We start from the raw sequence: 271,542 nt of genomic DNA, 5'->3' as shown, positions 1-271,542 counted from the left end.
AAAACATCTACCTGTACATAGTTCTCCACCACCCCCGCCGGACTCAATTTTAACAGGGGGTGAATGTGGTAGTCACCATTGATGTATATATTGTATATAGAGGATGTCCATGTAGGTGCTTTACGGTAAGGCCCAGTACTACAGGTATGGGGGTAGTTCCCTGCCTGCTGGCTCCGCCCAGTAGGTGTAGTATGAATATGTGTGCTCCTCGTACAGCAACCATTTTGCCAGCTGCTGTAGGAGGCCACACATCTTAGTGTAATAAAGCCTCGATTGCATCCAACTCTCGTCTTTGTGTAATTGATCGTGCATCACCCATAGAGATGACAGGCAGCTTGTCGGCTGGCGTGGGGCATGTCTGTGCCTCCCTGCTCACCATTCATGGACAGGCAGCTGCCTCAGCCATCTTTCACACAGACAGTGACCTCCTGAAGTCACAGTCAGTGTGTTGGATTGCAGATCTGAATGTGACCTCTAGAACCCCTGATTCTTGGCCATGCCTCTCTGTGGGAGCCGCCACTCTCTGAATGGAGGAGACTGTATGCTCAGTGCTCAGGGTCAATGCAGTGCTTAAGATCCACATGGATTCCTCCACAGTGGAGACCATGGCATACAGGTCCTCAGGGACCTGAGCCAGATCTTCCCGTGCAATGCACTGGACATCCAGTATCTTCCACCTGATGGACAATGCCAGAAACTCATCTTCTGCCTCAAACTCAGCATGGTCTTGGTCTCCAACAGACTCCCAACTGCCAACACCCTGGGCGCTCTTTGCCTCCTCCAGCTTCTCTTGTGAGTGTGATGCGCCCTCACCACTGTTGAGCCAACATGCTAGAGCCCACCGACATGCCTGTGCCAACACTGGTGCTTCGGGCAGCGAACAGATGTGATGCGGATGCATCACTCGATGGTTCCTCCCTGGGTGTCAAGTGAGGGTCCTCTGGGTCAGCCGACCGTCAAGAGAACGGTGATTCTGAGGTAGAACAGAATATGTCAGTTGAGAACATCATCACTGAAAGTGTCTGTGCAATCATGATGGTCGTTTGCCAGAATGGACAGGCGCTGTGAGCTGCCAAGCGATGGGTACACAGGATTTGAACATTCATTGGAGATGCCACGATGTTGCCCTTCTTGCCCATTTCCCCAGTCGCTCAACTGCCCACTACACTCTTACTGAGATCCCTGCGTCTCCAAGACCTGTGGACCTTCATTCTCACTAGCACTCCATATCCAGTACGTCCAATTCCAACCTGGACAGGGTCAGGATTTTGGGCACCCCACCACCCATTTCTGTGTCCTACAGTGGATTGCAGCTTCTCTTCTGGACTTAAACAATCACATTCATCAGTCCATCCTCTACCTGCAACACCATTCCTGCCTCACTACCCAGCTCCTCACCGGAGAGCCATATTGAAGTGCCTGTCAGATTGGCAAAAAAGGTAAATGGGCGGTGGGTTGCCACAGTGGTTAGCACTGCTACCTCACAACACCAGGGTTCCAGGTTTAATTCCGGCCTTTAGCGACTGTATGGAGTTTGTACGTTCTCCCCGTGTCTGCATGGGTTTCCTTCAGGTGCTTTGGTTTCCTCCCACAGTCCAGCGATGTGCAGGTTAGGTGGATTGGCCATTCAAGGTTGTTCCATAGTGTCCAAAGGTTAGGTGGGTTACGGGATTAGGGTGTGGGCCCAGGTAGGTGCTCTTTTGGAGGGTCGGTGCAGACTTGATGGGTCGAATGGGCTCCTTCATCACTGCAGGGATTCTATGATTCTATGATCTCCTACCCATCGCAGGCACATTGATATTGATCATTTGGCACTATGCATCTCACACCCTTGAATGCCATGACTTATGGCCACCCTCCAAGACATCTGTACCCAGTTCCATGTCAAGTTGGTATTCACCCGAGCACAGTGCAGAAGAAAAGAACCGTTTCAGGCAGTGGATCTATGGTGTGTTGTGTTATGCTGCTTCGGGTAACACAGGCTGCTACTTGATGCAGTCTTAATTAAAGGATGCTCCAGACTCTGAAATGAGTTCAACGTGTTTATTGAACTATTAACACAGTTCTCAAATGAGTTTGACTCTCTGCTAATCTAACTGTAGTAACCCAGTCTAACTGTACCAGCTTGCTCCAAGCCATGTGCTGGGGTGTGATGCTGCTGATCAACCCTGTCTAACTCGCTAGATGTCTGTCTGCGGAAAGAGGCAGGGTGTGATCCCTTTTATAGTGTTTATGTCATGCCCCCTTGTCTTGATGCCACCTTTGAGTGTCCTGACTGCCCATTGGTTGTGTCCTATTTTGAGTGTTCATTGGTTGCATGTTTGCATTTCATGACATCTCCCCTTTTTCATTTTTGATATATATACATGTGAATGTGTCTGTCTTACTTAGGAATACAGAACAGGACAAACAAAACAAATGCTCATAAGTCCAGTCTCTGAGGCTTGCGTCTGATCCTCGTTGACCGCCGGAGAGGTGGTGGAGGGGATGACGGTGTCTTGACAGGCGAGTGGGAGGCACGACTGGTGGCCTCGTGGTTCGAGGTGTCAGGAGGTGGCAATTCGACATGTGGAAATGGAGGGGAAAGTGGTTGTGGGCAAGCAACTTTTCGCAGTGCCCTTCGATTCCTTCGCACAATGGAGCCATCAGCCATACATATGACTTAGGATCTGGGCGCGGCCTGTCGAACAACGACAGCCAGAGCAGACAACCACCATCCGGTATCTTGATCCTGACTGTGTTTGCCGGGGATAGCACAGTCAGATCGGTGGCAATTGCGTCATAGCCCTGCTTCTGGATGTCGCGAAGCTGCTGCATCTTCTGCAGCATCGGGAGGTGATCAAGATTGGGCCGATGTATGGCTGGAAGTGTCGTCCACAGGTCCTTGTTCATCAGGAGTTGAGCTGGCGACTTGCCAGTGGACAAGGGAGTCACCCGGTATGCAAGTAGTGCAAGGTGTATGTCGGAAGCGGAGTCCGAGGCCTTGCGGATGAGCTGCTTAACGATGTGCACCCCTTTTTTGACTTTGCCATTGGACTGCCGATAGTGCGGATTGGAGCTGACATGCCTGAAATTGTAGCTCTTGGCAAACGTGGACCATTCTCGACTGTGGAAGCACGGGCCATTGTCGCTCATGATGGTGTTCGGGATGCCATGCCGTGAGAATGTCTCTTTACACTCTTTGATGACTGGTCTGGCAGCTTCAGCACCTCAGGATAGTTCAAAAAGTAATCGATGATTAATATATAGTCGCGACCATTCGCGTGGAATAGGTCAATGCCAACCTTGGACCATGGAGAGGTCTCCAGGCCATGTGGTTGGAGCGTCTCCTTGCTCTGCGCTGGTTGGAACTCTGACAGGATTCGCAGCTCAGGACCATGTCCGTGATGTCCTGGTTGATGCCGGGGCAGTAGACAGCTTGTCGGGCCCTGCGTCTGCACTTTTCTACGCCCAGGTGTCCCTCATTAATCTGCTGCGTACCATGCTCTGGAGACATAGCGGGATGACTATCCTGCCCAGCTTGAGCAGGATGCCGTCGATCAGCATCAGGCCGTCCTTGACGTTGTAGAAATGAAGGCATTGCCCTTTCTGCCAGTCATTGCTGAGGTTGTGGATGACTCGCTGCAACAGGGGGTCTTTGGCCATCTCTTCTCGGATGAGAACAATCTTCTCATCTGTTGCCGGGAGAGTGCTTGCACACAGATGTACCTGCAATTCAATGTGCTGGATGATCTCCAGCGGTTCACTCGGTGAGGTGACGGAGCGGGACAATGCATCGGCGATGATGAGCTCCTTGCCAGGTGTGTACACAAAATTGAAATCATACCTCCGGAGTTTGAGCAGAATTCTCTGCAAACGAGGCGTCATGTCGTTCAGATCCTTTTGGATGATGTGGACCAGAGGCCTATGATCCGTCTCAACAGTAAATGTTGGCAAACCGTAGACATAATCATGAAGTTTGTGAATGCCGATGAGAAGACCTACACACTCCTCAATCTGCGCATATCTGGTCTCAGTGGGCATCATGTTGCGCATGCGCGGTGCGATTCTCGGCCGTCTGCACCTGCACAGTGCGGTTTTCGGCTGTTTTGTGTTCCCGATCGCATTGCGCATGCGTCGGGCCCCAGGAAGAGCGCGCGAAATGGCCGCTTTCATCAATGTGGAGGTGCTGCATCCGGGAGATGGCCTGAACACTCTCCACCTCGTGGGAGGCTTGTTTTCACTTTCTGCCGTTTGTACTGTGAATAGCGATTTTTAGAGTGCTCATGCACAGTACACGTTTCAATCGCGACTGGTAGGGTCACGTGCTTGATTTTCAACAATTGCTCTCGCAGAGTATCAGAGTGGACTCCAAAAACGATTTGGTCTCTGATCATGGAGTCAGTGATATCACCGAAGTTACAGGATTGCGCTAGCAGTCTAAGGTTAGTTAGATAGGAGGTGAAGGATTCGTCTTTACCTTGCATCCTCTGCTTGAAGATATAGCACTTGAAGATTTCGTTGGTGTCTACCTCGCAGTGGCTGTTGAATTTGTCCAGGATGGTTTGGTACTTTGTTTTGTCCTGCCCTTCGGAAAAGTGAAAGGAGTTGAAGATCTCTATCGCATGGTCACCCGCAGTGGTGAGTCGAAGAGCTATCTTCCGCGCATTGGTCGCGCCATTGCGGTCGGATGCTTCCACGTATAGTTGAAATTTCTGCTTGAATGATCGCCAGTTGGCACTAAGATTGCTGGTGGTCCTGAGCTGATGAGGAGCTTGAATCTTGTCCATTGTGCCTGTATGCAGTAGCTGGTTGTCACGGATCTTGCTGAGTTGAACTAAATAGATTGAACTGTCACTCCTGGTATCATGTTGTATTATGCTGCTTCGGATAACACAGGCTGCTACTTGATGCAGTCTTAACTAAAGGATGCTCCAGACTCTGAAATGAGTTCAACGCATTTACTGAACTATTAACACAGTTCTCAAATGAGTTTGACTGTCTGCTAATCTAACTGTAGTAATGCAATCTAACTGTACCAGCTTGCTCTAAGCCACATTGTCATGTGAGAGTACCTTTAAGAAATGGGTGTTTATAAATGGGTGTGTATATAAGTATTTGTAGTGAGAGTACCTTTAAGAAATGGGTGTTTATTACTGCGGTGATGTCAAAGAGTGGGTTGAGCTGGGCTGTCTGTCAGCTTTTTACTTTCGTTTTAGGCTGTTTGCTGCAGGGTTGTGTGTTAGTTTCGTTTTCAGAGCTGGATAGCTGCAGTCACAGCCAGAAGGTGTATTAGACTCCCTCTCTGTAATCTAAAGACTGTAAATCGATCCTGGTGATTTAAAACTAATAACAGTAGTGACTTTAACCTGATGTGCTTCTGGTAAAAGGTGTTTTAAGTCTTAGGGATGGTAAAAGGAAAGCTGACAGGATTACTTAGTGTTGTAGTCTTTGGGGGTTGTATTTAATTAATGGTTGCTAAGATGTTCACTGTATGTTTTAAAAAGGTTAACTTGAGTTCATAGAATAAACATTGTTTTGCTTTAAAAAATACTTTTCCATTTCTGCTGTACCACACCTGGAGAGTGGGCCGTGTGCTCCCCATACCACAATCTATTAAATGTTGTGGGTCAGGTGAACTCCATGATACACTTTGGGGTTCTCTAAACTCTGGCCCATAACGTGCTGGGGTGTGATGCTGCTGATCAACCCTGTCTAACTCTCTAGATGTCTGTCCGTGGAAAGAGGCAGGGTGTGAGTGCCCCATCCCTTTTATAGTGTTTATGTCATGCCCCCTTGTGGTGATGCCACCTCTGGGTGTCCTGACTGCCCATTGGTTGTGTCCTATTATGAGTGTTCATTGGTTGCATGTTTGCACATCATGACACGGTGCACCACATCAAGCCCACTCACCTTGGCAGCCACCTCCATCCAGGCCTTCTTCGGTTGGTGGAACGACCACCTGTAGCCATTGTGTGGCATGAGTATTTCATACTGAGCACTCATTGCCTCCAATAGAGCGTGCAGACAACTATCTGGGAATCGTGGGGCAGAGTGCCTGCCATGCCCACAGGGTGCTGAGGCCATCACTTGTGCCAAATTTCCCACCCTCTGATCAACAGTTCTGGTGCACTCCGCGCCAACTGCTGGCAGATTTCACGGAGCAGCCTGGGCGCATTCCGCACCCCATTCCGAGTCACCAATTAACCCGGCGCCCATGCTGCTCTCCCTCCAGTTAGAAATGCTGCACTAATATCCAGCTGGGTGTCATACTGCCCGGTCCTGAATTGTCCACCCAGCGTGAAATTGCGTTGTTCCAATATTCATGAAACACTCACGCCCACGGATTTCCCAACGGCATGGGCGTGCCTCCAATGGGAAACCCAATTGGCCGGCTACCGGGACGGAGGATCCCGGTGCGCACCGGGCACCAATGACAAAACCGTCTTGAGGGGCTGTCAGGCCCCTCCTGCTATTTCTTATATTTGTAACATTACAATGTTCTGGGGAAAATGTTTGAAATTTGCTGTGTATACAGTTTAAATTGAAGGAGTGGGGTTTATTTCATCTGAAATACCATTGTTATAAAGTGTCCTTCAGCTCAATGTCTGACCTTCTCTGAATGATAGGAATGATAGGGCTGTTTAGCACAGGGCTAAATTGCTGGCTTTGAAAGCAGACCAAGGCAGGCCAGCAGCACGGTTCGATTCCCGTAACAGCCTCCCCGAACAGGTGCTGGAATGTGGCGACTAGGGGCTATTCACAGTAACTTCATTTGAAGCCTACTTGTGACAATAAGTGATTTTCATTTCATTTCATTTCAAAGGAGCAGGAGTACCAGACTTTGGCCCACTGAGCCGGTTGCACCATTCAATTCAATCATGGCTGCTCATTTATCTCAAAGGCACATTCCCAGCTATCCATATGTCCCTTTAAGTCATTAGTATCTGTACGATCCACTAAAGCAGCACACATGGGTCAACCAGGCAGAAAAAAGATCCTATTTATTCACAATACTACACTGTCCCTGAAGGGCCTCCTCCCCGACCTACTCCCAGGCTGGAGGTTTTATACGAGACAGCTGAGCTCTCAGTTAAAGGGACAAACCCCATTACCCGGGGAACTCATATTCAGAGGACGTCACTTGCAATCTAATTGTCCTGATACCGTGAACTCCCTCAGGGTAATAACAGCAATCATAAATCTACTGCGTTCTGCCTTGAACATGCCCAATCATTGAGCTTCCAAAGCCCTCTGGAGTATAGGACTCCAAAGATTCACCACTCTCTGAATAAAGAAATACCGTCTCAGTTCAGGTTTAAATGCTTCTTTCCATGCCCTCTGTGGCAGAGGCAGCCCGCCATTGGCTGGTGGTGAGAAGCTCTGGCCCCGCTACTATAGACGGGGTTTCCCATTCTGCCGAGGTCCCCTCTGCCAATGGGAAATCCAAGGCGGGGGTTTGCCGTCGGTGGTACCAGAAGATCCCGCCAGTGGGAACAGCTGGAAAATTCTGGCCTCTGTCCTTTAGTTCTAGATTCACCAGTCAGGGGAGACAGTGGACTGGATTCTCCGTTCCTCAGGCATAATGCGGAGGAGCTGTGCCGTTTTACGTGAAAAAAATCAGCGGCATCGCCTCACCGATCCTGCGACGGTGAGGGGCGAGCAGCCACGCCGCGTAAAACCCCCAGCTTCCACAATATAAACGGCCGGAGAATGGCCGGGTCCGTGACCCTGCATGTGCACGGCGACAATCTGCAACGGTCGCATTGTAAAACAGGGCGCCGGCCGTGTGCGGACCCGACCCGCCAGATAGTGCCCCACCAGGTCACCCTCCACCAGTTTCCCCAGTTCTTGCGGAAGCCCTCCCCAGCAGGCAGCACAGCTCCCGCCCGACTATGGCAGCACTGGACACAGTCCGTAGCCACCATGCCGGGCTCCCGACCGCTGAAACCCCACATCAACCACGCAGTCGGGAAAGCGGCCCATCGGGGGCAGAGCATTGGGTGAGAGCCTTCAGGTGATGCGCTGAGGTCGCCCCAATGGTGTGCAGCGCAAGTCACTATGACGCCGATTCAAAACCTGCGTTAAACAGGCGCCGCCCCTGATTTCGGCGTCAAAAGGGATTCTCCGCCCAATTGCCGATTATGAAATCGCCGTCAGGAACACAGAATCCCGCCCATCGTACCTGCATCCAGCCTGTCACACCCTGCTTGAATTCTGTAAGTTTGAATTGCTCTGAGTACAACCCCAGTTTCATCAACCTCTCCATGTAAGTCAATCCTCTGCACTCCCTCTCTGGCAAGCATATTCTCCCTTCGGTAAGGAAACTAAACTGGGCATAATATTGCAGCTGCGGTCTCACAAAAGCTCCATACAATTGCAAAAAGACTTTTGTGACCAATACCCTTGAGATGAAGGCCAACAGACAATTTTCTTTCCTAGTTGCTTTCTGCTGCAGCCTGCAAGCCTTTTAATATCTGATAATCTTTATTAGTGTCACAAGTAGGCTTACATTAAGCTTGCAATAAAGTTACTGTGAAAATCCCTTAGTCGCCACATTCTGGCACCTGTTCGGGTACACTGAGGGAGAATTCACAATGTACAATTCACCTAACAAGCACATCGTTTGGGAGGAAAGACCCAGAGGAAACCCACGCAGACACGGGGTAAACGTGCAGACTCCGCACAGGCAGTGACACAAGCGGGAATCGAATTTGGGCATCTGGTGTTGTGAAGCAACAGTGCTAACCATTGTGGTGCCATGTCACGTAAACTGTGATTCGTGAACAGGAAAACCCAGGTCCCTTTGGATATCAACACTTCCCAACCTCTCAACATTTAAGAAATACTCTGAATTTCTGTTTTTTCTACCAAAGTGGATAACTTCACAATTATTCACATTATATTCCATCTGCCGTGTTCTTGCCCATTCACTTCGCCTGCCCAAGTCCCTGCGAAGCACCTTTGCATCCTCCTCACAACTTTAGCCTGCCCCAGTCCCTTTGAAGCACCTTTGCATCCTCCACAGAATTTCTCACCCAGTTTTGGATCCTATCCATTTGCTCCGAGTCAAGTTTGTGGCACTGCCTATTCATCGAGATCAACGAGATTTATAATAGTTGAATCGGGGGGAGATCACGTGATGTGAGCATGTGACAGGCTGTGTTTTTACAAGCTCAGGTTCTGCTCATCTCTTCATCTTTTATTTTATCCGAGCGCACATTTCATAGTTTTCATTTATTTGGGATATATGTAGTTCACTATGTCCTTGGATGGTCTTGATTGGAGTTTTGTGATGAGGAGTCAAGTTAAATCGTAAAGAATCCTTGTTTGACTGGGGTGGGGCCCAGATTGCAGTGGTGAGCGGGCCTTCATCCAGGTGGTGCTGTGGGCATCGAGATGATGTTGGCCATTGAAAATGTTGTTCTGGATGAGCATCTCGGCTCCGTGGTGCAGGCTTTTGCTGCTCATTTTGAGGAACTGTGAGTTATTCTTGGGAGAATAGTGGAGGTGCGAGAGAATCAAGAGCACATTCCTTGGTAAGGGCACATCTTCGACTGAGATCCTGCTGCATGATGTGTCACCTATCCTGATGGGTTCATGAGGTGGAGGCCTGACAAGGAGTGTCCGTAAGCCTGGTCCCAGGGGAGAAGTGGGAGGCGAGTTTCCAATTGAGTTTGAAAATTGGCTGTCATCCTTTAGTAATCTTGATCTGGAGGCTGGGTGTATCAGATTTGATAGAGCACAGTGTATCTGGTCTTCGTGGCCTGGGTCGGTTGGGCCATGAGACCACCGGCCCTATATTATCCTGTCCTCGATGCTCGCCGTGAAGTGTTGGAGGTGGAAGTCATCCCCCCAGGCCAGGGCCTATACTGTGGATTGCTTGGGCATCAGGGCGGCTGCATGATGTAAGTGAAGGTGCTTCATTCGTTGATATCCTCGAGAGATCTGAGGAGTGTTTGATAATCCTGTTATGGCTTTGGCCTTTTCGAGCAATATAGATGGTGTTATTATCCTGCAGTTCTTCAATAATCCTGGATTGGGGAGGGTCACATGATTTGATTATTTTGTTGATTATTTGTTGTTGTCTTTTCTCCTGTGAGGGTGTACAAGGTGTGAGCATGAGGGCAAGAGTCGCCTGTTAACCTGTTCTAGCAAAAGCCTGATTGAGTCGATTAAGTGAAATGTGGTCTGTGCAGTTTTTCTCCTTGGTTTTATTGTGTATTGCTATCCTTGTGGTTATGGGAAGAGAGTGCTTTTTGGACACCCCTAACCTCGGTTATAATGAAGATGAGTGGAACCTCGGCAGGGTGATGGGTGGTTCGTTGGTGTGGAGTTGGGTGGTGGGGTTAGTTAAATCCTCACTGAGACTGAGGATAACCCCTCAGTTGCAGCAAACCGGGTATTTATTTTGTTTTTTGTTATTTTGAATTTAAGAATGCGTGCTTGTCTCCTTCGATAGCTCAGGCGGATTATGTACCCTGGGAGGATTGAGGTCCTTCTGACATTTCCTTGAAGTTGGAGGGGAGGGGTTTGGGGGGTTGCTTTTTTAGATTGTGTTTTGTACTTAACCCTGTTGGGTTCTTTTTTCTTTCTCATTTTGTTATTGATATTTTATGAAAACCTTTAATAAAAATTATTTTAAAAAAAAGAATAGGAGGAATCGAGTGGCGGTGCACACCATGTTGGGTTTGATCAATCCTTGACCGATATGTTGAAGAGACTGTTTGCCATTCTTCAACATTGTTGGAGACCTTGCCCTGTATGGGGGTAGGTTGATAGTGTGGGGTTTTGCACCCTCCTCCAAGTGGTCTTATATGGTGGTTTCCTGAGTATCCACCTCGTTGTGGTGGGGTTTCCATGTGGAAACAGTGTTTGCGTCTCTGTTGAGGCAGCGCTATCACTTTCCTTAATATCCTTTGTGTGATGGAGTGCAGTGTGGGGCGGTGGTTAATATTCCTAGGTAACTCGGGCGTTCTTCCCTTAGGGGTTTTTACTTCTTGCAGGCTAGCAGTGTACTGTTATAAATCCTGGTCAGGACCAGTGGTCTATGGGAAATTCCTTGTTGTACCGAGGAGGGAGGGGGGACAGGAAATCTGCCCCCACCCCCGCCAGGCACCCAATTATTGGGTCTCATGATGATTCCTCTCTTCAGTGAGGGCACCTCCCTGGCTGGTGGTCTAATCCTTTTTTTATTGTAAATGGGGGTGTTGCACTGCCCTGGGCGTGGTTAGTGAGGTGCAGGATCGGCTGGGGTGTAGGTTTTGGTGTGTGCAAGAAGTCATAAGGGTGATTCCTGTGTGTCAGAGTGTTCTGGGCTAGATCAGGCCTGTTGGCAACCTATTGCCTCCTGGAGCTTAAGATGTCCCCTTCTCAAACGCACTTATTAGGGACATTCTGAGAGGCTGGTCTTTGCTTCTTCTGTGCAGGGGGGCCTGGCGTTGACCTGAGTCCTATACTTCGGTTGATATCCTGTTGCCCGACCCCACCCCCCCCCCCCCCCACCCCGCCAATGGTCGGGATGCTTTCTTGTTTGGATGAGAAGTTTGTTCTCTTATACATTAATGGGTGATGGGCGTGCACCAGGGGAATACGGCCCCATGGTGTGGTCCTTATCCTTTGTTATCCTGTGGTCCATCCTGGTAGTTTTAGTTCTCCTTCCTTTTTGTGTTACTTGGGAGGTGTAGGCAGCATGATCATAATCCAAACATGTTACTGCTGATCCTCTCTGTATAAATGTGTGGAATTACATTGATTCTGTATAGGGCCTGAGGCTGGGGTTATGTTGCGTGCAGTGATATGTATGTGACATCCTTTTAGAATTGGGGATTTCCCGTATTTTTGTTGTATGCTCCCTTTTTTTTAAAGAGTGGGTATAAAGAATCCATGATTGATGCCTGCATGAATGCAGATGGATCTGGTATCTGAGGAGAGAAGTTTGCGATGTATCATTGGTGCCTCCTGCACTGCTGGCATTGAGGGAGATAAATATTGTTGCATGGCCGAACATGACATGAAAAGTTTACTCTGAACCCTCATGCCAATTGCAACGCAATCACTGCGTGGGAAGGTGTGCACCATTTTACCATGTTTTCACGGCCTGATTCTGTTTCTCCCTTTATCTCTGGTTGGGTTTATAGAGGCATCAAGTTATGTCGAATGATTGTATTGAGTTCGTTCTACTGCTGTTCTCCTGTCCCCTCGATATTCGTGTACACTGAGCCTTCTTTTTGCCTTGTTGTGCTATATCATTTTTGGTTGCGTTGTTTGGCAAAATGTAAAACCTTAGTAAACATACTTTTTTTAAAAACTGAATCTGAGAACTGCTATTGCGACATTGATTTCAGTTTACCAAGATTTTCATGAGCAAGTCGTAATCAATTCTTACTTCTAGATGCCAAATTTCATTGCTGGACTTAATAACTTGTCAGTCCGAGATTTTTAAAAAAAAAGAAATTGTCCTAAATTCTTTCAGCACTTCAGGTGCTTTTGAAAGAGTTGGGACTGTGCAAACATACAAACATACAGTCATACGAAATAGGAGCAGAAGTCAGCCATTCGGTCACTTGAGCCTGCCTCCGCTATTCAATATGATCATGGCGGATCTGTTTGTGTTGAGTTCCACTTTCCCCTTCTACCTCTGAGAACCTTTGGTTCCCTTGTCCAACAAGAGTCTATGTACATCTGCTTTAAAAAAAATTATCCTCCACTGCCTGCTCAGGCAGAGTGTTCGGAAGTCACCCATCACTCTGAGAGAAATATATTCTTCTCATCTCTGTCCTATGACGGCAACCTTCATTTTAAAACAATGCCCCCTAGTTTAGGACTCACACAGAAGAGAAAACATTCTTTTAAAGGAAACAGTATTATTGGCTCCCTTAAGGGATGCAACCCTGGTGTAATATTCTTGCCAAGGCCAGTCTTCAACACCACACCCCTTTATTTATATGGCGACAAAGTTTGCTGCCGTGGCTGACAGTGCAGTGTCCAAACCCAGGGACCTTCAAAATAATGGCCCGCTTTGAAGCAGTGGGTTTAAACTCCCGCCCACTCAATAGGGAAGTTCATATTCCACGAAGCTCACAGGGAGATCCAATGATGATCTCCTGTGTCCTTTGTGGCTACCATAATATCCCTTCCCCCTTAGGTTCATGTGAATCTATGCATCCTTTTTAAGCTCCTTGTGGAACGTACATTCAACATGTTTAGGACGTTTGGCAGGTGTTAAACTTGAGGGCAAGCTGAGGAGGCAGGACACAAGAACGACTTCAGATGTTCTGGGTTTGAACTCACACTGGATAAGCTAGGCAAGCACTTTATGAGCATCTGCCCTTATCAGAGTGACATGATTGCCAGTCGACTGGGGAGTTGGAAAGAACATTCTGGCCAAAGATTATTTTTTAAAATTCGTGCATCACCGGCTCGGTCAGTATTTATTGCCTATCCCTGGTAGCCATTGAACCGAGTGGCCATTTCATAGGGCATTTTTAAGAGTCAACCACATTGCTGTGGATCTGGAGTTAAATGTAGGGCAGACAGGAACAAAGAACATTACAAAATAGGAAGAGGCCATTCAGTCCACCAAGCCTGTGCCGATCCAGATTCCTTAATTCAACCATGAAATTTGGATAATAATAATCTTTATTGTCACAAGTAGGCTTACATTAACACTGCAATGAAGTTACTGTGAAAATCCCCTAGTCGCCACATTCCGGCGCCTGTGCGGGTACACAGAGGGAGAATTCAGAATGTCCAATTCACCTAACAGCACGTCTTTCGCGACCTGTGGGAGGAAACCGGAGCATCCGGAGGAAACCCATGCAGACACAGGGAGAACGTGCAAACACCGCACAGACAGTGACCCAGGCTGGAGTCGAACCCGGTGCTGTGAAGCAACAGTGCTCCCGTGATTTATAATTTAATTTGGAATGTTTGTTTTGGGGTCCTTTTAATCTAATTTCAACATTGTGGCAAATAGAACTGTGTGATGGTCAGTAACATGGGAAGGGAAAATGTGCAACTGTTGGTGAATGGGATTGTGTTCAGATAATTATCACCAATGACAGTTGCATGTTTGAGATACCACCTTAATGACAGAAGTTAAATATCTCATAAACGAAAAGGGTTTAAATTAATTCCATAAATCACTTCCATCTAAATCCTGGAAAATATATTCCTCCATGACAGCCTTTTTCTCAGACTTATCAATCAAATTGTAGACTCATGGGGCGAAATTCTCCGTTATCGGCGGAAACTCCGCCGATCGGCGCAAAAAACGGCGCAAATCCCACTTGCGTCACGTCATAAAAATGCGCCGATAGTCTGCGGCCCGAAATGGGTTAGCAGCGACGTAACGGGATCCGCGCTTGCGCAGTGGTTCACGCCGTGCAGCGTCATACGCGCTGCACGGCGTGACGGCTCATAAGGCCGCGCAGCTCCCCCCCACCCGACCGGAACAGCCGACCGCAACACCCGACTTGATGGCTGGCCGTCGCTCAGCCCCGAGGTTCGAGTCACGCGATGTGGAGGCGCTCCTGGATGCGGTGGAGCAGAGGAGGGACGCCCTGTATCCCGGGCACGGCCGCAGAGTTGCCCCACGCCACAGCCGGCGTCTGTGGAGGGAGGTGGCAGAGGCCGTCACCGCTGTGGCCCTAACACCACGGACAGGCACCCAGTGCCACAAGAAGGTGAACGACCTCGTCAGAGCAGGCAGGGTGAGCGTCCCCCATATCCCCCCCTCCCCCATATCCCCCCTCCCCCATATCCCCCCCATATCCCCCCTCCCCCATATCCCCCATATCCCCCCTCCCCCATATCCCCCATATCCCCCCTCCCCCATATCCCCCCTCCCCCATATCCCCCATATCCCCCCTCCCCCATATCCCCCATATTCCCCCACCCCCATATCCCCCCTCCCCCATATCCCCCATATCCCCCCTCCCCCATATCCCCCATATCCCCCATCCCCCATATCCCCCCCTCCCCCATATCCCCCCTCCCCCATATCCCCCATATTCCCCCCTCCCCCATATCCCCCCTCCCCCATATCCCCCCTCCCCCATATTCCCCATATCCCCCCCTCCCCCATATCCCCCCTCCCACATATCCCCCCTCCCCCATATCCCCCATATCCCCCCCTCCCCCATATCCCCCATATCCCCCCTCCACCATATCCCCCACATTCCCCCCTCCCCCATATCCCCCATATCCCCCCTCCCCCATATCCCCCATATTCCCCCCTCCCCCATATCCCCCCTCCCCCATATCCCCCATATCCCCCCTCCCCCATATCCCCCATATTCCCCCCTCCCCCATATCCCCCCTCCCCCATATCCCCCATATTCCCCATATCCCCCCTCCCCCATATCCCCCCCTCCCCCATATCCCCCCTCCCCCATATCCCCCATATCCCCCTCCCCATATCCCCCATATTCCACCCTCCCCATATCCCCCCTCCCCCATATCCCCCATATCCCCCCTCCCCCATATCCCCCATATCCCCCCTCCCCCATATCCCCCCTCCCCCATATCCCCCATATTCCCCCCTCCCCCATATCCCCCCTCCCCCATATCCCCCATATTCCCCCCTCCCCATATCCCCCATATCCCCCCTCCCCCATATCCCCCCTCCACCATATCCCCCACATTCCCCCCTCCCCCATATCCCCCCTCCCACATATCCCCCCTCCCCCATATCCCCCATATCCCCCCCTCCCCCATATCCCCCATATCCCCCCTCCCCCATATCCCCCCTCCACCATATCCCCCACATTCCCCCCTCCCCCATATCCCCCATATCCCCCCTCCCCCATATCCCCCATATCCCCCCTCCCCCATATCCCCCCTCCCCCATATCCCCCATATCCCCAAGTGAATCCAGCCCTAACCTTAACCTCTGCAATGCACGCGCAACCGATGGCGTGCATTCATATACCTGCCTAACACTGTTGCCTTTTACCCCTGCCACCACCCCCCCCCCCCCAGGAGAAGCGCGCACACAACAATAGGAAGCATGTGAGGACTGGAGGAGGGCCCGCTGATGAGAGGCCACTGACCGTACACGAGGAAAGGGCCCTGGAACTGGCTGGCGGACCTGAGGACCGGGAGGTTACTGATGCAGAGGTCGGGGCCCCACGAGCAAGTGAGCCACCAACAGCCCGTCCCCATATCCCCCCTCCCCTATATCCCCCTCTCCCGTATCACCTGATCACTGCCTGATGTCTAACCATGCATGCTTCATTGTGTATCGCAGGACCAAACGTCCAGGCACCCATCCCCGCAGATGCAGACCGCCCGCAGGATGCCCCTCGGAGACCACGGGAGACGGAGAGACCCGCACCCTCCAGCATGCGACGCCCGCAGGATGCCCCTTGGAGACCACGGGAGACGGAGAGACCCGAACCCTTCAGCATGCGACGCCCGCAGGATGCCCCTCAGAGACCACGGGAGACGGAGAGACCCGAACCCTCCAGCATGCGACGCCCGCAGGATGCCCCTCGGAGACCACGGGAGACGGAGAGACCCGAACCCTCCAGCATGCGACGCCCGCAGGATGCCCCTCGGAGACCACGGGAGACGGAGAGACCCGAACCCTCCAGCATGCGACGCCCGCAGGATGCCCCTCGGAGACCACGGGAGACGGAGAGACCCGAACCCTCCAGCATGCGACGCCCGCAGGATGCCCCTCGGAGACCACGGGAGACGGAGAGACCTGGAGCAACAGGGAGACGACACCCCCGTCACGTGCGGGAGCGACCACCCAGCGATGAGGGGGGCAGCCACAGGCCCCCGTCACATCCGAGCCAGGACACCACTACCCAGGACACCACTATCCAGGACACCACTATCCAGGACACCACTACCCAGGACACCACTATCCAGGACACCCCTACCCGGGACACCACTACCCGGGACACCACTACCCGGGACAGCACTACCCGGGACAGCACTACACGGGACAGCACTACCCGGGACAGCACTACCCGGGACAGCACTACCCGGGACAGCACTACCCGGGACAGCACTACCCAGGACACCCCTACCCGGGAAGACGAAATACCGGACAGTGACTCAGAGTGGATGGGTGGAGACGAACCCCCACCCCAAAGTGCCATGGACTCAGAGTGGGACGAAGAGCACGACACAACGCCACTGCTGTCACCAACACCCTCCACCATCGCAGAAACACTCACCACGGTTGGGCACTTTAGTGATGAGGCGTCTGGTACACTCACTGGTGCGCACAACACAGCCGTCCCGGTACAGCAGGTGGAGGTAGGAGCAGCAGAGGGACCGGGCGGTCGGAGGGCAGCCCAGGCCAAGCGAACATCTTCCGCCCAGATGGATCCCGGGTTCCTGCAGTTACCACACCCACACATAGATCCGATGCAACCACCGACACGGAGACGAGCGAATAGGGTGACGGGTGGCTTGCGGCGGCTGCGGTCGCAGGTGGAGGAGTCCACCCGCGTCCAGGAGCTGGGAGTGGTCCCGGTCATGCGTGCCACCCAGGCTGACACCGCACGGGTGGCGTCCGCGGTGGAGGCAATGGGTGCGACGGTGTCAGACATGGGGAACGGTTTGCGAGGCCTGGGGCCTTCCGTGCAGGCGGCATCTGTGGCCCAGGAAATGGCTGCCCTCTCACAGGAGGCCATGAGCCAGTGCCAGCGCCAGATGGCAGAGGCGCTCAACGCCATAGCCCAGTCTCAGCAGGCCATGGCCCAGTCTCAGCAGGCCATAGCCCAGTCTCTGCAGGCCATGGCCCAGTCTCTGCAGGCCATGGCCCAGTCTCAGCAGGCCATCGCTGAGGGCATCGGCGCCAGTGGCCATGTGCGAGCTGGCGTCGCACTGTCGCAGACAGGGTTCGACAACCCCCTGGGCTCCATGGCTGCAAACCTGCAGACCCCTGTCGATACCAGCACGGGCCTCCAGGACTGGCAGCGCCAGATGTCGGGGGCGCGTCGGATGGCCAGTCCGTTCACATCCCCCACCCATGTAGAGGCCTGGGGGCCATCGGGCACCCCGAGGGAGGAGGAGGTGGTGTGGTCCGTCCCGGCTCCCTCTGTAGGGGAGGTCCCGGTACACCGCGACACCTCGGACTCCCCCCCTTCCTTCCCAGGTGCATCGGGTGGGCAACGGGCAGGACAGGCTGGCAGCTCGCCATCCCAGTCGCCCGGGCCGCAGCCTGGCCCATCTAGGCCAGGACGCCCCAGGAAACGGCCGCCAAAGGGATCCAGTGTCAGAGGGCAGGAATCACAGGAGTCCACCTCCAGTTCTGCTGTACCGTCTGGGGAACCACGTAGACGTAGTCAAAGGGCCCGTAAGGCCAAACAATTAGACACTGAGTAAGTTGGCACGGGTGCAGGGCACAGATGAGTTTTAGGCGCTAGGGCACATGCATGAACTCCTTTGGTTATTAAAGTCAATGTTACACCTACCGAAGCTGCCTTTGTGCTCTGTCCAATGTGTGCGGGGGTGTCATGTACGTTGAGCGCAAGTGTGTGTGTGAGGGGTGGTCTTACCTCAGCCCCAGGTGAGTCTGCCCCCTTCCCCCTGGGCCGCCATCAACATCCCCCGGGCAGAGGACGGGCCCGTTTGCTGCAGTGTCACAGCCGCATGCAGGGATGGTCCGGGTGGATGGTGGTACTGTGGCCATGGGTCAGACATAGTCCAACGATGTAGAGCCAGGAGCTCATCGGAGGCGGGTTGTCATCATTCTCCATGGCCTGCGATAGACACGCGTCCACCCGCAACTGGGTGAGCCCGGCCCGTTGTGCCGCCGGTGGATCGGCAATTGGGAGTGGGGGGGTGGTGTGCATGCGGGTGGGGTGTGTGGGGTTGGGAAGGGGGGTGAGGGTGCTGGGTGGGTGGATGGGTGGGGGTTGTGGGTGGTCGGCTGTTGTCATGGTGTGCGGTCTGTGGCCATACTACCCGATTCCCACGCCCATCTAGTCAGTGAAGCGGGCGGCTATCAGCCTGTCCCGTGCCCGCTGGGCCAGCCGGTAACGGTGGACAGCCACCCGTCTGTGTCTACCCCGTCTGCCCTGACCATTGCCCCCATCCCCCTCATCTGGGGAGGACTGGGCCTCTTCCTGCTGCTCCTCCACTCCGCCCTCCTCTGCCTGCGGCACATCGCCCCTCTGCTGGGCTATGTTGTGCAGGACGCAGCACACCACAATGATGCGGCCGACCCTATCTGACCGATACTGGAGGGCGCCCCCAGAGAGGTCCAGGCGCCTGAAACGCATCTTCAGCACGCCAAAGCACCTCTCGATCACTCCCCTTGTCGCTACATGGGCATCATTGTAGCGGTTCTCCGCCTCATTGCGTGGCCTCCGTATAGGCGTCATCAGCCACGATCGCAATGGGTAGCCCCTGTCGCCCAGCAACCAGCCCCTCAGCCGGGGATGGCGTCCCTCGTACATGCCGGGGATGGATGACCGCGACAACACGAATGAGTCGTGTACACTGCCTGGGTGACGGGCGCAGACGTGCAGGATCATCATGCGGTGGTCGCAGACCACCTGTACGTTCATCGAATAGGTCCCCTTCCTATTAGTGAACACGGCCCTGTTATCTGCAGGTGGCCGCACGGCGACGTGCATCCCATCGATCGCGCCCTGGACCATGGGGAACCCGGCAATGGCAGAGAAGCCCACGGCCCGGGCATCTTGGCTGGCCCGGTCCACGGGGAAGCGGATGTAGCGGTGCGCCATGGCATAAAGGGCATCTGTCACTGCCCGGATGCACCGGTGCACCGATGTCTGCGATATGCCGGACAGGTCCCCACTCGGTGCCTGGAATGACCCCGTTGCATAAAAGTTCAGGGCCACCGTAACCTTGACGGACACGGGGAGAGGGTGTCCCCCGCCAGTGCCACGCGGTGACAGGTGTGCCAGCAGGTGGCAGATGTGTGCCACGGTTTCCCGGCTCATCCGGAGTCTCCTCCTGCATTCCCGGTCCGTGAGGTCCTGGTATGACTGCCGGGGCCGGTACACACGGGGCGCCCTCGGGTGCCTCAGTTGCCGTGGAGCCGCGACGTCCTCCTCCCCCTCCTCGTCCTGTCGGTCAGGTGTCCCTCCAGCCTGGGCGGCTGCCGCCTGCCCCTCTGCGGCAGCCTGCGCCGCCTCTCTGGCACGCTCCTCCTCCTCCTCCTCCTCCTCCTCATCCAGGGCAACATAGACATGAGCGGCTGCCACCACGGCGGCCAACATCGCTGGATGATCTGAAAACATGACGACCTGGTGGGGGGGAGGGGAACGACGACATGTCATCATTGCCCATATCCCCTCCTCCCCCCAGCCAGGTGGCATGGACCGCATGGGTCCAACTGTTGGAGGCTGGCACCTGGCCAGGTGGACCAACTCATTTGCCCTCCCATCACCCACCCCGGCACGGACCCCCCCCCCCCCCAACCTCCACCCCGGCACGGACCCCCTCCCCAATCCCCAACCTCCACCCCGGCACGGACCCCCTCCCCAACCTCCACCCCGGCACGGACCCCCTCCCCAACCCCCAACCTCCACCCCGGCACGGACCCCCTCCCCAACCCCCAACCTCCACCCCGGCACGGACCCCCTCCCCAACCTCCACCCCGGCACGGATCCCCTCCCCAACCTCCACCCCGGCACGGACCCCCTCCCCAACCCCCAACCTCCACCCCAGCACGGACCCCCTCCCCAACCTCCACCCCGGCACGGACCCCCTCCCCAACCCCCAACCTCCACCCCGGCACGGACCCCCTCCCCAACCTCCACCCCGGCACGGACCCCCTCCCCAACCCCCAACCTCCACCCCGGCACGGACCCCCTCCCCAACCTCCACCCCGGCACGGACCCCCTCCCCAACCCCCAACCTCCACCCCGGCACGGACCCCCTCCCCAACCTCCACCCCGGCACGGACCCCCTCCCCAACCTCCACCCCGGCATGGACCCCCTCCCCAACCCCCAACCTCCACCCCGGCACGGACCCCCTCCCCAACCCCCAACCTCCACCCCGGCACGGACCCCCTCCCCAACCCCCAACCTCCACCCCGGCACGGACCCCCTCCCCAACCCCCAACCTGCACCCCGGCACGGACCCCCTCCCCAACCCCCAACCTCCACCCCGGCACGGACCCCCTCCCCAACCCCCAACCTCCACCCCGGCACGGACCCCCTCCCCAACCCCCAACCTCCACCCCGGCACGGACCCCCTCCCCAACCCCCAACCTCCACCCCGGCACGGACCCCCTCCCCAACCCCCAACCTCCACCCCGGCATGGACCCCCTCCCCAACCTCCACCCCGGCACGGACCCCCTCCCCAACCTCCACCCCGGCACGGACCCCCTCCCCAACCTCCACCCCGGCACGGACCCCCTCCCCAACCCCCAACCTCCACCCCGGCACGGACCCCCTCCCCAACCCCCAACCTCCACCCCGGCACGGACCCCCTCCCCAACCCCCAACCTCCACCCCAGCACGGACCCCCCCCCAACCTCCACCCCGGCACGGACGCCCTCCACAACCCCCAACCTCCACCCCGGCACGGACGCCCTCCACAACCCCCAACCTCCACCCCGGCACGGACCCCCTCCCGGCACTCCCCCGGAGCCCAGCCTACTCTAACCCCCCCCCCCCCCCCCCGCCGCACACACACACAAGCCGAGACACACCTCTCCTCAGGCAATCAGTCTGCGGCCACGCCATTTCCTGCCCAGAGCCAACCCCCCAGGCCGTCACTCACCTCCTCGCTGGTCGGCGTGAGCCTGGAGCACCGGGTCACGCCGATGAAAAGGAGGTTTGATTCACGTCGACGTGAACGGTCATCACGTCGACGGGACTTCGGCCCATCCGGAAGGGAGAATATCGGCAGGCCGAAAATCGGCTGCCTTGCGCAGACCCGTGACATTCTCCGCGGCAGCGGCGCCATTAACGCCCCGCCGACTTTTCTCCCTTCGGAGACTTCAGCGGGGGCTGATTCACGGCGGCCAACGGCCATTCTCCGACCCGGCGGGGGGTCGGAGAATGACGCCCATGTTTCCTCACAAGGAGAATAATTATAATTCTGTGATCGACGAGCAAAATGATCATTTCAGGAAAACAATTCAATAAATAAAGTGTTGCATAACTGGCTTTCACAATTCACAATTAAACTATTGCTGCAGCCATCAGTCCAATTCTCCTTCATGAGTATGATTTATATTCAAAAAATACACCATTAATACTTGTTTATAATTTGCATCATTTGTAAAATAATCTCTAAACTTTAGCCAAAATTGGAAAAAAATTACAATATATCTTCCAAACCCAGAATTGTCAGCTACATGCCATCATCCACAAGTACAATGGCCAAACCTTCCGTTCAGGATTGGAACCCCTATTCCCGAATTTGATAAATCCAAAAAATCTTCCTCTGATTTTTCTGGGCAACCTTCTAATGTAAGATCACGGAGAACTCAATCATTGCAGGAAACCTCAAAGGATGCAACATGGTGAATCAGCTCAGAGTCCATGCACCCTTCATGGCACAGTGGTTCGTCCTGGGTAATTATCCAGGTAAGTCAGAACTGTCCTAAGTCTCTGACCACAACTGAGAATTGGAGACTTTCTCAGCAGATCGCATACAGCTGCTGCTGAATGTCCCATTTGAAGTTCATACTTCACTGCAAATTCCCATGGAGTCATTACCCGTGGACCTCTGAGCATACCTGGAGGGTATATCTGGGCCAGGATTCTCTGTAGACTAATTTTTTTAATCATCGCTTCCTCCAGCTCTCCAATATTGAGCTATTTAAAGGATAACTCTTTCTCCCAATTCCTGTCCTGAACCCTGTTGCTGATTATAAATCTCTTCTCCCTGTATCTATTTCCCATTTCATTCCAATGGTGGGAGTTTGGGTTCAAGTTAGTGAATGGAGCAGGGCTAACAGTTGGCAGGAAAAGCTGACAGTATCAGCTGAAAGGAAGGCACAGGTTTGCTGCTGCTCTCTGCTTCATGGGCCGGGATTCTCCAATCCTGCGTCCAAGTTCTGACGCCGGCGTGAAAAGTGGGTGAGCCACTCCGGCGTCAGCAGGCTTCAACTGGCAGCTATCCACCCCTTCCTAGGGGGCTAGTATGGCCCTGAGTGGTGTCCGCAGCTCCGGCGCCCGAAAGCCTGCACGAGTTTGCGCATGCGCGCCATAGCCGGTGTGAGTTCGCGCATGCGCGCCACGGCCGACGCGTGTTCGCGCATGCGCGTAGATTCCCGTCTCCACGCTGGCCCCCGGGAAATATGACGGAACCCTACAGGGGCCTGGCGTGGAGGAACATAGACCGTCACAGAATTAGCCCACCCGCCGATCGGTGGGCCCCGATCACAGGCCAGGCCACTGTGGAAGCCCCTCCCCAGGGTCGGATCTCCCTGCCCCCACCAGGACGGCCCCCGCAGACAGAACTCCGAGGTCCCGCCGGGTGGAACCATACATAACCCACTCCGCCGGGACTCGGGCAAGCTCAGCGGTCATTCAGCCCGTCGAGGCCCAGAGAATTGCCGGGAGGGGTGCTTTCAACGACCCCCGACCGGCGCGGCGGCGATCCCGCGGGTGCCGGAGAATCGGCGAGCCAGCGTCAGGGCAGCATGGTACAATTCTCGCACCCGCCCGGCGATTCTCCGACCGGGCACAGGGTTGGAGAATTCAGGCCATGGTGTTTGACAAAATTGTTCCTCCTGCGAAAGAAGCCAGAGGGAGGATATGAAAATATGGGGTCTGAATTTTCCCTTCTCTTGCAGGCACTGAAGGCCACAGAAAACCACTGCAATACTTTGTCGTGAATAATCATGGACTAATCCAACAGAAGTCCATGGTCACCAACACGGATTCTCCGTTTTGCCGGTGCCCGGGGGTTTCCCGACGGCGTGGGGATGCCCCGCAATGGGAAACCCCATTGACCAGCTGGCGTAATGGAGAATCCCGCTGCCGGGTCGAGGCAGAAAAGTGGCGCGGCCAGGTGGAGAATCCAGCCCAAGGTACCTGAAGGAGGATGTGGATTTCAGGCATTAAAAGGATAGTGATGGACCCTAAATGAAAATAAATGAAAAAGAGTTGCTCAGGTAAACATTGGTTCTTTAGAGGATGAGAAGGGGAATTTCTAATGGGAAATGAACAAATGGCCAAGGTATTGAACAGGTATTTTCTTTCGGCCTTCGCAGTGGGAGACACAAATAACATGCCAATAATTGATGGCAAGGAGGCTATGGCAGGTGAAGACCTAGAAATGATCATTATCACTAAGGAGGTAGCTTTGGGCAAGCTATTGGGGCTAAAGGTAGACAAGTCTCCTGGCTCTGATGGAATGCACCCCAGGATACTAAAAGAGGTGGTGGGGGAAGTAGCAAATACGCTCGTGGTAATTTACCAAAATCCGGTGGAATCTGGGGCAGTCCCGGCAGATTAGAAAACAGTAAATGTGAGTCACTGTTTAAAAAACAGAGGTAGAAAACGGCGGGTAACTATAGGCTTTGTTAGCTTAACTCCTGTAGTGAGGAAAATGCTCGAACCTATCATCAATGAAGAAATAGCGAGACATCTGGATAGAAATTGTCTCTCTGGGTAGATGCAGCATGGGTTCATGAAAGGGAGGTCATATTTAACTAATTTATTGGAATTCTTTAAGGACATTATGAGAGCAGTGGACAACGATGAACCGGTGGATGTGGTTTATCTGGATTTCCAGAAGGCATTCAACAAATGCCGTACAAAAGGCTATTGCATAAGATAAGGGTGCACAGCGTTACCAGTAATGTATTAGCATGGATAGAGGATTGGCTAACTAACAGAAAGCAAAGAGTGGGGATCGAACATAGAACATAGAACATAGAAAATACAGCACAGAACAGGCCCTTCGGCCCACGATGTTGTGCCGAACCTTTGTCCTAGATTAATCATAGATTATCATTGAATCTACAGTGCAGAAGGAGGCCATTCGGCCCCCTGAGTCTGCACCAGCTCTTGGAAAGAGCACCCTACCCAAACTCAACACCTCCACCCAACACCAAGGGCAATTTGGACATTAAGGGCAATTTATCATTGGCCAATTCACCTAACCCGCACATCTTTGGACTTTGGGAGGAAACCGGAGCACCCGGAGGAAACGCACGCAGACACGGGGAGGACGTGCAGACTCCGCACAGACAATGACCCAAGCCGGAATCGAACCTGGGACCATGGATCTGTGAAGCAATTGTGCTATCCACAATGCTACCGTGCTGCCCTTAAGAACAAATAAATCTACACTATATAATTTTCCCGTAATCCATGTACCTATCCAACAGCTGCTTGAAGGTCACTAATGTTTCCGACTCAACTACTTCCACAGGCAGTGCATTCCATGCCCCCACTACTCTCTGGGTAAAGAACCTACCTCTGATATCCCTCCTATATCTTCCACCTTTCACCTTAAATTTATGTCCCCTTGTAATGGTGTGTTCCACCTGGGGAAAAAGTCTCTGACTGTCTACTCTATCTATTCCCCTGATCATCTTATAAACCTCTATCAAGTCGCCCCTCATCCTTCTCCGCTCTAATGAGAAAAGGCCTAGCACCCTCAACCTTTCCTCGTAAGGCCTACTCTCCATTCCAGGCAACATCCTGGTAAATCTTCTTTGCACCTTTTCCAGAGCTTCCACATCCTTCCTAAAATGAGGCGACCAGAACTGTACACAGTACTCCAAATGTGGCCTTACCAAAGTTTTGTACAGCTGCATCATCACCTCACGGCTCTTAAATTCAATCCCTCTGTTAATGAACGCGAGCACACCATAGGCCTTTTTCACAGCTCTATCCACTTGAGTGGCAACTTTCAAAGATGTATGAACATAGACCCCAAGGTCTCTCTGCTCCTCCACAATGCCAAGAACTCTACCGTTAACCCTGTATTCCGCATTCATATTTGTCCTTCCAAAATGGACAACCTCACACTTTTCAGGGTTAAACTCCATCTGCCACTTCTCAGCCCAGCTCTGCATCCTATCTATGTCTCTTTGCAGCCGACAACAGCCCTCCTTACTATCCACAACTCCACCAATCTTCGTATCGTCTGCAAATTTACTGACCCACCCTTCAACTCCCTCATCCAAGTCATTAATGAAAATCACAAACAGCAGAGGACCCAGAACTGATCCCTGCGGTACACCACTGGTAACTGGGATCCAGGCTGAATATTTGCCATCCACCACCACTCTCTGACTTCTATCGGTTAGCCAGTTCGTTATCCAACTGGCCAAATTTCCCACTATCCCATGCCTCCTTACTTTGTGCAGAAGCCTACCATGGGAAACTTTATCAAATGCCTTACTAAAATCCATGTACACTACATCCACTGCTTTACCTTCATCCACATGCTTGGTCACCTCCTCAAAGAATTCAATAAGATTTGTAAGGCAAGACCTACCCCTCACAAATCCGTGCTGACTATCCCTAATCAAGCAGTGTCTTTCCAGATGCTCAGAAATCCTATCCTTCAGTACCCTTTCCATTACTTTGCCTACCACCGAAGTAAGACTAACTGGCCTGTAATTCCCAGGGTTATCCCTAGTTCCTTTTTTGAACAGGGGCACGACATTCGCCACTCTCCAATCCCCTGGTACCACCCCTGTTGACAGTGAGGACGAAAAGATCATTGCCAACGGCTCTGCAATTTCATCTCTTGCTTCCCATAGAATCCTTGGATATAACCCGTCAGGCCCGGGGGACTTGTCTATCCTCAAGTTTTTCAAAATGCCCAACACATCTTCCTTCCTAACAAGTATTTCCTCGAGCTTACCAATCTGTTTCACACTGTCCTCTCCAACAATATCGCCCCTCTCATTTGTAAATACAGAAGAAAAGTACTCATTCAAGACCTCTCCTATCTCTTCAGACTCAATACACAATCTCCCGCTACTGTCCTTGATCGGACCTACCCTCGCTCTAGTCATTCTCATATTTCTCACATATGTGTAAAAGGCCTTGGGGTTTTCCTTGATCCTACCCGCCAAAGATTGTTCATGCCCTCTCTTAGCTCTCCTAATCCCTTTCTTCAGTTCCCTCCTGGCTATCTTGTATCCCTCCAAATCCATGATTTGGGATACATGGGTGTTTTTCTGTTGGCGACCAGTGGTTAGTGATGTGCCTCAGGGATCAGTGTTGGGACCACAATTGTTTATAATTTACATAGATGATCTGGAGTTGGGGACCAAGTATAATGTGTCAAAGTGCGCAGATGACACTAAAATGAATGGTAGAGTAAAGTGTGCAGAGGATACTGGAAGTCTGCAGAGGGATATGGCTAGTTTAAGTGAGTGGGCAAGAGTCTGGCAGATCGAATACAATGTTGGTAAATGTGAGGTCGTCCATTTTGGCAGGAATAACAGCAAAATGGACGACTATTTAAATGGTAAAAAAATGTCAGCATGCCGCTGTACAGAGGGACCTGGGTGTGTGTCCTTATGCATGAGTCGCAAAAAGTTGGTTTGCGAGTGCAGCAGGTAATTAAGAAGGCAAATGAAATTTTAGTCTTCATTGCAAGAGGGATGAAGTTTATAAACAGGAGGTTATGTTGCAGCAATATAGGGTGCTGGTGAGGCCACACCTGGAGTACTGTGAACAGTTTTGGTCTCCTTACTTAAGAAAGGATGTACTAGCACTGGAGGGGGTGCAGAGGAGATTCAGTAGGTTGATTCCAGAGTTGAGAGGATTAGCTTATGAAGAACGACTAAGTTGACTGGGACTTTACTCATTGGGATTTAGAAGAATGAGGGGGGATCTGATAGAAACATATAACTTTATGAAGGGAATAGATAAGACAGAAGCAGGGAGGTTGTTTCCATTGGCAGGTGAAACTGGAGGACATAGCCTCAAAATAAGGGAATAAGGGGGAGCAAATTTAGGACTGAGTTGAAGTGGAAGTTCTTTACCCAAAGGATTGTAAATCAGCGGAATTCACTACCCAGTGAAGCAGTTGGGGTTACCTCGTTGGATGTTTTTATGACAAAGATAGATAGATTTTTGAACAGGAAAGGAATTAAGGATTATGTTGAACAGGTGGAAAAGTGGAGCTGAGTCCACCAAAAGATCAGCCATGCTCTTGCTGAACGTCGGGGCAAACTCGGGGGGCCAGATGGCCTACTCCTGCTCCTAGTTCTTATGTTCTAAAATGAGGTTGGGAGCCTACTGCCCCATTAATACGAGTGAATAGACCAATATTAATTTGAATGGAACTAGCTATTGAAAGCCCAAATCCTCCATCTTTTATTGGTGACATATTCTTTTTAATGTGTAAATTGAGACTCTGAGGATTGTAAATTTAAGTTAGAACTGGTCAGATGATGTGCTGTGAACAGACTCAGCAGTTCCACGGGAGATGGGAGCTGATGAGGTCCAGTCAAGGTAAGTTTGCTGCTATTTCTGTTGGTTGCAAAGGAGCAGGTTTCCCCCTTTCAGATTCCTCAAAAATAATCTGATCTGGTCACATCGTGGGACCCCCTACCTCTGTGGTAGTGGCCAAATTACCATCACCTTGCCGGAAGCCAGGGCAGCCAGATATTGGGAGGTCTCAATCCTGGGAGCAACATTGGGATGGCCCATGGTGCCCCCAGACTGCAATGACTGGATTTTAATGAGGTTATCACCCCAGAATTGCAACCACTGCTTCATTGCGGTTCTGGGCGACTGGCCGGCTGGACAGCGGCAGTGCTCCCTTGGTCTGTTGTTCAAAAATCAACATTAACTCCATAACACACTTTTAGCCCATCAGTGGCACAACGTTTTGCGTTCCACACAAGGACACTGGTGGTTCCAAATGAAAGTGAAAAAATGTAAGAACCATGAAGTGGTGCAGCATCCTGTTGATCTGAATATTTGACAATGGTCCCTGAGTGTTTTCACTGCATCGATAAGTATTTCAATTTCATAATAATGTTAGTCTGTGACATTAAATTCAAAGAATCGATTCCTCGTCCCTTTCTCCATTGCTACGGATCTGGCATCAGAACTGAGTTAAACTTCCTCCCCTTTATTGGCCACCATGTTGGTTTCTCCGGCTGCTCCATCTTTATAAAAACGGTACTGATTTCTGTCAGTGCTTCTACGTTTGAACCTGCAATCAGATTTAAAAAACCATCATAAATAATGTACATTAGCTGAATTTTTCCTGTGATGTTCCTCTCAGTAGGTACAGTCACTTAGTCCATAGCTGTTTTAATTTCATCTGAGTAACTCAAAATGGTGTAGGGTCAGGTGATATGATAATAGCGTTTGCTATTGGACTTACCGTTCCACGGATTGCTAAGAATGTCAGGTAGGATGGCAAAGCAAACCTTGTACCTTAGATCTGCACCTTTCAACAAGCTCAGACTGATCGGGAAAAGCAATGCACATCAATTGACAGGCTGCACAAGCAAAAACTGTTAATATTCAGCAATAAATGTGCCAGTGGAGTGGAAACGCGTTAGAATTAAGATACTAAGATGCATCAAGCTGGTATATGCTTAGGCTTATTTTCTTTATAAGGACTGTTAGCATATTTTGAAAGAGATATTGCAGGAATTCCTGACTGTTTCATTGTTTTCAACTAAACCTGCGTCACCTTGCGATATTGAAGTCTTTCAGTCAGGACATTAAACGTTCACTGCTAAATTTGTGTGGTGTTAGATAATCTGAAACACCAGTGGAAATAATGCCATTAACCTCAGTGGTCGTCATGGTGTTGCCAACCCTGCAGTCTTCAAAAGCTAAACACTAACTCATCATCATTGCTCCGAGCATCATGGGTTAAAAATAATCGAGACATTAAAAATAATGTAATTTTTCATCATTTTCGTGAATTAATTAGAAACATAACAAATAGGAGCAGGAGGAGGCTATTCGGCCCTTTGAGCCTGCTCCACTATTCATTATAATCACGGTCGATCATCCAACTCAAATCTAAAATTTACATTCCTCCAAGGTGGGCGGATATCTCAGTTGGCTGGATGTCTGGCTTGTGATGCAGAGCGGCACCACCAGTGCTCAATTCCTGTACCGGTTGCGGTTAGTCATGAAGGCCACACCTTCTCAATCTTGCCCTTCACCTGCGTGTGGTGAACCTCAGGATAAATCACCACGACTTAGCTCTCTCTTTCTCTCGAAGGAGGGAACCGCCCTTGGGACTGACAACTTTCATTCATACAGTGTCTTTCTGGACCTCAAGGCACTTAAAAGTTTACCACAGTTACGGCCATGTTGTGATCAGCTGCATCCAGGGTAACTCCCACACAAAGGTTTTGGTTTGGGCCCTTTTTTGTCTATTTATGAGATAATTTTATTAGAATAGTGGTAAAGTGATTTTTTTTTCAAGTAATCTGTCAGGGACGCAAAGAATTGATTAGAGTGATGGTTGAAGTTCAGGTATGATGCAAATAAAAACAAAATGGCGGATAAAGGGACATCTTCATTATCGTCCAGCCCATTATCAGTAGAAAAACTGATGGAAATGGTTAAAGAAAAATTACGAGAGCATCGGCAGGAAAGATCAGTCAAAGGTGATCGAGGGAGCAGCAGGCCCTCTTCATGATACCATGGAGCATATGAAAAAATGTCTGGAATCACAAAGGGCAATAATACAGGATATGGAATGGACAGTCTCTGACCATCATGACTGAATTGTGGAACGAGAAACAGGGGTATCATTATTGGGACAGGCCTATAAAGAATCAAAAACGAGGGTGGCCGATCAAGATAATTGATCCAGACGACACAATCTAAGAATTGTGGACCTGCCAGAGGGAGCCGAAAGAGAAATTCTTACCACCTACATCTCCAAAATGGTGACGAAACTTGTGGATGAGGGGGGTCTGTGAAAATGCTCTGGAAGTAGACCGGGCACACAGATCGCTTAGGCAGAAGTGGAGAATGGGAGGACCACCGACCACCCAGAGAAAACCCATGCAGACACAGGGAGAACGTGCAGACTCTGCACAGACAGTAACACAAGCGAGAATTGAACCTAGGACCCTGGCGCATGTCATATTCATAGTAAGGATGCACCGTTTCCAAGTGAAGGCACAGATCCTGAGATGAGCGAGGACGACAAAAGATTATGGGCTGGGGTTTCACGACGGCGTGTTCGGGTCCACAGGTGAAATTATTCAGAGACTCCAAAGGGGCTAGCATGGGCGTACCGGGAACCACAACACGCTGTTAATGGACAGGCGACTGATTCGCCGCTTCCGTGATTGACACGACGCCGCGGCTGCACATAATTCATTCTCCCTCTGACACACTCGCGTCACAGCCAACATGGCTGCAAGGGCAGCGCCGCGATTCCGGGGCACCGAACTGGAGACCCTCCTTCACTCCGTGGAGGAGAGGAGGCTGATACTGTACCCTGGGCCGGAGGTCAGCAGACGCCATAGTTCGCTGTGCCTGGACGGAGGTGGGAGCTGCCATCAGCGCCATCGGTGTGGTGGCCTAGACTGGAGATCAGTGCAGAAAAAACTGCATGACCTCCTCAGGGTGGCCAGGGTGAGTACCCAGCGCTGTGCCCCTGGCAGTAACTCCCCTACCCCCCACACATATGTGACCCGGCCCACCCCCCCATCCCCCCTGTCAGGGGGATGGCTGGACCCCCACACTGACCCACATGGCTACACCCATGCTAGCTGCAATAGCTGGATGCCCTGGCCACTGGTGCCAACAGATACCCAACCCCTAGGCTGCATGCATCGGGCTGTCTAACAGTGTCGTTGTTTGTGTTTATACCCCCAGGACAAGGCCGCACACAACCGCCGGAAACGGGAGAAGACCGGAGGGGGACCAGCAGACCTGCATCCCCTCACCATGCCCAAGCAGAGGGCACGAGACAATGATGGCGGGCAGGAGGAGAGGAAGGTCGCCGAAGCGGAGGTCGGCAGCGTGCCACAAAGTGAGAGCCCCTGCCTGGTTCGGGTCCTCACGACAAATGTGAGCCCACCCCAACCCGCCCACACTTCAACCCCACTCACCCCACACCCACTCATCCCACACCCGAACCCCCCTCACCCTCGCACCCCACACCCCTTACCCCCTCACCCCACACCTCTCACCACCTCATGCCTCACTCCCGGCGGGTGGCTAACCATGCATACCATCTTGGGTCTTACAGGACCAGCTGGGCCCGGCCCATCCGGGGCCCCCCGCCCCCAGCGAGTGCCAGGGCCGGTGCCTCCCAGACTGCCGAGCACCGACAGGGAGAGCAGCCGGAACACCAGCCCTCTGCCCGAGATGACCCAGGACATCCCGACCCAGGACACCACGACCCAGGACACCACAACCCAGGACACCCCGGCCCAGGACACCACGACCCAGGACACCACAACCCATGACACCACAACCCAGGACACCACGACCCAGGACCCCACGACCCAGGACCCCACGACCCAGGACACCACGACCCAGGACACCACAACCCAGGACACCACGACCCAGGACACCACGACCCAGGACACCACGACCCAGGACCCCACGACCCAGGACACCACGACCCAGGACACCACGACCCAGGACACCACGACCCAGGACACCACGACCCAGGACACCACGACCCAGGACACCACGACCCAGGACACCACGATCCAGGACACCACGACCCAGGACCCCACGACCCAGGACACCACGACCCAGGACACCATGACCCAGGACACCAGGACCCAGGATACCACGACCCAGGACACCACGACCCACGACACCATGACCCAGGACACCACGACCCAGGACACCACGACCCAGGACACCACGACCCAGGACACCACAACCCAGGACACCACGACCCAGGACCCCACGACCCAGGACACCACGACCCAGGACACCACGACCCAGGACACCACGATCCAGGACACCACGATCCAGGACACCACGACCCAGGACACCACGACCCAGGGCACCACGACCCAGGACACCACGACCCAGGACACCATGATCCAGGACACCACGATCCAGGACACCATGACCTAGGACACCACGACCCAGGGCACCACAACCCAGGACACCACGACCCAGGACACCACGACCCAGGATACCACAACCCAGGACACCACGACCCAGGACACCACGACCCAGGACACCACGACCCAGGACACCACGACCCAGGACACCACGTTCCAGGATACCACAACCCAGGACACCACGACCCAGGACACCATGACCCAGGACACCACGACCCAGGACACCACGACCCAGGACACCACGACCCAGGACACCATGACCCAGGACACCATGACCCAGGACACCACAACCCAGGACACCACGACCCAGGACACCACGACCCAGGACACCACGACCCAGGACACCACGACCCAGGACACCATGATCCCGGACACCACGACCCAGGGCACCACGACCCAGGACACCACGTTCCAGGATGCCACAACCCAGGACACCACGACCCAGGACACCACGACCCAGGACACCACGACCCAGGACACCATGACCCAGGGGACCACAACCCAGGGGACCACGACCCAGGGGACCACGACCCAGGAGACCCTGGAGTTCGGGTCGGATAAGGACACTGACTTTCCATCACGGCTATCTCCAACACCCTCCACCATCTCAGAGATTATCACCTTGGTTGGGCAAATTAGTGAAGAGGCTTATAGGAAACTCACTGGTGCGCGCCACACAGTCGTTCCGGTAGAGCAGGTGGAGGTAGGAACAGCCGAGGGGCTGGATGTACGTAGGGCAAGCCAGCCCCAGCAACCAGCTGCTGCCCAGACGGCTCCTGGAACATCCAGTCCCACCCACAGTGGAGGTGCAGTCAGAGACCCAGGGACTAGAGGAGGAGATGACGGCCAGTCTCCAGAACCTGCAGGGGGAGGTGGAAGAGTCCATCAGCCTGCAGGAGCAGGGAGTGGTGCCGATCATGCGTGCTACTCAGGCCAGAACCACACAGGTGGTGTCCGCGGTGGAAGCAATGGGGGTGACGGTGGAGGACATGGGTCAAAGTGTGCAAGACCTGAGGCATTTTATGCAGGTGGGATCCGAAGCCCAGGACAGGGCTGCCCACTCACAGGCAACCATGTGTCAGAGCCACCTGGAGGTTGCAGCGGTGTTCCTCAGAGTGGCCCAGTCACAGCAGGCCATTGCTGAGAGCGTCGGCGGCATTGCCCAGGTGATGGCCCAGTCACAGCAGGCCATTGCTGAGAGCATCAGTGGCATTGTCCATAAGCAGGCCGGCGTCGCACAGACACAGAGGGAGGTGGCACACTCCCTGTGCTCAATTGTCGCTAACGTTCAGACCCTTGTCGATACCAGAACTAGGTGTCGTGGGGGCCTTGGAGGATGGCTCCGTTCGCACCCCCCACTCCTGCAGGGGAGGTCCCGGAACACCACAGCACCTCAGACTTCCCCCTCCTGTCCCTGGTACATCCGTGGGCAGCGGGCAGAACAGGGCAGCAACACGCCATCTGGGACGTCCGAGGACCAGCCAGGCCCATCGAGGCCTGGACACCCCAGGAGACAGAACGGGTTGGACAGCCATTTTATATGGTGTCTAATGCAAAAGGAAAATGGATATTCTATTGTAAATGAGATTTCGGACTTAAATAAGAGTGGAGGACGGAAGCCCCCAGGGAGAATAGTGATGTGAAATTCAGGCGCCTTAAACAGACTGGTAAAACGCGCCAGAGTGTTCGCACATTTGAATTGTTTCAAGGCAGAAGTGATATTTCTCCAAGAGACACATTTACTGATTAAAGACAAAGTTAGGTTACACGTGGAACATTCGGATTTAACTGTAAATCAAGGGGATCTGCTATTTTATTTAGTAAAAAGGTATCATTTGTACTGACCAAAGAGGTTCAAGTTCCAGATGATTGGTTTATAATGGTTAGTGGAATCTTAGAAAGGGTTCTGGTGGTGCTGGGATGATGGGGAATTTAATAAACGAATGGTAGATGGCAGCCCAGATCAGGGGCGAGATTCTCCGACCCCCCGCCGGGTCGGAGAATCGCCGGGGGCTGGCGTGAATCCCGCCCCTGCCGGTTGCCGAAATCTCCGGCACCGGAGATTCGGCGGGGGTGGGAATCGCGCCGTGCCGGTTGGCGGGCCCCTCCCCCGCGCGATTCTCCGGCCCGGATGGGCCGAAGTCCCGCCGCTAAAATGCCTGTCCCGCCGGCGTAAATTAAACCACCTACCTTACCGGCGGGACAAGGCGGCACGGGCGGGCTCCGGGGTCCTGGGGGGGGCGCGGGGCGATCTGGCCCCGGGGGGTGCCCCCACGGTGGCCTGGCCCGCGATCGGGGCCCACCGATCCGCGGGCGGGCCTGTGCAGTGGGGGCACTCTTTCCCTTCCGCCTCTGCCACGGTCTCCACCATGGCGGAGGCAGACGAGACTCCCTCCACTGCGCATGCGTGGGAAGCTGTCAGCGGCCACTGATGCTCCCACGCATGCGCCGCCCGGAGATGTCATTTCCGCGCCAGCTGGCGGGGCACCAAAGGCCTTTTCCGCCAGCTGGTGGGGCGGAAATTCGTCCGGCGCCGACCTAGCCCCTCAAGGTTCGGGCTCGGCCCCCAAAGATGCTGAGCATTCCGCACCTTTGGGCCGGCGCGATGCCCGTCTGATTTGCGCCGTTTTGGGCGCCAGTCGGCGGACATCGCGCCGTTTCCGGAGAATTTCGCCCCAGGTCTCACACAAATTGATCACGGGTGGTGATTTTAACTGTGTATTGGATCCTCAACTCACCCGAACTTGCCCAAAAACATTAATCAAATCGAGAATGATGAAGGGTCAGTGGTTAGCGTTGTTTCTTCACAGCACCAGGGACCCGGGTTTAATTCCCATCTTGGGTCACTGTCTGTGCGGAGTCTGCATTTTCTCCTTGTGTCTGCATGGGTTTACTCCGGGTGCTCTGGTTTTCTTCCGCAGTTCAAAAATGTATGGGTTGGTCACGCTAAACTGCCCTGTAGTGTCCAAAGGTTAGGTGGGGTTTCTGAGTTACGGGGATGGGGCGGAGGTGTGGCTTGGGTAGGGTGCTCTATCAGGGGCCGGTGTGGACTCAATGGGCAGAATGGCCTCCTTCTGTGCTGTAAATTCTATGATTCTATGAACTGAGGGTATTTATGGACATGATGAGGGAGTAGATTCTTGGAGATTTCAAAATCCTGGAGGAATTTTCATACTTTTACGTGCGTAGATTTTTTAATAGTGGATAATTCAATTCTCCCAGAAAGAGTAGGAATACAATATGGGGCGATTGTAGTCCCTGATCACGCGCCACCATTGATGGATATTAGATTGAGAGTAGGTCAATCTCAGGGACTCTCGTGGAAGATGGATTCGACATTATTAGCTGTTGAAAAATGTTGCTGAAAGTTGACTTTGGTCGAGTTTAACGAAAATGGGAAGGTCTCCCCCTCTACATTCTGGGAGATTATGAATGTGGCAGTACGAAGGGAAATTATTGCATTTAATGTACATTGGGATAAGATGAAGTGACCAGAAAGGCAACAATTGATTGATACAATTCTGGGAGTAGATCAGTGGTAATCTGTGGCTCCTACCAGGGAATTCTTAGTGGAACAGAAAAACCTACAAGGGGAATTCAATTTGATGACAATAGGGAAGGCAGTGAACCAGCTTCATAGAACAAGGGGTGTTTTATGTGAATATAGTGAAAAGGCTAGCGGGCTGCTAGTGCACCAATTGTGACAACAAGTTGCAGCAAGGGAGATATTACAAGTAAGGGAAGAAGGAGGAGAACTGGTAACAACCAGTGTATTCATAAAGTATTTGAATCATTTTATAAGAGGTTATATAGGTTAGAACCCCAGGGGGATGGGGATGAAATGAGAAGATTTTTTGAGGGATTGGTTTCCCCAGAGGCTGAAGAGGAGAAACAGCAGGGACTGGAGGCTCTGCTGAAGTTACTGAAGTGATGGATGCAATTGGCACAATGCAGTCAGAGAAGGTGCTGGGTCTGGATGGATTCCCGCTTAATTTTTATCAACGGTTTGCGACAGTATAGGCCCCACATCTCCTGAAAATGTCTTCTGATTCTTTGGCACGGGGGGAATTACCGACCACATTTACTCAGGTGTCTATTTCATTAATCCCAAGAAAGAAAAAAAAAACAATGGAATGGGGACTGGACAGACTCATCTCCTTATTAAATACAGATGTCAGAATTCTGGCACAGGTTGTCGCACTGCGGCTTGAGCAGTGTGCTCTGATTGTCGTGTCAGAAGATCAGACAGGTTTTGTGAAAGGAAGGTAGTAATATCAGACGCCCATTAAATGTAATATCGATTAAGTGAATGATGCCAGAGGTTGTGGTGGCTATAGATACAGAGAAAACTTTTGATAGGTTTGAGTGCAGCTATTTACTGGAGGTTTGAAGTAAATTTGGATTTGGGTCAACATTTATCTCATGGGTTATATTGCTGTGTGCAGCCCTCACGACTAGTGTTAAGCCTAATTTGGTTAGCCCGGGGAATTTCTAACAATTTGGAGCACGGGACAGGGTTCTCTGTTATCCGCACTTCTCTTTACATTAGCGATAGAACCTCTGGCTATTGTGATCTGAGCTTCTCAGGAAGGGTCAGGTATTGTTAGAAGGAGTAGAGAACATAAGAGGCATGTTTCTCCGTCCTGGGATTCTCCATTTCACCGGCGGGTCAATCGGCTTTCCTATTGTGGGGCAGCCTCATGCCATCGGGAAACCCCCAGGACTGCCGGCAAAATGGAAAATCCCGACGGCGGAGAATTCAGCTTTAGGTTTTGCTGTGTGCAGATGATTTATTATTATATATATTTAACCATTGAAATGTATGGATAAGATTATGAATAAATTGGAAAATTTTGGAACCTTCCCAGGCTATAAATTGAATATAACAAAAAGTGAAATATTACCAGTAAATACCCTGGGAAAAGAGACAGATTTAAATCCCCTTCCATTCAAACTAGCCAAAAATAGATTCAGGCATTTAGGTATTCAGGTGGCTCATGACTAGGCCAATATGCATAAATGGAATCTGACAAGCCTGGTGAAGAGGGTAAAAGAAGATTTTAAAAGGCAGAACACCCTTCCACTTTCATTAGCTGTACGGGTACAAACGATCAAAATGAATGTCCTACCAAAGTTTTATTTGTGTTTCAATCCCTCCTGATATTCCTACCAAAAGCATCCTTCTATAAGATGGAAACAGTAATTTTGGATTTTATATGGGTTAAATGCCACGAATTTGATGGGTGTTTTTACAGAGGAATCGGTGGGTGGGAAGGTTGGTGCACCCCAATCTTTTGTATTATATACAAAATCTATACAGAAGATTCGTAAATGGTGGGAAGAAGAAGAAGTGGAATGGGTACAGGTAGAGAAAGCATCGAGTAAGGGGGCTAGTTTTTGGCTTTAGCTGTGTCCCTACTCCCATTTTCTCCAGGGAAGTTTACAGAAAGTCTGGTGGTGGTATCTTCTTTAAAAAAGTTGGAGCCTGGGGCAGCACGGTGGCGTAGTGGTTAGCACTGCTGCCTCAAGGTGCCGAGGTCCCAGGTTCGATCCCAGCTCTGGGTCACTATCTGTGTGGAGTTTGCACATTCACCCCGTGTTTGTGTTGGTTTCACCCCCACAATCCAAAGATGTGCAGGGTAGGTGGATTGGCCACGCTAAATTGCCCCTTTATTGGAAAAGATGAATTGGGTATTCTAAATTTATTTTTAAAAAAGCTGGAGCCTGTTGAGATGGCGTTTTGGTTTGGGAAACATGGGAAATTTATGGAAAGACTACCACCCTGGCAAGATTAGATAAAACATTTAAACAGTGGCATAAAGGGGGTTTGAGACAGATGAAAGACTTGTTCATAGAAGGTAGGTTTGCGGGCTTTGAAGAATTGAGGGAGAAACACAAAATGCAGAGGGACAAGAAATTCAAACATGTTCAATTACGAAATTTGGTGAAAAAGGAGTTATCTTCTTTCCCTCGGCTACCAGATAACTACCTGCTTGATAGGTTGCTCTTGCCAGATGAGTTGGGACTGGGAAAAGTACTAACATTTATAGATAGCTGATGGACCGATTGAGGAGAGAAAACAAAAATGGGAGGAAGAGTTGGATATGGAGTTGGAATGGGGGATATGGAGTTAAATTATGCACCAGGCCAATGCTACATCTTCATGTGCCAGGATGAGCTTGATTCAATTGAAGGTTGTACACAGGGCCTATATGACACAGGAACGTAAGAGCAGATTCTCAACAGAGGTAGAAGATAAATATGAGAGGTGTAAAGGAGGACCAGCTAACCATGTACACATTGTCTGGTCATGCCCACGATTAGTGGGGTTCTGGGTCTCGGTATTTAAAATACTAACAAAAATTGGGGAGGTGGAAACGTTACCGGGAATACTAAGGCAATTTTTGGGGTTCGGGAGTACCAGGACTAATAGAAGGGAAAGGAGCTGATGTAGTGGCCTTTGCCATATTGATCGCCCAGAGATAAGTTTTATTGGAATGGAAGTCAGAAGATCCCTCAACGGTATTGACATGGTTGGGGAATATTCCAGAATTCCTTAAAGTTGAGAAAATGAAGTTTGCACTTTGTGGCTTAGATGGGAGGAGCTGGACGAAATGGAGCTGTTCTTGTCTCAATTTACAGATCTGTTCATTACCAGCAAGTAAGGGGGGGGGGGGGGGGTGGTAGGGGACATGGGAAGATGGGGGAGGGAAAAGGGGAAAGGTTTAAAGGAAAAAGTATCACATTAGTAGAATTGTATTTTGTTTATTTTGTTATTGAATTGTTGTTTGCATGTTGCTGCGTATGCCCTGATTTGAATAAAAATATATTAAAAAAAGAAAATGCAGCCGTCAGTTTGCACACAGCATGGTGACAATGGCCAGAGAATCAGTTCAGCGTCCAGGACAGGGGTTTGAGCCAACACCTTTATGACAATCAGAGCTGTGAGGGCTGAACCATAACTGATACTCGCTGTTAAATTCCACAGATTGGCAACCAGAGTATCATTATCACTCTGCTGCTCCTACCATTGAAATGATTTCAATCACACCTTGTCCGAACGTCTGATTCAGGCCCAGGTGAAAACTGCCTGAGGCCTTCAGTCGAGCGCCGCCAGATCAGATGGAACAAAGACATGTCCCCTTTTTACAGCAGCGCCTGTAGTGAATCAGGTGAGTTTAAAGATTCTGGCACTGTCAAGCCAGCCAGAAGGTATGTTTGCCAGGTCAGAGGTTAGAATTTGGGATAGGGGTGGCAGGCACTCGCAATGAGAGTGAGAGATTCTCGGGCACTCCGGAGTTGTCAGTAGGTGACAATCCTGGGGGGGGGGGGGGGGGGGGGGGGTAAGCATATAGGCTAATCGGGGGATGGGGAGGTTGCTGCAGACTTGGAGGTGGGGAGGTTGTCAGCCAATCAGGGTGTCACGAGATTGTCGGCCATCATGGGGTAGGAGGGTGCTGGCCAGACGGGTGTTAGGGAGATTGTCGGCCAGTCTGGGGATGAGAGGGGGACATGGTGCAGTCAGCAAGGAGCATATATGTTCAGCCAGTTCGTGCTGGTTGGATCGGACTGGGCCTGGTGAAGGGTGGACAGAGTTGTGAATTGGCGGAAGACCCGTGGAGGATGTGGGAGGCCCCGTGGGGTAGGTGAGGGGGATGGGGGGCAGAATGAGCAATCTGGGTAGGGGAGTCCTCTGGGGGTTCGGTGCTGTGGCAGGAGTCCGTGGGCGGTCGGTGGGTCTACACAATATTTACCCAAAACTATAAGTGGTTTTAAATCTTCTAATGCTTTCCAGGCAACTGTTGATGAAACACAATTAGGAACATCCCCAATTTCCGCATGGTTTCCAGTGCAGGCCAATGGCCCATGGAAAGTTTGTACTTCCCAGGCAACTGACATGCAACTCTTACCAGGATACCTCTGGGTAAGGTGGGCAATGCAGGGGTTTCCCAGAATATCTGTGAAGTTTTCTCCTCCTAAAACAATGCCCTGAAGCTTGGAAATTACAGCCAATGATACAAACTTTGGAGGTTATTTGACTGAATGCATTGGTTGGAATGCAAATGTGACATGATGAAACATCCAGGAATACGTCCAATGGAATACCCATCCCGATGATCTCAGTGTAATATACTGGCCAAGGTTCTCCAGGGATCTCCACTGGAAAGTGCAGGTGTGGAATTGAAATGAGTCCCAAAAGCCAAATGTTCCATCAGAATTCACCGTCCTGGCCTATTAGCTCTAAAATTAGGGATAGCGTCGAATACAACAAAACTGTACCAGGAATTCCAATGAACTTGTTCTCACGGAGGCACAGCTCTTACACAAGATTCAACTTCTTCCCTTTAGACCCTCTCTTCACCCTCCTTCCGACCACCACCTTTCTTGATTCTTCAACATTGTAATGATGATAATGATAATGATAAATTTGATTGTCACAAGTAGGCTTACATTAACACTGCAATGAAGTTACTGTGAAAACCCCCTAGGCGCCACATGTTGGTTTCCCCGCCTACATACACAGCGATAGGGGGTCCTCCTTCATGAGCGACGAACTGCACCAATTCCTGCTCAGCAAGGGCATTGCCTCGAGCAGGACGACCAGTTCTAGCCCCTGGGAAACGGGCAGGTGGAGCGGGAGAACGGGGAATCTCCCAGTCTCCCGCTGGCAGGAGGTCCTCCCGGATGCTTTCCACTCCATCCGATCTCTACTGTGTACCATGTCCCAACCAAACCCCTCACGAACATCCCCTTGTCTTCCCTCCGGGACCTCGCTCCCAACCTGGCTGGCAGCTCCTGGACCCATCCTGCTCCGCAAACATGTGCGGGCGCACAAATCAGACCCATTGGTCGAGAGGGTCCACATCCTGCACGCTAACCCTCAATACGCCTACATGGCGTACCCCAACGGCCGACAGGATACGGTCTCCCTACGGGACCTGGCGCTCGCTGGATTCCCACCCACATTTCCACTACCGACCCCATCCTCCCTCCAACCGGCGCACCCCACAGCCGCCCCCTTCCCAGGTGGATCGGTCCTTCCACTGGACCCATCTAGGGGTGATCAAGCTGCTGAAGAAGCCGAAGCCACGCTCCCGGAGCCACGGATACCCGAGCCGGCGCCTGCATCACCGCCGAAGCTACGACGATCGCAAAAGACGACCAGGCCCCCCGATCGACTAATTGCTTCACTCTCACTGTAAATAATTATTGTAAATAGTTGCGACATGTAACGAGGCAAAACACTGTGCTAATGTATACTGGGTAACACCATAACTGACACCTCTACCATTGTATAACGCAAGACCACCACCCCCGCCAGACTCTCTTTTTTAACAGGGGGTGAATGTGGTAGTTGGTATTAGGGGTATTACGGTACCCTGAAAATGCTATAAGACCATTGGTGTGGGAGGTACCTGAGACTGCTATTTTCATTGGTGAAGCCTGCCTGCTGGTTCTGCCCAGTAAGGCGGAGTATAAGAGCCTGAGTCTCCCCAGCAGCTGTATTCTGTACCTGCGCTGCTGAGGGAATCATCCAGTGCAATAAAGCCTTGAATTGTTTCTAATCTCGTCTCAGGAGTTATTGATCGAGCATCAGGGGGCGAAACCCACGCAAACACGGGGAGAATGTGCAAACTCCACATGGACAGTGACCCAGAGCCGGGATCGAACCTGGGACCTCACCGCCGTGAGGCAACCCACTGCGCCTCCGTGCTGCCCTATGTTACTTTTATTCTGATTGGAACCTTTCACTCATGCGGCCCTGTTGTTGGGGCTTGGAGCCTTTGGCTCTGATGGATTTCCTGCATGACCTTTCCTTCCTCCAATGAAGAGGTGGTCACTTGGTGCGGAGGAGGGAAGGTGCTTTTTCGGTGTGAGGTAATCCTGCAAATTCATCCCGAATTGGAACCCAAGTCACTTTTCTTGGCTGTCCACCTTTGTGCAGTGAGCAGCAGAACCTATTACCAGGCCAACATTGAGAAAGCTTCCTGCTGGCGGAAATGCAAAAAAAATAGTCCGCATTGACCCCATCCCAATTTTACCAGCACCCCTTCCTCACACAGCCCCACCTCCATTCCCATTTTCCCAGTCAAAATATCAAGTCGATGAAGACTGTACAGACGTACCTCTTTATTTTCTGCATCTGGTCAATGGTTTCAGGGAGAGGAATATTGAATGTTTCAGGCAGAAACAGGACTAGAAATGCTGAAAACACTGTCAGGCTTCCCATCAGAATATAAGGCAGAAACTCAGAATAAACATCTGTGAAAATACAGAGCATAAGTTGTCTGTTAGGAAAGATCAGCACATTTACATAAAGACATAAACAATGCAGGTCACACAGGCTGTGTGTTCAATAACCACTCTTCGTTGTATTTTCAATGTGGATACAGTTGTATAATGTGTGGAGATGTTTATTTTGTTTATATTTTAAAAGTTTTTTCCTGCCTGTTTTTGACCCTTTCAAAACATTCTTAGAACAATGTGAGCATCAATCAAACACATGTACATTGAGGACACTCAGCTCTATCTTACTCACACTTCTTGTGGTATTCTTTGTGAGGGGTTTACAGGATGGAAAGCATAGTAATCACAAAGATACACAAAGCTCTTTTGAAGAACTAAACTAATTTTATTAACACCACTAAATTTGAATTTGACAATTACTCTGAATAGCAAACATACATGTAAGAATTAAACTACACTCACCAACACTATCTCTATCTACTAATTATAATTTTTTATCTTAACTAACTCTGCAATACACTATGAACCTTGTTTTCGTCAGCTCCAGTCTAATTTCCTCCCCTTAGCTTTTAAGACCCAGTGCAATTTATAGTACCGTCCCTTAACTCCCTCTCATGGCTAGGCTTAACATAACAATAACTCTTCACATGCTATACATTTGTATAATGTCACATCCCCCTTTCTTTGAGAAAAATGTTGGCAATACGTTTTCTTGTTTACAGCATTGACAGCATGCCAATAACAATAGAACTAATGTTAGATTTACAGATTTAATCTATTTGGAGGTTTCATACTTCTTGTAGTCCTTCTTAATGTTACAAAAGTGTTATTTGAATTACCTGGTTCATTTGACAATATAGCTTTTGGAAAGTCACTATTGGAAATATGAGTTGTTGAGTTGTGGTAGCTGATTCTGTGAATGTAACAGGTTGTATGAGTATCAAGAGGTCTCTTCTGTTTCTACAAAAATTCTTTCCAGATTCTGTTCTGATCACGTATGATCTTGGTGTGAGTTCATTGAGTACTTTTGCAATGTCCATCCATCCACCTTCAGGATTCCGAATGCAGACAATATCACCGCCTTTGAGTCTAGAATGTAGTTTGGAGTTTTTATCGTAATACGTCTTTTGCTTACTCTTCAACTGCTGCATTTTTTATGCACGATTTGTTCACATTTGTTTGGAACTATTAGAGTTTGTAACGTAGTACGTATTCTTCATCCATCAAGAGTTGTGCTGGAGAAAGCTATGCTATGCTAACAGTACGAAATCAAAGTACTTTCTGTCCGCCATAGCTTTTTTGAAAAGCTGCTTCGCAATTCCCACCCCTTTCTCAGATTTCCCATTTGCCTGCGGATATAGTGGGCTAGAAGTTACATGTGTGAAGTTGTACTCATTGGCAAATTATAAACACTCCAGGCTGCTAAACACAGTCCATTGTCTGTGACAACAGTAACTGGTATGCCATATCTGGCAAATACATTTTCCGTTGCCCTGACAACTGAATGCGTTGTTGAGTCGGATAATTTGATAACCTTTGGAAAATTTGAGTAATAGTCAATAATTATGAAATAATCACAGCCTTGAAAGTAAAATACGTCCTTGGCAACTTTTGTCCATGGTTGAGTAACTAATCTGCTTTCCACCAAGGTCTGCTTACATCGTGCTGGTTGGTGCATTTGGCTTTTCCGACACTTTTGAATGTAGTTGTCTATATCCTTGTTGATTTCCGGCCAACACACCCAACGTCGTGCTCTTCTTCTACATTTCTCAATGCCTTGATGTCCTTCGTGGATTTGTGAAGAATGTCTTGTTTAAGACATGATGGAATTACAATTTGGTCCCCTTTCAATAGAATGGCGTCTATTGTCGTCATGTCTTTTCTGATGTTGCAAAAGTTTACACATTTCCCTTTAGGCCAGTCAGTACGTAGATATTGTATCATTTGCTGAAGTGTCGTATCTCGTAGAGTTTCTGCCTTGATTATTTGTAGTTTAGCATCTGTGACAGGTAGCATTGCTGTGATGAAGTTGGCTTGTGCTTCAATAGTGAGTACAACATCAACAACTTTGTTATCTTTGTGCATTGTGGCTCTGGATAATGTATCCGCAAGTACTAAATCTTTTGAACCAGGGAAAGTGTTTGCAGTGTGAATTCTCTGCAGCAGGTTTAGCTGGATACATACTCCAATAAGTGAGGATTTTGTGTCATCCACAATTTCAAATTCAAGTGGTATTTTAATGTCACCACTCTGAACTATGAGGTAGCATGAACTTTTGTTGTTATTTCATTTCCATTGTCATCTATTAATTTACAATGTGTCTTTTTATATTTTGGATGGGTTGCTACTTTGCTCAAATCCAATTCTGTTATCACATTAGCGTGTGTGCCAGTGTCCAATTTAAATTGTACCTCTAATCCATTTATCATTAATTGTTTCTATCCAATCTTTATTTCTATCGGGTAGTTGCCTGATTGATTTACCAGCAGTTTTGTTTCCATTTGTTTTTATGATTGCTTCTATTATGTAGTTGTCCAGTGAAGTAGGCATAGTGAGATTAATCTTTGATTTTAAAATGTTTTCTTTTCTTCCTTCATAGAGTTGACTTTTTTATGCTGTTGAAATGCCTTTTTCAATTTATTCTAGTTTGTTGTTGTGTTAAATCTGCATTGTGTAGCAAAATGATTGAGTTTGTTACATGTTGTACACCTTTTCCCAAATGCAGTGTACATGTCATCACGTTGGTGACATCATGCGTAAACCTTTCATGCGCATGCACAAATCGGTCACCTTCCGGTTTGCATCCATTTTCAAAGTGTGCAAGTGCGAACGGATCCTGCACATGCACAAAACGTTGAATGTCTGTTTCGCGTTTTTTTTCTTACCCCCCGCCTGCACAAAATGGCTACCTGCTGCAACGCAATTTGTTTTTGAACTACGCCCGAGAGGCAAAGGCGCCGCGAACAATGAAGTTCGCACCTTTTTCACAGGATTTGAATTCAATATATTCATTGGTGGCTGTCTCACTTGCTTTACAGAGGTTGATGACTTCTTCTGAAGTTATGTTTGGTTTTCTTAGTAAACATTCCCGCATTTGCTCTTCAAATATGCCAAACACAATTTGGTCATGCATGATTGATACAGTAATTGAGGATAAATTGCAGGATTGCACTCGTGAGCCTCAAATCAGTTAGAAGAGTCAAAAGATTCCCCTTTTAGATGCATCCTTTTTTTAAACATGTATCTCTCATATACCTCATTGACCTGATTTTTGCAATGAGAATCAGATTTTTCCATTACTTTCTCATACATATTTTTAACTTCATTTTCTGAGAAATCAAGTGTATTAAAGAATTCAAATGCCTGCGGACCTGCCTGATTTAGTAGGAGAGCTATTTTCCTATTGTCAGGAGCTGATTCAAGTGCGGAGGCAGAGAGATAGACTTCAAACTGCTGCTTGAGGTTTTTCCAATTTAAACTTAGTTTACCAGATATCTTGAAGTTATCTGGCTTTTGCACAGCATCAATGTTGGTCTTGGTTCTTCTTTGTTCTTTGCAGACGTGTACTGATGCGCTGATTTATTTTCTTTCTTCTGTCTTACTGCTTGCTTTTCTGGAATACACTCTTGGTACCGTGTGGTGTTCTTTGTGAGGGGTTTCCAGGATGAAAGGCATAGTGATCACAAAGATACACAAAGCTCTTTTGAAGAGCTAAACTAATTTTATTAACACTGCTAAATTTGAGTTTGACAGTTATTCTGAATAGCAAATATACATGTAAGAATTATACTACACTCACTAACACTATCTCTATCTACTAATTATAACTATTATATGTTTAAAAAATAAATTTAGAGTACTCAATTCATTTTTTCCAATTAAGAGGCAATTTAGTGTGGCCAATCCACCACCTGCTCATCTTTGGATTGTGGGGGCGAAACCCATGCAAACACGGGGAGAATGTGCAAACTCCACACGGACAGTGACCCAGAGCCGGGATCGAACTTGGGACCTTGGCGCCGTGAGACTGCTGTGCTAACCACTGTGCCACCGTGCTGCCCAGAACTATTATATCTTAATTAACTCTGCAATACACTCTGAATCTTATCTTCGGCAGTTCCAGTCTAATCTCCTCCCCAAGCCCAAGAGCCAGTGCCATTTATAACACTGTCCCTGAGCTCCCTCTAGTGGCTAGGCTTAACATAACATTAACTCTTCACAGGCTGTATATTTATATAATGTCACACTTCTCTCCAGAGTTCCAGTCTCTGGTCTGTCAAGCTACTTGTCAGTCATCCAATCCTAGATTACCTAAGATTTCCGAGAACTAACTATTAGGAACACCAACACCATTATCTTAGGTCCCGTTACCCACTCCCTAAACACAGCCACCATTTCTCTCCCTGGAATCTTTCTGATGTTGGGCCAGACCATTCTTAACCTTTGTGGTCAATATGGTCAAGATGAGCTTCTAGTCAAATATCTTCTTCATCACCATCACCAACTACTTCCACCTCTGTAGAATCTTCAGACACTGCCCCACCTCAGATCATCTGTTATTTGAACCCTTCATCTTGATTTATCATGTTTAAGCTTGATTATTTTAAAGCTTTTTTGGCCAGCCTCTACCCTCCAAACACCTCAAGTCATCCAAAACTCTGTCACCTGTATTCTAACTTGTACAAAATATCGTTCGTCCACCAACCCTGTGGTCTACATTATCTCTTGGTCTTGCAATGTCTTAGTTTTAGAATGATCATAATTGTTTTCAAACCCCTTCATGGCCTCACCCACCTTGTATCTCACACTCTCACATGATTCTACAACACTGCGATATACCTGCACTCCTCCAATTCTGGACTCTTACTCCTCCCTGATTTTGGCCACTTCACCGCCAACCATTCAGCAGCCGGGGCACTAGAAACTCCCGCCATAGGCCTCTCTGCCTTTCTATCTCTCTCCTCCTCTAAGAATCTCCTTAAAGGCTACCTCTTACACTTAGCTTCTGGTCATCTGACCCAAAAAGCATCTTATGTGACTCAGTGTCAAATTCTGTTATAAATTCGTGAAACACTTTACCTCCTTAAAGATGCTATGTAAATAAAAGTTGTTCTTGATGGTGACAATAAAACTACAACCCTCAACTTAATCAAAGAGGCAATCTGTTGCTTGACAGGAAATGCCACCTGCACTTCTTAAGGGTCAAAATTGCTCGTCCTTGTATACACTACCCAGGTGGAAAACTGCAGTAATTAGGAGGAAGAGGAGTAAGTGTTACAACTGGGATCCTCCCCCAGCAGCTATTAAAATCAATGCTGAACCTATACATCAAATCTACTTTGATGGAATACAGTTTATGTCAAGCACATAAGTTGGGCATCTGGTGAGTGAGGGGATTTGACACAGTGAGGGAGCAAGTGCTATTCTAGAATTTTAAAACATAAAGACCATCCATGAGGGAAAGGGAGGCCTGTGAGCTGGGCTCTTAACTTGGTAGGCAGCTAGGTGATTGGTTGATGAGCTTTACATATTTTTTCTCTAAGCGAAGGCAGGAGCGCAGAATCGAAAATCTGGATGGGCACCCAACCCCCCCCCCCCATCCCCCTCTCCCACTGGCAGTGGGAGCGAGGCTCGAGCTCACGCGCCAACGGGAGGGTGTAAATGAATGCAAATGGGTCTTTATGATCCATTTACATCCATTTAAAGGACCTGGCACTCTAATCTCCAGCCCTCTGTGATTATCCAGTCCCATTGGCCGTTACTCAGATGGGCGCGGACCACTACTGGTATTCATCAGCTGAGCCCTGGTGTGGTGGACCTCACGGTTGGCCACAGGGGTATTTCCTAAAGGGAATTGCTTCCAAAGTCCACCCAAGGGCCACCCTCCCCCTTGACAGCATGCACTATCTGCCCACCTCTCCTCTACCAGAGCCTTCCCCCACTCGCCACCCCCCCCCTTCCAGAGACCTTCTTAACAGGGTGACTCCCCAGGAACCCCCTAACTGAAGGAGCCCTCCCACAGAGACTCCCTAACCAAAGAAACCCCTCCACAGAGACCCCCTAACTGAAGGATCCTCCGCACAGGAACCCCTTGACTAAAGGTACCCTCCACCCCACAGACCCCCCCCCCCCCCCCCCCCCCCCCCACAGAAAAGAGACCCTTGTCTGGAAGCTGGAGAGCAGTCCACACAGGGACAGTGAAAATAAATTACAGCTGTAACACTTACCGGGAAACTCCATTAGTTCATTCCTTGAAGGAGAACAGTTGCTACCCATGTTTAAACACCAAGATCCATCAGCTGCATTCATTCATTTCTAGTCGTGGGCTTTGATAGCTTCCAGTAACCAGCTGCAGCCTTGATTCATTCATCTCCCTTCATGGATGGATGACTCAAATTGGTGAAACCCAATGTTTGCAAACATCGATCACATTAAAGAACGGTAAGTGTATTGTAATCACACGCTGCAGTGTTTGGAATGCAGGTAATGATTGGAATGTACTTACCTCTTTTTGATGTGGTTGATGTTTGTAAACTTTGGGGTTCCACTACTTAGAGCATAGCGGCGACCCGGCCACTCCCAGGGATGATGGGGCGCAGCTGAAAGGAGTTTCTGGTCCTTGTGGCAAATAGAACACTGCTGAACCACCTTCTCGATGTCCACATCCATTTCTGGCCACCAGAGATAGCTCCACGCCAATGTTTTCATCTTAGACACCCCTAGGGGTGCATTGTGAAGGTTCTTCAAGATGAGCTCTTGATGCCGGCATTGTGGCGCAGTGGTTAGCACTGCTGCCTCACGGTGCTGAGGACCCAGGTTTAATCCAAGCCCCGGGTCACTGGCCGTGTGGAGTTTGCACATTCTCCCCGTGTCTACGTGGGTCTCACCTCCACAACCCAAAAAGATAGGTGGCGGGTAGGTGGATTGGCCATGCTCAATTCCCTTAAATAGAAAAAGGAATTGGGTACTCTAAATTTATTTTTTAAAAAGACGAGCTCTTGACCCTTCGCCGGGACCACAACCCACAGTAGAAATCTAGTATTCTACCATCGTCCACACTCAGTTTGAGGAGGAGGCTCGCAGTTCCCATGGTCGCTGTCGATGCTGGTCACCAAACAACATTAGATGCTGCAACGTGACGAGTATGGTGTCCGTCTGAATCCAGTCCTGGATACACAATGCGGTGAGCAGCAGGGATCCTATGAAATTCAAAATGGTGATGACTCCATTTTAGGGGGGTCCATGGCCTCGGCCCACAATGGTAAGCAGCTCAGTGTGTCAGCTTGTACAGTGTGGATCCCTGGCCGATGTTTGAAGAATACTCATAAACAGCCAGCAACAAGGCCCAATGCTGGATCCGTGCAGACGCAATAGACAGAATTATCTTGTCTTTCTGAAGAAGAAATAGTATGGGCTTATCGTCAGCACTGGCATCGGTATTGGGACAGGAGGGATCTGTACCATCAAAACGTTCTCCACCTGAATCGATCTGGAACCAGTGTTCTAGTGGAAAGGATAAACAGGTTGGTCACAAGGGACGGGATTCTCCAGTCTCCGACGCCAAAATCACGTTCAGCGATCAGCCGGGGAATCCCCATTGGCGCCGAAATCGGGGGTGTCATCGCTTTCGCGATGCTCCGCCCCCTCCAAAACTACGTACTTTGTAAGCTGCACGCCATCGGCACAGCCTCAGAACATGAGGCCCTCCGCCGATGCTCTGCCCCGATGGGCCGAGTTCCCGTTGGCGTAGGGTGCGTGCTATTTTGGGGGGGGAATCTGGCGTGGTGCTGCGGACTGAGTCCAGCGCTGCCACAGTCTGGGGGGGAGCCAATCCACGGGCAGGAGGGGCTTTGGCAGAGGCTGGGGGGCACAAGCGGGGGATGGTCCGGGGGTGGCAAGCTTGGCCATATGGGGGAACTATTTGGCAGGCTGGGTCAGCGCGTGACCGGCGCCATATTGCACGCCGCGGCCGCTGTAGGCCGCCGCCATGCACATGCATGGCCACGGACCTGGCAATTCTCCAGCCAGACACACAGCTAGAGTCTCGGGACGCTATGCTGTGTGGCTGGTAGCCCCCCCACCAGACGGAGGATCGGTGCAGCTCTTGCGCTGTTTTATTGGGCGTAAAACACCACTGTTCCCACGCCGGCGTCAGCACATAGTCTCCCAAACGGAGAATCCAGTCCCAGGACTTTAAACTAGCAAATGGGGAGGGGAATGGGAGGCCTCTGGGCAACTCAATACAATTCTTAAAAACAAGTAGCAGGGCAGAGAATAAAGGAATAGTCAGGAACCTAATTTCCAGAACTGCACAAAAGGTATACTGGTTAAACCAAAAGTGAAAAATAATAAACAAGCAATTAAGACATCAGAGATGAAGGACAGCTGAGGGGAGTAGCCCAATTAAGAGTTCTGTATGCAAATACATGGAGTGTAAGAAATAAACGAGATGAGCTGCAGGAGCTAATGCAAATTGAAGATTATGCTGTAATCGTGATTACAGAAACATAGCTGAAGGATGGTTGGGAATGGAAACTAATTATGGGCGGGGTTCTCCAGCCACATTGCACTCTCCCTTGAGCATGGTGAGGCCGGTGAATGCCGGGAGAGCCCTCTCGCGAGCTTTCCAACAGTCTTTGTGTCTCGAGGGATTCACCCAAGTCCCGCGAGACATTCGAATCTGAAGGACGTGACCAAATGCCAAACGGCACACGCTGAAGCCGGTTTTAGACTGGCTTAGGCGAATTTACCCGGTATCCACCGGCAACGCGGGATCCATCCAGCCTCCCCAACAAGGCCGCGGCCTCATGTTCTGCACTGGTCCACACAAACATGGGGCGCGATTCTCTAGCCACGTTGCGGTCAAGCGAGAGCACAATGCGACCGGAGAATGCCAGGAAGGCCTGCTGCGAGCCCCCGACAGGCTCCACGCCTTGCGAGATTCACCAAAGTCCTGCGAGATGTTGGAGTTGGAACTCCGCCCCAATGAGCATAGAAAATGGTGCTCCCAGAGGTAGGTCTTAAACCTTCTTACAATCTCCTCACCCGTGTTACACCAGCCTCCATCGATTCTTCGACCTCCCCAAAGAGGCTGCAGTCGGGCGCCGATCGAACCAGGTGAAATGGCACTGAGAGGGTCTCCCGGGCCATCGGAGACCACTGGGGGGGCTAGGGTAAATGCATGGTGGCCCCCTGGTATGTGGGCATCTTGGCACTGCCCAGCTGGCACCTTGGCACTGCCAAGGTACCTGGATGGCACTGCCAAGCCGGCAGGAGCTCTGCCTCAGTGCAAGGGTGGCACTGCCAAAGATCAGGGAAAAGGGGGGGGGGGCATGCCCATGAAATGATGGTGGAGGGAAGGTTTGAAGTGTGGGGAAGAGCAGGTAGGTAAGTAGGGGCCCCCAGGAGGTTGGGACTGATGGGTGGCACCACCAGGGTGCCAGGCTGACACTGCGAGGGTACCCAGGTGGCACCAGCAGTGCCAGGGCACCATCCTGCCCAAAGACATGCAGCTGGGGGCCTCCGATTCCCTTAGGCACTCCCATGAGTGCCGTTCTGTCTGGCTCCCATTTGTGGAGAACAACACCAAATGGCGCTCGTCCGAGGTCCCCGAGGCTAGCTGCCTCGCTCCAATGTGCAGATTTGCCAAAGAGTGAGCCTTGGGAGCTGAACTTAGAGATCAGGCTGCCATTTTGAAAGGATGTCTCGCTCTCTAAGTGAGCTTGTGGATGCTCCACACACCCCACCCATGGGCAATGTCACCACCCCACACGCATGGGCATTACCCCAGATCCCCAAAGTGAGGTCACCCCCCTATGGGATCCCCCTTTTCAGGTCCACCCAAGCCTCCTTACAGAACCCCGTCTCTTCCAGGACTCCCACCCTTAACCACCCCCAACCACCTAAAGACCCCTACATACCTGCCTTGCACACCCTCACCCTTCAAACCCCTCTCCACCCTACTTTCATGGGCATTGCCCCCCTCAACCCCTGGCCCTTGACCGTGCAACCCTGGCACCCACGCATCTTTGCACTGGCACCCTGGCAGTGCTCCTTCCAGCTTGGCAGTGCCACCCAGGCACCTTGGCAGTGTCAGAGTGGCGGTGCCAAGGTGCCAGCTGGGCAGTGCCAAGGTGCCCACGTTCAAGGGGGAGGGCCAGGGAGCCACCATGCACTGGTTCACATTCTTATGGACCAGCATTGATCAGCGCCAGGCTGGAGAAACGAGGGAGGCCCATGGATACTGGGCATTTAGGTCTTAAGTAGGTTTAAGACTTAGTTGTGCGAGCATCATTTTGTCCTGCCCCTTTGGGCAGAGAACAAAGAACAAAGAAAATTACAGCACAGGAACAGGCCCTTCGGCCCTCTCAGCCTGCGCTGATCCAGATCCTTTATCTAAACCTGCCGCCTATTTTCAAAGGATCTACTTCCCTTTGTTCCCCGCCCGTTCATATATCTGTCTAGATGCATCTTGAATGATGCTATCGTGCCCGCCTCTACCACCTCCGCTGGCAAAGCATTCCAGGCACCCATCACCCTCTGCGTAAAAAACTTTTCACGCACATCTCCCTTAAACTTTCCCCCTCTCACCTTGAAATCGTGACCTCCTTGTAATTGACACTCCCACTCTTGGAAAAAGCTTGTTGCTCTCCACCCTGTCCATACCTCTCAGAATTTTGTAGACCTCAATCAGGTCACCCCCTCAACCTCTGTCTTTCCAACGAAAACAATCCTAATCTACTCAACCTATCTTCATAGCTCGCACCCTCCATACCAGGCAACATCCTGGTGAACCTCCTCTGCACCCTCTCTAAAGCATCCACATCCTTCTGGTAATGTGGCGACCAGAACTGCATGCAGTATTCCAAATGTGGCCTAACCAAAGTCCTATACAACTGTAACATGACCTGCCGACTCTTGTACTCAATACCCCGTCCGATAAAGGCAAGCATGCTGTATGCCTTCTTGACCACTCTATCGACCTGTGTTGCCACCTTCAGGGTACAATGGACCTAAACTCCCAGATCTCTCTGTACATCAATTTTCCCCAGGACTCTTCCATTGACTGTATAGTCCACTCTTGAATTGGATCTTCCAAAATGCATCACCTCGCATTTGCCTGGATTGAACGCCATCTGCCATTTCTCTGCCCAACTCTCCAATCTACCTATATTTTGTTGTATTCTCTGACAGTCTTCCTCGCTATCTGCAACTCCACCAATCTTAGTATCATCTGCAAACTTGCTAATCAAACCACCTATACCTTCGTCCAGAGTTCCGGCTCCAGCGCCTCGCAGGATTTGGGTGAAACCTGTGAGGCAGGTAAGCTGCCGGGAAGCCCGCGAGAGGACTCTCCCAGGATTCTCTGGCCGGATTGTGCACTCGCTTGAGTGCAATATAGCCAGAGACTTGAGCCCAGTATCTCCATTTTCAGCTTTTCGTGGGCCTCCATTGCTCTTCACTACCCGTTTTCCCTTAAATAGCTATAAAATTTCTTCTTCCTGATTGTGATGTCCCTTGCAATTTTCCTTTCATAATCCCTTTTAGTGGCTCTTATAAGCTGCTTTATGACTATTTGCTGGTCTTTGCATCTATCCCATTCATTTGAATTCTTCGGCTGTATCCGCCCGGCGACTGGAGAATCCCGCCTAAGGTCAATGGAGTTTTCCATTGCACATGGCTCGCCCGTGGCGTTCTTGCGGATGGGGGGGGGGGGGGGGGGGGGGGCAGGAGAATCCAGCCCGAAGTGTGCTAAACTGGTGAGAAATCCCCCAGGACCCATAAAAATGACTAAGTGTCATTGAGTCGCAGTGGGGAACAAAACTCCCTGATAAACCCAACACAAATGAACTCAGACTTTTTTCTGATGAATCGCCCCCATTGTTATTGATAAAGGGGGAATGTCAGACATGTTGAACAATTACTTTACCTGAGTATTTACAGTAGAAGAGGAGGATAACTTGCTGGATGTCCCGAAAAAAGTAATAATCGATAGAGGACAAGGACTTAATAGAATTAATGTGAGTACAGCATCATTAACTCAGAAATTAATGAAACTAAAGAGTGATAAGTCCCCAGGGCCCGACGGTTTCCATCGGAGGGTTGTTAAAGGAAGTAGGGGAGCACATTGTAGATGCTCTAACAGAGTTCCCTAGATTCAGGAGTAGTCCCTCTGGATTGGAAAATTGCACATGTCACTCCACTACTTAAAAAGAGTGAAAGGGGGAAACCAGGGAATTCAAGACCAGCTAGCCTAACATCTGTGGTTGGGAAATTGCTGGAGTCTATAATCAGGAAGGGGGTCATTGACTATCTTGAAAACTTTTAGTCGATCAGGGAGAGCCAGCATGGATTTGTGATGGGAAGGTCATGCTGACTAATCTTATAGAATGTTTTGAATAGGTGACTAAGGTAGTGGACAGGGGAATGTCTACGGATGTCACTTACATGGACTACCAGAAGGCATTTGATAAAGTCCCACTAAAGAGACTGTTAGCTAAGGTGGAAGCCCACAGAGTTGAGGATAAATTATTGACATGGTTAGGAAACATGTTGAGTGGCAGGCAACAAGAGAGTGGGGATAAAGGGTAATTGCTCAGATTGGCAGGAGGTCACTAGTGGTGTACTACAGGGATCTGTGTTGGGGCCTCAATTATTCACATTATTCGTTAATGATTTTGATGTTGGCATAGGAAGTCATATATTCAAATTTGCGGATGATAACATTTAGGTGACATTGAAGATAGCATAAAATTGCAAGGAGATATTGACAGACGAGGTGAAGGGTAAAATTGTGGCAGATGGAATTCAATGTAAGCAAGTGCAAGGTTATCTATTTTGGGCCAAAAAAGGATAGAGCAAAGTACTTTCTAAATGGAAAGAGGTTAGGTACAGTGGGTGTCCAAAGAGACTTGGGGGATCAGGGCATAGATCCTTAAAATGGCAGGAACAAGTGTAGAAAATAATCAAAAGGACTAATGGAAGGCTCTCATTCATAGCTAGAGAATTGGAATATAAAGACACAGTGGTTATGCTGCAGCTATACAAAACCCTGGTTAGACCCCACTTCTGGGCACCATACCTTATGAAGCATATATTGGCTTTGGAGGAAGTGCAACATAGACGCAGATTTGAAAAGAGCGGGAGCTGAGAGTCGAGGAGATTTAAAAAGAGCAGGAGCTGCGAGTCGGAGCGGAGATTTAAAAAGAGCGGGAACTGAGAGTCAGAGCGGAGATTTAAAAAGAGCAGGAGCTGCGAGTCGGAGCGGAGATTTAAAAAGAGCGGGAGCTGAGAGTCGTGGAGATTTAAAAAGAGCAGGAGCTGAGAGGGACACCTCTGGACAGCAGGCTGAAATTAAAAAACAATTCAGGAGTGACATCACAGCAAAACAATAAGTTAATTGGCTGGTGTTATCGTGCGGGGCGCAGAGGTTGCTGAGTGAGTGCTTGCTGAGAAGGGGAGTGAATAACAGGTCAGCTCTTTCTTTTTCTTTTTTTATCCAGAGGGGATGGCAGGGAAGGCAGTGCAATGTTCCTCCTGCAGAATGTTTGCGGTGAGGGACGCCGTCAGTGTCCCTGCCGATTTCATCTGTGAGAAGTGCACCCAACTCCAGCTCCTCAGAAACCACGTTAGGGAACTGGAGCTGGAGCTGGATGAACTTCGGATCATTCGGGAGGCAGAGGTGGTCATAAATAGAAGCTTCAGGGATGTAGTTACTCCGAAGAATAAAGATAGATGGGTGACGGTGAGAGGGGCTGGGAGGAAGCAGTCAGTACAGGGATCCCCTGTGGTCGTTCCCCTTAGTAACAAGTATACCGTTTTGGATACTGTTGGGGGGGGGACTTACCAGGGGTAAGCCATGGGGTACAGGTCTCTGGAACGGAGTCTGTCCCTGTTGCTCAGAAGGGAAGGGGGGAGAGGAGTAGAGCATTAGGCATTGGAGACTCCATAGTTAGGGGGTTGGATAGGAGATTCTGTGGGAACGAGAGAGACTCGCGGTTGGTGTGTTGCCTCCCAGGTGCCAGGGTGCGCGATGTCTCGGATCGTGTTTTCGGGATCCTTAAGGGGGAGGGGGAGCAGCCCCAAGTCGTGGTCCACATAGGTACCAACGACATAGGTAGGAAAAGGGATAGGGATGTAAGGCAGGAATTCAGGGAGTTAGGGTGGAAACTTAGATCTAGGACAAACAGAGTTATTATCTCTGGGTTGTTACCCGTGCCACGTGATAACGAGACGAGGAATAGGGAGAGAGAGGAGTTGAACACGTGGCTACAGGGATGGTGCAGGAGGGAGGGTTTCAGATTTCTGGATAATTGGGGCTCATTCTGGGGTCGGTGGGACCTCTACAAACGGGATGGTCTACACCTGGACCAGAGGTGTACCAATATCCTGGGGGGGGGGGAATTTGCTAATGCTCTTCGGGAGGGTTTAAACTAGTTCAACAGGGGCTTGGATACCTGAATTGTAGCTCCAGTATACAGGAGGTTGAGAGTAGTGAGGTCATGAGTAAGGTTTCAAAGTTGCAGGAGTGTACCGGCAGGCAGGAAGGTGGTTTAAAGTGTGTCTTCTGCAATGCCAGGAGCATCTGGAATAAGGTGGGTGAACTTGTGGCATGGGTTGGTACCTGGGACTTCGATGTTGTGGCCATTTCGGAGACATGGATAGAGCAGGGACAGGAATGGTTGTTGCAGGTGCCGGGGTTTAGATATTTCAGTAAGCTCAGGGAAGGTGGTGAAAGAGGGGGAGGGCTGGCATTGTTAGTCAAGGACAGTATTACGGTGGCAGAAAGGACGTTTGATGAGGACTCGTCTACTGAGGTAGTATGGGCTGAGGTTAGAAACAGGAAAGGAGGGGTCACCCTGTTAGGGGTTTTCTATAGGCCTCCGAAAAGTTCCAGAGATGTAGAGGAAAGGATTGCAAAGATGATTCTGGATAGGAGCGAAAGCAACAGGGTAGTTGTTATGGGGGACTTTAACTTTCCAAATATTGACAGGAAATGCTATAGTTTGAGTACTTTAGATGGGTCTGTTTTTGTCCAATGTGTGCAGGAGGGTTTCCTGACACAGTATGTAGATGTATGGCCAACGAGATGCGAGGCCATATTGGATTTGGTATTGGGTAATGAACCAGGACAAGTGTTAGATTTGGAGGTAGGTGAGCACTTTGGTGATAGTGACAACAATTCCATTGCGTTTACTTTATTGATGGAAAGGGATAGGTATATACTGCAGGGCAAGAGTTATATCTGGGGGAAAGGCAATTATGATGCAATGAGGCAAGACTGAGGATGCATCGGATGGAGAGGAAAACTGCAGGGGATGGGCACAATGGAAATGTGGAGCTTGTTCAAGGAACAGCTACTGCGTGTCCTTGATAAGTATGTACCTGTCTGGCAGGGAGGAAGTGATCGAGCAAGGGAACTGTGGTTTTCTAAAGCAGTCAAAACACTTGTCAAGAGGAAGAAGGAGGCTTATGTAAAGATGAGACATGAAGGTTCAGTTAGGGCGCTCGAGAGTTACAAGTTAGCTAGGAAGGACCTAAAGAGAGAGCAAAGAAGAGCCAGGAGGGGACATGAGAAGTCTTTGGCAGGGAGGATCAAGGATAACCCTAAAGCTTTCTATAGATATGTCAGGAATAAACGAATGACTCGGGTAAGAGCGGGCCAGTCAAGGACAGTAGCGGGAAGTTGTGCTTGGAATCCGAGGAGATAGGAGAGGTGCTAAATGAATATTTTTCGGCGTTTTTTACACAGGAAAAAGACAATGTTGTTGAGGAGAATACTGAGATTCAGGCTACCAGACTAGAAGGGCTTGAGGTTCATAAGGAGGAGGTGTTAGCAATTCTGGAAAGTGTGAAAATAGATAAGTCCCCTGGGCCGGATGGGGTTTATCCTAGGATTCTCTGGGAAGCTAAGGAGGAAATTGCTGACCCTTTGGCTTTGATCTTTAAGTCATCTTTGTCGACAGGAATAGTGCCAGAGGACTGGAGGATAGCAAATGTTGTCCCCTTGTTCAAGAAGGGGAGTACAGACAACCCCGGTAACTACAGACCAGTGAGCCTTACTTCTGTTGTGGGCAAAATCTTGGAAAGGTTTATAAGAGATAGGATGTATAATCATCTGGAAAGGAATAATTTGATTAGAGATAGTCAACACGGTTTTGTGAAGGGTAGGTCGTGCCTCACAAACCTTATTGAGTTCTTTGAGAAGGTGACCAAACAGGTGGATGAGGGTAAAGCAGTTGATGTGGTGTATATAGATTTCAGTAAAGCATTTGATAAGGTTCCCCACAGCAGGCTACTGCAGAAAATACGGACGCATGGGATTCAGGGTCATTTAGCAGTTTGGATCAGAAATTGGCTAGCTGGAAGAAGACAAAGGGTGGTGGTTGATGGGAAATGTTCAGACTGGAGTCCAGTTACTAGTGGTGTACCACAAGGATCTGTTTTGGGGCCACTGCTGTTTGTCATTTTTATAAATGACCTGGAGGAGGGCGTAGAAGGATGGGTGAGTAAATTTGTAGATGACACTAAAGACGGTGGAGTTGTGGACAGTGCAGAAGGATGTTACAAGTTACAGAGGGACATAGATAAGCTGCAGAGCTGGGCTGAGAGGTGGCAAATGGAGTTTAATGCAGAAAAGTGTGAGGTGATTCATTTTGGAAGGAATAACAGGAAGACAGAGTACTGGGCTAATGGTAAGATTCTTGGCAGTGTGGATGAGCAGAGAGATCTCGGTGTCCATGTACATAGATCCCTGAAAGTTGCCACCCAGGTTGAGAGGGTTGTTAAGAAGGCGTACGGTGTGTTAGCTTTTATTGGTAGAGGGATTGAGTTACGGAGCCATGAGGTCATGTTGCAGCTGTACAAAACTCTGATGCGGCCGCATTTGTAGTATTGCGTGCAATTCTGGTCGCCGCATTATAGGAAGGATGTGGAAGCATTGGAAAGGGTGCAGAGGAGATTTCCCAGAATGTTGCCTTGTATGGAGGGAAGATCTTATGAGGAAAGGCTGAGAGACTTGAGGCTGTTTTCGTTAGAGAGAAGAAGGTTAAAAGGTGACTTAATTGAGGCATACAAGATGATCAGAGGATTGGATAGGGTGGACAGTGAGAGCCTTTTTCCTCGGATGGTGATGTCTAGCACGAGGGGACATAGCTTTAAATTGAGGGGAGATAGATATAAGACAGATGTCAGAGGTAGTTCTTTACTCAGAGAGTAGTAAGGGCGTGGAATCCCCTGCCTGCAACAGTAGTGGACTCGCCAACACTAAGGGCATTCAAATGGTCATTGGATAGACATATGGACGATAAGGGAATAGTGTAGATGGGCTTTAGAGTGGTTTCACAGGTCGGCGCAACATCGAGGGCTGAAGGGCCTGTACTGCGCTGTAATGTTCTCTGTTCAATGTTCTAGGTTTACAAAAATGACACCTGATTATAGGAGTTGAGTTAGAAGGCGAGATTACTCAAACTAATAATAATAATCTTTATTGTCACAAGTAGGCTTCAATGAAGTTACTGTGAAAAGACCCTAGTCACCACATTGTGGCGCCTGTTCGGGGAGACTGGTATGCAAATTGAACCCGCGCTGCTGGCCTTGTTCTGCATTACAAGCCAGCCCCTAATCAGACCTGTTTTCACTAAAATTTAGGAGGTTAAGGGGTGATCTGATCGAAGTATTCAAGATATTAACTGGGAAAGACAGGGTAGATAAAGATAAACTATTTCCACTGGTTGGAGATACTAAAACTGGGGGGCATAATTGAAAAATTAAGGCAAGACCTTTCAGGAGAGGTAATGGGAAGAAATTCGTCCCTCAAAGGATGGCAGAGATTTGAAACTCTCTCCAAAGAAAAAGCAGTTGAAGCTGGATCATAGAATATACAGTGCAGAAGGAGGCCATTTGGCCCATCGAGTCCACACCCAGCAACCCCTCCCAATCTTTTTGGACACTGAGGGCAATTTAGCATGGCCAATCCACCTAACCTGCATATCTTTGGACTGTGGGAGGAAATTCGAGCACCCGGAGGAAACCCACGCACACACGGGGAGAATGTGCAGACTCCACACAGACAGTGACCCAAGCCAGGAATCGAATCTGGGGCCCTGGAGCTGTGAAGCAACTATGCTAACCACTGTGCTACCATGCCCCCCACCTCCCTGTTAATTTTAAATCTGAGATAGATAGGTTTATGTTGAGCAAAGGTATTAAGGGATATGGCCCAAAAGCAGGTATATGGAGTTAGGTCACAGGTCAGCCTTGATCTCATTAAATGGCGGTCAGGCTCGAGGGGCTGAATGGCCTACTCCTGTTCCTCTGTTGCAGTGAGGAAATGGCAGCTGTAGCCACACTGGTGGAATACTTTCACCCCGAATGCCATCGCTGGACCCTCCTTCTCGATTTTCACTTATTTACATTTAGGCGCAGTCAGCATTCGGGATGCAAAAGCAATTGGCCGTTCCTGAGCATCCAGCATCAGATGGACCGGACCGGCCCCAATCCCATCAGGCAATGTATCACACATGCAGATCAATGGCTTGGCCGGATCGTAGTGAGTCAGCACTCCCGAGGATGACAACCGTCTCTTGGCACGTAGAAGAGCCGCCACCTAGGTTGTCGCCCACAGCCAGGTCTGGTGAATCTTAAGGAGCAAATGCAAAGGAGCAAGTATGGCCGCGAGATTCGGAAAATGTTTCCATTATAATTGACTAACCCTAAAAATGAGTGGAGTTCTGTTGCATGCTTTGGGGCGGGGGCCAACTGGATGGCATGCATTTTCTCCGCCACAGGGTGTAAGCTGTCACTGTTCACCTCTTTTGCATGGAACACGCTCTTCCCCCAATGCAGGCGGACGCCAATCTCTGAGAGGTGCCGCAACAACACCTCTACAAGTTCTACAAATGCTCCTGGTTGGTAACCCCCGTGACCAGGACATCATCCAATACACTGTGACTCGCACCATCCCCACAGGATATTCTCCATGTCTCGTTGAAAAATTGCACAAGCTGACGAGATACCGAAAGGAGGCAGGGTACAATTGTAGACTTCCCGGTGCATATTTGCACGAGGCCCTGTCAAGTACACGTTGCAAATACGCATTACTCATATCCAGTTTCAGAAAAGAGCACCCACCAGCCAGTTTAGCATACAGATCCTCAAAGCGAGAAATGGAATAGCGGTCAAGTCTCAAAGCCATATCGACCATCAACTTGTAGTCCTCGCATAAATGGACAGTTCCATCCAGTTTCATGACAGGGACCACTGGTGCCGCCCAGTTGGCCAAACTCATGGGCCGAATGATGCCCAAACTCTCCAACAAGTCAGCCCAGCATCAACCTTCTCCACCAAGGATTAGGGAACCAGGCGTGCCTGGGCGTAGCATGACTAAGCCTCTGAGTCAACTTGTATCTTGGCCACAGCTCCTTTTATGGTCCCAAAGCATGGTTGAAAAACCTCCGGGTACTTGCTGAGCACCTCACTTAGTCCACCAGACCACTCACATTGTCTGCTGGACCCCACTTTTAGAATGTGCTGCCAGGCGAAGAACAAATGTCACAACCAGTCCCCCCCAACAGAATGGGGTCACATGGAACACTGCCGCACAATTAAGCTGCATCGCAGGCTCTTCTTCTGGCTCATGAAGGCACAAATGCTGCTCCAGAGGCTGATACATGTTATATTACCATACAAAATATATATATTACTCTTTGAACCAGCCGAGTTGATGAAATGAACAATCGTCTTCTTTTAAAGATGAACAAGTTATTGAGTGATATAAATAATATTTTGTGAGTCCTTTGTACTTAATACGCAATTAGTAAAATAAATAAAATACAGTAAAGATAACCAACTAACTACACAATATAATAATGAAATAACTTATAACTTCTCTCTCTCCGAAGCCCCATTCTCTAGCAACTCTATGTCTTGTCTGTTCACTCTCCTGAAGCGCATTCTCTCAGAACGAGCGGGAAAGTCTGATACCATCTGATAGTGAGACATCTAGTGTTGAATTGGCTGTACTACATTTACATACTGTATATTAATATACAGAGATCACTACAATATCTACCCCTGCAAGGGCTTGGACAATTTGGACCCCCGCTGGCTGTGATAGCACCTGGGCCTGCGGCCGCATGTTGCACATGAAGCTGAATTGCCCTCAGCAGAATCGAGGGATATCTCCCCCCCTGACAGTCGGTCAGACCAGACTCAATGGGAAGGACCAGACCCCAGGGTGTTGACCTCCATTCCCTGTACATCCTGAACCCCTCGCTCCGCACTATCACGGAATAAGCAGACTGCTGCAGGCACAGGGAGGGTTCGGCAAAAGCTGTTTCTGTGTCTCCTCGTTGTTGATGCTGCAGACCAGGCGATCCTGCAACATCTCAGGCAATGCAATCCCATACTCACAGAATTTGATGATTTTTCTAAGGCAAGACATAAACCTGGTAACTGACTCACCTGGGGTTCTTCCGAAGCGATACCACTGAACTATAATGGACAGCGTCGGGTTGAAATGCTGACCAACAACTACTATGGGCTGGTCGAAGATGTAGGTATCAGGTGCCATCGGGTAAGTAAGGTTCCAAATTACCCCAGATGTATGGGCGCCATGCCACAAGCGGTCAGCAGGATCACATACTGCCGCTCAGTTTCCACAATATTATTTGCAGGAAAGAAATCGCGCATCCGCTCCCGATAGTGAGTCCAATCCTCGATTACGGCATCAAACGCATTCAGTCTCCCGAACAGGGACATGGTGATCCACGAATGCAGAGAGGTGGCTCAAGCGCCAGGGAAACAGAGCAGGCAGCAGACCAGTTTAATCCTCATTGCCAGTTTTAGAAAGACATGGGGAGCCCACTCCGAGTTGTATCAAAAGAGACAAAGCTTTAGTTACAAGGCCCATCGTACACCACTCCCAGTAGTACCCAAACGGGTCTGAACAGGTCAGTGCCGAACTGGCCAACCTTATTTACAAGTCTTAATTTAGCTTCCCCCGCCCCCTTAGCGGGGAAGCCCGTACTCCGCAAGGGACAAGGGAAATACAATAGTTCCCACGACGCAAGTCCATGCGGGTGCAGATTATGACAGTAAAGGACAGTATAGTTGTGAGGAAATATACAGTTCCCTGCAAACAGAAATATGTGTCTCGAAAGCTCTTGCCTTCCCTGTGCCAGTGCTAAAGTAAGTTTCTTGGGTTTGGAGAGGAACTCGGGCAGTTTTCAAAAACCAGGGGTCAGATATTCAAGCTAAGTGGCAGAAGTATTCGAGGGGACATGAGAAAAAACATTTTTACACAAGGGGATGGTGCGTGTCTGGAATTCACTGCCTGAGGTGGTGGAGGCAGAGACCCTAAACTCTTTTAAAAAGCACCTGAATCTGTACCGAAAGTGCTGTAAACTGCAGGAATATGGATCAACGGGAATAATGCTGCTTGTCCAATCATCTCCACAGACGGCACATTTTCATGCTGGTCCATAACACATCTGGACCAACATGCAGTGCAAATGTTGGACTTAGTGCATGAAGGTATGGGGTAGTTCATGGGGGTCAGAAGGGACGATGGGCGTCTCCAATGACTGATCCCTAGAACACCCCATTCAGCAGTGAATGATTGGAGCATCTATGACATGGGTCTTCTAACTTCAGGGCCTTCCAGGACATGGATAGTCTCCATCAAAGCCGGCCCTGCTTTGCAAAGCTTCCAGAAACCCCTGACTGCGTAATTAATTAGATCACTGTCATTTGATACAGAGTGAATTCCCACCAGCCTCTTTGACGGGAAACACTCGCTGTTCCCACCCCGGCCATGGACTTACCCCTGGAATTGAAAATTTCCCCCATCATTTCAACAATTCCAACCAGTTTTCGGAGACATTCATTGGGAGAACGATTTCACTCAGACACCACCACCCTTAGTCTCAGACAGCCGGATAAGGAACAGTGGATGGTGGGTGAGGGATATGTGGCTCTGATGACAGACAGGCTGGTCAGGTATCTCCTGCATATCTATTGCCTCTATTTTTTGCCTCATTCATCTCTTCATTCACACCAAGTGCACACGAATAGTATGGAGTAGGGTAATACAATAAATGTTCTTATATTCTACCTCCATGCATAAGTTTATTTTAAATTTTAAGTGCGCAATATTTTTTTTCCAATTCAGCGGCAATTTAGCGTGGCCAATCCACCTAACCTGCACATCTTTGGGTAGTGGGGGTGAGACCCACGCAGACATGGGGAGAATGTGCAACGCCACACGGACAGTGAACCGGGGCCCAGATCTAACCGGGTCCTCAGTTCTGTAGGCAGCAGTGCTAACCACTGCGCCACTGTGCTGCCATCTCCGTGCAGAAGTTAAATGATTTATCTTACCAAGATAAAAAATGTAAGGTGAGATGATGCTGCCCAACCTGGAAGCCATCGAACTCACTCCGACACCCATGTTTCTTACCACAGTTGGGTACAGCTCAGCAGTGTAGACATAAACCATGCAAAAGGCAGTCGTGGTCCCTAATTTTCCAATCAACACCAGAATGGTGGAAATTGCTAAAAGATCTAGAAAATATAGAGGTAATAGTGAATATAGTGAAAGGTGCATCTGTTTACACACACATATCTGTATAATCTTGTCACACATTCAATACACAGGCTGACTTTCCAAATAGGCACTTCAGACATGAAACTTCAGCAGCTGGGGTATATTTTGAGAATTTATGATGGTGCTCTCCATGCATTGAGGTTAATGGATGAAAATGTATGGGTCCACAACTTCCCAATAATGTTCCAAATTTATGACATCCTACACTGAAAGATGAAAGATGCAAGGACCTAATATCATGAACGGAAATGTTAGTTTGAGACATCAGGGATTGGCAGCAAATACAGGTTATTGGAGACAGCGATGATGGGTAAGATGTGGGTGAGCATATGAACAACAAAGTTTTGAATGACTAAAGTTACAGAGGGTAGAGGACAGCAGGCTGGCCAGGATAACAGTGCAATAATCAGAGATGGGTGAGGGCGCCAATGACAGAAAACTGGTTGTCACTTTTCCTACATTACAACAGTGGCAACCTTACAAAAGTGCTTAGTTAACTATAAAGGTGTTTGAAGCTTCTGTTGTTTCTCAAAGATGCAATATAAATGCCAGTGAGAGAGGTCCTGTGGGAAGGAGAGAGGATGACAGTCAGAGTATGTGTGCTTGCATCTTCTATGCCCATGCAGCAGAACCTGGTCTCCAGATATCTTGGGCTCTCTTGACATTGGACCAAGGCCTTGCTTTGTCAAGCCTGTGTGGTAGCCGGTGTGCATGTTTAAATAACTCATGTACAGGCATCATCCACCCTTTAAAATGAAGTTTTGGACCTGGAACTTTTGGACCTTCATGGACAACCCCAACAGTGACAGTCAGAGTGGCATACTATCATTGCCCGGGAGCTCAGACTTTTCATCATTGACATCGCCACCTTAAGTGAGACCCAGCAGGCAAGAGAAGGCCAACTCAGAGGATAGGTTAGTGGTTATACCTTCTTCTGGAAAGGTAAACCAGAAGGTCCTCCCTTCCACAGGGTTGGCTCCAGCCTGAAAATTAAACTAGTTGCCTATTTTAGACACGTCCATTACAAGATGAATGCCACATGACCCTTAGGTTCACCTTAACCCAGAACCAGTGTGCTATAGTCCTCAGCACATACAGCCAAAGACTGTAACCTAGAATTTTACTTCTGCCTCAAACAATCCTTGGCCTGAGTGCCAACAGCCAACTAGTTAATCTTTCTTGGCACTTTCAATGAGTGTTAGAAAGGTGACAGGCCTCTGGGAAGGTGTAATCAGTAGAGTGGAGGTCAAGAAATTCAACACCAATGGCACCCTGCTTGTGATAAAATGTATCAAACACGGCCTTGTCATCACCAACACCTTGCGCGGGCAGAGAGACATGCGCAAGGCCTCATTGCAACATTCTCACTCCAAGCACTCGCAACTGTTGATCTACGACATCATCCTAGCAATGGGCCCATTACCAGCCAATTACTGTTGGACAGACCATTGGCTAATCCATTCTGTAATCAACATCAATGTAGCAACAGAAACAATGGCACAGAAAAATCAACTCTCAGGTACAAAGGAACCAGATAATGAGCCATATTCAGCCAGAACCTGATGACTCCCGGTGACCCAGAGACCTGGAACGTCCACAGCATCTCGCCTGCTCTCAAAACCTCCATAAATACACCTGCAAAGAGACACTTGGCCATTCAACCAGGAAACACAACTGCTTTGATGAGAATGGCCTGGAGATCCAGCAGCTGGTAAGCCGCAAGAGCAAGACTTTCCTGAATCTGAAAGAGCATCCCAACTCAAGTGCAAGAAAGTAGCTAGAGAGACAGCTGAAGTCTGAAGTACAGCAAAAAAAGAGAGGGTGGATGGAGAAAGTGCAGGAGATCCAGCAGTTAGCTGACAACCATGAAACGTAAAGTTTCTTTAACGTAGTCAATACCGCCTACGCCCAAATCACCCAGGGCCCACCCCACTGCTGGCCAATAACGGAGAGGTGCTCACCAAAAACAGAGAGGCAGTCAACGCCTGCTGGAAGAAGTATTTTGAAGACCTCCTTAACAGAGAATCTGTCTTCAACGTTAGTGTCCTCGACTCCATCCCATGCTACCCACCACCATCTCAGCACAACCCCAACCTGACTTTAGGTAGCAAAGACCATCTGACAGCTAAAGAACACCAGGTAATCTGCAGCAGACAGAATCTCCGCTGAGCCACTAAAACATAGCGATGACCCATTATTGGTGTAAGCACCTGAGCTCATTTCCCTAATCTGGAAGGCGGAGAAGATGCCAGGAGATCTTGGGAATACTGGGATTGTGACCTCCTTTAAGAAAGGTGACAACTTCAACTGCAGTAACTGCAGAGAAATTTCCCTGCTGTCGACCATAGGGAAGGTCATCGTGAGATGCCTCTTTAATAACCTTCTCACTGTGGCTGAAGAACTCCTCCCAGAGACCAAATGGGAATTCTGCCCACTGAGGGCCACAATGGACATATACCAACTACTAGAGAAGTGCAGGAAACATCATCAACCCATGCACATGGTTGTCTTTGACCTCACAAAGGCCTTCGATGCTGGCAACCATGAGGGATTATGGAGTGCCCCCCTCTGTTTCGGCTGCCCCCAAAGGTTTGCCACCATCTCCGCCCACTCCATGATGACATGCAAGCCATGTTCCTGATAAATGTATCCACCACAGATCCAATTCATGTTTGAACTAGGGTCAAGCAAGGTGTTTCATTGCACTGACACTCTTTCGCTGCAATGCACAATCTCACCCTCAGCAAGCTCCCGCTGGAGCGGAGGTAAACTACAGAACAAACAGAAATCTGTTCAACCTCCACCATATGGAGGCCAGATCCAAGGTCATCCTATCTCCTATCATTGTACTACAATATCCAGATGACGCTTGCATCTTCACACACCCACAGACCGAGTTCCAGGCCACCGTCAGCACCTTCACCGAGGAGTACAAGAGCATGGGACTTACACTAAACATCTGTAAGACAAAGATCCTCTACCGACCTGCCCTCACCACACAGGGCTGCCCCCCAGTTAGCAAAATCTATGATGAGGCCTTGGAAAACCTGGTCCACTTTCCACACTTTGGGAACTATTGTCAACAAGAAAGGACAGACATCAACGATGAGGTTCAACACTGCCTTCAGTGTACCAGTGAAATCCTCGGTCAACTGAGATAGAGAGTGTTTGAAGAACAGGACCTCAGACCCGGCATACCCACCCTCCCATACGGCTCAGAGACGTGGAGGGCAGTGTTCTCCTTCGTAGTGCTGGCACTAGCTACCATATCCCATAAGATTTAAATGTTCCAAACACACTTCAGAAATTATGAAGAGAAGAGAAGGTAAGTGCGTACGCTAAGTGGTAAGGTGGGTTGGAGGAATATTCAGGAGTTGTTGAGTGGCTCAATGGGGTAGTCGGGGGGTACTCAGGTCAAAAGGGTAGTTGGGGTTTCAAGGCGGATGTCCAGGAGTCGAGTGGGCATTTGGAGGGTCGGTGGTATCTTTATTCAGGATTTTCAACTTGTTTTAAACATCTAACTTTTTCTGGGAAACTATTCTAATAATTAAGTCAGAACAATTCGAAGCCTCCAACTTTAACGTAAGGTTCGGAGAGTTCCAGATGCAGAATAATTGCCCTTCATAAGTCCAAACTTCCTGGGAAATTCCCATGTATTCAGTGTGTGGAACCTAGCTCATAGAATCCCTACAGTGCAGAAGGAGGGAAATCGGCCGATCAAGTCTGCACCGACCCTTCGAAAGCCCATCCTACCGAGGCCCAATTCCCTGTGATATTCCTGCAACCCCACCCTATGGGGCAATTTAGCATGATCAATCCACCGAACCTGCACATCTTTGGACTGAGGGATCTCTCAGTACATCTTACATGGCGAGGGTGAGGTGTGGGGATATGGTGGTTTTGTGGGATTCTGGTGGGAGCACCTTCAGTGATGGACCATCCAGAGTTTTACACCGATGTGTAATTTTGTATAACAAGAGGTGAAAAGGTGAACAATTCAGCTCTTTGACCAGTGCGAATGTGAAGTAAGGTATGAGGAATACAAGACTGGCTTGGGAACCATCAATTTTCCCTCCCTCATTGTTCTTCTCTCAGCATCCCATCCTTACAACACACCTAATATCAGTGAAGTTGTGATCAGTTTTCACAGTTTGTCAATAGTGTGCCAGAATGCTGAGGTTTCTTAAAGGCTACACGACTTGTACGTTTCAATTTATCAAAAAATGCTGTTTAAATCTTTTAACAATAGATAAGTAATGATAATTTGTAACTGCATTGTACAAACGTACTTGAAGGTATGAGCTGAATGAAGAACAGGACAACTCCACCAAGAAGAAGTGAGCCTGAAAGGCTGAACCTTCGGGAAAACTTCTGCAGAAAAAGCCAAGTTGCTACATAGGCCGGAACTTCGACAGCAGCAGAGAAGAAACAGTTCAAGTAGTCATCACCATGGAGATTGGGTGTGTTCAAAGACAGACCAAAGTATTCAGCTGTTAGAATCATCCTGCAAAAAAGAGGGATAAATCATTTGTGGAACTATTTCTAAAACATTCCTCTTCCATCCCATTTTGATTTACTTCCCTGCTGATTTGTGCTCCCTGTTCTACCTATCATTTCACACCAAGGGAACAAGTATCTGGCCTGCTCTCCATTCATGTTCAATATTCAAAATCGAACAGGAACATTTCCTGCAGGAACTAATCTTCGAAATGTGCCCATCTCCTTTGGGAAACAGTAGCATCTTTATTGGAATGTGTTTGTGTGGTATTATCATAAATGTAAGAACTGCAAGGATTAGTGAAATATCTAAGGACAGCCACGAGAGGGAGCTAAAGTTACAAGTATATAAGATGTTGATGCTAAGCGTCGTGAGAGAGGGTAGTGCAGGATTTAGCAAGAGACGGACTGAAGTAAAGATAGCGTGAGTAAGAGCAGATCATAGTTTATAACAGTATAGAGATTAGTTGTAGATGAGTGTAGTTTACACGTTAACAATCAACTGTGTATTATTTAGAAGAAATGAGTAATGTTAATAAATTTATAGCTTTGTTCAAGTTCAAGCTATTTTGTGGTCTTTTTACATCCTCAATTTAGCAACACAAAAAACACCACATGGCACCGGGAGTTTATTTCTACAAGAATGAAGCAGTTAGATTAGATAAGTTAGCATCAGAAGATTGAAGAAAACAATCAAGATGCTGTAACAATCAGAAAATCTACACCAAAGGCAAATTGTAAGATGGAGAGTCTCAAGAAGTCTGACCACTTCAGGACAAACGGTAAACTATGTCAAAACTGGACATTCTTTTAACAGCTAGAAAATGCTTCCGATCAGAGAAAAATAGCACTCCTATTAAATTTGTCTGGAACGCAAGCATTAGAGCTTTATAATTCCTTTGAATTTACTGCTGATGAGGATAAAACAAAATATAACATAGTGCTACAGAATTTCGATACAGACTGCAAGAAGCAGGTGAATGAGACCAATGAGCACTACATGTTCAGAAAAAGGCTGCACCTAAGAGGGGAGTGAGTCAGTAGATTCTTTCATAACAGCTTTAAAGTTAAGAGTGCAGTCCTGTAACTTTTCCGCAGCTTCCGATTCAATGCTGCGTGATCAAGTTGTATTTGGGATAAATGATGAACGTTTGCGTGAAAAAATGCTAAGACGACTGGTTTTACCACTAGAAGACATGATTAATATGTGCAAAGCCATCATCTGAATATGCGGAGTTCATGGCAAATGAAAAGAGCGCGAAATCGGGAAACGTGGCTGACGCCATTAATACTGTGCCGCAGCGAAGAAAACTGTGTACAACGGCTGGCAGGCATTTTGAGAGTGATAGCATGAGCGTGAGGACGTGCACACGCTGTGGGAATGCCGACAGTAAAAGGAAATGTCCAGCAAAAGACAAATAATGTTAAAATTGTTGCAAGTTCTATCACTTCGCAGCACAGTGTCGTTTCTTAACGGCTTCTCCAGTAGCCAAATTTAAAAGTCCTATAATGACTTCAAAGGATCCAAAGTGAACAGAGTGAATATAAAAGGTCTAATATTTTGATTGATAGAGAGGATTTCTCACTGTACACGCTAAAGGATACTTTCATGATTTAAACAGTCACTAGGATTAATGGATTGCTGGATCGCGATGACAGCTCTCACAGATAATTAAAGAGTGGACTGTATTATTAGAAATAAATGGCAAAGATATACCATTTAAAATTGATACAGGAGCACACGCAGATATTATCACAAAAAACGATTTAAGACAAGTTTATAGGACACTGCTAATAAAGAAATCTACTTGTCGGATGACTGATTACAATGGTAATTCGCACTACATTACCTGAGATAACCATTCCAGCTAGGGATCATCAAAAAGATACACAACCGTATCAGATCAAGAAAACAGAAGCAAAAAGAGGACTATGACAAACAAACAAAACCTCTTCCTAAATTAAAAGGAGACTTCATAAGTATTTAAAATCCTGATGGTGGATGGCAACCTGTAGCTAAAATTCGAAGACAAGTCGCACCAAGATCGTACTTCGTTCAGAATGAACATGGTTCTATGTTCAGACGAAACAGAAAAACAGTGTGGAGCATCAAGCATCATGTTAAGTCTCAACCTCAGAATGTTATTGATCCAGATAACATCTTCAAGGACATTGACTTTTCCAATCCTTACTTGACACCAATACAGCAAGAAGATATGGAAGAGCAAATGCATACTTTGAAGACACAAGTGAGAAGGTTAGCAAGTCAGAGAAGATGGGCAGCACGGTAGCACAAGTGGATAGCACTGTGGCTTCACAGCGCCAGGGTCATTGTGTGGAGTCTGCACGTTCTCCCCGTGTCTGCGTGGGTTTCCTCCGGATGCTCCGGTTTCCTCCCACAGTCCAAAGACGTGCAGGTTAGGTGGATTGGCCATGCTAAATTGCCCTTTGTGACCAGAAAGGTTAGGAGGGGTTATTGGGTTATGGGGACAGGGTGAAAGTGAGGGCTTAAGTGGGTCGGTGCAGACTCGATGGGCCGAATGGCCTCCTTCTGCACTGTATGTTCTAAGACCACCAGACAGATTAAATTTGTGATAACTGAAATATTTATTCATTTTCATCAAAAAAGTGATGGAAGTTATTTGCAAATGAATGTACAAATTGATGACAGTTTATGATTAATACTAACTAATGTAATGTTCAAAGAAAAATATCACATCTAAAGTTTATAATAATTTTTCTTTTACAAAGAAAAGGGATGTGGTATTATCATAAATGTAGGAACTGCAAAGGTTAATGAAATGTCTAAGAACAGCCACTAGAGAGAGCTACAGTTACATGTTTTTAAGACATTGATGCTAAGCCTTTGGGAGTGGGTAGTGCAGGAGTTAGCTAGAGACAGACTGAAGTAAAGATAGTATGAGTAAGAGCAAATCTTAGTTCACAACAGTAGAGATTAGTTGTAGATAAGTGTAGTTTATATGTTAATAATCAACTGTGTATTACTTAGAAGTGCATGTCAAATTCGAATTTGTCGTGTTAATAAATTTATAGCTTTGTTCAAGTTCAAGCTATTTTGTGGTTTATGTGAACACTACGCCAACCATCCTGAATTTAACAACACAAAGAAGATCACAGTTTGGAAAATCTAATAGTGGATACACTACCTGCCAAGTTTTATCCTTCTTGTGGTCCATGGAGTAGCATATCATATCAGTTCCCTATTATCCATCCAGTGAGTCCCCTTCTTTCCTACAGTCAGTGATGTGTGTGTATATATATACAATATATATGTATTACTTTTACTTAAGTTTATTGAAGCATTTCCATTGGTTCACACTTCTGTATAATTTGATCTTGGCCTAACCCTTTTATTTGGATGCCCAAGACTGAATTTTGTGCAGATCCTGTTACAGATGGACACAGACTGCTTCAGTGGTGTTTCTTTTATCACAATCCAGGTGTCACAGAGCCACCCTTCCACAAACTAGCTTTTGGGCCCAGAATTTTGTTGAAATGATTGTTTGCAAATCTCCAGCTAAAATTGTGGGATTTGAATACTTATCTCACAATCAAAATTCCTGCAGCAGAATTCTCCGTTCCTGAGACTAAGTGTTGATGCCGGGGCAGGATCCGTGGACTTCTACAACAGCAAAACTGGCATCGCCCCAGGCCAGATTGAACGACCATTAAGGGGCGAGCATCGGCATCACATGGAACAATCAATTCCAATGAGAAATGATGTGGGACTTGCTGGAATTGTGGTTGACAATCAGCTGGTTAACAAGCTGCAGCCGTATATCCAGACTCCACTCCCCGCACACACGATCCCAGCCAACAAGATGGCAGTGAGGAGAGCAGTACCCCATTTTACGAATGCCGAGGTTGATACCCTGTTGGATGCCGTGGGGAGAGGCTGCGGACCCTGTACCCTGGCCCGGGAAGGAAGCCGCCAACCATCACCATTCGAGTGCCTGGGCGCATGTCATTGTGAGAAATGTACAGAACAGTAAGGGTTAATGTTATGTCCAAATCAACCACTAGAGGGGGCTAGGTGCAGAACTAGAGAAAGCATCAATGCTAAGCCTTCTGGGACAGTGTTGAGGAGAAATCTGGAAGACAGACTGTAGGAAAGCTAGTGTGAGTGAGAGCAGATCATAATTATAGTATTAGTGTAGAGATTAGTGATAGATGAGTGTAGATTGTATGTTTATTGCCAATTGTTTATTATAGCGAACTAAGATTCAATTAAGTAGAGTAAATAAATCTTTAGCTTTGTTTCATCCAAAAGCTAGTTGTGGTCTTTGTGAACACTACACCAACCATCCTAGGATATGAACCACAAAGGACACCATAGGGCACAGATGGCAGAGGCCGTAAGCGCCACGAGAAACACCGGCCGGACCAGACAGCAGTGCCGGAAGGAACTGCACGTCTAGCTCAGCGTGGACAGGGTGAGTACACAGCACTGTAGCCCTGGCAGCATACCCGTCCCACAGACCAATTAACCCCCCCCCCCTCACCAGAATGGAAGATGAACCCCCACCCTGCATCATGTGCCAGCACCCATACCAGCCTCCATGGCCAGGACACCTTGCCACTGAAGCGACCAGCTATCCAGGCTGCATTTGTCGGACTGTCGAACATTGTGCAGTTTGTGTTTCCACACCCCCCCCCCCCCCCCCCCCCCACCGCACCCGCCCCAGGAGAAGGCCGCCCATAACTGCCGGGAGCCGGAGAAGACTGGAGGGGGAACGCTGGATGTGCGGCCCCTCACTACAGCAGAGCAGAGGGCCCTGGATGTGGTCAGTGGGCCCGAGGAAAGGGCAGTCGCCGGGGTGGAGGTCGGTCTCGGGCTAGAAAGTGAGACCCCACTAAGTTGCGGTTCCCTGTGACACGTATATCACCATCCTCCCTCCCCACACCACCCTCACCTACACCACCCTCACACCACACCCAAAACCACCCCACCCCTACATCACAACACAATCATACCCACACCACCTTCACACGACCCTCACCCTCACCTCCACACAACCCCCACACCCACACCACCCCCTCACCACCGCTCCACATACCCCCACCACCCCCACTTCCTGATGGCCCGTGGTCTAATCAGGCATCTTGTCTTGTGTCTTGCAGGACCTGCTGGTGAAGAGTCGGGTCCTTCTGGTGCCCGCCCGTCAGCCGCACCCAGGGCCAGAGCCACAGGTGTCGAGCAATGATGAGGATACTGACACGCACTTGAGCCATGTACAAGAGACACAGGACACCCCGGAGCTCGAGTCCGGGGATGACACAGATTTCCCGTCACAGATGTCTCCAACACTCTCCACCATCAAAGAGACAATAACCTCGGTTGGGCACTTTATTGAAGAGTCTCCTAGGACACTATCTGGTGTTCACCGTACAATTGTTCCAGTGCATCAGGTGGAGGTACGAACTCCTGAGGAGCCGGATAGTCAGATGGTGGGCCGACCCAGGGACTAGCTGCTGTCCAGACAGTTTTGAGCTTCAGGAATGAACAATCCCATATTGATGCAGTCACAGAGCTAGGGACGACATGAGAGGCTGTCGACCAGCATCCAGCATCTGCAAGTGCAGTTGGAGGAGTCCAACCCCATGCATGAGCAGGAGGTGGTACCGGCCATTCATGCCACCCAGGCTAACACCGCACGGGTGGCATCCACAGTGGAGGCCTTGGGGGCAAGGGTTTCAGCCATTGACGTCCAAGGCCTGGATAATCTGTGCAGGCGGTGGCCGGGGCCCAGGACAGAGTTGTCCGCTCACAGGCAGACATGTGCCAGAGCCACCTGGACATTGCAATGGCGATCTTGAGCATGGCCCAGTCCCAGGGGGAGATGACCCAGTCACTGGCTGATGTGGCATGGAGCCAGAAGGTGGTGGCACAGTCACAGCGTGCGTAGCTCCATCCCAGGTAGAGGTCATCCATTTCCTGTGCTCCATGACCATGAGCATGCAGACCCTGGTCGAGATGAGAGCGAGCCTCCAGGCCAGCAGTGACAGGTGGCTTGGCAGCCTCAAAGGATAACTTTGCTCGCACCGCATGGAGTCGCCTGGGGGCTATCAGGCATCCTGAGGGAGGAGGAGGTGATGGGCCAGTGCCGCTGATTCCTGCAGGGGAGGTACCGGAACAGCGCAGCATCTCGGACTCCCCCACTCCTGACTTGGTGCATCTGCTGTGCTCCTGACTGCGTGGTTCACCTGTGCTTTTAGAAATCATGAAACTGGCGTTGTGGCTGATGAGGGAGAGAGAGGAGGTAGGACACAGAGAGGAGCGACTGCGGACTACCGGGCTGGACATTTGCCGGGCTGGCTGCGGTGGGGGAGTGCCTGCCAGGGCCGGGTGGAAGGGGTGACGGGGGAACAGAACCTGTAGCCGGGGTGACCTGCCAGGGGACTGGGGTGGTGTCCAGTCATGGACTGCCATTGCCGCGGCCTGCAAGGCAGCCATCTTGCTGCACACCTCTGACCAGTCAACTTGTCCCCTAGTTCTGCAGAGTGACACCAGCTATATGGGTGCCCCCGCCCCTGCATCCCACCCTCCGCCATAACCCGCCACCCGTCTGTCATCCACCAATGGGGCATCAGGTAGCCCACCCAAGGGCAATGCCCACGAGATCCCCGACAGGGATGCCGGGTGGGGCCATGGAGCATGCTTCTGGCAAGGGCAGCACAAGCTGACAGTACCCCTGGCAGGAGGGACGGGCGCCAAGGCCAGAGACCCCCATGGTGCCGGGAAATTACGGGGCCAGGGGTGCAGAAATGGGGGGGGGGGACATGTGGAGAGAGCCTGCAGTGCCAACAGGGACCACCATGTAGCCCACTGGATCTGGTTGGGCACGCGCGTATGCACGATTCTAACATGTCAGCCTTTCAACCCTTGCAGACAATGGATATTTGAATTCAACCAGCAATGGTGACCTTTCTCCTCGTCGCCACAGCCACAGACTCCAGCTGAGCAGGAAGACAGTGCGACATATCTGCCAGATCATGGCACACCTGGCACCGCAGGGTACGGGGGAGGACACCCACTCCCGGTGGCCATCAAGGTGACAGTTGCCCTTTACCTTTACGCCACGGGCTCCTTCCAGGCATCGAGTGGGGACCTGTCGGGATCTCACAAACCTCGGTGCATAGGTGCATCCAGAGGCCCTATGTGCCCAGACGGTACAATATCATAGAATCATAGAATTTACAGTGCGGAAGGAGGCCATTTGCCCCATCTAGTCTGTACCGGCCCTTGTAAAGAGCGCCCTACTTAAGCCCACGTCTCCACCCTATCCCCGTAGTGGGCAGCATGGTAGCACAAGTGAATAGCACTGTGGCTTCACAGCGCCAGGGTCCCATGTTCGATTCCCTGCTGGGTTACTGTCTGTGCGGACTCTGCACTTTCTCCCCGTGTCTGTGTGGGTTTCCTCCGGTTTCCTCCCACAGTCCAAAGACTTGCACGTTAGGTGGATTGGCCATGCTAAATTGCCCTTCGTGACCAAAAAGGTTAGGAGGGTTTATTGGGTTTCGGGGATAGGGTGAAAGTGAGGGCCTAAAGTGGGTCGGTGCAGACTCGATGGGCCGAATGGCCTCCTTCTGCACTGTATGTTTTATGTTCTAACCCAGTAACCCCACCTAATGTTTTTAGACACTAGTGGCAATTTATCATGGCCATTCCACCTAAGCTGCACATCTTTGGACTGCGGGAGGAAACCGGAGCACCCGGAGGAAACCCACGCTGACACGGGGAGAACGTACAGACTCCGCACAGACAGTGACCAAAGCCGGGAATCAAACCTGGAGCTCTGGAGCTGTGAAGCAACTATGCTAACCGCTGTGCTACTGTGCTCCCATCCATTTCAATGTGGACCGAGCCCACCAGGATGCCCAAGCAACGGAGTTCGCCATCGCCGACATGCCCCGGGTCCAGCAGGTGATCGACGAAATGCATGTCCACTCTTCACAAATTTGAAAGGGGTTCCACACGATAAATGTGCAGCTGGTATGTGACCATCAGCTGCGCATCATGCACCTCTGCACCTGATACCTCGGCAGTGTACACGACGCCTTCATCCTGGCACACTCGACAATTCCTGACATGTTCGGGACTCCCCCCTGGATAGACATTCAATTGTAGATTTCAGAATGGAATTGAATAATAATTTGAAGGTGAAAATAATAGTAGCGATATGGGGAAAGAGCAGGGAAATTAGACCTGTTACGGGCCAGGGTTTAGAGAACCCCAAAGTGTATCATGGAGTTCACCTGACCCACATCTTTTAATAGATTTTGGTTATGGGGAGCACAAGGGCCCACTCTACAGGTGCGATGCAACAGAGATCTAAAGTATTTTTAAAATAAAATAATGTTTATTGTATGAATCCAGTTAACATTTTAGAAACACACTGTAAACATCTTCGCAATTATCAACTCAAATACTTCCCCCAAAGAATACAGTACTCCATAAGTAACCCTTAATCTTTCCAAGCAACATCCATAAGACAAATACCCTCTTCAACAAAGACAGCAGATTTAAATTCTCTACTGAGAGCGGTTATCACTTTTAAATTAACAAGTGATCTGAAGACATTCTTTTCATGCAGAGAGAGACCAAAACTACACCTTGTTTGGCTGGATGCAGCTCCAACTCTGAAAATGAAATTAAACACACACTGTAGCTGCCAGCTCAAAAACAAAAGTAAAAGCAGACAGACAGCGCAGCTCCACCCACACTCTGACATCACTACAGCTATTTGATAAACATCCATTTCTTAAAGGTACTCTCACATGTCAGACCGACTGGATTTTTCTTCAATACAGTCAGTGTCGACTCAATGGGCTGAATGGCCTCTATCTCAGTTATCAAGTACTCACCACACTAGAACGTTTACGCTAGTGATGGCTCGGATATTGGGTGTTTTAAACAAGTGAATAATTGAATGAGATTCTTTACTTCTAGCCTTCATATCTTCGAGCTGGAAGGTAAACAGAGAGGATTCAGTGTTATCACGGATTATCAGAAAATATCCATATTATCAGCTATTTCTATTTGTTCACAACAGGTATTGATGATCCAGAATGGCTAGTTCTGGAACAGAAATCTTCAGGACTTTGCCAGAATGTTGTCAGATCCCATAGCCTTTTCAGTATCCAGTGCCTTCAGCTGTTTCTGATGTCACTGTAATGAATCGATTGGCTGGAGATGGGCATTTGTGATGCTGGGGATCTCAGGAGGAGATCCTGAGCACCATAATTAGGAACACCATAATTTCTTCCACACTGGCATAAAGATAGGAATATTTTGGAGACTATTGAAAAATTATGCAGCACGGTAGCATTGTGATTGGCACAATTGCTTCACAGCTCCAGGGTCCCAAGTTCGATTCCCGGCTTGGGTCACTGTCTGTGCGGAGTCTGCACGTTCTCCCCGTGTGTGCGTGGGTTTTCTCCGGGTGCTCCGGTTTCCTCCCACAGTCCAAAGATGTGCAGGTTAGGTGGATTGGCCAAGCTAAATTGCCCTTAGTGTCCAAAATGTGCCCTTAGTTTTGGGTGGGGTTACTGGGTTATGGGGATAGGGTGGAAGTGTGAACCTTGGGTAGGGTGCTCTTTCCAAGGGCCGGTGCAGACTCGATGGGCCGAATGGCCTCCTTCTGCACTGTAAATTCTATGTCTATAATCTGGCATGCTTACTCAGAGTTGTAAAGGAAATGATGCAAGGAAAAGCATGCAATGATCAGCAACTCAATGGCATGTAAAGAATATTTCAAATTTTGTTTTCATTCTTGGGAAGGCGGGCATCACTGGCAAGGCCAGGATTCCTAATTGTCCTTTGTGAAGGTGGCACTGGGCTACCTTCGGTAGGAGGCCATACAGCCCATCGAGTTTGCACCAACCCTTTAAAAGAGCACCCTACCTAGGCATGCTCCATAGCCTATCCCCATAAACCCACATAACCTGCACATCACTGGCCAATAAGGGGAAATTTAGCATGGCCAACCCACCTAAGCTGCCCATTTCATGGCTGTAGGAGGAAACCGGAGCACTTGGAGGAAACCAACGCAAACACCACACAGACAGTCACCCAAGGCCAGAATTGAACCCGGGTCCCAGGTGCTGTGGGGCAGCAGTGCTAACCACTCTGCCACAGTGTCTTCTTGCACTGTTCGCAACTCATGGTATCCCGGAGGTGTTAGTTTCGGATAATGGGTCGGTTTTCACCAGCCAGGATTTCACAGAATTTATGACGTCGAATGGCATTCGGCACATAAGTCACCATACCACCCGGCATCGAATGGTTTGGCGGAGAGAGCCATCCAGACTTCAAAAGTTGAGTTGAAGAAACAGTCAGCAGCATCATGGAACACCAAACTGTCGCGCTGGCTATTTGACTACGGAACAACCCCACATGCTACAATGGGAATAGCACTGGTGGGTCTACTCATGGCAGATGACTCCGAACCCGGCTGAGTCTACTATTCCCGAATTTAGGTGGCAGAATAGAGCGACACCAAGAGGACCAATGCAGGGGCCACGACAACACTCACCGAGAAAGGCATTTCAATAAGGGCGAAAATGTATAGGTCAGAAATTATGCGAATGGCCCCACATGGGTAGCAGGAACAGTCAAGGCCAGGACAGGACCTGTGTCGTATGAGATACATATTGTAAAACATGCAATAAAGAAACACCTGGACCAGGTGTGGGCCTCAGATTCGTTTCCTCTCCAGAGTTGACTCAGACCAGTATACCAAGGATGATGGGGAGTCCCCCCAACAAACTATTCACGCCCCTCCGGCACCACTGGTGAGGACATTGGACTCGGATATGGACACCATGGGTGAAGCCGCGACTGTCCCCTGCCGCCGGAGGAAAGGGACGAACCACCCCTCAGACGCCCTCAGCGGAAAAGACGGACGCCTAGCCGTTATACCCCGCTACGTCGGAGGCCGACGCAGGAGACCCGTGAGTCACGAGGACCATGGGGGGCTCCTCGGACTTTGTGGAGAAGGGGTGTAATGACTTAGGCCAGGCCTTTGAGATTGGCCAATTAGAATATGAGTTCCCTGATTAGTGGCCCAATCAGGGAGCCCCTTTCTGTGTATATAACAGGGAGTGCCAGAACCTCTGCACTCCCCGTGTAGACAGCAGACTGAATGGTCATGGTTGTTCAGCTGTTGGGTTTGTAAATAAAGGGAATTCTGGTGATCGGACTTCTGCCTCCGTGGACTTATTACAGTGCCCTCAAGTTAACATTCGGGCTGCTTGTCCTTGTGTCCACTGTTTCTTCCCCTGCTTCCCTCACAAAAAAGTACACCAGAAATAAGGGCAGGAGTAGACCACATGAGCCTGTAGGCACATCAAGCCTGTTCCACCATTCAATACGATCATGGCTCATCTTGGACTTCAATTCTATTTTCCCGCCCTGGCCCCCATAAAACTTAATTTACTGAGAGACTGAAAATTTGTCTACCCCAGGCTTCAGTGAATTCAACAATGGGGCATCTTGTTTAGGATCTGGATGTATCATCTGGGAGTCTGGTGGGATATATTCAACCATGGCTTTCAAAAAGGAAATTGAAATGTTTATTGAAGAGAAAAAAATCCAGGGCATTGGGGGGAGGGCATGAGTGAGGCTGGCTGAGTTGGTACTGCAGAGAGATAGCATGGACATGAAGGGCTGAATGACCTCCTTCTGTCCTTTCACCATTAAATGATTCTGTGCTAAACATGAACTCAGACAAAGAAAAGAAACCAATGGGATTAAAACAAAAAAGCAAATGAGAGGAATGCTCAGTGTGTGTTCTTCCAGGTCACTTAGCTCCAGACCTCGTCACAACCTTGGTCCATGGTTGAAAGAGGTGAATTACAGAAGTGAGATGAGACTGACTGTCCTTGATATCAAAGCAACATTTGACTGAATAAAGCACCAAGATGCGATCACAAAATTGAAATTCTCAGGGTAGCTTCCTGAATTCAGCTATCTTCAATTGCTTTGTCCATGGCCTTTCCACTATTGTAAGTGCAGAGTGGGAATGTTGATCTGAGCACAGTTTTCAATAACTTTTGAAAATCCTCCCATTATGAAGCATGCAGCAAGATTCTGACAATATTCGGGATTGCGCTATTAAATGGCAAGTTAACATCTGCACCTCACGTGTGTTCGGCAATGACCATCACCAACAAGAGGGAGCCTGATCATTGCCCCTCGACATTCAATAGCATTACCATTGCTGAATTCCCACCAACGTTCTGTGGGACACCACTGACCAGAAGCTTAATTAGACAAGCGACAGCAATATGGTGGTTCGAACTGCAAGTTACAGACTGGGGGCGAAATTCTCCCCCAACGGCGCGATGTCCGCCGACTGGCGCCAAAGACGGCGCCAATCAGACGGGCATCACGCCGGCCCAAAGGTGCGGAATGCTCCGCATCTTTGGGGGCCGAGCCCCAACATTGAGGGGCTAGGCCGACGCCGGAGGGATTTCCGCCCCGCCAGCTGGCGGAAATGGCGTTTGTTTCCCCGCCAGCTGGCGCGGAAATGCGGCGCATGCACGGGAGCGTCAGCGGCCGCTGACAGTTTCCCGGCGCATGCGCGGGAGCGTCAGCGGCTGCTGAATGTTTCCCGCGCATGCGCAGTGGGGAGAGTCTCTTCCGCCTCCGCCATGGTGGAGGCCGTAGCGGAGGCGGAAGGGAAAGAGTGCCCCCACGGCACAAGCCCGCCCGCGGATCGGTGGGCCCCGATCGCGGGCCAGGCCACCGTGGGGGCACCCCCCGGGGTCAGATCGCCCCGCGCCCCCCCTCCCCAGGACCCTGGAGCCCGCCCACGCCGCCTGGTCCCGCCGGTAAATACCAGGTTTGATTTACGCCGACGGGACAGGCAATTTCTGGGCGGGACTTCGGCCCATCCAGGCCGGAGAATTGAACGGGGGGTCCCGCCAACCGGCGCGGCCCGATTCCCGCCCCCGCCCAATCTCCGGTACCGGAGACTTCGGCGGGGGCGGGGGCGGGATTCACGGCGGCCAACGGCCATTCTCCGACCCGGCGGGGGGTCGGAGAATGATGCCCTGGGAATTCAGCAGCAAGTAACTCACCTGCTGACTTCCCAAAGCCTGTCCACCATTTACAAGGTAGCAGTCAGGAGTGTGGTGAAATATTCTCCACTTGCCTGGATGAGTCCAGCTCCAATAACTCTCAAGACGTTTGACACCATCGAGAACAAAGCAATCCACTTAATCAACACTGTATACATCATCTTAAACAGTCACTCCCGCCACCACCTGTACACAGGCCGTAGTGTGAATTGCCTGCAAGATGCAGCACACCAAGCCTCTTCCTTTTATTTCAAAATATTTTTATTCAGGTTTTTCATTTTATACAATACAAAATAGACATGTCTGTGTAGACCAAATGCACTTTACAAAATCCAAACATTGGAGATAACTCCCAAGGCCCTACCTGTTTAATCCTCCCTGACACCCCCATCCTATCTGTCCTTACTGCCCCACATGCCCCCTCCCTTCCTATCCGCTATTGACCTCAAACAGGTCTTGGAACAGGCTGATGAATGACACCCACGATTTGTGGAAGCCCTCATCCGACCCTCGGATGGTATTTTGGAACTTCTCCAGATGGAGAAATTCCGACATGTCTGCCAGCCAGTCTGCAGCTGTGGGTGATGCTGCTGATCGCCAGTCGAGCACGATTCTCTGCTGTGCAATTAGGGAAGCAAAAGTCAGGGCGTCGGCCGTCTTCCCCATATAACGTTCTGGCTGGCCCAATACCCAGAAGACTGCCACTCTCGGGCATGACTCCACCCTCACCCCCACAACCTTGGGCATCGCCTTGAAGAAGGCTGTGCAGAACCCGACAAGTCTGGGGCAGGCCCAGAACTTGTGGGTGTGGTTGGCCGGGCCTCCCTGGCACCGTTCACATTTATCCTCCACCTCCGGGAAGAACCTGCCTGTTCAGGTTCTGGTTATGTGCGCTCTGTGCACCACTTTGAACTGCATGAGGCTTAGCCTTGCACAGGAGGAGGTGGGGTTGGCCCTGCTCAGTGCTATGCTCTAGAGTCCCCACCCTACTTCCGTCCCCATTTCTTCCTCTGATGGGAGCGCTGTCGCGGCTGGGCTCAGAGGGTTGTTCCTATGCAGGAGGACTCTTCCATTTTCACCCATTCCTGCTTGGAACCCTTACCCATCCCCTCACTCTTTTGACTCTGGCTGCCCAGTGGCAGTATTGCAGGTTCAGAAAGGCCAGGCCGCACATGGTTCTTCTCCTCTGCAGGCTATTTTTGGAGATTCTTGGATTCTTTTGTGCTGGTTTGAATGGTATTCCCTCCAGCTCCATCCCTCCCCCTGTAAGGTTCAACGAGAATACCTCACTCTTGCACAGATTGGGTTTGTAGCCTGAGAAGGCCCCAAACACTTCCAGGAGCCTCATGATTTCCATCAAGTCGGTCCGCGGGTCCGAAATGGAGCGGAGCAGGTCATCCGCATAGAGTTAGACTCTGTGCTATCTGCCTCCTCTTCAGATACCCTACCAGCCTTTTGCATCTCACAGAGCGATCGCTAGTGGTTCAATTGCCAGGGCAAACAGGAACGAGGACAGCGGACATCTCTGCCTGTGCCTCAGTGGAACTGGAAGTATTCAGAGCTGGTGGTGTTAGTCCGATCGCTTGTCTTGGGGGTGTTGTACAGGAGTTTCACCCACAAGGTGAACCCCGTCCCTAGCCCAAACTGCTCCAGTACCTCTATGAAGTACTTCATTTCGACTCTGTCGAAGGCCTTTTCTGTATCCAGGGAGATGATCACCTCTGGTGTTCTCTCCCCGGATGGGGTTAGTATCACATTCAGCAACCATTTGATGTTCACAGTTAGATGTCTACCCTTGACAAAGCCTGTCTGGTCCTCTGCGTCCACTTCTGGTACACAGTCTTCCAGTTCCTTGGCCAGGACGTTCGCGAGTACTTTTGCATCCACATTAAGCAGCAAAATCGGTCTGTATGATCTGCACTCCGTTGTGACTTTGTCTTTCTTGGGTATCAGCGATATGGTGTCCTATGTTAGCATAGGGCGCATGGAGCGAACATACCCCATAGGTTCGGGGCCAGGGCTGGTGCAAATTGGGTCCCGGCGCCTTACCCACCTGCATAGAGTTGATGCTCTCGATGACCTCTCTCAGTCCTATTGGTGCTTCCTGCTCCCTGCATCTATTGTCCCCCACGACAGGCATGTCCAATCCATCAAGGAACCGTTTCATCCCGGAGCACCGTCAGGGGGCTCAGAGGTGTACAGGCCTCAAATGCTTGCTTGACTTTTGTTTTGGTTTGGCTACCAGTCCGCTGCCTCTGCTATCTTTCACCTGTGCTGTCTCCCTGGTGGCTGGCTACTTTATTAGCTGGTGAGCCAACAGGCGGCTAGTCTTCTCTCCATGCTCATAAAAGGTCCTCCATGTCTGGCGGAGTTGGTACATGGCCTTCCTGGTGGATATCAGGTTACAGTCCATTTGTAGTTTCTTCCTCTATGGTTGGGGCCTCAGAATACCTTCTGTCAACCTCCAGGATGGAGTCGATCAGTTGTTGCCAAGCTGCCCTCTCTTCCCTATCTCTACCAGCCTTGAAGGTGATGATCTCTCCTCCAATCACCACCTTCAGTGCCTCCCAGAACGTGGAAGGTGAGACTTCCCCATTCTGGTTGTTAGTGATGTACTCGCCAATGGCTTGTGATGTTTTCTGGTAGAAGACCTCATCGGCCAAGAGGTCCATGTCCAACTTCCATGTGAGACGTTGGGCATGGCCCGTCTCCAACCTCACATCCATGTAATGTCGAGCGTGGTGGAAAATGACTATCGCGGAGTATTCCGTCTTTCTATGTCTGCAAAGAAGTCGATATGCATGTATACCTTGTGCACCAATGAAAAGAACGATAATTCCTTCTCACCAGGGTGTAGGAACCGCCACAGGTCCACTACCCCCATCTGTTCCATGAATGCTCACACTTATAAGACCATAGGACCAGAAGACATAGGAGCAGAATTAGGCCACTCAGCCCATCGAGTTTGCTCCGCCATTCAATCATGGTTGATATTTTCTCATCCCCATTCTCCTGCCTTCTCTCCATAACCCCTAATCCCATTATTAATCAAGAACCTATCTATCTCTGTCTTAAAGACACGCAGTGATTTGGCCTCCACAGCCTTCTGCGGCAAAGAGTTCCACAGATTCACCAACCTCTGGCTGAAGAAATTCCTCCTCATCTCTGTTTTCAAGGATCGTCCCTTTAGTCTGAGATTGTGTCCTCTGGTTCTAGTTTTCCTGCAAGTGGCATCCTCTCCACGTCCACTCTATCCAGGCCTCATAGTATCCTGGAAGTTTCAATAAGATCCATCCTCATCCTTCTAATCTCCAACGAGTACAGACCCAGAGTCCTCAACCGTTCCTCATACAACAAGTTCTTCATTCCAGGGATCATTCTTGTGAACCTCCTCTGGACCCTTTCCAAGGCCAACACAACCTTTGTTAGTTACGGGGCCCAAAACTGCTCACAATACTCCAAATGGGGTCTGACCAGAGCCTTATACAGCCTCAGAGGTACATCGCTGGACTTGTATTCTAGCCCTCTTGACATGAATGCTACCATTGCATCTGCCTTCTTAACTGCCGACTGAACCTGCACGTTAACCTTAAGAGAATCATGAGCAAGGACTCCCAAGTCCCTTTGTACTTCTGATTTCCTAAGTATTTCCCCATTTAGAAAATAGTCTATGCATAAATTCCTCCTTCCAAAGTGCATAACCTCACACTTTTCCACATTCTATTTCATTTGATACTTCATTACCCACTCTCCCAGCTTCTCCAAGTCCTTCTGCAGCCCCCTTGCTTCCTCAATACTACCTGTCTTTCTACAGATCTTTGTATCATCTGCAAACTTAGCAACAGTGCCTTCAGTTCCTTCTTCCAGATCATTAATGTATATTGTGAAAATTTGTGGTCCCAGCACAGCCCCTGAGGTACACCACTAGTCACCAGCTGCCATCCTGTAAAAGACCCGTTTATCCCCACTCTCTGCCTTCTGCCAGTCAGCCAGTCCTCTATCCATGCCAGGATCTTACCCTTAAAACCATGGGCTCTTAACTTATTTAAGTCTCCGATGCGGCACCTTGTCAAAGGCCTTCTGGAAATCTAAATAAATCATGTCCCCTGGTTCTTCTTTGTCTAACTTCCTTGTTATCTCCTTAAAGAACTCTAACAGATTTGTCAGACATGACCTCCCCTTGATGAAGCCGTGCTGACTCAGTCCTATTTTATCATGCACTTCCTAGTACTTTGCGATCTCATCTTTAATAACAGACTCTAAAATCTTACCAATGACCAAAGTCAGGCTAACCGGCCTATAATTTCCCATCTTCTGCCTCCCTCCCTTCTTAAACAGCGGTGTTACATTAGCCATTTTCCAGTCCTCTGGGACCCCTCTTGCCTCCAGTGATTCCTGAAAGATCACCACTAATGCCTCCACAATCTCCTCAGCTATCTCTTTTAGGACCGTGGGGTGTAGTCCATCCGGTCCAGGTGACGTATCCACCTTCAGACCTTTTAGTTTGCCCAGAACCATCTCCTTAGTGATGGCCACTGCACTCAACTCTGCCCCTGATTCTCCTGGAGCTCTGGCATCCCACTGGTGTCTTCCACCGTGAAGACTGATGCAATGTAACTATTCAGTTCGTCTGCCATTTTTTTGTTTCCTATTATTACTTCTCCAGCCACGTTTTCCAGTGGTCCAATGTCTATTTTTGCCTCGTGCTTACCTTTTATATATTGAAAGAAACTCTTCCTATCTTCTTTTATATTACTAGCTAACTTGCACTCATATTTCATCTTCTCTCCCCTTATTGCTTTTTTAGTTGTCTTCTGCGCGCTTTTAAATGATTCCCAATCCTCTGGCTTCCCACTAATGCTTGCCACTTTGTATGCTTTTTCTTTTGCTTTTATGCGGTCCTTGACTTCCATCGTCAACTATGGATGTCTTGTCCTGCCCTTAACATGTTTCGTCCTCCTTGGGATGAATTTCTGCTGTGCCTCCCGAATAACCCCCAAGAACTCCTGCCATTGCTGTTCCACTGTCTTCCCTGCTGGGCTCCTTTTCCAATCAACTTTGGCCTCTCCTCCCTCATGTCTTTGTAGTTACTCTTATTTAATTGTAATGCCGTTACATCTAATTGCAGCTTCTCCCTCTCAAACTGCTGGGTAAATTCTAGCATATTGTGGTCACTGCTCCTTGAGGGTTCCTTCACCTTAAGATCCCGAATCAAGTCTGCCTCATTGCAAATCACCAAATCTAGAATTGCCTGTTCCCTAGTGGGCTCTACCACAAGCTGTTCGTTCAGAGGCATCCTTGACCCCAGCACCAAAGAGGCAAGGCTAATTTTGACTAAAATTGCCTATTTGGCATCTGATGTGCATCTGCTCAGCGCATCACCGTCACCGGAAGTCCATCAAGCCTCTTCCGACCTCTGCCACCCAAAAGGAGGGCAGCTGGTGCAAGGGAACACCATTCTGACTTGTAAGTGTATCAGCTTTCCTTTATTGTCACTGGGTCAAAGTACTGAGATCCCCTCCCGAACAAACTGTGGATGTATCTGCAGCATGTGGACTGCAGCAGGTCAACAAGGCAGTTCACCACCACCTTCTCAAGAGCAATTATAGATTGGCGATAAATTTTGGCCTTGCCAGCAATGCCCACACCCCTAGATTGAAAATAAATGTAATATCCTTTTCACTCCCTTGTTCTCAGGAACTCTCTGTGTTCCCCCTGAACTTGATGATTTGCTTACTGTAGTGGAAAACCATTTTATTGGTGGAAACATTTCTGAATAGGGAGTGTTGAATAACAGATGTAATCTCTGAACAGTTTGGCTATGTGTAGCATCTGACAAAATCCAATCAGACTTCTCCAAGCGAGTCATTTTCAATATACAGTCAGTTACATCTTGAACAAATGGCACTGGTTGGTTATGAAGTTCACCATCGACTGGACAGTCCTATTTCTTCACTGTCACAAATAACAAAACTTGTTTTCATTCTCTTAATGGTGTATAATTCACTAATATAATGGATATTGAGTAAAGCATCACTAGAAAATGGCGAGAATTAAAGTGAGAGGGAAGCATAAGAACATAAGAACTAGGAGCAGGAGTAGGCCATCTGGCCCCTCGAGCCTGCTCCACCATTCAATGAGATCATGGCTGATCTTTTGTGGACTCAGCTCCACTTTCCTGCCCGAACACCATAACCCTTAATCCCTTTATTCTTCAAAAAACTATCTATCTTTATCTTAAAAACATTTAATGAAGGAGCCTCTACTGCTTCACTGGGCAAGGAATTCCATAGATTCACAACCCTTTGGGTGAAGAAGTTCCTCCGAAACTCAGTCCTAAATCTACTTCCCCTTATTTTGAGGCTATGCCCCCTAGTTCTGCTTTCACCCGCCAGTGGAAACAACCTGCCCGTATCTATCCTATCTATTCCCTTCATAATTTTATATGTTTCTATAAGATCCCCCCTCATCCTTCTAAACTCCAACGAGTACAGTCCCAGTCTACTCAACCTCTCCTCGTAATCCAACCCCTTCAGCTCTGGGATTAACCTAGTGAATCTCCTCTGCACACCCTCCAGCGCCAGTACGTCCTTTCTCAAGTAAGGAGACCAAAACTGAACACAATACTCCAGGTGTGGCCTCACTAACACCTTATACAATTGCAGCATAACCTCCCTAGTCTTAAACTCCATCCCTCTAGCAATGAAGGACAAAATTCCATTTGCCTTCTTAATCACCTGTTGCACCTGAAAACCAACTTTCTGCGACTCATGCACTAGCACACCCAGGTCTCTCTGCACAGCAGCATGTTTTAATATTTTATCATTTAAATAATAATCCCTTTTGCTGTTATTCCTTATACAAAGAATAATCTAACCATCATTTCTGGGGCACTCTAAATTTGTCTTTATGAACAGATGGAAAAGTGCAAAAATTACCTCATCTGTAAATTTTATATTTTATTCAAAAGGCTGTCCACTGGTTCAACAATTTGATCCAATTTAATATATGAAGTTCAGTCCCAGGGACTTTGCTAATTAGCGATAGTTGGGACAAAACAATTGACCACCATGAGGAAAAGGATGGTAAATGGAAATGAACCACAGAAATCAGTTTGGTCTCTCATTTGTGTATTTGGTGGCCTGAGGGTTGTCCTAAGAACCCAAAGATTCTTTGCCTAACTGCTGTGTGACAAATCTGTCTATTTGCTTTTGCTGGAAGACAGGATTAGGGTTGGTCGAGAGATCCTTGACAGTCAAATAACCTGATAGCACACTCCCCGGGCTCATCCATGAAAAAGAATAATCACTTAGAAAGGGGAAATGGCTGACACCCATGGAACTGTAATATAGGCAAAGAATCAATGCCTTCATAACAGAGGGGTATGAGATAAATTGACAATAAAAGGGCAGGTCTGTATTAAATGACCAAATGAGCAAACAGGAAATAGATGCAATTCCGTACGTCAATACCTCAAGATCATTGAAAAGCACTTCTGGTGGAGTGACGCCATTTTTCATTGCAATTTGTCGGAGTATTGCTTCAGCCTCCTGTACCCTTCCCTTTATCAACAGCCAACGTGGAGATTCAGGAATAAACCTGGAATTATAATTATTTTGTTTTAAATAAAGAGTACGAAACTTATACAAAGTGTTTTATATTTACCTGGGGGTTCCCAGGTATCTGTTGCTCATACAAGAGCAGCAGATACCTGGGAACCCCATCACCTGGGGGTTCCCCTCCAAGTCACTCACCACCCTGACTTGGAAATATATCACTGTTCCTTCACTGTCGCTGGGGCAACATCCTGGAACTCCCTCCATAATAGCACAGTGGGTGTACCTACATCTCAAGAAGTGCAGCGGTTCAAAATGCTCTCTAATGATGGATATTAACATATATTTTTTATCTTAATCAAGGTGTTGATTCAGAAATGGCACTGATAAAGGGTGGTGTTTCTGGATGGAGAATGAATTAGCAAATGTCTGGTAACTTTGAACAGTGTCTCACGCTGATATAGAGTATAGTACAGGGAAACTGAAAGAGAACGAAGAAACGGGTACATTTTTGTATCTGATACTCCAACAGTGGGAATTGCACATCTCTTACGGAATTTCAATTCCATTCGTTTTAATGGAAGGAAAAGCAAAAGTCTCTATTCCCAGCCTGCAATCGTACCTGATTGATTTTCCTCATCATGCTCTGCTCAGACACGATGGAATAATCCATGTGGGAATGAAGATCAAGCTCACGGATTTAACAACAAATTCCTGGGGAAAACACCTTGCAGAATTTCTCTGAGCCCGATCGATTGACCTCGTTGTGTCTGACTCGGAACGCGATGAGGCCGTCAAATCACATGGGAGACCTCTCATGAATTAAAGGGTTTTGATACTTTTAATTTCTCGACCCCAGAGGATTGTGGATACTCAGCCATTGAAAATGGCCAAGACAGATTGACAGATTTTTGGATGCGAAAGATATCAACGGATGTGGGTTTGGTGCAGAAACATGGGGCGGGATTCTCCGACCCCCCACCCGGGTCGGTGAATTGCCGGGAGGCGGCGTGAATCCCGCCCCCGCCGGCTGCCGAATCCTCCGGTGCCAGGGATTTGACGGGGGCGGGAATCGCGCCGCGCCGGTCGCCGGCTACTGGCAGCCGCCCCCCCCCGGCGATTCTCCGGCCCGTGATGGGCCGAGTGGCCGCCTGTTTTCGACCGGTCCCGCCAGTGTAAATTAAAGTAGGTACATACCGGCGGGACCTGGCTGCACTGGCGGCCTCCAGGGTCCTCGGGGGGGGGGGGACCTGGCCCCGAGAGGAACCCACCGATCTGCGGGCGGGCCTGTGTCGTGGGGGCACTCTATTCCTCCACGTCGGCTGGTGCGGTCCTCTGCGATGGCCGACGCGGAGATGAATCCCCCCTGCGCATGGGAATGGATGGCACCAGCACACGCTGGCACTCCCGCGCATGCGCCAACTCGCGCCGGCCGGCGGAGGCCCTTCGGCGGCGGTTAGCGTGGTGCCAAGCCCCTTCTGCGCCGGCCGGCGCGATGCAAACCACTCCGGAGCCGGCCTAGTCCCTGAAGGTGTGGAGCATTCCGCACCTTTGGGGGGGCCCGACGGCGGAGTGGTTCTCGCCACTCCCCGACGCCGGGACCGCCCGCCCCGCCGGGTAGGGGAGAATCCCGCCCATGGAACTATTATAGAAGATTAACCATATCTATTTAATGGCAGAAATGTTTCGAAATTCCCGGCTATCATTTTGGCTCAGTAAATCATACTTGCTGCATCTCCTTTGTTTAATTTCCAGTTTTCGGATCGACTTTTATTATAGGCCACTTATATTTATTGTTTTATAGGATTTAAAAAACAAATTTTCTGCTTGTTGAAGTTCTGAGGTGTGATTATCAAAACTGAAGTCTGTTTTCAGCAGATCTTTGACAGATGTCCGTCTGCCTCAGAATCATGCTTTTAGAATGTATTTCTGAAAGAGCACATCACCTGCCCATTGAAGAACCCATTAGATTTTAAACCCATTGGTATCTGGTAAAATTGGGTGCGTATTGAAATCAGCTGGCGATTGATTCCAATGGTACTTCCTCAACTGTGATGGTGAAAATTACCCACACTGAACATCCGGTCTCCCATCACTGTCAAGCAGACATCACCACACCTCTTTAGTAAACGTTCAATATTGATCCTTATCCTTACCCTCACCAAAGAAGGACACTCATTTCCTTCTGGAATCAATGGCAGACGCTAACGGCAATAAAGGTTCTTACCTAAAGATGACATTGGTTAATTCTACCTACCACCACAAGGGAATGTACAGGAGCCCAGGGAGAGACAGGAATAAAAGCAACATCGGCCAGCTTCGTATGAAGTATGCAACTAAAGGCAGAGCCATATAGCCGATTGCAAAGGAAATGCAAGTTCCCAATGTCGAGAATGCAATTCGAATGGATTTCCCAAGGAGTTCTGATCCTGTAAGAAGAGAATAGGGAAGGACAAGTCAGATAGAAGATTTGAAAGAAACCTGTATTCATAAAAAAGAAGTGCTGGAAAATTGAATGGAATTAAAAGTTGATTAAATCCCTGGACCTAATGATCTACATTCCAGGGCGTTGAAAGAGGTGGTTGTCGAGATTGCGAATATATTGGTGATCATCTTGTAAAATATTATAGATTCTGAAACAGTGTCTGAAGTTTGGGAAGTAGCAAATGTCATCCCACTTTTTGAAAAAGGAGAATGCAGGAAACCTCAGACCTGTTAGCCTGTCATTAGTAGCAAAAACTGCAATGATTGGACACTGAGAAAATAATGGAGAGATTGGGCAGAGTCAGCATGGATTTATGGAAAGGAAATCATGTTTGATAAACCTGCTGAAGTTTTTTTGAGGATGTTACGAGCAGAATAGATAAAGGGGAACCACTGTATGTGGTACATTTGGATCTTCAGAAGGCTTTTGATAAGGTCCCACCTTAGTGAGCAAAATTCGAGCACATCGGCTGGTTTAGCACAGTGGGCTAAACAGCTGGCTTGTAAAACTGAACAAGGCCAGCAGAGCGGGTTCAATTCCCGTTCCGGCCTCCCCGAACAGGTGCCGGAATATGGTGTCTAGGGGCTTTTCACAGTAACTTCATTGAAGCCTACTTGTGATAATAGGCGATTATTATTATTGTGGAATTGGGGGAAATATACTGGCATGGAGTGAGGATTGGTTAATGGACACAAAACAAAACAGAGATAAATGGATCATTCACAAGTTGGCAGGCCGTGACAAGTGGCGGTCCACAAGCGGCAATGTTTGGGCCCCAGCTATTCACAATCTATATCAATTATTAGGTTGTGGGGGCTGAATATAAAGGCCGGGATTATTCGTTCCCCTCCGCTAAGATCGGGAATCCCGATCGGGCGGAAATTCCGGTGACGGGTCAAAATCTGGGCGGCAAACCGGTCGTGAGCTCCGTGCCCACTCACCAGCAATAGCGGGTTCGCCGATGGCCCAGTCGGGCTTCCAGCCCTACCTGGTGGGACCATGCAAATAGCTCATAAGAACTAGTTTGTTTTCCAGTGGTGGTCAGGTTGCACCACTCACGAGCCAAGATGTTCCCCCCCCCCAGCTGAGAGTCCCGCTGATGTGACTGGTCACAAGTATTTAGGTGCATGGACCTGGCGTCTTGCAATCCAAGCGGCATCAAGGTGGGAAGCACCCTCCCAACAATTGCCCTTTTGTTCTTTCTGGGAGCTCGGGGAGGGGGGGGGGTGCGGTTTGTGCTGGGGTGGTGGGGCTCAGGTTGAGAGTCTTTCTTGGGATGGAGCTACTTTGGATACCTTCCCCACTTGCAGCATTTAATCCCATTAAAACATTTGTTGCCATACAACAGTTAAAGATTTCCCATAATAAAGTGCTCATCCATAACTCCATACTGCAATTCATTTTATGAGCCTGCCTCTTTGTTCTCGAGTGCTTCATCGAAAGTGAAGCTGCAGCCACCCCAGCTGCTCTTTCCTCGAGAACAAAGAGGCAGAGTCAGGAAGAAATGCGGTTAGGGGGTGGGGGGGGGGGGGGGGTGGGAGGTTGAGGGAGGTGGTGGGGGAGCCCCCAAAGGGGGGAGGGGGTAGCCTCAGTTGGGGGGGGGGTGGCTGCTGTCTCAGCACATGCTAGTGTGCTATGCCACGCTGGATTGTTTGTACCCATAACGGGGGCAACCCCAGCCCCTGTCTATCTGTCCCGCCGACCACCCACAACATCCACTGACCGTGGCAGCCTCTGGCTGCTCAGTTGAATGCTATTGCTAATAGAGAATTGGCAATCATAGTTAAGTGAGCACTTCACACCTCCCAAGTCAACTCCCATGGGTGGGCTGGCCATGTGGCATGTGGAGGTTATTACCTAGCACCTCAATCAGACCGTGATACCTGAACACTGTGCCGCAACACTGCAGGAAGCAGCACTACAGACGCAGTGGCCAACATCCGAACACCCAGGTTCTGGGCCCCAGCACCATGAACATTCCTGAGAGCAAAGGGTGGATGTGGGCAGCAGTGAGGGGGCCAGTGCCCGGTCCAAATAACATTATGTGCGGAGTCTGAGATACAGGTTTTGGGGCCCAATGATCAAGGGCCCCCACTGCAGCTGGGGATGCGTGGGCAGGGCGTGTTGGATGGCAGGGGATGTGGGGGAAAGAGGGGAAGAGGGAGGTATGGGGGAATGGAGGGTCTGGGGGTAGAAGACAGCGCTTGCTGGCATTCTCTCACCCTCTCCAATTCCTTGTGGTGCTGCTGGCTGGCCAGGTGAGCAGGTGCTGGAGGAGGCGGTGGCGGTAGCAGCAGCGTTGGCAGAGGCTTGAGGCAGTGACCCATGTTCAGGGCCCCACCCCACACCATGAGGACCCGGCCACCCATCAGGCCAGGGGGGGACCCAGCGGGGAGGCCAGTGATGGTCCAAGGTATACATACGTCGCAGGTCTTTCAAACAAGTGACAGACAGCATGTGTGAGATGCTGCCTCAACAAGGGGATGGTGTGGCACTTGAAAGTCACGGCCACATTCTATGGACTGCATCAGATCCAGAGGCTCAGCATCTGATTGGAACCCAGCTGGGTTCTGGAACCCAGCAGACCTCTGTCTGCTACCTCGCCTGGGGATTCCTACCTCCAGCTGATTGCATCAGCAACTGTGAGGTACTCACTAGAATGTGCCCCAGAAGCCTGCCCACCACTGTCACTGACCAAGATGTGTGTCTGCGCTGATGGAGGGTGGGGATGACAGCTGTGCTAAGAATATGGTGTTCTCCTTGGAGCCCCCCTCCAAGGTGTTCTCTCGGGAGGCAGAGTGGGGCGGAACCACCCAGATGGGCCAGCACTGTCGGACGGAAATCCTGCGAGAGAATGGACATGTGAGCAGAGGGAGGGATGGAGCACCAGAAACGACCCCGCTAATCCTGCCAAAACAGGGCACTGTTGTTTTTTCATTAGATTGCACCCATCATCTCAGCCCTTATGTATTGCACATAATAGAGGATACATAAATATAATGGCATTTGAAAAGGAATTAAAAAGAAACGTCTAATAGACATTGGGGCTCGAGATAATTAACTTCTCTGGATCCAAGAAAGTTAAAAAGTCAATGATGACAATAAAGCAATCAGTCCATGGCAGCTCATCCCTCTGATACTCTGACTAACATTTGTAGCCATTTCTCATTTCAACTACTGAAGGAGATCCCTTCGTAACGATGTTGATCCTGGGTTCCAATTCGCACAATTCACATATAATCTGCATTTCAAAATCCAAACTCTAACATTTGGCTGTTTGCTTTGACATTTCTGCAGCTACTGATTTTCTCAACAGCACCTTCAGCCCCACCACTGATGCATAATCCCCAACAACGCCATTACTCTCTCTCACATGGCTGGTGCCCCTCTCGAGCCTCTTCTCCCCTTCCTTAATTCTAATGACACAAAGAATGTTACTGTTTTGGTGGATAACTGGCTGAGCCTTTCACTGCCACATCTGGATGGATCACATAAAGCACTATTCAGTCTTGTTCTTATTTATTTTATCTGCAGACAATTACAGTCTCATCCTAGAGTGCAAATAAAACCTGAGACAACTTGCATCAACTGCAAACCATTTACTGAAACACTTTTCTCTGTCACCATTCAAAAGTGGAAAGGAAGAATATATGAGAAGAGCGCAGGGATTTCTTTCTCACTAAGTCTAAGCCCATTTGATCAGTTGGGGCAGCACGGTAGCACAGTGGTTAGCATAGTTGTTTCACAGCTCCAGGGTCCCAGGGTCGATTCCCAGCTTGGATCACTGTCTGTGCCGAGTCTGCACATTCTCCCCGTGTGTGCGTGGGTTTTCTCCGGGTGCTCCGGTTTCCTCCCACAGTCCAAAGATGTGCAGGTTAGATGGATAGGCCTTGCTAAATTGCCCTTAGTGTCCAAAAGGGCTGGGTGGGGTTGCTGGGTTGCGGGGATAGGGTAGAGGTGTGGGCTTAGGTAGGGTGCTCTTTCCAAGGGCCGGTGCAGACTCGATGGGCTGAATGGCCTCCTTCTGCACTGTAAATTCTGTACATTTTATGATTATTTCTGTTGGCTCCTGCCCTTCCGTCCATCTGCTGGACCAGTCTTCCTTTGAAGATTCCCACTGCCCTGGCCCTAAACTCACATCTTCTGAACTCACATCTTTCTCTATTTTCTCTCATAATTGACCTCATATTCTCTTCTGATCTTGTCTATGAGAACCACCTCTAGCTCCATTGACCCTATTCCTATACAACTACACAACTTTCCTTCCCCGTGGCAATATTAGCTGATAATGTTAATGCATCTCCCTCTTCCAATCCTGCTCCTCGCTCCTTTAAATCTGTTGTCCTCAACCCCTCATCAAAATGTTAACTCTTGATCCCATCATCTTTGCAAACCACCACCCCATACGCAACCTCCATTTTCTTACAAAAGACAAGAATGTGTGGTTGCCTCCCAAAATCCATGCCTATTTTCCCTCAAAAGTGATGTTTAAATCCCTCCAATCAGGTTTCTAGGTAGCACAGACAACTTTTGCTAAAATCATAACACATGTGACTAGCAATAGGTAAAAATATGCCTAGTAACAGCAGTAACCCAAATGTGATGAGGCGTGATGGGATACATTTGCCCAGCAACAGGTGTCATGGGTCGGCCCAGCAACAGGTAGAAAGAAATCTGCCTAGCGACAGCAGTAGACAGCATTCAAAAGACATAATGAGATGTGATTTTAAAAATAACGAGACGCAGGTGTTTCAACAAATGATATATGGTTGCCAGCACCCACAGGAGATGAGAGTCAGTTTACACCTATGAAGTAGCAACACGGTGGCGCAGTGGTTAGAACCGAGGACCTAGGTTCGATCCCGGCCCCGGGTCACTGTCCGTGTGGAGTTTGCTCATTCTTCCCATGTCTGCATGGGTCTCATCCACATAACCCAAAAAGATGTGCAGGGTAGGGAAATTAACCACTCTAAATTACAACTCAATTGGACAAAAGAATTGGGTACTCTAAATTTATTTTAAAAAGATAACACCAAAGATGCGAATTTGAAATCTAACAGCCAGTAGCATAGGTCATTACCTATGTCTTAGAGCCAAGGTCATGCAGAAACCTTCATAAAGGCAGTTTAAATATCTTCGCTGGATCAGGAAAAGATGTTTCCCAATTTGCATACCCACACTGTATGGTAATTATCAGTTGGATTTGACTTACAGATATACATAAATTTGGATGTTGCTGGGAAAGATGAAGTCTTAAGCAGAACAGAGATCATGGATATAGTTTGGAACAAGGGTTATGTTCGATATAAACTTTGCGCGTTAGTGATTCATATACTCCAATTGATCTCGAGTATGGTAGCTTTATTTGCGTATATTCATCTTTTCTTTAATTTAATAAATAGTTATTAATAATTGTTACATGATGATTGGGCTGATTATTCTCACTGGGGTTTCATTGGACTCCTCAATCCATTCCAAAAAAAACCCCAAAATTATACACCCCCATGAACCGGTGTTCCACATTGGGATACCCTCACAGATACCATCAGCGTGGTTTGTGACACTCTGACAGAGGTAAAATTTCTCTCTTTGTCCTTCTCAACTTATCTGCAGCCTTTGACATGGTTGACTACATGAGCCTCCTCCAATGCTTCTCCCACTTATCCAGCTGAGCGGGGCAGCGCTTGCCTGTTTTCAATCTTCTCTATCCTAACCATAGATGGAGAATCAGCTGAAATAGTTTCTCTACCTGTTCCTGCAGAGTTACCTTTTGGGTCCTCCAAGTTTGTATCCATGGCTGTATCTTATTTCTCATTTGCATACTGTGACATCATCAAAAATTACAGCATTAAGTTCTCACAGGTATACAGTGACTTCCAACTCTACATCACCATGACCTCTTCCAACTCCTCCACAGTTGCTAAATTATTGGACTGCTTGTCTGATATCTAGTACTGGATGAACAGAAATCTTTTCCAATTAATCTTTGGGACAGCCAAAACTATTCTGTTTGGGTCCCAATACAAACCCTCTGCTCTAGTTGTCCACTTTGACTTTTTCCCTGGTAAATTATGGCTAAAACAAACTTTTTGATATTATATTTGACATCAAAATGAGTTTCCAAATACATATCTGCACTATCGCTAATACCACCAATTTTAACCTTCACAACATAAGTTCACAATCAATAAAAAATAACATTGCAAACCTTCCACAATGTCTCATTGCTGAAACCCTGAACTCACCTTTGTTAGATTTAACTATTCAATCCACTCCTGACTCCTCTCCCACATTCCACCTTCCCAAATCTTGAGGTCATCCTAAAATATTTTTCCTCTGACTTTATTTTCGCTAAATCCTGTTCACACATTGCCCAGTGCTTGTTGTGCCACACTGGCTCTTTGTCAAACTAGGCTTTGATTTTAAAATTCTCATCCTTATTCTCAGGTCCCTCCATTGACTTTCCCTTCCCTATTTCTCCCTCATAAACTTCCTCCAGCCTCATAACCTCCGATACTTCCCTGTTACTCTAATTCTGACCTCGTGAACATCCCTGATTTTAACTGCTCCACTAATGGTGGGCATGCTTTAAGCTGTCAAATACCAACTTTTTTCCCTAAACCTCTCTGCTTCGCTTTCTTCCTGCTGGACATAACATAAAACATGTCTCTTTGACCAAGCTTTTTTGATCATTGTGGTTTCCTTGGGCCCTCTTCAATTGCCAGGGCTTCTCCTGAGCCCACTAAACGTAAAAGTCAGCTTGTTTCTTCTTGCTATGCTCCACTTCCTTCTTAACTTAACTTGCACCTCTCCTTGCCCCCTGTCTCTGTACCCTGTCTGGAATTCATCTCTCTTTGGGGCTCTCCCTGTTCCCTGCCTGGGACACCTGTCAGCAATATCTTCTCCCAGTCTCATGACCCAGGTTTTCACACAATTTTTCCATTTTTTGCACAGGCCCTGCGTGCCTGTGCTTAGCCAAAAAAACTTAAATTGTGCATGTGCAGTCTGCTCTGAGTCCACGTATGTACAGAACCTTTGAGATCTGTCAGGATAACTCTGCTCTTGGCAGAAATCTCCACCAGCACTTAAGAAGCTCAACACCATCCAGGACAAAGCAGGCCGCTTGACTGCTATTCTTTCCACAAAAATTCAATCCCTCCACCGCCAACTAATAGTGGCAGCCGTGTGTACCATCTACAAGGTACACTGCAGGAATTCACCAAGATTCCTGAGGCAGCACCTTTTAAACCCAGGACCACTATCATCTAAAAGGACAAGGGCAGCAGAGACCTGGAAACACCACCAACTGGACCTTTGCCTCCACGTCACTGACTTGGAAATATATCGCCATTCCTTCACTGTCGCTGGGTCAGAATCTGGGTCTGGAATTGCCTCCCTTGCAGCACTGTGGGACTTGGGTCGAACTATAGTTCAGAAACTTCAGCCGTTCAATGAAGCAGCTCACCACCACCCACTGAAGAGCAACTAGGGATGGTCAATAAATGCTGGTCCAGCCAGCAATGCCCACATTCCGTAAAACGAATAAAAAAAGGGAAGCTGCTCCCATTTCTTTGCAAGGAGTGGTCCTTATGCTTACACTCCAGTGCTCTTCTGTATGGTCGATAGTTGATGTTTCACGGGGTTCTTGAGGGTGCTTGAGTCTCTTATAAAACTTAATGGCAACACAATCTTAAGTGGTGACCTGGTCTGCATTTGTCCCTGTTCCTATTATGATCTCATATGATATTAGTCCTGGATAAGTCAGACGCCAGACTGAAACCTGCCTTGATCGATCCTTGCTATATTTTAAACTGTGGAAATATGTTACTGAACAATTTCATAGGAGTTTGCTGATGAACATTTATTACAAAGAATAAAATATGTATTAAAACAAGAGAAGTGAACTACATTATACCAGACAATATGTTTGGAAAGATCTCAATCCAAATCCAAGAAAATGCTTCAAATATTCCCTGTTCCTGAACCCCAGCAATTTCTTTATCAGAAAGAACAAACAAAGAGAACAAAGAACAAAGAAATGTACAGCATAGGAACAGGCCCTTCGGCCCTCCAAGCCCGTGCCGACCATGCTGCCCGACTAAACTACAATCTTCTACACTTCCTGGGTCCGTATCCTTCTATTCCCATCCTATTCATATATTTGTCAAGATGCCCCTTAACTGTCCCTATCGTCCCTGCTTCCACTACCTCCTCTGGTAGCGAGTTCCAGGCACCCACTACCCTCTGCGTACAAAACCTGCCTCGTACATCTACTCTAAACCTTGCCCCTCTCACCTTAAACCTATGCCCCCTAGTAATTGACCCCTCTACCCTGGGGAAAAGCCTCTGACTATCCACTCTGTCTATGCCCCTCATAATTTTGTATACCTCTATCAGGTCTCCCCTCAACCTCCTTCGTTCCAGTGAGAACAAACCGAGTTTATTCAACCGCTCCTCATAGCTAATGCCCTCCATACCAGGCAACATTCTAGTAAATCTCTTCTGCACCCTCTCTAAAGCCTCTACATCCTTCTGGTAGTGTGGCGACCAGAATTGAAAACTATACTCCAAGTATGGCCTAACTAAGGTTCTATACAGCTGCAACATGACTTGCCAATTCTTATAGTCAATGCCCCGGCCAATGAAGGCAAGCATGCCGTATGCCTTCTTGACTACCTTCTCCACCTGTGTTGCCCCTTTCAATGACCTGTGGACCTGTACTCCTAGATCTCTTTGACTTTCAATACTCTTGAGGGTTCTACCATTCACTGTATATTCCCTACCTGCATTAGACCTTCCAAAATGCATTACCTCACATTTGTCCGGATTAAACTCCATCTGCCATCTCTCCGCCCAAGTCTTCAGACAATCTAAATCCTGCTGTATCCTCCGGCAGTCCTCATCGCTATCCGCAATTCCACCAACCTTTGTGTCGTCTGCAAACTTACTAATCAGACCAGTTACATTTTCCTCCAAATCATTTATATATACTACAAAGAGCAAAGGTCCCAGCACTGATCCCTGTGGAACACCACTGGTCACAGCCCTCCAATTAGAAAAGCATCCCTCCATTGCTACTCTCTGCCTTCTATGGCCTAGCCAGTTCTGTATCCACCTTGCCAGCTCACCCCTGATCCTGTGTGACTTCACCTTTTGTACTATCTACCATGAGGGGCCTTGTCAAAGGCCTTACTGAAGTCCATATAGACAACATCTACTGCCCTACCTGCATCAATCATCTTAGTGACCTCCTCGAAAAACTCTATCAAGTTAGTGAGACACGACCACCCCTTCACAAAACCGTGCTGCCTCTCACTAATACGTCCATTTGCTTCCAAATGGGAGTAGATCCTGTCTCGAAGAATTCTCTCCAGTAATTTCCCTCCCACTGAAGTAAGGCTCACCGGCTTGTAGTTCCCGGGATTATCCTTGCTACCCTTCTTAAACAGAGGAACAACATTGGCTATTCTCCAGTCCTCCGGGACATCCCCTGAAGACAGCGAGGATCCAAAGATTTCTGTCAAGGCCTCAGCAATTTCCTCTCCAGCCTCCTTCAGTATTCTGGGGTAGATCCCATCAGGCCCTGGGGACTTATCTACCTTAATATTTTTTAAGACACCCAACACCTTGTCTTTTTGGATCACAATGCGACCCAGGCTATCTACACCCCCTTCTCCAGACTCAACATCTACCAATTCCTTCTCTTTGGTGAATACTGATGCAAAGTATTCATTTAGTACCTCGCCCATTTCCTCTGGCTCCACACATAGATTCCCTTGCCTATCCTTCAGTGGGCCAACCCTTTCCCTGGCTACCCTCTTGCTTTTTATGTACGTGTAAAAAGCCTTGGGATTTTCCTTAACCCTATTTGCCAATGACTTTTCGTGACCCCTTCTAGCCCTCCTGACTTCTTGCTTAAGTTCCTTCCTACTTTCCTTATATTCCACGCAGGCTTCGTCTGTTCCCAGCCTTTTAGCCCTGACAAATGCCTCCTTTTTGTTTTTGACGAGGCCTACAATATCACTCGTCATCCGAGGTTCCCGAAAATTGCCGTATTTATCTTTCTTCCTCACAGGAACATGCCGGTCCTGTATTCCTTTCAACTGCCACTTGAAAGCCTCCCACATGTCAGATGTTGATTTGTCCTCAAACATCCGCCCCCAATCTATGTTCTTCAGTTCCCGCCTAATATTGTTATAATTAGCCTTTCCCCAATTTAGCACATTCATCCTCGGACCACTCTTATCCTTGTCCACCAGTACTTTAAAACTTACTGAATTGTGGTCACTGTTACCAAAATGCTCCCCTACTGAAACATCTACCACCTGGCCGGGCTCATTCCCCAATACCAGGTCCAGTACCGCCCCTTCCCTAGTTGGACTGTCTACATATTGTTTTAAGAAGCTCTCCTGGATGCTCCTTACAAACTCCGCCCCGTCTAAGCCCCTGGCACTAAGTGAGTCCCAGTCAATATTGGGGAAGTTGAAGTCTCCCATCACCACAACCCTGTTGTTTTTACACTTTTCCAAAATCTGTCTACCTATCTGCTCCTCTATCTCCCGCTGGCTGTTGGGAGGCCTGTAGTATACCCCCAACATTGCGACTGCACCCTTCTTATTCCTGATCTCTACCCATATAGCCTCACTGCCCTCTGAGGTGTCCTCCCGCAGTACAGCTGTGATATTCTCCCGAACAAGTAGCGCAACTCCACCTCCCCTTTTACATCCCCCTCTATCCCGCCTGAAACATCTAAATCCTGGAACGTTTAGCTGCCAATCCTGCCCTTCCCTCAACCAGGTCTCTGTAATGGCAACAACATCATAGTTCCAAGTACTAATCCAAGCTCTAAGTTCATCTGCCTTACCCGTAATACTTCTTGCATTAAAACATATGCACTTCAGGCCACCAGACCCGCTGTGTTCAGCAACTTCTCCCTGTCTGCTCTGCCTCAGAGCCACACTGTCCCTATTCCCTAGTTCTCCCTCAATGCTCTCACCTTCTGACCTATTGCTCCCGTGCCCACCCCCCTGCCATACTAGTTTAAACCCTCCCGTGTTTAACAATTCCCGGATAAAACAATTTCCAATATCTACCTGATATTCTCATATTCAGTAGTCTGAGGTATATGAGAATGAACAGGTGATCTGTGGTCAGACATACCACACTACAAAGTAAATGACAAATGCAACAAAAGCAGACTCCATAGGTTTTCAACAACCCACCCAGACATTTTTCACATTATGAAGCAGCCAGCCTCAAATCAAAGTAGGTTTTCAACAGCATCAACCAGTTGTGCTGGCTGACGCAGGCGAGCGACGAGGTAGGGGTCGGCTGGGGCGGCCGCCGGAGAAAAGACAGCACGGCCAAGGCTGGGGCGGGGGGGTTTGCGGGTACCGGTGGAGGATGCTCCCAAGGACCGGGGGTGCATGCCGGTGGTCGGGGTCGGTGCTGGAGGTGGAGGGGGGGGGGGGTGTTGGGGTCGGGGTGAGGAGGGGATCGGGGGTGTGGGGTGTCGAGGATCGGAGTGCTGCGGAGGGGATCGGGGGTGCCGGGGATCGGAGTCCCGGGGAGGGGATCGGGGGTGCCGGGGATCGGAGTGCCGAGGAGGAGATCGGGTGTGCCGGGGTTTGGAGTGGGGGGAGGGAATCAGAGGTTCCGGGGATCGGAGTGCCGGAAAGGGGATCGGGGGTGCTGGGGTTCGGAGTGCCGGGGAGGGGATCGGGGGTGCCGGGGTTCGGAGTGCCGGGGAGGGGATCGGGGGTGCCGGGGATTGGAGTGCCGGGGAGGGGATCAAGGGTGCCGGGGGTCAGGAGTGCCGGGGATGGGAGTGCTGGGGATAGGAATGCGGGGAGGGATCGGGAGTGCCGGGGATCGGAGTGCCGGGGAGGGGATTGGGGTGCCATGGATCGGAGTGCCGGGGAGGGGATCGGTGGTGCCGGGGATCGGAGTGCCGGGGATGGGAGTGCCGGGGATCGGAGGTTCCGGGGATCGGAGTGCTGGGGAGGGGATCGGGGGTGCCGGGGATCAGAGTGCCGGGGATCAGAGTGCCGGGGAAGGGATTGGGGATGCCGGGGTTCGGAGTGCCGGGGAGGGGATCGGGGGTGCCGGGGATGGGAGTGCCAGGGAGGGGATTGGGGGTGCCGGGGATCGGAGTGCCGGGGAGGGGATTGGGTGTGCTGTGTATCGGAGTGCCGGGGAGGGGATCAGGGGTACCGGGGGTCGGGAGTGCCGGGGATGGGAGTGCTGGGGATAGGAGTGCCGGGTAGGCGATCGGGAGTGCCGGGGATCAGAGTGCCGGGTTGGGGATTGGGGGTGCCGGGGTTCCGAGAGCCAGGGAGGGGATCGGGGATGCTGGGGATCGGAGTGCAGGGGAAGGCATCGGGGGCGCCGGGGATCGGAGTGCCGGGGAGGGGATCGGGGATGCTGGGGATTGGAGTGCCGGGGAGGGGATCGGGGGTGCCAGGGATCGGTGTGCCGGGGAAGGGATCAGGGGCACTGGGGATCGGAGTGCCGGGGAGGGGATCAGGAGCGCCGGGGGTCGGGAGTGCCGGGGAGGGGATCAAGGGTGCTGGGGTCGGGAGTGCCGGGGATGGGAGTGCTGGGGATAAGAGTGCCGGGGAGGGGATCGGGTGTGTCGGGGTTTGGAGTGGGGGAGGGAATCGGAGGTGCCGGGGATCGGAGTGCCGGAAAGGGGATCGGGGGGTGCCGGGGATGGGAGTGCCGGGGAGGGGATTGGGGGTGCCGGGGATCAGAGTGCCGTGGATGGGATCGGGGGTGCCGGGGTTCGGAGTGCCGGGGAGCGGATCGGGGGTGCCATGGATCGGAGTGCAGGGGAAGGGATCGGGGGCGCCGGGGATCGGAGAGCTGGGGAGGGGATCGGGGGTGCTGGGGATCGGAGTGCCGTGGATGGGATCGGGCGTGCCGGGTTCGGAGTGCCGGGGAGCGGATCGGGGGTGCCGTGGATCGGAGTGCAGGGGAAGGGATCGGGGGCGCCGGGGATCGGAGTGCCGCGGAGGGGATCGGGGGTGCTGGGGATTGGAGTGCCGGGGAGGGGATCGGGGGTGCCAGGGATCGGAGTGCCGGGGAAGGGATCAGGGGCGCCGGGGATCGGAGTGCCGGGGAGGTGATCAGGACCGCCGGGGGTCGGGAGTGCCGGGGAGGGGATCAAGGGTGCCGGGGTCGGGAGTGCCGGGGAGGGGAGTGCTGGGGATAAGAGTGCCGGGGAGGGGATCGGGAGTGCCGGGAAGGAGATCGAGGGTGCCAGTGATCGGAGTGCCGGGGAGGGGATCAAGGGTGCCGGGGTCGGGAGTGCCGGGGATGGGAGTGCTGGGGATAAGAGTGCCGGTGAGGGGGTCGGGAGTGCCGGTGATCCGAGTGCCGGGGAGGGGATCAGGGGTGCCGGTGTTGGGAGTGCCGGGGATGGGAGAGCCATGGAGGGGATCGGGGGTGCTGGGGATGGCAGTGCCGGGGATGGGAGTCCCGGGGATGGAAATGCCGGGGAGGGGAGTACCGGGGAAGGGGGATTCCGGGGCTGGGAATGCCGGGGATGGGAGTGCCAGGGAGGGGGAGTGCCGGGCATCGGAGATGCGGAGAGGGGAGTGTCAGGGATCGGGGGTGCCGGGGATTGGGGGTGCCGGGGATCGGAGGTGCCGGGGATTGGGGGTGCAGTGGATTGGGGGTGTTGGTGATGGGAGTGCCGGAGAGGGGAGTGCTGGGGATGGGAGTGCCGGGGATGGGAGGTGCCGGGGATCGGGGGTGTCGTGGATCAGGGGTGTCGGGGATGGGAGTGCCGGAGAGGGGAGTGCCGGGGATCAGGGGTGCCGGGGAGCGATGGTGCCGTGGATCAGGGGTGCCGGGGATCGGGGGTGCTGGGGATCGGAATGCCGGGGAGGGGATCGGGGGTGCCGGGGATTGGAGTGCCGGGGAGGGGATCAAGGGTGCCGGGGGTCGGGAGTGCCGGGGATGGGAGTGCTGGGGATAGGAGTGCCGTGGAGCGGATCGGGAGTGCCAGGGATCGGAGTGCCGGGGAGGGGATCGGGGGTGCAGGGGATCGGAGTGCCGGGGATGGGAGTGCCGGGGATCGGAGGTTCTGGGGATCGGAGTGCTGGGGAGGGGATCGGGGGTGCCGGGGATCAGAGTGCCGGGGAAGGGATTGGGGGTGCCGGGGTTCGGAGTGCCGGGGAGGGGATCGAGGGTGCCGGGGATCGGTGTGCTGGGGAGGGGATTGGGGGTGCCGGGGATCGGAGTGCCGGGGAGGGGATCGGGGGTGCCGGGGATGGGAGTGCCGATGAGGGGATTGGGGGTGCCGGGGATCGGAGTGCCGGGGAGGGGATTGGGTGTGCCGGGGATCGGAGTGCCGGGGAGGCGATCAGGGGTATCGTGGGTCAGGAGTGCCGGGGGTGGGAGTGCTGGGGATAGGAGTGCCGGGTAGGGAATCGGGAGTGCTGGTGATCGGAGTGCCGGGGAGGGGATCGGGGGTGCCGGGGATGGGAGTGCCGGGGAGGGGATTGGGGGTGCCGGGGATCAGAGTGCCGTGGATGGGATCGGGGGTGCCGGGGTTCGGAGTGCCGGGGAGCGGATCGGGGGTGCCATGGATCGGAGTGCAGGGGAAGGGATCGGGGGCGCCGGGGATCGGAGAGCTGGGGAGGGGATCGGGGGTGCTGGGGATCGGAGTGCCGTGGATGGGATCGGGCGTGCCGGGTTCGGAGTGCCGGGGAGCGGATCGGGGGTGCCGTGGATCGGAGTGCAGGGGAAGGGATCGGGGGCGCCGGGGATCGGAGTGCCGCGGAGGGGATCGGGGGTGCTGGGGATTGGAGTGCCGGGGAGGGGATCGGGGGTGCCAGGGATCGGAGTGCCGGGGAAGGGATCAGGGGCGCCGGGGATCGGAGTGCCGGGGAGGTGATCAGGACCGCCGGGGGTCGGGAGTGCCGGGGAGGGGATCAAGGGTGCCGGGGTCGGGAGTGCCGGGGAGGGGAGTGCTGGGGATAAGAGTGCCGGGGAGGGGATCGGGAGTGCCGGGAAGGAGATCGAGGGTGCCAGTGATCGGAGTGCCGGGGAGGGGATCAAGGGTGCCGGGGTCGGGAGTGCCGGGGATGGGAGTGCTGGGGATAAGAGTGCCGGTGAGGGGATCGGGAGTGCCGGTGATCCGAGTGCCGGGGAGGGGATCAGGGGTGCCGGTGTTGGGAGTGCCGGGGATGGGAGAGCCATGGAGGGGATCGGGGGTGCTGGGGATGGCAGTGCCGGGGATGGGAGTCCCGGGGATGGAAATGCCGGGGAGGGGAGTACCGGGGAAGGGGGATTCCGGGGCTGGGAATGCCGGGGATGGGAGTGCCAGGGAGGGGGAGTGCCGGGCATCGGAGATGCGGAGAGGGGAGTGTCAGGGATCGGGGGTGCCGGGGATTGGGGGTGCCGGGGATCGGAGGTGCCGGGGATTGGGGGTGCAGTGGATTGGGGGTGTTGGTGATGGGAGTGCCGGAGAGGGGAGTGCTGGGGATGGGAGTGCCGGGGATGGGAGGTGCCGGGGATCGGGGGTGTCGTGGATCAGGGGTGTCGGGGATGGGAGTGCCGGAGAGGGGAGTGCCGGGGATCAGGGGTGCCGGGGAGCGATGGTGCCGTGGATCAGGGGTGCCGGGGATCGGGGGTGCTGGGGATCGGAATGCCGGGGAGGGGATCGGGGGTGCCGGGGATTGGAGTGCCGGGGAGGGGATCAAGGGTGCCGGGGGTCGGGAGTGCCGGGGATGGGAGTGCTGGGGATAGGAGTGCCGTGGAGCGGATCGGGAGTGCCAGGGATCGGAGTGCCGGGGAGGGGATCGGGGGTGCAGGGGATCGGAGTGCCGGGGATGGGAGTGCCGGGGATCGGAGGTTCCGGGGATCGGAGTGCTGGGGAGGGGATCGGGGGTGCCGGGGATCAGAGTGCCGGGGAAGGGATTGGGGGTGCCGGGGTTCGGAGTGCCGGGGAGGGGATCGGGGGTGCCGGGGATCGGTGTGCTGGGGAGGGGATTGGGGGTGCCGGGGATCGGAGTGCCGGGGAGGGGATCGGGGGTGCCGGGGATGGGAGTGCCGATGAGGGGATTGGGGGTGCCGGGGATCGGAGTGCCGGGGAGGGGATTGGGTGTGCCGGGGATCGGAGTGCCGGGGAGGCGATCAGGGGTATCGTGGGTCAGGAGTGCCGGGGGTGGGAGTGCTGGGGATAGGAGTGCCGGGTAGGGAATCGGGAGTGCTGGTGATCGGAGTGCCGGGGAGGGGATCGGGGGTGCCGGGGTTCGGAGTGCCGGGGAAGGGATCGTGGGTGCCGGGGATCGGAGTGCCGGGGTGGGGATCGGGGGTGCCTGGGATCGAAGTGCCGTGGATGGGAGTGCCAGGGATCGGAGGTTCCGGGGATCGGAGTGCTGGGGAGGGGATCGGGGGTGCCGGGGATGGGAATGCCGGGGATGGGAGTGCCGGGTATGGGTGTGCCGGAGAGGGGATCGGGGGTGCTAGGGAGGGGAGTGCCTGGGATGGGATTGCCGGTGACGGTAGTGCCGGGGAGGGTATCGGGAGTGGCGGGGATGGGAGTGCCTGGGCTGGGAGTGCCGGGGATGGGAGTGCCGGGGAGGGGATCGGGGGTGCCGGGGATGGGAGTGCCGAGGAGGGGGAGTGCCGGGCATCGTAGTTGCGGAGAGGGGAGTGTCGGGGATCGGGGGTGCCGGGGATCGGGTGTGCCGGGGTTGAAGGTGCCGGGGATTGGGGGTGCAGTGGATTGGGGGTGTTGGTGATGGGAGTGCCGGAGAGGGGAGTGCCGGGGATGGGAGTGCCGGGGATGCGAGGTGCCGGGGATCGGGGGTGGCAGGGATCAGGGGTGCCGTGGATCGGGGGTGTCGGGGATGGGAGTGCCGTAGAGGAGAGTGCCGGGGATCAGGGGTGCCGGGGATCGAAAGTGCCGGGGATCAGGGGTGCCGGGGATTGGAGGTGCCGGAGATCAGGGGTGCTGGGGATGGGAGTGCCGGGGATCGGAGGTGGGTGCCGGGGATGGAGTGCCGTGGATCGGGGGTGCCGGGGATGGGAGGTGGGTGCCGGGGATGGAGTGCCGGGGCGGGGTTTTGCCTGGCCAGGTGACACCTGGCAACAGTGGCGACCATGCAGCCCATGGCATCTGGCTGCGGAGGGGGATATGGGCAATGATGACATGTCGTCTGCCCCCACCCCCTGTAGACCATTATGTTTGGGCACCACCCAGCGATATAGGCCGCCGTGGTGGGAGCTGCTCTTCTACATGTTGCACTATGGGAGCTGGAGCAGGAGCATGCCAGGGAAGCGGCGGAGGCTGCGGCAGAGGAGCGTGCCGCAGAGGGGCAGGTGGCAGCCGCCCATGCTGGAGGGCCACTCGCCCAACAGGATGAGGAGGAGGAGGTGGTGGTGGTGCCACGGCGACTATTCCGCCCAATGCGGCCCCGTGTGTACCGGCGCCGCTCATCGTACCAGGACCTCACGGACCGGGCATGCAGGAGGGGACTCAGGATGAGCCGGGAAACCGTCGCCCATATCTGCCACCTGATGGCACACCTGGCACCACATGGGACTGGGGGAAGACACCTTCTACCTGTGGACGTCAAGGTGGCGGTGGCCCTGAACTTCTACGTGACGGGGTCATTCCAGGCGCCGAATGGGGAACTGTCCGGCATCTCGCAGTCATTGGTGCACCAGTGCATCCGTGCAGTGACATTATGACATCGCAGACCGCTATATTCAGTTCCCTGTGGATCGCCCCCACCAGGATGCCCGGGCAATGGGCTTTGCCGCCATGGCCAGGATCCCATGGTCCAGGGTGCAATCGGTGGGATGCACGTCGCCATGCGGCCACCAGCGGAGAACAGGGATGAGTTCATGAACAGGAAGGCGGCCTACTCCATGAACATTCAGATGGTCTGTGACCACCGCATGAAGATCCTGCAAGTCTGCGCCGGGTACCCGCGAAGTGTGCATGACCCGTTCATATCGGCACAATTTTTCATCCCCGCCATGTTCGAGGGACACCCCTCCCCGGCTGAGGGGATGGTTGCTGGGCGCCAAGGGTTACCCGTTGCGGTGATGGCTGATAACACCTGTACGGAGGCCACAGATAGACGCGGAGACCCACTACAACGATGCCCATGCAGCGACCAGGGGTATACCCGAGAGGTGCTTTGGGCTGCTAAAGATGCACTTTAGGTGCCTGGACTGCTCTGGAGGGGCCGTCTACTACCCGTCGGATAGGGTCGCCGGCATCATTGTGGTCTGCTGCGTCCAGCACAACATAGCCCAGCAGAGGGGCGATGTGCTGCAGGCAGATGAGGGGGAGGGTGAGGAGTAACACGGCAAAGGGCAGGTGCCCACCGTGTGGACCACCGGGCACGGGACGGGTTGATAGCCGCACGGTTCACAGACTAGGGGGGGGTGGAATCGTCAAATATGGGCACGGAGGACACAGAACGGCACCAGCCCACCACCCTCACCCCGCCCACCACCAACCACACTCACCCCGCCCATCACCAACCACCCTCACTCCGCCCACCACCAACCACACTCACCCCGCCCATCACCAACCACCCTCACTCCGCCCACCACCAACCACACTCACTCCGCCCACCACCAACCACACTCACCCCGCCCATCACCAACCACCCTCACTCCGCCCACCAACCACACTCACCCAGCCCACCAACCACCCTCACCCAGCCCACCACCAACCACCCTCACTCCGCCCACCACCAACCACCCTCACTCCGCCCACCACCAACCACCCTCACTCCGCCCACCAACCACACTCACCCCGCCCACCACCAACCACCCACACTCCGCCCACCACCAACCACACTCACTCTGCCCACCACCAACCACACTCACCCAGCCCACCACCAACCACACTCACTCCGCCCACCAACCACCCTCACCCCGCCCACCACGAACCACCCTCACTCTGCCCACCAACCACCCTCACTCTGCCCACCACCAACCACCCTCACTCCGCCCACCAACCACACTCACCCCGCCCACCACCAACCACCCTCACTCCGCCCACCACCAACCACCCTCACTCCGCCCACCAACCACACTCACCCCGCCCACCACCAACCACCCACACTCCGCCCACCACCAACCACACTCACTCTGCCCACCACCAACCACTCACTCCGCCCACCAACCACCCTCAACCCGCCCACCACAAACCACCCTCACTCCGCCCACCAACCACCCTCACTCTGCCCACCACCAACCACCCTCACTCCGCCCACCAACCACCCTCACTCCGCCCACCAACCACCCTCACCCTGCCCACCACCAACCACCCTCACTCCGCCCACCACCAACCACACTCACTCCGCCCACCAACCAGACTCACTCCGCCCACCAACCACCCTCACCCCGCCCACCACCAACCACCCTCACTCCGCCCACCACCAACCACCCTCAGTCCGCCCACCACCAACCACACTCACTCCGCCCACCAACCACCCTCACCCCGCCCACCACCAACCACCCTCACTCCGCCCATCACCAACCACCCTCACTCCGCCCACCACCAACCACACTCACTCCGCCCACCAACCACACTCACGCCGCCCATCACCAACCACCCTCACTCCGCCCACCAACCACACTCACCCAGCCCACCAACCACCCTCACCCAGCCACCACCAACCACCCTCACTTTGCCCACCACCAACCACCCTCACTCCACCCACCACAAACCACCCTCACTTCGCCCACCAACCACACTCACCCCGCCCACCACCAACCACCCACACTCCGCCCACCACCAACCACACTCACTCTGCCCACCACCAACCACACTCACCCAGCCCACCACCAACCACACTCACTCCGCCCACCAACCACCCTCACCCCGCCCACCACGAACCACCCTCACTCCGCCCACCAACCACCCTCACTCCGCCCACCACCAACCACCCTCACTCCGCCCACCAACCACACTCACCCCGCCCACCACCAACCACCCTCACTCTGCCAACCACCAACCACCCTCACTCCGCCCACCAACCACACTCACCCCGCCCACCACCAACCACCCACACTCCGCCCACCACCAACCACACTCACTCTGCCCACCACCAACCACACTCACACCGCCCACCAACCACCCTCACCCCGCCCACCACGAACCACCCTCACTCCGCCAACCAACCACCCTCACTCTGCCCACCACCAACCACCCTCACTCCGCCCACCACCAACCACCCTCACTCCGCCCACCAACCACCCTCACTCCGCCCACCAACCACCCTCACCCTGCCCACCACCAACCACCCTCACTCCGCCCACCACCAACCACACTCACTCCGCCCACCAAACACACTCACTCCGCCCACCAACCACCCTCACCCCGCCCACCACCAACCACCCTCACTCCGCCCACCACCAACCACCCTCACTCCGCCCACCACCAACCACACTCACTCCGCCCACCAACCACCCTCACCCCGCCCACCACCAACCACCCTCACTCCGCCCACCACCAACCACACTCACTCCGCCCACCAACCACACTCACCCCGCCCACCACCAACCACACTCACCCCGCCATCCAACCAACCACCCTCACTCCGCCCACCACTAACCACACTCACTCCGCCCACCAGCCACACTCACCCCTCCCACCACCAACCACATTCACCCCACCCACCACCAACCACCCTCACTCCGCCAACCACCAACCACACTCACTCCGCCCACCAACCACCCTCACCCCGCCCACCACCAACCACACTCACCCAGCCCACCATCAACCACACTCACCCCGCCCACCACCAACCACACTCACCCCTCCCACCACCAACCACCCTCACTCCGCCCACCACCAACCACACTCACCCCTCCCACCACCAACCACCCTCACTCCGCCCACCACCAACCACCCTCACTCCGCCCACCACCAACCACACTCACCCAGCCCACCACCAACCACCTCATCCCGCCCACCACCAACCACACTCACCCCTCCCACCACCAACCACCCTCACTCCGCCCACCACCAACCACACTCACCCAGCCCACCACCAACCACCTCATCCCGCCCACCACCAACCACCCTCACTCCGCCCACCACCAACCACCCTCACTCCGCCCACCACCCGCCCTCACCCCACCCACCACCAACCACACTCACCCCGCCCACCACCAACCACACTCACCCAGCCCACCACCAACCACCCTCACCCTGCCCACCACCAACCACACTCACCCCGCCCACCACCAACCACACAGATCCTGCCCACTACCAACCACCCTCACCCTGCCCACCACCAACCACACTCACCCCGCCCACCACCAACCACCCTCACTCCGCCCACCACCAACCACACTCACCCCTCCCACCACCAACCACATTCACCCCACCCATCACCAACCACCCTCACTCCGCCCACCACCAACCACACTCACTCCGCCCACCACCAACCACACTGATCCCGCCCACAAACCACACTCACTCCGCCCACCAACCACCCTCACCCCGCCCACCAGCAACCACCCTCACTCCGCCCACCACCAACCACCCTCACTCCGCCCACCACCAACCACCCTCACTCCGCCCACCAACCACACTCACTCCGCCCACCAACCACCCTCACCCCGCCCACCACGAACCACCCTCACTCCGCCCACCAACCACCCTCACTCCGCCCACCACCAAACACCCTCACTCCGCCCACCAACCACACTCACCCCGCCCACCACCAACCACCCTCACTCCGCCCACCAGCCACACTCACCCCTCCCACCACCAACCACATTCACCCCACCCACCACCAACCACACTCACCCCGCCCACCAACCAACCACACTTACTCCGCCCACCAACCACCCTCACCCCGCCCACCACCAACCACACTCACTCCGCCCACCAACCACACTCACCCCGCCCACCAACCAACCACCCTCACTCCGCCCACCACCAACCACACTCACTCCGCCCACCAACCACCCTCACTCCGCCCACCACCAACCACACTCACCTCGCCCACCACCAACCACACTCACCCAGCCCACCATCAACCACACTCACCCCGCCCACCACCAACCACACTCACCCCTCCCACCACCAACCACCCTCACTCCGCCCACCACCAACCACACTCACCCCTCCCACCACCAACCACCCTCACTCCGCCCACCACCAACCACACTCACACAGCCCACCACCAACCACACTCACCCAGCCCACCACCAACCACCTCATCCCGCCCAACACCAACCACCCTCACTCCGCCCACCACCAACCACCCTCACTCCGCCCACCACCCGCCCTCACCCCACCCACCACCAACCACACTCACCCCGCCCACCACCAACCACACTCACCCAGCCCAACACCAACCACACTCACCCAGCCCACCACCAACCACCCTCACCCTGCCCACCACCAACCACACTCACCCAGCCCACCACCAACCACACTCACCCAGCCCACCACCAACCACCTCATCCCGCCCACCACCAACCACCCTCACTCCGCCCACCACCAACCACCTCATCCCGCCCACCACCAACCACCCTCACTCCGCCCACCACCAACCACCCTCACTCCGCCCACCACCCGCCCTCACCCCACCCACCACCAACCACACTCACCCCGCCCACCACCAACCACACTCACCCAGCCCACCACCAACCACACTCACCCCGCACACCACCAACCACACAGATCCCGCCCACTACCAACCACCCTCACCCTGCCCACCACCAACCACACTCACCCCGCCCACCACCAACCACCCTCACTCCGCCCACCATTAACCACCCTCACTCCGCCCACCACCAACCACACTCACCCCTCCCACCACCAAACACATTCACCCCATCGATCACCAACCACCCTCACTCCGCCCACCACCAACCACACTCACTCCGCCCACCACCAACCACACTGATCCCGCCCACAAACCACACTCACTCCGCCCACCAACCACCCTCACCCCGCCCACCAGCAACCACCCTCACTCCGCCCACCACCAACCACCCTCACTCCGCCCACCACCAACCACCCTCACTCCGCCCACCAACCACACTCACTCCGCCCACCAACCACCCTCACCCCGCCCACCACGAACCACCCTCACTCCGCCCACCAACCACCCTCACTCCGCCCACCACCAAACACCCTCAGTCCGCCCACCAACAACACTCACCCCGCCCACCACCAACCACACTCACTCCGCCCACAAACCACCCTCACCGCGCCCACCACCAACCACACTCACTCCGCCCACCAACCACCCTCACCCCGCCCACCACGTACCACCCTCACTCCGCCCACCAACCACCCTCACTCCGCCCACCACCAACCACCCTCACTCCGCCCACCAACCACCCTCACTCCGCCCACCAACCACTCTCACCCTGCCCACCACCAACCACCCTCACTCCGCCCACCACCAACCACACTCACTTCGCCCACAAACCACCCTCACCCCGCCCACCACCAACCACCCTCACTCCGCCCACCACCAACCACCCTCACCCCGCCCACCACTAACCACCCTCACCCAGCCCACCACCAACCACCCTCACCCCGCCCACCACTAACCACCATCACCCTGCCCACCACCAACCACCCTCACTCCGCCCACCACCAACCACACTCACTTCGCCCACAAACCACCCTCACCCCGCCCACCACCAACCACCCTCACTCCGCCCACCACCAACCACCCTCACTCCGCCCACCACCAACCACACTCACTCCGCCCACAAACCACCCTCACCGCGCCCACCACCAACCACACTCACTCCGCCCACCAACCACCCTCACCCCGCCCACCACGCACCACCCTCACTCCGCCCACCAACCACCCTCACTCCGCCCACCACCAACCACCCTCACTCCGCCCACCAACCACCCTCACTCCGCCCACCAACCACCCTCACCCTGCCCACCACCAACCACCCTCACTCCGCCCACCATCAACCACACTCACTTCGCCCACAAACCACCCTCACCCCGCCCACCACCAACCACCCTCACTCCGCCCACCACCAACCACCCTCACCCCGCCCACCACTAACCACCCTCACCCAGCCCACCACCAACCACCCTCACCCCGCCCACCACCAACCACACTCACCCCGCCCACCACCAACCACCCTCACTCCGCCCACCACCAACCACACTCACTCCGCCCACCAACCACACTCACCCCGCCCACCACCAACCACCCTCACTCCGCCCACCAACCACACTCACCCCGCCCACCACCAACCACACTCACTCCGCCCACCAACCACACTCACCCCGCCCACCACCAACCACACTCACCCCGCCCACCACCAACCACCCTCACTCCGCCCACCAACCACCCTCACTCCACCCACCACCAACCACACTCACTCCGCCCACCACCAACCACCCTTACTCCGCCCACCACCAACCACACTCACCCAGCCCACAACCAAACACACTCACCCCGCCCACCACAAACCACACTCACCCAGCCCACCACCAACCACCTCATCCCGCCCACCACCAACCACCCTCACTCCGCCCACCACCAACCACACACACCCAGCCCACCACCAACCACATTCACCCCGCCCACCACCAACCGCATTCACCCCACCCACCACCAACCACACTCACCAAGCCCACCACCAACCACCCTCACTCCGCCCACCACCAACCACACTCACCCCGCCCACCACCAACCACACTGAACCCGCCCACCAACCAACCACACTCACCCAGCCCATCACCAACCACACTCACCCAGCCCACCACCAACCACACTCACCCAGGCCACCACAAACCACACTCACCCAGCCCACCACCAACCACACTGATCCCGCCCACCACCAACCACACTGATCCCGCCCACCACCAACCACCCTCACCCTGCCCACCACCAACCACACTGATCCCGCCCACTACCAACCACCCTTACTCCGCCCACCACCAACCACACTCACCCAGCCCACAACCAAACACACTCACCCTGCCCACCACCAACCAGACTCACCCAGCCCACCACCAACCACACTCACCCCGCCCACCACCAACCACCCTCACTCCGCCCACCATTAACAACCCTCACTCCGCCCACCACCAACCACACTCACCCCTCCCACCACCAACCACCCACACTCCGCCCACCACCAACCACACTCACCCCGCCCATCACCAACCACCCTCACTCCGCCCACCACCAACCACACTCACTCCGCCCACCACCAACCACACTCACCCCGCCCATCACCAACCACCCTCACTCCGCCCACCACCAACCACATTCACCCCACCCACCACAAACCACATTCACCCCACCCACCACCAACCACACTCACCCCGCCCACCACCAACCACACTCACCCCTCCCACCACCAACCACACTCACCCCGCCCACCACCAACCACACTCACCCCGCCCACCACCAACCACATTCACCCCACCCACCACCAACCACACTCACCCCGCCCACCACCAACCACACTCACCCAGCCCACCACCAACCACACTCACTCCGCCCACCACCAACCACACTCACCCCGCCCACCACCAACCAGCCTCAATCCGCCCACCACCAACCACATTCACCCCGCCCACCACCAACCACACTCACTCCTCCCACCACCAACCACCTCACCCCGCCCACCACCAACCACCCTCACTCCGCCCACCACCAACCACCCTCACTCCGCCCACCATCCGCCCTCACCCAGCCCACCACCAACCACACTCACCCAGCCCACCACCAACCACACTCACCCCGCCCACCACCAACCACACTGACCCCGCCCACCAACAACCACACTCACCCAGCCCACCACCAACCACACTCACCCAGCCCACCACCAACCACACTCACCCAGCCCACCACCAACCACACTCACCCCGCCCACCACCAACCACACTCACCCAGCCCACCACCAACCACACTGATCCCGCCCACCACCAACCACCCTCACTCCGCCCACCACCAACCACACACACCCAGCCCACCACCAACCACACTCACCCCGCGCACCACCAACCGCATTCACCCCACCCACCACCAACCACACTCACCAAGCCCACCACCAACCACCCTCACTCCGCCCACCACCAACCACACTCACCCCGCCCACCACCAACCACACTCACCCCGCCCACCACCAACCACCCTCACCCCGCCCACCACTAACCACCATCACCCTGCCCACCACCAACCACCCTCACTCCGCCCACCACCAACCACACTCACTTCGCCCACAAACCACCCTCACCCCGCCCACCACCAACCAACCTCACTCCGCCCACCACCAACCACCCTCACTCCGCCCACCACCAACCACTCTCACTCCGCCCACAAACCACCCTCATCCCGCCCACCACCACCACCCTCACTCCGCCCACCACCAACCACACTCACCCTGCCCACCACCAACCACCCTCACTCCGCCCACCACCAACCACACTCACTCCGCCCACCAACCACACTCACCCCGCCCACCACCAACCACCCTCACTCCGCCCACCAACCACACTCACTCCGCCCACCAACCACTCACCCCGCCCACCACCAACCACACTCACCCCGCCCACCACCAACCACACTCACCCCGCCCACCACCAACCACCCTCACTCCGCCCACCACCAACCACCCTCACTCCGCCCACCAACCACACTCACCCCGCCCACCACCAACCACCCTCACTCCGCCCACCAACCACCCTCACTCCACCCACCACCAACCACACTCACTCCGCCCACCACCAACCACCCTTACTCCGCCCACCACCAACCACACTCACCCAGCCCACAACCAAACACACTCACCCCGCCCACCACAAACCACACTCACCCAGCCCACCACCAACCACCTCATCCCGCCGACCACCAACCACCCTCACTCCGCCCACCACAAACCACACACACCCAGCCCACCACCAACCACACTCACCCCGCCCACCACCAACCGCATTCACCCCACCCACCACCAACCACACTCACCAAGCCCACCACCAACCACCCTCACTCCGCCCACCACCAACCACACTCACCCCGCCCACCACCAACCACACTCACCCCGCCCACCAACCAACCACACTCACCCAGCCCATCACCAACCACACTCACCCAGCCCATCACCAACCACACTCACCCAGGCCACCACAAACCACACTCACCCAGCCCACCACCAACCACACTGATCCCGCCCACCACCAACCACACTGATCCCGCCCACCACCAACCACCCTCACCCTGCCCACCACCAACCACACTGATCCCGCCCACTACCAACCACCCTTACTCCGCCCACCACCAACCACACTGATCCCGCCCACCACCAACCACCTCACCCCTCCCCCCACCAACCACACTGATCCCGCCCACCACCAACCACACTCACACCGCCCACCACCAACCACACTGATCCCGCCCACCACCAACCACACTCATTCCGCCCACCATCAACCACACTCACCCAGCCCACCACCAAACACACTGACCCCGCCCACCACCAACCACACTCACCCCGCCCACCACCAACCACACTGTCCCGCCCACCACCAACCACACTCACCCAGCCCACCACCAACCACACTCACCCCGCCCACCACCAACCACACTCACACCGCCCACCACCAACCACACTCACCCCGCCCACCACCAACCACCTCACCCCGCCCACTACCAACCACACTGATCCCGCCCACCACCAACCACACACACCCCGCCCACCACCAACCACACTCACCCCGCCCACCACCAACCACACTCACCCAGCCCACCACCAACCACACTCACCCCGCCCACCACGAACCACCCTCACCCCGCCCACCACCAACCACACTCACCCAGCCCACCACCAACCACACTCACACCGCCCACCACCAACCACACTCACACCGCCCACCACCAACCACACTCACCCCGCCCACCACCAACCACACTGATCCCGCCCACCACCAACCACACTCACCCAGCCCACCACCAACCACACTGATCCCGCCCACCAACCACACTCACCCCGCCCACCACCAACCACCCTCACCACGCCCACCACAAACCACACTGATCCTGCCCACCAACCACACTCACCCCGCCCACCAACAACCACCCTCACCCCGCCCACCACCAACCACCTCACCCCGCCCACCACCAACCACACTCACCCCGCCCACCACCAACCACACTCACCCAGCCCATCACCAACCACCTCACCCCGCCCACCACCAACCACACTCACCCAGCCCACCACCAACCACACTCACCCCGCCCACCACCAACCACACTGAGCCCGCCCACCACCAACCACACTCACCCAGCCCACCACCAACCACATTCACCCCGCCCACCACCAACCACACTCACCCAGCCCACCACCAACCACACTCACCCCGCCCACCACCAACCACACTCACCCCGCCCACCACCAATCACACTCACCCCGCCCACCACCAACCACACTCACGCCGCCCACCACCAACAACACTCACCCCGCCCACCACCAACCACACTCACCCCGCCCACCACCAACCACACTGTTCCCGCCAAACAACCACACTCACCCCGCCCACCACAAACCACCTCACCCCGCCCATCACCAACCACACTCACCCCTCCCACCACCAACCACACTGATCCCGCCCTCCACCAACCACACTGATCCCGCCCACCACCAACCACACTCACCCCCCCACCACCAACCACACTGATCCCGCCCACCACCAACCACACTCACCCAGCCCATCACTAACCACCTCACCCCGCCTACCACCAACCACACTCACCCAGCCCACCACCAACCACACTCACCCAGGCCAACAACCAACCACACTCACCCAGCCCATCACCAACCACACTCACCCCGCCCACCACCAACCACACTGATCCCGCCCATCACCAACCACACTCACCCCGCACACAAACAGCCACACTGATCCCGCCCACCACCAACCACACTCACCCCGCCCACCAACAGCCACACTGATCCCGCCCACCACCAACCACCTCACCCCTCCCACCACCAACCACACTGATCCCGCCCACCACCAACCACACTCACCCCGCCCACCACCAACCACACTCACCCCGCCCACCACCAACCTCACTGATCCCGCCCACCACCAACCACACTGATCCCGCCCACCACCAACCACACTCACCCCGCCCACCATCAGCCACACTGATCCCGCCCACCACCAACCACCTCACCCCTCCCACCACCAACCACACTGATCCCGCCCACCACCAACCACACTCACTCCGCCCACCACCAACCACACTCACCCAGCCCACCACCAACCACACTCACCCAGCCCACGACCAACCACACTGATCCCGCCCACCACCAACCACACTCACCCAGCCCATTACCAACCACACTCACCCCGCCCACCACCAACCACACTCACCCAGCCCACCACCAACCACACTCACCCCGCCCACCACCAACCACACTCACTCCGCCCACCACCAACCACACTCACCCAGCCCACCCCCAACCACACTGATCCCGCCCACCACCAACCACACTCACCCCGCCCACCACCAACCACATTCACCCCGCCCACCACCAACCACACTCACCGCGCCCACCACCAACCGCACTCACCCCGCCCACCACCAACCACACTCACCCCGCCCACCACCAACCACACTCACCCAGCCCACCACCAACCACACTCACCCAGCCCACCACCAACCACACTCACCCGCCCACCACCAACCACCCTCACCCCGCCCACCACCAACCACACTCACCCCGCCCACCACCAATCACACTCACTCCGCCCACCACCAACCACACTCACTCCTCCCACCACCAACCACCTCACCCCGCCCACCACCAACCACCCTCACTCCGCCCACCACCAACCACCCTCACTCCGCCCACCATCCGCCCTCACCCAGCCCACCACCAACCACACTCACCCAGCCCACCACCAACCACACTCACCCCGCCCACCACCAACCACACTGACCCCGCCCACCACCAACCACACACACCCAGCCCACCACCAACCACACTCACCCAGCCCACCACCAACCACACTCACCCAGCCCACCACCAACCACACTCACCCCGCCCACCACCAACCACACTCACCCCGCCCACCACCAACCACACTGTCCCGCCCACCACCAACCACACTCACCCAGCCCACCACCAACCACACTCACCCCGCCCACCACCAACCACACTCACACCGCCCACCACCAACCACACTCACCCCGCCCACCACCAACCACCTCACCCCGCCCACCACCAACCACACTGATCCCGCCCACCACCAACCACACTCACCCCGCCCACCACCAACCACACTCACCCCGCCCACCACCAACCACACTCACCCAGCCCACCACCAACCACACTCACCCCGCCCACCACGAACCACCCTCACCCCGCCCACCACCAACCACACTCACCCAGCCCACCACCAACCACACTCACACCGCCCACCACCAACCACACTCACACCGCCCACCACCAACCACACTCACCCCGCCCACCACCAACCACACTGATCCCGCCCACCACCAACCACACTCACCCAGCCCACCACCAACCACACTGATCCCGCCCACCAACCACACTCACCCCGCCCACCACCAACCACCCTCACCACGCCCACCACAAACCACACTGATCCTGCCCACCAACCACACTCACCCCGCCCACCAACAACCACCCTCACCCCGCCCACCACCAACCACCTCACCCCGCCCACCACCAACCACACTCACCCCGCCCACCACCAACCACACTCACCCAGCCCATCACCAACCACCTCACCCCGCCCACCACCAACCACACTCACCCAGCCCACCACCAACCACACTCACCCCGCCCACCACCAACCACACTGAGCCCGCCCACCACCAACCACACTCACCCAGCCCACCACCAACCACATTCACCCCGCCCACCACCAACCACCTCACCCCGCCCACCACCAACCACACTCACCCCGCCCACCACCAACCACACTCACCCAGCCCATCACCAACCACCTCACCCCGCCCACCACCAACCACACTCACCCAGCCCACCACCAACCACACTCACCCCGCCCACCACCAACCACACTGAGCCCGCCCACCACCAACCACACTCACCCAGCCCACCACCAACCACATTCACCACGCCCACCACCAACCACACTCACCCAGCCCACCACCAACCACACTCACCCCGCCCACCACCAACCACACTCACCCCGCCCACCACCAATCACACTCACCCCGCCCACCACCAACCACACTCACGCCGCCCACCACCAACAACACTCACCCCGCCCACCACCAACCACACTCACCCCGCCCACCACCAACCACACTGTTCCCGCCAACCAACCACACTCACCCCGCCCACCACAAACCACCTCACCCCGCCCATCACCAACCACACTCACCCCTCCCACCACCAACCACACTGATCCCGCCCTCCACCAACCACACTGATCCCGCCCACCACCAACCACACTCACCCCGCCCACCACCAACCACACTGATCCCGCCCACCACCAACCACACTCACCCAGCCCATCACTAACCACCTCACCCCGCCCACCACCAACCACACTCACCCAGCCCACCACCAACCACACTCACCCAGGCCAACAACCAACCACACTCACCCAGCCCATCACCAACCACACTCACCCCGCCCACCACCAACCACACTGATCCCGCCCATCACCAACCACACTCACCCCGCACACAAACAGCCACACTGATCCCGCCCACCACCAACCACACTCACCCCGCCCACCAACAGCCACACTGATCCCGCCCACCACCAACCACCTCACCCCTCCCACCACCAACCACACTGATCCCGCCCACCACCAACCACACTCACCCCGCCCACCACCAACCACACTCACCCCGCCCACCACCAACCTCACTGATCCCGCCCACCACCAACCACACTGATCCCGCCCACCACCAACCACACTCACCCCGCCCACCATCAGCCACACTGATCCCGCCCACCACCAACCACCTCACCCCTCCCACCACCAACCACACTGATCCCGCCCACCACCAACCACACTCACTCCGCCCACCACCAACCACACTCACCCAGCCCACCACCAACCACACTCACCCAGCCCACGACCAACCACACTGATCCCGCCCACCACCAACCACACTCACCCAGCCCATTACCAACCACACTCACCCCGCCCACCACCAACCACACTCACCCAGCCCACCACCAACCACACTCACCCCGCCCACCACCAACCACACTCACTCCGCCCACCACCAACCACACTCACCCAGCCCACCCCCAACCACACTGATCCCGCCCACCACCAACCACACTCACCCCGCCCACCACCAACCACATTCACCCCGCCCACCACCAACCACACTCACCGCGCCCACCACCAACCGCACTCACCCCGCCCACCACCAACCACACTCACCCCGCCCACCACCAACCACACTCACCCAGCCCACCACCAACCACACTCACCCAGCCCACCACCAACCACACTCACCCGCCCACCACCAACCACCCTCACCCCGCCCACCACCAACCACACTCACCCCGCCCACCACCAATCACACTCACCCCGCCCACCACCAACCACACTGAACCCACCCACCACCAACCACACTCACCCAGCCCACCACCAACCACACTGATCCCGCCCACCACCAACCACACCCACCCAGCCCACCACCAACCACACTCACCCCGCCCACCACCAACCACACCCACCCAGCCCACCACCAACCACACTCACCCCGCCCACCACCAACCACACTGACCCCGCCCACCACCAACCACACTCACCCCGCCCACCACCAACCACACTGACCCCGCCCACCACCAACCACACTGATCCCGCCCACCACCAACCACACTCACCCCGCCCACCACCACCCACACTGACCCAGCCCACCACCAACCACACTCACCCCTTCCACCACCAACCACACTCACCCCGCCCACCACCAACCACACTCACCCCGCACACCACCAACCACATTCACCCCACCCACCACCAACCACACTCACCCCGCCCACCACCAACCACACTCACCCAGCCCACCACCAACCACACTCACTCCGCCCACCACCAACCACACTCACTCCTCCCACCACCAACCACCTCACCCCGCCCACCACCAACCACCCTCACTCCGCCCACCACCAACCACCCTCACTCCGCCCACCATCCGCCCTCACCCAGCCCACCACCAACCACACTCACCCAGCCCACCACCAACCACACTCACCCCGCCCACCACCAACCACACTGACCCCGCCCACCACCAACCACACACACCCAGCCCACCACCAACCACACTCACCCAGCCCACCACCAACCACACTCACCCAGCCCACCACCAACCACACTCACCCCGCCCACCACCAACCACACTCACCCCGCCCACCACCAACCACACTGTCCCGCCCACCACCAACCACACTCACCCAGCCCACCACCAACCACACTCACCCCGCCCACCACCAACCACACTCACACCGCCCACCACCAACCACACTCACCCCGCCCACCACCAACCACCTCACCCCGCCCACCACCAACCACACTGATCCCGCCCACCACCAACCACACTCACCCCGCCCACCACCAACCACACTCACCCCGCCCACCACCAACCACACTCACCCAGCCCACCACCAACCACACTCACCCCGCCCACCACGAACCACCCTCACCCCGCCCACCACCAACCACACTCACCCAGCCCACCACCAACCACACTCACACCGCCCACCACCAACCACACTCACACCGCCCACCACCAACCACACTCACCCCGCCCACCACCAACCACACTGATCCCGCCCACCACCAACCACACTCACCCAGCCCACCACCAACCACACTGATCCCGCCCACCAACCACACTCACCCCGCCCACCACCAACCACCCTCACCACGCCCACCACAAACCACACTGATCCTGCCCACCAACCACACTCACCCCGCCCACCAACAACCACCCTCACCCCGCCCACCACCAACCACCTCACCCCGCCCACCACCAACCACACTCACCCCGCCCACCACCAACCACACTCACCCAGCCCATCACCAACCACCTCACCCCGCCCACCACCAACCACACTCACCCAGCCCACCACCAACCACACTCACCCCGCCCACCACCAACCACACTGAGCCCGCCCACCACCAACCACACTCACCCAGCCCACCACCAACCACATTCACCCCGCCCACCACCAACCACACTCACCCAGCCCACCACCAACCACACTCACCCCGCCCACCACCAACCACACTCACCCCGCCCACCACCAATCACACTCACCCCGCCCACCACCAACCACACTCACGCCGCCCACCACCAACAACACTCACCCCGCCCACCACCAACTACCTCACCCCGCCCACCACCAACCACACTCACCCCGCCCACCACCAACCGCACTCACCCCGCCCACCACCAACCACACTCACCCCGCCCACCACCAACCACACTGTTCCCGCCAACCAACCACACTCACCCCGCCCACCACAAACCACCTCACCCCGCCCATCACCAACCACACTCACCCCTCCCACCACCAACCACACTGATCCCGCCCTCCACCAACCACACTGATCCCGCCCACCACCAACCACACTCACCCCGCCCACCACCAACCACACTCACCCAGCCCATCACTAACCACCTCACCCCGCCCACCACCAACCACACTCACCCAGCCCACCACCAACCACACTCACCCAGGCCAACAACCAACCACACTCACCCAGCCCATCACCAACCACACTCACCCCGCCCACCACCAACCACACTGATCCCGCCCATCACCAACCACACTCACCCCGCACACAAACAGCCACACTGATCCCGCCCACCACCAACCACACTCACCCCGCCCACCAACAGCCACACTGATCCCGCCCACCACCAACCACCTCACCCCTCCCACCACCAACCACACTGATCCCGCCCACCACCAACCACACTCACCCCGCCCACCACCAACCACACTCACCCCGCCCACCACCAACCTCACTGATCCCGCCCACCACCAACCACACTGATCCCGCCCACCACCAACCACACTCACCCCGCCCACCATCAGCCACACTGATCCCGCCCACCACCAACCACCTCACCCCTCCCACCACCAACCACACTGATCCCGCCCACCACCAACCACACTCACTCCGCCCACCACCAACCATACTCACCCAGCCCACCACCAACCACACTCACCCAGCCCACGACCAACCACACTGATCCCGCCCACCACCAACCACACTCACCCAGCCCATTACCAACCACACTCACCCCGCCCACCACCAACCACACTCACCCAGCCCACCACCAACCACACTCACCCCGCCCACCACCAACCACACTCACTCCGCCCACCACCAACCACACTCACCCAGCCCACCCCCAACCACACTGATCCCGCCCACCACCAACCACACTCACCCCGCCCACCACCAACCACATTCACCCCGCCCACCACCAACCACACTCACCGCGCCCACCACCAACCGCACTCACCCCGCCCACCACCAACCACACTCACCCCGCCCACCACCAACCACACTCACCCAGCCCACCACCAACCACACTCACCCAGCCCACCACCAACCACACTCACCCGCCCACCACCAACCACCCTCACCCCGCCCACCACCAACCACACTCACCCCGCCCACCACCAATCACACTCACCCCGCCCACCACCAACCACACTGAACCCACCCACCACCAACCACACTCACCCAGCCCACCACCAACCACACTGATCCCGCCCACCACCAACCACACCCACCCAGCCCACCACCAACCACACTCACCCCGCCCACCACCAACCACACCCACCCAGCCCACCACCAACCACACTCACCCCGCCCACCACCAACCACACTGACCCCGCCCACCACCAACCACCTCACCCCGCCCACCACCAACCACACTCACCCAGCCCACCACCAACCACACTCACCCCGCCCACCACCAACCACACTGAGCCCGCCCACCACCAACCACACTCACCCAGCCCACCACCAACCACATTCACCCCGCCCACCACCAACCACACTCACCCAGCCCACCACCAACCACACTCACCCCGCCCACCACCAACCACACTCACCCCGCCCACCACCAATCACACTCACCCCGCCCACCACCAACCACACTCACGCCGCCCACCACCAACAACACTCACCCCGCCCACCACCAACTACCTCACCCCGCCCACCACCAACCACACTCACCCCGCCCACCACCAACCGCACTCACCCCGCCCACCACCAACCACACTCACCCCGCCCACCACCAACCACACTGTTCCCGCCAACCAACCACACTCACCCCGCCCACCACAAACCACCTCACCCCGCCCATCACCAACCACACTCACCCCTCCCACCACCAACCACACTGATCCCGCCCTCCACCAACCACACTGATCCCGCCCACCACCAACCACACTCACCCCGCCGACCACCAACCACACTGATCCCGCCCACCACCAACCACACTCACCCAGCCCATCACTAACCACCTCACCCCGCCCACCACCAACCACACTCACCCAGCCCACCACCAACCACACTCACCCAGGCCAACAACCAACCACACTCACCCAGCCCATCACCAACCACACTCACCCCGCCCACCACCAACCACACTGATCCCGCCCATCACCAACCACACTCACCCCGCACACAAACAGCCACACTGATCCCGCCCACCACCAACCACACTCACCCCGCCCACCAACAGCCACACTGATCCCGCCCACCACCAACCACCTCACCCCTCCCACCACCAACCACACTGATCCCGCCCACCACCAACCACACTCACCCCGCCCACCACCAACCACACTCACCCCGCCCACCACCAACCTCACTGATCCCGCCCACCACCAACCACACTGATCCCGCCCACCACCAACCACACTCACCCCGCCCACCATCAGCCACACTGATCCCGCCCACCACCAACCACCTCACCCCTCCCACCACCAACCACACTGATCCCGCCCACCACCAACCACACTCACTCCGCCCACCACCAACCACACTCACCCAGCCCACCACCAACCACACTCACCCAGCCCACGACCAACCACACTGATCCCGCCCACCACCAACCACACTCACCCAGCCCATTACCAACCACACTCACCCCGCCCACCACCAACCACACTCACCCAGCCCACCACCAACCACACTCACCCCGCCCACCACCAACCACACTCACTCCGCCCACCACCAACCACACTCACCCAGCCCACCCCCAACCACACTGATCCCGCCCACCACCAACCACACTCACCCCGCCCACCACCAACCACATTCACCCCGCCCACCACCAACCACACTCACCGCGCCCACCACCAACCGCACTCACCCCGCCCACCACCAACCACACTCACCCCGCCCACCACCAACCACACTCACCCAGCCCACCACCAACCACACTCACCCAGCCCACCACCAACCACACTCACCCGCCCACCACCAACCACCCTCACCCCGCCCACCACCAACCACACTCACCCCGCCCACCACCAATCACACTCACCCCGCCCACCACCAACCACACTGAACCCACCCACCACCAACCACACTCACCCAGCCCACCACCAACCACACTGATCCCGCCCACCACCAACCACACCCACCCAGCCCACCACCAACCACACTCACCCCGCCCACCACCAACCACACCCACCCAGCCCACCACCAACCACACTCACCCCGCCCACCACCAACCACACTGACCCCGCCCACCACCAACCACACTCACCCCGCCCACCACCAACCACACTGACCCCGCCCACCACCAACCACACTGATCCCGCCCACCACCAACCACACTCACCCCGCCCACCACCACCCACACTGACCCAGCCCACCACCAACCACACTCACCCCTTCCACCACCAACCACACTCACCCCGCCCACCACCAACCACACTCACCCCGCACACCACCAACCACATTCACCCCACCCACCACCAACCACACTCACCCCGCCCACCACCAACCACACTCACCCAGCCCACCACCAACCACACTCACTCCGCCCACCACCAACCACACTCACTCCTCCCACCACCAACCACCTCACCCCGCCCACCACCAACCACCCTCACTCCGCCCACCACCAACCACCCTCACTCCGCCCACCATCCGCCCTCACCCAGCCCACCACCAACCACACTCACCCAGCCCACCACCAACCACACTCACCCCGCCCACCACCAACCACACTGACCCCGCCCACCACCAACCACACACACCCAGCCCACCACCAACCACACTCACCCAGCCCACCACCAACCACACTCACCCAGCCCACCACCAACCACACTCACCCCGCCCACCACCAACCACACTCACCCAGCCCACCACCAACCACACTGATCCCGCCCATCACCAACCACCCTCACCCCGCCCACCACCAACCACCCTCACTCCGCCCACCACCAACCACTCTCACTCCGCCCACCACCCGCCCTCACCCCGCCCACCACCAACCACACTCACCCCGCCCACCACCAAACACCCTCACTCCGCCCACCACCAACCACCCTCACTCCGCCCACCACCCGCCCTCACCCCGCCCACCACCAACCACATTCACCCCTCCCACCACCAACCACACTCACGCAGCCCACCACCAACCACACTCATCCAGCCCACCACCAACCACACTCTCCCTGCCCACCACCAACCACACTCATCCAGCCCACCACCAACCACACTCACCCCGCCCACCACCAACCACCTCACCCCGCCCTCCACCAACCACACTCACCCCGCCCACCACCAACCACCTCACCCCGCCCACCACCAACCAAACTCACCCCGCCCACCACCAACCACACTCACCCCGCCCACCACCAACCACACTCACCCCGCCCACCAACCACACTCACCCCGCCCACCACAAACCACACTGATCCCGCCCACCACCAACCACACTGATCCAGCCCACCACCAACCACACTCACCCCGCCCACCACCAACCACACTGATCCCGCCCACCACCAACCACACTCACCCAGCCCATCACTAACCACCTCACCCCGCCCACCACCAACCACACTCACCCAGCCCACCACCAACCACACTCACCCCGCCCACCACCAACCACACTCACCCAGCCCATCACCAACCACACTCACCCCGCCCACCACCAACCACACTGATCCCGCCCATCACCAACCACACTCACCCCGCCCACCAACAGCCAAACTGATCCCGCCCACCACCAACCACACTCACCCCGCCCACCAACAGCCACACTGATCCCGCCCACCACCAACCACCTCACCCCTCCCACCACCAACCACACTGATCCCGCCCACCACCAACCACACTCACCCCGCCCACCACCAACCACACTCACCCCGCCCACCACCAACTACACTGATCCCGCCCACCACCAACCACACTCACTCCTCCCACCACCAACCACACTGATCCCGCCCACCACCAACCACACTCACTCCGCCCACCACCAACCACACTCACCCAGCCCACCACCAACCACACTCACCCAGCCCACCACCAACCACACTGATCCCGCCCACCACCAACCACACTCACCCAGCCCATTACCAACCACACTCACCCCGCCCACCACCAACCACACTCACCCAGCCCACCACCAACCACACTCACCCCGCCCACCACCAACCACACTCACTCCGCCCACCACCAGCCACACTCACCCAGCCTACCACCAACCACACTGATCCCGCCCACCACCAACCACACTCACCCAGCCCACCACCAACCACACTCACCCAGCCCACCACCAACCACACTCACCCCGCCCACCACCAACCACACTGACCCCGCCCACCACCACCCGCACTCACCCCGCCCACCACCAACCACACTCACCCCGCCCACCACCAACCACACTCACCCAGCCCACCACCAACCACACTCACCCAGCCCACCACCAACCACACTCACCCCGCCCACCACCAACCACCCTCACCCCGCCCACCACCAACCACACTCACCCCGCCCACCACCAATCACACTCACCCCGCCCACCACCAACCACTCTGACCCCACCCACCACCAACCACACTCACCCCGCCCACCACCAACCACACTCACCCCGCCCACCACCAACTACACTGATCCCGCCCACCACCAACCACACTCACCCCGCCCACCAACAGCCACACTGATCCCGCCCACCACCAACCACCTCACTCCTCCCACCACCAACCACACTGATCCCGCCCACCACCAACCACACTCACTCCGCCCACCACCAACCACACTCACCCAGCCCACCACCAACCACACTCACCCAGCCCACCACCAACCACACTGATCCCGCCCACCACCAACCACACTCACCCAGCCCATTACCAACCACACTCACCCCGCCCACCACCAACCACACTCACCCAGCCCACCACCAACCACACTCACCCCGCCCACCACCAACCACACTCACTCCGCCCACCACCAGCCACACTCACCCAGCCCACCACCAACCACCCTCACCCCGCCCACCACCAACCACACTGATCCCGCCCACCACCAACCACACTCACCCAGCCCACCACCAACCACACTCACCCAGCCCACCACCAACCACACTCACCCCGCCCACCACCAACCACACTGACCCCGCCCACCACCAACCGCACTCACCCCGCCCACCACCAACCACACTCACCCCGCCCACCACCAACCACACTCACCCAGCCCACCACCAACCACACTCACCCAGCCCACCACCAACCACCCTCACCCCGCCCACCACCAACCACACTCACCCAGCCCACCACCAACCACACTCACCCCGCCCACCACCAACCACACTGAGCCCGCCCACCACCAACCACACTCACCCAGCCCACCACCAACCACATTCACCCCGCCCACCACCAACCACACTCACCCCGCCCACCACCAACCACACTCACCCAGCCCACCACCAACCACACTCACCCCGCCCACCACCAACCACCCTCACCCCGCCCACCACCAACCATACTCACCCCGCCCACCACCAATCACACTCACCCCGCCCACCACCAACCACTCTGAACCCACCCACCACCAACCACACTCACCCAGCCCACCACCAACCACACTGATCCCGCCCACCACCAACCACACCCACCCAGCCCACCACCAACCACACTCACCCCGCCCACCACCAACCACACCCACCCAGCCCACCACCAACCACACTCACCCCGCCCACCACCAACCACACTGACCCCGCCCACCACCAACCACACTCACCCAGCCCACCACCAACCACACTCACCCCGCCCACCAGCAACCACACTGACCCCGCCCACCACCAACCACACTGATCCCGCCCACCACCAACCACACTCACCCCGCCCACCACCAACCACACTCACCCCGCCCACCACCAACCACACTCACCCCGCCCACCACCAACCACACTCACCCCGCCCACCACCAACCACACTCACCCCGCCCACCACCAACCACACTCACCCCGCCCACCACCAACCACACTCACCCCGCCCACCACCAACCACACTCACCCAGCCCACCACCAACCACACTCACCCCGCCCACCACCAACCACACTCACCCCGCCTACCACCGCATCACCCACATGCACACCACCCCTCCACTGCACATCCACCTGCGACAGAATGGGCAGGGCTCACACACTCGCCAGTGGAAGAGTGTCTATTGCGTGGCATGAATGATGATGACAACGCGCTCTGCGATGAGCTCCGGGCTCTACACCGTTAGTCAATGTCTGATTCATGGCCACAGTAACACCCTCCACCTGGACCATCCGTGCATGCGGCCTGGACACTGCAGCACATGGTCCCGTTGTCTGCCCGGGGGCGGGATGGCGAGGGAGACGTGGGGAGGGAGGGGGGGGCACATTCACCTGAGCTCGACGTCCTATCACTCTTCACACACACACTGGTGCTCATCTCACACCCCACCCCCGTACGCATCGGACAGAGCACAGAGGCAGCTTCTGTAGGTGTGAAAGTGATTTTAATCACAAACAGTTGATACACGTGCCCTAGCCCCTTTAACTTATCTGTGCCCTGCAGCCATGCCAACTTACTCAGTGTCTAATTTTTTTACCTTACGGGCACTAAGACTACATCTTGGTGGTTCCCCAGACGGTACAGCAGAACTGGAGGCGGACTCCTGTGATTCCTGCCCTGTGACTAGGGTCCCCTTTGGCGGCCATTTCCTAGGGCGGCCCGGCCTAGATGGGCCAGGCTGCAGCTTGGGCGACTGGGATGGTGAGCTGCCAGCCTGTCCTGCCCTTTGCCCACCAGATGCAGCTGGGACGGAAGGGGGCGAGGTGTGGCGGTGTGCTGCGACCTCCCCTGCATGAGGCGCCGACACAGGCCCCAGTACCTCCTCCTCCCTCGGGGTGCCCAATGGCCCCCGGGCCTCTCCATGGGTCAGAGATGCGAACCCCCGATGCATCCCCGGCACCTGGGGCTGCCAGTCCTGGAGGCCCGCCCTAGTATCAAGAAGGATCTGCACGTTTGCAGCCATGGAGCTCAGGGAGTTGGCCATACCTGCCTGCGATGGGCGATGCCGGCCAGCACCTGGGCAATGGCGCTGACGCCCTCAGCGATGGCCTGCTGAGACTGGGCCATAGCCTGCTGAGACTGGGCCACTGCGTTGAGTGCCGCTGCGATCTACAGCTGGCTCTGGCTCATGGCTGCCTGTGAGAGGGCAGTCATGTCCTGGGCCACGGACGCCGCCTGCACGGAAAGCCCCACACCTTGCATACTTCGATCCATGTCTGACACTATCGCACCCATTGCCTCCACCGCGGATGCCACCCGTGCGGTTTTGGCCTGGGTGGCACGCACTTCGACCGTCCCTGGGTCCGTGACTGCATTGTGTCTATGGGTGGGTGTGGCAACTCCAGGAACCTGCGACCCATCTGGGCGCCAGCTGGTTGCTGGGGCCGGGCTGCCCTCCGACCTTCCGGCCCCTCAGCTGCTCCTACCTCCACCTGCTGTACCGGGACGGCTGTGTGGTGCGCACCAGTGACTGCACCAGAAGCTTCACCTCTAAAGTGACCAACTGAGGTGAGTGTCTCTGCGATGGTGGAGGGTGTAGGAGATAGCAGTGACGTCGTGTCGAGGTCCTCATCAGACCAGAAGTCTGGGGTCCACTCAGCTGGTGTTTTCTGTCTGTCCGTCCGTCCCCTCGCTTTGGGCAACCTGGGTGGTTGTGTACTGAGTGTGGGTGTCCTGTGTGTGGGTGTCCTGGGTGTTTGTGTCCTGTGTGTCAGCATCCTGGGTGGGTGTGACCTGTGTGTCAGTGTCCTGGGTAGTTGTGTCCTGTGTGTCAGTGTCCTGGGTGGGTGTGTCCTGTGTGTCAGTGTCCTGGGTAGTTGTGTCCTGTGTGTCAGTGTCCTGGGTGGGTGTGTCCTGTGTGTCAGTGTCCTGGGTGGGTGTGTCCTGTGTGTCAGCGTCCTGGGTGGGTGTGTTCTGTGTGTCAGTGTCCTGGGTAGTTGTGTCCTGTGTGTCAGTGTCCTGGGTGGTTGTGTCCTGTGTGTCAGTGCCCTGGGTGGGCGTATCCTGTGTGTCAGTGTCCTGGGTGAGTGTGTCCTGTGTGTCAGTGTCCTGGGTGAGTGTGTCCTGGGTGGTTGTGTCCTGTGTGTGGGTGTCCTGGGTGGGTGTGTCCTGTGTGTCAGTGTCCTGGGTGGGTGTGTCCTGTGTGTCAGTGTCCTGTGTGTGGGTGTCCTGGGTGAGTGTGTCCTGGGTGGTTGTGTCCTGTGTGTCAGTGCCCTGGGTGGGTGTGTCCTGTGTGTCAGTGTCCTGGGTGGGTGTGTCCTGTGTGTCAGTGTCCTGGGTGGGTGTGTCCTGTGTGTCAGTGTCCTGGGTGGGTGCGTCCTGTGTGTGGGTATCCTGGGTGGGTGTGTCCTGTGTGTCAGTGTCCTGTGTGTGGGTATCCTGGGTGGGTGTGTCCTGTGTGTCAGTGTCCTGGGTGGGTGTGTCCTGTGTGTCAGTGTCCTGGGTAGTTGTGTCCTGTGTGTCAGTGTCCTGAGTGGGTGTGTCCTGTGTGTCAGTGTCCTGGGTAGTTGTGTCCTGTGTGTCAGTGTCCTGGGTGGGTGTGTCCTGTGTGTCAGTGTCCTGTGTGTCAGTGTCCTGGGTGGGTGTGTCCTGTGTGTCAGTGTCCTGGGTGGGTGTGTCCTGTGTGTCAGTGTCCTGGGTAGTTGTGTCCTGTGTGTCAGTGTCCTGGGTGAGTGTGTCCTGGGTGGTTGTGTCCTGTGTGTGGGTGTCCTGGGTGGGTGTGTCCTGTGTGTCAGTGTCCTGGGTGGGTGTGTCCTGTGTGTCAGTGTCCTGGGTGGGTGTATCCTGTGTGTCAGTGTCCTGGGTGAGTGTGTCCTGTGTGTCAGTGTCCTGGGTGAGTGTGTCCTGGGTGGTTGTGTCCTGTGTGTGGGTGTCCTGGGTGGGTGTGTCCTGTGTGTGGGTGTCCTGGGTGGGTGTGTCCTGTGTGTCAGTGTCCTGGGTGGGTGTGTCCTGTGTGTCAGTGTCCTGGGTGGGTGTGTCCTGTGTGTGGGTGTCCTGGGTGGGTGTGTCCTGTGTGTGGGTGTCCTGGGTGGGTGTGTCCTGTGTGTCAGTGTCCTGGGTGGGTGTGTCCTGTGTGTCAGTGTCCTGGGTGGTTGTGTCCTGTGTGTGGGTGTCCTGGGTCGATTGGGATGGGGGCCTGTTGGTGTGCCTGCCCTCCCCATCGCTGGATGTGGCCCTACGGCATCCGTGGTGGAGGGAGACGGTGTAGGGTCGGGGGTGGTGGTGATGGTCGCTGGGGAACCTGCAGGTGCCAAATCCCGAAGGGAGACTGTGTCCTGCCGCCCGTCCTGATGTGCCACGTAGGCATATTGTGGATTGGCATGGAGGAGCAGGACCTTCTCGACGCGGGGATCTGATTTATGGCTCCTCGCATGCTTCCGGAGGAGGACGGGCCCTGGGATTGTCAGCCAGGACGGGAGCGAGACCCCGGAGTTGGACTTCCTGGGGAAGGCGAACATACGTTTGTGAGGGGTCTCATTGGTGGCAGTGCGCAGGAGCGACCGGATGGAGTGGAGCGTATCGGAGAGGACCTCCTGCCAGCGGGAGACTGGGAGACTTCTAGACTGTAGGACCAGGAGGACGGCCTTCCAGACCGTCGCGTTCTCCCTCTCCACCTATCCGTTTCCCTGGGGGTTGTAGCTGGTCGTCCTGCTGGAGCGATGCCCTTGCTGAGCAGGAACTGACGCAACTTGTCGCTCATGAAGGAGGAACCCCACATCGCTATGGATATATGTGGGGAATCCGAACAAGGTGAAAAGACTGTTCAGGGCCTTCATGACGGTGCAGACGTCATGTCAGGGCATGGGATGGCAATGGGGAATCTTGAGTATTTATCAACAATGTTGTGGAAGTGCACGTTATGGTCAGTGGAAGGGAGGGGCCCTTTGAAGTCGATGCTGAGACGCTCAAAGGGGCGAGAGGCCTTTACCAGGTGCGCTCTGTCTGGCCGATAGAAGTGCGGTTTGCACTCCGCGCAGACCTGGCAGTCCCTGGTCACGGTCCTGACCTCCTCGATGGAGTAAGGCAGGTTGCGAGCCTTGATAAAGTGAAAAAAACGGGTGACCCCCGGGTGACAGAGGTCATTGTGGAGGGCCCAAAGTCGGTCTACTTGTGCGCTGGCACATGTACCGCGGGATCGGGCATCTGGGGGCTCATTGAGCTTCCCCGGGCGATACAAGATATCATAATTATAGGTGGCGAGCTCAATCCTCTACCTCAGAATCTTGTCGTTCTTGATCGTGCCTCGCTGTGTGTTATTAAACATGAAGGCAACCGACCGTTGGTCAGTGAGGAGAGTGAATCGCCTGCCGGCCAGGTAATGCCTCCAATGTCGCAAAGCTTCTACAATGGCTTGTGCTACCTTTTCGACAGAGGAGTGTCGAATTTCGGAGCCCTGGAGGGTACGGGAGAAGCAAGCCACGGGCCTGCCCGCCTGGTTGAGGGTAGCGGCCAGAGCAAAGTCCGATGCATCGCTCTCCACCTGGAACGGAATGAACTTGTACACAGCGTGCATCGCGGCTTTGGCACTATCTGCCTTGATGCGATTGAAGGCCAGGCGGGCCTCAGCCGTCAGGGGAAAAATAGTGGATTTAATAAGTGGATGGGCCTTGTCCGCATAATTGGGGACCCACTGGGCATAGTAGAAGAAGAACCCCAGGCATCTCTTCAGGGCCTTGGGGCAGTGGGGGAGAGGGAGTTCCAGGAGGGGGCGCATGCGGTCGGGATCGGGCCCTAGGACTCCGTTTTCCACGATGTAGCCAAGGATTCTCGAGGAATTAAGGGCTATGGAGAGAGAGCGGGTAAATGGAGTTGAAATCAGCCATGATTGAATGGTGGCGTGGACTCGATGGGCTGAATGGCCTTACTTCCACTCCTATGTCTTATGGTCTTATGGTCTTATGATGGCTAGGCGGGTTGTGCGAAAAATGCATTTTTCCTTATTGTAGGTGAGGTTCAGGAGTTTAGCAGTATAGAGGAAGTGTCGGAGGTTTTCATCATGGTCCTGCTGGTCATGGCCGCAGATGGTGACATTATCTAAGTCGGGGAACGTGGCCCGCAGCCCGTACTGGTCAACCATTCGGTCCATTTCTCGTTGGAAGACCGAGACCCCATTGGTGACGCCAAAGAGAACCCTGAGGAAGTGGTAGAGACGGCCATCTGCCTCGAAGGCAGTGTATTGGCGGTCCTCCGGGCGGATAGGGAGCTGGTGGTACGCGGACTTCAAGTCAACTGTGGAGAAGACTTGATACTTCGCAATCTGGTTGACCATGTCAGATATGCGGGAGAGTGGGTACGCATCGAGCTGCGTGTATCGGTTGATGGTCTGACTATAGTCGATGACCATCCGGTGCTTCTCCCCAGTCTTGACGACCACCACTTGGGCTCTCCAGGGGCTGGTGCTAGCCTCAATGATCCCCTCTCGTAGGAGTCGCTGGACCTCCGACCTGATAAAGGCCCTGTCCCGGGCACTGTATTGTCTGCTCCTCGTACCGACGGGCTTACAGTCCGGAGTGAGGTTAACGAAGAGCGAGGGTGGGGCGACCTTAAGGGTCGCGAGGCTACAGATGGTGAGGGGGGGCAAGGGTCCACTGAACTTTAAAGTAAGGCTTTGATGGTGGCACTGGATGTCGAGCCCCAGTAATAGGGCAGCGCAGAGATGGGGAGGGATGAAGAGCTTAAAGTTAGTGTACTCTGCGCCTTGTACAGTAAGGGTCGCGACACAGTACCCCCGGATTTCCACTGAACGTGATCTGGAAGTCAGGGAGATTTTCTGGGTCGCGAGAGATCGGGCCTGACTGGCTTTCGCAAAGTGACCATTCCTCCCACACCCATTGCAAGTCGCGCTCCGTGCAGGGCAGCGTTGTCTGGGATTCTTACCCTGGCCGCAAAAGTAGCACTTCGGGCCTCTGCCGTTTGCGGGCTGCTGCGCGGCACAGGCTTGCACAGTACTCGAGTCGGATGATGGCGGCGGCCACGAGGTCCATGAGGGTGCCGCATGGTCGGAGGTGTAGGCCTCCATGTTCTGGAAGGCCACCTCCAGCGAGTTTGAGAGCTGCACTGTCTCTGGGAGCCCGAGTGTACCCCCTTCTAGCAATTGCTGGCGGATGTAGTTCGATTTCATGCCTGCGACATAGGCGTCCCTGATCAACAGCTCCGTGTGTTGGGTAGCCGATACCGCCTGGCAAGCACAGTTCCGGCCGAGTACCCGCAAGAATTCTGCTAGTGATTCCCCAGGGCGTTGTCGTCTCGTGGCAAGAAGGTGCCGAGCATACACCTCGTTTACAGACTTTACATATTGTCTCGTCAGCAGCATTATCGCTTCCGTATGCGAGGGGGCGTCCCTGATGAGAAGGAAAACTTGCGGGCTCACCCGTGCGTTGAGGAACCGCTGCTTTTGGAGGTCGGTGAAATCTTCGGTGGAGGATCCGAGGTACACTTCGAAGCAGCTTAGCCAGTGCTCGAATGTTGCAGTGGCGTCGGCTGCCTGTGGGTCCAGCTCCAGGCGATCAGGCTTGAGCAATGAATTCATCTTAGAAGTTTAGTTTATTAAATTGATATGCCATCAATGAACACAAAACAAGTAGTGAACGTAACTGAGGCTTTAATAAACGAAATAGAAAGCCACCTGGTCTCTGAACCCGAACTGGGTCGGACGCGGAGACCGGCCACCTTTATACCGAGCCCAAGGGGAGACGGAGCCATCGGGCAGTGGTTTACCACTTTACATGTAATACAGTAGCCGTACACCACAATACACATATTATATACTACAGTGGTTTACCACAGCATGCCTGCCGGCCCAGGTCGGTCCCTGTCTTATGGGCGCCCTAGCACGTCCAGAGGGCGGTCAGCATCCGCAGGGACGGGTGGGTCGTTTAGTCCTGCAACACAATACAGCATGCATGGTTAGATATGCAGGCGGGGATGGGGGAAGAGGGGATGGGGAGAAGGGGGGATGGGGAAAGGGGGGATGGGGGCAGGGCGAATGGGGCAAAGGGGGTTTGGGGGAAGGGGGGGATGGGCGGAAGGGGGAATGGCTGGGGAGGGGGACAGGCAGTGGGGGATCTCACTTGATGCTGCGCCCCCGACCTCTGCTTCCGCAACCTCCCAGTCCTCGGGTCCGCCTGCAAGGTCCAGGTCCCTCTCTTCATGAATGGTGAGGGAGTGCAAATCAGGTGGACACCCTCCGGTCCTCTCACGCTCCCAGTTGTTATGGGCGCACTTCTCCTGGGGGGGGGGGGCGACAGAGATAAAGGGCAACAGCGTTAGGCGGACATATACTTGCAGACCAGCGGTTGTGTGTATGGTGGCATAGGTACACAGCCCATCCTGCCAATGCAGCCTGCATGGATGGGTGCAGCCATGTCGGTTTCACCTAGGGCTGTGTCGCCCATCCGGCGCGGGGGTGGGGGTGGGGGGGGGGGGGGGATTGGAGGTGGGGAGGTACTCACCCTGGCTGCCTTGACTAAGTCATTGACCTTCTTGTGGCACTGGATGCCTGGCCTGGCTGTTACAGTCACACGCTGACGGCCTCTGCCACCTCCCTCCACAGGCACCGGCTGATGTTTGGCGTGACCCTGCGGCCGTGTCTGGGGTACAGGGCCTCACTCCTCTGCTCCACTGCGTCCAGGAGCGCTCCAAAGTGCCGCTCCTGGAACCTCGGCGCTGCACGGTGGGCGACCATTTTGCCGTCTCTCCAGCGGTGGCGTCTTTTGTGGAGCGACGCCATCTGGATCCTGGTCCCAGGTCACGTCGTTGCAATTGGCGTCACGCCGGTGCTAGTCCCTTCCGGGGCGGAGGATTCTGCAACTTCCGGGCAGCCCGATGCCGGAGAGGTTCACGCCGTTTTTGACGCCAGCGTCGGGCCATCGTGTCGATATCAAAGAACCTCGCTGTTTGTCTTTCTCACAAAGGTTTCCAATCGTCAGATTTGAAGAGGCTTCATTTGAATTCTCTCCAAATGTCACTCTCACACGAAGGACTTTAACAAGGATCCAAATCCAAGGTTTCAATATTGGCATCGGAGCTTCCTTCCCCTGGAACACTGCTTGTACTCAAACCTCACCTTCCAAACACAATCTCAGATCCTTGGTCACGCCAAGCAGAATACCAGGGCTCCAAATGGTTACCATTGGCTGCACAACACCCAGCATGGAGTTACCAACCTTCTTCTAGGCTTCTCTTGAGCCCACTTTGAATCAACTCTGCTTCTTACAGCACTGTCTTTAATTTGGAGCCTGTTTCTCTGCTCCTTCATTGTAACTTAAGCCATTATTTCTGATCCCTGTCTTTATTCCTTGCCTCAGATCTCCTTTTTGCCACATTTTCCCTCGTGTGGACCTTTTCCCTATCCCCCTCCCCATCGGCTGCTCCCTGTGACACACTCAGCACAATGATGCTTCATATTAGGCCACGTGACCTGCAGTTTCCTGCTGTCTTGATTCTTTCCTTTTGTGTTGGAGTGCCTGGGAGGATTGCACTGAGAGACATTTTAATGGTGACCACAAAATGGCAGTCTAACTCATCTTCTGGACAGTGCGATATGCCTTGCCTGTAAAGAGGTGGGACATGGCAGAAAAAAATTGCCCCGTCTCCAACTCTGCTCAAGCCACTCAGTTAAATCTAGGATCTAGATATCCTTATTTTAAGGGTTATACCACCTGGTCAGAGTAAAAAAGGAGTTCAATGAAGACACAAGATGTGTTGGGCATTTTGAAAAACTTGAGGATAGACAAGTCCCCCGGGCCTGACGGGATATATCCAAGGATTCTATGGGAAGCAAGAGATGAAATTGCAGAGCCGTTGGCAATTATCTTTTCATCCTCACTGTCAACAGGCATGGTACCAGGGGATTGGAGAGTGGCGAATGTCGTGCCCCTGTTCAAAAAAGGAACTAGGGATAACCCTGGGAATTACAGGCCAGTTAGTCTTACTTCGGTGGTAGGCAAAGTAATGGAAAGGGTACTGAAGGATAGAATTTCTGAGCATCTGGAAAGACACTGCTTGATTAGGGATAGTCAGCACGGATTTGTGAGGGGTAGGTCTTGCCTTACAAATCTTATTGAATTCTTTGAGGAGGTGACCAAGCATGTGGATGAAGGTAAAGCAGTGGATGTAGTGTACATGGATTTTAGTAAGGCATTTGATAAAGTTCCCCATGGTAGGCTTCTGCACAAAGTAAGGAGGCATGGGATAGTGGGAAATTTGGCCAGTTGGATAACGAACTGGCTAACCGATAGAAGTCAGAGAGTGGTGGTGGATGGCAAATATTCAGCCTGGATCCCAGTTACCAGTGGTGTACCGCAGGGATCAGTTCTGGGTCCTCTGCTGTTTGTGATTTTCATTAATGACTTGGATGAGGGAGTTGAAGGGTGGGTCAGTAAATTTGCAGACGATACGAAGATTGGTGGAGTTGTGGATAGTAAGGAGGGCTGTTGTCGGCTGCAAAGAGACATAGATAGGATGCAGAGCTGGGCTGAGAAGTGGCAGATGGAGTTTAACCCTGAAAAGTGTGAGGTTGTCCATTTTGGAAGGACAAATATGAATGCGGAATACAGGGTTAACGGTAGAGTTCTTGGCATTGTGGAGGAGCAGAGAGACCTTGGGGTCTATGTTCATACATCTTTGAAAGTTGCCACTCAAGTGGATAGAGCTGTGAAGAAGGCCTATGGTGTGCTCGCGTTCATTAACAGAGGGATTGAATTTAAGAGCCGTGAGGTGATGATGCAGCTGTATAAAACTTTGGTAAGGCCACATTTGGAGTACTGTGTACAGTTCTGGTCGCCTCATTTTAGGAAGGATGTGGAAGCTCTGGAAAAGGTGCAAAGAAGATTTACCAGGATGTTGCCTGGAATGGAGAGTAGGTCTTACGAGGAAAGGTTGAGGGTGCTAGGCCTTTTCTCATTAGAGCGGAGAAGGATGAGGGGCGACTTGATAGAGGTTTATAAGATGATCAGGGGAATAGATAGAGTAGACAGTCAGAGACTTTTTCCCCAGGTGGAACACACCATTACAAGGGGACATAAATTTAAGGTGAAAGGTGGAAGATATAGGAGGGATATCAGAGGTAGGTTCTTTACCCAGAGAGTAGTGGGGGCATGGAATGCACTGCCTGTGGAAGTAGTTGAGTCGGAAACATTAGGGACCTTCAAGCAGCTGTTGGATAGGTACATGGATTACGGGAAAATGATATCGTGTAGATTTATTTGTTCTTAAGGGCAGCACGGTAGCATTGTGGATAGCACAATTGCTTCACAGATCCATTGTCCCAGGTTCGATTCCGGCTTGGGTCATTGTCTGTGCGGAGTCTGCACGTCCTCCCCGTGTCTGCGTGGGTTTCCTCCGGGTGCTCCGGTTTCCTCCCACAGTCCAAAGATGTGCGGGTTAGGTGAATTGGCCAATGATAAATTGCCCTTAATGTCCAAATTGCCCTTGGTGTTGGGTGGAGGTGTTGAGTTTGGGTAGGGTGCTCTTTCCAAGAGCTGGTGCAGACTCAAAGGGCCGAATGGCCTCCTTCTGCACTGTAAATTCAATGATAATTTATGATGAATCTAGTACAAAGGTTCGGCACAACATCGTGGGCCGAAGGGCCTGTTCTGTGCTGTATTTTCTATGTTCTATGTTCTATGTAAGAGGAAGGACTACTGCGTAGGGAGCCCTCCACTGGGGACCTCCTCCGTCAGACAGCAACAAAGCATGCCAGGGTATGTCTCAACGATGGGCAAAGGCAAAGAAATGAAAGGTGTGCAGCAGTAGCCCATTCAGGAAACCCTGCATGCCGTGCCACAGGGCATGGAGAGCATTTCCTCGAGGCAACTCAGATCGTGGGGCACTGGGGGTGGGGGAGGGGGGTGGGGGGCTGTTACGGAGTGGGCTAATTGCAAATGTGAAATTCCATCCAAGTAGGGGTACGCGCAAACAGAAGTCCACCACACATCTGGGCAGCTCGGTAGCACAGTGGCTAGCACAGTTGCTTCACAGCTCCAGGTCCCAGGTTCGTTTCCCGGCTTAGGTCACTGTCTGTGTGGAGTCTGCACGTTGTTCCTGTGTCTGCGTGGGATCCCTCCGGGTGCTCCGGTTTCCTCGCAGAGTCCAAAGATATGCAGATTAGGTGGATTGGCCATGCTAAATTGCCCTTAGTGTCCAAAAAGGTTAGATGGAGTTACAGGGTTACGGGTATAGGGTGGAGGTGTAGGCTTAGGTAGCGTGCTCTTTCCAAGAGCCGGTGCAGACCCGGGTGGGCCTCCTTCTGCACTGTAAATTCTATGATCAGGTAAGTGTTGGCAGTGAGGGAAGGCCCAGGGGAGTGAGGGTGTTGGTTGAGAGACGGTGGGGGAGGGAGTACCTGCAGGGGTCAAACGTACAATACCGCCGCAAGAGTGAACATTCAGGGAATGGGCCAGGAGACTGGAACAGCTAGGGGCAGCATTGTCATGACAGACAGACACAAGGGAACAGTGAGTCAATGAGCTGGTTACTCCACAAACTCAAGAGTGATTTACGTGATCTGGAGTAGAGAAATAATGTGAAAATGCAAAGAACCAAATATATAATAGGAAGCAATAAGACTAATATTTTGAAACTAGAAACAGTTATCGCAGCAAAGAACCACGATATCATGAAAATATCAGAAACTTGGTTAAATCCAAAATATGGAAATTAATCTAACAGAGTTTCCCAAATATTTTTACTGCCATGACCCCATTTTCATGCTTCAAACTTGGTGCAACATTGAAGTGAATGGGGGGCGGGGGGTGAATTGTTGATTTAGGGTGGGGGTTCAACTATTTAAACATGTGGAATGCAGGCACAAACAGCAACAAATACACCAACCGTTTTCCAGAATCTGTTGTTGTCAGTGATTGGGCCTCGAGGTCATTGAAGGAGCTGTAAGATTTTGATTATTCTACTGTTAGTGTTGTCGAAAATGTAGAAGGTAAGTATCTGTTCACTATAATCTCTTGCATACTTTCAACTTTTAACAGGTATATACAATTCAGGAGGTGACATGGCGGACCAGTGGGCACTGAGACACTCACCCTCCCAGCCCCCAGAACAGGAGCAACACCCCCCCCACCACCAATGGCAGCCCACCCCGACCGAGGCTGTCCTGCAGGGGCACCACCCACCCACCCTCACCATCCCAAGCACCGGGGCAGTGACGCAGTGCATCCGGGTTCATTGCCTGAGAGCAAAGTTGGCTACTCACCTCCTTGGTTCCCCACAGCAGCAATTCCGCCAGCTGCACATTTTTCAAATGGAGTACTAATTGGCTCCCGCATGACCACTTGCTGGGGAGGCGGTTAGATCACGGGAGGCCATTAAATAGGGGATCGCTCTCATTAATTGTATGGAGATTGGTCTTAAAATGATTATCGGTTGCTCGCCACACCATGGAGAAATCCCGATTTTGGCAACAGGAGAGGGTCGGTTAGATCGCAAACCGATCGACACCCAGCACGCTTCTCGATTTTTGACCTCTCCCGTGATCTAACGGCCACATCACGCTCCCGCTCAAGAGCAGCGCGGCAGTTAAATCGTGCCCATTATTTTTAATGATTGGCCTCCTTTGTTCCCAGCCGCGGGAGGGACTAAAACTCCTTATTTTAAGGGTTGTACCATTGACCACCTGGTCAGAATAAAAAGGACAGTTGTTCAATGAAGACACAAGAACAGCATAGTTATAGCACATCATCGGACCAATTAGCCTGTTGTGATTCTTTAAAAGAGCTGGATGATTTATTCCTACATTGTAGCTTTCAACCCATATCCCGGCAAATTAGCTTGTTTCAAATATAGATCCATTGCTTTTTGTAAATTCAGATAGAATCTGACTCCACCACTATTTCAGCAATGTGAGAACAGGGATGCAATTTTAAGTGAAATTTTAATCAGCAAGGTATTAACTGGGAAAATCCAAGTGGCTTAGACTCAGAATTGGCAAATGTAGTGAATGACTGCTTAATGACCCAGTGCACCAGTGACGTTACAAACAAGGTTTATGTTAATCTATTCTTCATTAGGAGCTAAAAATAATGTGGTTGAAGTCACCATAGAATGAGAGGTTTTACCATAATCTTGAAGTAGTAAATACTGATGTGCAGAGGCAAAGTGCACAAAACTACGGAACAAATAAAGCAAATAAAATTAGAAGAGGTAGTTTAACAACACCTCACTGTCCATCAAGCAGAACTTTAAAAATATAATCCTAAACACTGCAGGAATTCCCACAAGCAATAAACTCTGGCTAAGTAAACACAGCATGATATGGATTAACTGTTGAATTTAACATTAAATAAAGAGGGAAAATGACTTGTACAAATCCTGCTGGACAGATGTACTGGGATGAATACTCAAACATGCAAAGATATGCAAACAACGAAGATCAGAGAGCTGGAGCAAAGATTTACACCTGAGCATAAAGATACCAAGAAAACATTACTTCAGTGTCACAAGAGAGAAGTCATATCAAAGGTGAAACAATAAAATAAGTGGGCTCGAAATGGAGGATGAGCATAAAATGTTAAATATTTTTAATGACTATTTCCTCCAACAATTCAAATAACATGAACAAAATACTGTAAAGCTCCTGTCCTAAGACAGGCCCTTCCACTGCATTGAGCCAGAGATACAGCATGTATGTCAGCAGGGCCAAGGGTTTTCAGATGTCTGATTCGTTTTGCAGTTTTTATTTTGTCATACTAAATTTGTGACTTGTATTTCATGTGCATCATGGTAGCACAGTGGCTAGCACTGTTGCTTCATCGTGCCAGGGGCCCGGGTTCATTTCCTGGCTTGGGTCACTGTCTGTGCGGAGTCTGTACGTTCTCCGCGTGTCTGCGTTGGTTTCCTCTGGGAGCCCCGGTTTCCCCCCTCAAGTCCCAAAAGACGTGCTTGTTAGGTGAATTGGACATTCTGAATTCTCCCTCAGTAATAATAATAATCTTTATTATTAGTGTCACAAGTAGGCTTACATTAACCATTAACAGTGCAATGAAGTTACTGTGAAAAGCCCCTAGTCGCAACATTCCGGCACCTGTTCGGGTACACTGAGGGAGAATTGATAATGTCCAATTCACCTAACAAGCACGTCCAGTATACCCGAGCAGGCGCCTGAACGTGGCGGCTAGGGGATTTTCACAGTAACTTCATTGCAGTGTTAATGTAAGCCTATTTGTGACACTAACAAAGATTATTCGTTTTTTTTCTGTATTCAGCATCCCTCTGATTTCTATTCCCAGCAGGAACATTTTTGCTGCCTGCCTGTCATGTTTCAGAATGTTTTCAACCATTTTTCCACAGGAAGAAATTGCAATAAAATTCAGCCCCATAATTTCCTGGGTGTTCGTTCTACTAGCCTTCTGGGCCAATATGCAAAGTCTAGAACTTGGTATCATAATGCGAATGACAGAGTTATCACAGCTATTAAGGAAAGGGCTGACAAAATGAGTGAATAATGCAGCTACTTACCAAGAACAAAGGCAGCCACCAAGTTTGAAATCTGTCCAAGACCCACAAGGAAATTGAGAATGCAGAATATCTCCCAGTTTGGAGAGAATGCCTGAAGCATGCTGAATACACTCTGGACAGCCATAGTTCCAAACATAATTAACTTCCTCCCAAACCTGAAAGCAGAAACAAATCACCAAGTTTGAAATACACATTACGGAATACATTCTAACATACGCATAATCTCATGCTCATAGTTATTCACTAACGCTAGTAGTTATTCAACTTCTAAATAACACACATATGTGTACGGGCACATATAAACTGGTGCACATGCAATATCTATATCTTTTCAATTACACACACATGAACACAGACTTCCCCACGGACATTTAAATTTATGTGATGATATGTATAAAGCAATTCTGTACGTAATATTATATGACCGCCGACCACCAGGTGGCAGTGTAAATCCACCACGTGATTCTGTGTCTGGGGGAGTTGGGCAAAGTTGTGTTGGTAGATAGACGTATTTTGCAGTAGCTCTATAATAGTTAGTTAGTGTTAGTAGTTTGTTATTTATTTATTCTAGTTATCTTTAATACGCAGTCATTTCAGAATAAATTATTTAAACTAGATGTTCTGTAGTGCATCATTCATATCGGCGAGTCTATAGAACATGACAATACAGACACATTGAGGGTCCTGCTGGCACACATTTGTCACACCTTCGGCAAGGGATGAAAATTAAGTTGGAATCTTGCCTCAGGGATTGTGGGATAGTTTGTTCAGGGTGTAACCTCTGCTACTCCAAAATAATATGCTGTTAGTATAAGATGGAGAAAGCCTGGGGGTGGGACCAAGTGTTTTCATGTCTCAGGCCCTCAACGAGACCCAGTGTAGAATCGGTATTGATATATTTAGGGATTCCAAGATGCCGCTCCGTGGCAACTCTGGGAGCTCACTGCCACAGATCCTCTTCATACATCTCTTATAACCGTACTAACCTTTTAAAACTCAATTCTAACACTAACACTGTCTCTAACCTTTCTCTTTCATGTTACGTTGTGTGTTTATGTATGTCCTATGTTTTTTCATGTATGGAGCAATCTGTCTGGACTGTACACAGAACAATACTTTTCACTGTACCCGGTACACATGACAATAAATCCAAATCCAATTTACTGATAAATTCAATCATAAACCAGTGGAATTGGCAGGTGCCTGGGCAGAGCCTGAAGAAAGGGGTTTCCAATTTTGCTTCAAGGCTCAGTGCCTTCCCGCAAAGGGGACCGCAGCCACAGGCGGAAGCTGTTTGCTTGTACGGAACCCAGGGCCTCTGCTCTCCCTAATCATACATTTAATGGGACTTCCAGCCACTTTGACAGGCATGTGTCCTAGTTGTGTCTCTATGGTTTGTTAAATAAATATATTTTCACAATATGGCCATCACTGGCAAGGCTGACACTTATTATCGGTCTTTAATTATCCCGAGTAGCAGCTTGATTCAACAGATCAAATTGTTAGACCATTTCGGAACAAAGTTAAGTGCCAACTAAGTTGGCTTGCGAATAGAGTCACATAAAAGTCAGACCTGATAGGGATGTATGAGATATTGGTGAGGCCACAGCTGGAGTACCGTGTGCAGTTTTGGTGTCCTTATCTGAGGAAGGATATTCTTGCTAGGGAGGGAGTGCAGCGAAGGTTTACCAGACTGTCATATGAGGAGAGACTAGATCGGTTAGGATTATATTCATTGGAGTTTAGACGAGTGAGAGGGGATCTCATAGAATCTTACAAAATTCAATCAGGATTAGACAGGGTAGATTCAGACAGAATGCTCCCGATGGTGGGGAGTCCAGAACTAGATGTCATAGTTTGAGGATAAGGGGTAAGTCTGTTAGGGCTGAAGTGAGGAGAAATTTCTTCACTCAGAGAGTGGTGAATCTGTGGAATTTGCTACCACAGAAAGTAGTTGAGGCCAAAACGTTGTGTAATTTCAACAAGGAATTAGATATAGCTCTTGGGGCTAGAGGAATCAAGAGATATGGGGGGAAGGTGGGATCAGGATATTGAACTTGAAGATCAGCCATGATCATAATGAATGGCGGAGCAGGCCCGAAGGGCCGAATGGCCTCCTCCTGCTTCTACTTTCTATCTTTCTATGTATCTGAGCTGGAAGGACATTATTAAACTAGTTAAGAATGAATGATAACCCAACAGCTTCACTTTTACTGATCCCAGCTTTTTATTTCTGTATTTACCAGATGGGAGTTCATCAGCGGGATTCACTGTTGGCTGACACTGGAATCGGTCGTGACGCCGAAATCATGGCGAGCGCCGGGATCACGCCATATCGCAATTCTCCGGTGCCTCAACAGCGGAGTCAGTACGTTCCACTCCGCAAGTACAGTAAAATCTGTATACATATCATAAACACGCCTGACCCGGTATTCTCCGGGGCCTCCACGCTGCTCCACTTCCACCGGGGCTAATTCCCGACAGCAAGGTTCACTATTACTTTTAAAAATTGGGAAAGGTGCCATGACATGACTCTCCATGAGGGAGAGAGAGGAGGTAGGGCATGGAGAGGCGCGACCATGGGCTGTCATTCTGACACTGGCTGAGCTGGCTGGGCTGGGCGGAGGGCCCTGCCAGGGCCATGGGTGGCGGGGGTGGGGGGTGGGGGGGTGGCACGGGCTATGGGGCCAGGTTGACCCACATGGGACTGGGATGGTGTCCAGGCATGGACCGCCATTTCAGCGACCTACAAAGCCGCCATCTTGCTGCTCATCCCACTGACCACCCACCTTGTCTCTTGATTCTACAGAGTGCCACCGGCCATATGGGTGCCCCCAAACCACCTCCCCTGCATCCCAACCCCACCCTCCACCCAACCACCCTTGTACCCCAGCCCGCACTCTCCACCCCACCCAAATGACTGCCACCCGTAGGCAAGGGTTCACAAGGCAGCCTAAGGGCAACGGCCAGAGTAGCTCCAAGAGGGGGGCAGCAAATGGGGACCGCGAAGTGTACTGCTGACATCGCCAGCCGACGTAGCTCTGGCAGCAAAGACAGGCACCAGGGTCAGAGGCCCCCATGGTGTGGGCACCGACAGGGTCAGGGTTGCGGGAATGGGGGTGGGGGACATGTGGCGCAGCGGCCACAGTGCCAGCCCGGGCAACCGTGTAGCCCGGTGGACCTGGTTGGGCACAGGGAGATGCACCTTGCTAACATATCTTCCTTTCACCCCCTGCAAACAATTGATATTGGAATGCAACTAGCAATGGTGGCCTTCCTGCTAGTCGCTGCAGCCCTGGGGGATGCACTGTGGTTGTACGAGCTGGAGCTGCTCGAGGAGGAGGAAACTGCGGAGCCGAGCATGCAGCAGCGGAGCATGCAGCAGTAGAACCTTCACCCCAAGGAACAGGAGGCAGCCACAGAGGATAGAGGACCGGCCGTCCAACAGGCGAGGAGGAGGTGGGGGTGTAAAAGAAGCGCCTCTTGTGTACTGGCAGTGGCTGCCATTCGAGGACTGCTGGACCAGGTATGCCGCCAGGGACTCGGGGTGAGCAGGGGACACTGCCCATATACATGTGCCGGATCATGGTGCAACTGGAACCACGGGGGAATGTGGGAAGTGACAGGTGAGAGTGTCTTCAAGAAATGGATGTTTAAGCAATGTACCTTTTGGAAATGCAGTGATGTCAGAGTGTGGGTGGGGCAGGCCTTTAGATCAGCCATTTTGCAGTTTAGTTTCAGTTTTGAGGAAAAGAGCTTGGGGTGTGTCTGTGTTTGCAGTGAGCTGGATCTGCTGTGATCTCTGCCATGAAAGACTATCTCTAAATATTTTGGGTGATTTAAACTCACAATAGTAAAGCCTTTAATCTGATGTGTTTCTGTTTAAAGGTGTTAAGTCACTTGGATGTTGAAAGGAATAACTGATGGATTATTTAGTGTTGTATTATTTTCGGGGTTATCTTTGTAATAAGGGATGTTAAATGATCTAATGTTTATTTAAAAGGTTAAGTTGAGTTCATGGAATAAACATTGTTTTGTGTTTAAAAACCCACGTGTCCATAATTGTAATCCCACAAATGGAGAACAAGCCGTATGCTTTCAGAATCAACAAACCATTAAAGGGGGTACTCCATGGTACATTTTGGGGTTCAGAAAATGCCTCTCCCATAACAATTGGGGGCTCGTCCGGAAAAAAAGTCTATCTATTGGATTGGCTTTTGTGAACTTAAAGACAGTGAAGGAGCGTTGCTTTTCCGGTGTGGTATTTCAGTTTAAGTGTGTTGTGGACAATGGCTCCTTCAGAGGCTCAGAAGTTTTTGGGGGTGGAGACTGTCACATGCAGTACCTTACGGACAGAGACTAAAAGCAGACTGTTAGATTTGGCAAAAACTTTGCAGATAACATTACCTGACAAAATGCGAAAAGATGAGGTAATTATGGAGGTGGTTCAGTATTTAAAGTTGCCTGAGATACCATTTGACTCATTGGAAATGGCAAAAATTCAGTTGCAAATTGAACAAATGGAACATGAGAAAGAATTAAAGCGGCTTGAATACGAAAGAGAGAGAGCGGAAAAAGAAAGAGAAAGAGAGAGAAAGGAAAACGAAAAGAACATAGAACATAGAACATAGAAAATACAGCACAGAACAGGCCCTTCGGCCCACGATGTTGTGCCGAACCTTTGTCCTAGATTAATCATAGATTATCATTGAATTTACAGTGCAGAAGGAGGCCATTCGGCCCTTTGAGTCTGCACCAGCTCTAGGAAAGAGCACCCTACCCAAACTCAACACCTCCACCCAACACCAAGGGCAATTTGGACATTAAGGGCAATTTATCATTGGCCAATTCACCTAACCCGCACATCTTTGGACTGTGGGAGGAAACCGGAGCACCCGGAGGAAACCCACGCAGACACGGGGAGGACGTGCAGACTCCGCACAGACAATGACCCAAGCCGGAATCGAACCTGGGACCATGGATCTGTGAAGCAATTGTGCTATCCACAATGCTACCGTGCTGCCCTTAAGAACAAATAAATCTACACTATATCATTTTCCCGTAATCCATGTACCTATCCAACAGCTGCTTGAAGGTCCCTAATGTTTCCGACTCAACTACTTCCACAGGCAGTGCATTCCATGCCCCCACTACTCTCTGGGTAAAGAACCTACCTCTGATATCCCTCCTATATCTTCCACCTTTCATCTTAAATTTATGTCCCCTTGTAATGGTGTGTTCCACCTGGGGAAAAAGTCTCTGACTGTCTACCCTATCTATTCCCCTGATCATCTTATAAACCTCTATCAAGTCGCCCCTCATCCTTCTCCGCTCTAATGAGAAAAGGCCTAGCACCCTCAACCTTTCCTCGTAAGACCTACTCTCCATTCCAGGCAACATCCTGGTAAATCTTCTTTGCACCTTTTCCAGAGCTTCCACATCCTTCCTAAAATGAGGCGACCAGAACTGTACACGGTACTCCAAATGTGGCCTTACCAAAGTTTTGTACAGCTGCATCATCACCTCACGGCTCTCAAATTCAATCCCTCTGTTAATGAACGCGAGCACACCATAGGCCTTCTTCACAGCTCTATCCACTTGAGTGGCAACTTTCAAAGATGTATGAACATAGACCCCAAGGTCTCTCTGCTCCTCCACAATGCCAAGAACTCTACCGTTAACCCTGTATTCCGCATTCATATTTGTCCTTCCAAAATGGACAACCTCACACTTTTCAGGGTTAAACTCCATCTGCCACTTCTCAGCCCAGCTCTGCATCCTATCTATGTCTCTTTGCAGCCGACAACAGCCCTCCTTACTATCCACAACTCCACCAATCTTCGTATCGTCTGCAAATTTACTGACCCACCCTTCAACTCCCTCATCCAAGTCATTAATGAAAATCACAAACAGCAGAGGACCCAGAACTGACCCCTGCGGTACACCACTGGTAACTGGGATCCAGGCTGAATATTTGCCATCCACCGCCACTCTCTGACTTCTATCGGTTAGCCAGTTTGTTATCCAACTGGCCAAATTTCCCACTATCCCATGCCTCCTTACTTTGTGCAGAAGCCTACCATGGGGAACTTTATCAAATGCCTTACTAAAATCCATGTACACTACATCCACTGCTTTACCTTCATCCACATGCTTGGTCACCTCCTCAAAGAATTCAATAAGATTTGTAAGGCAAGACCTACCCCTCACAAATCCGTGCTGACTATCCCTAATCAAGCAGTGTCTTTCCAGATGCTCAGAAATCCTATCCTTCAGTACCCTTTCCATTACTTTGCCTACCACCGAAGTAAGACTAACTGGCCTGTAATTCCCAGGGTTATCCCTAGTTCCTTTTTTGAACAGGGGCACGACATTCGCCACTCTCCAATCCCCTGGTACCACCCCTGTTGACAGTGAGGACGAAAAGATAATTGCCAACGGCTCTGCAATTTCATCTCTTGCTTCCCATAGAAGAAAAGGAGAGAGAAGAAAGGAGAAAAGAAAGAATAGCCCTAGCAGAACAAAAATAAAAAGAAAGGGAGATACAGATCAGGGAAAAAGATAAAGAGAGGGAGTTTGAACTTCAGAAAATGGCCATGAAACATGACAATCAGTTAAAATTGGCAGACGTAAAGGGAAACGTACAGTTGAATGATAGTGATAAGGATAGTGAGAAAGAGCATCATAGTCGAAGGCTTGGTGGGAATCGATTTAAATATGTCCAAGTATTGCCAAGGTTTGACGAGAAGGAAGTGGAAGCCTTTTTCATTTCATTTGAGAAGGTAGCTAAACAATTGAAATGGCCACAGGACATGTGGGTATTACTGATTCAAACAAAGCTGGTAGGTAGAGCTAATGAAGTGTTTGCACCACTACCGGAGGAGGTATCTGGAACGTATGAGGAGGCGAAGAAATCCATCTTAAGTGCATATGAGCTAGTGCCTGAAGCTTACAGACAAAGGTTTAGAAATTTAAGGAACGAATTTGGCCAAATATACATGGGGTTTGAAAGGCTCAAACAGAGTAATTTTGATAGGTGGGTAAGGGCTTTGAAAATAGACCAAACACATGAAGCTCTCAGAGAAATTATACTTTTGGAAGAGTTTAAAAATTCAATTCCTGATGTAATGAGAACTCATCTGGAAGAACAGAGGGTTAAAGCTGCGGGATTAGCAGCGGAAATGGCAGATGATTATGAATTAGTTCATAAATCAAAGCTGGGTTCCCAACATCAGTTTCAGCCGGTGAGGAATAGAAACTGGGGACATAAGAAATACACAAGTGGTAAAGGTAAAGGTGATCTGATGGGAGACAATAAAGAGAGTGTACCTGAGTTTAAAAAAGAAATCCAGGAGGGTGGAAAAGAAATTAAAAGTTTCAAGTGTTTTCACTGTAATAAACTAGGCCATGTAAAGTCACAGTGTTGTGGTTGAAGAAAAGCACTGGAAAAGCTGATGTGGTAAAACAGGATAAGACTGTGGGATTTATTAGAGTGGTAAAGGAAAGTCCAAGGGGAATGAAGGAGGTGCAAATGATTGTACAGCCTGATCAAGAAGTAATTGTTAAGAAGGTGCCAGATGTCTTTAAAGAATTTACTTGTGTGGGTAAAATTTACTCATGTGTATCAGGAGGAGCAGGTAAAGAAGTCACAATTTTAAGAGATACAGGGGCTAGTCAACCTTTAATGGTAAGAGATGAGGAATTATGTAGTTTGGGAAGAATATTGCCAGAAAAGGTGGTGATATGTGGAATTCAGGGTGAGAGGAGTAGCGTTCCATTATATAAGGTAAGATTGGAAAGTCCAGTGAAGAGTGGTGAAGTGGTAGTAGGAGTAATAGATAAACTATCTTGTCCAGGAATACAGTTTATCTTGGATAATGATATAGCTGGATCGCAGGTGGGAGTGATGCCTACTGTGGTTGATAAGTCAGTGGAAAATCAGTCAACTGAAGTGTTGAAGGACGAATATCCTGGGATTTTTCCGGATTGTGTAGTAACAAGGTCGCAAAGTCACAGGTTAAGACAAGAGGAGAAATCAAAGAGTGAAGTTGAAATTGAAGTGCAATTATCAGAGACAATTTTTGATCAGATGGTTGAACAAGAACAAGAACAGGTGGAGGATGAGGCGGGTATTTTTAGCTCAGGAAAACTGGTAGAGTTACAGCAGAAAGATATAGAAATAAAACGGATATATCAAAAAGCATATATGGAAGTGGAATCTGAGAGTATACCAGAGTGTTATTACCGTAAAAGTGATGGCTGGATGAGAAATGGTACATATGCAGGCGGATGTAAAGAGGGCAGAAGTTCATCAAGTAGTATTGCCGGTAAGGTATAGAAAGGAGGTGTTGTGAGTTGCACATGAGGTACCAGTGAGAGGTCATTTGGGAATAAGGAAAACTCAAGCTAAAATACAAAAACATTTCTATTGGTCTGCAATACATAAAGATGTAGTTAAATGTTGTCAGTCATGTCACACATGTCAAGTGATAGGGAAACCTCAAGCAGTGATAAAGCCAGCCCCCTTAATACCCATTCCAGCATTTGAGGAACCTTTCACAGGGTCATAATTGATTGTGTAGGACCGCTTCCTAAAACAAAAAGTGGGAATCAATATCTTTTGACTATATATGAGGTCCTGCAGCAGGAGTTCACGGAGCTAGGCAGAAAGTTAAAAGACAGGACCTCTAGGGTTGTAATCTTGGGATTACTCCCTGTGCCACGTGCCAGTGAGGCTAGAAATAGGAAGATAGAGCAGCTAAACACGTGGCTAAACAGCTGGTGTAGGAGGGAGGGTTTCCGTTATCTGGACCACTGGGAGCTCTTCCAGGGCAGGTGTGACCTATATAAGAAGGACGGGTTGCATCTAAACTGGAGAGGCATAAATATCCTGGCCGCGAGGTTTGCTAGTGTCACACTAGTATGGCAGGGGGGTGGGCATGGGAGCAATAGGTCAGAAGGTGAGAGCATTGAGGGAGAACTAGGGAATAGGGACAGTGGGGCTCTGAGGCAGAGCAGGCAGGAAGAAGTTGCTGAACACAGCGGGTCTGGTGGCCTGAAGTGCATATGTTTTAATGCAAGAAGTATTACGGGTAAGGCAGATGAACTTAGAGCTTGGATTAGTACTTGGAACTATGATGTTGTTCCCATGACAGAGACCTGGTTGAGGAAAGGGCAGGATTGGCAGCTAAACGTTCCAGGATTTAGATGTTTCAGGCGGGATAGAGGGGGATGTAAAATGGGTGACGGAGTTGCGCTACTGGTTAGGGAGAATATCACAGCTGTACTGCGGGAGGACACCTCAGAGGGCAGTGAGGCTATATGGGTAGAGATCAGGAATAAGAAGGGTGCAGTCACAATGTTGGGGGTTTACTACAGGCCTCCCAACAGCCAGCGGGTAATAGAGGAGCAGATAGATAGACAGATTTTGGAAAAGAGTAAAAACAACAGGGTTGTGGTGATGGGAGACTTCAACTTCCCCAATATTGACTGGGACTCACTTAGTGCCAGGGGCTTAGACGGGGCGGAGTTTGTAAGGAGCATCCAGGAGGGCTTCTTAAAACAATATGTAGACAGTCCAACTAGGGAAGGGGCGGTACTGGACCTGGTATTGGGGAATGAGCCCGGCCAGGTGGTAGATGTTTCAGTAGGGGAGCATTTCGGGAACAGTGACCACAATTCAGTAAGTTTTAAAGTACTGGTGGACAAGGATAAGAGTGGTCCTCGGATGAATGTGCTAAATTGGGGGAAGGCTAATTATAACAATATTAGGCGGGAACTGAAGAACATAGATTGGGACCGGATGTTTGGGGGCACATCAACATCTGACATGTGGGAGGCTTTCAAGTGTCAGTTGAAAAGAATTCAGGACCGGCATGTTCCTGTGAGGAAGAAGGATAAATACGGCAATTTTTGGGAACCTTGGATAACGAGAGATATTGTAGGCCTCGTCAAAAAGAAAAAGGAGACATTTGTCAGGACTAAAAGGCTGGGAACAGACGAAGCCTGTGTGGAATATAAGGAAAGTAGGAAGGAACTTAAGCAAGGAGTCAGCAGGGCTAGAAGGGGTCACGAAAAGTCATTGGCAAATAAGGTTAAGGAAAATCCCAAGGCTTTTTACACGTACATAAAAAGCAAGAGGGTAGCCAGGGAAAGGGATGGCCCACTGAAGGATAGGCAAGGGAATCTATGTGTGGAGCCAGAGGAAATGGGCGAGGTACTAAATGAATACTTTGCATCAGTATTCACCAAAGAGAAGAAATTGGTAGATGTTGAGTCTGGAGAAGGGTGTGTAGATAGCCTGGGTCACATTGAGATCCAAAAAGACGAGGTGTTGGGTGTCTTAAAAAATATTAAGCTAGATAAGTCCCCAGGGCCTGATGGGATCTACCCCAGAATACTGAAGGAGGCTGGAGAGGAAATTGCTGAGGCCTTGACAGAAATCTTTGGATCCACACTGTCTTCAGGTGATGTCCCGGAGGACTGGAGAATAGTCAATGTTGTTCCTCTGTTTAAGAAGGGTAGCAAGGATAATCCAGGGAACTACAGGCCGGTGAGCCTTACTTCAGTGGTAGGAAAATTACTGGAGAGAATTCTTTGAGACAGGATCTACTCCCATTTCGAAGCAAATGGACGTATTAGTGAGAGGCAGCATGGTTTTGTGAAGGGGAGATCGTGTCTCACTAACTTGATAGAGTTTTTCGAGGAGGTCACTAAGATGATTGATGCCGGTAGGGCAGTGGATGTTGTCTATATGGACTTCAGTAAGGCCTTTGACAAGGTCCCTCATGGTAGACTAGTACAAAAGGTGAAGTCACACGGGATCAGGGGTGAGCTGGCAAGGTGGATACAGAACTGGCTAGGTCATAGAAGGCAGAGAGTAGCAATGGAAGGATCAGTGCTGGGACCTTTGCTGTTTGTAGTATATATAAATGATTTGGAGGTAAATGTAACTGGTCTGATTAGTAAGTTTGCAGACAACACCAAGGTTGGTGGAATTGCGGATAGCGAAGAGGACTGTCAGAGGATACCGTAGGATTTAGATTGTTTAGAGACTTGAGCGGAGTGATGGCAGATGGAGTTTAATCCGGTCAAATGCATTTTGGAAGGTCTAATGCAGGTAGGGAATATACAGTGAATGATAGAACCCTCAAGAGTATTGAAAGTCAAAGAGATCTAGGAGTACAGGTCCACAGGTCACTGAAAGCGGCAACACAGGTGGAGAAGGTAGTCAAGAAGGCACATGGCATGCTTGCCTTCATTGGCCGGGGCATTGAGTATAAGAATTGGCAAGTCATGTTGCAGCTGTATAGAACCTTAGTTAGGCCACACTTGGAGTATAGTGTTCAATTCTGGTCGCCACACTACCAGAAGGATGTGGAAGCTTTAGAGAGGGTGCAGAAGAGATTTACCAGAATGTTGCCTGATATGGAGGGCATTAGCTATGAGGAGCGGTTGAATAAACTCGGTTTGTTCTCACTGGAATGAAGGAGGTTGAGGGGTGACCTGATAGAGGTCTATAAAATTATGAGGGGCATAGACAGAGTGGATAATCAGAGGCTTTTCCCCAGGGTAGAGGGGTCAATTACTAGGGGGCATAGGTTTAAGGTGAGAGGGGCAATGTTTAGAGTAGATGTACGAGGCAAGTTTTTTACGCAGAGGGTAGTGGGTGCCTGGAACTCGCTACCGGAGGAGGTGGTGGAAGCAGGGACGATAGTGACATTTAAGGGGCATCTTGACAAATACATGAATAGGATGGGAATAGAGGGATACGGACCCAGGAAGTGTAGAAGATTGTAGTTTAGTCGGGCAGCATGGTCGACACGGGCTTGGAGGGCCGAAGGGCCTGTTCTTGTGCTGTACATTTCTTTGTTATTTGTTTTGTATTGGATGTGTCTACTAGGTTTCCAGAGGCCATTCCAGTACGTAATATTACAGCTAAAAGATTGTGGAGGAGTTACTTAAATTCTTTACTAGATATGGAGTACCCACAGAAATTCAATCGGATCAAGGATCAAATTTCACTTCAAAGTTATTCAAAGAAGTTATGGATAGCTTAGGAATAAAACAATTTAAATCAACTGCGTACCATCCAGAATCCCAGTAGAAAGGTGGCATCAGACATTAAAGACAATGTTGAGGGCTTATTGTCAGAGATTATCCAGAGGATTGGGATAAAGGAATCCCATTCATATTGTTTGCAATTAGGGATGCACCTAATGAGTCAACCAAATTAAGTCCTTTTGAACTAATTTTTGGTCATGAGGTAAGAGGACCAGTTAAATTGATTAAGGAAAAATTGGTGGGTGAGAAATCGGAAATTACACTATTGGATTACGTGTCAACTTTTAGGGAACGATTAAATAGAGCAGGTGAATTGGCTAGACAACATTTGAAAGTGGCACAAAATGTGATGAAACGGGTAGCGGACAAGAAATCCAAAGTTTGTAGTTTTGCCAATGGGGATAAAGTTTTAGTGTTGTTACCAGTGGTAGGTGAGCCTTTAAATGCTAGGTTTTGTGGACCGTATCAGATTGAAAGGAAATTAAGTAAGGTGAATTATGTGGTAAAAACACCAGATAGAAGGAAGACTCCCCGAGTGTGTCATGTGAATATGCTTAAAAGGTACTTTGAAAGGGAAGGAGAGAAAAAGGTTTTAATGAAATGAAATTAAATGAAAATCGCTTATTGTCACAAGTAGGCTTCAAATTAAGTTACTATGAAAAGCCTCTAGTCGCCACATTCCGGCGCCTGTTCGGGGAGGCTGGTACGGGAATGATTCTAACTGAAAGTGGCAAACCAAATCCAGATGACTGTGAATTTGACATACGTCAAATTAAATTGGAAAATAAGGATGTTCTTAAAAATTGGGATAAATTGTTAAGTTACCTTCCAGAGGAAAAACGAACTGACCTGAAAGAGTTATTGATATCACATGGGCAAGTTTGTAGAGATAAATTGGGAAGAACTAAAATGGCTATACATGATGTAGATGTGGGAAGTGCTGTTCTGATCAAACAACATCCATATAGACATAACTCTTTAAAATTGGCACTGGTTAACAAAGAGATTGAAAGTATGCTGAAGAAAGGCATAATTGAAGTGGGTTGCAGCCAATGGAGCTCACCCATAGTGGTGGTACCTAAACCAGACGGTACCCAATGGTTGTGTGTGGACTATCGAAAGGTGAATGCAGTTACAAAAATGGACTCTTATCCTATCCCACGTTTGAAGGATTGCTTTGAGAAAGTGATTTAATCTGCTCTTATTTCCAACTTCCAGACATGGAAGGAACATTTAAAACGTCGTATGGAGTTCTTCGATCGAGTTCAGGAGGCGGGTTTGGTGATAAACCTAGCCAAAAGTTAATTTGGAGAAGCCCGAATCACTTTCCTTGAGGAGTTTCTGATAACCTCAAGATGAAGGGAAATAATGCAATTTCTTAGCATGAGTGGATTTGATCGAACATTTGTGCAAAAGTTTTGAAGCGTGATTGCTCCACTGATGGACATAAACGTAAAATGGACAGGGGATTTTCAACAGGAATTTGACTGCCTGAAAGCTGTGATCACCAATGCTCCTGTATTGTAGAATTGCAAAGGGCTCTGTGGTCAGATTGAACTAAAGTATCTGATTCTAAAGAGAAATGCCGAGGAGTAGAGGACTGGATTGATCGTGCAGAGACTGTCAATCGAGAAGGTTTTCGTTTGGAGGAAGAAGAATGAAAAAAAATGGACTATATTATTATCCCTGTTTGAGTGTGTTGTTTTCTTTAAATGGAGATGTATATTTACTGTGTGCATTTCTTAGTGGATGGTGCAAAAGTGAAAAATGAAACCATCTAGAAGTTGATGTGTTTTTTTTCTTGGGGGGAGGTGTCATGTGAGAGTGCATTTAAGAAATGGATGTTTAAGCAATGTACCTTTAAGAAATGCAGTGATGTCAGAGTGTGGGTGGAGCTGGGCTTTAGATCAGTAATTTTGCAGTTTCGTTTCAGTTTTGAGGAAAAGAGCTTGGGGTGTGTCTGTGTTTGCAGTGAGCTGGATCTGCTGTGATTTCTGCCATGAAATACTATCTCTGGACCATTTGGGTGATTTAAACTCATAATAGTAAAGACTTTAACCTGATGTGTTTCTGTTTAAAGGTGTTAAGTCTCTTGGACGTTGGAAGGAATAACTGAAAGATTATTTAGTGTTGTATTATTTTCAGGGTTATCTTTGAAGTAAGGGGTGTTAAGTGATCCAATGTGTATTTAAAAGGTTAAGTTGAGTTCATGGAATAAACATTGTTTTGTGTTTAAAAACCCACGTGTCCATAATTGTAATCCCACTCGTGGAGAACAAGCCGTGTGCTTTCAAAAGCAACAATCCATTAAAGGGGGGATTGGTTGGACTCCATGAAACATTTTGGGGTTCTGAAAACGCCTCTCCCATAACAGAAGGCACACACCCCTGATGGCTGTCAAGAAGACCGCCGACCTGAACTTTTACGCCACAAGCTCCTCCCAGGCACCGAGTCGGGACCTGACCTGGATCTCACAGAGCTCGTTGCACAGGTTTATCCGCACTGTCACGGAGGCCCAATATGCCCAGTCGGCACAATACATCCATTTTAAGATGGACCGAACCCACCAGAATGCCCAGGCAGCGGGGTTCGCTGCCATTGTTGAAATGCCAGGTCCAGGGGATAATGGACAAGATGCATGTTGCCCTACGAGCACCTGCAGATGAAAGACCAATCTTCACAAACCGAAATGGATTCTACTCGATGAACATAGATGAACTAAGGGCAGCACGGTAGCATAGTGGATAGCACAATTGCTTCACAGCTCCAGGGTCCCAGGTTCGATTCCTGGCTTGGGTCACTGTCTGTGCGGAGTCTGCACATCCTCCCCGTGTGTGCGTGGGTTTCCTCCGGGTGCTCCGGTTTCCTCCCACAGTCCAAAGATGTGCAGGTTAGGTGGATTGGCCATGTTAAATTGTCCTTAGTGTCCAAAAATTGCCCTTAGTGTTGGGTGTGATTACTGGGTTAAGGGGTTATGGGGATAGGGTGGAGGTGTGGGCTTCAGTAGGGTGCTCTTTCCAAGAGTCGGTGCAGACTCGATGGGCCGAATGGCCTCCTTCTGCACTGTAAATTCTATAATTCTATAACGTGCAGCTGGTGTGTGACCATCAGCTGTGCATCATGCACATCTGCGCCTGATACCCAGGCAGTGTGCACGACATTTTCATCCTGTCACACTCAACAGTTCCTGGCCTCTTCGAGGTGCCCCCCCACCATCACCACCCATCTGAGCAGTTGGCTCCTGGGCGACAGGTGTTGTCCACTGCAGTCATGGCTGCTGACTCCTTTCCGGAGGCCACAGAATGATGTGCAGACTTGCTATAACGATGCCCATATATGTCCGTGATTGAGCTGTGCTTTGGCCTCCTGAAGATGCAGTTCAGGTGCCTGGCTGGCTCTGGAGGGGCCCTCCAGTTTGATGCTGAGAGGGTCACCGTATCGTGGTGGCTTACTCTGTCCCCCACAACATCGCGCAGCAGAGTGGCGATGTGCTGAAGGAGGAGGATGAACACCAGACCTCGTCTGATGAGGAGGATGTGGGGAATGGTGAGGATGGGCAGGGCATGGACCCAGGCATGCATGATAGGCTGCACAATATGAGCGACAGGCCAACATGCTCTGATCGCCTCCAGGTTCACCGACTGACCAGCGGTCCCTCACTGCAGGAGAGCAGAGGGTCCTGGACGTGGTCGGCAGGCCCGAAGAAAAGGCAATCACCGGGATGGAGCTCGGCATCGGGCGAGGAGGTGAGACCCCACTGAGTTGTGGTTTCCTATGACACGTGTCACAAACGGTCGGAGGGCGGGCTAACCCCAGGGATATCTGCCGTCTAGATGGGTTTCGGGCTTCTGGAACGGATGGTCCCACCAATTGTGGAGATGCAGCCGTAGAGCCAGGGTCTACATGAGGGGCTGTCGGCGAGCATCCAGCACCTGCATGTGCAGTTGGAGGAGTCCAAACACGTGCGGGAGCAGGGGCTGGTGCCGGCCATGCGTGTCATCCAGACCAACACCGCATGGGTGGCGTCCGCGGTAGTGGTCTTGGGTGTGAAGATTTTGATAATCTCTGCAGGTGGTGGCCAAAGCACAGGACAGGGCTATACTGTCACAGGGAGCCATGTGCCAGAGCCACCTGGACATGCAGCAGCACTCCTGAGCATGGCCCAATCACAGCGGGCCCTGGCTGAGAGCATTGGAGCAGGCCACAGGCTGCAGGGTTGATGGGAGAGGTGAGTACCTATTTAAAAGAGACTTCAGTTCCTGGAGCAGGCCACAGGCTGCAGGGTTGCTGGGAGAGGTGAGTGCCTATTTAAAAGAGACTTCAGTTCCTGGAGCAGGCCTCAGGCTGCAGTGTTGCTGGGAGAGGTGAGTGCATATTTAAAAGAGACTTCAGTTCCTGGAGCAGGCCACAGGCTGCAGGGTTGCTGGGAGAGGTGAGCGTCTATTTAAAAGAGACTTCAGTTCCTGGAGCAGGCCACAGGCTGCAGGGTTGCTGGGAGAGGTGAGTGCCTATTCAAAAGAGACTTCAGTTCCTGGAGCAGGCCACAGGCTGCAGGGTTGCTGGGAGAGGTGAGTGTATATTTAAAAGAGACTTCAGTTCCTGGAGCAGGCCACGGGCTGCAGGGTTGCTGGGAGAGGTGAGTGCCTATTTAAAAGAGACTTCAGTTCCTGGAGCAGGCCACAAGCTGCAGGGTTGCTGGGAGAGGTGAGTGCATATTTAAAAGAGCTTGTTTGCAGGTCGAGTGGCAGTTGGAGAGTCCAGTTCCTGGTGCGGGCCTATTGGCTCATTGGAAATCAGGCAGGGTACAAAAGGTGTGGCAGGAGTGCCTTTAGACATGGAGTGCTGATTGGAACAGAGTGCATCTGAGTTTAGGTGAGTGACTGAGTTTGGGTGAGAGGCGAGAGAGGGCTGTGTTTTTGTTTGTGTTTTAGTTGGTGTTCGGGTTTATTCTTGAGGTTCTATAAAAAAAATGTTTTTTTTATTATTTAAATTAATTAACTAGTTGAATATGGCTGGACAGGTGATGTGCTGTTGCTGTATGATGATGGAACTGGTGGATCCCATTGATACCTTCAGCGACCACATCTGCAGAAAGTGTTGGCTGCCCGAGGAACTTCGGCTCAGAATTGATGAGCTGGAGACCGAGCTGCACACACTGCGGCACATCAGGGAGGGGGAAAATTACCTGGACGCTTTGTTTCAGGAGGCAGTCACACCCGGTAGAATAAGTACTGTTAATTCGGTCAGTGGTCAGGGACAGAGTGGTGTGACTGCAAGGGAGGCAGGTAGGGGGATCCTGAGTTTAGGAATTTTCGAGAGGGAGGGGAAGGATCCCCTAGTCACCCCCCACTGGTCCCCCGGGCTCTAGCAGACACCCACCCACCCACCCCCATCAGCCCTGCGAGCAACCCATGGTCGTGTCTCTGGGAACATGCCCTACATCCTCTCCCTCAGCAGCCACCGTGCCTGTTTCCCGATTTTTAAAACCATAGGTGAATATTACTGTTGGCAATTCTTCCTGACAGAGGCGGAGCATTTGGGAGGAACTGGAGAAAACCGAGTTAGGCCCGTTAATGATATGCCAACAGCGTTTACTGTACGTGCGGAGTAGAACACATTGATGCTTCTGTTGTGGACCTGGCACTGACCATGATTTCTGCCTGACGCGCGACTCTCCGCCCAACCTCGTTTCACAATTCCGGTGTCGCTGGACGGAAGGTTCCGCCCCCTCTGCCTGCTGATGTGCAACGGCCTCCCCAGTTAAAAGATGTTCCACAAAAGGCGTCTACATAGAGGAAACCAACACACCCGAGACACAAACAAGCCTTGTGGCGATGCGCAAGAGGTGACAAGGACAGGATCATGAGATCTTGAAGTTTCGGATCGGTCCGGTAACATTGATATCACTGTCCTGCAAGCGACCTGAAGAGCAGGCAAAGGGCAGATGACGGAAGAAGGCAGTGGTTAAACCTTCTTCTGGAGTGGAAAACCCAAGAAGCAGCCCAGAACGCATGGATTTCCCATCAAGAACAAACTCATCAACCGACTCACAGAGCTCCCTGTCGGCATCAACGAATGCCTCATGACAGTTCATTCTCCACTTGCCAAGAACCAGTTGTGAGTGCCAACATCCCAACCCTTGATGTCAATGATGAATCCAAGGAAGGCTTCCATTCCACCCTGGACACCATACTCTACAACATTCCAAAGGAAGATAAGGTCACCCTCCTTGCGGACTTCAACATCAGGGTTGGAAAGGACTCCCAACTCTGGAAAGGAACCATCGGAAATGAAGGAGTTGGGAATTGTAACTGGCTAATCCTGCCCACCAAATGCACGGAATACCAGCTTGGCATCAATGACATATTGTTTCACCAAAAAGACAAGTTTTACCAAAAAGAAAAACTAGGGATATCAAGAACCAATGATGAACTGAGAAAGCAAATGAGCTGCAACTCCTCACCAACAAGTATGACACCCAGGGCTCCTTCAGTTCTACCAAGACAATATATGGACTCAACATCCTAGGCCTCAAATTGGTGGAGAATAAGGACAGAACTCTATTTAGAGACAGAGAAAAAAATCAGCCTATGTTGAAGAGAACACGTTATTGAATTCATAAACCATGATACAATCAAAGTTGAGGATATGTTCGAGGAAATTCCCCAACTCCCCATGAATGATGATCTTGGACTCCCATCAAGCATGGATGAAGTCGAAACTGCCATTAAACAAATGAAGAATGGAAAAACCGCAGGAATGGATAGGTTTCCAGCTGAGATTTTCAAACTTGGGGGAGAAGTTGTCATCTCCATCAGCTGTTCCTGAAAATCTGAGACTGAGACGAAACCCCTGCCGACATCAGGGATGCCGTCATCACCAACATTTTGAATAAAGGAGATAAGGTGGACTGTGGGAAATACGGATGAATCTCTTTACTCTCCATCACCGAGAAGATCATTGCCTGAATCCTCGCTAGCTGCCTTCTACCAGTCACTGGAGAAATCCTTCCGGAAAGTCATTGTATCTTTTGACCAAACCGTAGTACAATGGACATGGTTTTCACTGCTGAGCATTGAATTCAAGAAAAATTCCAGGAGCACCATCAACCACTCGAAATGACCTTCTGCCAAATGATCAGTGCCAACTGATTCACCAACATTCTCCGACTCCTCCATGACAAGATTTTGGCATCAGTCCTCACCGATGGAAATAAGACAGATACATTTGAGGTCAAGACCGGAGTCAAGCAGGGACACCTTCACCCCCACCCTTTTCTCCATCTTCATTACCACCATATTTCACCTTGTCAAGAACAAGCTTCCCAGCGGAGTGAACATCACCTACAGGATGAATGAAAAACTTTTCAACCTCAATTAGTTGAAATCCAAGAAGAAACAACACCTACATCATTTGTGCAACTTCAGTCTGTGGCTGACAATGCCATGTCCACTCAGAAGGGAATCTCTAAGCCATGCTTGATACTGTCGCTGAAGCATACCAAAGAATTGGTCTCAACTTCAAGAATAAGCAAATTATTTACCAGCCCGCCCAAGGGCAAGATTTGTTCACTCCCTACGTCAAGAACAATGGAAAACCCTCGCAAACTTGGAACATTTCCCCTAGCTGGGGAGACGCCTCTCAGCTAAGGCTGACATTGATGCAGGGATCCAACATGTTATCCAATCTGTGAGCACAGCCTTCAGAAGCCTAACGACCAAACTCAACATCTGTGCTGATCATGTACTAGGCAGTCGTCCTCCCAACTCTTCTGTATGGCTCAGAAACCATGATCGTCCAAAACTATCTCCGGCGAGCTGGCCATATGCTTAGGATGTCAGAGTCCTGACTGCCAAAGCAAATCTTCTTCACCCAGCTCAAGGAAGATTCTGAACAAGAGAAAAAGGAAGCTCTTCAAAGACATCTTGAAGGCTTATCTCAAAAAATGCAACATGAACGTCAATGCCTGGGAAACCCTTGTTCAGGAGAGACTTGATTGGAGGAATCTCCTGATTGAAGGGACACAATTGTTCCGAGGACATCCAATGGCAAAAGCAGGCCTGGAAAATGAGCCGAAGAAAGGAACAGCAGGGTGTGGTAGTATGCATTAGGGGTCATGTGGGACTGTGACGCCGTGATGTCATTGGCTGACAGATCCCGGGTCCTGGTTGGCTGTTGACCTCTAGCTAGTATAAGAACCAGGAGTTCTCCCCCGCAGGCCAGTCTGTTACTGAACTGCGGGGAACAAGTCACGCTTAATAAAGCCTCATCGACTTAATCTCTATTCGTCTCTCGTGAGTCTTTGTGCGCTACTCAGGGATCTTGAGTCCAAGAGCCAATCCCACCTCCTCGAAACACCTGCCAAGGGTGCAGTTAGAGGTATGGCTATCAGACTATCAGCCACACAAGGCCTCCACAGAACCCAGGGCCAGCAGCATGGAGTTTCTAAGGTGGACAATCATAGTCATCAGTGAGTGATTGCCGAAGAAGAGTTTGGAGTAAACACCACACAGCCCTCATGAAAAGAAGTCCCACTGAGTGTGTTGTGCGACAAGGTCCTTTGAAATCGCTGATGTGGTACTGGCCACAGGCTAACAGGAGGGCAAAAGATACATAGGCCGAAAACAGAAACTACCAAATAAAGCCCTGGTTGGAATCGATACTGGCTGTCTACCAGGGCACTAAAGTCAACACAGAAACTCATTATTGCTAAATGGAACTTTGTCATTCCTGACTTAAAGTAGTTATCATATTTACACAAAAGGACAAAAGATCCCGCTATGAATTTGTAACTAACTTCAAGTCAGAAGCGATCTACTTTGCAGCAGGATGAACGATAAATAAACAAGCCATAACTGATCAAACAAGAATGTTTCAGAGGACACGGATCATGGTTGAATCACCTGGCTGAACACGAGTGTCCTGTTCATTTCTATAACTGAGTTTAAGTCTTGATGGGACAATAGAACTCAGGCCAGGCATGGGTGTGTATCTATGACTGAATGCTAGCAGCACCTGTATAAAAGAAGGAATGTCGGAACACATCATCAGCAGCAACCTGGACATCCCCAGGAACAACCGTTGCAGAAGAAGCGGTCCTGAGCTTGGAGCTCAGAGAAGAATATATCCATGCTGACTGATCCTAGTCTGGCCAGCCTCCTTCACTAAGTGCGGGTAATACCTAGAGCTCAGCTGTGACTATGAGTCATATTCTGTGTGATTGATTTTGAAGATTTTAATACCCATAAAATAGAGTTACAGTAGTAAGGCGACAGCAATATCCAACTGCATGGAGCATTGCGATGAAAGGAATCGGAGAGTTGTGAATAAAATTGGGTTAATCCGCTGAACCTGCTTCTGTCCTTTGTTGGTATCATAAATGGGGGAACCTGAGTAAATGTTTTAATAATAAATGATTGAATTGTTGGATAATTCTCCAGACAATACTGAGCAAACATCTCATGCTCAATGAGATGAACAAACAACTGATATAGCTGCTCAAAAAGAGGCATCCATGAGGAATTTTGGTCATCAGCAGCAGCAAGCTTTTTCAACCAATCAATAACCATAATATGTAACGATTTCTCTTCTGCTTCCAATAAGTATGAAATAATAATAGTTTAGATTCAGAAATGCTGATGCTTCATTGAATGTATTTCTTGCATCTCTCCATGTGGCTGGGAGACCAAGACATTCTTCCTTGGCACATTCCTGCAGTGCGGCAGTGAAATGTGGCACTCACAATGTGCATCATCATGACTATTACTTCCTATTTCTTTACAAATAACGAACAATGCAATACCTCTCTCATCACCATCAAAGAAGGGGACCAAATCTAGTTCAATGAGATGTTTAGGAGACCATCCCAGAGTAGGGCCAGGCATATCTAAAAATGATGTGAAAATTTGACAGGATGACTTTCCCAGGATTCTCTGGGAAGCTAGGGAGGAGATTGCTGAGCCTTTGGCTTTGATCTTTAAGTCATCTTTGTCTACAGGAATAGTGCCAGATGACTGGAGGATAGCAAATGTTGTCCCCTTGTTCAAGAAGGGAAGTAGAGACAACCCTGGTAAATATAGACCAGTGAGCCTTTCTTCTGATGTGGGCAAAATCTTGGAAAGGTTTATAAGAGATAGGATGTATAATCATCTGGAAAGGAATAATTTGATTAGAGATAGTCAACACAGTTTTGTGAAGGGTAGGTCGTGCCTCACAAACCTTATTGAGTTCTTTGAAAAGGTGACCAAACAGGTGGATGAGGGTAAAGCAGTTGTTGAGGTGTATATGGATTTCAGTAAAGCTTTTGTTAAGGTTCCCCACGGTAGGCTACTGCAGAAAATACGGAAGCATGGGATTCAGGGTGATTTAGCAGTTTGAATCAGAAATTGGCGAGCTGGAAGGAGACAAAGGGTGGTGGTTAATGGGAAATGTTCAGACTGGAGTCCAGTTACTAGTGGTGTACCACAAGGATCTGTTTGGAGGCCACTGCTGTTTGTAATTTTTATAAATGACCTGGAGGAGGGCGTAGAAGGATGGGTGAGTAAATTTGCAGATGACACTAAAGTTGGTGGAGCTGTGGACAGTGCGGAAGGATGTTACAAGTTACAGAGGGACATAGATAAGCTGCAGAGCTGGGCTGAGAGATGGCAAATGGAGTTTAATGCAGAAAAGTGTGAGGTGATTCATTTTGGAAGGAATAACAGGAAGACAGAGTACTGGGCTAATGGTAAGATTCTTGGCAGTGTGGATGAGCAGAGAGATCTCGGTGTCCATGTACATAGATCTCTGAAAGTTGCCACCCAGGTTGAGAGGGTTGTTAAGAAGGCGTACGGTGTGTTAGCTTTTATTGGCAGAGGGATTGAGTTTCAGAGCCATGAGGTCATGTTGCAGCTGTATAAAACTCTGGTGCGGCCGCATTATAGGAAGGATGTGGAAACATTGGAAAGGGTGCAGAGGAGATTTGCCAGAATGTTGCCTGTGTATGGAGGGAAGATCTTATGAGGAAAGGCTGAGGGACTTGAGGCTGTTTTCGTTAGAGAGAAGAAGGTTAAGAGGTGACTTAATTGAGGCATACAAGATGATCAGAGGATTGGATAGGGTGGACAGCCTTTTTCCTCGGATGGTGATGTCTAGCATGAGGGGACATAGCTTTAAATTGAGGGGAGATAGGTATAGGACAGATGTCAGAGGTAGGTTCTTTACTCAGAGAGTAGTAAGGGTGTGGAATGCCCTGCCTGCAACAGGAGTGGACTCGCCAACACTAAGGGCATTCAAATGGTCATTGGATAGACATATGGATGATAAGGGAATAGTGTAGATGGGCTTTAGAGTGGTTTCACAGGTCGGCGCAACATCGAGGGCCGAAGGGCCTGTACTGCGCTGTAATGTTCTATGTTCTATGTTCTGTGACTTGAACACTAAACAGCCGAGTGGCATGCTTTGGATAAAGCTAAACAATCCTGCAACGAATGGATTGGACCGAACTCCGCAGTTCTGCCACATCCAAGTATGCAAGGTGGAATGACTAATCAAAGGACAAAGTGTTATGAACTGTGGCACATTTCTAGCATTGTCAAGAGACTTCACACTGTGTTAGGAACAAGAAGACATTTATTGATAAAGAGTAGCTTGTTACAGGAGATTTTGCAGCACTTAGTTGCCTTGGACTACATGGTTGCTGGATGTATTCTGCCTAAGAGAGAATATGGAAAACTTTTGGAATAATCCCAACAACAATGCAGGAGCCCAGAACATGAGTGCAAAAGACAAAGGTGAAGCATTTCCAATTATATTCGGCCAGAAGTGTGAAGTGAATGATTCATCTTGACCTCCTCCTAAGGTTCCTGCCATCATAAATGGCAGCCTTCAAATAATTTGATTCACCCCGAGAAACACCCCGAGGGCAGCACGGTAGCATTGTGGATAGCACAATTGCTTCACAGCTCCAGGGTCCCAGGTTCGATTCCGGCTTGGGTCACTGTCTGTGCGGAGTCTGCACATCCTCCCTGTGTGTGCGTGGGTTTCCTCCGGGTGCTCCGGTTTCCTCCCACAGTCCAAAGATGTGCAGGTTAGGTGGATTGGCCATGCTAAATAGCCCTTAGTGTCCAAAATTGCCCTTAGTGTTGGGTGGGGTTACTGGGTTATGGGGATAGGGTGGAGGTGTGGACCTTGGGTGGGGTGCTCTTTCCAAGAGCCGGTGCAGACTCGATGGGCCGAATGGCCTCCTTCTGCACTGTAAAGTCTATGAAATCTCTGAAACATCTGAAGACACTGACTACAGCAAAGGCCATGAAAACATCCCAGATGTAGTACTGAAGACTTGTGCTCCAGAAACTAGCTGTTCCCTAACCAAGCTATCCTAATTCAGCTACAGCACAGGCATCTATCCAACAATGTGGAAAATTGGTTAGTCATGTCCTGTCCACAAAAGGCAGGGAAATTCCAATCTGTATAATTACTACCTGCCCGTCTACTTATTAACGAAGTGATGGAATGTGTCACTATCAGTGTTGTCAAGTGAAACTTACTCAAGATGTACACTTTGGATTATGCAAGGACAATGCTTAACAGGATGAGGCTGATAAATACTATAGTTACAGGAGTAAGTCAGAAGCTCGGAATTCTGAAGAGAGAAGCTCACCTCCTGTCTCCCCAAAGCCTTGCGACATCTCCAAGGCATAAGTCTGTGGAATACTCTCTACTTTCTTGGTTATGTGCAGCTCCAACAACGCTAATGAGACGCAGCAATCATTCAGAACAGAGTAGCTGGCTTGATCAGTGCTCTAAGCACCACCTTAAACAGTCACTCCCACCATCACTAGTACACAGAGACAGCAGTGCGTGTACAAGATGCAGTTGCAGCAATTCACCAAGGGTCCTTTTAAAGGTACCTTCCAAACCTGTGTCTTCCAGCACCTAGAAGGTCAGGAACAGCATAAGGTTGGAAACACTGGGCAGCACAGTGGACAGTGTTTAGCTTCACAGCGCCAGGGCCCTTGATTCGATTCCCAGCTTAGATCACTGTCTGTGTGTAGTCTGCACGTTCTCCCCGTGTCTGCATGGGTTTGCTCCGGGTGCTCCGGTTTCCTCCCACAAGTCCTGAAAGATGTGCTGTTCGGTGATTAGGACATTCTGAATTTTCCCTCTGTGCATCCGAGCAGGTGCCGGAGTGTGGTGACTAGGGGATTTTCACAGTAACTTCATTGCAGTGTTAATGTAAGCCTTACTTGTGACACTAAGATTGTTTTTATTATTACATCCCAATTCATTTCCCCCAACTCCAGCACACTGAGACATATGCATGGCAGCAACATGGCAAGGCTCCTTCGACAACATTAATAATAATAATCATTATTAGTGTCACATGCAGGCTTACATTAACACTGAAATTAAGTTACTGTGAATTTCCAAATGCACGCCCTCTACATAGGAAAAACAGGACAGCAGGTGCTTGTGAATACCACAATTGATTGTCCATTCAAGATGCAAACCATCCACTTCCGGTGGCGACCATGGAGGAGTATGTCACACATTTGATACCTCCCACCGGTGACGGACTTTTGGACCTTTTTCTCCCGTTTTTCCCCGGATTTTATTGGACAAATCGGTGAAGAGTGAGACAGTGAGGCGAAATCTCCCTCCAGTGTATGGAGAATTGGACCAGAGGTGGCCGTGTGAGAAGCCAAAGTTCTACAAGGAAGACGTGAGCAGAGCTGGCAACGCGGAAAAGCATGGCGGAGAAGCAGGGCTGCGGGGCACAGCGGTCGACGGAACAGCTGGTGACGTTTTTTGAAGATTGCTTCGCCAAGCTTAAGAAGGACACGCTGGACCCGATCAAGGCTTTGATTAATCAGGTGGTGCAGAATCAAGAAACCCATGGAGGTGCAATCTAGGAGGTGGAGGCAAAGGTCTCCAAGCACAAGGAATACCTAACCGTGCAGGAGACCAAGGTGGAGATGATGAATGACCACCAGAAAAGATTGCAGGAGAAGCTGGAGGGCCTGGAGAACAGTCCAGGAGGCAGAATCTGAGAATCGTCGGCCTCCCTGAAGGCAGTGAGGGATCAGATGCGAGGGCCTATGTGACGAACATGTGGAGAAGTTGATGGGGGCTGAGGCATTCCCTCGGCCCCTGGAAGTGCATAGAGCGCACAGAGCCCTCGCGAAGAAGCCCCGAGCGAACGAGCCGCCGAGGGTGATGGTGGTACGTTTGCACCGATTCCTGGACAAGGAACACATTCTGTGGTGGGCCAAGAAAGAACGGAGCAGAAAGTGGGAGAATTGTGAGCTGCGCATTTATCAAGACCTGAGCACGGATTTGGCCAAGAGACGAACAGGGTTTAATCGGGCAAAAACGGCCCTCTTTAAGAAGGGGGTGAAGTTCGGGATGTTGTACCCAGCCCGTCTGTGGGTCATATATGAGGAACGGGATTTTTACTTCGAAACACCAGACGATGTATTGACTTTCATCAAGGAAGAAAGACTGGAGGTGAATTAAAGACATGGAATCTTTGGAGAGTATCGTAGTGGCGATATGTTGAAAATCACTTTTGTGTTGGTTTGAATAAGTAGTGTTATGTGCAATAAGGGGCTGTTTCAATGGCTAAAGTTAACTTTGTCTTACTGGGAGCCGGTTAGAGGGCGGGGGCGGGCGGGGGGGTACTGTGTTTTTTTTTCTGTGGCGGTTTTTCCACTTTTTTTCTGATGTTTGTTTACTGGGGAATATGATGCTTTGAATATGTTTGGCCAAGTGGGGGGAGAGGGGAGAGAACAATGGAGAGACAGACTGTTTGGTGTCATGGATGGGAGCTATCAAGTCAGCTTGGTCAACTGACTCACGGAAGCACAGTGGGAGGGCGAGCAGGTGTTAAGTGGACCTTGATATGGGGGGGTTGGGTTTCTAGTGCTGTTGTTGGGGTGGGGGGGGGGAGCAGGGCGGGGGGGGGGGAGCTGCTTTTCTGACAGGGGAGGAAGTTTTACTAGGGGACAAATGGGAGGTCAGGGATGGCGAATTCCCGAGGGGGGGCTCAAGGAGGCCGGGAGTGCGAGCTGGAGGCTGGCCTAAAAAGGGTGATGGCTAGTTGGCAGGGCGGGAGGGTGGGCAGGAAGCACCCGACCAGGCTGATTACATGTAACGTTAGAGGGTTGAATGGGCCGGTCAAGATGGCTCGCGTGTTTGCGCATTTGAGGGGGCTAAAGGCGGACGTGGCAATGTTATAAGAGACACACCTAAAGGTTATACACCAGGCCAGATTGAGAAAGGGTTGGATTGGCCAAATATTCCACTCACGGCTGGACTCAAAGACCAGGGAGGCAGCGATCTTGATCAATAAACGGGTGGCATTCGAGGCAGGGAGAATCGTGTCGGATGTGGGGGGTAGTTACATGATGGTGAGTGGGAAGCTGGAGGTGGTGCGGGTGGTACTCGTAAACATATATGCTCTGAATTGGAACAGTGTGAAATTTATGAGGTGCGGGTTAGGTAAGATCCCAGACTTAGAGTCACATAACTTGATCATCAGGGGAGATTTTAATACAGTCATTGATCCGGAATTGGACCAGTCAAAATCCAGGACAGGGAGGGTGCCAGCCGCGGCAAAGGAATTGAAGGGGCTTATGGAACAGATGCGGGGAGTAGACCTACGGAGGTTTGCATGGCAAAGGGTGAAGGAGTTTTCTTTTTTCTCCCATGTCCACAAGGTATACTCTCGCATCGACTTTTTTGTTCTGAGCAGGGCTCTAATATCGGGAGTGGTGGATACTGAGTACTCGGGAATCGCAGTGTCGGATCATGCCCCACATTGGGTGGATTTACGGGTTAGTTTGGAGAGAGGACAACGCCCGCTATGGAGGCTGGATGGGGGGTTGTTAACGGATGAAGCGATCTGTGGGCGAGTGAACAAGTCTATCCAAAACTACCTGGAAACAAATGATAAGGGGGAGGTCTCTGCAGCAATGGTTTGAGAAGCTTTGAAGGCTGTAGTCAGAGGGGAATCAATCTCGATAAGGGCCCACAGAGAAAAGGAGGAACCGGCTGAGAGCGACAGGTTAGTTGAGGAGATGCTCCAGGGGACAGGAGATACTCGGAGGCCCCAGACACGGGGTTACTGAGGGAGCGGCGGAGGTTACAGCCAGAGTTTGGGCCGTTGACTACAGGGAAAGTGGTGGAACAGCTGAGGAAGGCAAGCAGGGCAATTTATGAGTATGGGGAAAAGGCAAGCAGAATGTTAGCGCACCAGCTCAGAAAAAGGGAGGCGGCCAGGGAGATAGGGAGAGTAAAGAGTAAAGGTGGGAATACGGTCCTGGACCCAGTGGGGGCGAATGAGGTGTTTAGGGACTTATACAGCAAATTATATGAGTCGGAACTCCCGGCTGGGGTGGAGGGGATGAGGCAGATTTTGGGTCAGTTGAGGTTCCCGAGGGTGGATGAGGATCTGGTGGAAGGGCTGGGAGCCCAACTGAAATTCAGGAATTAATTGAGGGCCTGGAGTGTATGCAGCCGGCAAGGCCCCTGGGCCGGACAGCTACCCGGTGGAATTCTATAAGACGTTTTCAGAGATATTGAGCCCACTGCTGGTGAGGACATTTAATGAAGTCCTCCCCCCCACAATGTCGCAGTCCTCAATTTCATTAATCCTGAAACGGGAGAAGTATCCGGAGCAATGCGGGTTATACAGGCCAATTTCTCTACTGAATGTGGATGCCAAACTGCTGGCTAAAATACTAGCCACAAGGATAGAGGACTGTGTCCCGGGGGTGATAGGGGAAGACCAGACGGGATTTGTAAAGGACAGGCAACTCAAGTCCAATGTTCAAAGGATTTTAAATGTTATTATGATGCCCTCTGAAGGAGGGGAGATGGAGGTGGTGGTAGCGATGGATGCGGAGAAGGCTTTTGAACGGGTGGAGTGGGATTACCTGTGAGAGGCACTGGGAAGGTTTGGGTTTGGTGAGGGCTTCATTGACTGGGTGCGATTGCTCTATCAGGCACCAGTAGCAAACGTGTGTACGAACCTGCTGAGGTCGGGGTATTTTAAACTACACCGAGGGACGAGGCAAGGGTGCTCCCTCTCCCTGCTACTGTTTGCTCTGGCCACAGAGCCACTGGCCATGGCGTTATGAGTATCTAGGAACTGGAAAGGGCTGGTTCAGAGGGGGGGGTGGAGCACCGGGTCTCACTTTATGCAGATGACCTGGTCTTGTATATTTCAGACCCGCTGGGGGGGGGATGGGGAAATTATGCGGATCCTCGGGAATTTGATAATTTTTCAGGGTCTAAATTGAACATGGGGAAAAGCGAGATGTTTGCGATCCAGGCAAGAGGGCAGGAGAAGAGACTGGGAGAGCTGCCGTTTAGAATGGTAGGAAGGAGCTTTCGGTATCTGGGGTTCCAGGTGGCCTGGGAATGGGAGGCACTACACAAGTTAAACCTATCCCGGCTGGTAGAAGAAATGAAAGGGGACTTTAAGAGATGGGACATGCTCCGGCTATCACCGGCGGGGAGGGACAGATCATGAAAATGACAGTCCTATCCAGATTTCTGTTTGTCTTTCAGTGCCTCCCCATCTTCATCCCTAAGGCCTTTTTCAAGCGGGTGAATAAGGTTATTTCGGGCTTTGTGTGGGCGAGTAAAACCCTACGAGTGAAGAAAGTGTTGCTGGAGCGCAGTCGGTAGGAGGGTGGGTTGGCGCTGCCGAACTTTTGCAATTACTACTGGGCAGCTAATATAGCCATGATTAGGAAGTGGGTAGTGGGGGAGGGGTCAGTGTGGGAGCGGATGGAGGCGGCGTCATGTAAAGACACAAGTTTGGGAGCACTAACAACGGAACCTCTGTCGTTCTCGCCGGCCCGATACTCCACAAGTCCAGTGGTGGTGGCGGCTCTGAGAATCTTGGGGCAATGGAGGAGTTATAACAGAGTGGAGGGACATCGGTTTGGACCCCGATTTATAATAATCATCGGTTTGTACCCCAATTTATAATAATCATCGGTTGTACCGGGTAGTTTGGATGGTGGGTTCCGGAGATGGCAAAGGGCAGGAATTAGGAGATTGGGGGATCTATTTATAGACGGGAGTTTCCCCAGCTTGAAAGTCTTGGTGGATAAATGTGAATTGCCAGCAGGGAATGGGTTTAGATATCTGCAGGTGCGAGACTTCTTGAGAAGGCATGTTCTGGCCTTCCTGCTGCTGCCACCACGGGGGATACAGGACAGAGTTGTCTCCAGTACCTGAGTGGGAGAGGGGAAGGTATCAGATATTTACCAGAAACTTTTGGAATCAGAGGAAACTCTGGTGGAGGAGCTTAAGGGCAAGTGGGAAGACGAGCTAGGAGGAGAGATAGAGGCGGGTCTGTGGGCAGATGCCCTAAGCAGGATTAACACATCCTCATCATGTGCCAGGCTTAGCCTGATACAATTCAAGGTAGTCCATCGGGCACACATGTCGGTGGCCCGGATGAGCAAGTTTTTTGGGGTAGAGGACAGGTGTGCGAGGTGCGCGGGAAGCCCAGCAAATCATGTCCACATGTTTTGGACATGCCCGAAGCTGAGAGGGTTTTGGCCGGGTTTTGCTAAGGCAATGTCCATGGTACTCAAAACACGGGTGGCGATCTTTGGAGTGTTGGAAGTGCCGGGAGTTCAGGGGGCGAAAGAGGCCGATGTTTTGGCCTTTGCCTCCCTGGTAGCCCGGAGACGGATCTTATTAATGTGGAGGGACTCGAGTGTAGAGACCTGGGTTAGTGACATGGCTGGGTTTCTCAGTCTCGAGAAATTAAAGTTCACCTTAAGAGGCTCAGTGGTTGGGTTCACCCGGAGTTGGCAGCCGTTCGTCGACTTTAGAAAGGAGCAAGGACACAGTGAGATGTACTGGGCCTCAGGGAGGTAATGTTGTTTCACTGAATAAAAATACTTCAATAAAACTTGTCAGACTCCCCTCGTTTCGTCATAGCGGCAACGAGGGTGAATTGATGCTGAGTCACCTCCCGGAAAAATTCTTTGGAGTGGACTACGGTATGGAATTCATTGCTGTGGTGTTTATTCAGAGCCTGTGGGGTTATGGAAGGCGAACGCTGGGCTGAAGCTATGCTGTGGCTTGTGGCGTGCATACGCTTGGTGAAGTCCGGGGTCTGGAGAAACCGGGAGTACCGGATGGAGCATCATTCGACCGGGTCGCGCAACGTTTCCGTCCTTTCCGTCTGCCGTTGTTACATCATGTGGTTTGCTGCAGCAGAGCGGTCCACAGGGGTGTCCGTTTTTGAGTTTGATGTCACCCTGTTGGGACTTTGTTCAGGTTGTGAGTGCAGCATTATGTTACCTGGACTGTTCCGTGATCAGTTGGTTGGTAGGTTGTGCTACAGTGCTCCTGCCTGCATGCTGACAGTTGCCTGCAGTTCATAATTGATGGCAAAAGGCACTGGTGGGTTGTACGCTGCGAACACGGGCCAGGAATGCACGTGAGCACATTGAGGACTCTTTGCCATTGAGTTGGCTGCATGTTTTGTAAGGGACTGCGGATCCTGTGCTGGTATGCGAGGAACCCTGCTGTTTTTTTTTAAACAAAGCATTCTATGCGTTTTTATGTGATTGTGAGAAATGCACAGGAACCACTTTGGGGCGACAGCTCCGCTGGTGTGTCAGTAGGTGCTGTCGTCCCCCCTTTTTCTGTGCTGGCACTATGCACGGCAGTTCAGACATTGACCACCTGATCCCTCTAATGGAAGGACCACCACACCGATTGGCCTCGGGTTGATGGGTCAGATGCAGTGATGCGTATCCTCCCCGCGTTTGGCGAATGCCGACTTCGCCCCCTGGGTGACTGGTGGGGTTGTAGGACCAGGCGTAATGCTCGGCAGGATATGCACTGGACCACCCTGCTGCTCCCCATTCGAAAGGTGGAGCGTGTTGGAGCCAAAACGCATTTTGGGTATTCGTTTAACATGTCGTCTTGCCCCTGCAGGTGTTGCACTGAGTCTTGTGCTCTTCTTTCTCCTTGACATTTTATTTGTTATCGCCTCCTCAGAGGCTGACCGTGGGAGGGTTTTAGGACTTTGGTGGGGAGGGTTGTATTTAAAAAAATTTTTTTTTTTAAATTTAGAGTACCCAATTCATTTTTTCCTATTAAGGGGCAATTTAGCGTGTTCAATCCACCTACCTTGCACATCTTTGGGCTGTGGGGGCGAAACCGACGCAAACACGGGGAGAATGTGCAAATTCCACACGGACAGTGACCCAGAGCCGGGATCTCGTCGCCGTGAGACTGCAGTGCTACGACTGCGCCACCGTGCTGCCCTGGGAGGGTTGTATTAACCCGCACGGGTCTCATCCAGCGGGGGATGATTGTTCCCTCATGCCCATTGGAATTTGTGCTCCTGGCTGTGGGCACGTTAGCTCAGCCAGCATCAGTATCAATGTTCGGCCACTGCAGAGCTGATTAGAAAGGAGAGAGGGCACAGTGAGGTGTACCAGGCCTTCTGTCTGTAGTGTTGTTTTACTGAGTATAAAGACTTTTATGAAACTCACCAGACTCCCCTCGCTTTGTCATATAAAATACAGTTGTTAATGGGATTAATTTAGTGTTTCTGTGCCTGGAAGGGTCAAACCCACAGTTAGATTCATGCTGGACAAAGTTGTTTGAATGTGTGGGGATTGGTCTCAATTCCAAATGTGATTCTCTAGTCCTTAGAGAGGGGTACGGCATGAAGAGTAAATAAATCTGGTGGTTGCTTCACAACTGGGGTCTTGTCAGGTAAAGAAACATTTAATACATAGAAACATACATAGAAATTTGAAGCAGGAGGCCATTCAGCCCTTCGAACTTGCTTCGCTATTCATTATGATCATGGCTGATCATCAAGCTCAATACCCTGATCCAGCCTTTCCCCCAAATCACTTGATCCCTCTAGCCGCAAGAGCATTAAGTTTAAGTTTAACTAATTTATTTATTTATTTTTAAATAAATTTTGAGTACCCAATTCATTTTTTCCAATTAAGGGGCAATTTAACGTGTTCAATCCACCTACCTTGCACATCTTTGGGTTGTGGGGGCGAAACCGACGCAAACACGGGGAGAATGTGCAAATTCCACATGGACAGTGACCCAGAGCCAGGATCGAACCTGGGACCTCTGCGCCGTGAGACTGCAGTGCGACCACTGCGCCACCGTGCTGCCCACAAGTTTAACTAATTTATGTGCAGTTAGAGATATGTAGTTAGAGAGATGGCAGCTCTCACAGCTCTGCTAGAGGCAGTTGGTTTGAGAAGGCTAAAAAGCAAACATCTCTCTCAGCCTTGCTGGAAGAAAAGCCATTCTATGGAGTAATTGTTAAGAAAACAGATGCTGGAAATCTAAAGTCCAGCTAGATAAAGAAACTAGAGTAATGAAGAGACGTTTCCAAGAAGTCTGGAGTTAACTGAACAGAGAAAACTGGGTACCAGTAGAGATTACCATTCAGTACGGTCACAGGGAGTTGAAAGGGCATTGGATAGTTGAGAGGCAAGAAATACATCTGCAGTGGTGCCAAGGTTTGTGAGAAATTACTACAGTTTGTTGGACATTATTTGAAATAATTGTGGGAACGGGTGACTGGACCTCAGAATATGGGTGGAGTTTGGACTTTCTCCTTGCGTCTGCGTGGGTTTCCTCCGGGTGCTCCGGTTTCCTCCCACAGTCCAAAGATGTGAAGGTTAGGTGGATAGGTAATGCTACATTGCCACTTTGTGTCCAAAGATGTGCATGCTGCAGAGTTACAGGGATAGAATGGGGGAGTGCTCTTTCAGAGAGTCGGAGCAGACTTGATGGGCCGACTGGTCTCCTTTTGCCCTGCAGGGATTCTGTGACTCCACAGACAGTTACATTTGTGATCCATGAGCTTGTTTATCAGTCTTTATAAACTCATACCTGTCACCCATATTAGTTGATTTGGTGAAGAATGCACTTAACTCCTTTTCTCCTTTTTCTTACAAGTCATTTTTGCCTGCCCTATTTATGCCCCCAGCACTAGAGAACAAAATCAAAAAGCAACATTTTAACATTTTTAAAAATAAAGAACAGCCCAAAATTAAATTGGGGCCTGTCTGTGATGTGAAGGTGAGAGGAAAGGAAAGCAACCTTGATGCAACTAGCAAGCTTGTGTGATTACAGCATGAGTCATAGACTAGAATAGAATCCCTACAGTGCAGAAGGAAGCCATTCAGCCCATTGAGCTTGCACCAACTCTCTGAAAGAGAACTCCACCCAAGTTTAGTCAGCTTCTCTACCTAATAACCGCTGGACCTGACCCGCATATCTTTTTTTGGACACTAAGGGGCAATTTAGTATGGGCAATTCACCTAACCTGCATATATTTGGACTGTGGGAGGAAACCAGAGCACCTGGAGGAAATCTACGCAGACACGGGGAGAAAGTGCAAACTCCGCACAAACAGTGACCCAAAGCCGAAATTGAACCTGGGTCCCTGGCACTGTGAGGCAGCAGTGCTAACCTCTGTGCCACAGTGCCACCCATGGTGGAACGGTCTGTTTATCAACACCATTGTCCAAGACCACCTCCCACCTGCACCAAGGGGAAGAACAGAAAGCTCAGCTGGCGTGAGGGACCGAGAGTTCCTTTTGATTGTAAAGAAGAAAAACTTTCACAACTTCCTGGTGTCTCAAAGCATTTTAGACAATTGGGTCAGCACATTAGCACAGTGGTTAGCACTGTTGCTTCACAGCGCCAGGGTCCCAGGTTCGATTCCTGGCTTGGGTCACTGACTGTGCGGTGTCTGCACGTTCTCCCTGTGTCTGCGTGGGTTTCCTCCGGGTGCTCTGGTTTCCTCCCACAAGTCCCGAAAGACGTGCTGTTAGGTAATTTGGACATTCTGAATTCTCCCTCAGTGTACCCGAACAGGCGCTGGAGTGTGGCAACTATGGGCTTTTCATAGTAACTTCATTGCAGTGTTTATGTAAGCCTACTCGTGACAATAAAGATTATTATTATTACAATTAAGTACTTTTGAAGTGTAATCACTGTGTAATGTGGGAAATGACACAGCTAATTTTCATACAGTAAGTTCCTCCAAAACAGAATGTGATAATAAACAGATAATCTGTATTTGCAATGCTGATTGAGGGATAGATACTGTGCAGCACACCGGGTTTAAATCTGCTATCTTTGAAATAGTGCCATGGGATCTTTTACGCCCATCAGAAAGGGCAGACTGTGCTTCAGTTTAACAACTCCTCCAAAATGCAGCACCTCTGAGTGTGCAGAACTCTCAGTATTACACTGGAATGTCAGCTTAGATTGTTGTGTTCAAATCCTGGAGGAGTGCTTGAATTCACAACTTTCTGACCCAGAGGCAATGTCTACCACTCAGGTCACACCTGCTTCTCTGGTTATGCGGGAATCCGTTGAACATTGTAAATATCCTCATGTGTCTCTTCAAGCCTGGAACCAGTTAAAAATATCTTTCTCAGGGCGGCACTGCAGCCTCACAGCGCCGGGGACACAGGTTTGAATCCTGGCTCCGGTCACTGTCCGTGTGGAGTTTGCACATTCTTCCCGTGGCTGTGTGGGTCCCACCCACAACCAAAGATGTGCAGGGTAGGTGGATTGGTCACGCTAAATTGCCCCTTAATTGATAAAAGTAAAAAAAATTGCTTTCCCCAGCACAATCAGTATTGCGCACAATTCACATAATCTCAGGTAAAAATCTCTTTGGGGTTTGAATGGCGACTCCATCGCTGGAATTTTTAACATTCGTGGGGGCTCCACCTGCCTGCAGCAAGCTCCCACATGCCTCGCAAAATCCAAGAATTAAATGAATGGTTGCTAGGAATGCAACACAAACAGTGAGGTAATAGTCCACTCCTATTTTATCAATGCTCTCTTTACTACTTATCCTTATCCTGCTTTTGGCAGGTATGAGAGGCTAATAATTGTTTTGAAGTTTCTTCTTGCAAAGTTCAATAATAGAAATAACTCACCGGTCTGACAACTGTCCAGAAATAAAGGAACCAGACAGCACTCCCACGAAGAATATGGACATAACAAATGGCCCTTTCCAATGATTGTCACACACCAAGTCCCACTGAAATGCAAAAAGAAATTTAAAATTCCTTATATTAATTTAAAGATAATTACAGACAATCTTTTTTTACTGTATTCGATCTAAACATACACAAAACAGATAATGGGCAAAGCTCACCTTTAATTTGCACCTTTAATCAGTGACTGCAACAATAATTACAAAACCAAGTATGATACCGAGCCACATTTCTTTAATTCTTTCAGTAAATGTGGGTGTCCTCGGTAAAGTTCACATTTGTTGCCCATCTCTAATTGTCCTTGGGGTGAGTCACCTTCTTGGATTGTTACACTGCAGCTGTTTCAGGTGCAACAAGTGTTTTTAAGAAGAGGTTCCAGGATTTCTACCCAGCAAAGGTGAAGGAACATCAATAAAAGTCCAGGGATGGTGTGAGGCTTGGAGGGGAAATTGCAGGTTGTGGTATTCTCATGCCCTTGCTGCACTTGTACTCTGAGGTGGTAGATGTGTATTTTGAAGGTGCTGTTGAAGGAGTCTCAACAAATTATTGCAGTTCATTATATAAATGGTGTACACTGCTGATACTGTGCATCAGTGATGGAGGGAGTGAATCTTTAAGTGGGTGCATGAGGCACCAGGCGAACAGCTACTTTTTCTGGATGGATTTTAGCTTCTTGAGTGTTGTTGGAGCTGCACTCAGCCAAATGGAGAGCTGTGGTGATACACCACTGTACTTCCCTAGCATTGTACATAGTTATATAATAGTTGTGTGTAACGTGGCCCTGTAATCCTGTGTATTGTACTGTGTATTGTACTGTAGCTCTGTAGAGGTTCGGTCACCTGTATGTAACCTGACCTGGCCACGGAGAGCTCCGCCTTGGCCACTCCCCCGGGAGTTAGGTATAAGACACAGATTCTGAGACCGGACCCTTTTGTCTGGGGTCGTCTGTGTCGGGTAAGCTTCCTATGTAGTGTATTAAAGCCTTGGTTAAAGTCTCACATGTCTTTGTGGTTCTTGACGCTTAGTGCATCAATTTAATACACTACAGTTATAATGGAGGCTGCTCTGAAACCCGACAAGCTCTCGCTCGACCCCGACGCTCCACGCGCGGATCACCTTTTCAACTGCTGGCTCCGGTGCTTCGAGGCCTACCTGGAAGCATCCTCCGCCTTCGCCAAAACGGACGCTGACCGACTCAACCTCCTGTGCTCACGGCTCGACTACGGGCTTTTCGACCTCATCACGGGAACAACGACCTACGCCGATGCCATCGTGAAGCTCAAAAGCCGGTATGCACGAACTGTTCATTCTATTTACGCCCGCCATCGCCTCGCCTCCCAGCACCAGCAGCCGGGTGAACCCCTATCCGTGTTCGTTCGGGACCTCTGTGCCCTCGCGCTCACCTGCAACGCGCCAGCAGTCTCCGCTGAGCAGAACACTGAGGCCCTGGCGCTCGATGCCTTTGTAGCCGGCATCGCTTCCGTCCCAATTCGCCAACTCCTACTGGCACAAACTACCCTGACTCTGGACACGGCAGTCACTATGGCAGAGGCCCAACAGGCAGCCTACGACAATAATGCTACACGCAGTCCTACACGCCTGCCCAAACTTCCTATGCGCCTGCCCACGTTCCCTACGTGGCCGCTACCTCCCTGCCGCCCGCCCAGCAACAACACCTGCAAGTCACGGCCCACCCAGCCACACCAGCAGTAAAAAGAACGCCTGGGCCCCAGTGTTACTTTTGTGGCCAGGCAAAACACCCCAGGAAACGCTGCCCTGCTAGAGATGCTACCTGTTCAGCCTGTGGCAAGAAAGGCCATTTTGCAAACGTCTGCCGCTCCACCGCTGCCTCGGGGTCCAACACCGCAGCCTGCTACTCCTGGGTGCCGCAATCCTCTGTTCCCGGCTCGCTATTCCACACGTGCGACGCATGGGCGCCGCCATCTTTGACTATCCCCGGCCCGGCTCCCTTCACTTCCGGTCCACCGCCGATCGTCACTTCCGGCCCACCGCCGATCGTCACTTCCGGTCCACCACCGATCGTCACTTCCGGTCCACCGCCGATCGTCACGTCCGGTCCACCGCCGATCTTCACTTCCGGTCCACCGCCGATCGTCACTTCTGGTCCACCGCCGATCGTCACCTCCGGTCCACCGCTGATCGTCACTTCAGGTCCTGCGCACCCGACCGAAATGCTGCAAACAACTGAGATGCAGCCAACGACAGCAACCTGGCCTCCAACAGCAGCCTACGATGCCTGGGCGCCGCCACCTTCTTCCGCAGGCCGCTCCCCAGATCCGGCACCCTTCTCCAACAGCTCCACCATCGCATCCATCGTCCTTGACCAGGACCGACCGCATCAGCTCGCCAGGTCCACTATGGAGGTTCAGGTAAATTGTTTCACTGTTACCTGCCTCTTCAACAGTGGCAGCACGGAGAGCTTCCTCCACCCGGACACCGTGCGCCGCTGCTCCCTCAAGGTACTACCCACGCGCAGGCATATTTCCATGGCCTCCAACTCCCAGTCGGCCGAGGTTTCGGGCTACTGCGTCGTCACCCTCTCAGTGAACGGCGCGGTGTTCCAGGATTTCAAATTCATGGTCCTCCCTCACCTCTGCGCCGCCGCGATCCTCGGCCTGGACTTCCAATGCGACCTGCGCAGCCTCACCTTGCATTTTAACGGCACCCTCCCCCCCCCCTCATGGTCTCCAACCCCCAGTTCTTCCCTGATCCCCCCCCGGGTCCCACCTGTAGTCTCTCCATGCTCAGGATCCCCCCCCCCCTTCACTATTTGCTAATCTCACCCCCGACTGCAAGCCCGTGGCTTCTAAAAGTCGGCGTTACAGTTTCGGAGACCGCCAATTCATTCGAGCGGAGATTAAGCGCCTTCTCTCAGAAAAGATCATTGCTCACAGCACCAGCCCCTGGCGAGCCCAAGTGGTGGTAGTCATGTCTGGCGAGAAACACCGCATGGTCATTGACTACAGTCAGACCATCAACCGGTACACGCTGCTTGATACGTATCCCCGCCCCCGCATATCTGACATGGTCAACCAGATTGCACAGTACCGGGTGTTCTCCACCATAGGCTTGAAATCCGCCTACCACCAGCTCCCTATCCGCCCGGAGGACCGTAACTTCACGGCCTTCGAGGCGGACGGCCGCCTCTACCACTTTCTTAGGGTACCCTTTGGCGTCACCAATGGAGTCTCGGTCTTCCAACGGGAGATGGACCGAATGGTGGACCAAAACAGACTGCGGGCTACCTTCCCGTATCTGGACAACGTCACCATCTGCGGCCACAACCAGCAGGACCATGACATCAACCTCACTAAATTCCTCCAAACTGCCAAACGCCTCAATCTCATGTACAACGAGGCAAAATGTGTTTTCGGCACCACCCGCCTCGCCATACTCGGCTACGTGGTAGAGAACAGTGTCTTCGGCCCCGATCCCGACCGTCTGCGCCCCCTTCTCGAACTCCCCATTCCCACCTGCCCCAAAGAACTGAGGCGATGCCTCGGGTTCTTTGCCGACTATGCCCAGTGGGTGCCCGAGTACGCTGACAAGGCCCGACCCCTCCTCCGTTCCCCCTCATTCCCCCTCCCGCCCGAGGCCTGCCAGGCCTTCCACCTCCTAAAAACCGCTATCGCCAAAGCCGCCATGCATGCGGTAGACGAGTCTGCACCATTCCAAGTCGAGAGCGATGCCTCCGACTTTGCCCTGGGTGCCACCCTCAACCAGGCGGGCAGGCCATCGCCTTCTTTTCCCGCACACTCCAAGGCCCCGAGATCCGCCACTCCTCTGTTGAGAAGGAGGCACAGGCCATAGTAGAAGCTATCCGGCACTGGAGGCACTACCTGGCCGGAAAACCATTTACCCTCGTTACTGACAAACGATCAGTTGCGTTCATGTTCGACAACAAACAACGAGGTAAAATCAAAAATGATAAGATATTACGGTGGAGGATCGAACTCTCCACCTACAATTATAATATCTTATTCCGGCCAGGTAAGCTCAATGATCCTCCTGATGCCCTGTCCTGTAGTACTTGTGCCAACGCACAGGATGACCGCCTGCGGGCACTACATAATGACCTCTGTCACCCGGGCGTCAGGCGGTTCTACCACTACATCAAGGGCCACAACCTGCCCTTCTCAGTCGAGGAGGTCAAGGCCGTGACTAGGAACTGCCAAGTCTGTGCGGAGTGCAAGCCGCAATTCTACAAGCCTGACAAGGCGCACCTAATCATGGCTACCCGCCCCTTTGAACGTCTCAGCATTGACTTCAAAGGGCCCCTCCCCACCCACAACCGCAACACGTACTTCCTCAATGTCATCGACGAGTACTCGCGGTTCCCCTTCGCCATTCCCTGCCCTGACACGACCTCCGCCACCATCATCAAAGCATTGCACGACCTCTTCATGCTGTTCAGTTATCCCAATTACATTCACAGTGACCGGGGCTCCTCCTTCATGAGTGAGGAGCTGCGTCGGTACCTGCTCGCCAGGGGCATTGCCTCGAGCAGGACGACCAGTTACAACCCCCGGGGGAACGGACAGGTGGAGAGGGAGAACGCGACAGTTTGGAAGGCCGTGCTGCTAGCCCTCAAGTCCAAAGGCCTACCAGTCTCCCGTTGGCAGGAGGCCCTCCCTGCCGCACTCCACTCCATCCGGTCCCTGTTGTGTACTGCAACGAATGCTACCCCTCATGAGCGGACGTTTCTCTTCTCCAGGAGATCGGCATCTGTGACATCGCTTCCGTCCTGGCTCCTGTCCCCGGGAGACGTCCTGCTCCGCAACCACGTGCGGACCTCTAAGGCGGAGCCTCTGGTGGAGAGAGTCCGTCTCCTCCACGCCAACCCACAGTACGCATACATAGCGTATCCCGACGGGCGTGAGGAGACCGTCTCCATCAAGGACCTGGCCCCCTCTGTGGCCCCTGCCGCCCCGCCCCACAACCTCCACCCCACTCCCTCTCTGCTCCCGTCGATCCCTCAGCCTGTTACTACTCCGTGCCAGCCGCTGTCATCCCGCAGTTTCGCCTCGAGCCAGCCGAAGCGGTGGGGGACATCATGCCGCCTCGCGACCCAGCACCACCGACCGCACGGATACCGCCGGACACTACCTCAGCGCCGCAGCTCCGACGTTCAAAGAGATCGACCAAACCCATCGCTCGTCTCGACCTCTGACGACACGGAACCTCCTGATGGACTCTGTTCATTACTCCCTGTTTGTTCACTGTGTTGCTACTCCATATTTTCACCCCGAACTTCCTTCTAAACAAGGGGTGAATGTGGTGATACACCACTGTACTTCCCTAGCATTGTTCATAGTTATATAATAGTTGTGTGTAACGTGGCCCTGTAATCCTGTGTATTGTACTGTGTATTGTACTGTAGCTCTGTAGAGGTTCGGTCACCTGTATGTAACCTGACCTGGCCACGGAGAGCTCCGCCTTGGCCACTCCCCCGGGAGTTAGGTATAAGACACAGATTCTGAGACCGGACCCTTTTGTCTGGGGTCGTCTGTGTCGGGTAAGCTTCCTATGTAGTGTATTAAAGCCTTGGTTAAAGTCTCACATGTCTTTGTGGTTCTTGACGCTTAGTGCATCAAGAGCATTCAGTCAAACTTCTCACTTGAGCCTTGTAGATTGAGGAGTTACTTGCTGCAGAATTCCCAGCCTCTGACCTGCTCCTGTAGACACAGCATTTATACGGCTGGTCTAGTTTAGTTTCTGGTCAATGGTAACCCCTGTATCGGGGGCGGGGGGGGGGTTTGATGATGGTAATACCATTGAGTGTCATGGGGAGATGATTAGATTCTCTCTTGTTGAAGATAATCATTGTCTAGCTCCTGTGTGGTGTGACTGTCATTTGCCATTCAGCAGCTCAAGTCTATATGTTCTCCAGGTCATGCTGCATAGGGACATGACTCCTAGACTATTTGAAGAGGGCGAATGATGCTGAAGATCATGCATGAATCAACACTGGGTGAGGCAGTGGTGTAAAGATAATGTTGCTGGCTCTAAATCTAGGGGCCTAGGTTCTGAGTTCATGGGCTCCAATCCAACCATGGCAGGCGTTGCAATTTAAATTCAATTAAGAAGAAGCTAGTGTCAGTGAAACTGTCATCAATTATCAGAAAAAAACATTTAGTTCATTACTGTCCTCGAGGGGAGGAAATCTGGGCGGCGATTCTCCGATTCGAGTTCGCCCCGCCACCGCTGGCAGCGAGGACAGAGACTTTGGCGCTTAGCCAAAACTTTATTCACTGCAGCGGGACTGGAGAATCTCGCCAGCGGAGCGGACGGAGAATTCCAGCCCTGGTCTGCCTATTGTAAGGGTCCTTCCTGTTTATTCGCTTATTTCCGCTTTCTTTTACTTTGCTCTTATCGTTTTGATCCATGGCCGATTAATGGACAGGTATCTTTCAGTCAAGCAGCAGAACAAATGAGGACTTCAGAAGTTTCAGGAAATAAATCAGAAATTACAGGAGCTTCAGCCTTGTCAGCACCAGAGAGAGAGATGGGCTGGGGCTCAGTTTGATTGATTGGCTGGGGAGCCAATGAATTGGCCCAACAGATCGTACTCTGCCTGGTAAAAAACAGATGATGGTTACATCCTGACCCAGTAGGAGTTTCAGTTTGGCTTCTGGACACAAAAAGGCAAGAGCATGTTTTTTTCTCCCTCTACAAAAAGGCTGTAATTGCTGTATTCCTGAGACTACAGAGAACCTGAATGAATGAATCTGCAGGAAAACCATTATAGGCTGTCAGCAAAGACCAGGATTGTCTCTCTCTCTCCAGAAAGGCTGTGAGTGCTGTATCATTAAACCTACAGAGGCCTGAATGAAGCCACAGTAAAAACTTCAAACTAAAAGCAATGTTTGAAGAGGGACATGGGCCAGGTACTGCTCTGGCACTGCCCTCAGGGACCCTGGCACCTCCATCTAATACCGTGGCAGTGCTCCTGCTAGCCTGGCAGTACCAGGCTAACATTGTCAAGATGCCACGGTGGCACTGCCATTGTTTCCAGCTGGTAGTGCCAAGGTGCCCAGGTGCTGGGGGCATGCCAGAGTGCCACCCTCTCCTGCCCCGACCAGCCAAGGGACTCAACTCCCCAGCAAGGCCCCCCGAGGTGCCATCACAACTGCTTCATGACATTGCAAACCAGTACCAAACCGTGCCCGGTTGAGGACAGCTCTCCGAATTAGCAATTCATTTGCCTTCTCCCTACAATTCTGAACATTCTTCCTCTACAGCTAAACATCTAACTCACTTCTGAATTCCTCGATTGAACCTGCCTTCACCATACTCTCAGGCAGTGCATTCCAGACCCTAACTGCTTGGTGGAGGGAAATGCATTTCCTTGTGTAGATTTTGCAGCTTTAAACAATGATGCAAAATCTGCACCCTTTTTTGATGCTTTCATGAGTGAGAAAAGTTTCACCTATTTACTCTGTCCAGGCCCCTCATAATTTTGAATATCTCCATCAAATTCTCTCTCAACCTTCTCTTCTCCAAGGAAGTCAGTTAGAAATTACAATCTGTCTTCATAATTGAGGTTCCTCATCCTTATTCTTGTGAATCTTTTCCTCACTGGCCCTAACGCCTTCACATCCTTCCTAAAATGCAATGCCCAGAACTGGACGCAGTTCTCCAGCTGAGGTCTAACTAGTGTCTTATCCAAGTTCAACATAACCTCCTTTCTCTTGTTAATAAAGTCCAGAATACGGTATGCTTTGTTAACTCTCTCAACCTGTTCCGCCACATCCAATAACTTGTACACATATTCACCCAGGCCACTCTGCTCCTGCACACCTTTCAAAGTTATAACCTTGATTTTATACTGTCTCTCCATGTTCTCCTTTGCAAAATGAATCGCTTCACATTTCTCTGCATTGAACTTCATCTGCTAATTGTCTGCCCATTCCACCAATTTGTCTCTGCACTTTTGAAGTTCTGCAGTATCATAGAATCATAGAATTTACAGTGCAGAAGGAGGCCATTCGACCCATCGAGTCTGCACTGGACCTTGGACAGAGCACCCCGCCCAGGCCCACACCTCTACCCTATCCCCACACCTCCACCCTGTCCTCATAACCCCAACTAACCTTTATTGGACACGAAGGGCAATTTAGCATAGCCAGTCCACCTGACATGCACATCTTTGGACTGTGGGAGGAAACCAGAGCACCTGGAGGAAACCCACGCAGACACGGGGAGAACATGCAGACTCCGCACAGACAGTGACTCAAGCTGGGAACCGAACCTGGGGCCCTGGAGCTGTGAAGCAACTGTGCTAACCATTGTGCTACCATGCTGCCAAGTAGCCTCCTCACAGTTCACAATTCATCCAAGTTTTGTCTGATCCAGAGGTTTTGCAATTATGCCATGTAGCCCAAAGCCTAGGACATTATTAGATATTAGACAGTGCAAGGATCCCAACACTGATCTCTGGGGAACACCACTACATACTCCAACCAGAAAAATATATATTAAGCAATATTCTCTGTTTCCTTTCATACAACTAATTTTGCGTCCCTGTTGCTACTTTCCCTTTTATTCAGGAGTTATTACTTTTTTCACAAGTCTATTGTGCGACATTCTATCATCTGCCTTGGGCAGCACGGTGGTTCCGTGGTTAGCACTGCTGCCTCAGAGCGCCGAGGTCCTAGGTTCGATCCCGGCTCTGGGTCACTGTCGATGTGGAGTTTGCACATTCACTTCGTGTCTGCATGGGTTTCGCCCCCGCAACCCAAAGATGAGTAGCGTAGGTGGATTGGCCACACTAAATTGCCCCTTAATTGGAAAAAACTGGGTACTCTAAATTTAAAAAAATGTATATCTTTTTTTAAAATCCTATTGTCTGCCTTTTGGAAGTCTACGTACAGCACATCAACATCATTGCCCTCATCGAGCCTATCAGTTACCTCTTAAAAATACACCAGCAAATTAGTGAAACATGATTTACCTTTAACAAATTGTTCTAACTAGCATGTGAACGAAGGGATCAGAACAATTAGTCTCCCTGTGAGTCTTTGAGTATGAGCTTCCTCGCTGAGGGGTGCGGGCCCCATGGACATTATGCATAAAAACTCGGCCTGAGTGGAAGCCGGGCAGCGAAGTCCCGGCTGGAACCTGCGGACAAAATGTAATTTGTTTCTTGTTCAATAAACAAACAGTTTATTTTAGCCTCTTGTGTGGACTCTGTGGGGACAATACAAATTCATTCTGGCTTTTCTTAATTAGCTTGCATCTGTCGATCTGATTCGAATGTTGTGCTGAATTATTGTTTCTAGAAGTTGCCCCCTCCCTCTCAGATACTGGGTTTATCCTTATACCCTTTTCAACAATTTGCAATTGTTGGATCATCCAGAACCAGTAGAGTGTCTAAGGAAGACGAGAAAATCAAATTCTAGTCTCACTTTCCTCAGTATCCTTGGATGTACCTTACCTGTTCCTGGTACTTTATGAACTTTTAAAGATAGACAACGTGTCTAATAGCTCCTCCTTTTATTTTGATAATTTTTTATCATAATAATCTTTATTGTCACAAGTAGGCTTACATTAACACTGCAATGAAGTTACTGTGAAAAGTCCCTCATCGCCACACATTCCGGCACCTGTTCAGGTGCACAGACGGAGAATTAAGAGTGTCCAAATTATGTAACAGCACGTCTTTCGGGACTTCTGGGAGGAAACCGGAACACCCGGCGGAAACCCATGCAGACACGGGGAGAACGTGCAGACTCCACACAGCCAATGAACCCAGCCGGGAATTGAACCTGGGACCCTGGAGCTGTGAAGCAACAGTGCTAACCACTGTGCTACCGTGTTCATTTTTTTCCAATTGAGGGGCAATTTAGCGTGGCCAATCCACCTAACCTGCACATCTTTGGGTTGTGGGGGCGAAACCCACAAAATATTGGGGGGAATGCACATACTCCACACGGACAGTGACGCCGCAAACACGGGGAGAATGCACAAACTCCACATGGACAGTGATCCAGAGCCGGGATCGAACCTGGGATCTCGGCACCATGAGGCACTAACAGCTCCTCCTTATCAATTTTATGTCCTTCTGGTGTATTAATGACCTCATCTTCCACTCTGACCTGGTAAGTATTTTCTTCCTTTGTCACCACATATGCAAAGTATTAATTTTAATACCTCAGCTATGTCCTCTAACTTGAAGGATAATATCCTTTACAGTCATCAATTTATCTTACTCCTCCTTTAATCATCCTTTTCAATTGCTATGCCTCTTGGAGCATGATCGCTGTTATGTTTGCTGCCAGTCTCTTTCATACTCCTCTCTGCTTCTCTTATTTGTTTCTTCACTTCCCCTCTGAACCTCACCTATTCTGCCTGATTCTCCATTGTATTATTCACCTGACATCCTTTCACAAGCCTTTTTTTCTTTTGCATCTTAATCTGTCTCTCTATTTTCACCCAGGGAGCTGTGGATTTGTTTGTCCTACATTTCCTTTTCGAGGAAATACTTCCTGACTGTGCCTGAACTATCCTTTGAAGGTCGCCAATTGTTCAGCTCATATTTTTCCTTCCCACTTGTAGAAAAGTTAAGGTTTAATCATTACTTGCATTTCATTTGTAGTCTAGTTACATGCAATGATCAAGTAATTGAAGTATATTTCTTTGTTAACCTTACGTGATATGCTGCTTAACTGGGGACAATACAGGACACTAGCACATCATGCGATTAGCTCTTCATTTGCAGTCACACCCTGACTTGACAAGTGAGAAACATTACATGGCCCCAAGCCAAGTAACATTACACTTTAATGATCTAAATACAAAAAAAATTCTACAAAGCCTTCAAGGTTGGCTGTCCAAGTCTGGAAACATCATACTCGCTGGAAGGAGAGAGAATCTGGTGGGAGCAACTGATCGGAGTGGCAGGGACACTTTAAAAAGAGCAAACGCTGCAAACCTTCACTGAACCCAGAGGCGGAGGTCCTGAGATGAGCTCAGGATTCAGAAAGTGACTCGGGGAAAGAGAATGCAGCTGATTGGGTGAGTAAGGTCGAGTGACTTGGACGTGACTGATAAGGAACTACCATTAGGGATTGACCCTAAACAGTAGTAAATTAGAAAAGAGTAATATTAAGGGATTAATTGAGAAGCACCAGGGAAAGTAAAAGTCAGAGCCAACATAATAAAATGACAAGTTAATATAATAAGTGAGACAAGGAAAAATAGGCCGAATTAGAATTAGACAAGGAGACTAAGTTAAGGTAAGAGAGTTATCTGTGAAGACAAAGTAATTAGAAAAGGTAGCAAGTAGGATGAAGTGCATTTAAGGTTAATATATGGCAGGTGAGGTCAGCCGAGTAGCGTGTGTGACCTGTCATATGTGGGAAGTTATGAACCCTACTGACATCCTAGATAATCGCATGCTCTCAACTGTAGAAAATTGAGCTCTGGGTTTCAGGGCTTGAGTAGCGGCTGGAGGCACTTGGTGCATTCCCAAAGTTGAGAATCACATGGATAGAACATTTAGAGATATGGTCACACTACTGCCCAAGGAATTGGATGAAAGAAGAGTGCCCACCAAGCAGTCCAGGAGAAAAAGGCAGGTATTAGAGGAATCCCCAGGGATCCCACACTCAAATCGGTTTTCCTTTTTGGAAGCTGCTGTGGGTGCTGATTCCTCAAGGAAGTGCAGTCAGATCCAAGCTTCTTGCACCACAAGTGGCCTGACTGTACAGGAGAGAAGGAAGAAGGAAGGAGGAGCGATAGTGAAAGGGAATTCATTAGTTAGGTGAAGGGACACATGTTTTTGCAGACACAAACGTGATTCCGGGATGGTGTATTGTCTCCCTGGGACCAGGATCAGGATATCACCGAATGGCAGCAGGACATCGTAAAGGGGCCATATGATAAATCAGAGGTTGTGGCACACGTTGGTACCAACAATATAGGTAGAATGAAGGATAAAGTCTCGCATCAAGAATTCTGAGATCTAGGCAGAAGACTAAAAAGCGGGACCTCAAAGGTTGTAATCTCTGGATTATTCCTGGTGCAACGTGTTAGTGAGTATAGAAATAGGAGAATCGAGCAGATGAATCCGTGACTCAAGAGTTGGTGATGGGAACTAAATATTCAGGGATATGTTACTTTTTTTAAGGACAGGCAGGAAGGAAAGGAAAGGGTGGCGAGTAACTGTGTTAATTAGAGAAGGAATAAGTAGCTCAGTGGTTAGTAGGTTTGATCCCGGCTCTGGGTCACTGTCTGTGTGGAGTTTGCACAGTGTTTGCGTGCATTTCACCCGTAAAACACAAAGATGTGCAAGGTAGGCGGATTGAATATGCTAAATTGCCCCTTAATTGGAAAAAATTAATTGGGTACTCTAAATTTATTAAATAAAAGAGAAGAAATAAGTACAATAGCAACAAAGATCTTGGATCAGAATATGCAGAATCCATATGGGTGGAGGTGAGAAATAAAAAGGGGAAGAAGACACTAGTGGGAGTGATCCAAAGGCCCCCAAACAGCAGCTATTGGTAGGATGGGGAATAAATCTGGAGATAATGAGGGCATGTAATACTTTAAACATGGGTGACTTTAATCTTCCATGTGGACTAGAAAAATCAAATTGGCAGAGGTGGTCATAAGGAAGAACTGTGTTAAACTTAAATAAGGGTAATCACAAAGCAAAGCTGGCAGCATTGGCTGGAGTGGACTGGGAAAGGAGTTTAGTAGAAAAGATAATTGATCAACAATGGCAGACATTTATTAAAATAATTCATGGCTCACAGCAAAGATGTGTCCCAGTGAGGAAGAATGATTCTAGGAAGGGGGGTAAATCAGCCATGATTAACCAAGTAAGTGAAGAATAGAATTAAACTGAACATAAAAAACTTACAATATTGCAAAGATTAGTGATAAACCAAAGGATTGGGAAAGTTAAAGAAAAAGATGACCAAAAAAATAAAAAAGATGAGAAGATAAACTATGGGAGTAAATTAGCAAATAATATAAAAAGAGATGGTAAGAGCTTCTCTTTTGGGCGGCATGGTGGCACAGTGGTTAGCACTGCTGCCTCACAGCTCCAGGGTCCTGGGTTCAATTTGGCCCTATATGACTGTCTGTGTGGAGTTTGCAATTTCTCGCCGTGTCTGGGTGGGTTTCCTCCGGATTCTCCGGTTTCTTCCCACAGTCCAAAGATGTTAAGGTTCGGTGGTTTGGCTATTCGAAATTGCCCCTTAGTAACCAAAAGGTTAAGTGGGATTACTGGGTTTCGGAAATGGGGTGGAGGCGTGGGTTTAAGTAGGGTGCTCTTTGCAAGGGCCAGTGCAGACTCAATGGGCTGAATGGCCTTCTTCTGCGCTGTAAATTCTTTGCATCTAAATATATAAAAATGAAGAGAGATCCAAAGTGAACATAGGTCCCTTGGACAATGAGAATGGGAAAATAATAATGCGGAACCAGGAAATGGCAGAGGAGTTAAATAAGTAAGTTGTGTCAATCTTCTCAGGGTGGAAGACCCAATAACATTCCAATAATACCAAATAATCCAGGGGAGGAAATAAATACAATAATTATCACTCGAGAAAAAGCACTAAGTAAACTAATGGGGCTAACGGCTGATACGTTCCCTGGATGTGATAGGTTGCATCCGAGGATACTAAAAGTAATAGCTACAGAAATAGTGGATGCACTGGTAATAATCATCCATGTGCTAGATTCTCCGCCGATGGGATGCTCTGGTTTTTCCAGCAGCCTGAGGGTTTCCTGACGGCGTGGGGGTGCCCCACAATGGGAAACCCCATTGACAAGCTGGCATAAAGGCACATCCAGCTGGCAGGGTGAAATGGAAATGTCGCGCAGCGGGGCGGAGAATCCAGCCCATCCATGAATCCGGAAATTCTGGGAACATCCCAGAGGATTAGAAAACTGCAAATGTAACACTGATATCCCAAAAGGGAGACAAAAACAGGGAACTAAACGTAGGTTAGCTCAACATCTGTCATTGGGGAAATGTTAGAGCCCAGTAGAGACTGTCATAACAGATGTAATAGCACAGCACTTAGAAATATTATAATCAAGCAGAGTCAGCAAGGCTGTGTAGCCACCTGAGTTGGCCACTTCCCGACTTAAAATCGAGAACCGCAAAGGCTGAAGGGAAATTCAGCCAACACAGGCAAAGACTAGCAAATACAGAAATCATGTGTATTGAAACCTGTAAGGAACCAGACAGCACTGAAACCAGCAGCCATCTGCATAGTAATGCAGCAGCCATCTGCATAGTAATGAGCGATTCCAAGGCACAATCACAACAGTTAAGGTGAATAAAGCCAAGCCAGACTCCTCGGTGCCAGCAGGTGCCAAGACAAAGGAAGGCCAACAGACACTTAGGGACTACCCAGCGATCAGGGAACAGCTCCAGTATTGGAGAAATCGATCCAAGTGATCGGAAAGTAGTCCAATCACTTGGAACCAGGTACGGGGCCCGCCCCAAAGGGCGGGAAACCCCTGGGGACTATAAAGTAAAGCCCCCAAGTTCAAATCGTCCTTCTTTGGCAGGGTCACTCAGCAACTTGAACCAACCCTTGACAGTGACCTGCCTCGCTGCCTCCAACCAAGTAAGTCTCAAGTCAATGCTCGCTACGAGATAGGCGCTCCTAGCTACCAGTCCATAACAGCATTTGAATCCTGCAGACTCAGGACTTGAACGAAAGGCCATTTGTTCCCCTGACCTGGTGGGCCAGTCCAAAGCTAAGTATAGGCCTTTTAGTGATAGGAATAGCCTGGAAAGTAGAGTTTATGCATGAGTAGTGATTTACTGTGTATAATAAATGTGCTTTGATTTGAATCTTACTTATTGGTGTGTTGAGTTATTGATCATTACTTGAACTTTAACCTCGTGGCGGTATCATAAAGATACCTGGCGACTCTAGAGCAAAGGTAAAACAAACAGAGCAAATTACGATTTAAGAGCCAACCAAAAGTTAGCAACAGCTTCATGAAGGCGAATAAAGAGGGCATCTTTGGAGCAGCTCCTAAATGCTAAACTGAGGACACAGGTAGTTATGGCCAAATTGTCAAACTGACTATTGCCAGTGTAATGACTGTACTCCTTCAGCTACTTACCTCGCTGACGATGGTGGCGATGTACTGATCCTTACTGTACTCCCAACCATCCAAACAGGGCTCCTGTTCCACCTCAGACATATTGATGGAATCTGGGTTGGCAAACGTCGCTGAAAGATCCCTGATCACATCCAACCGGTACCGTCTGCATTGGCTGTGCTGGAGTTTGCCTCTTTTTTGTTCCAGAGGGATAGTCCGATTCAGCCACGCTTTACTCAGATTGAGATTCCCGGGAATTAAACAGCGATGCTCCGGAACATCCCCGACAAAAACGATGGACATTCCACAGAAACCGTTGGGGAAGATGCTGGCGCTCAAAAGGAAGAAGATCATTTTCTGGAAGGGTCCCCATTCTCCGAGGAAAGCGGTGATTTCATCGTAATCCCGCATGTTAGTGACAGCGGGAGGACTGAGAGCGACTGACTGACTTCCCTCAAACTGCAGCAATTTACCTTCGGGGGCGGAGCGGAACCACAGCCTGGAGTTATTTCAAAGTCCATTTAAACCTCAATCGTTTCCTCCGATAAATCTAATCTTCACCCGCCCCCCAGAGCTCCTCCCAACCTCACCACATTCCTATTTCAATAAAAAACTGGTTTGTCAACACTGAAGCGTTTCTGGAGGGAGAAACACTACCTTTTGTGTAACTTTAGAGAAATTACAAAGATTACGATTTCTGTTTACTGTACTGACTATTGACAAGGGATGAAAATAATTATTGTCAAATGTGTTCGAGGTATAGGCTGTGTGTAGACAGCCCAATCATTCCAATGGTTGGATATGTATTTTGGAATTTAGGTTGTCTTGGAGGGAGGCTTGGGGCAGCATTTGGTAACTGGTGATTTGCATCACAGTAAATACACAAGGGGTTAATGTATATACGCAACAACTAAGTAAACACTAGACGGAGCACCTGAGATGTCATGACATGCAGACATACAGCTAATGAACACATAGAATAGGACATGACCAATGGGCTGTCAAGACACCCAGAGGTGACACTACCTCAAGGGGGCATTACACAACCCATATAAAAGGACAGGGCACACATGCTCTTTCTCTTTCCACAGGCGACACTTAGCGAGTAGGACAGGGGCAGATCAGAAGCATCACACCCACCACGTGGCTTAGAGCAGACTGGTTAGTTAGACTGAGTTACTATAGCAAGATTAGCAGGAGAGTCGAACTCATAGAGAATTGTGCTAATGGTTCAATAAATCACATCGAACTTACTGCAAAGTCTGGAGTATCTTTTGTTCAAAGCTGCATCAAGTTGCAGCCTGTGTTATCCCAAAGTACATAACACATCATGGTACCAGTAGTGCCTGTTGAATCTATATAGTTCAACTCAGCAAGATCCGTGACTACCAGCAACAGCACCCAGGCAAGATGACCGAGATTCCGGTTCCTCAGCAGCTCAGGCAATCTCAATGCCAACTGGCGTGCATTCAAGCAGAGATTTGAGATTTACATGGTAGCATCCGACATAGATGGCGTGGCCAATGCTGAGAAGTTAGATCTTCTACTCACCATTGCGGATGAAAGTGCAAAGCGCAGTCCTTGCATGAAGGTCTAGCAACCTTATCTGAGCAACCAGCAGCAGACGATGCAAGTCTGCCATGCTCGAGTGCACAGCAAGATGACTATGACAGTCTACCACGCTCACGTGCACAACAAAATGATTATGACAGTGTACCCAGATTATTTGAGCCACCAGAAGAAGACTCTGACAGTCTACCCAGCTGATCTAACTGACAAGAAGATACTGAAGGTCTACCCACTGTATGTGCGACTAGTGACAAAGGCTTCACAATTCCCATACAAGATGTGCGGCATCTCAGCAACACTGACAGATCCACTCGACAATCAAAATGAGGCTACTAGTGACTCCAGTGACACCACGTTAACTCAAACCTCATCTACTCGAGCCTCTCCACAAGAACATGAAATGATTCCACACGGGGAGCATCAAGAAACCAAAAGTGATTCAGGAGAACCAGAAAGGGCTACAGACGGGGAGCATCGACAAACCAAAGATGATTCCAGTGAACCGGACATGACTCCAAATGGGGAGCGCCGAGGAATCAGAGACGGCAAGAGTGTGAGTTCACTGGGTAACACACACATCATGAGTGAGTAGAAGGGGCTGATGGTGGAAGAGGAGAAGAAAGCTATTTCTATGCCATCTCAGCAGGTGATCCTGGGGACCTGACCCTTATAGGACCTGTCTTGAAGAGAGTGTGGTATTATTATAAATGTAAGACCTGGAGGTGTTAATGAAATATCTAGATCAGCCACTAGATGGAGCTAGAGTTACAAGTATATAAGACATTGATTGTGGTGGGGTGGGGGGTAGAAGTGAAGGAATCAGCTAAAGTACAGACTGAAGGAAAGATAGTATGAGTAAGAGCAGATCATAGTTTATAATAGTGTAGAGATTAATAATAATCGCTTATTGTCACAAGTAGGCTTCAATTAAGTTACCGTGAAAAGCCCCTAGTGGTCACATTCCGGCGCCTGTTCGGGGAGGCCGGGACAGGAATTGAACCCGCGCTGTTCTCCTTGTTAGTTGTAGGTGAGTGTAGATTATACGTTAATTATCAACTGTGTATTATTTAGGAGTAGGTGTCAAATCCAAATTAGTGTTAATAAATTTATAACTTTGTTCAAGTTAAAGCTATTTTGTAGTCTTTGTGAACACTACGTCAACCATCCTGAATTTAGCAACACATAGAGCACCACATGGTACAAAGAGTTCATTTCTACAAGTAAGAAGCAGTTAGATTAGAAAAGGTAGCATAAAAAGATTGAAGAAAACAAACAAGCTGCTGCAATGATCATAAAATCTACACAGAAGGCAAATCATAAGATGGAGGGTCTCAAGAAACCTGACTACCTCAGGACAAACGGTAAACTATGTCAAAACTGGGCATTCTTTAAACAGCAGCTTGAAGTTTCCCAACTGCCTCCGCGTTGGAAAATGCTTCCAAAAAGCACTGCTTCTAAATTTGGCTGGAATACAAGCATTAGAACTTTATAGTTCCTTTGAATTTACTGCTGATGAGGATAAAACAAAATCTAACAGAATGGTACAGAAGTTCGATGCACACTGCAAGATGCAGTGAATGAGACCTATAGTGCTACATGTTCAGAAAAAGGCTGCACCTTGGAGGGGAGTCAGTAGATTCTTTCATGACAGCTTTAACGTTAAGAGCGGAGTCCTGTAACTTTTCATCCGTTGTCGATTCAATACTTTGTGATCAAGATGTGCTTGGGATAAATGATGAGCGTTTACGTGAAAAAATGCTGGGACGACTGATTTTGCCAATAGAAGACGCAATTGATATGTGCAAAGCCAGTGAACAAGCATCCTCTGAATATGCGGAGGTCATGACAAATGAAAAGAGCGTGAAATCGGGAAACGTGGCTGATGTTATTAATGCTGTGTCGCAGCAAAGAAAACTGCGTACAATGGCTGGTAGCCATTTTGAGAGTGACATCACAAGAGTGATGATGTGCACACGCTGTGGCCAGTTTCACAGTAAAAACATTGTCCAGCAAAAGGCAAACAATGTCCCAATTGTTGTAAGTTCAATCACTTTGCAGCACAGTGTCATTTCTCAATAGCGTCTACAGTAACCAAATTTTAAAAGTCCCACGATGACTACAGAAGGATCCAAAGTGTTCAGAATGATGATAAAAAAATCACATTTCAAACAAAAAGGAAAACGTTAGAGGGACTTTGATAACACGGAACTGGATGATGATAGTGATGAGGAGCAGAAAAGGAAAGGGATTCGATAATGAAGATTTCTCACCGTACACGCTAAAGGATACTTGATTGAAGCAGTAACCACGATTAATTTTCTGGATTGTAATGACAAACCAGTACAACAGCTCTCAAAGATAATTAAACAGTGGACTGTATTATTAGAAATTAATGGCACAGATATACCATTTAAAATTGATACAGGAACATATGAAAATATTATTACAGAAAATAATTTAAGACAAGCTTATAGAACACCACTAATAAAGAAATCTACTTGTCGGCTGACTGATTACAATGGTAACAACATGGTCACAAGAGGATCCTGCTGTCTCATTGTTAGAAATGGTGACATCGAAATGCCAATCGACTTTGAGATAGTGAAAGATAATGGGCGGGTTTCTCCACTCCCGCGCCGAAGTGGCCGCGCCGTCGTGAACGCCGTCAAGGTTCACGACGGCGTGAAACGGCCCCGGTCCTGACCGATTCAGGCCCTGACAATGGGCCAGGATCGGGACCACGTCATCTACACGCGCCAGGCCTTGTTGCCTGCGTAAAGGCGGCGCCGCATAGATGACGCGGCCGGCGCCGCATAACAGGCGTCATCCGCGCATGCGTAGATGCCGTCCTCTCTAAGTCCGCCCCGCAAGAAGATAGTGGACGGATCTTGCGGGGCCGCGGAAGGAAGGAGGTCCTCCTTCAGAGAGGACGGCCCGACGATCGGTGGGCACCGATCTCGGGCCACCCCACATTTAAGGTTACCCCCGGTGCAGGATCCCCCCTCGCCCCCCCCGCAGGCCGCCCCCCCAGCGTTCACGCACCGCTCACGATGGCAGCGACCAGGTGTGGACGGCGCCGGGGGGAACCCGCCGTTTTGGCCTGGCCACTCAGCCCATCCGGGCCTGAGAATAGCTGGGGTGCAGGAGAATCGCCATTTTGGGTGTCTCCGGCGATTCTCCGGCCTGCGGCCCGCGAAGCTTGACTGGGCCGTTCCCACCGCTTGGAAGAATTGCGGTAGTGCGTCGGACGGGCGTCCCGGGAAATTTTGGCGGCCCAGGCGATTCTCCCAACCGGCGCGGGAGTGGAGAATCGCGTCCAATAGGTTATCGCTAATAGGGGGCAATGCTTGCAAAAAATTAAACCTAGTTGAAAGGGTTCACTCAACCAAGTCTTCGACTGACCATCATAAAGAGCCAAGGGAAGACTTAGTTGCTGCAGATACCTTATCCAGAGCTACCACTGATACTAAAACATCAGATACAAATATAGTAAACATAGTGGAAGCACATGCCTCATTCATTGCCAAGATGCTACTAGTGTCTGACCGAAAACTACGAATCATCAAAGGTGAAACAGAAAATTATTTGACGCTCCAGAGGATAATGAAATACCTCAAAGAAGGATGGCCCAATGGATGTAGCCAAAAGTGAATTTAGAAAAGCCCAAGTCACTTTCCTGGACCATACAATTGGACATGGCCGAATGGTCCCACGGGATGTGAAAACAAATGTTATTGGGGAGTTTCCAATACCCTCGACACAAAGGGAAATAATGCAATTTCTTAACATGAGTGGATTCTACCAGATATTTGTGCCAAATTTTAGCAGTGTATTTGCTCCACTGCCGGACTTGCTAAGGAAACAGAGCAAATTTAAGTGGACAGTGGAGTGTCAACAGGCATTTGACTGCCTGAAGGCTGTGTTAGCCAATGCTCCTGTGTTGGAGAATTGCAAGGGCTCTGTGATCAGATTGAACTAAAGTATCTGACTTTAAAGAGAAATGCCGAGATGGAGAGAAATGGATGGATGATGCAGAGAACTTCTTGTCCAAAGAGACTGTCAATCAAGAGGGATTCCAGTTGGAGAAATAAAAACTAAAATGTACTATGTTATTATAAATGTTTGCATGTTTTGTTTTGCTAAAAAAAATGTATATTCACTGTCAATATTTCTTAAAAGGAAGTGAAAAGGTGAAAAATGAAACCATCTTGAAGTTGATGGTTTATTTTTTTTCTTGGGGGGAAGTGCCATGTGAGAGTACGTTTAAGAAATGGATGTTTATGAAATAGCTGTAGTGGATGTACATTTAAGAAATGGGTGTTTATCAAATAGCTGCAGTGATGTCAGTGTGTGGGTGGAGCTGAGCTGTGACTCTGCTTTTACTTTCGCTTTGAGCAAAAAGGCTGGTGTGTGTCTGTGTGTTTTAGTTTCATTTCGGAGTTGAAGAAGCTGCAGTCTCAGCAAGAAGATGCATTGATCTCTCTCTGCAATCTAAAGAGTGTCTCCAGATCATTTGAGGATTTCAATGTAATACCTGTTACTGTAGAGAATTTAAACCTGCTGTTTTTCTGTAAAAAGTGTATTTTGGTCTTATGGATGTTGTTAGGAAAATTATGAAGGGTTACTTATAGAAAATTGTATCTGCGGGTATTATTGGTGTTGATAGTTGTTAAGATGTTTACTGTGGGTTTACAAAGTGTTAACTGGATTCATAAATAAACATGGTTTTGTTTTAAGAGAACTGTAGATCTCTGTTGCATCACACCTGTAAAGTAGGCCCTTGTGCTCCCCATAACCACAATTTATCGTACGTTGTGGGTCAGGTGAGCTCCATGATATAGTTTGGAGCTTTCTAAACCCTGGCCCATAACAACAGCAAAATCTATCATGTGTTCAGTAAAATCAATTTTTGCATGCCATGGGATACCTTTATATGTCTCTGACCATGGTCCTTGTTTCACAAGCTGGGAGTGGACACAGTTTGCAGAGAAGTACACCTTCAATCTCATCACATCAAGCCCATGCTCTCCTCAATCAAATGGCAAAGCAGAGAAGGGCGAAGGAATAATCAAAAAATTGTTCCATAAAGCAATCGATGACAATAACGATTTACCTTTGGCATTGTGGACATACAGAGCAACACCACTATCATCTGGATTATCACCTGCTCAGAAGTTAATGGGTAGAAAACTTCGCACCACATTACCTGAGATAACTATTCCAGATATGGATCACCATGAGATACACAACCGAATCAGATTAAGAAAAAAGAAACAAAAAGAGAACTACGACAAACAAACAAAACCTCTATCTAATATTAAAAATAATACAGTTGAGTAGACTGGGACTGTACTCATTGGAATTTAGAAGGATGTGAGGGGGGATCTTATAGAAACATATAAAATTATGAAGCGAACAGATAGGATAGTTGCGGGCAGGTTGTTTCCACTGGCGGGTGAAAGCAGAACTAGGGGGCATAGCCTCAAAATAAGGGGAAGTAAATTTAGGACTAAGCTTAGGAGGAACTTCTTCACCGAAAGAGATGTAAACCAATGGAATTCCTTGCACAGTGAGGTAGTTGAGGCTCCTTCATTAAATGTTTTTAAGATAAAGATAGAAAGGGATTAAGGGTTATGGTGTTCGGGCCAGAAAGTGGAGCCGAGTCCACAAAAGATCAGCCATGATCTCATTGAACGGCGGAGCAGGCTCGATGGGCCAGATGGCCTACTCCAGCTCCTAGTTCTTATGTTCTTAGTTCAGACTGAACAAGGTTCTGTGTTCAGAAGAAACAGAAAAGCACTGTTGCGAATCAAACATCATGTTACGTCTCAACCTCAAAGTGTCATTGTTCAAGATAACATCTTCAAGGACATTGACTTTTCCAATTCTTACTTGACACCAATACAGCAAGATGATATGGAAGATCAATTGCATACTTTGAAGATATCACTGAGAAGATCAACTAGAAAGAGGAGACCACCAGACAGATTAAACTTGAAATGACTGTAATAATAACTCATTTATCTTCAACAAAGTAATGTCACAGTTATTTGCAAATGAATGTAAAAAAAGTGGTAACACGTTTATGATTAATACTATCTCATGTAATGTTCAAAGAAAAATATCACAAGGTTTATGATAATTTTTCTTTTCCAAAGAAAGGGAACTAAGGTATTATCATAAATGTAGGAACTGCAAGGGTTAATTAAATGTCTAGATCTGGCACTAGAAGAAGTGAGAGTTACAAATATATAAGACATTGATGCTCAGCCGAGGGGGGGGGGGGGGAGTGAAGGTGTTAGCTGCAGTACAGACTGAAGGAAAGATAGTGTTAATAAGAGCAGATCATAGTTGACAAGAGTGTAGAGATTAGTTGTAGGTGAGTGTTGATTATATGTTAATTATCAACTGTGTATTATTTACGAGTATGTGTAGAATCCAAATTAGTAGTGTAAATACATTTATAGCTTTGTTCAAGTAAAAACTATTTTGTGGTCTTTGTGAACACTAACACCTGAATTTAGCACCACAAAGAACACCCCAGAGGGTGCTTTCTGAGCAGCTGTACTGTAGAATGGAGAATAAATCTAGAGCTAATGAGGGCATGTAAAAAGCCAGTACTTTAAACATGGGTGACTTTAAACTTCCATGTAGACTGGAAAAATCAAATTGGCAGAGGTAGTCATTAAGAAGAACTGTGTTGAACTTAAATACGGGTAATCACAAAGCAATGTGGGCAGCGTTGGTTGGAATGGACGGGGAAAGGAGTTTAGCATAGAAGATGATTGATTGGCAATGGCAGACATTTATTAAAATAGTTCATAACTCACAACAAAGATATATCCCAGTGAGGAAGAATGATTCTACAAGGGGATAAATCAGCCACGATTAACTAAGGAAGTGAAAGATAGCATTAAATTGAACATAAAAACAGATGCAAAGATGAGTGGTAAACCAGAGGATTGGGAAAGTTTAAAAAAATGACCAAAACATTAAAAAAGAGAAGACCATCTATGAGAGTAAACCAGCAAATAATATAAAAATAGAGGTAAGAGCTTCTTTGAATATATAAAAAGGAAGCGAGATCTGAAGTGAACGTAGATCGCTTGGCCAATGAGACTGGGAAAATAATAGTGTGGAACCAAGGAAATGGCAGAGGAGTTAAATAGGTACTTTGTGTCAGTCTTCTCAGGGTGGAACAGACCAATAGCATTCTAATAATACCAAATAATCAAGGAGCAGAAGTAGGGGAGGAAATAAATACAATAATTATCACTAGAGAAAAAGTACTAGGTAAACTAATGGGGCTAAAGGCAGACACGTCCCCTGGATGTGATGGGTTGCATCCGAGGATACTAAAAGTAATAGCTACAGAAAAAGTGGATATACTGGTAATAATAATCCATGAATCCGTAAATTCTGGAAAAGTCCCAGAGGATTGGAAAACTGCAAATGTAACACCTGTATTCAAATAGGGAGGGAGACAAAAACAGGGAACTAATCGTCAGTTAGCTTAACATCTGTCATTGGGGAAATGTTAGAGTCTAGTAGAGACTGTTATAACAGATGTGGAGATGCTGGTGTTGGACTGGGGTGAGCACAGTACGAAGTCTTACAACACCAGGTTAAAGTCCAACAGGTTTGTTTCAATGTCACTAGCTTTAGGAGCGCTGCTCCTTCCTCAGGTGAATGAAGAGGTATGTTCCAGAAACATGTCTATATATGTGTTTCTGGAACATACCTCTTCATTCAGCTGAGGAAGGAGCAGCGCTCGGAAAGCTCGTGACATCGAAACAAACCTGTTGGACTTTAACCTGGTGTTGTAAGACTTCCTACTGTTATAACAGATGTAATAGCACAGCACTTACAAATATTATAATCAAGCAGAGTCAGCAGGGCTTCATGAAGGGGAAATAAAGAGGGCATCTTTGGAGCAGCTCCTAAATGCTAAACTGAGGACACAGGAAGTTATGGCCAAATTGTCAAACTGACTATTGCCAATGTCATGACTGTACTCCTTCAGCTACTTACCTCGCTGACGATGGTGGAGATGTACTGATCCGTACTGTACTCCCAACCATCCAAACAGGGCTCCTGTTCCACCTCAGACATATTGATGGAATCTGGGTCGGTAAACGTCGCTGAAAGATTCCTGATCACAACCAACCGGTACCGTCTGCACTGGCTGTGCTGGAGTTTGCCTCTTCCTTGTTCCAGAGGGATAGTCCGATTCAGCCACGCTTCACTCAGATTGAGATTCCCGGGAATTAAACAGTGATGCTCCGGAACATCCCCGACAAAAACTATGGACAATCCGCAGAAACCGTTGGGGAAGATGCTGATGCTCAAAATGAAGAAGATCATTTTCTGGAAGGGTCCCCATTCTCCGAGGAAAGCGGTGATTTCATCGTAATCCCGCATGTTAGTGACAGCGGGAGGACTGAGAGCGACTGACTGACTTCCCTCAAACTGCAGCAATTTACCTTCGGGGGCGGGGCGGAACCACAGCCTGGAGTTATTTCAAAATTCATTTAAACCTCAATCGTTTCCTCCGATAAATCTAATCTTCACCCGCCCCCCAGAGCTCCTCCCAACCTCACCACATTCCTATTTCAATAAAAAAACTGGTTTGTCAACACTGAAGCGTTTCTGGAGGGAGAAACACTAACATTTTTGTAACTTTAGAGAAATTACAAAGATTAAGATTTCTGTTTACTGGACTGACTATTGCCAAGGGATGAAAATAATTATTGTCAAATGTGTTCGAGGTATAGGCTGCGTGTAGACGGCCCAATCATTCCAATGGTTGGATATGTATTTTGGAATTTAGGTTGTCTTGGAGGGAGGCTTGGAGCAGCATTTGGTAGCCACCCAGCGCAATGAGTTTCATATGTTTATTCTGAATGACATTGTAAATTTCTGATTGTCTTCCAGTTATCTACATTGTTTCCAACTTTCACTTTCAGAGGTCTTGACAGCAAATTGTTTCTTATACAAACTCCTTCCAAATGTTGACCCATTCCTCTCCTCCTGGATAAATTCCATTTTCCAATTGAATGTGAACCCACACAACAGTTTATAAACAGACATTCCAGAGAATGTAACTAATGAGCAAGAGGGAGAGTTCACTGGGTAACGCACACAGCATGAGTGAGCAGGAGGAGCTGGTGGTGGAAGAGGAGAAGCTGTTTCTATCCCATCTCAATGGGTGATCCTGGGGTCCTGACCCTTGTAGGCCCTGTCTTGAAGAGGGTGCTTTCTGATGCTTCAAGCCATTGGAGACCCTATCCAGCCTGTGCAGTCGGTGATGGTGGTGTAGAGTTACCAAACTCCAGAATTGTCCCGGGGCCTGCAGTTATTAAAGGGTAGTCTCCGGCATACGGGGTTCTTTGCAATCCAGGAGGAAATATCATTGCTGCACAAAAGATTCGTTTGATTTTAATTAAACTTTCTTCGAAAACAGTTACTAAACATAGGAACAGGAGTAGGCCATTCTGCCTCTCGAGCCTGTAAGATCATGGCTGATCTGTGACTTAACTCCACATACCTACCTTTGTCCCATATCTCTTGATATCTTTGCTTAACAAAAATCTATCTATCAAATATTGATGGCGGGGAGAAGAATTGCTTTTATGACTGGGCAGATGTTTGGAGGTGGGTCACGATGAAATCCCCAGGAATACATCCAGCTAAAGATGGCAGCCCTGCGGTCCGTGGAGATAAATGAATTGCCCACATGTGGAGTCTCATAAAATAGATTGAAAAAGATAGCAGAGAATTAGGCTTCATATTTCACTCCAATTACCTCAGTGTCATCTATTCCTCACCATGCAGCATGTGGTAGCTCCAGCCACATCTGCAACAGAGTCCTCCATGACAAGTGTAATGTTCTTGTCAGATGGCCTGATTTATATTACAAGAACGCTTGTAGCTAACACTATAAATGATTTATTAACATTAACTGTGGATCAAATATATGCAAAACAACAGATGAATAACAATATGATCATGTACAAGCAGCCTCTCTCCCAGCTCCTTAGTCAGTCTGAGGTCACCTGACTCTAACATTCGCTTATATACTAATGAGACTGCTAGTGGTGAATTACAACACAACCATGATATCACCACATCCCCTTTATTTTGAAGGAATAAATTAATACATTATCATCAGTATATTTACATGTGATATCATTAGCTGTGAGTCTAACAGTATTAATTTTTTTTTTAAACTTGTTTACAAGAACAGCAAGCATATTATGTACAAATAGCCCAAATCTACAAATTGAGTCGACCAAGTTTACTTCTGATTCTGGTTGATCTTCTCAAAGTTTGACCCTGCTGCTCTGGGGCGTCATTCTCCGCCGGCGGGAGTCTCCGTTTTGCCGGCGCCTGGGGGTTTCCCGACAGCGTGGGACTGCCCCACAATGGGAAACCCCATTGGCCGGCCGGTGTTACGGAGACTCCCGCCGGCCGGTCGGGGCAGAAATGTGGCGGGGATTCAATGGACGGGATTCTCCGACCCCTCGCTGGGTCAGAAAATCCCCAGGGGGGGGCGCGAGAATCGCACCCCTCCGCCCCGATGCCGGCTTCCCGATTCTCCCCCGCAAATTCTCGGGTGACTGCGGGAGTCCCGCCGCGCCGGTCAGGGGCCGTTGAAAGCGGCCCCGCCGGCGATTCTCCGGGCCCCGATGGGCCAAGTGGCCAACGAGTTCAGCCGAGTCCCGCCGGCATGGGTTATTCAGGTCCCGCATGGTGTGACCTGGAAGGTGAGTCTGCGGGGGCCATCCTGGAGGGGGGGGGGTCTGGCGGAGGGATCCGACCCCAGGTGGGGTGGGGGGGGGCACGGTGGCCTGACCCACGAGCTGCGGGGACCACTCCAGCATCGCTCTAGCCCAACCTAGGAAGGGGATCATTCCTCATTATCGGGGACCATTGATGCCGGAGTGGTTGGCGCCGAAATTTTAACGGTGCCGTGGGGACATAGCCCCATTATTGGAGAATCCCGCCCAATGTTCCCCATAACATTCTCATGCTCAGGAACTGCTAAACTATCTGACATTGTAGGTGACGTTGATTCTCACGCAGATTCATCATCCATCACGTTGTTGTGAAAGTCTTCTCTGGTTTTCAAGAGTTTGCGATGATTTCTTCTTAAAACCAAACCATGCATGACAATTTCTTTTTAAAACCAACCCTTCCTCTGTCTGTACATTGTAGGAACGAGGTGCTACATCTTCAAGTACAATGGCTTTTCTCGATCAATTGCCTGAATCTTCTATTCTCACAATGTCATCCCTACCCAGAGGTGGTAAACTCTAGACAATCTATCAGCTAGAGTCACAGGCTAACGTTACAGACTCTCAGCGGTTGTGGCAAGGCCTAAACAACATAACGGGCTACAAAGTGAAGCCGAGCAGTATCTCCAGCAGCAGCACACCCCTCCCTGATGAAATCAATGCATTCTAAGTTGGGTTCAAGCAGGAAACCAACGATCCGCTGTTGATTGCCCCAGCAACCCATAACACACCCATACCCACTATCACAGCTGCCAAAGTCAGATCGGCTTTCCTGGAAGTGAGCCCTCGGAAAGCGATGAGTCCGGACGGGATCCCTGGTCATGCACTAAGAGCCTGTGCGGACCAGCCGGCAGATGTGTTCGCGGACATCTTTAACCTGTCCCTACTCCGCTCCGAGGTCCCCACCTGCTTCAAGAAGACCACCATCATACCGGTACCAAAGAAAAGCCAGGCAACGTGCCTCAAAGATTATCGTCCGGTGGCCCTGACTTCAGTTGTAATGAAGTGCTTCGAGAGGTTGGTCATGAAGAGCATCGCTTCCTTATTCCCAGAACGCCTTGATCCACTGCAATTTGCATACCGCACAACCGGTCCACAGAAGACGCCATTTCTCTGGCCCTACACTCATCACTAGAGCATCTCGACAACAAGGACTCCTACATCAGACTCCTATTTATTGACTACAGCTCCGCCTTCAGCACCATGATCCCAGCCAAGCTCATATCAAAGCTCCAAAACCTAGGACTTGGCTCCTCACTCTGCAATTGGATCCTCGACTTTCTAACCCACAGATCACAATCAGTAAGAATAAACAACAACACCTCCTCCACCATAGTCCTCAATACCGGGGCCCCACAAGGCTGCGTACTTAGCCCCCTACTATAACCCCTGTACACATATGACTGCGTGGCAAAATTTGGTTCCAACTCCATTTACAAGTTTGCTGGCGATACTACCATAGTGGGCCAGACCTCGAATAACGAAGAGTCAGAATACAGGAGGGAGATTGAGAACCTAGTGGAGTGGTGCAGCGACAACAATCTGTCCCTCAATGCCAGCAAAACTAAAGAGCTGGTCATTGACTTCAGAAAGCAAAGTACTGTACAACCCCTGTCAGCATCAACGGGACCGAGGTGGAGATGGTTGGCAGTTTCAAATTCCTAGGGGTACACATCTCCAAAAATCTGTCCTGGTCCACCCACACCGATGCTACCACCAAGAAAGCACAAAAATGCCCATACTTCCTCAGGCAACTAAGGAAATTCGGCATGTCCACATTAACTCTTACCAACTTTTACAGATGCACCATGTAAAGCATCCTATCTGTCTGCATCACAGCCTGGTATGGCAACTGCTCATCCGAAGACCACAAGAAACTTCAGACAGTCGTGAACATAGCCAAGCCCATCACACAAACCTGCCTCCCATACATTGACTCCATCTACGCCTCCCGCTGCCTGGAGAAAGTGGGCAGCATAATCAAAGACCCCTCACACCCGGCTTACTCACTCTTCCAACTTCTTCCATCGAGCAGGAGATACGAAAGTCTGAGAACACGCACGAACAGACTTAAAAAAACAGCTTCTTCCCCACTGTCACCAGACTCCTAAATGACCCTCTTATGGACTGACCTCATTAACACTACACCCTGTATGCTTCACCCGATGCTGGTGCTATGTATTTACAGTGCACCTTGTGTTGCCCCATTATGTAGTTTCTTTTATTTCCTTTTCTTTTCATGTACTTAATGATCGATTGAGCTGCTCGCCGAAAAATACTTTTCACTGTACCTTGGTACACTTGACAATAAACAAAACTCCAAATCATCGAACTGCTTTTGTTTTGCTTTCATGTTTTGAATTTCCTGCAGTACCACTGCATTCTCCTTCTTCTTCTCCATGTGTGGAAGTGTGGTACGCAACCTTCTATTCATGAGTTACTCTGCTGGTGATCTACCACATGACAATGGTAACGCTTTGTAATGTGATTTTGTGAGGTATGGATCAGATTGACTGTCCATTGCTTTCTGTAATGATTGTTTTACAATCAGTACACTTTTTTCTTTGAGATCTTTGGGATCCATGCTATACGAGCATCACCTTTTCTTTCAACCATACCATGGAATTTACTTCATTGGTAGGTTCTTCTATCTTCTTGATAACTTGTGTTTTCACGTCTGATACAGGTGTTAGGGTAGAAATGAGATTGACATGCAGAGCTACATCCTCAGCAATTTCATTACAAATAGTCTGTATCGGTGCTTTAGATAATGCATCTTCTTTAAATTGTACTTCGTTGGCGAATGGGAGTGCACTGAAATCAGTGAACACATCGCTGAATTTGCTGAGTGTTGATCCAATCCTTTGTGGATGCTATGAACCAACTGCACTCTACCTAATACTTCCCAGGACTGATGACCTAATAACGAACCCAAGCCCTCTGATACATACAGAATGAGACGGAATAAACTGTCTTCTTCACCACCAAACTCAGGTCACAAGCACCATAACTTTCAATGCTTGAACCATTATAGGCCGGGCTTCTGCAAACTTGCGGACAAGTTCTGACGCTGGAGTGAAAAGTGGTGCGAGCCGCTCTGGCGTCAATAGGCCTCACCTGGCAGCTATCCACCTCTTCCCAGGGCTAGTATGGCGCCGGAGTGGTCTTCGCAGCTCTGGCGCCCGAAAGCCGACGCGTGTTCGCGCATACGCGCCACAGCCGGCGCGAGTTTGCGCATGCGCATGAGTTCCTGTCTCCACGCCGGCCCCCGGGCAATATGGTGAAACCCTACAGGTACCCGGCGCGGTGGAACATAGGCCCCCACAGAACCAGCCCGCCCGCCGATCAGTAGGTCCCGATCGCGGGCCAGGCCACTGTGGAGCACCCCCCCCCCCCCCGCGGTTGGATCCCCCCGCACCTCCCCCCCCCCCCCCCCACCAGGACGGCCCCCGCAGACAGAACTCCGAGGTCCCGCCGGGTGGGACCATACGTAACTCAAGCCGGCGGGACTCGGCCGAACGCGGTGGGCACTCGGCCCGTCGGGGCCCAGAGAATCGCCGGGGGGGGGGGGGGGCGGTTTCAATGGCCCCCGACCGGTGCGACGGCGATCCCGCGGGCGCCCGAAAATCAGCGCCAGAGAATCGGCGATCTGGCATCGGTGCTGCGTGGCGTGATTCTCGTGCCCCCCCCCGGGGATCCTCTGACGCGGCATGGGGTCGGAGAATCCAGGCCATAATATTTCATCTAATCAGCTGAATTTAAAATTTTTATAATGCGTCATGCTGATTAAATTAGCGTTGGCACCAATGTCTAACTTCAATTGGACTACTGTACTGTTCACTTCATGTGGTAGCAGCCATTTGTCCTCAACAACCGCATTTATCTCAAATGGAGTATTAGTTCAAATAAGTGCTGGAGAATTTTTTGATGTTTCCCAGAAATTCTTCTTCTCTGTTATTAGTTCAACAAACAATGATGTTTCGTCACTGGAGGCTGTGGGCAAGATTCCCTGACCCCCGTATCCCGCCCCACCGCCCCAACTCTGGCTGCCGTATCTCCGGCGCTGGTTTTCGGGTGGGGTTCACGCCATGTCGTTTGGGGGCCGTTGACAGTGACCCCCCGGCAATTCTCCAGGCCCTGATGGGCCGAGCGGCCGTCCGTTTCTGGCCAGTCCCGCCGTTGTGGATTAGACATGGTCCCACACGGTGGGATCTGGCAGGTAAGTTGGCTGGTGCGGTCCTTGGAGGGGGGGGGAATCCAACCCCGATGGTCCCACACGGTGGCCTGACCCGCGATCGGGGCCCACCGATCTGTGGGTGGGCCTGTGCCACGGGGACACTCCTTCCTTCCGCGCCAGCCCCTGTAGGGCTCCACCATGGCTGGCGAGGAGAAGACAACCCCCTGCGCATGCGGCAGAATACGCCGGCCGGTCTGCGCATGCGCAGAACCATGCCGGCGGTTCTGCGCTTGCGCGAGATCACGCCAACCCTTTGGCACATGCGCAAACTCACACAGCCCCTTTGGCATCCACCTAGCCCCCGGAAGTGCAGAGAATTCCGCACTTACGGGGCTGTTGACGCCAGAGTGGTTCACACCGGTGTTCCCGCTGGCCTCAGGACTTGATTTCCGCACAGGAGAATCCCGTCTTGTGTCTTCCACTGTGCTGACTGCTCTGGGATTGAGTTTAGAGTAACCATTCTGAGCAAAGTGATTTTTTTTCCTTTGCATCTAGAACAAAACTTGCCAAACGCTAGATAGACGCTGCTTTAGTTTGTGCCTTTGACCACATCCTTTACACAGAAATACTGTGTCCTGATCTTTATCCTGTGTGTTGGTGTGCGAGGAGCTGCAGGAACTTTCTCACCTTTTTTAGAAGTTTTGCGCCTTTTTAGAAAAAGGGCAGCAACCGAGGTGCTTTCCTCCAAGAAGATAATAATAATGCTGCCATTACTGAGAAACATTTCACAATGCTGTGCTGTTAGCTCGTGTGCCTGATAAATTTTAACTGTTTGTTCCAAGGACAGTTCTGATTCCCTCAGCAACTGTTCCCTCAGTTTATTTCCATTCACACCAAACACAATTTGGTCGTGAATCATATAAGATTCCACGCAGAAAAATTACAGGTTTTAGCTTTTAACTTTAAATCAGTGATGAAATAATCTATGGACTCTTCTGACTTCTGTAAACGTGATCTGAACACATCGCATTCATAAATTTCATTCTTTCTGCGGGTGCAATGTTCATCAAATTTTCGAATTACTTCATTAAAATTTTTACTATCTTCATCGTTTGCACATTTAAATGTATTAAATACAGCAATTGCTTCGGGCCCTGCTACAGTTAGGAGCATCATTATCTTACACAAATTTGATTGATCTCCTAAATTTACTGCAGTAAGAAACAGATTACATTGTTGTTTAAACACATGGCAGTTGCTGTCCACATTACCATGGAATCTGAGACTCATTGGTGGCTTCAACAACTCCATGCAGTTCATCCTGCAGTCTGCTAAATCTTCAAATCCCTGTGGACCTCGTGGCAGGCTCATAGTTTTTTTCTCGGTGTTTAATATCATCCAGCCCTAGTACCGTGTAATATTTTTGTCGGATCGTCAGATTTATATTACAAGAACACCTGTAGCTAAAGCGATAAACTATTTATTAACATTAGCTGTGGATGAACTATATACAAAACAACAGATGGATAACAGTATGAACATGCACAAGCAACTTCTCTCCCAGCTCCCTAGTCAGTCTGAGGTCAACTGACTCTAACATTCACTTATATATTAATTAGACTCCTACTGATCAGTCGGTGAATTACAGCACAACCATGATATCACTACAACAGGGAGTTGAAACATTAAATTAAAGCGACTTCTTCTGTTTTTCAGAAGCTTGTGAATTAGTCAGAGAGAAACACAAGGAAGAAATTCATTCTGACCTAACCGATGTGGTCAGCATTGCTTTCAAAATTAATCAGCAAAGGGAGTGCTTAGCAACAGGAATATTGCAACAATGACCATGAAAAATATTGGCTTGTTACTTCCTCAGAGTGGCAATCACCATAAGATTGCCATTCTGGGTGGACTCAGCCACAATGAAAGAGACCAGGTTGGGGTGGGGGCGGGGGTGGAAATGGAGTACGAATGGCAGTGAACACCCAGTGGGGAGGGAATTGGAATGGTGTGGGGAGCCCTGTTTAGGGGAAATGGGAACAGTTGATGAGGCCTGGTTGGGGTGGGGAGGGAGGTGGTGGGGGTTTTCAGATCAGGAGAGAGGGAAGGAAACGCAAGACTAGGAGACAAGAGTTGGACCAAGAGAGTGGGGGTTTGAAATGGGAAGAGAGGTGTCCAGAACGGGAGAGGGGGCTGTCAGGACTAGAGAGGGGGAGGTCGGGGATTGGAACAGGTGAGGGCATCAGATGTTCAGACCGGATGAGAGAGGGGGGTCGGATGAGGGAGAGCTGGCAATCACGGGATTTTGCCAGGAGAGGAGTAGAATGTCGAAGGCGTCAGACTCTGATGAAGTAGGCGTCCGGTGCTAGGTCGGGGTGTGACCTCAGTTTGGATAGTGTGGGATTCCACTTGGGGGTCGGGGGTGAAGGTGGTGTGGGGGTTCCCTAGGGTGGCGGGGGTGGTGTGAGGGTCGGTCTGGGATTCTTTAATAGTTAATCTGGAGATTAACTATTCTTTTTTTCCTTCTAAGTCCTTCAGAGTAACTAGCAGGGTAAAATTGACAGAACTATCTAAAGTTAGTGATTTAAATTACTTTGTTGGGTGGTTCCCAGCCCAGCTCAATTGTCCAGGAGAAGTTCCATTACGTGGAAACTTCTGAATGGGATTCCCCAGTGCATCATTGAGGTACCCCTAAATGCCACATTGGGGAGCCAGGAAGCTATTATTTTTATTTCCTGCGATGTCAGTATGTTCAGATCCTCTTGCAGCATCCTTCGATTCCACTACCTGTGCAGACAGCATACAACTCTGAGCTCTCAACCTCCAAATGGTCAGTGTTCCAGGAGGAACTTGCTATCAATCATTCAGAATGGTGACAACTTGTCCAAGCTGCGTCAACTTTGAGGCCAAAGTCTTAATGATGAGGCAGAATGACAGCAAAAAAGAGAAAGAACTGGAAAGAAATCCTAAACTCTGAATCACAATGCATCATGGGACATCCTGCCCATGTCCCAAAATATTAGCAGATAAAGAATTGAATCAGTCACGTGAAGACCCATGGCAGAAACTCATGACCCTCAGTAGATGTCATCCTTGAATCAAAAGACAACCAATAAGGTCAGACTGCCGGGCAATGATAAAAGTAGCAATGTCCATAGCACGTTCAGCTCAGCACTCAACCATTACCAAACAAGGCCCATCACATTTCCAAGAGACACTTCTACACACAAAGCAGTCATGAAAATCGTATGTAGACAAAGTGCATCATTTAAATTTAGTGCATTTCCCCGACACATTGTCATAAACTAAAAAAAAACATGAATATCTCGGTTTAATAGATAAGGGTTTCAGGTACGAATGCTTCTTGCTAAATTTAGATTCTAAACAAGAATGTTTCACCAAATCAAAATTAAGGGGAGTTCTCTCAGAGTCAGCCTCATTTCTCTGCATCAACTCAAGTTTGTGTCATTGGAACTCATGCTGCATTTCAAGTTGTTTTCAGTTCTCTTTCTCTTTATTCTCTCCCAAGATCTCTTTCCTCTCTTGCAACGTCTTCTGTTTCCCAGTCAATATTTGTCTGTTCCATGTTTTTTTTCAACTTTGCCCAGTTGTACTCAACCATTAACAGAACCAGTCCTTTATTCCAGCCTCCCCGACTAGGGGCTTTTCACAGTAACTTCAGTGAACTTGTGACAATAAGTGATTATTAGTAGTATTAATTCCTCAAGGATCCTGTCCCACCTAGCTCCCAATCTTACATTAATCCCCAGTTTTTTTCCTATGTATTCATGGGATGTGGGCATTGTTGGTTTAGCCAACATTTATTGCCCATCCCTATTTGCTCTTGAGTAAATTTAAATTCCAATGCAGAGTCAACCATGGTGGATCTGGAGTTACACGTGGACCAGACAAGATTTCCTTCACTTCAGGTCATTAGTGAACCAGATGGGTTTTTACAACAATCGGGCAATGGTTTCATGGTAATCATTAGACTTATAATTCCAGAATTTTATTAAATTCAAAATATCACCATCTGCCATAGTGAGATTCAAATTCGGGTCCCCAGAGCATTACTCCGGCATTGCTAACCGCAAAGATCCTCAGTTTGATTTCCCAATACAATAAATGGAAAGCGAATGTGAAATTGTGTTTAAATGTTGGAAAGTTTCAATAAACCTGTTTGTCTCTGGATTCATATTCCAGACTTGAGTCCCAGTCTATTATGATTTCCATGAGTAAACTCTAAACCAAAATAACCTTAAAAATGAAAAAAGAAAAATCACAAACTAACTCTCAAATGAATGAGGAAATTGTCAATACAATTCCACTTTCTGGAGCTTTTACATTAAAATTGTTCAGAACCAATTCAAATTAGACATAAATTAACAGGCAAATGTAACTTCAAATATATAGCTACATTTCACTTCAGTCGATACAACAATATTACAACTTACAAAACCACAAACATTTCCAGTTCCCTAGAAAAATGTGGAATTATATAGTTTCACAGTACCAGTATGTTTAGCATCTATGTTATTGAAGTGAATGGGGCACACTCTCCACAAGGGAAGGGGGTGAGTGTTGATTTGTCACAGCAGTAAATCATTACCAGCAGGTAAATCAATACTGCCTGCTCACCTTGTCAAGTGGGCGCACTGTGATAACGATAACCAAATGGCAATAACTATGATAACACCTGTATGACATACTGATAAAACAATACGGGCACAAACATGGAGACAATGTTACAGCACAGAAAGAGGCCCTTCGGCCCATCATGCCTGCAACGGCTATCAAGCACCTATCAACTCGAATCCCAATTTCCAACACTTGGTCCTTAGTCTTGTATGCTTTGGTGTTTCAAATGTTCATCAAAATGCTTCTTAAATGTTGTGAAGTTTGTCGCCAAACTCACTGCCCTTTAAGACAGTGAGTTCCAAATTTCCATTATCCTCTAGGTGAAAGCGATTTTCCTCAAACCCCTCGAAATCTTCTGCTCCTTAAATCATAGATTATCATAGAATTTACAGTGCAGAAGGAGACCATTCGGCCCATCGAGTCTGCACCGGCTCTTGGAAAGAGCACCCTACCAAGGTCAACACCTCCACACGATCCCCATAACCCAGTAACCCCACCCAACACTAAGGGCAACTTTGGACACTAAGGGCAATTTATCATGGCCAATCCACCTAACCTGCACATCTTTGGACTGTGGGAGGAAACCCGAGCACCCGGAGGAAACCCATGCAGACACGGGGAGGATGTGCAGACTCCGCACAGAGAGTGAACCAAGCCGGAATCGAACCTGGGACCCTGGAGCTGTGAAGCAATTGTGCTATCCACAATGCTACCGTGCTGCCAGGCGTCAAGTGATGTGAAGCCGGGGCAACTGCATTTTCATGATCTTCCTCTCTGCTCATCTTTTAATCTGTGTTTTCATCTTGTTGTACATTTCGCATTTGTCTTTTCTTGGGGTGCATGGCTTGTGCTATGAGAAACGTTTGGTCGGTGTTCTTGCAGCTGAGAGAAAATGCTGAAATCCTTGTTTGTCCATGGCGGCTGAGGTGGGGTTCTGCTTTCAGTGGCACAGTTGCTATTGAGCAGTGCTGTGTTCATCGAATGATGGCTGCCAATGGAGATGTTGTCCTGGCTGAAAGTCACGGCACTGACCTGTAGATCATCAGGGCTCTCTTCCATGAGTTGCGGGGTACACTGAAACAGGTGTTGGAGGTGCACATGGAGGTTCTTGTACTTGATAGAGCACTGGCCCTGGTGGAGGCCTGTCTCTATTCTGGCAGGATCCTGTTCCATGTCTTGTTCTTGATCCTGATGAGTTTGGGAGAATGAATGGAGGACTAAGAGGGCCACACACTGAGCTTAGCTCCTGACGAGAGGTGTTGGAAGAGTTTGCAAGTGAATTTGAAGATTGACTGCCATGTTTTGGTAATCTCGATTTGGAGATAGGGCGTTTCAGATTCGAATGAGCACATCTTATCCTGTCTTCAAGGCCAGGGGTTGGTTTGGTCTATTGTTCACTGGTACAGTTTTTTTTAAGAAAATATTTCATTGAAGCATTTGTAATTTCCACAGTTTACAGCTTAACACTAACATTCCTTAAACAACCCCGCGGGCACATGCAACAAACCTAAAAACAACGTCCCCTACTACCCCCACCCTATTTCCTAATTACCCGTGTACTAGGTTCCCTGTCCTTATCTTACACTACCATGCCTCCCATTTTCCTCCCCCGCCCCTTGCTGCTGACGTTCAATTTTCCTTGAAGAAGTCGATGAACATCTGCCACCTCTGGGCGAAACCCTGAATTGATCCTCTCAAGGCGAACTTAATCTTTTCCAGCCTGAGAAACCCTGCCATGTCGCTGACCCACACTCCTGCCTTCGGGGCTCCGAGTCTCTCCATCCCAGCAAAATCCGTCTCCAGGCCACCAGGGAGGAGAAGGCCAGGACATCGGATCTTGGCCCCCGGATCTACTGATACCCCAAATGTTGGGATACCCCAATTCTGGACTCGGAGCCACCCTCCCTTCCAGGACCTCTGACATGACGTCCGCAAATCCCTGCCAGTATCCCCTCAACTTCGAACACGCCCAGAACATATGTACATGATTCGCCGGGCTTCCCCCACAGCGTCTGCACCTATTCTCCACTTCCTCAAAAGACCAGCTCATCCGAGCTACTGTCATGTGGGCCCTATGAACCACCTTGAACTGGATCAGGCTAAGTCTGGCTCATAACGAGGATGAATTAGCTCTCTTCAAAGCCTTTTCCCATAATTCGATTTCCAACTCTCCTCACAGCTCCTCTTCCCACTTCCTCCACCTCCACACCATCAGGGCTGCCACTACCACTGGGCTTGTGGAGTACCGAGCCGGCGAGAACGGCAGAGGTGCCGGCAATAAAGCCTCCAAATTCGTACCCTTACAGGATGCCGCTTCTACTCACTCCGAAACCGACCCCTCCCCCACTACCCACTTCCTGACTATCGATATGTTGGCCGCCCAGTAATAATTAATAAAACTCGGGAGGGCCAAGCCCCCCTCCCCATGACTCCATTCCAGGAGTGCCTTCTGCACCCTCGGGGTTTTACCAGCCCACACAAAACCTGAGATCGCCGCATTCATCTTCCTAAAAAAGGCCTTCGGGACCAAAATGGGGAGACATTGAAAAAAAAGCAGTCTTGGGAGGACTGTCAACTTCACTGTCTGTACTCTCCCGCCAGTGTCAGCGGGAGCATGTCCCACCTGTGGAAATCCCTTTTCATCTGATCAACCGCTTTACCCAGAACACCTCGGAAGAGAGCTCTGAGGATGACACCATTGATGGATCACAGCTGTCATCCCCACCCTCCACCAGCATAGAGACACATACCTCAGTAGGAGGATGTAGTGGTCAGATTTCTGGGACACATTTTGGTGAGCACTACACAGTTGAAGATCCATACCAAATGGAGGCAGGAACAGTCGGAGCTCTGCTGGATCCCAGGTCCCAGCAGAGTCCCAGTCAGACCACAGACCCTGTACCCCATACATCCGCTAGAAACATTACCTGGACAGGGCGCTGGTCTCCCCCCCCCCTCCCCCCCCCCCCAACCCCGGTCCACACACACACACCCTCTGGTCGCAGGCATGTACCTAATGCTGTGGCCCAGCTCTTGGGTGTTAGAATGTTGGCTGCTGCCTCTGTGGTCTTGATGCCTCCAGACTTCGGGCAAAGTGTCTAGGCCTCACAGTCTGTTTGGGATGCTAAGCAGTAACAACCGCCTGCAAGATGGCACGTCTACCCATGGGAATCCACTTGGGTGCTGTGAAGTGTTGACATTACAAGAATTTCCAATTCCCCATTAGCAATAGCCGTCAGCTGTGTGACCAGCAGCTGCCATAGTCAGTGGGAATTAAAATGACCTTCACCATATTTCAATTGTGCGGCACGCGTCTCTGACGCCGGTCTGGGTGGCGCCCCCGTGCTTCCCGTGGCATCCGTGCTGGCCCCTTGTGGGCCGCAGAATCGCTGGGCTTTGGGGCCCGTTGACGCCGGCATGAAATGCTCCGGTGTTTACACTGGCATCACCACTTAGCCGCCGTTTCGGAGAATCCCGCCCGGAATCTTAATGGAATGGCCTCCGGAAATCTGGTAGACAGATCCATTCTGGTCAACAAATGCTCATTCCCACCTTTTGGTTTGGGCACGGGTCCCACCTAAATATTTAGGGCCCTAGTAAATGGTTCCTCAAATACTGGAATGGGATTTTCAGGTGCTGGTTTTGATAACCGCTTGAGGTTTCCTTATTATCTGACATCTGTAACATGTATGGCAAATTCAATTAGATCCTTAGTACTGGGTAATGAACCAGGGCAAGTGATAGATTTGTTAGTGGGGGAGCATTTTGGAGATAGTGACCACAATTCTGTGACTTTCACTTTAGTAATGGAGAGGGATAGGTACGTGCAACAGGGCAAGGTTTACAATTGGGGGAAGGGTAAATACTATGTTGTCAGACAAGAATTGAAGTGCATAAGTTGGGTACATAGGCTGGCAGGGAAGGACACAAGTGAAATGTGGAACTTGTTCAAGGAACAGGTGCTACGTGTCCTTGATATGTATGTCCCTGTCAGGCAGGGAAGAGATGGTCGAGTGAGGGAACCATGGTTGACAAGAGAGGTTGAATGTCTTGTTATGAGGAAAAAGGTGACTTATGTAAGGCTGAGGAAACAAGGTTCAGACAGGGCATTGGAGGGATACAAGATAGCCAGGAGGGAACTGAAGAAAGGGATTAGGAGAGCTAAGAGAGGGCATGAACAATCTTTGGCGGGTAGGATCAAGGAAAACCCCAAGGCCTTTTACACATATGTGAGAAATATGAGAATGACTAGAGCGAGGGTAGGTCCGATCAAGGACAGTAGCGGGATATTGTGTATTGAGTCTGAAGAGATAGGAGAGGTCTTGAATGAGTATTTTTCTTCTGTATTTACAAATGAGAGGGGCGATATTGTTGGAGAGGACAGTGTGAAACAGATTGGTAAGCTCGAGGAAATACTTGTCAGGAAGGAAGATGTGTTGGGCATTTTGAAAAACTTGAGGATAGACAAGTCCCCCGGGCCTGACGGGATATATCCAAGGATTCTATGGGAAGCAAGAGATGAAATTGCAGAGCCGTTGGCAATGATCTTTTCGTCCTCACTGTCAACAGGGGTGGTACCAGGGGATTGGAGAGTGGCGAATGTCGTGCCCCTGTTCAAAAAAGGAACTAGGGATAACCCTGGGAATTACAGGCCAGTTAGTCTTACTTCGGTGGTAGGCAAAGTAATGGAAAGGGTACTGAAGGATAGGATTTCTGAGCATCTGGAAAGACACTGCTTGATTAGGGATAGTCAGCACGGATTTGTGAGGGGTAGGTCTTGCCTTACAAATCTTATTGAATTCTTTGAGGAGGTGACCAAGCATGTGGATGAAGGTAAAGCAGTGGATGTAGTGTACATGGATTTTAGTCAGGCATTTGATAAAGTTCCCCATGGTAGGCTTATGCAGAAAGTAAGGAGGCATGGGATAGTGGGAAATTTGGCCAGTTGGATAACGAACTGGCTAACCGATAGAAGTCAGAGAGTGGTGGTGGATGGCAAATATTCAGCCTGGATCCCAGTTACCAGTGGCGTACCGCAGGGATCAGTTCTGGGTCCTCTGCTGTTTGTGATTTTCATTGATGACTTGGATGAGGGAGTTGAAGGGTGGGTCAGTAAATTTGCAGACGATACGAAGATTGGTGGAGTTGTGGATAGTAAGGAGGGCTGTTGTCGGCTGCAAAGAGACATAGATAGGATGCAGAGCTGGGCTGAGAAGTGGCAGATGGAGTTTAACCCTGAAAAGTGTGAGGTTGTCCATTTTGGAAGGACAAATATGAATGCGGAATATAGGGTTAACGGTAGAGTTCTTGGCAATGTGGAGGAGCAGAGAGATCTTGGGGTCTATGTTCATACATCTTTGAAAGTTGCCACTCAAGTGGATAGAGCTGTGAAGAAGGCCTATGGTGTGCTCGCGTTCATTAACAGAGGGATTGAATTTAAGAGCCGTGAGGTGATGATGCAGCTGTACAAAACTTTGGTAAGGCCACATTTGGAGTACTGTGTACAGTTCTGGTCGCCTCATTTTAGGAAGGATGTGGAAGCTCTGGAAAAGGTGCAAAGAAGATTTACCAGGATGTTGCCTGGAATGGAGAGTAGGTCTTACGAGGAAAGGTTGAGGGTGCTAGGCCTTTTCTCATTAGAGCGGAGAAGGATGAGGGGCGACTTGATAGAGGTTTATAAGATGATCAGGGGAATAGATAGAGTAGACAGTCAGAGACTTTTTCCCCGGGTGGAACACACCATTACAAGGGGACATAAATTTAAGGTGAAAGGTGGAAGATATAGGAGGGATATCAGAGGTAGGTTCTTTACCCAGAGAGTAGTGGGGGCATGGAATGCACTGCCTGTGGAAGTAGTTGAGTCGGAAACATTAGGGACCTTCAAGCAGCTATTGGATAGGTACATGGATGACGGTAAAATGATATAGTGTAGATTTATTTGTTCTTAAGGGCAGCACGGTAGCATTGTGGATAGCGCAATTGCTTCACAGCTCCATGGTCCCAGGTTCGATTCCGGCTTGGGTCATTGTCTGTGCGGAGTCTGCACGTCCTCCCCGTGTCTGCGTGGGTTTCTTCCGGGTGCTCCGGTTTCCTCCCACAGTCCAAAGATGTGCGGGTTAGGTGAATTGGCCAATGATAAATTGCCCTTAATGTCCAAATTGCCCTTGGTGTTGGGTGGAGGTGTTGAGTTTGGGTATGGTGCTCTTTCCAAGAGCCGGTGCAGACTCAAAGGGCTGAATGGCCTCCTTCTGCACTGTAAATTCAATGATAATCTATGATTAATCTAGGACAAAGGTTCGGCACAACATCGTGGGCCGAAGGGCCTGTTCTGTGCTGTATTTTCTATGTTCTATGTTCTATGTTCTTATGCAGCTTGCGCCCATGATTATGGGCGGAATTCTCCATCAGCCGACACCAGAATCGAGAAAGGCGAATCGGTCGTGAGGCCAAAATCGTGGCCGGCGCAGGTTGCCTAGCAGAATGCCATGCTCCGGTGCCCCGTCAGTGCGTTCTACTCCGCAAGTACAGTAAGCTCTGTCTGCATATCATTAGTGGGCCTGACCTGGTATTCTCCGGGGTCTCCGCGAAGCTCTACCTCCACCAGGAGGAAATTCCTATGCCTATGCGCCCTACAGGAGGGCGCAGAACAGGGATCACAGCGCGTACCGCTGGCATGGGTGGTGCCAGCCAATAGTACCCTTGACAACAGGGACGGCACCAGGGCTAGAGGCCCCAACCATGCCAGGCACCAATGGGGCCAGGTGTGCAGATGGCATAGTGCCGGGGGAACGGCCGGCGGTGGGTGTGGGGATGGGGAAAGGAGCCGGGGATATGTAGAGTGCGACTTATCTGGCAGAATACGGTGCACCTGGCACCGCGGGGAATGGGGACGAACACCCACTCCCAGTGACTGTCAAGATGCGGTCGCCTTTAATGTTTATGTCACGGACTCCTTCTGTGTCTGTGCCACACGAGCCAGTGACCACCACCTCCCTTTGGGTCTGTGCCATGTCGGCCAGGCCTTGCACCTTTGTTCCAGGGCCTGCAGCAGATGCCATCAGTGTGGTGTTGGCCTGGGTGGCATGTACGGTCAGCACCATCTCCTGCTCCTGCAGGTGATTGGACTCCTCCAAGAGCACCGGCAGGCACTGGATAGTTGCTGACAACCTCTCATGTAGTCCCTGGCTCTGTGACTGCATCTCCACTATCGATGGGACCGCCCTTTCCAGAAGCCCCAAACCCATCTGGATTGCACCTAGTCCCTGGGGTCGACCTGCCCTCTAACCGTCTGCCCTCTCGGGGGTTCCATTTGTTGTACTGGAGCATGTGTGTGGTGTGCACCAGATAGTGCCCCAGGAGCCTTTTTGATTATATGCCCAATGAAGGTGAGTGTCTCTGGGATGGGGAAGGGTGTTGGGGACAGCTGTGACAGGAAGTCAGTGTTGACCTCGGACCTGGTTCTCTGGGGTGTCTCAGGCTGAGTGTCTCAGGCTCCCATTGCTGTCTGTATCCTCTTCCTCACTGGGGTTGTGGTTGGAGTGGGGGGGGGGGGGGCAGAAGGGCCTACCTGATCGACAGGAGATCCTGCAAGACACAAAACGTGACGCATGATTGGACCCCGGGCTGGGGAGGCGGGTGTTGGCGGTGGAGAGGGGGGGGGGGGTCTGGGGGGAGTGCTGGGGTAGGGTGTGGGGGTGGTGGTGGAGAGGGGGCGGGGATGAAGTAGGTGTGGTAGTAGTGGAGGGGGGTGTGGCGGTGGAGGGGGTGTATGCGGGCTGTGGAGGGGGAGTGTGTGGGAGTGGTGGAGGGGGAGTGTGTGGGAGTGGTGGAGGGGGGAGAGGGGGTGGTGGAGGGGGGCTGTGGGGCTGGCGGTGGAGGGTGTGTGGCAGTGGTGGAGGGGTGTGTGTGGAGGTGGCGGTGGAGGGAGTGTGGGGGTGGTGGAGGGGGTGTGGGGGAGGCGGTGTAGGAGATGTGTGGGGGCGGTGGAGGGGGGGTGGGGGTGGAGGGGGCAGCTGTGGGGGTGGCAGTGGAGGGGGTGTGGGAGTGGTGGGGGGGTGGGGGAGTGGTGGGGGGGCTATGGGGGTGGCGGTGGAGGGGGTGGGGGAGTGGTGAGGGGGCTGTGGGGGTGGCGGTGGAGGGAGTGTGGGAGTGGTGGGGAGGTGTGGGGGAGCGGTGGGGGGGCTGTGGGGGTGGATGTGGCGGGGGTGTGGGAGTGGTGGAGGGGTGTGGGGGAGTGGGGGAAAGGTTGGGGGGATGTGGGGGCGGCTGTGGAGGGGGTGTGGGAGTGGTGGGGGGCTGTGGGGGTGGCTGTGGAGGGGGTATGGGAGTGGTGGGGGTGTGGGAGTGGTGGGGGGGCTGTGAGGGTGGTGGTGGAGGGGGTGTGGGAGTGGTGGGGGGCTGTGAGGGTGGCTGTGGAGGGGGTGTGGAAGTGGTGGGGGGGATGTGGGGGAGTGGTGAGAGGGCTGTGGGGGTGGCTGTGGAGGGGATGTGGGAGTGGTGGGGGGGTGTGGGGGAGTGGTGGGGGGGCTGTGGGGGTGGCTGTGGAGGGGGTGTGGGAGTGGTGGGGGGCTGTGGGGGTGGCGGTGGAGGTGGTGTGGGAGTGGTGGGGGGGTGTGGGGTGTTGGGGTGGCGGTGGAGGGGATGTGGGGGTGGTGGAGGGTGTGTGTGGGGATGTTGGTGTGGGTGGCGACATGCGTGCCATGGGGAACCGCAACTCAGCGGGGTCTCACTTGCTTGCTCGATTCAGTCCTCCGCCTCGGTGACTGCCCTCTCTCCAGGCCCACCGATCAGATCCAGTGCCCTTTGCTGCGGTGAGGGGTTGTAGGTCTGGTGATCCTCCGTCAGTCATTTCCTTCTCCCACTGGTTGTGGGCCGCCTTTTCCTGCTTCTCCTGGGCGGGGGGGCGGGGGAGGGGGGGGGGGGGCTGACAGACAGAAAACACAGTGTTAGACAGTCGGACGTATGCAGCACAAGAGGTGGCTAGCTGGTGGCCTTCGTGGCCAGGGCAGCCGGCCATGATGGCCAGTATGGTTGCTGGCAGGTGGTGCAGGCTTATATTTAACACTGCAAGGAAGTTACTGTGAAAAGCCCCTTGTCGCCACATTCCGGCGCCTATTCGGGTACACAGAGGGAGATTTCAGAATTCCAATTCAGCTGACAGCATGTCTTTCGGGACTTGTGAGACGAAATCGGAGCACCCGGAGGAAACCCACGCAGACATAGGGAGAACGTGCAGACTCCGCACAGACAGTGACCCAAACCGGGAATCGAACCAGGGACCCTGGAGCTGTGGAGCAACAGTGCTAACCACTGTGCTACCGTGCCGTCCAGTTCAGCATCAGTGAATCAGGGTACCGCTCTTCTTGCTGTCATCATGTTGGCTGGATTGAGTATGTGTGGGGATGGAATGCTTATAAACAGCTGCTTGTCAGCCTGTGGAGTGTCAATCCCTACTGCACTGAATCGGGCACCATTTTCCATTAGAATCTGTCATGTTTCATGTGGTGCTGCCTATCTTTTGATTTGGGGCACTGTTCAAATTTCAAACTGTTCTAACTCTCTAGTATGAGGGAAGTAGAATACATAACTGAAGTGTTTATGAGACCCAGCGAGACTTCACCAGTTGACTTAAGGGCGGGATTCTATTTCCAGTTTTGAACACAGGCTGTCCCCTCATAATCACATTCGGAGCTGTGCTTTTCCTTATCAACTCTCTTTCAGCTCTGAATGACCTTTGATTAAGTTCTGCAAAATGCTTTTTCACAAAAAGATAATTGTTTGGCACAAGCATGTATTTTATTTATGGTTTGGCCAACCTAACTTTTTCATTTTATTGATTCTTATGCTTTCTGGTGAGGGAAAGTGACGTTGTCCCTCTAATCAACAAATCCCTGTTTCTTCACGTTTAGTCTTACCCCATTTCCTAAGTTTACTAACCCTATTAGTTGTGGTCATAGGGCCATGGGCTCAGTGTCCTCACCCAAAGGGCCGGTTGGTGACTGTGTTTTATTGAAGGGTATTGGCCATGTCCCTATGTGTCACTGCAACCTGCAACTTCCAGCCACCTGCTATTTTGGATTTTGTCATTCATTTGTCTAAACAGTTGTATATATATCCTGGAATGATATGTACATATGCATACAAGTAAAGGGTAAATTATTACATCTCAATGTAATACAAACACTAGAGGGCATCACCAATTCCCACTATAAATATAAGAACTCAGGGAATCTTGGGTAGTCAGTTAACGTTAGCATCAGAGATAGTTCACAGCCTAGTTAAGATTAGATAGGAGTAGCACGTGTAGTTCATTAGTTATTACTTAAACACAGATTACTTTATTAAAGTCATAATTCTGTGGAGTGTGCAAACTCAATATTATTTAATCGTTATTTAATAAATCTGTTTTGCTATAAGTTAAAGATTGGTGGTTTCTTTATAATCACACCATCAGACCATTCTGGATTACAAAGCAAAGAGTAACAATATATTACCAAAGAGTAATATAACATCCCCTTTCTGTTCTTTGTCCTTCTTATGTCCCACCCACCAGCTCTTTAGTCAGTCAGGTGTATTATGTGGGTTCCAACAGTCCTTCTACATTTTCTATCTAATTTTCCCTGTTGTTCTGCTTTGAACCTTGAAATGGAGCACTCAGCTCCCCTTAGCACTCCCTCCCGCTTTCCTGTCCGACATTCCGCTACCTGTCTCTGTGTGGTAGGCTCTTAAATCTGGCGCCACTCTTGTTAGCTTTGTGAAGGTACGGTGTATCATGTTGTGTTTAGAAGAGAACTCTCCCTGTGCAGCTTCAACCAGACCCTGGTGTGCCAATACAGCTTCACCTGAAAGTTTGTCTGCTGGTGCGGCTACAACCGCTGTCTTAGCGACCAAAGGTTCGCCCGCACCGCTTCAACTAAACTGACCCGCTTGAGCTCTCAATTTATTGGGCAGTGGGTCTAGCCAGTCCCATGTGGCTTCGACCTCGCCAACCCTCCAGCACAGCTCTGCCTCCAACCCTCGTACCTCCCCCTGTCCTGAATTCTCCTCTCCCAGATTCTTTGATACGTGACCAATCATTTTCAGACAGGCGTACTGCACTACCTACGGGTGGTAAATAAAATATACCCACCCTTTTTGCACAGCCATTCTGACACTCCAATGTAAGTATCCTTTCGTGATGCCAATCTCTGTGGAGCAGATTATCATACAAAGCCATTTCAGGAGAGTCAGATACACAACAATAGTTTATTTTGTCAAAACATTGGGAGAGAACGACTTTGGGGAGTATCTCTGAAGCAGAACCTTATCCAACTGAAAAATCATCAAACATTTATACATTACTGAGAAGGACGTCGGCGGTACATTGCTTAAATTTCAACATTTTACCTGTTTTAGGTTTGCATTGAACAAATGCTACTGTTTGCAGATTTTCACGGGGCAGGGTGTCTGCTGGCCCAAGCATTATCTGTCCTTCCTATCTTGCAATGATTTCTCCTAATCAGTCCCTGGTGCCTGTTGCTATCAGGTTTGGCCCTGTACTGTTAAGTCATGCCTTTGAGCAGTACAGAGGTTATCAGACATTCAAGCTACTTTTATGGGCCCTGAAGGCATTCAAGGTTTACTGATACCAGCTGGTTGTTTAACCACATAAACATCCAGCTAGTGGAGCCTGGGTGTCTCTGTAACATCAGCATGTTAGCTGGGTAGTGTCTTTCACCCTGAGTGTGGAATTTTACTTAACCTTCCCTAATACAATTATTTAGTTTCAAATCCCTCTAAAGATCTCTTTAGTACATTATATAGATTCCCTAGTACCTTTTTTGATGTAATAATTATCTTTATTAATGTCACGAGTAGGCTTACATTAGCACTTTAATGAAGTTACTTTGAAAATCTCACAGTCGCCACAGTCCGGCTCCTATTGGGGGACACTGAGGGAGAATTCAGAATGTCCAATTCACCTACAAGCACGTCTTTCGGGACTTGTGGGAGGAAACCGGAGCATCCAGAGGAAACACATGCAGATGTGTCTAGGGACAGGGAGGGGCATCTCTTTGGAATGCCAGGCTGTGTAGGGCGGAGAAAGGATGATGTTGCCTTCGGCCCTCTGGCGAGTATACCAGAAAGTGCCACCTGACCTGTCTAGATATTGAAAATGCATCTTCAGGGTGTCAATGGCCTGCTTAGCAATAAGCATGTGATGGCATGAGCATAATATGCCTTTCTTCTGAGGGTCTTTGTGGCTGCTGAACGGACATCATCGGCCATGTCTTTTGCATGTAGTCTTTGTTACTATAGAGCCTACTCTGGATGCAGTGAGGATCTTCACAGATCAGTGGCACATGCGAGTCACTAAAGTTGTAAGAGTTGTAGAAGTTTCCAGAGTGTCTTTCACATAACAATGTAATCTGCTCCTGGTGAATGGAGACCAGCTGCACATTGAGAAAGTGGAAACCTGTCCTGTTGATGACTTGTCATGGCTTCTGCAAGGGAGTTCCTTTTAAAAAATGTTTCCAATTAAGGGACAATTTAACGTGGCCAATCCACCTACCCTGCACATTTTTGGGATGTGGGGGAGAAACTCACGCAGACAGAGGGAGAATGTGCAAACTCCACATGAACAGTGACCCAGGGCTGGGATTGAACCACCATGCCGCCCTTGCTACGCAATTCTTAAAGACAGCTGAGTGCAGCTGATGACAAGTTGCACCAATGGGAATCCAGATATAGCAGCAAAGCCAAATGCTTTGGCTGCCTGATTGGCATCATCTGGAGAAAACGCCACGTAATCATGAATCTTGCTGTATAGGGTGTTCATGACCTCCCATATTCATTTATATGTAAATGCTTGAGAAATCCTCCCATTGGATCCCTGGAACGGACTACGTGGGAAGAAGTTCAGAGTGGAGGTGACTTTTAGATCTGCTGCCAATGGATGGCTTCCCAGTCCCTGCGGCGTCAATTCCTTCTGGATAATGTGGCAGATATAAGCCAATCCCCAGACATGCAAAGGCATCGATGGCACTGTGCGTCGCTCATCTAGAGGTACAAGAGTGATCTTCTGTGCAGAAGTGGTGTCTCAAGACACCTTTACTCAATGGCTCTGTCCACCTCAGCTTCTGGGTATTATGGGTATCCTGCAGGTTCTTATTTATCAGAGTGAGGCTGCTCCCTTAGCCCAACCTGGTGGCAATGGGCCCTTCTTCCCCTCCTCTTTAGTTGCCTGATTGCCACGACGAAAGCAATGTTACCTTTATCCACATTTCCATCGCGCTTGTCTCTGTGTGAGCATAAGCCTGCAAAGATAATCTTCCGGTTGCTTACCAGGGAGTGACTGTGGAACAAGTGGGATATTTTAATCATAGTGATTTCATCCCACTTAATCCCTCGGCAGTGCTTTTAGAGCCTTCAGGATAATCTAATACGTACCCAATACATTGTGGTAAACCACTGTGTTCCTATATTAAGGGTTGTACGGTAGAACCTGCACTACAGGTTCACCTGGGCCCCTGCATCCTAGCTCCGCCCAGGAGCTGGGTTATAAATATGCGTGGCCTTCAGCTAGCAGCCATTTCGTCAGCTGCTGTAGGAGGCCACACATCAGATACTAATAAAGCCTCAGTTTGAATTCAACTTCGTCTCCAGCCTAATTGATCGTGCCTCAATTTATTAGTATCTGATTCAGAAGATGGACCTCCGGATTAAACCAGATCGACTGCAGCTGGATCCACACGCAAGCGACGCCAGAAAGGACTTTCAGCACTGGCTAGCTTGTTTTGAAGCGTATGTCAACGTGATGCCGACCCCTGTTCCAGAGGCTCAGAAGATTCAAATCTTGTACTCCAGACTCAGCTCTAAAATCTTCCCGCTGATCCAGGATGCGCCCAATTACGCTGACGCTATGACTCGACTCAGAGAGAATTATGAGTAGAAGACGAACACGCTCTTCGCCAGACACGCGCTCGCAACGAGTACTCAACTACCTGGTGAGTCAATCGAGGACTCCTGGAGTGCCCTGATCCCACTAGTTCGGGACTGTGACTGCCAGGACGTTACAGCTAAGGAGCACTCAGATCTCCTTATGAGGGACGCTTTTGTAACTGGGATTGGGTCCGATGTTATCAGGCAGCGGCTCCTAGAAGGGGCCACGCGCGACCTCGCAGAGACTAAAACACTGACACTTTCCATGACGGTCGCCCTGCGCAATGTACAGTCCTACACCCCCAACCGCGCGGCCCACTCCTCCTACGCTTCATGGGCACCACAGGCAGCCGTTCCAGCGGGGGAGCTACCCACCCAATACGCCTGCGCTATGCGCCAGCCAGTGATCTCCGGGGGGCCCCGATGCTATTTTTACAGCCAACAAAGAAACCCCCGCCAACGCTGACCGGCCCGCGCTGCCCTTTGTAAGGCCTGCGGGAAGAAGGGCCACTACGTAGCGGTGTGCCAGGCCCGCTCAGCGGCAGCGGTCGCCCCCCCCCGGTCACAGACAATGAGCGCAGCTATCCTCCCCTCCTCCCAGGCCATATGCGAGCAACGGGCGCCGCCATCTTCTCCCCTGCACAACACGTCATGGGCGCTGCCATCTTGCTCCACCCCCGCAACGTGCGTTCCATGGGCGACACCATTTTGTGAGCCCCAGGACCTCCGGTCGCCGCCATCTTGTCCACCCCGCAGCACACGGAGACCAACGGCGTTTCAGGACCCCGACTCAGCGGCCGCCTCACTACCTGACGATCAACCACGACTCGCATCCATGGTAATCGACCAGTCCAGACCACACACTCTGACCAACGCATCCACCAGTGTGAAAGTCAACGGCCACGTGACCTCCTGCCTACTGGACTCGGGGAGCACCGAGAGCTTTGTACATCCAAATACGGTAAGGCTCTGCTCCTTTAAGGTACACCCTACCAATCAAAGTATCTCCCTGGCCTCCGGATCCCATCGCGTAGCGATCCGGGGGTACTGCACGGTCACGCTCACAGTCCAAGGCGTAGAGTTCTACGGTTTTCGCCTCTACGTCCTCCCTAACCTCTGCGCTGCACTTATCCTTGGCCTGGATTTTCAGTGCAACCTCCAGAGCCTGAACCTTAAATTCGGCGGATCCTTACCACCCCTCACTGTGTGCGGCCTCGCGACCCTAAAGGTCGATCCTCCTTCCCTCTTTGCCAATCTAACTCCAGATTGCAAACCGTCGCCACCAGGAGCAGATGGTACATCAGATCCGAGGTCCAGCGGTTGCTTCAGGAGGGAGTCATCGAGGCCAGCAACAGCCCCTGGAGAGCTCACGTGGTAGTGGTTAAGTCTGGGGAGAAAAATCGAATGGTCGTGGACTACAGCCAGACCATCAACAGGTACACGCAGCTCGACGCGCATCCCCTCCCATGCTTACCTGACATGGTTAACCAGATTGCACAGTACCGGGTCTTCTCAACAGTGGACCTGAAATCCGCTTACCACCAGCTCCCCATCCGTAAATCAGACCGGCCATACACCGCCTTCGAGGCAGACGGCCGGCTATATCACTTCCTTAGGGTCCCCTTCGGCGTCACCAATGGGGTTTCGGTCTTCCAAAGGGAGATGGACCGAATGGTCGACCGGTACGGCTTGCGGGCCACGCTTCCGTACCTAGACAATGTGACCATCGGCGGCCATGATCAGCAGGACCACGGCGCCAACCTCGCTAAATTTCTCCACACTGCCACTCTCCTCAACCTCACGTATAACAAGGAGAAGTGTGTGTTCCGTACAAACCGCCTAGACATCCTCGGCTACATGGTCCAGAATGGAGTTCTGGGGCCTGATCCTGACTGCATGCACCCCTTCATGGAGCTTCCCCTCCCCACTGCCCCAAGGCCCTCAAACGCTGCCTGGGTTCTTCTCGTATTACGCTCAGTGGGTCCCAAACTATGCATTTCCCCCTGACGGCAGAGGCCCAACAGGCCTTCGCCCGGATCAGAGCTGATATTGCCAAAGCGGGAATGCACGCTGTAGACAAAACACTTCCTTTCCAAGTAGAAAGCGACGCATCGGACGTCGCCCTTGCCGCCACCCTCAACCAGGCAGGCAGGCCCGTGGCATTCTTTTCCCACACCCTCCATGCCTCCGAAATTCGGCATTCATCCGTCGAAAAGGAGGCCCAGGCTATCGTTGAGGCTGTGCGACATTAGAAGCATTACCTGGCCGGCAGGAAATTCACTCTCCTCACTGACCAACTGTCGGTAGCCTTCATGTTCAACAACACACAGCGGGGCAAGATCAAAAATGACAAAATCTTGCGGTGGAGAATCGAGCTCTCCACCTATAACTACGAGATTAAGTATCGCCCTGGCAAAGTCAACGAGCCCCCAGACGTCCTATCCCGAGGTACATGTGCCAGTGCACAGGTAGACCGACTCCGGATCCTGCACGGCAGCCTTTGTCACCCAGGGGTCACTCGGTTGTACCACTTCATTAAGGCACAAAATTTGCCCTACTCCGTCGAGGAAGTAAGGACGATCATCAAGGACTGCCAGGTTTGTGCGGAGTGCAAACCGTACTTCTACCGGCCGGACTGCGCGCACCTGGTGAAGGTCTCCCGCCCCTTTGAACGCCTCAGCATCGATTTCAAAGGCCCCCTCCCCTCCTCCGACCGACACACGTATTTCCTCAGTGTGATCGATGAATACTCCCGTTTTCTCTTCGCCATCCCATGCCCCGGCATGACGTCTGCGACCGTCATTAAAGCCCTTAATTCTATCTTCATTCTGTTTGGCTTCCCCGCCTACATCCACAGTGACAGGGGATCCTCATTCATGAGTGATGAGCTAAGCCAGTTCCTGCTCAGCAGGGGTGTATCCTCCAGCAGAACGACAAGCTACAACCCCCGGGGAAACGGACAGGTAGAAAGGGAGAATGGGACGGTATGGAGGGCCGTCCAGCTGGCCCTATGGTCCAGAAATCTTCCAGCCTCCCGCTGGCAAGAGATCCTCCCTGATGCACTACATTCCATTCGCTCATTACTTTGCACTGCTACTAACAGTACACCGCATGAACGTCTGTTTGCCTTCCCCAGGAAGTCCACATCCGGGGTATCACTCCCAACTTGGCTCACAGCTCCGGGAACCGCGCTTCTCCGTAAACATGTGCGGCTCCACAAGGCGGATCCGTTGGTGGAAAGGGTGCACCTGCTCCTCGCAATCCCACAGTATGCCTACGTGGCGTTCCCCGACGGCCGCCAGGATACAACCTCCGCAGGGACCTGGCACCAACAGGTTCCACCCCCACACCACCCCCGTCGCCCCCGACGCCACCCTCCCCTCCCCCGCCGCCCCCATCACCCCCCCAGGACCGTCCGTCCTCCCCCTGCCCACCCCCGTTGATGAAGCGGATTTCGGCACGCTCCCGGAGTCAACTTCGACCACGACAGCACCAACATCGCCGGCTCCACTTCATCGATCCCAGAGGACGATCAAGGCGCAGGACCGGCTGAACCTCTGACCGGCCCACCGGATGACCAGAGGCATTTTTTTTTCACTGTTCTGTAAATATTAAAGATTGCGAATTGTATATAGTTATCCACCACCCCCGCCGGACTCAATTTTAACAGGGGGCGAATGTGGTAAACCACTGTGTTCCTATATTACAGGTTGTACGGTAGAACCTGCACTGCAGGTTCACCTGGGCCCCTGCATGCTAGCTCCGCCCAGGAGCCGGGTTATAAATATGCATGGCCTTCAGCTCGCAGCCATTTCGTCAGCTGCTGTAGGAGGCCACACTTCAGATACTAATAAAGCCTCAGTTTGAATTCAACTTCGTCTCCAGCCAAATTGATCGTACCTCATACATTAACCCCCACCCTCTACAAACTCAACTCCAGTGACAGTGCTTTGACACTGCGGCTTGCAGCTGAGTGAGTTCTGCGTGGCACAAGAAGCCTCAGGCGGGGTTCTTCAGACTGCTTCCTCTGCTTTACACAGCAGCACCAACTTGCAATGAAGGACTGAGAGTGGGCGAGTTGGGGTGCCATATCTGCCAGATGCAATGATTAGAGATATTGTGGCATCTATATTTTGGCCTGTAGCCCCTTTGCTATTTGTTATTTCTGATACTGAGGATTTCTCACATATGGAACAAGGGGTCTTTTCAAGGCCAGCATACAATGGTTACAATTGCAATTATGCTCTTGAATGAATGTCTTTTACGAATTAAGGTGCCAAAGTCCCTAAATTAACTTTTGATTGGTCCTGACATGCCTCAGGTGTGTCTTCCCCTCCATTAGGAAAGGTGGAAATTGGTAGGATCCTACATCAACCGGACAACAAGTTCTAAGTTCTAAGGGCAGCACGGTAGCACAGTGGTTAGCATTGTTGCTTCACAGCTCTAGGGTCCCAGGTTCGATTCCCGGCTTGGGTCACTGTCTGTGCGGAGTCTGCACGTTCTCCCCTTGTCTACGTGGGTTTTCTCCGGGTGCTCCGGTTTCCTCCCACAGTCCAAAGACGTGCAGGTTAGGTGGATTGGCCATGCTAAATTGCCCTTAGTGTCCAAAGGGGTTGGATGGGGTTGCTGGGTTACGGGTATGGTGTGCAGTTCTGGGCTTAAATGGGGGTGCTCTTTCCAAGGGCTGGTGCAGGCTCGATGGGCTGAATGGCTTCCTTCTGCACTGTAAATTCTATGTAATTAACCCCATCTCATTGCAGAATACAAGATTGCAGTGATTCAAGAACAATTCACCAGCTCCTTCTCAAGGGCAATTAGGATGGGAAATAAATGCTGGCCTAGTCGGCAATGCCCGCATCCCATGAATGACTATATAAAAGTAGATCTAAAAAAACATTTTATAAATGTATTTTCATACCACGTTTGCCAACTTGGTAGGTCCAGTTTATACAAACATTAAATTATTATATTGCCATTTTTACAAATGGCAATAATTCCTTGTTTAAAAACTTGTCTAATGGTAGAACTACTATTAGGTAGTTCATAAACTACTCCCACCAGTGATTATGACCTTCGCTATTCCTAATCTCCACCCATCCTGTTTTTACTTTCCTGGTTTTCTTAGCCAAGATCCTTTCTCCCCAATGTCTTTATGTCATTCTTTACTATCAGGGCTACCCCTTCTCCTTTTTCATTTTGCCTTTTCGGTTATGAGTAATTTTAAAGTGTTTCCTCAAAATTACCCGTGATCAATATACTTATCTGCGCATATCTATTTCTTACCCTTGGGGTACGTGAGTCAATTTAAACTAACCCAACAGCAAGCGTTTCGTACTTAAAAGGAAACGTTTGTTTATTTCTACACTCTTGCTTCAGTGGGTTACTTAAAGAAAAAATAATATACCACTCACATACACAGGCATACAAAAATTAATTACAGATGAAGCTAAAACAAAAGTCCAGGTGTGCAGGTTAGGTGGATTGGCCATGTTAAATTACCCCTTAGTGACCAAAGATGAGTAGATTAGATTAAGGGGTTATTGGGATAGAGCTTGGGGGGGAGAGATCGCTCAGAGGATCAGTGCAGACTTGATGAGCTGAATGACCTCCTTCTGCACTGGAGAGATTCTATGATTCCAGGAATACTTAAAAAAATGAATCCACTTCAATCTCGTGTTTTGAATGTGAGATGTTGCATTATCTGAATGTGGAGATGCCGGCGTTGAACTGGGGTGAGCACAGTACGAAGTCTTACAACACCACGTTAAAGTCCAACAGATTTGTTTCGATGTCACTAGCTTTCGGAGCGCTGCTCCTTCCTCAGGTGAATGAAGAGGTATGTTCCAGAAACACATATATAGACAAATTCAAAGATGCCAAACAATGCTTGGAATGCGACCATTAGCAGGTGATTAAATCTTTACAGATCCAGAGATGGGGTAACCCCAGGTTAAAGAGGTGTGAATTGCATCAAGCCAGGACAGTTGGTAGGATTTCGCAGGCCAGATAGTGGGGGATGAATGTAAAGTGACATGAATCCCAGGTCCCGGTTGAGGCCGCACTCATGTGTGCGGAACTTGGCTATAAGTTTCTGCTCGGCGATTCTGCGTTGTTGCGCGTCCTGAAGGCCGCCTTGGAGAACGCTGACCCGGAGATCAGAGGCTGAATGCCCTTGACTGCTGAAGTGTTCTCCGACTGGAAGGGAACATTCCTGCCTGGTGATTGTTGCGTGATATCCCACGGATAACCTCATGATGCTCCACTTCTCCAGCTTCCAGTCTAAACACATTAAAGAAGCCATCCCCCATGGACAAGCGCTCTGTATACACAGGATCTGCTCAGGCGAGGAGGAGCGTAACAGACATCTACAGACGTTGAAAGATGCCCTCGTACGAATGGGATATGGCACTCGACTCATCGATCGACAGTTCCAACGCGCCACAGCGAAAAACCGCACCGACCTCCTCAGAAGACAAACATAGGACACAACCGACAGAATACCCTTCGTCGTCCAGTACTTCCCTGGAGCGGAGAAACTACGTCATCTTCTTGACAGCCTTCAACACGTCATTGATGACGATGAACATCTTGCCAAGGTCATCCCCACACCCCCACTACTTGCCTTCAAACAACCGCGCAACCTCAAACAAACCATTGTTTGCAGCAAACTACCCAGTCTTCAGAACAGTGACCACGACACCACACAACCCTGCAATCTCTGCAAGACGTGCCAGATCATTGACATGGATACCACTATTACACGCGAGAACACCACCCACCAGGTACGCGGTACGTACTCGTACGACTCGGCCAACGTTGTCTACCTCATACGCTGCAGGAAAGGATGTCCCGAAGCGTGGTACATTGGCGAGACCATGCAGACGCTGCGACAACGAATGAACGGACATCGCGCAACAATCACCAGGCAGGAATGTTCCCTTCCAGTCGAAGAACACTTCAGCAGTCAAGGGCATTCAGCCTCTGATCTCCGGGTCAGCGTTCTCCAAGGCGGCCTTCAGGACGCGCAACAACGCAGAATCGCCGAGCAGAAACTTATAGCCAAGTTCCGCACACATGAGTGCGGCCTCAACCGGGACCTGGGATTCATGTCACATTACATTCATCCCCCACCATCTGGCCTGCGAAATCCTACCAACTGTCCTGGCTTGATGCAATTCACACCTCTTTCACCTGGGGTTACCCCCATCTCTGGATCTGTAAAGATTTAATCACCTGCTAATGGTCGCATTCCAAGCATTGTTTGGCATTTTTGAATTTGTCTATATATGTGTTTCTGGAACATACCTCTTCATTCACCTGAGGAAGGAGCAGCGCTCCGAAAGCTAGTGACATCGAAACAAACCTGTTGGACTTTAACCTGGTGTTGTAAGACTTCGTACTGTGCATTATCTGACGTGAAGGCTTTGAATTACAGGATTGTCTCAGCAGTTGCACTGGCTTCCACAGCTAACTTTCCAGAGATTGCTTTCACAGACAAGCTTGGTAGGTGGAACAGGAGAGGAGAGATTGGTCTCTTGTTTTGATTTTACAATACTGCAGGGGTGGCCCGGTTAATTACAGTAGTCTGATAGCTAGGCTGCATGGTCTCACCGAAGCACGCAGTCTCTCTCTAACGCTCTGAACATATTCTTGGCAGGTAAGCCAAGATAGCTGATTTATCATATGATCTCTAACAAAATGCAGAAGCATGTTCCATTTGAGGAAAGTGGTATTCTAATGTACAGTTTGAAATTCTACATGCCTTCAAATCTGAGTTCATTTTTTTCATATTCTTTGAATGGCTCATGGACAATGGCAGACATAAGAACATAAGAACTAGGAGCAGGAGTAGGCCATCTGGCCCCTCGAGCCTGCTCCACCATTCAATGAGATCATGGCTGATCTTTTGTGGACTCAGCTCCACTTTCCGGCCCGAACACCATAACCCTTAATCCCTTTATTCTTCAAAAAACTATCTATCTTTATCTTAAAAACATTTATTGAAGGAGTCTCTACTGCTTCACTGGGCAAGGAATTCCATAAATTCACAACCCTTTGGGTGAAGAAGTTCCTCCTAAACTCAGTCCTAAATCTACTTCTCCTTATTTTGAGGCTATGCCCCCTAGTTCTGCTTTCCCCCGCCAGTGGAAACAACCTGCCTGCATCTATCCTATCTATTCCCCTCATAATTTTATATGTTTCTATAAGATCCCCCCTCATCCTTCTAAATTCCAACGAGTACAGTCCCAGTCTGCTCAACCTCTCCTCATAATCCAACCGCTTCAGCTCTGGGATTAACCTAGTGAATCTCCTCTGCACACCCTCCAGTGCCAGTATGTCCTTTCTCAAGTAGGGAGACCAAAACTGAACACAATACTCCAGTTGTGGCCTCACTAACACCTTATACAATTGCAGCATAACCTCCCTAGTCTTAAACTCCATCCCTCTAGCAATGAAGGACAAAATTCCATTTGTCTTCTTAATCACCTGTTGCACCTGTGAACCAACTTTTTGCGACTCATGCACTAGCACACCCAGGTCTCTCTGCACAGCAGCATGTTTTAATATTTTATCATTTAAATAATAATCCCTTTTGCAGTTATTCCTACCAAAATGGATAACCTCACATTTGTCAACATTGTATTCCATCTGCCAGACCCTAGCCCATTCACTTAGCCTATCCAAATCCCTCTGCAGACTTCCAGGATCCTCTGCACTTTTTGCTTCACCACTTATCTTAGTGTCGTCTGCAAACTTGGACACATTGCCCTTGGTCCCCAACTCCAAATCATCTATGTAAATTGTGAACAGTTGTGGGCCCAATACGGATCCCTGAGGAACACCACTAGCTACTGATTGCTAACCAGAGAAACACCCATTAATCCCCACTCTTTGGTTTCTATTAATTAACCAATCCTCTATCCATGCTACTACTTTCCCCTTAATGCTATGCATCTTTATCTTATGCAGCAACCTTTTGTGTGGCACTTTGTCAAAAGGATTTCTGGAAATCCAGATATACCACATCCATTGGCTCCCCGCTATCTACCGCACTGGTAACGTCCTCAAAAAATTCCACATAAAGCGTCTGTAAGAGAGTTATTGAGGCATGTCCACTTGTAGCCTTCTAGAAGCTTGTCAAACATTGAAGAAGGTCAAGTGGCCTCTGGAGTCCATTGGAATATAAAGTACAATTTTTTGTCTATTCTGGCATGACATTTTGAAATGCTATTTATTCTCCAATATTTATTTCCCAACGTGGGTTACTTTGTAAACATGTTTTTAAAAATTATTTCATGCAGTGTTGTTATCGCTGGCTACGCAATCATTTGATGTCTTTAGCTAGTTTTCCTTGAGAAAGTTGTTATGAGCTGGTTTCTTGAACTGCTGCAGTCCATCTGGAGTAAGCATATCCACAGTGCTGTTAGGAAGGGAGTTCAGGATTCTGATCCAGTGAGAGAACTGTGATATGGTTCCAATTCAGGATATTGTGTGGCCTTATGGGGAATTGCCGATTGAGGTGTTCCCACATATATGCTACCCTTACCCTTCCAGGTGGCAGAGGTCACAGGTTTTGAATGAGGCTTAGTGAGTTCCAACAATGCATCTTGTAGTTGGTACACATTGCGACGACAGTGTATCGATGGTGAAGGGACTGAATGTTTAATGTGGTGGATGACATGTCAATCAAGTGTACTCCTTTGTCCAAGGTTGCTTTGAGCTTTGTATGTGTTGTTGAAGCTGCATTCATCCAGACAACAGCAGTCAGCACTGCTGCCTCACAGTGCCAGGGACTCAGGTTCAATTCTGGCCTTGGGTGACTGTGTACAGTTTGCACATTCTCCCTGTGTGTGTGCAGGTTTCCTCCAGGTGCTCCGGTTTCCTTCCACAGTACAAAGATATGCTGGTTAGGTGGATTGGCCATGATAAAATTGCCCCTTAGTGTCCAGTGATGTGCAGATTAGATGGGGTTACGGGGATAGGGCGGGGAGTGGGCCTAGGTAGGGTGCTCTTTCAGAGTGTCAGTGCCGACTCAATGAGCCAAATGGCCTACTTCTGCACTAGAGCTGTTCTATGTTTCTATGGCAAGTGGAGAACATTTCACCACACTCCTGATTTCTACCACTGAGCAGGTCAACAGATGTTGGGGAGTCAGGAGATGAGTTAATCACTGCAGAATTCTCAGCCTCTAACCTGCTCTTATAACCACAGTGTTATTTTGACTGGTCCCATTCAGTCTTTGGTCACTGGTAACCCCCTGGTTGTTAATAGTGGGGGAATTCAGTGACACTAATGCTATTGAATGTCATGGGAAAATGGTTAGATTTTCTCTTGCTGGAATTGGCCATTGCCTGGCACATGTGTGGTGTGAATGATACTAGCCAATCACCAGCCAAGGCCTTGCTGCATATGGATACAAACTGCTTCAGTAGTTCAGAGGAGTTGTGAATGGTTCCTAACATTGTGCAATCGACAAGGAAATTTGTACCTTATAATGGGAGGGAACACTATTGACTAAGCAACTGAACGTGATTGGGCTTAGGACACTGTCCAGAGGAACTCCTACAGTGATATCCCAGGACTGGGGTAGTTGGCTCCTACAACCACAATTATCTTTCTCTATTTTAGGTATGATTCCAACCAACAGAGATTTATACCCCTATTGGTGCCATCCTCGAGTGTATGGCATTAAAAAAATTACAATAAGATATTTTGAGTCTTCCAACATTCCACTTGGGACATTGGCTATCCTTAAGAAAGTGATTCTCAAGGTATCTATCAGTTCTGAAATGCCCTACAGTGTGCTGGTCAGTGATGTCACCAGACTTGGGGACACTTCGCTAAGCCTTCTGAACAATGCAACACGAACTAACATTTTACCATCTTGCCAATCACTTCTGTGGGACAAGTGGTACATGGTGTTATTAGCAAACATACCATCAAACCAAGTGTTGACAGATGTTACAATTCCAGCTGTCATTCGATTGCTATTTCAGCATATTGACCTTGTTGAAGAGAAACAACAGCAATGTCAATGGTGGAAGCCATTGACGCTGACCTGTGGTGTGCCTTGTAACATTGTCTTTTGAATGGGATGAGGCCGAAATCGCAGCAAAGAGACCAGGCATTCATGTGGTTCTACTTGACATTGCATCAGTTGAGGTTATAACTGTTGGACTGCTTTCTTATTCTAATTTGTTGTTATTATTTTAAACACTAGTGTATGCTCTCCTGCAGTTGTAAGAATGGAGGGCCACCACACTCCACAATCTGAAGTATGCAAGAAGTCTTATAACACCAGGTTAAAGTCCAAAAGGTTTGTTTCGAATCACCAGCTTTCGAAGAGCAGCTCCTTCCTCAGGTGTTGTAAGGCTTCTTACTGTGCCCACCCCAGTCCAACGCCAGCATCTCCACATCATGAAGTATGCAAAGTATTCTTATACTAATTCTACCTTTAACCTTTACATTTTACACATAGGCCATTGTGTGCCAGGGATGCACTAATATGACATTCACCAAGAATACATGCAGCCCATTTTGTTACCATGATTAAATTGCCATGTTCAGTTCTATAGTTATATTGCTCTCTTAATATCTTCCCATCATTTTATAGTTACAATGTAAACATGCTTACGGTTCAGTATTTAGTTCCGTATTGATATATTTTACGTTTATCTTTACTCAACAGAAAGGTGTTTTGTGCTGATGCCACACAAATCACAGCGCAATGAAATGCAAAGATATGGGGCGGGATTCTCCATTTCAAAGTCTAAGGGTGCAAATTAACTAACTCGGAACAAAGCCCCATAGCGAGCGCATTTAGCCGTGTGTTTCCCGGAGCTCGCAGCATGAGGAACACAAGGCTAGAAAACACGATTCACGTTTGATAAGGAGGCCTCAACGGGAAACATGTGGCTGATTCCGCACGTAGTCCCATTTTGTACACTGGGACATCAGCTCACCGGAACTCTTCAGTGTAGTGAGAGATCAGAACGTCATTTTTAAATGAGGGTCCGAACTCCGAGGCCTCCGAAGGGACCCGTGACCACCCCCCCCTCCCAAACCCTAACACACTGTAGGAGGATCCCCAGTCCCCACTGCAACTCCCCCCAGCACCTGCACAGGGCACCCTGCAAAAATGTCAACTTGGCTCCTTGGCAGAGCCTACCTGGCATTCTTGTAATGTCCCTGCCAGCTGGCATTACCACCTGGCAGTGTTAGGGTGCCCATGTGACACCAGCAGTGCAGGGTGTCACCCCACCCAAAGGACATGCATCTGGGGACACCAATCCCCTGAGAGACTCCTACAAGTGTCATTCTGTCTGATCCCCATTTGTCAAGACTAGTACTGATCGGCACTCACCCAAGGTCTCCGAGGCAAAGAGGATAGATCCCATGTTTCAAGTAATGCAGGAATCTGCACATTAAAGTGAGAATAGCTGTCTCGCTTTAATATGCAGATTTGCTAAAAAGTAATCCATAAATGGGCAGGATTCACTTCGCAAAAATGTCACGTGAGGTCACATTGGCTCTCGTGAGGCATTGCGAGCCAGGTATATCCCCGGAGCAGAGTCTCCCAGCTTTTATCGACCATACTGCGCTGTGGCGTGCTGCATTTAGGCCACTGCATGGCCATTAAATCGCACCCTAGGTGTTGATGCCAGGACTGAATTGGTGGACTTCTACAACAATAAAATTGGCACTGAATTGGTAATTCATGATCCATTAAAGGACTAGCTCTCCCGCCATGTGTTACTCGAGCAATTCCATGAAAAGCGGGATCTGATTCGCCAAGGTCGGGATTGTCACTCGAGAGGCAGACAAACTGCAGCTGGATATTAGCACTCGACTCCCCACGCATACTCATTCCAGTCAACAAGGTGGCAGCAAGAAGAGCAGAATCCCGGTTCGCGGATGCGGAGCTAAACATCTTACTGGATGCCGTGGGGGAGAGGAGGTTAACCCTGTTCACTAGGGTGGGAAGGAGGCTGCCAGCCACCTCTGTACCACAGGCCTTGGTGCAGATGGCAGACCGTGAACACTGTGGATCCCACCACAAGGACTGGACAGCAGTGCAGAAAAAAGCTGCACGACATCCTCAGGGCAGCCAGGGTGTGCAGATAACACTGTGCCCCTGGCACCAACCCCCGTCCCAAACACCCGTATACCCGCTTCCCCTCAACCGGAGGGCAACCGGACCCCACCTGCCAGCAGTGTGCGCTCCACCCTGCACCACATGCCAGCACCTATACCAGCTGCCATAGGTCGCCACCACTGCCCACCCCCTCAGCTGCCTGCGTCCCACTGCCTAATCCTGTGCACCTTTACCTTCGCTGCCCCCCCATTACCACCACCACCCCCCACCGCCACCCCCCCCCTCCCCCCACACTCACACCTGCCTAGGAGAAGGCAACGTGTAACTGAAGAGAGAGAAAAAAGACCACCTGACCTGCAGAACCTCACTGACACGGAGCGGCGGGCACTGGACCTGGCCAGTGGGCCTGGAGAGAGGGCAGTTGCCAAGGCGGAGGTCGGCAGACGGAAACCAAGGGAGACCCTACTGGCACAACCTTCACCCTCTCCCACACCACCCCAACACCACACCACCTCCTCACCACCCCACACCACCATTAACCACTCCAAAGAGTGATCCAATCATGCGTATGTCTTGGGTCGTCCAGGATCACATGCCGATGAGGTGCGCCCTTCTGGTATCCCTCGCCTCTGATCTTAACCCCAAGCAGATGTCAATGATGGGAGGCAATGGACAATGAGGCGAGCTCCCATACGCCAGTCCGAGACACCCCTAATCACTAGTCTCTAGACATCAGCGACTTCCCATTACAGCTATCTCCAACACCCTCCACAACGGTAGCATTGGGGTTAGCATAGTTGATTCACAGCTCCAGGGTCCCAGGTTCGATTCCCAGCTTGGTTCACTGTCTGTGCGGAGTCTGCACGTTCTGCCCGTGTCTGCATGGGTTTCCTCCGGGTGCTCTGGTTTCCTCCCACAGTCCAAAGATGTGCAGGTTAGGTGGATTGGCCATGCTAAATTGCCCCTCGTGTCCAAAACATGTTAAGTGGGAGTACTGGTGTAATATTTTAAATAATGACTTCTCTAAAATATATTTTTACTCTTGAATCCATCAGGATGATAAAATGACCAATAGTCTTCTTGTTGAAAGATGAACTATTTAATGAGTGATAAAATAGTAAACTGTGAGTTCTTTTACTCAATACTAACCTAACAATAAAGAATTATGAAATGAAATGAAATGAAAATCGTTTATTGTCACAAGTAGGCTTCAAATGAAGTTACTGTGAAAAGCCCCTAGTCGCCACATTCCAGCGCCTGTTCTGGGAGGCTGGTACGGGAATTGAACCATGCTGCTGGCCTGCCTTGGTCTGCTTTAAAAGCCAGCGATTTAGCCCTGTGCTAAACCAGCCCCTTAAAATTGCTTATTGTCACAAGTAGGCTTCAAATGAAGTTACTGTAAAAAGCCCCTAGTCGCTACATTCTGGTGCCTGTTCGGGAAATACAGATAACTATATAACTATATGCTATTATAACAAACTAGTTCTAACTTCTCTCACTCTAGCTATTCTATGTTTTGCTTGTTCACTGTTCTGAATCACATCATCATGTGTCCTAGAAAAGGCGGGAAACCAGTTCTTACAGTATCTGACTGTGAGCCATCTAGTGTTGAAATGACTGTACTACATTTACATACATTGATCATGTATATTGTTATCTGAATATCACTACATCCCCCTTTCTTTTTAACATTTTCTTTGAAATATTTGAAAAGAAAATTTACATAAGAAATGCAGTGTAAAGTCACTAGATTATTGAAAAAGTTGACAAATTCAGACGATTGGCTTTTCTTCTTCTCCTTGTCGATCTCCCCAACTTCAAAGATGATGAAGAATTCTCCAGTTTGTTGTGAATCAGTACATTGGATTGCATTCTTATTTCAAGTTGTTTGGAAACAGTCTGGTTCAAATCAAGATCTGGAAAAACGTTGACAGTATCTTTGACGTGAAGTAGATCTCTATTATTTCGTCTTAGAATGGTTCCGTCAGAAGTTCTAATCAGAAAAGATCTTGGCAAGAATTACCTAATTATGTGAGCTTTGTCAGACCAACCTCCTTCAGGAAGTCTGAATCTAACTACATCATCATCAGGTAGAGTAGACAGTTCTTTTGAATGTTGATTAAAATATCTTTTTTGACTCATTTTTGGTTGTTGCATTCTTTTAAAAAGATTTTGTTGTTCTTGATCAAGAAAGTGTAATTGAGGTAATTGTTCTCAACACTCTGTTGTACAACATTTGAGATGGAGATACACCTGTTGGTAGAGGAGATATTCTGTAATTGAGTGAAGCTAAGTAAAAATCAGAATCAGGGGCGTCATTCTCCGACCCCCCGCCGGGTCGGAGAATGGCCGTTGGCCGCCGTGAATCCCGCCCCCGCCCCCGCCGAAGTCTCCGGTACCGGAGATTGGGCGGGGGCAGGAATCGGGCCACGCCGGTTGGCGGGACCCCCCGCTCAATTCTCCGGCCTGGATGGGCTGAAGTCCCGCCCAGAAATTGCCTGTCCCGCCGGCGTAAATCAAACCTGGTATTTACCGGCGGGACCAGGCGGCGTGGGCGGGCTCCGGGGTCCTGGGGGGGGGGCGCGGGGCGATCTGACCCCGGGGGGAGCCCCCACGGTGGCCTGGCCCACGATCGGAGCCCACCGATCCGTGGGCGGGCCTGTGCCGTGGGGGCACTCTTTCCCTTCCGCCTCCGCCACGACCTCCACCATGGCGGAGGCGGAAGAGACTCTCCCCACTGCGCATGCGCGGGAAATTTTCAGCGGCCGCTGACGCTCCCGCGCATGCGCCGGGAAACTGTCAGCGGCCGCTGACGCTCCCGCGCATGCGCCGCATTTCCGCGCCAGCTGGCGGGGCAACAAACGCCATTTCAGCCAGCTGGCGGGGCGGAAATCCCTCCGGCGTCGGCCTAGCCCCTCAATGTTGGGGCTCGGCCGCCAAAGATGCGGAGCATTCCGCACCTTTGTGCCGGCGTGATGCCCGTCTGATTGGTGCCGTTTTTGGTGCCAGTCGGCGGACATCGCGCCGTTGGGGGAGAATTTCGCCCCTGATTCTTTAGATTTGCTAAGTAGCTATTTCATGATGTGAACACCTTTCTCTGCTTTTCCATTTGATTGCGGAAAGTGTGGGCTTGAAGTAACATGTTGAAAATTTTATTTCAATGAGCAATCATGCCATTCATGACTTGAGAAACAAGGGCCATTGTCAGACATTACAATACTGGGAATACCATGTCTGGCAAAAATCTCCTTGCATGCCTTTATGGCATTGTTGGATGTGATGTCATTCAGTTTCACTATCTCAGGAAAATTAGAAAAATAGTCAATGACTACAAGATAGTCTTTTTCAAAGAAGTGAAAAAGATCAGCACCAACCTTGACCCATGGTGATGTTACTAGATCATGTGCTTGCAGTGGTTCTTTGCATTCCTGACTGATGGGATTGACATGTTGAACACGACAAGATCATGTTCGCAATATCATTGTTGATACTAGGCCAATCGATAGACGGTCTGGCATGTCTTCTACATTTCTCAATGCCTAGATGATCCTCATGTAATCTCAACAGCATTTCAGAATGCATGCTTTGTGGAATTACAATACGATCTTGTCTCAGCAGTATACCATCTACAATAGTCAGCTCTGACTGAATGGATTGATATTGCGGACAATTGCCTTTGGGCCATCCTTCTTGAAGCTGTTTCAGACCTTTCATCAACGTGGTATCTTTTTGTGTCTCAATGTGAATTTGCTGAAATTTGACATCTGATACAAGTAGTAATTCTTTGAGCAGCTGCAAATGTGAATCAACATCATTGATGGATTTTTCTTGGAGAATGTCAGTGTTGACTGACCTAGATAAAGTATCAGCAATTACTAATGCTTTACCTGCTTTATACTTCAGTGTGAAATCGTATCTTCTCAATTTCATATTAAACGTTGAAGTCTGGGAGTCATGTCAATTAAGTTTTGTTCCATAATGTGTATTAGTGCTCAATGGTCATTTTCCACTGTGAATTTGGGTAGACCATATACGTAGTGATGGAATTTGGAAATCCCCATGATTAACCCTGGACACTCTTTTTCGATTTGGACGTACCTACACTCAGTGTCAGTCATCGATCTTGACGTATAGGCAATAGGAACCCAATTATCAAAACGGTCTTGTTGCAGTAAAACAGCACCAATGCCATTTTTACTTGCATCAGTTGAAACTTTGGTTGGTTTTGTTGGATCAAAGAATGATAAGCATGGAGCTTGTATCAATTGTTTCAAATCAGTCCATTCTGCAGTATGTTTGTCAGTCCAGATGAATTCTGTGTTCTTTCTGATCAATTGACGTAGAGCAGTTGTTCTCGCGGATAGATTTGAAATGAACTTTCCTAGAAAGTTGGCAAATCCGAGAAAGCGTAAGACAGCCTTCTTATCTTTGGGAATTTGCATTGCCTCGATAGCTTGCACTTTGTCTTGGTCTGGTTTAATGCCTTCAGCCATTATGTTGTCAATTCTTTGGAAAACCTCCTGAAGACGTTTGATATGCTCTTCAGGTGCTGTTGACCAGACGATTATGTCGTCAACATAAACCCAAATTCCTTCTATGTTCTCGGTCATCTGTTCCATTGTTCTGTGAAAAATTTCAGAAGCAGATATGATACCAAAAGGCATCCTATTGCAACAGTACCTTCCAAAAGGTGTATTAAAAGTACAAGGAAATTTGCTGGAGTCTTCTAACTGCATCTGCCAAAATCCTTGAGACGCATCAAGCTTGGTAAATATTTTAGCATTTGCCATCTCAGCAGTGAAATCTTCTTTCTTTGGTATTGGATAATGCTCTCTCTTGATACTTTTATTGAGATCTTTTGGGTCCATACAGATTCTTATTTCACCTGTAGGTTTCTTTACACAGACTCGGGAGCCGACCCAGTCAGTAGATGAAATGAAATGAAAATCGCTTATTGTCACAAGTAGGCTTCAATGAAGTTACTGTGAAAAGCCCCTAGTCGCCACATTCCGGCGCCTGTTCGGGGAGGCTGGTACGGGAATTGAACTGTGCTGCTGGCCTGCCTGGGTCTGCTTTAAAAGCCAGCGATTTAGCCCAGTGAGCTAAACCCGATTATTCCTTGAGTTTGAAGTCTTGACAATACAGCTTTCAGTCGATCTTTAAGTGGAGCAGGAACATGTCTAGGTGGATGGATCACCGATGTGGCATCCTTTTTCAGTTGGATTTTGTACTGAAAAGGTAACGGCCCCAAACCTTAAAAAACATTTGGGTATTGCTGTAAGAGTTGCTGAACATCATCATTGAGTGCACTTGATTGACAGGTATTCATGAAGATTCTCTGTATGAGTTGCAAATCTTTGCATGTTTGTGCTCCAAGTAATGATGAATGAGTACCATTGACAATCTCGAGCCTTAATTGTTGTTGAATGTCTCTGTTTGTGACACTTAGGTAGCAGGATCCATGTGAAAAAATGGGGTTGCCATTGTAATCATGCAATGAGCATTCTGGAGGAATCATTTCATAATGACTCTTGAACTTGGACAGGTCCTTGGAGTTCAAACGATTTGCCGAGGCATCTATATCCAATTTAAAATGATTGGAATTGTGTTAGCATACACTGTCGTCATTCACTCGTTGCTTACTATGTTGAATTTTTGTTCTTCCATTGCTTGAAGATTTTTCTCATACTCTTGATGAGGTAACTTAATTGTTTTAAGATGATCATTGCTTGCTTGTAGATCATGCTTGATGGACGAATCAACTACACCAACAAAGAAAGTATTTTTTAATGAGAAAATATCGTCATCTTCCGTGAAATCTTCTTGAGTGTTGATTTCTTCTGTTTTGTCCACAGCTCGTACTTTGTGATATTTTTTGTGTGCAGGAGGAATGTATTTAGCAGTTGATTGACACTGTGAAGCATAATGGTTGAGTTTCTGACATTTTAAACATCGTTTGCCAAAAGCTGGACAATTCCCCTGTGGTAAACCATGTTATTGTATTATATGCATGTTGCTGTATCGTGCATGCCTGGGCTTGTCCAGGCTGACTCCATCTGTGGCTCCTCCCCTCGGGCTTCTGTATAAAAGTGGGAAGTCTCCGGCTCTGGACCCAGTTCGGGTCCAGAGGCAGGCGGCTTGCTGTTTAGTGTATTAAAGCCTCAGTTACGTTTGTCGCTCGTCGTGTATCATTGATGGTGTATCAATTTAATACATTAAACTTCTAAAGATGGACTCTTCACTCAAGATGAACTCCTCACTCAAGCCTGATCGCTTGGAACTGGACCCACAGGCAGCCGACGCTACGGAAACGTTTGAACACTGGTTAAGCTGCTTCAAAGCGTACCTCGCATCCTTCAACGAAGGCTTCACAGACCTCCAGAAGAAGCAGGTCGTCCACGCACGGGTGAGCCCAAGGGTCTTTAACCTCATCAGGGACGCCCCCCCGTATGCGGAGGCAATAACCCTGCTAAAAGGACGTTACGTGAAATCTGTTAACCAGGTATATGCTAGGCACCTCCTCGCCACGAGACGCCAACGCCCTGGGGAATCACTCGCAGAATTCCTGCGTGCTTTGCGTATCCTCTGCCGGAACTGTAACTGCCGGGCGATATCAGCTACCCAGCACGCGGAGCTGCTGATAAGGGACGCCTATGTCGCGGGCATGCACTCTAACTATATCCGCCAGCGGTTATTAGAAGGGGGGACACTCGGCCTCCCAGTGACAGTACAACTCTCCACCTCACTGGAGGTGATCTCCCAGACCATGGGGCATCCACCTCCGACAGCGCGGCACCGTCGTGGGCCTCGTGGGTGCCACCATCTTTAATTTCGGCAGACACGTGCGACCCACGGGGGCTGCCATCTTGGACGCCATCTTGCACCTCACCCGCCATGTACGACCCACGGGAGCCGCTATCTTGGACGCCATCTTGCACTTTACCCGCCACGTGCGACTCATAGGGGCCGCCATCTTGGGAGCACTCCGCAGCCTTCCGGGAGCCCTGCTCACCCGACCGTACACTCGCCGCTGCTACCTCCGACCGGCCTACCGACCGGCTTCCGACACTTGCCTCCGTCACACTCGACCAGTCTCGGCTGCACCACCTCGCGAAGTCCACGATGACTGTCCATATCAACGGGCACAAGATGGCCTGCCTTTTTGACTCCGGGAGCACAGATAGCTTCATACAGCCAGATACGGTAAGGTGCTGCTCCCTCCCCATCCTACCCACGACCCATGAAATATTCCTGGCTTCCGGATCCTACGCAGTAGAAACCTGGGGGTACATCTCCACCCTCACTGTGCAAGATGTAGAGTACACCAACTTTAGGCTCTACGTTCTCCCCCATCTCTGCACTGCCCTATTACTGGGGCTCGACTTCCAGTGCCATCTCCAGAGCCTTACCTTAAAGTTCAACTGACCCCTGCCCCCCTCACTGTCTGTAGCTTCGCGACCCTTAAGGTCGCCCCACCCTCCCTCTTCGCAAACCTCACCCCGGACTGTAAGCTCATCGCTACCAGAAGCAGACGCTACAGTGCCCAGGACAGGGCCTTCATCAGGTCGGAGGTCCAGCGACTCCTGCAAGAGGGGATTATTGAGGCTAGTAACAGCCCCTGGAGAGCCCAAGTGGTGGTCGTCAAGACTAGGGAGAAGCACCGGATGGTCATCGATTATAGCCAGACCATTAACCGGTACACGCAGCTCGATGCGTACCCCCTCCCCCGCATATCTGACATGGTCAATCAAATTGCGCAGTATCGAGTCTTCTCTACAGTCGACTTGAAGTCTGCATACCACCAGCTCTCTATTCACCCGGAGGACCACCAATACACTGCCTTCGAGGCAGACGGCCGCCTCTATCACTTCCTCAGGGTTCCCTTCGGCGTCACCAACGGGGTCTCAGTCTTCCAAAGGTAAATGGACCGAATGGCTGACCAGTACGAGCTGCGGGCCACATTCCCGTACCTAGACAACGTCACCATCTACGGCCGTGACCAGCAGGACCATGACGAGAACCTCCAGCGCTTCCTCCACACCGCAAAACTCCTGAACCTAACTTATAATAGAGAGAAATGCGTCTTTCGCACAACCCGCCTGGCCATTCTGGCTATGTCATGGAACACGGGGTCCTAGGGCCCGACCCCGACCGCATGCGCCCCCTCCTGGAACTCCCCCTCCACCACTGCCCCAAGGCCCTGAAGAGATGCCTGGGGTTCTTCTCTTACTACGCCCAGTGGGTCCCCAATTATGCGGACAAGGCCCGTCCACTGATCAAATCCACCACTTTTCCCCTGACGGTTAAGGCCCGACTGGCCTTCAATCGCATCAAAGCAGATATTGCCAAAGCCGCGATGCACGCTGTGGACGAGTCCATCCCTTTCCAAGTGGAGGGCGATGCGTCGGATTTTCCGCTGGCCGCTACACTCAACCAGGCGGGCAGGCCTGTGGCTTTATTCTCCCGTACCCTCCATGCCTCCGAAATTCAACACTCCTCCATCGAAAAGGAAGCCCAAGCCATCGTAGAAGCTGTGTGACATTGGAGCCATTACCTGGCCGGCAGGCGATTCACTCTCCTCACTGACCAATGGTCGGTTGCCTTCATGTTCAATAACACACTGCGTGACAAGATTAAGAATGACAAGATCCTGAGGTGGAGGATCGAGCTCTCCACCTACAGCTATGATATCTTGTATCAACCTGAGAAGCTCAATGAGCCCCCAGATGCCCTATCCCGCTGTACATGTGCCAGCGCACAGGTAGACTGACTCCGGGCCCTCCACAACGACCTCTGTCACCCGGGGGTCACCTGCTTTTTCCACTTCATCAAGGCTCACAACCTGCCCTACTCCATCGAGGAGGACAGGACCGTGACCAGGGACTGCCAGGTCTGCGCGGAATGCAAACCACACTTCTATCAGCCAGACAGAGCACATCTGGTAAAGGCCTCCCGCCCTTTTGAGCACCTCAGCATGGACTTCAAACGGCCCCTCCCCTCCACTGACCGTAACGTGCACTTCCTCAACATCGTTGACGAGTACTCCAGATTCCCCTTCGCCATCCCATGCTCTGACATGGCCTCTGCCACCGGCACCAAGGCCCTGCACAGCCTTTTCACACTGTTCGGGTTCCCCGCCTACATCCACAGTGATCGGGGCTCCTCCTTTATGAGCGACGCGTTACGTCAGTTCCTGCTCAGCAAAGGCATCGCCTCCAGCAAGACGACCAGCTACAACTAGCTAGGGCAGCACGGTAGCATTGTGGATAGCACAATTGCTTCAGAGCTCCAGGGTCCCAGGTTCAATTCCGGCTTGAGTCACTGTCTGTGCGGAGTCTGCACATCCTCCCGATGTGTGCGTGGGTTTCCTCCAGGTGCTCCGGTTTCCTCCCACAGTCCAAAGATGTGCAGGTTAGGTGAATTGGCCATACTAAATTGGCCTTAGTGTCCAAAATTGCCCTTAGTATTTGGTGGGGTTACTGGGTTATGGGGATAGGGTGGAGGTGTTGACCTTGGGTCGGGTCCTCTTTCCAAGAGCCGGTGCAGACTCGATGGGCCGAACGGCCTCCTTCTGCACTGCAAAAATATTCTATGAAACCCCCGGGGAAATGGACAGGTAGAGAGGGAGAACGCGACAGTCTGGAAGGCCGTCCTTCTGGCCCTATGGTCGAAGTCTCCCAGTCTCCCGCTGGCAGGAGGTCCTCCCTGATGCGCTTCACCCCATCCGATCGCTCCTATGTACAGCAACTAACGCGACTCCTCATGAACGTATGTTTACCTTCCCCAGGAAGTCCACCTCCGGGGTCTCGCTTCCGTCCTGGCTGACAGTCCCAGGCCCCGTCCTTCTCCGGCAGCATGCGAGGAGCCATAAAACCAACCCCCTCTTCGAGAAGGTCCTGCTGCTCCATGCAAACCCCCAATATGCCTACGTGGCACACCAGGACGGGCGGCAGGACACAGTCTCCCTTCGGGATTTGGCTCCTGCAGGCTCCCCATAGACCACCACCACCACCCCCCACCCTACACTGTCACCCCTGCTCAGCTCCCTCGCGAACTGACACCCGCAGGCCCACTGGCGACAAGCACCACCACCTCCGCCCGTACAGCCCCCCCCCCCCTTTCGCCGACTCAACATTTGGGTGAAGAAGAAGATGATAACACGTTCACGGACATGCAGGTCTCGACGCCGGCGCCCACACCACTGCCGGAACTGAGGCAATCACGGCGGAAGGTCAAGACCCCCAACAGACTTGATCTTTAAGACCACTTCACCCCCGTCGGACTCTTTTTTTAAACAGGGGGTGAATGTGGTAAATCATGTTATTGTATTATATGCATGGTGCTGTATTGTACATGCCTGGGCTTGTCCAGGCTGGCTCCACCTGTGGCTTCTCCCCTTGGGCTTCTGTATAAAAGTGGCCAGTCTCCGCCTCCAGACCCAGTTCGAGTCCAAAGGCAGGAGGCTTGCTGTTTAATGTATTAAAGCCTCAGTTACGTTTATCACTCGTCATGTATCATTGATAGTGTATCATCCCCTTCAAGTGGGCGTTACCGCATCTGTGACAAGAAATTACGTTGTCATCATGACATAATTGTGACGTACACACATGCGCAGACTTCTTCTTGAACATCTCATGTTTTGGTGCATAGTGCGCATGTGCAGAGTTCAAAATTGCTTGCAGAGGATAGCTTCCGTTCCTGACGGATTTCTGCTTTGCTTGCGACATCATTTAAATTTTCTCTGCCTCTGATGTGCGCATCAGAAGATGGCACGTCAGCGAGGCAACTCTCTGCGACTCTTCCGAACAGATCCACTTTTTACTTAACTTATACTTGTTCTAATCTTTTAAAATTTAATTCTAAGACTAACAGTATTATTAACCTCTCTCTTTTATCTTTTCTTGCAGGCTCGAACATCCTCCGAGGCCCGTGGAGACCTTTTGACCTGACCCGACCTGACCTCCACGACCTGGAAGTGGATCGGGCCCAAACCGGAAGTGAAGCCCCGACCTCGATTTGGAGCCGACCCGGACCTCGGAGCTCCCAACCCGGCCTAACAACTAACGCCAGCCCCCGGATTGCCCCGACCAGTCCCCGGAGCCCCCAACAAGACCCGGCCCAACCCGACCCCGAGAGATCCGCCCAGCAAACCGACCCAGAGAGGCCTGTGGTGAGCCACGTATGGCTATTGTATATACTCACTGTTGTTCTATTATTACTATTGTCATCGACATCCACTATTGTATAGACTTATTGTTGTTGCTGTTACTGTTGCTATTGAATTGTTGTGTTGATGCTGCTGTTGGCTCCGCCCCTCTGAGGAAGTATATAACTGTCCGATCTGAGACAGGCTCTCAGTGCAGGAGAAGCTACAGGTTGGCACACATCTAGTCCATTAAAGCCACCGTTCTTTGGTACAAACTGTCTCGACTGAATTGATGGTCATCAATTTAATCAACTAGTTTTTTTCACAATGGACGCCGCTCTGAAACCTGATCGTCTTGAACTCAACCCGCAGGCAGCTGAAGCTACGGCTATCTTCGAGCATTGGCTCAGTTGCTTCGAGGCCTACCTCAACTCCTCAGCCGCCATGATCTCTCCGGTACTCAAACAGCGTCTCCTCAACGCCCGTGTGAGCCACAGGATTTTTTGGCTAATCAGGGTCGCGGCCTCCTACACGGAGGCAGTGGAGCTGCACAAAGGGCAGTTTGTGCGGCCAGTGAACGAGGTACTCGCTCGACACCTTCTGACCACGCGGCGTCAGCGACAGGGTGAGTTGCTGGCTGAATATCTGCGCGAACTGAGGGTACTCGTCTGGAGTTGTAACTGCCAGTCGGTCACGGCAGTACAGCATGCAGAGCTGATGATCCGAGACACCTATGTGGCAGGAGTCAGGTCCAGCTACATCCGGCAATGGCTTCACGAGAAAGGGTCCCTTGACCTCAAGGAGACAGTGAAACTAGCTACCTCGCTGGAAATGGCCTTCCAGTGCATGGATGCCTTTCCATCCGACCACGGGGCATCCTCGTGGGCGTCGGAGGCGCAACCATCACCCGACCCAGGCGTGCCCCATACCTGCACCACGCGGTAGCCTGCCAGCTCCGGAGGGCCGTATTGTTACTTCTGCGGGCAGGGCCAGCACCCCAGGCAGCGTTGCCTAGCTCGAGTGTGGCAAGAAAGGGCACTTTGCTAAGGTATACCTAGCCCGACCTAAAGTCCAAAAATCAAAAGCCTGCCAGACACCACCTGAGGCTCACAGACCCCACAGCGTGGCTTCGAGCCTGCCGGGCCCACCCTCTTCTGACGCGTCGTCCGCCTCGTGCGACCAGTGGGGGCAGCCACCTTGGTCACCATCTTGGACGCCGCCCGCCACGTGTGACCGGTGGGGGCCGCCATTTTGGCCGACATCCTCGATGCCGCCCGCCACGTTCGTCTCATCGGGGCCGCCATGTTGGGACCATCCAACCACCATGTAGGGGCAACATGGTAGCATTGTGGATAGCACAGTTGCTTCACAGCTCCAGGGTCCCAGGTTCGATTCCCAGCTTGGGTCACTGTCTGTGCGGAGTCTGCATATTCTCCCCGTGTGTGCGTGGGTTTCCTCCGGGTGCTCCGGTTTCCTCCCACAGTCCAAAGATGTGTGGGTTAGGTGGATTGGCCATGCTAAATTGCCCATAGTGTCCAAAATTGCCCTTAGTGTTGGGTGGGGTTACTGGGTTATGGGGATAGGGTGGAGGTGTGGATCTTGGGTAGGGTGCTCTTTCCAAGAGCCGGTGCAGACTCGATGGGCCGAATGGCCTCCTTCTGCACTGTAAATTCTATGATCATAATTCGATGATCCCACCACTGCCGCTACCGGTCACCGGCAACTCAGCTCGGTTCAGCTCGACCAGTCCCGGCCTTATCACCTTCAAAACTCCATGATGACTGTCCGACTCCGGGAGCACAGATAGCTTCGTCCACCTGGATATGGTAAGTCGCTGCTTCGTCCGGGTCCTCCCCATCTCACAAACCGTCTCCCTTGCTTCCGGATCACACTCCGTGCGGATCCGGGGGTATTGCATCGTTAACGTTGCGATACAGGGCGTTGAGTACGCCGATTTCAAGCTTTACGTCCTCCCCCGTCTCTGCGCCCCTCTGCTACTAGGTTTAGACTTTCAATGCAACCTCCGAATCCTGACCTTAAAGTTCGGGGGACCGCTGCCCCCTCTCACCGTCTGCAGCCTCACGACCCTGAAGGTCGTTCTTCTCTCGCTCTTCGCAAACCTCACCTCAGACTGTAAGCCCATCGCCACCCGTAGCAGACGGTACAGTGCTCAAGACAAGGCCTTCATCAGGTCAGAGGTCCAGCGTCCCCTGAAGGAAGGGATCATTGAGGCCGGTAATAGCCCCTGGTGAGCACAAGTGGCGGTCGTCAGGACCGGGGAGAAGAACCGGATGGTAGTCAACTACAGTCAGACGATCAGCCGGTACACGCAGCTCGATGCGTACCCTCTCCCCCGCATATCTGACATGGTCAATCTGATTGCGCACTACCGAGTCTTTTCCACGGTAGACTCGGTACCATCAGCTCCCTATGTCCGGAAGACCACCAATACACTGCCTTTGAGGCAGACGGCCGCCTCTTCCATTTCCTCAGGGTTCCCTTTGGCGTCACCAATGGGGTTTCGGTCTTCCAACGAACGATGGACCGAATGGTCGACCAGTATGGGCTGCGGGCCACGTTCCTGTACTTGGATAATGTCACCATCTGCGGCCATGACCTGCAGGACCACGACGCCAACCTTAGAAAATTCCCCTGCACCGCCCAACTCCTTAACTTGACGTACAATAAGGACAACTGCGTTTTTCGCACAACCCGGCTAGCCATCCTCGGCTATGTCGTGGAAAACGGAGTCCTAGGGCCTGACCCCGATGGCATGCGCCCCCTCTGCAGCCCCCCCTTCCCCACTGCCCCTGAAGAGATGCCTCGGGTTCTTTTCTTACTATGCCCAGTGGGTCCCCAATTATGATGACAAGGCCCGCCGACTTATTAAGTCCACTACATTTCCCCTGACGGCTGAGGCCCGCCCGGCCTTCAACCGTATCAGAACCGGCATTTCCAAGGCCACGATGCATGCTGTGGACCAGCCCGTTCGAAGTGGAGAGCGATGCGTCATTGCATTGTCATTGAGAGCGACTTTGCCTTGGCAGCCACTCTTAACCAGGCAGGGAGGCCTGTCGCCTTTTTTTCCCGTACCCTCCATGCCTCTGAGATTCGACACTCCTCTGTCGAAAAGGAGGCGCAAGCCATTGTGGAAGCTGTGCGACACTGGAGGCATTACCTGGCCGGCAGGAGATTCACTCTCCTCACAGACCAACGGTTGGTTGCCTTCATGTTTAACAACACACAGCGGGGCAAAATTAAGAATGACAAGATTTTGCAGTGGAGGATCGAGCTCTCCGCCTATAACTACGAGATCTTATATCATCCTGGGTAGCTCAATGAGCCCCCAGAAGCCCTGTCCCACGGTATCTGCGCCAACGCACAAGCGGACCGGTTACGGGCTATCCACAATGACTTCTGTCATCCGGGGGTCACCCGGCTTTTCCACTTCGTCAAGGCCCGCAACCTGCCCTACTCCACTGAGGAGGTCAGGGCCATGACCAGGGACTGCCAAATCTGCACATAGTGCAAACCACACTTCTATCGGCCAGACAGGGCCCACCTGGTGAAGGCCTCCTGCCCCTTCGAACGCCTCAGCATGGATTTCAAAGGGCCCCTCCCCTCTACTGACCGTAATGTGTACTTTCTCAATGTTTTTGATGAGTACTCACGTTTTCCCTTTGCCATCCCATGCCCCGACATGACCTCTGCCACTGTCATCAAGGCCCTGCGCAGCATCTTCACCCTGTTCGGTTTCCCTACCTACATACATAGTGGTCGGGGTGCCTCTTTTATGAGTGATGAGCTGCGTCATTACCTGCTCAGTAAGGGCATCGCCTCGAGCAGGACTACCAGCTACAACCCCCGGGAAAACGGGCAGGTGGAAAGGAAGAATGCTACGGTCTGGAAGGCCGTCCTTCTGGCCCACGGTCTAGAAGTCTCCCAGTCTCCCGCTGGCAGGAGGTCCTCCCCGATGCGCTCCACTCCATCCGGTCACTCTTGTGTACTGCAACTAATGAGACCTCTCACGACCGGCTATGTCTTTCCCAGGACGTCGATCTCCGGGGTCTCACTTCCATCCTGGCTAACAACACCTGGGCCTGTTCTCCTCCGGAAACATGTGAGGACCCATAAGGCCGACCCCCTGGTCGAGAGGGTCCAGCTCCTCCACGCAAACCCTCAGTATACCTGCGTGGCACACTGCGACGGACGGCAGGACACAGTCTCCCTCCGGGACCTGGCTCCCGCGGGTACCCCATGCCCACCATCACCACGCCCCTTCCGTCTACCTCCCCATCTACACCAACATCCCTTCCTGGGTCCATTAGCTCCGCCCCTGCACCATCGACCTGTCCAGGACCCTGTTGTGAGGACAACATGCTCCCGGAGCCGAAAGTCTCGACACCTGAGCCCCACACCGGAGCCCGCTTCACCCCCGCCGGACTTTTTTTTTCTTAACAGGATGGAGAATGTGGTGAGCCACATATGGCTATTGTATATACTGACTGTTGTTCAATTATTACTATTGTCATCGACATCCACTATTGTATATACTTACTATTGTTACAGTTACTGTTGCTATTGAATTGTTGTGTTGATGCTGCTGTTGGCTCCGCCTGTGGCTCCGCCCCTCTGAGGAGGTATATAACCGGCCGATCTGAGACAGGCTCTCAGTGCGGGAGAAGCTACAGGTTGGCACACATCTAGTCGAATAAAGCCACTGTTCTTTGGTACAAACTGTCTCGACTGAATTGATGGTCATCAAGGCCCACCCAGCAACCCGACCTATCTGGAGATGGAAGAAAGAAAAATCCACGTGGAGGCCCGACCGGGCCTACTTCAAGACCCGACCCCAGGAGCGCCCAGGGAGGGAACAGACCACGAGACTCAGCCCAACCTGCCTCAGGAAGCCCCTACCCATGACCCAGGACCCCCGAAATGGCGGAGACCCCGCGCGAGGACCCGAACGCGCTGCAAGGTATTGCCGTGCCCGCAGAATGCCGGGACCCATCCAGATCGCAAACGTGCCCCCCTAGCAATCCCTCTACCTCAACCAGTGCCCAGGACCCTGCCAGACACAACTCCGGAAACGTAACCAGCGCCCTGGACCACGCCAGCGCCCTGGACCCCGCCAGTCGCAACCACCGACCTTCCACAAGGTCAGGCCTCTCCCATCAGATCCCAGGATCATCCAGCCGCAGCCGCCAACTGAGGAAGCGAGGGAAACGCGGCGTTTGATGCACTATCAATTACGACGAGACAAGAGTAGAATGTAATCGAGACTTCATTACACAGAGATGTGTGGCCTCCTTCAGCAGCTGACGAAATGGCTGCTGTTCGGAGAGCACACATATTTATACTCCACCTACTGGGCGGAGCCAGCAGGCAGGAATCTACCCCCGTACCTGTAGTACAGGGGCCTTACCGTAATACCCATATATACAATATAATACAATAGTGGTGACTACCACAGCGGTCTGCAGGTTAGACTGAAGCAACGCGGTTTCAAGACCCCTCTCCCCAGCATACTCCTGGCAAACATCCAAGTGATTGAAAACTAGCTGGATGAACTTAACGCCAGACTTACCTCTCAGCGGGAAGTAAGAGACTGCTGTGTGCTCTGTTTCACAGAGATGGCTCACCCCCGCCTCACCGGACTGTGCCATACAACCTGAAGGCTTCTCAATTCACCGGGCGGACTGCCCCGCATCATCAGGCAAAGCGAAGGGTGGAGGGGTTTGCCTCCTCATCAACCCCTCCTGGTACTTGGATGTTGCGACCCTGGCGTCCTACTGCTCCCCGGACCTGGAATGCCTGACCGTGAAGTGCCGCCCACACTATCTTCCACGTGAGTTCACTTCAGCAATTATCACAGCGGTCTACATCCCACCCCAGGCAGAAGTGAGGAAGGTGCTGGATAAACTGTACACAGTTATAAACAAGTACGAAACAGAACACCCTTGTTCATCGTGGCCGGAGACTTCAACAAGGCCAACCTCAAGAGTGTACTGCCAAACTTCCACAAGCACATCTCCTGTGCCACCAGGGGCGACAACACTCTTGACCACTGCTACTCAAAAATCAAGTTCCATCCCCCGACCGCACTTTGGGAAATCAGACCATAAGACGGTGCTCCTTCTCCCGGTATACAAGCAGAAACTCAAGCGGGTGAATCCAGCTAAGAAGGTCATGCAGTTCTGGTCCGAGGAAACAGAAGAGCTCTTACGTGACTGCTTAGAGACAGTGGACTGGTCCATATTTAAGAACTCAGCGACCAACTTAAATGAGTATGCCACCACCGTCACAGACTTCATCAGCAAATGTGTGGACGAATGCGTGCCAAAGAAAGCGGTACGTACGTTCCCCAACCGGAAACCATGGCTCAATCGTGAGATTGACTCCCTACTGAAGGACAGATCTGAGGCGTTCAAGTCAGACGATCCTGACGCTATACAAGAAATCCAGGTACGACCTCCGCAAAGCCATCCGAGATGCCAAGAGAATATCAAACCAAGCTAGAGTCACAGACAGACTCTCGGCGGTTGTGGCAAGGACTAAACAACATAACGGGCTACAAAGCGAAGCCGAGCAGTATCTCCGGCAGCAGCGCACACCTCCCTGATGAACTCAATGCATTCTATGCTCGGTTTGAGCAGGTAACCAACAATCCGCTGTCGAATGCCCCAGCAGCCAATAACTCACCCATACCCACCATAACAGCTTCTGAAGTCAGATCAGACTTCCTGAGAGTGAACCCTCGGAAGGCGACGGGCCCGGACGGGATCCATGGTCGTGCACTCAGAGCCTGCGCGGGCGGACCAGCTGGCAGAGGTGTTCGCGGACATCTTTAACCTGTCCCTTCTCCACTCCGAGGTCCCCACCTGCTTCAAGAAGACCACCATCATACCGGTGCCAAAGAAGAACCAGGCAACGTGCCTCAATGACTACCATCCGGTGGACCTGACTTCAGTCGTAATGAAGTGCTTCGAGAGGTTGATCATGAAGCGCATCACCTCCATACTCCCAGTACGCCTTGATCCACTGCCATTCGCATACCGTCGCAACCGGTCCACAGAAGACGCCATTTCTCTGGCCCTACACTCATCACTAGAGCATCTCGACAACAAGGACTCCTACATCAGACTCCTATTTATTGACTACAGCTCCGCCTTCAACACCATAATCCCAGCTAAGCATATAACAAAGCTCCAAAACATAGGACTTGGCTCCCCACTCTGCAACTGGATCCTCGATTTTCTGACGAACAGACCACAATCAGTAAGATTGAACAACAACACCTCCTCCACAATAGTCCTCAATACCGGGGCCCCACAAGGCTGCGTACTTAGCCCCCTACTCTACTCCCTGTACACATACAACTGCGTGGCAACATTTGGTTCCAATTCCATCTACACGTTTGCTGGCGATACGACCATAGTGGGCTGGATCTCGAATAATGATGAGTCAGAATACAGGAGGGAGTTAGAGAACCTAGTGGAGTGGTGCAGCAACAACAATCTCTCCCTCAATGCCAGAAAAACTAAAGAGCTGGTCATTGATTTCACGAAGCAAAGTACTGTACACACCCCTGTCAGCATCAATGGGGCCGAGGTGGAGATAGTTAGCAGTTTCAAATTCCTAAGGGTGCACATCTCCAAAAATCTGTCCTGGTCCACCCACGTCGACGCTACCACCAAGAAAGCACAACAGCGCCTATACTTCCTCAGGAAACTAAGGAAATTCGGCATGTCCACATTAACCCTTACCAACTTTTACAGGTGCCCCATAGAAAGCATCCTATCTGGCTGCATCACAGCCTGGTATGGCAACTGCTCGGCCCAGGACCGCAAGAAACTTCAGAGAGTTGTGAACACCGCCCAGTCCATCACACGAACCTGCCTCCCATCCATTGACTCCATCTACACCTCCCGCTGCCTGGGGAAAGCGGGCAGCATAATCAAAGACCTCTCCCACCCAGCTTACTCACTCTTCCAACTTCTTCCATCGGGCAGGAGATACAGAAGTCTGAGAGCACGCGCGAACAGACTCAAAAACAGCTTCTTCCCCGCTGTTACCAGACTCCTAAATGACCCTCTTATGGGCTGACCTCATTAACACTACACCCTGTATGCTTCATCTGATGTCGGTGCTTATGTAGTTACATTGTATACCTTGTGTTGTCCTATTATGTACTTTCTTTTATTCCCTTTTCTTCCCATGTACTTAATGATCTGTCCAGCTACTCGCAGAAAAATACTTTTCACTGTACCTCGGTACAAGTGACAATAAACAAATCCAATCCAAACCAATCCAATCGTGGTAGAGATTCACTCTTATTTCCTTTGGGTAAAATGTTGGATACTGGCTTCTGATCTGTTCTGCTGCTATACATTTGTCAATCGCGATTTGCAGAGTTATATCATTTTGACGAATTAACGTTTCTCTGATATTATCATCAAGTATACCATATACTATTTTGTCTCTTATAAGTGAATCATGCAGATTTTCATAGTTACACGTTTTAGCTAAGAGCTTGAGATCCGTGATCAAATTATTCACAGGTTCACCAGTTTTTTGAATTCTCCGATGAAATTTCAGTCGTTCTAAATCTCATTTGTTGCATTTTCCAATGTTCATCAAACTTCGCTATCATTTGATCAAATTTGGTTTTATCTTCATCAGCACTAAAATGAAATGAGTTGAATATTTCGATTGCTTGCTGTCCTGCAAGGGATAGAAATAATGTGATCCTTCTAGTTTCTGGTGCTGCACTTAAATCACTAGCTTCTAGGTAAAGTTGAAATTGCTGCAACAACTTCCAATTTAAATTTCAATTACCAGTGATCTTTAGATATCTTGGTGCTTGAACTTGGTCCATTGATAGGTTGTTTGCATCAACGTTTTCAAAGTTGCGATGATTGCTATAGTCGAATAGTTGAATCCGTTTGTGCGTTTTTCTTTCTTCTTTTCTGTGCTAAATCTTTGTTAGTCTTTCTTAAAATATTTATAACTTGCTGGTACCATGTTATATTTTAAATACAGACTTATCAAAATTATATATATTGGAGGTAGAAGGAGGGAAAATCGTCCGTGGATATCTAAGGAAATAAGGGAGAGTATCAAATTGAAGGAAAAAGCATACAAAGTAGCAAAGATTAGTGGGAGACTAGAGGACTGGGAAATATTTAGGGGGCAACAGCTACTAAAAAAGCTATAAAGAAGAGTAAGATAGATTATGAGAGTAAACTTGCCCTGAATATAAAAACAGATAGTAAAAGTTTCTACAAATATATAAAACAAAAAAGAGTGGCTAAGGTAAATATTGGTCCTTTAGAGGATGAGAAAGGAGATTTAATAATGAGCGATGAGGAAATGGCTGAGGAACTGAACAGGTTTTTTGGGTCGGTCTTTACAGTGGAAGACACAAATAACATGCCAGTGACTGATGGAAATGAGGCTATGACAGGTGAGGACCTTGAAAGGATTATTTTCACTAAGGAGGTAGTGATGGGCAAGCTAATGGGGCTAAAGGTAGACAAGTCTCCTGGCCCTGATGGAATGCATCCCAGAGTGCTAAAAGAGATGGCTAGGGAAATTTCAAATGCACTCGTGATAATTTACCAAAATTAATTAGACTCTGGGGTGGTCCCGGCAGATTGGAAATTAGCAAACGTGACACCACTGTTTCAAAAAGGAGGTCGGCAGAAAGCGGGTAATTATAGGCCAGTGAGCTTAACTTCGGTAGTAGGGAAGATGCTGGAATCTATTATCAAGGAAGAAATAGCGAGGCATCTGGATGGAAATTGTCCCATTGGGCAGACGCAGCATGGGTTCATAAAGTGCAGGTTGTGCCTAACTAATTTAGTGGAATTGTTTGAGGCTATTACCAGTGCAGTAGATAACAGGGAGCCAATGGATGTGGTATATCTGGATTTCCAGAAAGCCTTTGACAAGGTGCCACACAAAATGTTGCTGCATAAGATAAAGATGTGGAGATGCCGGCGTTGGACTGGGGTGAGCACAGTACGAAGTCTTACAACACCAGGTTAAAGTCCAACAGGTTTGTTTTGATGTGACTAGCTTTCGGAGCGCTGCTCCTTCCTCAGGTGAATGAAGAGGTATGTTCCAGAAAGACATATATCGACAAATTCAAAGATGCCAAACAATGCTTGGAATGCGACCATTAGCAGGTGATTAAATCTTTACAGATCCAGAGATGGGGTGACCCCAGGTTAAAGAGGTGTGAATTGCATCAAGCCAGGACAGTTGGTAGGATTTTGCAGGCCAGATGGTGGGGGATGAATGTAATGCGACATGAATCCCAGGTCCCGGTTGAGGCCGCACTCAGCGCTTGTCCAAAGGGGATGGCCTCAACCGGGACCTGGGATTCATGTCGCATTACATTCATCCCCCACCATCTGGCCTGCGAAATCCTACCAACTGTCCTGGCTTGATGCAATTCACACCTCTTTAACCTGGGGTCACCCCATCTCTGGATCTGTAAAGATTTAATCACCTGCTAATGGTCGCATTCCAAGCATTGTTTGGCATCTTTGAATTTGTCTATATATGTGTTTCTGGAACATACCTCTTCATTCACCTGAGGAAGGAGCAGCGCTCCGAAAGCTAGTGACATCGAAACAAATCTGTTGGACTTTAACCTGGTGTTGTAAGACTTCGTACTAAGATAAAGATGCATGGCATTAAGGGGAAAGTATTAGCATGGATAGAGGATTGGTTAATTAATAGAAAGCAAGGAGTGGGGATTAATGGGTGTTTCTCTGGTTGGCAATCAGTGGCTAGTGGTGTCCCTCAGGGATCAGTGTTGGGCCCACAATTGTTCACAATTTACATAGATGATTTGGAGTTGGGGACCAAGGGCAATGTGTCCAAGTTTGCAGACGACACTAAGATGAGTGGTAAAGCAAAAAGTGCAGAGGATCCTGGAAGTCTGCAGAGGGATTTGGATAGGCTAAGTGAATGGGCTAGGGTCTGGCAGATGGAATACAATGTTGACAAATGTGAGGTTATCCATTTTGGTAGGAATAACAGCAAAAGGGATTATTATTTAAATGATAAAATATTAAACCATGCTGCTGGGCAGAGAGACCTGGGTGTGCTAGTGCATGAGTCGCAAAAAGTTGGTTTACAGGTGCAACAGGTGATTAAGAAGGTAAATTGAATTTTGTCCTTCATTGCTAGAGGGATGGATTTTAAGACTAGGGAGGTTATGCTGCAATTGTATAAGGTGTTAGTGAGGCCACACCTGGAGTATTGTGTTCAGTTTTGGTCTCCTTCCTTGAGAAAGGACGTACTGGCACTGGAGGGTGTGCAGAGGAGATTCACTAGGTTAATCCCAGAGCTGAAGGGGTTGGATTATGAGGAGAGGTTGAGCAGACTGGGACTGTACTCGTTGGAATTTAGAAGGATGAGGGGGGATCTTATAGAAACATATAAAATTATGAAGGGAATAGATAGGATAGATGCAGGCAGGTTGTTTCCACTGGCGGGTGAAAGCAGAACTAGGGGGCATAGCCTCAAAATAAGGGGAAGTAGATTTAGGACTGAG

At 50.8% G+C, this 271,542-nt stretch overlaps 1 protein-coding gene across 4 annotated transcripts; it reads right to left on the bottom strand.

Annotated features, from left to right (window-relative positions):
* Positions 1-28,204: 28,204 nt before the first annotated feature.
* LOC140427051 (organic cation/carnitine transporter 2-like) lies at positions 28,205-210,710 on the bottom strand. 4 transcript variants are annotated; one of them, XR_011948376.1, is made up of 10 exons: positions 200,653-201,109; positions 185,476-185,579; positions 149,450-149,604; positions 93,206-93,377; positions 90,865-90,991; positions 79,175-79,275; positions 70,081-70,295; positions 65,645-65,748; positions 43,065-43,200; positions 28,205-29,075 (listed from the first exon to the last, which is right to left on the bottom strand). XR_011948376.1 is itself a non-coding variant. In XM_072512497.1 (10 exons), exons 1-10 carry the CDS (start codon positions 210,619-210,621, stop codon positions 28,976-28,978), a joined length of 1,683 nt encoding a protein of 560 aa, XP_072368598.1. In that variant the 5' UTR covers positions 210,622-210,710; the 3' UTR covers positions 28,205-28,975. The 4 variants fall into 4 exon arrangements, 3 of the variants coding, with proteins under 3 accessions (XP_072368598.1, XP_072368597.1, XP_072368599.1); XM_072512497.1 differs by lacking the exon at positions 200,653-201,109 and adding an exon at positions 210,232-210,710 and having other exon boundaries at positions 65,566-65,748; XM_072512496.1 differs by having other exon boundaries at positions 65,566-65,748.
* Between the last annotated feature and the right edge of the window lie 60,832 nt (positions 210,711-271,542).

The sequence above is a fragment of the Scyliorhinus torazame genome, chromosome 7 (genome assembly GCF_047496885.1).
Source record: "Scyliorhinus torazame isolate Kashiwa2021f chromosome 7, sScyTor2.1, whole genome shotgun sequence".
Classification (NCBI taxonomy): domain Eukaryota; kingdom Metazoa; phylum Chordata; class Chondrichthyes; order Carcharhiniformes; family Scyliorhinidae; genus Scyliorhinus; species Scyliorhinus torazame.
This window is presented reverse-complemented; position numbering and strand designations above follow the sequence as displayed.

What these genes read in the sequence shown, in the direction of transcription:
- LOC140427051 (XM_072512497.1), bottom strand. Translation starts at nt 210,621, where the DNA reads ATGCGGGATTACGATGAAATCACCGCTTTCCTCGGAGAATGGGGACCC. An exon ending in CTGTACATTCCCTTGTGGTG is followed by an intron (nt 90,992 to 93,205) that starts GTAGGTAGAATT and finishes TTATAATTCCAG; the next exon opens with GTTTATTCCTGAATCTCCAC. An exon ending in CAGATGCAGAAAATAAAGAG is followed by an intron (nt 29,076 to 43,064) that starts GTACGTCTGTAC and finishes ATCTGATTGCAG; the next exon opens with GTTCAAACGTAGAAGCACTG.